This window comes from Pseudopodoces humilis, chromosome 7, assembly GCF_049639895.1.
Source record: "Pseudopodoces humilis isolate 2021_Gansu_Grassland_sample_001 chromosome 7, ASM4963989v1, whole genome shotgun sequence".
NCBI lineage: Eukaryota > Metazoa > Chordata > Aves > Passeriformes > Paridae > Pseudopodoces > Pseudopodoces humilis.
In genome coordinates, this window is record NC_142206.1 from 8,293,343 (window position 1) to 8,531,754 (window position 238,412).

Below are 238,412 nucleotides of genomic sequence, written 5' to 3' on the forward strand. Positions count from 1 at the left end.
TGCAGTCACTGCCCGGTGCTGCTTCCCACTCATCCCAGCACATCCCCACTACAGGCATTCCCAAGGCATGGAGCACTGGAAGGTCAAGCAGGAATTGTTTTAAACCAAAAAAACAGGTGGATTTAGATGGGATGTTGGGAAGAAATCCTTCCCTCTGAGGGTGCTGAGTTCCTGGCACAGGTTGCCCAGAGAAGCTGTGGCTGCCCCATCCCTGGAAGTGTCCAAGGCCATGTTGGACAGGGCTTGGAGCAGCCTGGGATAGTGGAAGGTGTCCCTGCCCATGACAGGGGGTGGAAGGAGATAATCCTTAAAGTCCCTTCCTACCCAAACCATTCCAGGATTCTTCCAGCAGAGGTGGCACCAGCTTAGGACATGGAATAGGCACGAGGTGACAGGAGAAGCTGGGAGAGCTCCAGCTCTGTCCACTGCTGAACATGGTGAGGACACACCTTGGTGCCCCCCTGGAGCAGACATGGATCAGGGGGAGGCTGGGCTGGAGCAGGCAGCTCCAGGGAATCGCGTCACCGATGCAGAGTGGAGATTTACAGGAGTCTCTCCTTGAAATGTTTTTTGCTGGATCACCAGCCCAGTTTTCAGGGACACTGACTCATCCTCAGGAGTGCTCTTGCTGCCGGTTACACTCTGGATCAGGCAGCGATTCCTGACACACCTCCCAGCTATGGGGGAGCATCCCTGAATCTGCCAGCTGGATTCTTCTCCTTGACAGAGGCCAACTGGGATACCAAAAGTCAGGGAATCATGGAGTGGTTTGGGATGGAAGGGACCTTAAAGCCCATCCAGTCATGCCACCCTCTGCCATGGGCCCTGACACCTTCCACTATCCCAGGTTGCTCCAAGCCTTGTCCAGCCTGGCCTTGGACACTTCCAGGGATGGGGCAGCCACAGCTTCTCTGGGAAACCCATTCCAGAGCCTCACCACCTTCACAGGGAAAAATTTCTTTCCAGTATCCAACCTATGCAGGTGCTTGATTGTGGAAGACACTTCTTGTCCCATCACTTCAAAGTCCCTCTCCAGCTCTTGGAGACACTTTAGGCACTGGAAGGGGTTCTGAGGCCTCCCCTGAGCCTTCTTTTCTCCAGGCTGGACACCTCCAGCTCTCCCAGCCTGTGTCCATCCCTCTGGCATCTCCATGGCCTCCTCTGGCCTCTCTCCAGGAGGTCCACACCCTTCTTACAGTGAGGCACCCAGAGCTGGATACAGCATTCCAGGAGGGATCACCAGAGCAGGATAGAGGAGGAAAATCACCTCCCTGAGCCTGCTGGCCATGCCAGGCAAAAATTTATGTGTGAGGAAAATGGAGGAAAAATCCTGGTCCATCCCCAGGACCCGCATGCTCCAAACACAATCCGGGAAGTAACTCACCTTCTCCCAAAGCACTTCCAGCAGCTCCAGAGCCCCAGCTCACATCAAGGAGTCCACCAGGACTTCCAAAGGGGAGGCAGCCCCCCCTTAATTCCCCTTTTGTCCTATCACTCCTCTTCTTCAGCTGTGAGGCTGATGCTCCAGCTCCACTGATGCTGATCCAGCTCCAGATGCTTCTGGGATGAGCAGGGAGGGAAAACAGGAAAAGCTTTTACCAAGGGCAGAACCCCAAAATCTCAGGAATTAAAAGTGTTTTGGGAGCCTCCCACTGTTTCTGGCCTGTCCATCCAAACCTGACAATGACATGACTTCCACCTCCTCAATTTCCTCGGGATAATGGACCCATCCATCTCCCCCTCCCACTCAGGGGTGTCCAAATCCCCTTCCCAATTTCTGCTCCCCAGCCCCGCGTAGGTGCAGCTCCAGAGGCTCTAATGAGGGAGCTCATTTACCGTGACCTAAATATTCCCTGTGCTCTACTCCTCTGCCTTGGCACCTCCTTAATCCATGGAATACAAGTGGGATTTCTGCAGGGGAAGAGGGTCAGCATCTCCTCATCCCAGGGTTTTTCTGGCCATCCCTCTCCCTGATCCCTGCACGAGCTCCCTGCCTGGGGCAGCCCCAGATTCTCCTCCTTCCCACACCCCTTTTTCCCTCTGGAAAGCAATCCCCAAGGGAAAGAGGGGCTGAGGCTGCTGGCAGACACCCCTTCCCCCTGCCCAGCCATGCTCCAGGAGCAGGACCATCCCATCAGGGAGTTTCCTCCCTGTGGAAACCACAGCCAGCAAGGAACAATGGATGGGATGGCTTCGGTAGAATATTTCAGCACAACCATGCTCCCTTCCCGCTTTTCCAAGGCTGTTTCCCTCAGGAATTCACAGCTAATTTAACCAGAGGTCGGGCTCCCTGGGCCTGGGCTGAGGGAGGATGCAAATGGGACAGGCTGCTATAAAAAGCCACCGGCAGCTGCTTTTTTTGGAAGTCAGGTATTGATTTTTCCTTGTGGAGCTCTGACTGAAGGGCACAGTACGGAACAAGGAGGGGGGACCCTTTCCCAAATAACAGAGCTGGGAGTGATCCCAATGGAAGCACATCCCTCTTGGATCAGGTGTGAAAGGTGATGAGCAAAGCTCAACCCCACCACTGGCTCCCAAAGCGACCCAAATCCCGCACCTGCTCCCTCCTTTCCAGACATCCCTGTGACACTGCCAGGCCCTGCTCCCTAGGGGAGATTCCTGCATATCCCCACCGCTTTAGGGACATCTCCCATGGAGGAGCAGCAAGCTGCTGGGCTGGGGACACGGTGCAACCCACTTGACCATCCATGGAAAGCTCTCTGGAAGCGCAGCTGCAGCTGCCCTGAGGGTCCTGGATGTTCCCATTCCTCCTCTCTCCCTCTCATTTTCAATACCTTTGCCAGCAGAAGGAAAAATAAAGGAATTGCTGCTCACAGCAGAAGTGATTTTCCACTCCCGCCTCTCTCCCACACTTGGATCAGCCAGGACCGTGGCCTGAAATCACATTCCATGCATTAACATCAAGCCTTCCCAGAATCCCCCCATCCCGGTGGCGCTCCAGGGTTTTCCGGGATGGTTGGTGGCTCTGTGGGGAGAGCGGTCCCCGCTGGGGGTGTTCCCACGGCAGGTGAGCCCCATCCCATGGCCCCGTCCCATCCCAGGGAGGTTCATTCCATCCCGGAATTCCCGTCGCCCCATGTTTCCCGGGATGCTGGGACGCTCCGTGTCCGGGCGCCTCGGCCCGGCCCGTGCCCCGGGGCTCTCCCGTGTATCCCGGGCCTCTCCCGGTAGTTCTCCCCGGGAGCCACGAGGAGGAGCTTTCAGACCGCACCGCCGCATCCTGGGGCTCCCGGCGCATCCCGCTCCATCCCGCATCCCAGTGCTCCCTCTGTTCCCAGACATCCCAGTGCTCCTGGAGCATCCCCGTACCCCTAGGGATCCTAATGCTTCCAGAGCTCCCGGTCATCCCGTCTGTTCTCAGGGTTCCCGGAGTTCCTGGAGCATCCCTGTGCTTCAAAGGGACCCAGTTCCAATGCATCCCAATGCTTCCAGTGCATTCCAGTGTTCCTTCTGTTCCCAGTGCTCCTGGAGCCTCCTTTCCATGGATCCTCATGCTCCCAGTGCATCCCAGTGCTCCCAGTAAATCCCTCTGTTCCCAGAGTTCTCCATGCTCCGGGTGTATCCCAATGCTCCTGGTGCATTCCAGTGCTCCCACCATTCCCAGCGTTCACAGTGCTCCCAGTGCATCCTGGTGCTCTTCCTAGGGATCCTGATGTTTCCAGTGCATCCCGAGAGTCCTGTCTCTCCCACTGTACCCCAGAGCTCTTCACGCTCCCATCCCAGCACATCCCAGTGCTCCTGGTGCCATTGGTTCCCCTTGGCCCTGCACACACACTCCCAGGGCTGCATTCCAAGGATTCCATTCCCCAGCTCCATTCTCCCACCTCAGGACCCACATCTCTCTCATTCCTGTGGAAAACCTCTCAGGAAGGGCTGGATGCAGAATGGGATTTTACCAGAGTTCTCCATAAGCTGCTCCAGCTCCTGCCTCGTGCTGCTGCCCTGGGGCTTCCACATGGATGGCTCCTGTGTACTGGGATAGTGGCCCATCCCATTCTTTCCCACTCCTTCTCATCCCATCTTATTCTTTCCTATCCTTTCCCTCCCCATCCCACCCCATATCCCATCCCATCCCTGGTGAGAGTGTTGGCACGAGGGAAGAGGGAACATCTCCAAGATGGGCACCCGCATTCCCACTCCTGTCAAGCCCCAACCATCACACCCCTCTTTGGGATTTGCGCTTCCAGCTCCTCCAGGATGGATCCCCATCCCATTCCCGCTGGCAGCTGGGGTGTTGGATCCTCCCTGGCACCGCCAGTGGAGCCGTTCTAAATCCGGCACCTGGGATTGGGGTGGGAGGATTTGCGTCAGCCGGTGACACTCGGCTGAGGAGGGGGATCCCGGCAGGATGAATCATGCAGGGAGGAGTTCCCCGGAGCAGGATGGGCCCAGAAGGGGTGGGATACTCTGGATGAGGTTGGAAGGAAGAGGAAGAGGAGCCTTTCCTGTTCCTGGAGGAAAGTCAGGCTGGGACTGTGGGATGTGCCATCCTCCTGCCTCCTTCCTGCAGGCCCCTGGGATGGGGACACTCCCTGGAGCCCAGCAGGGCTGAGATCAGCATCAGTGCTTCCCTCTACACTTCCCAATTGGAATAGCCTGCTCTGGGTGTGTTTCTTCTGGACACGAGGGAGTGGGAGGTCAGCCACACTTGGAACCCCAAAACATCAGCAGTGGATGGGGAAGCCCTGCTTGGGGCACCTCAGATGGGCACAGACATCCCATCCCATCCCATCCCATCCCATCCCATCCCATCCCATCCCATCCCATCCCATCCCATCCCATCCCATCCCATCCCATCCCATTGCTTCTCATCTGTTCCCATTCATCCCTATCCCTCCCCATCCCATCTCCTACACTCTCATCCCGTCCCAGCTCGTCCATTTCCATATGGTCCTAACCTATCCCACCCAATCCCTGCCCCTTATCCTATCCCTCTCCCACTCCCCTGGGAAAGATTCCCTCCAAATGTGGACAGAGGCCACTAACGAGGGCAAGACCCAGCAGAGTCCATTTAAGTGCTGGCACTGTCCCAGCTCATCCCATCTGAGCATGGAATGATTCCATGCACAGAGAATTCCCTGCGGGAAACCAGGGAATAGCAAATTCTCCCACTAGTCTAATCCCTCCAAATGTCCTCCTCCAGCTCTTGTCTCCACTTCCCAATAAAGCCCCCGTCACACATCACGGACACACCCCAGCCACGGGGATGGCTCTGGAGCCTCTGGAATACCAAGACCTCCCTCTCCTTCCCAGCTCTTGGAGAGGAATCAGGAAGAGCGACAGGCGCTGCTGGAGCGCTGCAAGTCCTCATCCAGGCAATGAAATGGCCTGTTCCCAAAATACCCACAAGGATCACACATCCAGGGAAGGCAGCAGGTGCTCGACAGTGCTGGCGGGATCCTGCTGCCTTCCAAATCCTTTTTGGGAATTCAGACTGCCTGCTGCACCATGGAACGGCTCCATATCCATGTGGGAATAACGGGTAGGGGCAGGAGAGCGGGTTCATCATCCCGTTGCTCCCTGCCGCGGCGGGAATTGCTTTCCCGCACTGCGCTGGAGCATTGGGAAGCCCATCTGGCGCTCTCCGTGCCAAGAGCTGGGAATTTGTGGAGTGTGCCGGAGGTGGCCGGTGCCGGACATCTGCTCCTGGCCTCAGGGAGCGTGGGAGCGGGAGGGGACTGGCAGCGGTGCGTGACTCCGGAGCCGCGGGCTGCTGGAAGCGTGCAGGGAGCTGATAGTCCCAACATCTGTCGGCAGCTGGCACGGAGCCGGAGCCAGAGCCGGGGCCGGAGCTCTCCCTGTCCAGCACACGGCGTTCCTGGCATGACTGCTGTGTTTGGATCAGGGCTGAGCACTGGGGACTCGGTATGGAGCAGAACCAGCCTGTCCAGAGCAGCTTTTCCAGTGTCCCCACTGCAGGACACAAATCCTCCCATCCCACTAAATCGGGTGCCAGAGGCTCTGGTGATGGTGCTGAAGAGGGATCAGATGGGATTGGAATTGTTGTGTCCCATCTTCCTGGAGGAGAGGATGGGATGAAGTTTCTATTGCCCCGTGAGGTTGTCGGAGGCCCTGGCACAGGTTGCCCAGAGAAGCTGTGGCTGCCCCATCCCTGGAAATGTCCCAGGACAGCTTGGATTGGGCTTGGAGCAAGTGCAATGTGTCCCTGCCCATGGAAGGGAGCTGGAATGAGATGAGATTTAAGACCCTCTCCACCAAAACCATTCCAGAATTCCATGATCTTCAGCTGTGGTGCCCGCAGTGAGAAACTGGCCCCTTCCCAAGCAGCTGAAGATCCCGGAATCCCGGAATGGTTGGGGTTGGAAGCGACCTTAAGGCTCATCTCCGTCCCTGATTACATGGGAGCTGCTAGAGGGGTTTGGCACAAGCTGTTCCCAACAATCCTTGGCCATTAAATCCCTTCTCCCGGCCATTAAGTGCTTCCACAAGCAGCTGTTTATCTCCAGGCCGGGATGTCAGGTGGATTCCCACCTTGGCTCTTCCCGTAGCTGGTATGGGATCGGCCTCCCTGCTTCTCCCACCCCTCCGATCCTGCCTTTCTGTATCCATCACAGGCAGGTGCTGGAGGCTTTTCCAGCCAGATCCGCTGCAGTGCCTATGGGGCTGTCCTGGACTTTGCTCTGGCGCCTGCGGCAGGATGGAGATGTTTGGATAACAAGCGGATGTGGCAGCGCTGGCCATGGATCATCACCCCTCTGCCATCACCTTCCTGTGCTCCTCCGCCCCTGGCTTGGCATGAATTCCTGACATTCGTGGTATTCCCAGAGTCCTTTGTGCAGCCAGACAGGTTTTTGGGATATTCAAGCAGCGCTCACCCCACCTCCCTGCGCAGCCCAAGCTGACTGGGTTCTGTGGGATTTTCTCCCAGGTGCCAGGTTTCTGTTCCCACTGGATGAGGATTGGGCATGGCTTCATCCTGGCATCACCCTGGGACTGTGGGATCCTGTTTCCAGATGGGATCTCTTCCAGAGCTTTTTCTTCTCCAGGCTACCTCTGCCCACCCTGCTGCTGCCCTCAGAGGGAAAATCCAGGCCTCTCCCTCCTTTGGAAGGAGGGTTCACCCCAAAATGTGTCTGAGGAGGCAACAAGTCTGAGGTGGCTACGCAAAGATTCCCAGGTGTGGGAAAAATCCATGGAGCTGCTGGTCAGGGCAATGGGTGCAACAGGAATGTCTCTCTCCAGCCCTTTCCTGTCTGATATTCAGGCAGATCTTTCATTTTCTATCTATATGGGATTTTTCCTAATCCCACTGACTTCACCCCTGCCTTCACAGCCATGGGAATTAAAATTGCTCATCATCCATCCATCCATCCATCCATCCATCCATCCATCCATCCACCTGATGCAGGAATGATTTATCCCTAATTGTACAGTGACTCGGCCTTTCCATCCTCCAAAATAACCCCCAGAGAGGCACTTGGGGAACTCCTGAGGAGCCAGAGAGCTCGGCTAATAGAGGTCACCGCTCATTACGGAGCCATGCTCCGCAAATTATCTAGCATCAGGATGTGGAGAGTGGCGGTTTCGGATGCGCTGAGAGCTCCTGGTTCCATGTTGGCAGCGCCGGAGCACTTTGGAATGGGCAGGGAAAGGGCAGTGCCTGCGCTGTTGCTTGCCTGGCCAGAGTGTCCAAGGGCAGCTTCTTCCAGCTCTGCCTTTCCCAGGCATCGACCGGCAGCGCTCATGAAAAAAAGATGATCCAAAGCCAGCGCTGAAGGGCTGGGAAAGCAGCGGGTGGGAGGATGGGGTTCAACAGGATTTGGAGCGGGGGGAGAACCACTCCCAGGCTGTGTCCCAGCATGGCTCTTCCACTGGCAGCACCTGGAATGCAGAGTGGGATCATCCAGACACCCTGTGTCACCATTCCCAGATTCCCCTGGGACAGCATTTTGGCTGCTGGGAGCACCAATCACTCCCAAAGCCCTTCCCTGCTGGTTCCGGCCTTCCAAGTCAGGATCCAAAGGCACAGCGGGGACTCTGGGACTCAGGCCCTGCTGAGTCAGGGCAGCGGGGCTGGAGCGACTCCATCGATCGAAACCTGATCCCAAATTGGCTGCAGAGAAGGACCCCAGCACGACCTGGCTTTGAGCTGCCAGGAAGGACAAACCCTCCTGTCTCCACAGGATTTTGGGAGGCAGGATCCATGCATCCCTAGCCCAAACCCACTGAAGAGTCTCCTGGTTCCACATGGGGTTCTCCTGCATCCCGTGGCTGCCGTGGGCTCGGAGCCAGCAGGAAGGATCCGAGCGCTGTGGCGCAGCCTCGGATCCCGTCTCACCTGCCGAGCAGCTGCTCCCAGGGGCAAAGTCCACACCGTGACCTTCAGCTTCCACCTGCCGCCTTTCCCGGCTTTCCTCGGAGCTTTCCAGGCACCCTGGTGATGCTGGAGGGCCCAGAGCTTTTCCTTCCTGTTCCAACAGCCAAGCCATCCCTATGGAGCCAGGCACCACACTAACACAGGGAAGGCAGCTGCCTCCAGGATGGCAGAGAGCTCAGCCAGGATATCTAGCCAAAATTATCCCAAAAAGACAAGGAGCACTGGGAAGCTGAGGTATATAAACACCTCAGACTAGAGCGTGTGGCACCATGGAGTAGGGCATGAGGTGGCAGGAGGACAGGGAATATGTGACATCCCCCAAGGCCACCCACCCTGGCTTCTATCTCTCCATCCCCAGCATTCCACGTGAATTATAATCCATATTCCTGGTTCCAGTTCTTTTGTTCTTTTAATATTTTTCTGCCTGGTAGAGGAGCAGGAATAAATTCCTTGGATGTAGAGCACAGTTCCAGGGCTGGATGGCTGATCTCCCAGCTCTGTGCTGGAGCATCCCAAGCTCTCCACCCAGATCCCTGGTGGCTTCAGGCTCTAACTGGAAGACCCTAAAATGCCCAACGTGACTTTTTTGGGAGTCAGGACACCTTGGCCTCACCCAGGGACACGCTGGCGTGCCACGGGCATGGAAAACTCCAGCAGCTCCAAAGGGCTGGAGCCATGCAGAGCAAACAGGGAGGATGTGCCGAGGGCAAATAGCGCCGGCCGTGGCAGGAATGTCCCTTGGAGCCGCAAGGGACAAATGTGGCGCCGGGCGACTCTGCCACACGACGGATGCTCCCTCCCTAATTAAAATTTCCAGAGGATACTCAGTCGCCACCGGCATAATTATTCCCATTCAGTGAGGGAGGCCTGGCGGGGGTTCTGCTGCATTCCCCACTTCCCACTGCCCCCACGGGTGGGCTTCCAGCCTTCCCTGTGGATCCGCAGCGCTGCTCATCCACGGGCCAGCGAGCTTGTCCATCATTTATCCACTCATGGAATAACACACGGGAGGATGAGCATCCCCCCCAGCCGGAGCCAACCTCCGCCCCTCGCCTTCCCCCGCTCCCCGGGGGCCTGTCCCGGGATGCGCACCGGGGGCCGCCCGGGGCAGCTCGGCGGATCCCGCCCGGCCGCCGGACCGGTTCTGCCCCGAGCTGTGTTTGCACAGAGAAGGCAAACACGGCCCCGCTTCCGCAGCGCCGGGAGCGGCGGAGCGGGAATAGGCAGCGATGGGAACAATGGGAGCAGCACCCGGGTGCCGCTGCCGGCTCATTAACATCTTTATTAGCTGTGACATGCGCCGGGTCACCGCCCGCTCATGTCCGACTTGAGGAATAGTTCGCTTCCTAACCCCCTGTAATTGCTCCCGTTAGGCTCCGAAAATTTCCTCGTTTTCCATGGAATTACCCCCGGCTTGGCCTCGGCCCGGAGATTAATTTGGATAAACAGCTGCAGCGAGGGGTGATGAATACAAAGGGAAAGGTTCTCTCCGTTGGGTGGGGAGGGAGAAGAGGAAATATCCATTCTCTTCCCCAAAAAAAGAGGGAAAATGAGGAGAAAGGAGCGGGATGACTCCTTCTGGAGCAGCCAAGCAGCAGAATGTGCCTTTTCCAGGGAGTCCTGAGCAGGCACCTGGGAGACATCCAGGAGACACAGGAGTATCTTCCCGCCCAGTAGGGACACGCTGGGTTGGGATTTGGTGTGCCCAGGGACGGCAGGAGCTTCAGGCATCTGCGCATCAGGATGGTAGGGACTCCGATACCCAGGGATTTGGGAACGCAGGCATCCAGTTGCCCAAGGATTTGGAGCACCTACAGCTTGGAATGGCAGCGGTTTGGGCACCCAGGGATTGGGGGCACCCAGGAATTCGGAATGGCAGCGACTCAGGTCACCTAAGGGTTCAGGGCACCGGCGACTCACAGGGCCCGATTTTGGGCCAACTTTCTCCTTCCACACTGGCCCGAGAGGCAGGAAAAGTCTCCCGGGCAGGCGCCGGGGCGCGGCGGGCGTCGGAGGCTCACGCGTGGCCCTCGCCGAGGCGCCGGGCCCGTGACTCAGCAGCGTTCTCCACCCACTTGGCCCCGCTGGAAGTGACGGCGGGAGCGGCTGAGTGGGAGCGGGAGGTTACGGAGCTGCCGGGCTGTCTGTGCGTGCGGGGATGGGGATTTCAGAGCTCGCTGGAGTGTGTGGGAAGCGAGCGGAGAGGAGCGGAGTGAAAGCCAGGGCCGCTGCCAAGGGCTCCTTGAGAAGATTCCCACGAAAGGGGCAGAAATCATTCCAAAATCAAAATAAAGCTCCGTGGCCGCGGGAGGATGCTCCGCCGGCCCCGGAGCACAGAGGAGCAGAGAGTTGCCCTTTTCCCAGCTCATCCGGAGTGCCAGGAAGGCTGACAGCAGGCTGGCACAGCTCCCCCTCACTGGAAGAGTTTTGCCAGGGTGTACGTGCCGGAGTTTGCCTGGCACGCGGCTCCCAGCTGGCTTCCCAAAGTGGGATGTGGCTGGCCAAGTGCCGAGGGGCTGGGAGAAGCCCCCGTCCCAGGGGAGGGCCACCGGGATGGAGCGCCTGGTGTGATTCAGGCACACAAGAGCATATCCCTCATCCTTTATCCCCTACTCCCCGGCCAGGGAATTCCATGACACTGGGGAGTCACCATCGTCCCCAGTTCAGCCCCGTCCCTCAATCCAGGGCCTGCCAGTTCAGGGTTTTTATAAGGAGGTATTTCCTGCTTTGTTCCCTTCTCCAAACCCAGCCTAGGAGCAAGGAAGGTCCTATGTTGGTCCCCCAAAGAGCTTCCAAACCATGGCTGCAGTGGTTTCCTGGCTTTTCCTGGCCCAGTACGACTCCAGAGAGATTCCAACTGATTCCCAATGGTTTGGGTTGGAAGGGACCTTTAAAGGTCGTCTGGTCTGAGTTCCATTCCACAAGGCCAGGTTAGGCTCTGCCTCTGGAGGCTCCCACTAGTACTGAACCAGCCAGGAGTGTCCCAGCCCCACTGGCCCATCCCGGCATGAGTCTCTGACCCCCATCACCCCATCCTGGGATGGCTTTGTGATCCTCTCACCCCAGCAGAAAGAAGGAGCTGGCATGGTTCCCAGTTCCAGGAGAAAACCCCTGGTCTCCATCATCTCTCCCGCTACTGTCACTTCCATCCATGGGTACATCCTGCATCAGCAGGGTGTCCTCTTTGGCCGTGCTCCTTCACACCCCAGGGATCCCCGGGCCAGCACCCCTGGAATCCGATTGGAGAGGCCGGAATTCGTCGGGAATTGCCTTTGAGGGATGATGTGGGGGACCACAGGAGCGAGCTCCGCGAAATCCACTCCGTGTTTTCCGGCGCCCGCGGCGCCCGCCGCGCCCGCAGTGCCCCGGCAGTGCCCGCCGCGCCCCGGCTCCGCCAAAACCCGGCCTGGATTCCGGCGGAGCGCGGCACACGGAGCCGGCGGGGGCCGAGAGGGGTCCCGCGCGCGGCCCCACGCGTGTGCGCGGGGACCCGGGGCGAGCTCGCCCTTCCCAGGGAATGCCACCGTGAGAACGCGGGTGGGCGTCCCTCTGTGCCGCCCCTGTGCCGGCCCGCTTGTCCCTGTCCGGAGCCACGCGTGTCCCCTTCCCCACGCGAGTGCGACGCGTGGATCAGGGGGCAACTCGGTCCCGCAGCCGCGTTACGGGCACAGGGCGTGCGGGCCCGCGGGGGCGTCACCGCGGGCGGTGTCACCACCCCACGCGTGTCCCCCTCTTTCCGTGCGCATCCCCCACCCCGCCCGCCCCCCCCACCCCCCGCCGCTCCTCTCCCTCCTCCCTTCCCGGCGGCTGCAGTTTCCAATCCCGCCAGCAGCGAGCAGCAAGTGGATGCAGGATCGCGCCGCACACGCACCCGCACACACCCGCACACGCACCCGCACACGCACCCGCACACGCGCGCACCCCGCAGCAGCGGGCGGCCAGCACGGGCTCCGAGGGGCTCCCGACCCCCCGCCCCCCCATGCGGGCCCCCGCCGCCCCGCCGCCGCCCCCCGCCCCGCCGCCCCCTCCCGCCGCCGCCTCCGCCGCCGTCTGATGAGCCGCGGCCCCGCTGCACCGGGCAGCCGCCGCCCCGCCGCCCCGCCGCGCCCCCCTGCCGCCCGCCCCCATGTACCTGCACCCGGAGGCTGCCAGCGCAGGTGAGCCCCGGGCCGCCGGGGAGGGGGGGACGCAGACACGCAGGACGCGGGGACACGCACCGGGGGTGGCCGGCCGCTCGCTGCCCCTCCGGGGATCCGCCGTGGCCATTGCCCGCTTCCCCCCGCGCCTCCCCGGGAGTTACGGTAGTTTGGGGAGAAAGTCACCGCCGCCGCTGTCACCGCGCTGCGGAGCTGCCGGAGCCACCGACACCCCCTGCCCGGCGACACCCCAACCCCCGCGGGCAGCATCCTGCTCCCTAGCCCCCCAAAAAACACAGAGCGAGCCCCAAGTCCCGCTGGGTGCCGGCGCCCAGACAATCATCCAGTACATCGCCCCTCTTCTCACCCTGCGGAGCTGCTGGAGCCCCGGATCCCCCCCCGGGACACCCCAAGCCCCGGGGACAGTATCCCGCTCCCCAGACCCCCACCAAGCCCCCAGATCCCCGGGAGAGCCCCAAATCCCGGCATCCAGACCAGCATCCAGCGGTCAGCACATCCCTGCTCCTGACCGCCCGCCCCCTCCGTCCTTCTGGGGGTCCCCCAGCCCCGTCGTGCTGCACCTCCGGAATGACACCGGGACACGCGGGGGTGGGCGGCTGGGGAAGGGGCTTTCTCCGGCGCGGATTTGCTGAGCTCATGCTCGGAAGGCAGCAGTCGGCCCCGCACCAGGGAATCTGGGACGCTGGCGGGGACGTTTTGGGGGTGCCCGAGCCGGTGCGGAGACACAGGGATGCTGCCGGAGCGATGCGGATCAGCGGGGCCTGGCAGCTGTCCCCGGCCGTGTCCCGGGGCCCGGGGAGCGGGCAGAAGGACAGCGTGTCCTGCGGTGGCGTGGGGACGTGCCGGCGGGGACAGTGGGGACAGCGGGCGCCGCCGGGGAGAGCTGCAGGTGCCAGGCCTGCGGGATCCGGCAGGCTGGGGAGCGCCGGGCACCGCCACGCGCTGACACCCACGGCAGGTGACGGCGTCACCGCTGCCCGGGAGTTGGCAGCTCCGGCCGAGCTGCCTTCGAGGGGAACTTTGCGCCTGCCCGCAGGCTGAGCGCTCCCACCGGGAGCGGCTCCATCCCGTGCCACCGCGACCCCGCAGGGATGCCCGGAGCGCGGCACGGCGCTGCTTGGCCCAAGGTCACCCGGCGGGTGGATGGCAGAGGGGGGACGCCAGCCTGTCCCCGCCGGCAGCAGCGTGGCAGGGCTGCCCTTCCCTCGCGGTGCCCGAGATTTGCTCCTGCGTTGTTCCCCCTCCAAACTTTGCACCTGCCCCAAATTTGTCCCCCTTGTCCCTGCCAGATGCCCCCGTCGGTGGCCGGTGTGCCATCGACGGTTGCTCGTGCCATCGCCTGCTCTTCTTGGCAGGCTGGAAGCTCCCAGGGCAGAGGTGGAGCTGCAGGATTTGGGGGGACAGACCCCCTCTCCCCCATTCCCAAACCCCATGCTCCCCGGCTGCTGGGGCTCCCGTCACGTGGGAGTTTTCCCACGTCACCGGCGGCGGCTGTGCCGTGGCGCCTGGAGCCGTGGGGTGCTGGGGGTGCACACACCTGTGCAAGCACCCTGGCACTGCCTGCTTCCCTGGGTGTTCCCACCTTTCCCGGATTTTCCAGATGTGGTGCCGAGGGGGTGCCGGGTCTGTCCCCCACCCCGATGGAGGCTGAGGGGGTGCTGGCAGCTCACACCCCCGCAGGATTTGAGAAGAGCCGGCCAAGCCACATCCCGGGGTGAAGCAGTGCCTGTTGTTCCCCCAAAACCCTGCCCGAGGTGGCACCAGACTCGTCCTCCTTGTCCCCTGCTCCGTGTCACCGTGCGGGGACAGTGCCTGCGGCCCCCAGCACTGGCTGCGCTTCATGGGGGGAGAAGATGCCGGGAAAATAGGGAAACTTTGCTGCCCAGGAAAAGAGGGGTCTGGGGGATAACGTGGAGCCCGGAGGAGCCGCTGGAGCTGTTTGGTTTTGGGGTCGGAGACGCCCGAGGGAGTCTGGTCTTGGCTGGCAAGGGGTGTTGGGAATTGGGATCAAGCTGAGGCGCTTCCCAAAGCGGCTCCCGCCAGCTGGAGGCATTTTTGGGGAGCCGCAGGGGGCTGTGCTGCTGGGGGAACCACCAAATGATGTGTCAGGAGAGACGCGTCCGAGCACAAAGCAGAGCTTGGGGTGCCCGCAAAGGTGCCCTCTGTGCCACAGGGACAACGTCCCCCTTGCTTTGGGAACATCGGACAGTTCCCTTCCCCCTGCCAGACATCCCCCTCCATCCCTGTCCCCGCTGCTGGCACCAGCTGTCCCCTTTGGGGTGACGTTCGCATCCCCAAAGCTCCATCTTAGCGCAGCGATCAGGTGCCGGGGGGCCCTGCTCCCCACGTCCCCATCTTTCCCGGCTGGAAGCGTTCCGAGCAGAGCCGCGCGGCGGCTGGAGGTGGTGAATCAATAACCAGGCAGCAGCTGCCTGTTTTCCCCCCGCACCGCCTCGGAGCGGGCGATGGAGCGCCCTGGTGCTGGCGCGGCCGTGGGAGCAGCTCCGCGGGGCTCGAGAGAAAAGCCGGGCTTCCAAAGGAGCCGGCACACGGCGAGGAGCGAGGCGGGGGCCGGCGGAGGGGCTGGGAGCGGGATGAGGGAGCGGGACGGGCGGGAAGGCAGACAAAGAGCGCAGGGATGGCAGCGCACGGGCCTCGCCGGGAGCCAGGCACCTGCTGCAGCCTCGCGTCCCGCGCGGAGCCGACACGGAGCGGGAGGGAGCTCCACACCCAGCCGGGACCCCCATCCTGCGCCGCTCTGGGGCCCCCCTCCCTGCCAGCCCCTCTGCTCCATCCCGAGGGATTCTCCTGCAGGCGTCTGGGAGCATCCCCCGCGGCCTCACCCCGGCCCTTTGTCCCCCACGGCGACTCCCTCCCATTTTCCGCAGACGTGGGGGGTCCACGCGGATGCTGAGCCCCCCACAGTGGTGGTTCCTTGCTCCCAGCAGTCGCCACCAATTCCAACCCTTTCAGCCTCCCCACGCCCGCACTGACGTGTCCCAGGACCCCCCCTGAGCACGGCCGGGGCACGACAAGGACAAGGACTGGGGGGCTCCCCGCCGAGCGAGGGGTCTGGCAGGGAGGTCTTGCTGATCCCCCCTGACTCCAAGTAGCAGGAGAGGAGCTGGAGGCGGCTTTTCCAGCGCCTGATCTCGCGGCTTTTCCGCCTGCCGAGGAAAGGGGGGGGGGGGGGGGGGGGAGCGGGGAATGAAGCCAGATGCAGATAATATCGCTGCCCCCCCCCGGCCCCCGGGGGCTCAGCTACAATATCCATTATGGATGGATCCGGCAAGGGAACGGCTCCCGGAGAGCCGCCGGAGCGCGGGGATGATGGGCAGAGCCCCAGCGTCGAGCAGGGGAACAGACCCGCCTGGCTGTGACTGGCAGGGGGCCTGGGGGACGTGTGTGGGGCCAGGCTGGGCGTGGGGGGCGGTGGGTTGGGATGTGCCAAGCGGAGCATCCCCCATCCCTGTGGGTGCCAGCGTGGCCGTGGTACCGGGGGATCCGCGCCCGCCTGCCAGCTCCGGGTGCCCCCCCAGCGCCCCGTCCCCTCCTGGTGTCCCCGGGCCTGGCTGCAGGAGGGAGAGGGTCACCTTGGGGGGAGTTAATGAGGTTTGAAGGGAAGCGGTCGCGCGGGCGGGGACAGAGCCGGCGCGGCGGCGGAGGGACAGCACAGCACAGCAGCCCCGCTGTTGTGACCCTCCGAGGGGGGCACAGCCAGCGGGATGCACCCCGGGGGGCTCCGGGTATCCAGGGGAGGCGGGGTGATCGGCTCTTCCCCAGCGGATGGGGCTGTGGGACACTGGTGGCTGCGGGGGGGCGATGGGTCCTGTCCCCGCTCCACCATGGATGAGCATCCCTGCTGCCCTATGGATGACCCTGCCTCTGTGTCCCTGGAGGATGCAGCCCCGGGATCAGGCTCTGCTGGAGGATTTCCACTACCCCCACCTCCGCCGGGCACCTTCCCACACCTGAGTCTCCAGTCTTCCCTCTGGGGCCTTCCTCGGCCCTTCATTCCCCTCCTCTGCCTCCTCCCTCCGAGTTGCGTTTCTCCATCTTTCCATGTGCTCCCCTCCAAGCCTCCTCTTCCTCTCCCAGCACCTCCAGCCCCCGGGTCTGAGGGCTGTGGCCGACCCTGAGCATCCCCCATCCTTGAACTCCCTGTGGAAATCCTGTCCCCACGGTGGCCTTGCTGTCACAACACGTGGACCCCGGGTGACGTGACCGGGGGGCACTGCCCGGGGGGAATCAGGGAGCTGGGGAGGCCAGCGGGGGCTCGTAGAGATGGGATGAGCTGCAAGGAGCCTGCCCGCCCCTGTTCCCTGGGAGCCGCTGGCTTTCTGCCTTCCCTCTCTCCTGCTGTCACCCGAAGGGCTCGGGAATGATGGAGAGCCCTGGGGCAAGAGGCTAAGTGGCGACGGCGCGAGAGCTGGCAGTGCCACTCGGGATGAGAGCCCAGCCCGCTCCTCCGTGCCCGCTGCCAGCTCCAGGAGAGGATCCTGCGCCAAGGGAAAGGGGGCTGGGGTGACTCCAGGGTGGGGAGCGATGCCCAAGGGCTCATTTTGAAGCAGGGATGATGTGGAGCACCAGCCTGGCCAGCAGATGAGCAGCGTCCTCTCGGGAGCAGGGGTTGGAATGGGGATGGGGATGAGGATGGGGATGGGGAGGGGGATGGAGATGGGGATGGGGATTGGGATGGATGCAAACCGCGGGAACGGAAGGGGCTCCGGGGTTCTGGGTGCTCCTTGGGAAGAGAGAAGCAGTGGGGACCACGAGGCAGAGAAGCCACACAGCTCTCCGGAAATCCTCGGCCAAAAATAGCCCGGCACCAGGGAAGGAGCGCCTTCCCTTGCCAAATTCTCCCTCCGTCCCTAGCTCCCACTTGCTGTGGCCGCAGAATGGGGACTGGTGGCGTCAGGGCTGGAGGGGACAGAGGAGGGACACATCCCTGCATGGCAGCTGGTGGGGACAGGGAATGTTCTGGGAGCATCCAGCCGGAGCTGTGCAGTATTTTGGGACGGTGTTCACTTCCCCCAGCCCCCCATGGTGGGGCCAGTATTGGTAGGCTCTGCCATCCCAAGCCCCCCAGGACTAGCAGCCCGGCGTGGGGGAGGCAGAGCCAGCTGGATTGACAGCTCCGGGGGATGGACAGATGGCTGGATGGAGAGGCAGATGTGTACGAGGGATGGATGGACGGATGGATGGATGGATGGATGGATGGATGGATGGATGGATGGATGGATGGATGGATGGATGGATGGATGGAGAGATTGATGGATGTGTTGGAGAGGGGGACGCACGGATAGACAGACAGATGGAGAGAAGATGTTCTCGCCCAGAGCACTCCTGGGGTGCTGAGCTGTGGCACCACTCCTCTCCCCCGAGGCTCATCCCAGGATCCTGCCGGGCAGCGGGATGGCCATGGGGCTTCCGATGATCCCTCACATCTACAGGAGCACGTGGTCAGGTGGCACCGCCGGACCCAGCTGGCCCAGCCCTCCGGCTCTTCCACGTGACACGCCAAGCCTGGCTCACAGCATTCCCGAAATGCCCACTGGGTTGTTACCAGGGATGGCAGCAAAGCCTCATCCCCCTCCTTGCCCATCCCTTCTCCCTCTCCCTGTGCCAAGGGCTTGGATTCCACGTTCCTGCTGTGCCCACCGGGGTCCTGCCCCGCTTCCCCCTGCCCCGTGCCCGAGATCCTGCACAGGAGCAAAAGCTGCAAATTCACAGCTTTTCAGCTGCATCCTAAAAATAAGAGGTTTGGGAAATATCGAGCAAATGAGTGGGAGGATGAGAAGAGGAGGAATTAATGGCCTGGCGCCAGGCAGGCAGCATCTGGGAAGCCCCGGCGTGACAACGTGGTCACCTCGCTCGGAGCCGTGTGGCCCTCCACCCCAGCAGCACGAGGGGCTGCTCCGACGCCACATTCCTGCCCTATCCCTTTCCATCCCATAGCTCCACCCCGGCACCACCGTGCCCATCCAGGCTCGGCGTCACATCCCGCTCTGGCTCCACAGCTCACAATGACAGCGCACGGTAGAATGCTGGGTGGGGGGGATGCGCTGCTCGCTTGGCACCTTCTCCCGCTGCCCTTTTCCCGGGAATGCACGCGTTTCCGCTGCCGGTTTGGTGCCTTGGCACATGGAGCCATTTCTCCATGTGGAGCTGTGGATGTCGGCTTTGATCACCATTTCCAGGGAGCTCAGTGGGAGCCTGGCCTGGGGGGGGCTCCCCACAGCTTTGATTTTCCCCCCCAGGGTACTTGGCATCCATGGATCTCACCGCTGGAACAGGGTGAGTGGGAGGATGCTCCAGGAGATAGGACTGAGATACTGAGCAGCTGCCAGGGAGATGCAGTGTCCACAAAAGCTGGGAATTTTACGGTCTGGATTAAAAAATAGGGCCCTGAGAGCCTGGACAGGGCCATCCTCACTGGGACACCTGCAGAGAGGTCAGTTCCAGCCGTGGTGCCACAAGTGTGAGGCTTGTTCCAAAGCTTTTGCTCATCCAAAGCCTCTGGCACTCCATGGAGATTCCAGCCTCTCCATCCTGTGCAGGAGCTACCGTTTGGGAGAGCTGGAGCCATCCCTGGATGCCCCTTGCAGGAGCTTTGCCTTCCCAGCATTGCTCCAGGGCCATGGGCGTTGGCTGGAGCTGATGGCTGAGCTGTGGGATGGGTCTGAATCCTGGGATAGTCACAGGGAAACAGGGAATTGGGAGGAAAATGGGTGGAGCTGCCCATGAGCCTGAAGGTCTCACTGCGCCGGGCTCGAGCGATGCCTGTCCTGGAGCTGAGTGTGCACAGGGCCACCAGCACCACAAAGCCACCAAGGTGTCCAAGGCTGCTGGGGTGCACAGGGACACCGGGATGCACAGGGACACCAAGGTGCCAGGGCCACCAGGATGCACAGGATCACTGGGATCCACAGGATCACTGGGATGTCAGCGATCACTGGGATCCACAGGATCACTGGGATGTCAACGATCACTGGGATCCACAGGATCACTGGGATGCACAGGGCCACCAGGATGCACAGGATCACTGAGATCCACAGGATCACTGGGATGCACAGGGCCACCAGGATGCACAGGATCACTGAGATCCACAGGATCACTGGGATGTCCAGGTCCACCAGGAAGCACAGGAATGCTGGGATGTGCAGGCTCACTGGGATGCCCAAGACCATCAAGATGCACGGCCTCATCGGGATGCCCAGGGCCACCAGGATGCCCAGGGACACTTCTGGGTGTCCCTGGAATGGGCTGTGCCATGGCTCCCACCTCCATCACTCCCGCATACTCCGGAGCTGAGCCGTGGGTCAGATCTGTCAGCACCGGCAGCTCCTCCCTGCTTCGGGCGCATCTTGCTGGATCTCCGGCTCCCACGCTGCTGGAGAGGACTAATCCCTCTTGGATCTCCGTGCCTCTCCTTGTGCCGGGGTCGGGTTTGAAGTGTTTCCTCACATCCACAAAGGCCGGAGCCCGCTCGTGCTCCAGAGGCAGCTAATCCTGAGGATAGGCGGATAAAGCAGGATAGGCACGTGACTGCATCCCTGTCTCCTAAACATTCCCGGTCTCCCACTCCAAAGTGGGCACTGTGAAGGGTGCAGCGGGTTCCCAGCTTGTCCTAGATCTGCCATGGAGACCCTTCCTCTGAATCCAGAACTCTCTCCACTGGCACAAGGACCCTCTCCCCTGACATGAGGACCCTCTGCCTGGCTCCAGAGCCCTCTCCCCCTGGAACAGGGACCCTCTTCCCTGGCTCACGCAGCACCGCACAAATCCCACGCTGGAGAGATGCGGCGCTAAGGAGGCAGGTAATCCTCTCATCAATAACGGCCTGGAAAAGTGGAATTATAGCCCGTCAAGTGGCATTGAATCCTGATGAAAGAGCCGCAGGGATGTTCCACCCCCTTCCCAGCCTCCGCAGCATCCCCTGCTCTGCCAGCACGTGGGACGGGATTGGGACCTCGATCCCTCCAAGGAGGGAGGTGGGGTCTGCGCCTCGTGGGCCCCCCTCACTGTGCCCTTGGGATGAGGCAGGACCAGCGAAGGGCCGCCGGGATTTGGGACATGGCCGCAGGGACCGCAGGGCCGCGGGCCCTCAAGTCTCACCTCTCTGTCTCCACGCTCCCGCCTGGATCCGCGCTGGCAGCCGCGGAGATTTATGGAGAGCGGCAGGGAAGGAGGGCCAGCGGCGGCGTAAACAAGCGTCGCGTTTTCACCTTGTCACCCGCCCCCGGGGCTGTGTCCCGGTGTCACGCAGCTCCCCGCGTCCCCCCTGGATCCACCGGCCCCAGGGCATCCCGTGCCGCGCATCCCAACCGGCACAGGGACCCCCACACCGCGCCCCAGGGTTGGGGACGCGCCAGGAACTCCGAGCGGCTCCGAGTCTTTAATTAACCGAGTGCTAATTGCCTGGAAAACGAGTCATTTAAGTCATGCTGAGGGCGGCGCAGCCTGGGGGCCGGAATGGCTCCCCCCCGCCCTGGGGACACGGCGTGATCCCACCGGGAAGGGCAGGACCCACCCCGTGCAGAGGGACACCCCCCTGGAGCCCCCCAGGCAGGATCCCGCTGGTGAATCCATCAGGATCATGGGGTGACACCAGGTTTGGGGGTGTGGTGGCACCTTGGCAAGGGGAATCTGGCCCCGGGAACCGGCGCTCACTGATGTCCCTCTCCGGACACTGCCACGGCCGTGGTGCCCACCCCTTCCCTCGCCTTCTCCTTTGATTCCTTCTCTCCAGATTAATTTGAGGATGAACTTGACTCCGCAAGGACTGAAGGATCTGTTGGAGCTCCGGGCTAAGCCAGAGGGGTCACGGTGCTCCCAAGCTGGCGCAGGGAGCACCGAGCGTGGGGACGAGGAGGGCTCATCCCAATTCCCAGTCCGCCCAGTAAGCCCCGGTGCCACTTGAACTGGTCGGGCTCCCAGGCGAGGAGGGGTGCCCGGCGCTCTCCGGTGCCGGCTGCTTCCCATTCCCCCGGCAGCTTATCCAGCCGGGGTTTATAAATGTTGGAAATTAAGGGCTGGTCCCAAATTCCCTCCTAGGCAACAGTTGCTATGTGAGTTTTATACACAGGCTCCTCGTGATCCGAGAGCTGCCTTTGGATGGAGAGAGCGCGGGTGCTGCAGGGGGGACCTGTCCCCAAAACCACCCCCACCACATCCCACCCTCGTCTCCTCAAGGAATTTTTATAAATCACCCTTTCATGGTCACCATCCCCTTTCCTCGTCTGATTCCAGCGGGGATGTGGGAGCCGTGGGTGCCTCGGCACGTGCCAGGGGAGATTCCAGAGCCCTGATCCCCCCCTCCCGGTCCACTCTGACTCACCCCGGCCTCGGAGCCGCCGGGAAATTTCGTTACAATAACAAGGTCTGCGGGCGAATTAATTATTAACATTTATTGTTTAATATTTATACTGCAGCACCGCTCCCAGCGCTGCTCCGGCCTCGCCGCCTCCCGCCGCCAGCTGGGGCTCCCACCACGGACAATCCCATCCCAGCGGGCACGGCGGGATGCGGAGCATCCACAGGGATGCTGTGCCGGGGGTCCTGCCTGGAGACAAAGGTGAGCCGGTCTGGGGTCCCACTGGACCCCTCTGAGCCACCTTGGGTCCGTGTTCTCATGGTCATTCTGCACACTGGGAGCACGGACACGAGCGGAAGTGCTGGATGAGGTTGATGAGTCTCCTTCCCACATTTTTGGGGTCCCCAAGGTCGCCCCCACGGCCAGGCTGGGGAGGAGCGGGTCTACGCTGCCGTTTGGGGTGAATCCATGTGGGATTGGCTCACAAAGCAGCAGCCCTGGTCTTTGCCGGCCATGCCAGCGCTCCCAGGGTGCCAGTGGGGATTAAAGCTCCAACCTGAGCTCCCGGGAAGCTCTCGGGGCCGGATTCCCCCCAGGACACACTCACTGGGAGCCCAGAAGCCAAGGGAGTGGCCACCGTGACAGAAGCCAAGGGAGTGGCCGCCGTGACGGGACACTGCACAATGGGGCTGGAGCCTGCTGTACCACATTTCCTGTGTTTTCCCTCCCTGTACCCGGGCGGACTCCAGGAAAACCCCAGGATTTAGGTCTGACTCCCCCACTTTGTGCTGTGCTCCCCGCAGGGACCCCCTCCCGCGACGTCCTCCTGGTCTCAGCCATCATCACCGTCAGCCTTAGCGTCACCATCGTCCTCTGCGGGATCTGCCAGTGGTGCCAGCGGAAAATGGTGAGTGTCCGGCTTCCCTCCCGCCTTCCAGACATCCCGGCGTGCCCCCCGTGCCGCCGGCCAGGGGGCAATTCCCGCTTCCAGGGCAGCAGCCAAGCGGAGGCAGCTCCCCGGAGCTGCCGGCTGCAGCTTTTATTTGGGCTTTTCCGGACGTGCTAATGAAATGTTTGGGCGAAACTGTTTGTGTGGCACAAAGGGAAGTTTCCAAATATATGGATATATATTGGTGACGAGCCGGAACGAGCTGGCCCCTGTCCTGCTGGGCACGCTCCTGCCTGGAAAAGCCCCGTGGGAAGGCGGCCAGCCCGTCCCTGGCAGCGCCGGGCGCCGTGAGCCATCCCTGCCGCCCGCTGTGCATCCCTGCTTCCCTTCCCGATTCCCACCGGGGGCTTGGGACTGCGCTCCCTCCCGCCCCCCATCCTTCCTCCTCCTGCTGCTCCTCTCCCGGGAGCAGGACGTGCTCGGCCACGTTTCCTTCACCATCGGAATCGAATCTGGGTCAAGTGCTGCGATGGCAGCGGCGCTTCCCGACAGGGAGATGCCCACCCCGAACCGTGGGAAGGCAGCATTCCCTTGGGAATGGGAGAGGGGGTCCGCATGGCGATGAGGCAGCGGGAGGGCGGTGGGAGGGAAGGGCCCTTCCAGGTGCCACCCAGGGAATGGGGAGAGAGAGCTGGCAGAGTAAAAAGCACTGGAAAGGAGGAGGCTGGAGCTGGCAGAGGAACAAACAAGTGTAAATTGGCCGGGAAGGCGCATCCCAACCGGCCCTCGACAGCACCCGGAGCTGGAGCGGCTGTGTGGGAATGACGGCCAAGCCCAGCGGGCCAGCTCCGGGCCGTGCCCACGCGGCCACCGCTGCCATGTCCTCAGGAGCCCTGAGCTGCCACAGCCGGGGACAAAGATGAGCGCAGGGTTGGGGGATGATTCCCTCTGGGATGGCCTGTGAGCATCCAGCGAAGTCAGGCACCACCTTGCCTCCTGGTGGGATTAGCCCATGGGCATCCAAGAAGGTCCAGGTGTTCCCCTGCAGCTCCTGGCTGCATTAGCCCTTGGGCATCCGAGGATATCCAACATCCCTGCAGTTCCTGGCAGGATTAGTCAATGTGAATCCAAGAAGGTCCAGGTGTGTTTCCTCGCAGCATCCAAAGAGATCCAACATCCCTGCAGCTTCTGGCAGAATTATCCCTTGGGCATCCCAGGAGGTCCAGGTGTTCCCCTGCAGCTCCTGGCAGGATTAGCCCATGGTTGCCCAAGTGCCAGCCCAAGCTGTGCTGGGATCCAGGTGTCCCAGCAAACCAAGGAGATGGCTCCATGTGGATATGAAGAGGCTAGGAAGGAGGAGAAAGGAGAGACATTCCCATTCCATGGGCAGGCTGGATGCAGGCCTGGCTCCTGATATCCAGGACCAGTGGGATGACAAGGGCTGGTTCTCCACCCCATCCTGCTCCAGCAGCTGCTCCCATCCCTCATCCGCCTGGCACTGCATGGAGCATCCTCTCTCCCAATTGTTGGATAATTGGCATTAATTGGCTCCAGCCCACCCTAGGTCGGAGCAGTGCTCAGAACCTGCTGGAGTGCCCTGATTACCAGCCCCAGTTTGGAGCCAGCTCCAGCTTCATTATCCTATGGCAGCACTTCCCTGGTGCTGGGAAAGGTGAACCCAATTAATTCAGGCCCAATTAGGCCTAAAATTATCCACTCCTTCCCAGTGAGGCCATGGAATGGGATGCTGACGGTGGTGGCCGTGCTGTCCTTGGGGGGATGCAGGGCACGAGTGCCCAAGGACCAAGGGATGAAGCCTTTGGGAATTTTGCTGCCTGGATGGATGGGATGGAGCCTGGAGACCATAAGGGAAAGGGCAAACCCCAGGTCAAATTCTATAAGTGGTAGCAGCTCCTGACTTCCCCTGGGATACTCTGGGGATCCTCCGCCACCCCCTGACCCCTCTCCCCTCTCTTCCCCACAGGGAAAGCGTTACAAGACTTCCCTGGAGACTGTGGGAACTCCAGATTCCAGCCGAGGCCGTAGCGAAAAGAAAACCATCAAGTAGGTGCCAGGATGGGGGGGGAGAGGAAGGACAGAGGTGGCCATCCCTTCTCCCAGTGGGAGAGGGGCTCCGGGAGACTGGGAGAGCTGGTGGGTGTCTCCAGCATCCTTGTGTATCCCACTGAGCCGTGGGCATGATGGAATCACGGGAACATCGGCTGGGGTGTCCTTAGGGATGCTCCAGGCCTGGGCATGTGGATTCCAAGCCGTGCCCAGCAGGGCTGGAGTGGCTCTGCATCCCACGGGCATTCCATGGAGGAAGGAGAGCAGAGCTGGAGCATCCCATGGCATAGGGAGTGGAGGCTGGAAGCCGAGGGGATTCTCCTGGGCATCCCAAATCCAGCACCGCCTCTCCACACCCTCTGCAGGCCTCCGGGGAGGAGGGAGCTGGAACACCAGGAGGGAAAAAGTTCCTGCCTGGAATATAAGCCTATGGAAAACTTCCTCCCATGGCTGGCCTGGGTGTTATCGGGATGCAGGGGCACCTGGCCAGCCTGCTCCAATCTAACCAGGATGAGCTGGGAATGGAGGGGAAGGCACGTCACACCCAATGTCATGGCACGGGCAGCTCTCCCAAACTCCAGCACATTCCATACAGCCGGGATCCACCCGGAGCTGCAGGTGGGCACTGGGGGCTTTTCCAGTCTCTCAGCACCAGCGGGGAGCTGCTGAGCCCCCCAGCCCTTGGCACGCAGCTCCGGTGGCTTCCCGGAGCCAGGAGGTGCAGGTTCTGTGCTGGCAGCAGGCCGGTTCTGCGGGAAGGGATCCGCAAGGGAAGGGATCCATAAGGGTCTCCAACACGCAGCAGTGTCGTGGGTAACCAAGCACTTCCAGGACTCGGCTGCTGAGCAGGCGAGGACACACGGACACGCGTGCCGAGGGCGCACGGGCACACATTCGGGAATGCCGTGCAGGCACCGCACTCGCCACCACCTCTCTCACCCCTCACATCCTTCTCTCCTTCCCAGCCGGTGGAGCCGCCCGCTCCTCTCTCTCCACAGCTCTTCCCATCCATCCATCCTTCTGTCCGAGTCCGTGTGTGTGTGTGTGTGTGTGTGTCGGTGTCTGAGGGGTGGGCTCCCCGTCTCTCTCCGCAGGATCCTGGCACTCCAGGGGCGGAGGGCTGCTTTTCCTTCTCTCTCGCAGGAATTCAGCTTCTCTCTCTTGTATTTCCCTTTTCTTTCTCCCCCGGAATCCGGCCGCTGTAGCGATCTAGACAGAGACTTTTGGAATAACAATGACAACACAGTGCAGCAGAAATGGAGTTCCTACCCTCCCAAGGAGTTTATCCTAAACATTTCTCCTTACGCTCCGTACGGTGATCCGCGCCTTTCCCTCAAGTGAGTTTCTCCTTACCGCGTATGCTCCGTGTAGTGAGTATATGGGCAGCACCCACTCGCCTTCCTCCTCCTCCTCCTCTTCCTCCTCCTTTCCCTCCTCCTTCTCCTCCCCCTCCTGCTCCCGAGCTCCCCGCACGCCACCCCATGGGCCGTCCCATGGAGACGAGCAACCCCTCCTTCCCGCATTCCCGGGGCCGGCCGGGATCTCCCTCCAGGACGGGGTTGCGCGTTGGGGGCACCCCCTCGGCACGGGGACAGGTCCCCCCGGGGCTGGGCTGCCGGCGAGCGGGACCCCTCTTCCCGACCCCTCTCCCTCCTCCGCCCTTTCTCTTGGATGTTTTGCCGAGGCCCCCGTGCACCCCGCGGCCAGGACCCCTTTTTTTTGCAGTGCTGATGTCTCTCTTTCTCTCTCTGTCTGTCTGTCCGTCTCTTGTCCGTCTGCCCCCTCCGGCTCTGTCGCACCCCCCCCCCGCCCTCATTCCCCGACGGCTTCCCACGTTTTCCACGTCCATCCGTGTGTCCGTCCGGCTCCCTTCGTGTCTGTCTGGGGGGGTCCGGCCGCCGGCCCGGCCCAGTGGCTCTCTGTTATCAGGGGCCAAGCTGACGGCGTCGGCCGCCGCCGGGCTGTCCGGGGACCGCGACGGCCGGCCCGGGGACAAGCAGCGGCTCGGCGAGGATGGCATGAGGAGCAGCATGTCCGCCCACAGCGAGCCCGGAGCGGGAAAGGCGGCACGGGGCCGCTGGCACACGGTGCAGAGCCACTTGGCCGCAGGGAAGCTCAGCCTGTCCAAGTGAGTGAGCACGGCACGGTCCGGCACGGCCACGGCCGGCGGGCCCGGGCACCCGCTCCCTACTGCGGATGCGCTTGGATGGGGGCCACCGACAGGTCCCCGGGGCCACCGAGAGGTCCCCAGGACCACCGTGCCGAGGGAGAGGAGGCGTTTCCCGTTCTCCCAGCGGTGTTTTGGCTCAGGGGCAGCAGAGGAGGCAGCCGGGCAGGAGCAGCACCTTTGGGTGCTGTCCCCAGCGCATTTCCAGCGCTGAGGGTCACCCTGCCCAGTCCCGGTGGGAAGCGGCTCAGCATTCCCAGCTCGGCTTCTCAGGGCAGGCAGCGCTACCTCGGTGGTGTCCCAAAGGCAGGAGGTGCTGTCCCACGCTCCATCCCTCAGGAACAATCAGGGACAATGTGCGGCATTTTCCCCCCGTGCGCTCCCTTTGACCCCGGCACAGCCACCGGACCCGGCGCCGGCACCACCTCCTGATGCCAAGGAAAGCTGTGAAAAGACCGGGGCTGATCAGATTTAGGGAAAATCCGAGCTCTGGCAGGCTCTGCGGGGCTCCAGGCCGGGGTGGGGGTCTCGGCGAGACCTTTCACTGCTGGCAGCGCCGCGGCTCTGGCGGGGTGACGGGGGTGTGCCGGCTGTGGGCTCCGTCCGGCGTTCTCGGTCTCTGCTCCGCTTCTCCGCGCTGGGATGTGGCAGCCGGGGGGTCCCGGCAGCAGCGCCGGCACTCCGGGAGAGCTCGGTGACACCGCCCATTCGGCGTGAGGCTGCTGCGCTCCAGCTGGGCACCGGGAAGCAGGAGGAGGGAGAGGCGAGGAAAAGCGGGAGCGGCGCTGCCTTCAGCCGTCCCCCCGCTGGGAATCCGGACAGACGGATGGGCTGGAGCTGGCGGCAAGGACAGGGTTAAGGGCACGTGGAGGAGCATCCTGTTCTCCAGCAGCCCCTTGGCTGGGGGTGTCCCGGGGGTCCAGGCCGAGGGTCCGGCTGTGCCGGTGCCAGGGGATCCATCCGGGCACGGGCAGGGCGCGGTGCCGCCTGGCACGGCGCTGGAGGAGCTCGCGCCTCCAGCTGGCGCGGGGCCGACAGGAGCCAGATTTAGTTTTCTGTGACTGAGAGGTTGTAAATTGAACTAATTTAGGATTCGATAGGAAAACGAAAGGAGGTCGGCGTCGGCGCGGAGTGGGGGGCGGCAGCGTCCGGGCAGTGCCTTTGGCCCCGTCCGTGGGGCTCCGTCCATCCTAGCTCTCCGCTCCTCTCCACTCCCTTCCCTCCTCTCTCTCTTTTCCCCACCTTTCGCTCTTTCTTCACCTCTTTTTTTTTTTTGGGTTTTTTTTGGTTGGTTTTTTTTTGTTTTTTGGAGCTGCCTATCCCCTCCCCGCTACTTCTGTGTCCCCGCTGCTGGCATTGCACGATGGCACAGCTTCGCCCCGCGGTCCCAGCGGCAGCGCCGGGACTGGGACAGGGTCGGTGCTGTGACTGCCGCTCAAAGCCACTCCTCTATGCCGGGCGGGGGTCCCGGGAGGAAATTCCTCCCCGATCTCGTGGCCACGAGCTTCCCATGGACAATCCAGTGCGGCTGCATGGGCTGTGCCACGCATGTGCTGCATGGCCAGCGCCGCTTCCTTGGGGCATCCCGCTGCTCTCCTCGCTCCGCCGCCCACACGAAGCCCGTCCGCCCCGGGCCACGCTGCTCCGCTCTCCGTGTCCCACCAGAGCTGCGTCCGTATCTCTCCCCCCAGTCCCATGATCTCCCATCCCGGTTGGAGCCTGGCTTGGCCCTGGGGACGCCTCGCTGGAATGTCACCACCACGGGGGTTCGGATTCCCCCCTCCCGCAGCGTCCAGCACGGAGGGGACGGGAGGCCGAGCCCCCGCGGCGCCGCTGCTGGGTGCTGGGCTGGACTGGGAGGGACTGGGACGCTGGGATGGGCTGGCTGGCAGCACGTGAGCGGGCGCCACGGGATTTGCCTCCACGCAGCAGCCTAATTATCCCGCAGAGCAGGTCGGCCGGCGTGCTGGGAAGGCGCTGGCGGAGCGGCGGCCGCGGGAGCGGGTGGGCATCCGGCCCTGGCGAGCCCCCCGGGAGGCAGGATGGTGGCGGCCCGAGCCCCCCGTGCCGCCGGCAGGGCCGAGCCGCGGGCGAGAGGCGGAGGATCCGGGCGCTGCCCTCGCTGGCTCCCGCCGGAGCGCTCCCTGCGCTGGGGCATCTTCTCTCTAACTCTCTTCTTTTCCTTCCTCCAATTTTGCCCCTTCACCTTCTTCTCCTTTCTCTCCTCTCCTCTGCCCTTCCTCTCCCTAAGTTTCGAGGACTCCACCCTGTCCACAGCCACTACCCTTGAGTATATCCCCACCTCAGCAGGCGATCCCAAATTCCAGAGGCCCCGCACGCTCGTGCGCCAGCAAAGTCTGCAGCAGCCCCTGAGCCAGCACCAGCGCGCCAACCACAGCCAGCCTACCACCAGCCAGAGCCTGGGCCACCTCCAGGCCCACAGCGGCTCCTCCGCCGCCGCCGCCAGCTCCCGGGGCTCCCGCGGCGGCCCGGCGCGCCAGGGCACCGCCGCCGGTTCCAAGCAACGGATGGCCGGGGGCAGGAGCCGCTCCAACCCCGGCAGCTGGGACCACGTGGTGGGGCAAATCCGCAACCGCGGCTTGGACATGAAGTCCTTCCTGTAAGTGTGTGTTTGCCATCACTGCCCTCTGCATTCTTCTCTCCCCTCCATTCCTCTCTCCATCCTTTCCCTTCCTTTGCTCTCTCTGCTCCATCACTTTCCATCACCAGCTCATGTGCTCTATCCCTCTGCTCCTTTGCTCTCTCCATCCCTCTCTGCTCTGCTCTATCCCTCTGCTCATCCCTCTCTAGACCCTCTCTCCTCTCCTCCTTTACTTGCCCCGGTGCGGCCGCTCATCTGTCTCCCCCTTGGGGACGTGCTGCCCATGGCCTGCGGGAAGGTCCGTGTCCCCCCCGGCTCGGGGGGGGCTCAGGGAAGGGGCTCATGCACTTCCCCAGTGTGCTTTGAGGTGTCCCTGGCCGTCCCCTTCCATCCCCAGGGATGGCCACCAGCAAGGCCCCCCAGGGAGTGATGCTGTCCTAAGCTGGTCATGGTGCGGGTGGCAGAGTCTCCCGTGCTGGGGTGACCATGATTCGGGCCCCGGTATCATTCCCAGCCGGAGGAGCCGTGGGATCTTTAATCCGCCTTAACCCCATCTCCTCCATCAGCGCTGTATTTCCAGCATCAAACCCCGGGGACTAATCCAAGTGCCGTGTTGTCACCGTATCTCGGCACATGACATTGTCCCTCCTCTGCAGAGCTGGGCCCCCCGGCTCCATCTTCCCTTGGATTCTCCAGCTCCTCCATAGCCGCTGTTTTCCCCCTGGCACCCTGGAAAAGGGAATGCTGAGGTTCCAGCTTTGCCTTCCGCAGGCTGGTGGCACTTGGAGGGGGACGCAGGACTGACCCTGCCCTTCCATGAGCTGACACAGCTCTTCCTGCATCAGGATTAGATGAAAGACACAAATTTGGGTGCCCATCCCACCTCTTCCTGCTCTGGCGAGAGGGTTGAACCTCTGTCCCTGCACCCTGGGGTGCACTGCCCATGAGCCCCTCTCCGCTCTACCCTCTCCCAGGTTCCTCCCAGCTCCATTTCTCGGCTTCCTGACGTGGAGCTGCGGCTCACCAGCCATCCCGAGGGTCACGTTCTCCCTGTTTACCCAGCGCCGGTGCTGGTTCCAGCCTGACTTGGCGGAGAGGGAGCAGCCGCAGAGCCCAGACGTGCCGAGTCAGCGCCGCTTCCCAGCGGAGGAGCCGCTGTCATTTCCCACCGCCTCTTTCCCGATCCATCGATTTTTCTTTCGCTCTTCACCCTGTTCACCCTCCCCGGCGCCGCGGGGTAAAGGCGGCTACAGACCCGGGCGAGGACCCGGAGAGGGCAAAGAGCCTTGTCCATGGCACCGCCAATCCCTTCCTCCACCGAATGACGCTGGCACCTCACTCCTGTCACACTCTCCCTCATTCCCAGCCCCTCCAGGCACCTTTTCCCCCCTTCATCAGGATTTTGGTATCCTCTCTGCCCGGACCGGTGGAGGAGAGGGACAGCGCGGGTATCCACGCGTGCCTGGCTCCTTTCTCCCCACAGCCCTGTGCGCCCAATCCCGGCCATCGTCACCTCGCAGGAGCCGGCGGGGAAAGCCGGGGTCCCCTCGCCGCCGGGGGTCCGCGGGACGCCGCCGGTTCCTGCCGGTTCCCTGCCTGACGCTGTGTTCTCCTCTCTCTTTCTCTCTCTCTCCCGCTGCCGGCGGGGCCGCCCGGGCAGGGAAGGCCGGATGGTGGTGTTATCCCTGGTTTTGGGACTCTCAGAGCAAGATGACTTTGCCAATATTCCCGACCTGCAACCCGCTGGGACGCAGCCGAACCAGGCGAACGCTCAGGGGGACAAGAGGTATGAGCGAGGACGAGGCCAGTCCCGCAGGAGGAGGAGACGAGGGCCTCACCCAGGGTGGAGGAGGAGGAGGAGGAGGAGGCTGGCCTCGTGGAGCGCGAAGGTTGGAGCGGCACAGGGTGGCCCAGCGGGCACCGGCACGTCTGAGCTCTCCCCGGCACCGGCACCCGCGGTTCTGCCTCCGGAGCAGCGGCACCGAGAGCACCCCCATCCCTACCTCCTCCCTCCTCCCTCCTTCCTCCCCCTCCTGCCCTTCCCGGCCCTGGCTGCATGCAGGGGTGGGGGCTGGGGGACACGCTCAGGGACCGGGGGACACGGGGGGTACCCCCCACGTGATGCCGCATGGGCTGAGCTGTCCCATCCTGACACCCCGCTGCCACCTCCATCCCGGCGGGATGGGCAGCTCCCCTGGGGACCCGGGGACACCGCTGCGGTGGCAGGGGGGCAGAGCGAGCGCCACAGGCCGGGGAGAGGACGCCGTACCCCCCGTTCTCCTCCAGCACGGCACAGCCCCTCGCCTCCGGCTGCTCCCCGCATTCCCGGCGTGCCGCAGGCTCGGCAGCGCATCCAGCCCCTGCCCCGGCGCCCGGCCGCGGCCACCGGCGCTGGCTGGCAGAGGCAGAGGGTCCGTGCGCCGCCGGGAGCGGGTGTTCATCCCCTCCGGAGCGGGGAGGAGGTGTGAAGCCAGCGGGCGCTGCCTCCCCGTGTGCTCGGCGTGCGGATGAACTGGCACCGTTCTCGCCCGCCGGCTATTTTTACCCTGCTCCGCTTGGTTTCGCTCCATCTTTTAGCACTTCCCTCCCCGGCGTCGCGCTGCGCAGCCGGTCCCCGCCGGGAGCACCGGCAGCCCGTGCCGGCCGCCGGCTGCCCCGTGCCGAGGGGACGGGGACGTGGGACACGGCGGGTGGGTGGCTGTGCCGCAAAGACCCCGCTCCCCGCTTGTCGCAGCTCCCTGCTCCGAAAACCCATCCCAGCACATGCATGGCATTCCCCACCTCCATCCCTCCCGCTCCTCGTTCCCTGGGCTCCGCAGGACGCGGCGGGACCGGCCGGCGGAGGGGACGCGCTCCGGCAGCCTCGGCTCTCTCCCGCCCACCGACGCTGCCGACCACCCGCTCTTCTTCCTCAAAACATCTCCTCCATCCCTGTTTCGCAGCTTCTTCCTTCCAGCCTATCCCCGGCGGCTCCAGCCCGGCTCCTCGGCGTGTCTCCTGTCCCGGCGACTCCGTCTGTCCGTCCATCCGCCCCTGCTCCTCTCTCCCATTCCCTCCCGGCAGGCCGGCGCTGGACGACGCTGCTCCTCCTTTCTTTTGCTCTCTCCCGCTCTCTCTCCCGCTATCCGTGACCTCCACCGGCATTCCCGGCTCCACCGGCGCCTCCTCGTGCAGCGGCCCCGCCGCCGGCTCCTCTGCCTTCATTTTCCCTGGTTTTAACCTAATTTTGCCTCCCCAGCTGTCTTGGCCTCTCCGGTCCTTCCTGGGTGCCATCCCGTGTGTGCGTGTGGGTGTCCCCATCGCCCCCCCATGTCCCCTCCCCGTGTGTCTGCGTGTGCTTGGCGTGGCGGCGCGTGTCCGTGGCATGTTGTGGCTTCCCGTGTGTCCCTGCGCCTCTTGGTCCGTCTGGTGGTTTTTCACTGTGTCCCAGCTCGGACAGGAGCCGTGACAGGGGGGTGGGAGCATCCCGGGATGCTTGTCCCCTCTGCCACGTGCCTGTGTCCCATTGTCCCTGTGCCTCGTGGCAGTGTGGCCTAGGCACATTCCCGCCCGTCTCCATCGCTGCTCTGTCCGTCTGCCTCCTGCCGCTCCCGGCTGCCCACCCTGCCCGGCACCATGTCCGGGAGCCACCGTGTGTGGGGACAGCCAGGACAGTGACCCCAGGGGTGTCTCAGCCACAGGAAAGTGGGGCAGGGGACAGCGAACCCACCTGGAGCACCCGTGGGTGCCTGGCGCCCACCGGGATAAGGGGGTGCGGTGTGTGAGGAGCAGCCAGAGCCGTGGGTGCTGTGGGGACCGTGCTGTCCCTGCCATCGCCGTGGGACGTGGCCAGGGGGACTTGCTGCCATGCCCTAAGGGTGCCAGGCCACCAGCTGGCTCCAGGATCAGGGCCAGGATGCTGGTGGGCTGCAGCCGCCATGTGTCCCGGCAGCGTCCGGCACAGCCCGGGCTCAGTATCTGCTGGGAGAGGGCGCCCGGGAAGCCCTTCGCTGTCTCGCCCTCGGCTCCCGGCCCCTCTCCTCCAAGGCCTCTCTTCCTGCAGGTTGCCGGCCGGTGGGAAGGCTGGGAACGCGGCACCGGCGCCGGGGCAGCCGCCGCACGATGAGTCCGACCGCAAGACGGAGCCACACTCCTCCGTCTCCGACCTTGTCAACTCCCTGACCAGCGAGATGCTCATGGTGGGTGGGTGGGGTGCGCCAGGTTTGGGGGTCTCCACGGTCGGTATCCAACCCTCCCAGCTCTTCCCTGTGCCATCCACAAGCCCTCCGGCACATCCCTGCACGCTGTGCCAAGTCCCTGTCGGCTGAGCCGGCGCGCCGCGGACGTGTCCCCCGGGCTGGCACGAGGGAGCGAGTCGTGCCGGACACGTGAGGGATGCGCTGTCAGGAGGAATTTGGCTAATTGGAGCTCCCGTTCCACGGGATGAGTGGTGCTGAGCCAGGAGGAGTCGGAGGCGGTGGGGGCAGCAGGAAGCCGGGGAGAGGCTGATGTCCCCTGACAACTGGCAGGGCTGGGGTCAGGGGGACGGGGGTCGGGTCCCCGCCAGCCCTCGGTGCGGAGCTCACCCCCCTCCTCTTTCCCCCTCCCGCAGCTCTCCCCGGGCTCCGAGGATGATGAGGGCCATGAAGGCGTCAGCCGGGAGAACCTGGGCCGCATCCAGTTCAGCGTCGGCTACAACTTCCAGGAGTCCACCCTGACCGTGAAGATCATGAAGGCGCAGGAGCTGCCGGCCAAGGACTTCAGCGGCACCAGCGACCCCTTCGTCAAGATCTACCTGCTCCCCGACAAGAAGCACAAACTGGAGACCAAGGTCAAGAGGAAGAACCTCAACCCACACTGGAATGAGACCTTCCTCTTCGAAGGTATGGATTGGGATGGACCGGAGGGGATCAGGGTGGGAGCAGAGCCTCGTGGGATCCTCCTGCGGTTCAGCTCAGCTCAAGCAACCAGCGTGGTGGCTATTGGTGATGCAATGGGTTGGCCAAGCCACCGAGGCCAGGCTGGATGTGCATCCTATAAAGAGGATGCGGGGGAAGGTTTGGAAGGCTCCATGGGTGGGTGCAAATGTGGGAATTAATGTGGCAGCAGCTCCTTGTGCCATGGGCTGCTCCACATCCTCTGCCTGGTGCCAGGGTCTTGCCACCAGGACAGGAAGGATAGAGCAGTCCTGGAACTGCACCTCATCCCTCTGGCTTTTCCTTCCCCGGCACAGGGTTCCCCTACGAGAAGGTGGTGCAGCGGGTGCTGTACCTCCAGGTCCTGGACTACGACCGCTTCAGCCGCAATGATCCCATCGGAGAGGTGTCCATCCCGCTCAACAAGGTGGACCTGACGCAGATGCAGACCTTCTGGAAGGACCTGAAGCCCTGCAGTGATGGCAGTGTAAGGCCCTGGACCCCTCCCATCCCCCTGGGGAGGACAGGTGACCCCCTGTCCCTGCAGAGTCCCAACAGGACCACCCCGATCCCAACGGGGACATTTTCTGTTTCAATATCTGACGGAGATTTTTCTCTTCTCAGATTTTATATTAAGTAGCCCAAAGTCTCATTTTGGGTCAAACCAGACTGTGTCAGGTAGACCTAAAATGAAAGTTTTCTCCTTCTCCAGCCTCCAGCAAGACCAGAAAATGTCCCACAGGGTGTGGCCCTGTTTCCTCCTGCCCTGATTTTCCATGCTTTCCCAAACCCCACCCTTGGGCTGCTCCAGTGGGGGTCCCATGCCAGCACCCTGCTCCCACAGAGGAGCTCTGGGGGGCGTGGGTGTCCTCAGGGAACGCATGTGTCCCGCAGGGAAGCCGTGGGGAGCTGCTGCTGTCACTGTGCTACAATCCCTCGGCCAATTCCATCGTGGTGAACATCATCAAGGCACGGAACCTCAAAGCCATGGACATCGGGGGCACCTCAGGTACGGCACCGGCTGCCCCCATCCCGGGTGGCATTCCCTGGCTCCCATCCGGGGCTGAGAGCAGCTCCTCTCCCGCCAGATCCCTACGTGAAGGTGTGGCTGATGTACAAGGACAAGCGGGTGGAGAAGAAGAAGACGGTGGTGATGAAGCGGTGCCTGAACCCCGTCTTCAACGAGTCCTTCGCCTTCGACATCCCCACGGAGCGGCTGCGCGAGACCACCATCGTCATCACCGTCATGGACAAGGACAGGCTGAGCCGCAATGATGTCATCGGCAAGGTGGGTGACACGCCCGAGGGACTCCCAGGTGGGAACTGGGGACAGCCTGGCCCGGGGCTGCCAACGCCTGGTGCCATCTCCAGTGTGGAGTGCGGTGGGGACCCCTCGTGCTGGGTGTCACATCCACAAAGGGCCGGAGTTCTCCCAGAAAAGCAGGGATAGGGCATGGGGAGCCACACCGGGATGGATCCCACCCCATGGGATTACTCCCAGGGACGGGAGTGGCGGAATTATCCATGAAAACATCATTAGCACAAAGATGACAAATGAGCGCCATAATCTCCTCCCGCGATCCCCAAAGGCCTCGCTGGGACCGGGAAAACGCAGCAGTTGAGATAAATCCATTAAATAAATCCCCGGATCAGCGCCGATGGGCTGCTGGGCAGGGGCGGAGGTGGCGGCGTCCCCGGTGTGGACACATCCAAGAGCCCGGATTCCAGGGATGGACAGGCAGTGTCCATGGTATCCCGCTCTCTGTTAAAACCCTGCCATGGCCTGAGGCTCGCTAATCACTTTTGATCGCATAATTAGCAGCGCGCGCTGTTCCATCCCGGCTCTCCGGCGATGATCCGCGGAGCCGGAGCGGTGGCACCGGCTCCCGGAGGTGGCAGCAGCAGCAGCAAGAGCTGGCACACGCGCTTTTCCACGGCGCCATATGGAAAATCGAGGGATAAAAATAGCCCGGCTCCGCGCCAAACCCGGAAAAGCGGGGCTGGAGCAGTTTGGGGGTGAAGGCATCAGCACCGGGCGGCGGGTCGGGGGATGGAGCGGCCGTGGCGGCTCCAGGGATGCGTTTCCCGCAGATTTACCTGTCCTGGAAGAGCGGTCCCGGCGAGGTGAAGCACTGGAAGGACATGATCGCCCGCCCGCGGCAGGCAGTGGCACAGTGGCACCAGCTGAAGGCCTGAGCGCCCCCGGTCCGCGGGCTCGGGGTCCCCCTTCCCAGCTCCCAGCCCCTTCCCGCGGCGCTCCCGGCCAGGGACCGGCGGGACAGCGGCCTGGCTCACGGGAACCCTGCGGGAGGACGGGGACGGAGCCCCTCCGACCCCCCGCGTTCGCCTCTCCCTGGGGTGTGGGGGGTGCGGAGCCGCCCCCCACCCCGGCCGAGGAGGTGCCAGAAGCGATGTCCCCTCCATCCCTATTCCCACCACCGGACAGGACTTCTGCGAGTGCTTCCAGCCCCGCTCCCCGAGCCCCTCGGCCCCTCCCCGGCCTCGCCCCCCCCCATTTCAGGGGGTCAGGCTGCAGGTGCAAGAGGGACCCTCCGCCCTCCCCGTTCAGCTCCATAAAACCTCTCGGAGCCGCCAGCGGAGCCACGGAGCCCCCCCTGCCCCACCCCGTCCCCACCGCGCCCCCCTCGAGCCTCCCGGGGCGGGCGGGGGACACCGAGGGGAGGGGACGGCCCCTTTTCCTGGGATCGGAAGCCATGACACAGTTCCTTATCCAAAGTGGGCTCCTCCGTGCACTGCCTTCAGCCGGGTTCGATGCTTTACCTCCGTCTTGGGTCTCGGCGGGAGCGGGGGGTCCCTAAGGCGGGCCCCCAGCCCGGGCTGGAAGGGGCCCGTCGGGGGAATGCGGAGCTCCACAGGGTCCCCTTCCAGCCGGGGCTGCTCCGGGAGCCCCGTGCCCATCCCTGGGGATAAAGGGTAGAGCGAGCGCTGTTGTCCCCATCGAGGGCAGGTGACATTCCCTGGGCTGGTGGCATTCCTTGGGACGGCCAGCCTGGCAGGATCAGTGCCAGCAGCAGCATCCCCACGGAGCCCTGGGATGCACATGCCAGAGCCCTTCCCACTCCCTGGGACCCCCAAAAACAGGGATAGACCCACCTGGGAGCCCCACAGGGGTGACAACGGGGTCGGTGGTGGCTCTCCGGGCAGACGCCAGATCATCCTCAGTCTTCCTGCTCCCCCCGTGGCACCCTTGGCTCCCAGCAGCTCCCACAGCCCCAATTTAGACGATTTTGGACAATCTGGAGAGAAGTCATAATACTGCTATTACAGTAATAACAACGCTTTTAGGGACATTTGTATTTTTGTCATATTCTCTCTTTTTTTAACATAAAAGAAGAGACTTACATGCCTGGGGAAGGGGTGGCAGGGCCAGGGCTGTGCCAAGCCGGGTGCCCCCCGTGGCCCTTTGGGCACCCTGCTTTTCCAGGCTGGATTCCTCGTCCGCGGTCGGGCTCCCCGGGGGTTTGTGTGTTCATTTTTAACTCTAGAGCTCGTAGCCGTGATCTTGTTCAGGTTCTCTCTTCTTCATGTGACGGTAACATCCAACTGGTGTGTAAAATACAGAAAAACAGGAAAAAAAAAAAAAAAAAAAAAAAAAAAGACAAAAAAAGATAAAAAAATCCACTAAAGAGCCCGGCCCAGCCTGGCTGGGGAGCGGCTGGAGCGGGGGGTGCCCGGCTGGCGATGCCAAGGATGGGGCGCGTGGGTCGGGGCGTCTCCTTTGAAGAATCCTATTTTTGGGGAGCAGGGCCCCTCGTTTTCTGGAGGCAGCCCCTGCTCTCAGTAATAAAGGACAGTCAGTAACTGCCAGCGTGAGTCATCTGTGGGATTGGGGGAATGCAGAGGGTGGATCCTGGGGTGGGAATGGGGGCACCGCAGCTGGGTGGGCATCCCCCTCCCAGCCTTATTCCTCCCAACCCTGAGTATCCACCCAGTATTATCCCATCCATCACCAAGTATCCCCCCAAAACTCTGTGATCCTGCTGGGATTTGGATCCCCATGGATGCTTCAGGGACAACAGTGCCCCCCGCAGCCTGCTTGGAGCCAGGTGAGTTCCCATCCCATCCAGCTCCGGGCTGACTTCCTTGCCATGGGATGTGCTGGATAGGGACTGGAATGTGGCTCCAAAAGAAAGGAAGGGGCAGGGAACCATATCCTGTGTCCTGGTGCCATTGCAAAGGCTCTGGTGGCTGTTAAATAATTCACGGAATGCTGGTCTTGAATAAATAAATGAAACTCCAAACGCAGGGATGGCAGCAGGGCCGTCCGTGTCCTCCCTGCACAGGATAAGATCCCTCTGGACCCACCCTTCAGGCCCTGGGATGCAGTATCGCAGGTGGCAGCAGGGGACAACGCTGTCCCCTTGCCATCTGCACCCCAGTGGAGGGGTGGTGGCTGCTGCCTACCCTCACTCCAGCTCCAGCTGATCCAAACCTGGGAATTTTGGCATTCCTAAGCTGCCAATGTCATCAGTGCCACCGATCCTGGCTCTGCCTGGGCTCTTACACCAACGCCGGACTCCTTTTATCCTCCCAAATCTTTGAAAGCGCAGCGATCCCGAAGCTCCTGTTGCACGGATCCGCAGCTATTCCCAATCCCGTTGCTTTGTGCTGGCAGGCAGTGGGAGCAGATGGAAATAGCAGCGTGATCCCAGCTGCGGCGAGGCCACAAACCGTCGCACGCGGGGCCGGGAGAGGAGGCAGGGATATATATAGGGACAGACGTATGGATGATGCACTGCCGGGAGCGGGGACTCGCCGGTGCCAGCGGCCCCAAAATACTTGAGCGGAGCCGGAATCTGTCAGATTCCCACTGACTGCGGCAGCTCCTGGTCCTGGTGTCACCAGCACCGTCACCGGTGCCTGGATCCCAACCCAGCTCCTTGGGAATAGCTGGGTGGTGGGAAAAGGCTGCAGAGAGGGAGGACCCCCCTTTCCCAGATGTCAGAGCTCCTGGATCTGATCCCAGCCATGGGGACAGGCTGGTGGCATCCAGAGCCACCTGCATCCCAGTTCCTGCCGAATGGGTAGGCTGGCAAGGATCTGCATGGAGCTGGTGGCATCAGATCTTGCCTGCAGCAGGGGTTTGGGATGCTGAGGGTCTCTGCCAGGGTCAGAACCCTCAGGATCATGGTTAATTCCTTGCTAATTAGCAGCAGTGTCTTCCCAGATAAAGCAGCAGCACCCAGGATCGATGGCATGAAAGGCTGGGAGACACCCAGAATTCCAGGAGTGTGTGCCTGGGATGTCACAGGATCCTGGGATGCTCTGCCCTACAGTGAAGGACACCTGCGTGGGAAAAGGGATTGACAGCCTATTGGGTACCTATTGGGAAGACTTGATTCCAAGCTCCTGCTAAGCCCCAAATCCTTGAAATTACCCCAGAGGAGCTGGCACCGACAGCTCCTGCACATTCCGCAGCTGAGGAAGCTCCACATGTCCAAAACAGCCATGGTTCCTGCTGTGGAATAGGAAGTGGAGGGAAAAGCGGGCAGCATCTGCCCTGCCAGTGCTGGAGCGGATGTGGCAGGAGCTCTGGCTGCCTCCCAGCCCCAAACCCAAATCCATGGCCATTAAAAGCGGATGCATGGTTTGAAACCTCCAGCGAGCTCCAGACCTCAGATCCCCAAGCTTCCCACCACACCGGCTCAGCTCGGAGATGGGCAGAGGGAATCAGGACTCCTTGGATGTCCAAAATAAGAGGAGCTGGTGGTCGCACACCAGAATATGTCACTTGGTTTTAGGGGACCCCAAATAACCCCTTCCCTGAGGCTGGTCCCTGCCACTGTTCTCTCACAACAAATTCCTTGGATTTGTGCTTTTTATTGCTTGCATTTGGTCCAAGAGGCACTTGGAGAGAGGAAGAGGAAGGATAAGGTGTCAGCCCTGGATCTGGTGCCCATTTGGGGGCAGACAGGGCCAGGGATGAGACTCCTCTTCCCACAGGGGCAAAATCCTGTCCAGGTTGGAGAAAGGCAGTGCTTAGACCCAGGTCTAATTTCCATCAGCTCCTTCCCAAACCTGATGGCCAAGAGGAGCCTGGTGGAAAATTCTCTCCCCCAGCCCCATTTCAGCAGCAGAATTGGGTTCTCAGGGGCTGTGCCTTTGTTCCCAAACCTTGGAGCTCTTCAGGATGACAGGATCCATGGAATGAATGCAACCAGCATTGCTTTTTCCTGTGCTGCCCATTGGGACAGGAGTAAAGGATTTTCAGAGGTGAAGGAGTGGAAATGTCCCCATTCTCACGGGGGGGCAGTGCGGGATCACCCCTCAGGGCAGGGGACTGTATCCCAATCCAAGGCACCCTGGAGTAGGTGGGATGCTCTCAGATGGGATAACCATTGGGATCCATGAGCCCTGCAGATCCAGGACACAAAGCTGCTGTCCCAACTGCATAAGGCTGATCCTCAGACCATTGGTTTTCCTTTGTGGAGGCTGTGAACTTCCTCCTTTCCCAGCCGTGGATGGGAATTCCCTGGGAGGCAGGTGGGGGCTCTGCACCCCCTCAGGAGAAAAGAGGCTCACAGTTCCTCAGGAGATCCCGTCAAGGCCACAGATTCCCCCTCCCCATACTCCGGCCCATCCTCAGGGGATACCGGGGCGGCTTCGGTGCCTTCCTCCTCCTCTTCCTCCTGGTGCTGCAGGCTCTGCAGCCGCTCCTGCCGCGCTTCCATGTATTCCTGCGCCCCGTCCCCCACCAGCTGCACTTCATCCCCGACACAGGGCGGCTGCCGGACGGGATTGTGGTCGTAGGACAGGAGGCGCAGGGAAGCGAGGCCGGTGAGGTCCGGGAAGCTGGCGATGCGGTTGCGATCCATGTCGAGGACGCGGATGTGATCCATGCGGAGCAGCACGGGCGGGAACTCCTGGAAGCGGTTCCCGTAGAGCCAGAGCCCCCGCAGGCCGGCCATGCGGGGCAGCGCCGCGGGCAGCCGGCACAGCCGGTTGTCCCCCAGCTGGAGGCTGCGCAGCTCCGGCAGCTGCAGGAGGGCGCGGGGGAAGTGCGCCAGGAAGTTTCCCTCGATCCAGAGGCAGCGCAGGCTCTGGAGCTGGGCGAAGGAGGCCGGCAGCCCCTGCAGCCCGTTGCGGCCCAGGTACAGGTGCGCCAGGTGGGGCAGGTCGCACACGGCCTCGGGCACTTCCATCAGCTCGTTGCCGTCCAGGGCGAGGGTCCGCAGGTGCTGCAGCTCCGCCAGCTCGTCCGGGACCTCCCGCAGCCCCGCGTCGCTCAGGTAGAGCTTCCGCAGCCCCTGCTGAGCCCACAACTCGGCCGGGACCTGCCGGCCCCGCACCTCCAGCCGCTGCTCGACGCCGTCGGGGCCCTCGGCGGCCGCCAGCCGGGCCCCGCGCCCCGAGGGGCCGCCGCTGCCCCTCGCTCACCGGGACCGGCACCGGGACCGGCGCCGGGACCCGGCGGGGCGGGCGGGGCGACGCCGTGGCCATGGCAACGCTCCGCGGCCAATAGGAGCCCGTGCCACCTGCGCGGGGGCCACGCCCCCTCCCATTCCCGCCCCGTCGTTCCCGCGCCCATTCAGGCCACGCCCACCGAGCCCCATTCATGTCCCGCCCCGCCGTTCCCACGCCTACCCGGCCCTATTCCCGCCCTACCTGTCCCGGTCTGTCTCCAAACCACGCAGGGCCCCCTCGCACCCCAGCATTCCCAACACCTTTTCCAGCAACCTGGCATCAGCGTCCTCACCCAGTTGCAGTTGCGTGTGGGGCCCTAAGTTGAGTGCGGGGTCCCTGGGCTGGGTGGGAATCCCTAAACCGGCAGGAGGGGCTCCCGGAGCTGTGCGTGGATGCCTTAACTGGGTGAGGGTCCTAAAACCGGTGGGGAGTCCCTCTGTGATTCCTCACATCCCCTGGGACCCTGCAGGGAGCCACTCCTTGGGGCCCAGATGCCCTTCCCCATGGCCAGGGAAGATATGGATGAAGCCTCTCCAAATGCCCCCAGTGCCATACATGGCTGCCCATGCTGAGGGGTCCTTCCTCCTCATCATCCTCCTGCTTTCCACCATAGCCCTGCCTGGATTTTCCTGCCGCAAATCAGCTGTGTCATCCCAAAGCCGGCTCGGAAAGCTGGAAAGCCGGGCTCGTACAGCCCTCCAGTGGCAGCTGGCCAGGTGACACCCCCCCCCTCCACCCGCCCTCCTTCCCTCCTGCCAGCCTCTGGGATGCAGGAAACACCCAAAATGAGGCGGCTATCCAATGGCATCATGCAGGGTCTTTATTCCTCCCACGGGGATTTGGGAAAAGCCAAGGATGGGACTCCCGGGATGTGGCAGCACTTTTTTGGGGGATCAGGTCAGGGGGTCACTGATGTGCCACAGGTTGGTGGGGCGGTTGTTGGTGCTGAAGCCACTGGGACTTGGGATCTGGATGCCCTCCACGGATCTCGGTGCCCAGGTGATCGGAGTCTGCGCCCACCAGCCTGGAAAATCCAGGAGGGATTGGTGAGGGGGGTGTCCACTCCTCCTGGGGGCTGCAATCCTCCCCAAACTCACCTGGTGCTATGGGGGCCAGCTGTGAGAGGTTGATCAGGTACTGGTTCTGGATAGTGCTGTATGTCAACGGCTCCTGAGGGATGGAGTGTGTTGGGGGTGTGGTTCCTTAGGAAAAGGGATGGGGACAGCAGACATGGGGACAGCACACATGGGGACAGCAGACATGGCTGTACCCACCTTCCTGGTAGTGACTCCCTTGGGCCCCACTTGGAGCTCCGGCGGGGCGAAGGGGGCGGGGTAACCCATGGCAGGCTGGTACTGTGTGGGGACACAGGGATGAGATCCTGCTCATTCCCATGCCCAGGCAGCTCCTGCTGCCTCAGAGCCCACTGGGAGCACCGGGACAGGATGTCCCCTGCCCTTGCCACCCCATCGCTCTGCTTACAGTGCTGCTGCACATGTCAGGAAATGAATCCATCCAAGCATCACCAACGTCATGCTGTGGGAGAGGAAAAGTGTCCCCTGGGGTGCTGAGGGGAACAGGGGACACGGTGGGGACGGCGCTCACGGGCTGCTCTGGCAGGGTGAGGTCGCTCCTTGGGGTGGTCCCGGTGAAACCCAACAGCTCTGTCGCCTTCTGTGGGACATCTGTGAGGAGCAGATGGAGCAGGGATGTCCCATGTCCCCAGGCCTGGCATTACCTGGATACACCTGTCCCACTGTGTTTGTGGAGGTGCAGAGGGTCTCCAACACTCCCAAGTCCTCCTGAGGTCTGACCTGGCTCCAGAAACACTGACACCCCAAAATCCCCAGAGCTGGATGTGGCTCTGGGACCATCAATAATCCCAAAACCTTCTTGATGATGGAGCTAGACCTGGAAGTTCCAGGGCCCCAACCCCTCCTGCAGTTGGAGGTTTCCTGGGAATCCCAACACCCCAAAATCCTCATAAGGATGGAGCTTTCCTTGGGATTCCTAAGACCCCAGAATCATACCTGGCTGGGTAGGACTGGTGCAGTGGCTCCAGGTGCTGTTTCCTCTGGATGATTTTGGAGGTCTCACCTCCCCAAAACGGAGGCGGGAAAAGGAGAAGCCAGTGGGATACCGACACTCTGGCTCATCCACACACCGGGGCAAAATCCTTTGGAAATCCGGACGCCCAAAGACCTTGAAGTCCTCGAAGGTGGTGGACACGTCGGTGTCCTGACTGTGGTGGGAACGGCTGTGATGGAGCAATTCCAAAATGTGCCCCCCAAACTCCAGGAGCAGGGACCTACCGCTCCACGTGCGGGGTGATCAGGGACCAGAGCGCCGAGTAGTTGTTGGTGACGTATCCCGAGCCGGTGTGGACACCGAGGAGGGGGTGTATGCTCCTTTCACAGGGGGGCTCAAACCCCAAAACACGCCACCCCTCGATCTTTTGGGGTGACCCCGTGGGCCTCTTCCCAAAGGCCGCCTCGTAGGTGGTGATATAAAAGCCTATGAGCTCGGAGGGGGGGCCCCTCACCACGGGGAACCCCGTCCCCAATCCCGCGGCGGGCGAGTCCTGCGGCAGGGAAGGCATCCCGGCCCTGGGAATGGCCCCCTGGCGCCGGGAGCAGCCCGAGGGACGGCCCTACGCCATGGCTGGAGGTGCGGGGCCGTCCCAGCAGGCCCGGAAGCTGCGGAATGTGCCCATGGAATGCGACTCTGTCTCCTGGTAACCGAGACAAGGGGAAGCTCCCGGGGAGGCTGTCACTGGAGGGCACCGGGAATGTTCTGCTCCAGCACCACTACAGCCCCCGCCCCGGGGTGGGGCCACCTCCTGGGGGCCCTGGGAAAAGGGACAGGTGGGAACTGGGAAAATCAGTGAGGTGGGATGCGCCAGATCGAGCTGGGAATGTCCCCGAGGGCCCGACCCCGATGTCACAAAGCAGGAGAGGGGCAGGGCCAGCAGCCAGGCGGGGCCGGTAGCCACGGCTTTATTCAGCGTTCCATGAGTGTCCAAAGGCTGCTGGAAGAGGAAAACCACAGGGAAGGCAGAAGCACCAGTCCAGAGCCCCGTATCCCTGCACTGCTCCAGGGAATGGGGACAGAGGCGTCCCCTCCCTCAGCGTGGTGGCTCAAACAGATATTCCAGGTCCGGCTGCCGGAGCCTCTGCTCCCTGTTCCTGTTTTTGGCAAATTCCCTCAGCATGGCCATCACGTCGGTCTCAAATTCCGCCGGCGTCGGCTTCGCTTCTGAGGGGAAAAGAGGGAGAAATCAGCTCAGTGCTGTCCCAAAGTGCCATCCCGGTGTCCCAGGGTGTGGCCACACGTACCAGTGGCCCAGTAATAAATGTCCCAGTCGTTACTGGGCTCGTTGATGAGGCGGTCGTAGCGGTTCAGCTGCTCCTTGCTCATGCGCGCCAGGTTTTCCTTGGCAAAGAGGCTGAAGAGGGATGGATCAGGATGAGCGGGAGATGAAGGAAGAGCTGGGATATGAGAGCCAGATCCTGGAAAACATGGACCCCCAGCCTGCTCTCTTTCACCTCAGCGGGTGGGAAAATGCCAGCACAGCATTCCCAGAGAAGCTGTGGAATCTCCACCCCTGGAATCCCCTTATCCAGGCTGGATTAGGGCTTGGAGCTACCTGGTCTGGTGGAAGGTATCTTTGCCCACGGCAGGGGGTGAAACTGGATGATCCTTAAGTCCCATCCATCCCAAACCATTCCAGAATTCCATGTGCTGGTTCACATGAGATACTGGGAAGATACTCCCGAGAGAGTGGAATGGATTTCCCAGAGAAGCTGTGGCTGCCACATCCCTGGAATTATCCAAGCCAGGCTGGATTGGGCTTGGAGCAACCTGGGGTAGTGAAAGGTGTCCTTAACGTCCCTTCCCACCCAAACCATTCCAGAATTCCACCATTCTATGTCTCTAGTCTCTCCTTCGATCCCAAAATCCAACTGGCCTTGTGTTCACACATGTCCCAGGATTTACATACATTCTTCCCAATGGCTTTTGGCTCACTGAGCTCTCCCAGCTCTATTCCATCATTGGACGCTAGCCCAGCAAGATCTTGGAGTCACCTATCCCATGGATTTTTGTGCTACCTCACTAAACTCTTCCCTGTTAATGAAAGGACCTGGAATACTCTGAGCCAAGCCCACCTGAGCAGGATGCAGTTTTCCAGCATCCCCCTCTTCCTGCTCTCGTACAGCAGCCGGGCTCTCTTGGTGTCCAGTGGCTCGTCCGGACGCTCCTGCCAGGGGGGCAGCGGGATCTCCAGCACGTCCTTCCCAGAATCCGTGGGGGAATCACCCCGGTAGCCGCGCTGAGGGATCAGTGGCCACAGGAGATGCCGGCGCAGCAAGCAGAGCTGGAGGGAAAAGGGAAAGCACCAAGATGTCAGGCCTGGGACTGCCTACACACAGAGAACTTCCCAGATCCTGCTGGATACGATTCCCAGTTCCACCCCCATCAAACCCTGCTGCCCACATCCCATAAATCTCCCAGACCTCCCTTCTCCCCCCCAAACGCTCTTCTGCCTGCTCAGACTTTCCTCCTTTTTCTCCCCTTTTTTCCCGCAATTCGCCAATTTTCCTCCATCCTGCCTTTCCCCAAAACTCATCCCTTTCCCCTTCTTTTCCTTCCCCCTTTCTCCCCTTTCTTCCTCCCTTTTTCCCCTTCCCACTTCTTTTCCCCCTTTCCCCACATTTTTCCCTTCCCCTTTCACCCCTTTTTACCCTTTCCCTCCCATTTTAACCTGTTTTTTCCGCTCTCCCGCCTTTCTCTCCCCATTTACCCCTTTCCCTCCCCTTTGCCCTCCCAGTTTTCCCCCCCTTCCCCCCCAACCCTGGCCGCCGCCATCTTGCCGCGCGCCGCTCTGGCCGCGCCCCCTCCCGACTCTATGGGGCGGGGGGTGCCGGAAGTGGGCGTGGCCACGCCCGGAAGTGGGCGCGGCGGCGCTGGCGGTGAGCGCGGGCGGCGCGCGCGGGGCTGGGATCGGGGGGGAGGGGGGGCCCGGGGTGGGGGGCGCGACCTATCGCGACATATCGCGACCCGCCGCCCCCTCCCCTCGCATTCCCCCTGCCCACAAACCCCCCAGCCCGGGCCGCGCCGCTCCGCAGGGCCGCATATGGCGGGGACGGGGTGGCGCGGGGGGGGGCGGGCAGTGGGGGATCATGGGGGCATAAGGAATTTGGGGGGAGACAGGGATTTTGGGGGGGGAGACGGGATATGGAGGGACGGAAGGATTTGGGGGGTACACGGGATTTGGCAGGAAATGGGATTTAGCGGGGCACAGGGATTTGGGGAGCAGAGGGGATTCGGGGGCGACACAGGGATTTAGGGCGGACGTGGGATTTGGGGGGACACAGGGATTTAGAGGGGAGAGGGGATTTAGGGGGAACAGGGATTTAGGGGCGTCATGAGATTTGAGAGGCAGAGGGGATTGAGGGGGTAGAAGGGATTTAGGGGGCACAGGGATTTGGAGGGAAGAGGAGATTAAGGGGCCCACAGAGATTGGGGTGAGGAAATGGGATTTGGGGCACACAGGGATTTGGGGGGACCCCCCCACCGTGTCCCCAAGGCCTCACTGACCCCCTGCCCCTCCTTCCCAGAGCACCTTCGTGTCCTGGCTCCGCCCGGTCCCAGCCCGGGCTCCCGCTTTTCCCGCCTCTGGAAATATGTCCGAGGGAGTGGATCTGATTGACATCTACGCCGACGAGGAGTTCACCCAGGTGAGGGCTGGGATGGGGGTGCAGATTCCCCCCCTCTTTTTTGGGAAGATATCCCAGTGTCCTGCAGCTCATCCCGGTGGAAGATGCAACTTGGTGTGTCTGGGAAAAGGGCAGGATCATTCCCAATCATTCCCAAATCTCAGTGGCTGCCACCTCCAGCTGTGATTAAAGGGTTTCCCTGCAGGTTGTGACACGTGGCTGGTCACGGAATGTTTGGGATATAAGAGCTTAGCTGTGTCCTGGTTGGAAAAATGAGAAATCCCAGCTGGAAGAGGCACTTCCAGGGAATTACACAGTGAGAGGGTACCAGGAGCCAAATCCATGGGATCACCCAGGCTGGGAAGCTGTGCGGGAACTCGCTGTTCCTGTGCTGCTTGTCCCATCCCAGGAATATCTGGGATTCACAGCAGGAAATGATGATGGAAGGGGGTGTTGGAGAAGCAGATTTTAGGGCGTTCATGGATATGGGAAAGCAAGTGTGAAGGCAGATGTTGGAAAATTAGAAACTGCCATGGAAAGCCTGTGGAGGGAAGTTGGCAAGAGGAAAAGTCATGGAAACTGGAAGCAAAGCACTCAGAGAAAAGAATCACCATGGAGAAAGGAATTCCTATGAGCTCCTGGAGTGATCAAGAGAAGCTTCTTCTGGTTATTGGGTGAGAATATTCCATGGAATCTCCTGGGAAGCCCAAGTGGATGGAGGATTCTCAAAGCTGGAATGATGATCCAGGCCGATGACTCTGGCATGTCACTCTCTTTGGGATATGTGGCAGGAGGAAACCTGGAATTAATCCATGCCCAGGATCAAAGCAGTGGGGAGGTGCTGTGGTGTCCCTGTGGCACTCGAGGGATGCCAGTGTAATTCTAAATCCCACATTCCCACATGGTGATTCCCACTAACAGTGCCCAGCTTCGTCTCTGTGCACCTCAAGTCAGTGTGCATGGACTGGGAGCAGGAGAATCCCTAAAATCTCCCAAGCTGAAGCATCCCCTAAGTAGCAGAACTGAGGGATTCCAAGGGATTCCTCTTCTAGCCCCTCCTTCCTATTTTTGGTCTTGACTTTCTGAAACTTCCAGGCGGGAATCTTCCAGCCTTGGGCTGTGTCCAAAGTCTCCTGGTGGAGGTGGGAGCGTGGGAGTTGGATTAACCAAACACTTGAGCTTTTTTTGGGGAATGAACACAAAACTACAGCTCCCTTTTCAAATTCTTCTTTTATCAGCTCCAGGGAAAGAGCTGGATGCAAAAGTTCAGGGAGAGGGAAAATGGTTGGACTTTTGGATTCCAGGATTTCCACAATCCTTGTGGAAAGCTGTGTGCTGAGCATCCTTCTCTGACCAGCTCCCAATGGAATGTTTGCAATTGCAATCAGTCTTCAGCAGAAAACATTATACAAACTCCCTGGAACTGAAAATTTGGGAGCAGAACCCCTGTTTTTTATGGCACACCAGCTCCTCTGGGATGGATCCTCATGGAGTGATTTTGTGGGATGAAACGTGCAGTGCAGTCTGGACAAGGAACTGGGATCCATAGTAAATACAGCACTTGCTGGACACTCCAAATTAAATATAGCCTGGACAGAGTGGGAACTGGGAGGCAGATCTAGGACATGCTGGAATTCCCAGCTCTAGAACTTCCTGAGCTTCCTCTGCCAAGGGGACAGATCCAATGTGTGGGAGCTCCTACCCTAAAAAGCTTTTTTCCAAAAAAAAGAGCAAGTTTGGGGTGCTGGGGACAGTTTGAGGGGGGGTGTGCAATTCCCCAAGTTGGATTTTTGGAAAGTGTGTGTTGCCAAGGAGCGAGAGGCTCATCCCTGGAGGACATTTGTTTTTTCACCACTGAATTCTTGCCCTCCAAATTGGGAATTTCTTCCTGGTGGCAGCAGCAGGGTCTTCTCCTGTTGTGTGGGATCCAAGTGGACTGGTCCTTGGAATGTGGGGGTTTAGATGAGATATTGAGAAGAATTTCTTCCCTGTGAGGGTGGTGGGGCCCTGGAATGGATTTCCCAGAGAAACTCTGGTTGCTCCATCCCTGGGAGTGTTCCAGGCCAGGTTGGACAGGGCTTGGAGCAACCTGGGATAGTGGAAGGTGTCCCATGGCAGGGGGTGGGAAGGGATAAGGTCCTTATTCCAACCCCAACCATTCCATGATCCCTTTAAATCAGAGCCCATCATCCTGTTTTTTGGGATTGCCCAGGCAAGGGGTTGGTGTAATTCCCAGCTATGCACAGACCCCACCCAAGCAATCTGGGCCTTAAACCTTTGGTCTCAGCTTGGAAATTCCGCTTGGGAATTGAGACAGCAGGTTTGGAAACAGCAAAGAAGGCTTCCCAAGCCCTTCCCAAGCCAGGAGCTCATGACGTTTTCCCAGCAGGACCCGGAGTTCAGTAATGCTGACCAGATGGATCTCTACGACGACGTGTTAGCAGCCAGCTCCCAGCCCCAGGAAAAGCGTTCCAGCAGCTCGGAAGCGCCTCCAGAGATCCGTCAGGAGCCGTCTCCCAAGCCCAACAGCAAACCCCCGGCCATCCTGTACACCTACAGTGGACTCCGGAACAAGAGGGCCGCCGTCTACGTTGGGAGCTTCTCCTGGGTGAGTTCATCTTCCTGGGAAATTTGGGATTCCTGGGGAACCTCTGAGAGGCTGCTGGGCTCTCTAGGGGAGTGGCAGGGATTTTGAGGGGCCTGTTCCTCCTCAATCCTGAGCTGGTGTCCTGGGCTGGATTGTGAGCTAGGCTTGGCTTTGTGACCCTCAAGGAAAAGGGATTTGTATCCCTGAGGAGCTTCTGGGATGGGGTATCCACCGGTGTCCCTTTGAAGCTGTGACTTTGGGGTGCTGCTCCTGAGTCGCCTTCTCCTATTCATGGATGCAGGGACAATTTTGGGAAGGCCCTGTCTTGTCTGGAGAACTTGTCTCTGTTATCCATTCCCAAGGCTTGTTCCAGAGGATTTTAAGCTCCCTGAGGGAGTCTGGGGGTGACATTCCTTAGGTGGGTGGGGGACACTGGGGACTGACATGGACACCAGCCTGTTCCCTATGCCCTCAGTGGACAACTGACCAGCAGCTGATCCAGACCATCCGCTCTGTCGGAGTCTACGACGTGGTGGAGCTGAAATTCGCGGAGAACCGAGCCAATGGCCAATCCAAGGGGTGAGAGCCAATGGAATTTCAGGTGGGAATGGTGGGAGCCAGGCCCTCACTGCCACATCCGTTGTTTTGTGGAGGGTGAGGGAGCAGCCAGCGCTGTTCCTGCCTGGCACAGGGAATTCATGGAAGATCCCAAATAGCATGGAAAAGTAAGGAGGGGGCGTGGAACAGTGGGATGGGGGGATCAGGAGGAGGGTCTGGGGGATCTCTGCAGTGGGTTCAGGGCTCAACCTCCCTCTCTCCCGCACAGGTATGCGGAGGTGGTGGTCGCCTCTGAGAACTCGGTCCATAAACTCCTGGAGCTGCTTCCCGGAAAGATCCTGAACGGAGACAAGGTGGAGGTGAGGCTGGCGACCCGGCAGAACCTGTCGCAGTTCGAGGCTCAGGCTCGCAAACGTGAGTGCGGCGCCGGTGTGACACGGGCTGGGGGGTTCCACCTCACACACATCCCGAAACTCCCCTGGATCAGCTGCCAGGCCCAGCCCAGCGAGCCCTCGGGATGGGGGGAGACCCTGCCAGGAGCGTCTGGGGGTTGTTTTTCCCATTCTTGAGCTGGATTAGCTCCTGACCCGAGTCTTTATGATCCCCTTTTAGGTGCTCCCACACTGCGAAGATCCCTCGTAGCCTCCTCCTCCTCCTCTCCAAACTGAATGGGCTTAAGCTCTTCAGGCTCTCAGCATAGCTAAGACCCTCCATATCTATTAGTAGCTCCTCTCTGGATCTGCTCCAGAATTTTTCCATCCCTGCGGAGGTAAGGTGCCCAACACTGGAGGAATATTCCAGCTGGGGCCTGGCCGTGGGCATCCCTCAATGGCGATAGGTGGTCCTGGCCTCACTCCGCAGCGATGCGATGGGATCCGCAGGGATTGTCCTGGCAGGAGCGTGTCCGAGGAGGTCTTGGCCAGCTCTAGTCATTGTAGATCCCTTGGCATGTTTTATGCAAGGAAAACTCCCCTTTCCCAGCAGAACTGCTTCGCTCCCTTCCTTCAGCTCTGGTGCCTGAGGGAATCAGCTGCTTGGTGCTTAGGCTGTGTCCCGACTTGCCTTGAAGTTTAGGTGGAGCAGGGAGTGTTCCCTGGGCCAAGTTCCGGCTGCCCCCAGGGCACAGCGGAGCTCCCATGCACCCTTTGGCACCGCTGGGAGCCGTGGCTCCTGCCACACCCCTTCTGTCTCATCCTCAAAGTCTCTTTGGATAGAGCAAGGCTTCTTGTCCCCCTTGGAATGCTGAGTTTTCCTTCCTCTGGCAGGAGCTCTGTTGCTGTCAGCACTTGGGTTCTGTCCCCTTGTATTCCTCCATGCTTGGGCCTCTCCAAATCCATGTGTGGATCTCAGGCTCTCCGGGTCTTTGGATGCCTTTGGGGAATCTCTCACCATTCCTTGTGGCTTTTGGCTCCTGTCCCTGTGACCTGCCTGTCCCCAGGGCACCATACAGAAAAACACATGGAAGCGGAGGATATGTGTGGCCGGTTGGATCTCCCTCTGGGCACCTCCAGCCCTCCAGGGGTGGGAGGAGGAGGAGGAGGTCTCAGAGACCTGGACACCCTCCAGCTGCACCTCACAGCTGTTTTCCCTGTGCCACTTCCAGGTGTGCCACCACGGGCCCACTCCCGAGATTCCATGGATGCAGTGGACGGCCGGGCGACACCGACAGAGAACGCGCTGCCCCCTGCCCGCATGGAGAAGCCTCCCTCAGTCCTGCCCTTCTTCAGCCGCCCCCCTGCGCTGCCCCTCATGGGGCTGCCCCCCCCTCCCATGCCCCCCCCACCTCCTCTCTCCTCCGCTTTTGGAGTCCCTCCACCTCCTCCCGGAATTCCCTACCAGCATCTGCTGCCACCGCCGCCCCGGCTGCCCCCGCCCCTGGCTGTGCCCCCGCCGGGAGCTGTGCCCCCTGCCCTGCACCTCAATCCCGCCTTCTTCCCGCCGCCCACCGCCGCCCTGGGACCCCCTCCGGACACCTACGGCAAGGCCATGGCTCCCTACAACCACAGCAGGTGAGCCGGGCAGGAATGGGGGTGGGATGCTCGGGGAGGATCCCGCTGACTCCCGGTTCGCTCTGTGCCAACAGCCGGGAGCTGGGCCCGCCGATCCCGGCCGTGAGCGAAGGCGAGTTTGAGGAGATCATGAACCGCAACCGCGCCATCTCCAGCAGCGCCATTTCCAAGGCGGTGTCCGGCGCCAGTGCAGGTACTTCCCGTGTCCCTCATGTCCCCCCATCCCAGGATGGATTCCTGCTCCTGACCCCCTGCTCCGCTCCCCCAGGGGATTACAGCAACGCCATCGAGACGCTGCTCACGGCCATCGCTGTCATCAAGCAGTCACGCGTGGCCAGCGATGAGCGGTGCCGCGTCCTCCTCTCTTCCCTCAAGGATTGCCTGCATGGAATTGAGGCCAAATCCTACAGCAGCAGCTCCAGCAGCAGCTCCAGGTATCCCCCTGGATCCAGAGAACGTGATCCTCCCCGCAGGTGAGCGACTAAAAGTCACTCTTTGGGTTTTGTCTCCTCTTTTCCCAAAGGAAAAGACACCGATCCCGGGAGCGCTCTCCCAGCCGGTCCCGTGAGAGCAGCCGGCGGCACCGGGATCTGCTCCACAGCGACGATCGGCATGAGGATTATTTCCAGGAGCGGAGCCGGGAGCATGAGCGGCATCGGGACAGGGACAGAGACAGGGACCGGCACCACTGAGACAGGTGGGAGGCTCAGGAATCCCCCGGAAGTGTGAGGGATAAAGGAAGGGCGCTCCGACCATTCCTCTCCTCTCTTCCGGCAGGAATTTGGCAGGAAGTGGTTTTTAATGGACTCGTATCTCCTCACCTCGACCAGGACGCCGTGCCCGAGGCCGCTCTGCCCCATCCCGGTCCCTTCCCCACCACCCCCAGCCCCCTCCGGGCGGGACCCCCGCCTGCACCTCGTGGCCTTGGGAATCCCCCCCCCACCACTGCTGCTGCTTCCCGGGGCCATCCCGCTCCGCTCTGTGGATACTTGGACCCAAAGAGAAATGGTGCTTTTATTCCATGGAGGGAGGTTTGTGAGCCCTTCCCAGTCTGGGGGGAGGAACGGAGGGGATGGAGCCCTCCCTGTGCAGCTTGGGGGCTTGGAGATGCACAGCTCCTAATCCCGGCATCAGGAGTCATGTGCCATCCTCTGGATTGCCTGGGGACACTCCCATCCCCATCACCCTAGCAGGACACTGTGCCACGCTCCTCCTTTGCCCCTTCACCCTCCAGGAGCTGGGAAGAAGGGGCTGGAGCTGGGCTGGGGGTCACCCTCTCTATCCTGACATTCCCCACAGCAGCATTCCCACCCAAACGGCAGCTCTGGCCTCTCCCGCAGAGCCTTCCTTGTTTTAGAGGAAGCGGAAGAGGCAGGGCAGGCTGTGACCCTCTCATGTCCCCTTGGGATCCCAAGAAGGAGAGGGAGAGCCCAGGAGGGTCGGGATAAGCCGGGACACACTGGGTGACTTCCAGGGCTGGAATCATGCCCAGGTGGGAAAACCCAGGCCCTGGAAGTCTTTTTAAGTTGAAATAACACAAATTCAGGAAAAGCCACCCCAATTTTCCCAAGCCCCACGAGGTGGGAGCACACGGCGGGAGAGCTCCGGGTTTTTTTTTACTTACCGCCACAGATTTTTAGTTTCTTTCCAAATAGTGGAGTGGGGAAAAAGATTCCCCCAAATTGCAGAGCAAATCCCTGGAAGCCCCGGCGAGGCGCCGCCCCTCCTGCTCGCAGTGATTAGATTTGTCTTTGGATAGGTTGGAATTGTGTAATAAACTCGGATGACGTTGTCAGTCTTTTATACAGTGCTCCTGTTGCCTTCCTACAGTGGGATTTGGGATAATGAGGGAATGGGAGGGATTTGGGGAGGGCTCTGCACCTGTTATCCCTCACCCTCTTCCTCCTCCAATGGGCTCCTGTGCTTCCCAAACCAGCTCTGAGGTGCTGGAAGCACCTGAGCATTCCTGGGGGGACCCACATTCCTGGGCTCTGGGTAAAAATAAATATTTATTGGAAAATAGTGAATTATTCTGGAAAGTCATAGGGAACAAAAAAAAGGATTCTTCATACCTTGAGCTGGCTCAGGCTCTGAGGAGTCCAAGTGGAGTGTAGAGTGGGAAAGGTGGGAGGGATGTGTCCAGGGAGTAGTGAGTGAAGTGGGAAGTGGGAAAAGGGAGGGACGAATCCCTGTGGCAGCAGGTCTCTGGTGAAGTGGGAAGCAGGAAAAATGGGAGATATGTCCATGTAGAAGCAGCAAACGTGGGAGGGATATGTCCAGGTGGCAGCAGGTGGGAAAGGTGGGATCATCCCCCTTCCCAGGGTTGGAAAGTGGAGCTGGTACAGGTGATGCTTCCCTGTGTCCCTCCCTGGGCTGTGCCCTCAGTAGGGATCCGTGCTGTGGAAAAGGACAGAGACAGGGATGTGTGGACACCAACCTGGCAGCTCCTGTGCTGGGTCCCCCAGTTCCCAGGATGCGGCACCTGGAGAAGGAGAGCAGTGCCAGGAAGCCCAGGAGCAGCTCCAGGCCATAGAAGAGGAGCAGGATGGCACTCAGGAACGCTTCCAGGCGCAGGGAATATGTCTGGAGCAGCAGGTAGTACACGGCCAGCACAGCTGCCGGCACTGTAAGTGCCAGGCTGAGGGACAGCGGCACCTTCCGCTGGCACAGGTTCCCCTTGGAGCCTGTGGAACACAGAGTTGGGATCAGATCATGGAAATCATAGAGGGTTTTAGGTGGGGAGGAAAGTTAAATGTCCCGTTCCCCTGGGCAGGGATACCTTCCACTAGCCCAGGTTACTCTGTGCCCCGTCCAACCTGAACATCCAGGGACGCTCTTTGAGGGTGTCCCAGGACTCCGCACTCCCTGTGGAGCCTCTGGAACTCGGGGGGACTCACCGAAGAAGATGCGTGTGGCCTCAATGCCGAGGTAGAGGAGGAGCAGCACTATGTCCAGCACCAAGTTGGAGACGGGATAGGGCAGGAGCAGCACTGCAGGAAAAGCACCGCCCTCAGCACCACATTCCTGCCCATCGCGGCGGGATCGGGAAGAGTTCTGGAGGGAAAGACTCACCTTTGTACACGAACACGAACGCTTCCAGGAGAAAATATGTGGCGCAGTACCAGCCGTTGAGGAAGAGCAGGACCTGCAGTGGAGCCGAAGAGCGATGGCGGCCTGAGGGGAAACGGGGCGGCCATGAGGGGGGGCACGGGGCGGGCATGGCCCGCGGAGCCCCGCAGCGCCTTGGCCGCCCCCAAGCCCCGTTCCCAACGCCGCTCCCAGCCCGGATTCCTCCCGGTACTCCCTATATCCTCCGGTATCCGCCGTTTCGCCCCCCCGGTCCCGCTCCCACCCCTTGGCGCCATCTTCCATCTCCATGGGAACCACCGCCGCCGCCGCGCTCGCCCGCGCGGGGGCGCTGAGGGCGCGGGCGCGCGAGGGCGGAGCCGCTCTATCTCCCTCCCCTCTTGATGGTTTGGCGGCGCGCGCCCCGCCGCTCTTCCCGCGCCTCTCTCCGGTTGGAGGAGCGGTCGCTGACGCCGCGGGTTCGAGTCCCCGTCCCTCCACACCACGCCCCCTCGTAGCTATTGGGATAAGAATCCCACACTGGAATACGGGAATATCCCCGTTTTGCGGCTACAAGCGCAGCGCTGAGCTGGGTTACAAATGTAAGGCCTTTGGGAGTGCGGCCGTGACACCGGGTGGGCACAAACACCCGGCAGCCTCTGGAAAACACATCCAATTTATTTCTTTAGGGTTTCCAAAAACATTCCAGTCCCAACCAAGGCTGTCGCCCTGAAATGCAGGGACGCCCCACGAGTCTCCTGCTGACTCTCAGAATCCCAAGGGCTGGTCCCCAGAGAAAGGATGAGCTGGAACCAACCCCGACAGAGCCTGTGGAGTGCAAGGAGACTCCAGGGGATTCTGGGGATCCGTCAGCCACGGAAATGGGCAAATTCCTTGCGGAGCCAGAGTGAATCCTGGTAGAAGAGGGGGTCTCCCAGGTGCACAGCTGTCCGCTTGTAGAAGTAGCAGTAGAGTACGGCCGCTGCAGGGAATTTTGGGATGAGAGAGGGCCCCCTGCACCCCCAAAAGATGCAGGATCCCACCCTGATCCTGGGAGTCCTTACCCAGCCTCTGGAAAACAAACAGGGTCTGGAGACCTTCAGTCCAGATGAAGCGGCCAGAGTCACGCCAGCGCAGGTTCTGAGGGGGGTGGAAAACTGGGAATAACCCCTGGAGCAGTTTCGTTGAGCCCTCCCAGACCCCTCTCCCCATTCCAAAGGCTCTGGGCAGGACAGAGGGACACCAAGCCAGGAGTAACACCTGGAAAAGGTTGGGAAGCCCCCTACCCCAAAGGTTAAGCAGCTCAGGGGATTTAGGCATTGAGCCCGGACCTATTCCGGCTTCAGACTGCAGATCCCTGCAAATCCCTGCAAATCCCCTTCCCGGACAGCGTGGGCAGCACTGGAGCAGCTGCTGTGGCTCCTGACCCCCAAAAACATTCCCCATGCTACAGGGCAGCAGGATGGAGGGAACTTCAGGAGGTGTCCAGGGAATGGGAACTGCTCCATTGGGAAAGAGCTAGGAAGGAGTTTATTTGGGAAAGAAAAGGGGAAGGTGCCGCCAGGACAGATCCAGGAGGCTGGACAGCCCTCGGAGCTGTGGGAATGGAGGGAGCTGTCCCAGGTAAAGGGATTAATCCCAGAAAAACCAGGAGCTGCTAGCACAGGCTTTCCCTGAGGAAAGAGGATTTTCTGATGGGTCACGGCCCTTAGGGAACAAGCTGGGATGGGGCTGGGATTGGGCAGGACCCTCCCAGCCTAATGCCAGCCACAGGATTAGGAATGGGACATCTTCCATGGGGCACCTTCCAGGGGGAGATGTGAGAAAGGACTGTGGGAAGCTGGGGGTCATGGAAAAATCCCTTGGGTGAATCCAGCAGCTGTGCCCACCCCATCCTACCATAATCCAGACGTGGAAGGAGATGCTGAGCGCCAGGTAGGCTGCGGAGAGCAGGATGGTCCCCTTGAATTTATGGAAGAGCAAGTTGACCAATCCCGCCTGGAAAACGTAGGTGTTGAAGAACATGAGGAAGACGATGATGACATTGAAGACGATGGCGATGTCCTGGATGCTGCCGGGAAAACAGAGGAATTGTGGGGTCCTGGATCTCCTGGATCTGCTGCCCCACCTTCCCCACACTCACATGAAGAGGACGAGCTGCACGGCCGGAGCCGTGCGGAGCAGCTCCGAGAAGGAATTCACAAAGAGGTCGTAGGAAAGCAGCAGGAACTGCAGGAACAGCACCAGGCTGTAGTTGCTGGGCTGGAGCATCCTCCTTCCTGGGGCTTGAAGCCCTCAGCCCCGGCATTCCCAATGGATCATGGCACTGGGGGGGCTCAGCAGGGCCTCTCCCGACATCCCAGACCTGGGGGGGGAGCACAGGGATTGGGATGGATTCCAGAAACCAGGAAAACCCAGTGAGCTGTGCCCCCTCTCTCCTCTCCAGTTTGGTGTCTCCCTTCCCCCTGAAATCCAGCCCAATTCCCATGAGGAAATCCAGGGACGAGGGAGACGTGCAGACCCAAGAAGCAGTGTCCAAGCCAGTTATTCCTGGCTGTTCCCAGCTCATGGGCAGTTCTGAGCACGTTTGGGCATGTCCCACTCTGGGCACAGGGAGACGAGTGAGGAGACAGACGGGAATTTCTGGACACGGGAGCAGGTACAGCCCTCGTGGGACTCATATCCCACGGGAACAGCCCCCTCTGGGATCATCCTGGTTGGAGCGGGACGGAGGGCACAGGGATCCCCCGTGTCCTGGCAGGAAAAGGGCTGTGCTGGGGGCTGAATTCCCTGAGGGGGAGACATGGTGGTGGACGCGGGAAAAGGGGCTGGCAAGGGACAGAAAATGTCTAGAAATGGGGGTAAAAGGGCTGGAAATAAGGGGGGGGGGGCGGGAAGAGCTGGATATGAGGATTAAGGGATCACTCTCTGCCCCTCCAGACCCCGCGTCACTCCGCCCCTTCTCACAGCCACCACTGCGGAGTCCCCCGGCCCCCTCTCGCCGCCCTCTCCTCCTGGCCCTGGCTCCCTTCCCACTCCCGGGGTCGCCAGCCCGATACGCCCAAACGCCCCTGGGTCCGGAGCTCCCGGTCCCAGAGGTCCCGGTGGGTCTCCGCCGTGCCCCCCGCCCCGGGCGCTCACCCGCCGCCGCCATCTTGGTCCCCATGGAAACGGCCGCCGGAGCCGGAAGTGAGGGCGGAAGTGAGGGCTGGAGGACCCGCAGGGGCCGCTCTGGCCGCCGCTCCCCTCGGTGGCTGCACATTGGGGTGGCCGGGAAAACCATAGAGATGAGCAGGCAGAGAGGCTCTCGCCAAGATGGCGGCGCCCAGTGACGAGGAGGGGGCGGTGGGGCCCAGGTACAGCCCCGGGGTGGGGAGCGCCGAGGGGCGGCTCCGGGGTTGGGAGGGGCCGAGGCACCTCGTGATCTGGGTTTTGGGTGGTGTCAGGGCCGGGCGCTGTGTCCTCAGGCCCAGGGCAGCCCCAGGTTTGGGGGGGAGGCTGTGGAGCCATGTGTTCCCAGATTTCAGGGAGCCATGGCACCGAGTACCCCAGATTTGGGAGATCCGTGAGTCTTTGTGTCCCACTTTTTGGGGAACCATAGGGTCGCGTGTCTCCAGCCCTTTCCTGTCTCTGTGTCTCCTGAGGCAGCTGATTTGAGGTGTGGGGACATCCCCCGAGCCCGGAGGGGACAGAAATACCCATTTCTGGGGGCACATGCAAATCACATGCAAATGAGAGCGCTCGGGTCCTGCCAGGGGGACCATGACAGGTGACACCGGGAGCCCGTCGCTGCCATTCCATTCCCTGGAGTGCCGTGCCCGGGAATTTGGCTCTGCATGTCCTGTTCCATCTCTGGCCTCCTGCCCAGTCCCGGGTGCAGCTGGACCCTGGTCAGCCCCTCAGGGTTCCCAGTTCCCCTTTCCATTGAAGGAAAGGACATCTCCATTCCTGGGGATGTCGGAGAGACCCAAAAGGCGCCTCAGTCATCCCCAGCTGCCACCATCCTGGATCCATCCCTGCTACCATTTCCAGGCTGGGAAGCAGCTGGATCACCATCCTTGGCTGGGAAGCAGCTCCATCCCTGTCACCTTTCCCATCTGGGAAACAGCTGCCCCCCCACACTCTGTTTGGGCTCCCAGTTCCCCTTTCTGTGGCTCCTCCCCGGCACCGCATCCGGAGCATGAGCCAGCTCCTCACTCACCCACAGGTGCCACCACCACCCCACAGCCATGCTGGATGTGCCCTTCCTGCCTTTCTGCGCCTTCCTGGGAACGCTGGGACTGCTCTGCGTGGCCATGGTGGGCAGCTGGTGCCAGCACTGGCGCGGGGGCTTTTCCCTGGATGGCAGCTCCCGGACATTCAACTGGCACCCAGTGCTGATGGTGACGGGATTGGTGGTGCTCTATGGCGCAGGTGAGCACAGGGAGCGCGGGGATCCCAGCACGGCTCCTTCCTGACTTTTTTCCTCCCCTCACAGCCGCCCTGGTTTACCGCATTCCCAACACCTGGAACGGCCCCAAGCTTCCCTGGAAGGTGCTGCACGGCAGCTTGGCTTTGGGAGCGTTCGTCCTGACCGTGCTGGGGCTGGCGGCCGTGTTCCGCTTCCATAATTCCCAAGGGACGCCCAACATGTACTCACTGCACAGCTGGATGGGGCTGGCCACTGTCCTGCTCTTCTCCTGCCAGGTGAGAACCCCTCCTGGATCCCCCAATCCTTCCAGCATCCCAAGTTTTCTGCCCTCACCTTCTCTTCCCACAGTGGGCAGCAGGTTTTGGAGCGTTCCTGCTTCCCTGGGCTCCTGCCTGGCTCCGAGCACTCTACAAGCCCATCCATGTTTTCTTTGGCTCCGCCATCCTCATGTTGTCTGTGGCTTCCTGCGCGTCGGGAATCAACGAGAAGCTTTTCTTCAGCCTGTGAGAGTCGGGGGAGAGGGGCTTGGGAAGAGCCCTCACAGGGAAAGGGGGGCTTGGGAAGAGCCCTCACAGGGAAAGGGGGGTTTGGGAAGAGCCCTCACAGGGGTGGGGGGTGCTCAGGATGTGGATTTGGACTGGATTTGGGAGTGACCAGTGCAGAGAAAAGGTAACTGAGCACTTCCTCAGGTGTGTAGCTCCCTGCACACTTCCCTGCAAGGTTTGGGGCTGGGGGTTTTGGGAACATCCAGAACATTCCCAGCCTCTCTTCCCTGCTACAGGAAGAACGGGACTATGGACTACAAGCTCCTGCCGGCTGAGGCTGTGTTTGCCAACACCATGGGGCTCCTCATCCTCATTTTTGGAGTGCTGGTGGTGGCTGCTCTGGCCAGGCCCAGCTGGAAGCGCCCAGATTCCGACTCCCCCGACTCCCGCCAGGTATGAGACACGCTGGGTGGATTTGGAAAGCTGAACTGGGAAGCTGCCCCCCAGCACAGTCCCGAGGGTGGGGAAGGATTGAGGGATCCAAGCTCATCCCTGTCTCCCACAGCCCCTGCTCTCTGCTGAGCGCTGATCCCAGGGATCTCCCAGCACTCCCAAGCTGCATCCTTGTGCCTCCATGTGCCAGCTCCTGCCTGGATCCCGCTCCATACCAAACCCCAGCGCTTCCTGGTGCCATCCCTCAACGCCGCAGCTGGAGCTGCCGGAGCCTTGCTGGGACAAAGAGGAGTGCCCGTATCACTCCCACTCCAGAGGATCCGGCTCAGGGTGGAGCCACTCCAGAACTTCATGGACATGGAATAAAATGTTGGCTTCTACAGGGCTCCAGCACTTAAATCCCTGGGGATAAGGGAGGGCCTGGGAGCTGGGGTGGGTGAGGTGGGAGCTTGGGAGTAGGTCCTGGCCAAGCCAAGCTGCCCCTTCCAAGGGCTTGTCCTCGCTGGCTCCCTGGAGACATGGGACAGCTTCCCGCGGTCACCCCACGGGATTTGGGATCATGCTCTGCCCCATCCCCACTTCTCCTTTGCTCCTTTCCCAGAATCCCCCCCAGACCCCGTGCCCAGAGCCATGTGAGTGCTGTGGTTTCCCCTCCACACCCTGGGTTTCCTTCCTCCCCCAGTCACAGGATCCCTGTTCCCACCTCCCTTCCCAGCCTGGAGCAACGAGGGGCACCCCCACACCCTCAAGGTCCACCATCCCACTCCTCCAAGCTAGCATGGGGGACACAGAGGATTACTGGGGGCCACATCCTCAGGTTTATTGGGAAACATCCTTGAAAGAACACCAGAGTTTATTGGGATACACATCTCTATCACTACGAGGGGACACAGATTTTTGGGAATACACCTGTCATTACTGGGGGGTGCCCAGGGGGTCTCGCAGCCCCTCCAGCACTGCTCCCAGCACTGCTGCCACGGCCACAGCCCCGGGATCGGGCTGTTCCAGCCGGGATGAGCGGATGTAGCTGGCTCTGCCCGCCCCAGCCTCCATGTGCCTGGTAGCTTCTGCTGCCACCTCCGCCCTCTGCCAGGGAAAACAGGGTGTTTTCCAGGATAACATCAGGGATTCCCACCCAATTTTCCCACCATCCCAGCTCCCAGCTCTCCATACCTGGACGGCTGCTGCCAGCACTTGGAGCGGGTCAGCACCAGGACTGCGCAGGGAATGCAGAGCCTGTGCAGCTGCAAACAGCGAATCCAGCTGGGAAAAGTGGGATTAGTCTGGGAGCCAGGGCTGAGACCAGGTGGGAACTCCCTGACATCCCCCTGGAAGCCTCCCTGGTTCTCGGGCTCTTTCAGCACTTACCATTGTCCGGTCTCCTGGTGCGGCTCCTCCGTACCTGTGGGGGATGCAGGGAAATTCAGGGGGGATTGGGATTCCCAGGGGAAATTTGGATACCACAGCCCCTGGCACTGACCTCTGCATGGCCTCAATCCCAGCATCCATGGCATCAGCCCACGCCGGGGAATCGCTGCGGCCGCGCAGGCTCCGGGCAGCCGCCGTCAGGAAGAGCCCGTAAAGCTTTGGGAATAGTGTCAATCCCATCCCAGAAAGGCAGCCAGGTGTGTCCCCCCATTCCCATTCCCATTCCCATTCCCATTCCCACTCACCACTCCAGAGGAGCCTCCCATCTGCTCCAGCAGCACATCAGCCAGGGCAGAGAGCAGCTGGGCTGGAGCCGCTGGAGGCGGCCGGGAGCGCATCCATTCCTGGATGGCTGTGGGAATGGAAGGGACAACGGGATGGGGGTGGCCCTGGAGTCCTCTGTCCCTCGTGGGGACAGTCCTCAATTCCATAGGGAAGCTGCCACTGCATGCAGAGACATTCCAGGATACAATTACAGGAAGGGGCACCCCAGGTTTCCTTAGTCCCAAGAAAGGATGTCCTGGGGAACTCCCCGCTCCTGGGAGCTGCCATTGGGGCAGCATTCCTCACAATTCCCTGGATAATGGCTCCCACACCCACCTTGGGCTGCCCGGGCGTGAGTGTGGCCGCAGTCCCCGTCGCCTGCTCCCCGATCCAGCTCATTGAGCTTATCCTGCATGTCCAGCAAGGTGCTGCACACCCGCTGCAGGACCCGCTCCACCCGCGCTGTGCCAGGGCCTGAGGAGAGGAGATGCATCCCTGCACATTCCCAAGGGAAACTGAGGCACAGGGGGGATGTGACAAGGGACGGGAGCTCTGTACCAGTTCCAGTCTCTTCCCGCAGCTTCCTGGGTCCCTCTATTGGAGCTGGCACCTCCTCCCTCCGGGTGGTCGCCGGTCCCGTGAGAATGTTGGGCCACGCCATGGCCGTGGTCTTGGCATCTGGAAGAGCCAGAGACATGTGGTGGCTCAGGATCCCACTGGATCCTCACTGGCACACCCAGCAGCCAGGAATTCCACCCCCAGACATCCCACTGACCTTGTGTCCCGTCACCCAGCACATGGGAACCCCCATGCCCCAATCCCAGGCTGCATTCCCACCAGGAACTCACCAATCAGCCTCACCAGCTCCTCATCCACCAGCATGAGGGTGAGGGAGACTCCAGCCATTTCCAGCGCCGTCATGAAGGATCCTACCAAGGCCCGGGCAATGCGGATCCCTCGGTTCTCTGTGGGATCCAGGGTCGAGAAGGGGACATTCCAGAGCGGCCAGAGACAGGGAATAGGATCCCAAGCTCCCCTCTGCACTCACCCAGGGAGCGCACAGCAGCTCCAGCCACAATTCCCATCTCCAGGCAGGACAATCCACCCAGGTTGTTCACCACAAGTACCACAGAGGATCCTGCAGGATGGGGGGCAGGATGAGACAGGGATCTGAGGGATTTGGGGGAGCACAGAGGGTTTGGGGGTCTCACCAGGGGTCAGGGACAGGTGGGAAGCGTTAGATTGATCCGTCATGTGCTTCAGCATCGTCTCCACAGCCTTATCCGCTGGCAGCACCTGGAGGGGACACAGAGCAGGGGAAGAGCAGAGTGGGGAGGTCTAGAACTAGGGAGATCTGGGAATGAGGAGGAAGCAGCAGAATTCCCCCCTCACCTTCATCCTGCGCACTCCAGCCTCACCATGGATGCCTACGGAGACAGGGCCGTGTGACATGCCAGCCCTGGTGACGCCTCCCCGGGGGAACGGGGACATTCGGACCCTCCAGGGACCCGAGGGGAACACTGAGGGGCCGCTCCTCACCCAGCCCCAGCTCCATCTCGTCCTCAGCCAGCTGGAACGAGGGCTTGGATCCTGGGATGCTGCAGGGAGACAGGCTGAGACCCAGGGTACCTGTGCAGGTGGAAATGTTCTGTTAAAACTAGGAGGATTTTTGTGATTCAGGGGCTGGGGGACACAGGATAGCATTCCCATGGGATAACACAACGCACCCATGACTTTGGCAGCTGCTGTCACCTTCTTCTCGATCTCGTCCAAGCTCGCTCCCGCCTCAGCCAGAGCTCCCGCCACCTGTCCCGGGCACAGAGGGTGAGCGACCCCCCAGAATTCCCCAAATCCCCATAAAGGGTCCCAGCAGAACCTTGTGGATGAGGATAGTGCCACAGATCCCACGGCGCCCGGCTTTCCCCGGCGTGGCGAAGGCGCAGTCGTCGCCCACCACCACCATCCGCACGTCGGCCCCCTCAGCCCGCGCCCGCTCCAGGGCCATCCCGAAATTCAGCCGGTCCCCAGTGTAGTTCTTCACGATCAGGAGGATCCCGGCTGCAGGATGGATGTAGAGACAATGGGAATGACGCAGCACTGGAGGGAGGAACCCCAAAATTCCACCCCAGTGTGCTCCCAACCTGCTCCGGCCTGTGCCACAGCCCGGATGGCTGCCAGGACGCTGCCCACGGATGGGGATGCGAACACGGCTCCGGCCACCACTCCGGTCAGCATTCCCTTCCCAACGTAGCCTGTGGAGAGGGAAGAGGGCTCAGCCCCGTTGCCCGTGGGTGGGGAGTGCAGGTGGGACAGGGGGGTCTCACCTGCGTGGGCAGGCTCGTGGCCGGAGCCCCCCCCAGAGAGCAGGGCCACACGGCCACGGATGGCTGGCAGGTCATCCCGAAGGACCACCCGGTGTCCCTGGAGCAGCCGGAGCCCGGGATTGCAGGCCACCAGCCCGGCCAGAGCATCGTCGGCACAGCCGGAGACCGTCGTCACCAGCTTTTTGGGGACCTGGGGGGAAAATGGGGAGCAGTGGGTGAAAGGAGGAATGCCAACCCCACAGGAATGACAACACACCTGCTCCAGGCTCACCTCCATGGAAGCGGAGCGCAGCACTCGGATCCAAAGATGGAATCTGTCCGGAAAGAGGGCAAGGTCCAGTGTTTAATGGACAGCGGTCTGGAGAGGTGGGGCTGGGAAGGGGGTGGGGTGGTATGGTGTCTCAGGTGATGGTGATGCTATGGGGAGTGTCTCGTGGGAATGGGGCTGGTGTTGGAGTTGTTCCCAAACAGGGACACCTTCCCAAGCAGTGAGCTCCTTTTGGGATGAGGAGCCAGGATGGGACCGCTCCCCACATGAGCCAGGCCCCCCTTTTGGGATGAGGTACCAGGATGGGATAACCTCTAAACAGGGACCCCATTTTGGGATGAGAGAGGACCTTGATGGCTCCTCCCACCTCAAAGTGGGACCCCCTTTTGAGGCGGGAAATCAGGATGGGACCACCCCCAAACAGGGACCCCTTTTTTGTGTGATAGGGGGACTCGCACTCCTCTCAAGAGCAGGCCCTAGACGGATCCACACTCCAGCTTTCGAGGGCCACAGAGCTGCAGGGAGGGGACTGCACTCTCCCATGCGGGGTCCTCCCTTCGGGATACGGCGTGGGATCAGGGCGGGATCACCGCGGGACCCCCGGGTTTTGAGGGAGACCGCCCGCGCATCCCCCGCCACACCTGCGCTCTCCAGGGTCCTCCAGCCGCCCCTCTCGTCTGCTCTTGGCGGTCCTCCCAGCCGGCTAGAGCGGCTCCTCTCGTCTGCTCTTCGCGGTCCTCCCAGCCGGCTAGAGCGGCTCCTCTCGTCTGCTCTTCGCGGTCCTCCCAGCCGGCTAGAGCGGCTCCTCTCGTCTGCTCTTCGCGGTCCTCCCAGCCGGCTAGAGCGGCTCCTCTCGTCTCCTCCTCCCGAGTCTTATCGGCGGGCTAGAGCGGCCCAGTGCACCCACTTCCCGGAAGTGGCGGCGACGGCGGCAGAGAGGCCGCGCTCTCCGTTCCCCCCCCCGGTTTCCCCCGCGCCCCCCCGGGACCTCCCGGTTCCCCCAACATGTCCTACAACTACGTGGTGACGGCGCAGAAGCCGACGGCCGTCAATGGCTGCGTCACCGGTACCGCGGGGCGGGGTGGGGGGGGGGGTGACGGGAACACCCGTTTTGGGGGGGCGGCTGATTATGGAGTAATGGGGGGCTGGAAGTACGGGGGACACGAGGGGGATGGAGGTGCCGGGGGGCGCCGGGTGTCCTGGCGGGCTTTTGGGGCACCGGGAAGGGATTGGGAGTACGGGGAGGGTTTTGGGGTAGGGCGGGGTGTGGGGTTCACGGGTGGGTTTTGGAGTACGGGGGCGTTTGGGGGTACCGGGGATTGTGGTTTACCGGAGGGTTTTGGGATACCGGAGGATTTTTGTATTTGATATTTGCATGCCAGTATAGGGGTACTGGAGGATTTTGGAGTAGAGGAAAGATGAAAGTACTTCAGAAATCCGTAACAGGAGTGAGAGAGAGTGGGATTTGGGGAAGCTATGGGAGCGTCAAGAGCCCTGGGGGTGCTGGGTGTGGTGGGAAGAGACCCCAGGAATGAGGATTGCTGAGGAAAGACAGTGGGAAGAGCATTTCTGCAGAAAAAACAAGGTGTGCAGGCTGAGAGAAAGCAGTTGCTGAGGGTGTTTAGCACGGTGCCGGGATTTTGGGATGCTCTGGGGAGGCTGTGGAAGTGCAGTCTGGCACTCCGAGGTACCAGCTGATCTCTCCTCTGGGATTCCTTCCCTCTTTTCCCAGGACACTTCACCTCTGCGGAGGACCTGAACCTGCTGATTGCCAAGAACACCCGGTTGGAGATTTACGTGGTGACAGCCGAGGGGCTGCGGCCCGTCAAGGAAGTGGGAATGTATGGAAAAACCGCCGTCATGGAGCTCTTCCGCCCCAAGGTGGGTGCTGGCAGAGCAGGGATGGAGCTGTGCCCACCTGGGCGGGGTGAGATGGGAATGTCTGCCCCTGGAATTTGCATTGTCCGTGTTTCTTCGGGCAGGGGGAGAGCAAGGATTTGCTGTTCATCCTGACGGCCAAGTACAATGCCTGCATCCTGGAATACAAGCAGAACGGGGATAGCATTGACATCATCACCCGTGCCCATGGAAATGTGCAGGTGAGGGGGAATGCAGCACCTGGAATGGGAATTCCCTTCCCTAGGGATGGCTCTGCCTTCCTGGTGCAGCAGGGTGTTGGATTTCTGTTGTTCTGTTGGTGGTTCCTTGCCGTCTGCTGGATCTGGGATGGGTCACCTGCAGTCACAGGACGTTTCCAGAGTTAGTCTTGGTCTCTGGGAGGATTCGTGGAATTCTGGGATGGTTTGGGTTGGAAAAGAGACCTTGAAGCTCATCCAGTTCCCTTCTGTGGGCAAGGACACCTTGTGCTATCCCAGGTTGCTCCAAGCCCCATCCAGCCTGGCCTGGAACACTTGCAGGGATAGGGCAGCCACAGCTTCTCTGGGAAATCCATTCTAGGGCCTCATTACTCTCACAGAGAAGGATTTCTTTCCAATGGGAATGGGTTCATTTGAACCAGCACATGGAATCCTGGAATGGTGTGGGATGGATGGGACTTCGAGATCATCTCATTCCACCCCTTGCCACGGATACCTTCCGCTAGACCAGGATGCTCCAAGCCGTGTCCCTATGGATTCAGCTATGTTCTTGGGAGACCTTGTGGAATAACAAATTATATCTAAGGAAAATTAAAGCCTAAACTCCTTTTGAGGCTGAATTTTCCCTGGGAAATGAGTCCTGTGGGAATCTGTGGTGAAGCTGTGTGGTGTGGGAGCTCTGCCAGGTGTAGCAGTTGGAAAGGCGTCTCCTCCTCCTTGGTGGCTTCTCAGCTGGAATTCTCAAGCCTTTTGGGAAGTGTGCAAGGAGCCATTCCTCACCTAAGGGCTGGCAACTCCTGTCCTTGTTTTTCAGGGATATTGTCCTGGCACTAGTCACCTTTTTCTTTCCCTTCTCTCTGGAATTTTCCCTCAGGATCGCATTGGCCGCCCCTCGGAGACGGGGATCATCGGGATCATTGACCCCGAGTGCCGGATGATCGGGCTGCGGCTCTACGATGGCCTCTTCAAGGTCATCCCCCTGGATCGGGAGAACAAGGAATTAAAGGCCTTCAACATCCGCCTGGAAGAGCTCCAGGTCATCGACGTGAAATTCCTTTATGGCTGCCAAGCTCCCACCATCTGCTTCGTCTACCAGGTGCCTGCTTATCCATGGATAACCCAGGTGGAGCCAAGGGCTCCCAAGGTTTTCCAAAGGCTTTTTGGAAGGCAGAATTAGGGATGATTCCATCTCCTCCACATTCCTCCATGCTGCCTTTTTCCAACTCTGGGAGGGAGGAAGAAGCGCTTTCCCACAGGATTCCTGGGCAGCCCTGCCTTGGATGGGAATTTTCCTTGTTAAAACCCCAGGGGGATCTTAGGGATCTTTCCAGCAAGATCCACAAACAGTTGTTTCCCATAGCAAGACTTGAGCCTTTCCTTAAAAAATAAGGTAGTGCCGTTCTTGGTATTTTTGGGAGGTGATTCCAGGTGTGTAAAGAAGATTCATGACCACTCCCATCACCTGGCTCCATATGGAGAGAGCATTCAAGGCCTTCTCTGGATGCCTGTTTTGATCCAAAGAGCCTTTGCTGTGCTGAGTGAACAAGGGATTAGCTTTCCTTTGTTAAATTCCAGGCTTTCCCAGGCTTAGCTGAAATTCCATGCCAGCAGTGGCTCCATTAATCCCTGTTTGGGCATTGATGGATCCCCCCCAAACTTCCTGGATGGAGGAAGCCACTTTGTCACCACATACCTGTAGGGGAACAGTTGGAAAAGTGCTTTCCCAGCTTTAATGATTCCATGATCCACGTCAAAACAGCTTGGAGCAGGAGCAGGATGTCAGTTCTGACTCATAAAGTTCCGGATTGTTTCGATCCAATAGATGATCCTGACCCTATGGAGAGCAGGATGTTTCCAAGCTGTTTCCTAGATTCTTTCTCTGTTTATTACCCATTATTCCAGGACCTGGTCTGAATAGGACAGCAGGGGCTGGGATAATTTGTGGGAAGTTCTGAAACCACAGGGATAAAACCCCCTGAATTCCTGAATGTTTGCAGGAGCTGGAGGAGGGGATGATACTCCATTACACCTCTTGTTCCCAGGTTATCAGAGGAACACAAATTCCAGAATATCACTTGTAAAACAATGGAAAAACACTTTCCAGTCTTTTTTTGGCACAGGGATTTCCTCAGGGAGTATTGATATAAGGAAAAATTTGGGAGAATGGTGGCATGTGAATATGAGGGAGGATGAGGAGGTGGGAAGCCTCAGCAGCTCCCTGGAATGGTGTTTTTGCAGGAGATGAGGCAGAACGTTCTCACTTCTGGAATCTCATCCACTTTTGCTTCTCTTCCAGGATCCCCAGGGCCGCCATGTGAAGACATACGAGGTGTCCCTGCGGGAGAAGGAATTCAACAAAGGCCCTTGGAAGCAGGAAAATGTGGAGGCCGAAGCCTCCATGGTCATCGCAGGTTGGGCCTTGTTTGTAAAAGATCTTCCCATGTTTTTCCAGGCTGGATGGCTCCTGTTTTCCAGGCAGGTTGTCTCATGTTTGTTGTGTGTCCCACAGTGCCAGAGCCCTTTGGAGGCGCCATTATCATCGGACAGGAATCCATCACCTACCACAATGGGGATAAATATCTGGCTATCGCTCCTCCCATCATCAAGGTGAGAGGATCCAGGACTGCATCCCAAAAATCCCCTCCTTTCCCAGCCCTTTCAGCCAGGAATTCAAACCCCTGTTGTCCCAGGTGTGGTTTAACAGTGCCACTTACTTGGACTTCCAGAGGTTTGGCTTTCTGGTCACTGTTTTTGCGGATCAAGGGACATCCATGGTCCCTGTGTGCCTCCCCTTTCTGTAGAGTTCTTGGGATTTTGTTTGGGCCCCAGGGAATGGGATTAATTAGGAATTAGTGCATGGTCTGGGCACAATTCCAGGGCAGAGCCTGGTTTCATTTCAGGCAGTGGAAAACATGGATGAGCCCCTTGGAGACTTGTTTGGAGGAGAAAAGGCTTAAAGATTTCACGACAGCATTTGGACTTGTGGGTTTTGTGGGAATAACAGGTCACTTCCCACGTTTAATTGGAGGAGGAAGCACCAATGGCATGGCTGAGGTGCTGCTCCGAGCTGAAAGAGGGCTGGAATTGCCATCCAAAGGTCCTTTTAAGATGGAAATAAGGACAGGCTAAAAATCTTGGGGGAGAAACAGGAATATTGGTGCCTGAAGGTCTCAGTCCGCTCCTGGGATCTGGAGTGTATGGGATACTGGAGCTGGGTGCGCATCACCTGCACAGACCTTTTGGGGACCAGTCTGGGGCTGTTCCAGTGGAATCCTAGAATTCCCTGCTTTCCCTGCAGCAAAGCACCATCGTATGCCACAACCGTGTGGATCCCAACGGATCGCGGTATTTGCTGGGAGACATGGAAGGGCGGCTCTTCATGCTGCTCCTGGAGAAGGAAGAGCAGATGGATGGCACTGTCACCTTGAAGGATCTGCGTGTGGAGCTGCTGGGAGAGGTAGGAATCACCTGGGCCATCCCTGGTACTTGCCTGGGATTCTCCCAAGTCTGGAAAGGCTTCGTTTAGGAATGAGTGGGAATTTTGGGAGCTGGAGATGTTGATGCTTCACATTTGTCACAGCCCTGAACTGTTGGGAAAATTCCCTGTGGGCACTTAAAACTTACATCTTCTTCCCGTTTTTTTTCCCTGGTACTTGCACTGGGAGGAGCTTGGACTCTTTGGGATTTATGGAGGGATTAAATTCCCTTCCCATGCCAATGGTTTTTCTGTTGGATAACAGCTTAGTGGTGGAAGGTGTGTGTGTGCGTGCCAGGACCTTTCCGTGCCACTGGTGGGTCACCTGCCTCTTCCCATTTTCCAGACATCCATTGCTGAGTGCCTGACCTACCTGGATAATGGAGTGGTGTTTGTTGGCTCCAGGCTTGGAGATTCCCAGCTCGTGAAGGTACGTGGCAGCTCCTGGTTGTGAGTTCCCACAGGACTTGATTTCCATCAAAACCTGGAGATGTGGACACATTTTCCTGTCTTCTCTTTGCCTGCCCTTTCCCTGTCCTGCTCCTTAAAAGACAAGAATTGATTCCAGTATTTATTCCAGCTCAATGTGGACAGCAACGAGCAGGGATCCTACGTGGTGGCCATGGAGACCTTCACCAACCTCGGGCCCATTGTGGACATGTGCGTGGTGGACCTGGAGAGACAAGGCCAAGGCCAGGTAACATTCCTGCTTCTCCCTCCTCACTGCTGGGAATTTTTGGCTGAGTGTGTCCATAAAATTATGGAATCCCAGAATGGTTTGGGTTGGAAGGGACCTTAAGGATCATCTCGTTCCATGGGCAGGGACACCTTCCACTAGACCAGGTTGCTCTAAGCCCTGCCCATCCTGGCCTTGGTGGATCTTTCAGGTCCCTTCCAACACAAACCATTCCAGGATTCCATGATTCTAGAATGGGTTCTGCATTTCCATGATCCCAGAGAAGAGTGGGGGAGCTTCCCAGCCATGGCTGGTAAAGTCCATCTGCTTTTCTTCCAGCTGGTCACCTGCTCCGGGGCTTTCAAAGAGGGATCGTTGCGGATCATCCGGAACGGCATCGGGATCCATGAGCACGCCAGCATCGACCTGCCGGGAATTAAAGGTGTGGGAGGTGTTCCACAGCCTGACAGGGGACATGGTGGGCACAGATGAGGTTGGGATGTGGAATTGTGAGGGAGTGTGTGAAGAACTGTGGCCTCCTTGTTGCAGGACTGTGGCCACTGAGGTCGGATCCGCACCGGGAGACGGACAACACCTTGGTGCTGTCCTTTGTTGGCCAGACCAGGTAAAAGTGGGATGAGCTGATCCAGACTCCCAGCCCCACATCAGAGCAGGAATTAATGGGAATTCCCTTCCCTGCTCAGGGTTCTGATGTTGAACGGAGAGGAAGTGGAAGAGACGGAGCTCACAGGATTTGTGGATGACCAGCAGACGTTCTTCTGTGGCAATGTGGCACATCAGCAGCTGATCCAGGTAATTCCAGCACGAGGAGAACATGGATATGGCTCTCCTGGTGCCATATGGATCGTGACATATCCAGGGCAGAGGTTGGAGTGCTTCCTTGAGCTGATGGGATCAGCAAACAGGATGCTGGGTTCATGTTTCTAAGGGATGTGGAAAGAGAGAGGTTCCTGCTGTGCCACCCACCTTGGAAACACTTTTTCCATGATTTTTCCTGTCTCTCTTCCCAGATCACCTCTGCCTCGGTGCGACTGGTCAGCCAGGAGCCCAAATCCCTGGTGAGCGAGTGGAAAGAGCCCAATGGGAAGAACATCAGCGTCGCTTCCTGCAACAGCAATCAGGTGGTGGTGGCCGTGGGAAGAGCCTTGTACTACCTGGAAATCCGGCCCCAGGAGCTCCGGCAGATCAGGTGAGCTCACATCCTGAGGGCTCTTGGGATGCTGGGATTTGGGATCCAGGCAGACACCTGTCCTCCCTCCTTCCTCCCAGCTGCACAGAGATGGAGCACGAGGTGGCCTGCCTGGACATCACCCCCCTGGGGGATTCCAACGGGATGTCCCCGCTCTGCGCCATTGGGCTCTGGACTGACATCTCTGCCCGCATCCTGAAGCTCCCATCCTTCGAGCTGCTGCACAAGGAGATGCTGGGAGGAGGTAGGAGCCTCCCAAGGGTGGCAGTGGTCACTGGCCATGTTCTGAGTGACCTCAGCCATCCCTTTTCCTGCTTCCCACAGAGATTATCCCTCGCTCCATCCTGATGACGACCTTCGAGAGCAGCCACTACCTCCTGTGTGCCCTGGGGGACGGAGCTCTCTTCTACTTTGGCCTCAGCCTCGAGACAGGTGACCTTTTCCCCTCCTTTCCAGTTTTTTGGGAAAGATCCTCCTTGCTTTCTCAGCCACATGCTCAGGTGCAACTGGCTGTGGGCTGGGGGGTTTCTCCAGCACACTGGAAAAAGGAGATGGATTCTTAGATCTGGGATGTGCTTACCCGCACTCCTTTTTTCCCTGAGGTGTTGTGGCATATCCCAGTCCCTTTTCCCTCTGAATCCAGGCTTGCTGAGTGACAGGAAGAAGGTGACCCTGGGCACGCAGCCCACAGTGCTGAGGACATTCCGCTCCTTGTCCACCACCAATGTGTTTGCCTGCTCCGACCGCCCCACCGTCATCTACAGCAGCAACCACAAGCTGGTCTTCTCCAACGTCAACCTCAAGGAGGTCAACTACATGTGCCCCCTCAATTCCGATGGATATCCCGACAGGTGAGCCTGCCACAGGTTCCTGATCCTAGGGGATATGGAGGGGAGGGAGGTTCTTGCTGTTTCACCCAGTGTTTTCCATGATTTTTTTCCCACAAGTTTGGCCTTGGCCAACAACAGCACACTGACCATCGGCACCATTGATGAGATCCAGAAGCTGCACATCCGCACTGTTCCCCTCTATGAGTCGCCCAGGTGAGAATTCCTGGGATGAGGATTCCTGGGATCAGGGTGCTCTGCTGCACAGGACAAGGGTTGGGGTGATGTTGCCATCCCAGGAGCAAACAAACAGTTCTTGTTGCTTCCAGGGCTCTTGGAATGGCTTTTCCTGGCTCTCCCACCCACATGGCTCTGTTTATCCCACAGGAAAATCTGCTACCAAGAGGTATCCCAGTGTTTCGGGGTGCTCTCCAGCCGGATCGAGGTGCAGGATGCCAGTGGGGGCACCACGGCACTCAGACCCAGCGCCAGCACCCAGGTGAGATACCAGGCTGGGTCATCCCTGCGCTGTGGGGATCAGAATTCCTGATCCAGGTTTTCCTTCACAATCCTTCCTTCCAAAGCTGTGAGCCCAATGCAGTTCTTCAGCTGGAGAGGAATGGGATGGTGGGATCTCTGCGAGGGGAGGTCATAGCCATTGTTCCTGTATTTTTGGGTGCTGCTCCTTCCATATCCCATAGAGACTTCTTAGTGGTCTCCAAAGTTGTCCTTTTCCCAAGGATCTAGCTCTGGAAGCCACAGCTCTGTGTAAACTCAGATGAACACCATCACTCAGCCCTGCAGGACCAGGGATTGTGTCCCTTTACTCATTCCTTGCTCCACCCATTCTTCCTTCCCTTTTCCCACTCACTGAGTGCCTGAGTACTCTGGGTATCCAGAGTAGCACCGGGATGTGATGGATTTTCCTGTTTCCCAGGCCTTGTCCAGCAGCGTGAGCACCAGCAAGCTGTTTTCCAGCAGCACAGCTCCGCACGAGACATCCTTCGGAGAGGAGGTGGAAGTGCATAACCTGCTCATCATAGACCAGCACACCTTTGAAGGTAACTGTCTCATCCCAAAATCCAGCTTTTCCCATCCTGGAGAAGCCCATGGGAGCTTCAGCAAAGCATTTTCCTGGAGGAACATCAGCCATAAGGTTTAGGGAATACCAATTTTTGATGGCACAAGTTGGTGGGGAATAGGACAGGGAATCTCTAGGATGTGTCTTAGGCTTTCAGTTTAAGGACTTTGGGATCCCAGTTGTTCTCCCTTTCCCGCTTTTTTTTTTCCTCCCAGTGCTCCATGCTCACCAGTTCCTGCAAAATGAGTATGCCCTCAGCCTGGTCTCCTGCAAGCTGGGAAAGGATCCCAACACCTACTTCATTGTGGGCACTGCCATGGTGTATCCCGAGGAAGCGGAACCCAAGCAAGGCCGGATCGTCGTCTTCCACTACTCCGATGGTAAGAACAAGGTGTCCTTATCTGGAAAAATCCAGGGTTTTTTGGTGGGAGATCAGGGATGAGCTCCTCAGACCCCAGAGGGCTTGTATCCCAGGAGCAGGCAGTTTTTCCCAAGGAGTCTGTTGTTGGCATCTGTATGTGCTGTGTTCCCTTTCCCCCTGTCTCCTAGAGAAACCCAAGAATCCCTCACCAGCCAGGATTCTGGGATTTGCTTTCCATGTCACTTGTCCCCCTCAGAAACAATTTTTTAGGAAGCAAAATTCAGGCCAGCTCAGCTGAACCCCCTTGACTTCCCACCCTTTGGATAAATAAACCAAGTAATGCCTGGCTTTATTCCAGGGAAGCTGCAGAGCCTGGCTGAGAAGGAGGTCAAGGGAGCCGTGTATTCCATGGTGGAATTCAACGGGAAGCTGTTAGCCAGCATCAACAGCACGGTAGGCAAGGCCCTGACTTTCTTTGGGAGTGTGTTTGTGGATCTGGATGTCAGTCAGGTGTCTGTTGAGAACATATCCCAGCTCCCATGAGGAATATCCCAATCCGTGTCCCATCCCACAGGTCCGCCTGTACGAGTGGACAGCGGAGAAGGAATTGCGCACGGAATGCAACCACTACAACAACATCATGGCCCTGTACCTGAAAACCAAGGGGGATTTCATCCTGGTGGGAGACCTCATGCGCTCTGTGCTGCTCCTGGCCTACAAACCCATGGAAGGGAATTTCGAGGAGGTATGGAAGTGGTGCCGGGAATCTGTTCCAACAGCTCTGGGCACAGGGAATGGCGTCGGAGGGGATAAAAGGAGGAGTTTGGCTTGACTGGATAAGGTTTCACACGGATCCCTGTGGTTTCTGTGGGGATGGAGTCCCTCAGTTTCCAGGGAACTGGCTGTGGGAAGAGCAGCTGGTGCCTGGTGGGTGGGAGGTGCCATCTGGGATGCCTGGTGTCCACTTGGAATGGGGGTTTAAATTGCTGGAGTGGCTTTGGCATAGGCTGCTCCACGCTTTCCCAGGATGTTATCCAAGTGCTACTTGGACTAGGACCATCTCCAGGAGTGCCTTTCCTACTCAGCTGCGTCCTGGAGCAGAGAGGGACGTGCTGGATCCTGCCTCGCTCCTGAATATTGGTGTTGGGTGGGATGAGGATGCAGGAACCCAGGCCAGGCCACCTGGACACAGCGTGTCCCTTCTTGGCTCCTTCCAGATTGCCCGGGATTTCAATCCAAACTGGATGAGTGCCGTGGAAATCCTGGATGATGATAATTTCTTGGGAGCGGAGAACGCTTTCAATCTGTTTGTGTGCCAGAAGGACAGGTGAGCCAGATGGAGTGGGAACGGGGATGGGATGGGATGGGGTGATGGGATCTTCTGCAAAACTGGAGGAGTGTTCCCAGTTTTTGTGAGCAAGGGAAAGTTTTGGAGTGCCCCCATCGGGGACTGAGCAGTGTTTGGGATTCCAGTGCGGCCACGACAGATGAGGAGAGGCAACACCTGCAGGAAGTGGGATTATCCCACCTCGGAGAGTTCGTCAATGTCTTCTGCCACGGATCCCTGGTCATGCAGAACTTGGGAGAGACTTCCACACCCACCCAGGGATCCGTGCTCTTCGGCACTGTCAATGGCATGATCGGTAAGGAGCAGGGGCTGAGGATTCCCTGCAGAATTCTGGAATGGTTTGGGTTGGAAAGCTCATCCAGCTCCACCCCCTGCCATATTCCCATGTCCGTTATTCCCATGCAGGCCTGGTGACATCCCTGTCGGAAAGCTGGTACAACCTGCTCCTGGACATGCAGAACAGGCTCAACAAAGTCATCAAGAGTGTGGGGAAGATTGAGCATTCCTTATATCCTTTGACATTCCAGCCAGGAGCCTCTGCTGGGTGGGGTTTACCAGCTGGAGTGGGTAGGAGCGGGTTTGCTGGTGCCCTCGGAAATCATGGAATTAAAGTTGGGAACGCCCTCTGAGACCACAGAGTCCAGGCATTAACCCAGCACTGCCATCCCACCATTAATCACGTCAGGGCTGGTGTTATTTCCTGTGGATTTGGCTCCTTGACAGCGGCACCTGGAGATCATTCCACACCGAACGGAAGACAGAACCGGCCACAGGATTCATTGATGGAGACCTGATTGAGAGTTTCCTGGACATCAGCAGGCCCAAGATGCAGGAAGTGGTGGCAAACCTGCAGGTGAGCTTGGGAATGTGGCCTTGGATCCTTCAAGGACCTTGCTCAGAAATCCAGGCTCAGTAAATCATGGAATTGTAGAGTTATGGAATGGTTCGGGTTGGAAGGGACTTCAAGACACCTCCAGGTTGCTCCAAGCCTTGTCCAATCTGGCCTGGACCACTTCTAGAGATGGGGAAGCCATAGCCTCTCCGGAAAATCCTAAATCCACACCCTCCTGAATTTACTGGGAATGTTTTTTAGCACCTGCCAATGTCTCCAATGCCTTTTCCTCCCTGTGCAGATTGACGATGGAAGCGGGATGAAGAGGGAAGCCACCGTGGACGACCTCATAAAGATCGTAGAGGAGCTGACCCGGATCCATTAGCAGGATTCAGGATCGTTCCCTACTCCTCCTCTCCACATGGAGCAAAGGGAAATCCTTCCCCGGCCGTGCCCAACACCGGCAGCAGCGGTCGGAGGGGGACGGAATCTCACAGGGGGAGCAGCTTGTTAGGAATTTGGAGGGGTGTCAGTCATCTGCTGCTGGGATTCGTGGATTCTGCAGATTTGGCTGTACCCAGAACTGTCTCTTTCCTTGGGTGATCCACTGGGATCTGATGCCCTCACCTCGATTCCCTTTTCCCTGGTGTCCTTAGATATTTTATTACGTTTTTTGGCTTTTGGTTTCGCTTTTGATCCTGGTTTGTTTTTTTTTTTTTTTGGAAGGGGAATCAAAGCTGGAGGAGCAGCTGAGGCTGGAGCTGAGCGAGATAACTCTGTCTCCATAGGATCCATGCCTTGCTCAGGGCGGGAAGTTCTGGGAAGTTCAAGCTGTTGCTGATTTTGGAGTTTTACCAAATAAAGTAGTCCAAGAGGAAAGATGTGTGTCCTGAGGAATGATGATATCCAAATCTTCAGCTCTGGGATCTTGGGGACACCTGTTTTCCAGGTGCATTTTTCTGGCTTTTCTTGGATGCGTAGGAAATTTTAGTTCCTTGCCTGTTTGCCAGTGGCACTGTGAGTGCCTGGAGAGGCAGATTGTGATGGAATTTTTTGGGAAAGCTGGATTTTCCAGCCTCTGGCTACTCATTAATAGTTGTCGTGGTCTCCCACCTCCTTCACATCTCTCATGGAATTTGGGGGTTATCCTGGATCTTTTCATGCTCCCCCAAACCTGGATTTCTCCTGTAAGCCCTGGTTAAGTGGCCCCCAAGTCCCATTCCGTGTGTGTTTTTCCCAAATCCTTCCCTCCCAGAGACAGTTCATGCTGGAAGCATCCCTGGCTCCCACTTCCATCCCCTATTTTCAGAGGAGGCCGCAGGGACAAGGCTATATTTGGACATCTCTTCCAAGAGCTGGGGGAGCAGGGAGTGACCTTGGACTCTGTGCTGCTGCATTTATTACCTTGGGCTCTGTTTACCTGCCTGGAGCAGCTTGTTCCCAAATTTTGGGAGGCGCAGGGAGCGGCACAGCCCGGATCCTGGAAGCGCTCTCCTTTTCCCACCAAAACTCGGGGTGCTGGTGCCAATGCAATGTTGGCACCCTGCTTTTTTTGGGATAAAAGTGCTGCTGGCCAGGGCTGGATCATTGTTTATACACTGCCACTGGTCATGGAGCTGCCTCCCAGATATTTGGGATCACATTCCCTTAGGACAGGAGTTTCCCACTGTTGCATTGGGTTCCTAAAAAAATTGGACTGACGTCCCCCCCCCCCCCCCCCGGAGTTTCCATTTGGAAGGGGGCTGTTTGGGTGATCCCAAACCTTGGGCAGGATTTTTTGGGGGAGAAATCCATGCTGGATTGGGAATTTTGCAGGCAGCAGTGCCCTTTGCTCCATGGGATCAATCATTTACCTGCCTCCAATCTTCACTTCATTCCCTGCCCTGGGATGGGGGCACGGGGGGAATCTGGGGGTCACCGGAGCGGGGGTGCCCCGCAGCATCCCTCTGGCTCCTGGATGCACCCCACCATCCCGGCTCCGCCTGGCCCCTTTCTCCGCCGCCTGGGTCCCCGTGCAGGGCTGGGAAAGCAGCCCAGCGCCTCCAGGAGAAGGAGGAGGGGTGGGGAGAGGCCATGCCGGAGCTTTGCCAGATGTGGGAAAGGAGAGAAGGGGGGACGCCTTTCCCGCTGCTTCCCAAACTTAGGGGGGACCCCCTTCCCCGGCCCACAGCCAGGACAGGAATGGCCGGGATGCCACCACTCGTCCCAGCTGAACGGGACAACCTTGGGGTGACTCCAGACCCCCCGTGTGGGTTTGGGGGGGGTTGGGTGGGTGCCGCTGGCGACCCCCCCCGCTCTCGCCCCCCTCCAATCCCGCATTGTTCCCGGCTCGGCGGGAGGAGGAGGAGCAGGGCCAAGGGCCAGCGGGAAGGCAGGCGGGAAGGCGGGCGCCGGGACGTGCTGGAGCCGCCTGTCATGTTGGTGGAGCTGCTCTTCCAGGCTGCCTGTGTGTCCCTGTTCCTCTCCAGCGGCCAGGGCAGGGTGTATCCCGCGAGGAAGAAGCCGGCCAGCTTTGCCGTAGAGAGGTAGCTGGATCCCCTCCCTTTTCCTTCTCCCTCTTCCAGCTACACCTGGGATGGGCAGCGTGCCGAGCTCCGGCTATCCCTGCTCGGCCGGAGAGGTCCCAGCCGGAGGGGCTGGCACCCCGCAATTCCCTCCCTCTTCCCAGGTCCAGCATGACGCTGCTCCCCGCATCCCCGTCCTTCTCCCCACATCCCTGTCTTGCTCCCCGTATCCCTGTCCAGCCAGGGCACGCTTCTCCCGTCACCACGTGCTGGGGGGTTCCGCATGGCTGGGAAGTGGTCGGTCCCTCTCTGTCCCACTTTATCCTCTGACCCCTGCCATGCTCTGCTTCCCAGTACATGGGCACGCCCTGACCGCTCCGATTGTCCTGTCCTAGCGTTCCTGGGACCTTTGCTCCATGCAAGGGGCTCGGGACAGTGTGGCCTCAGGCTCTGGTGTCCCACAGGCGCCGCGTGGGGCCCCACATCTGCTTCCCAGGCTCCAGCAGCGGATGTTGTCCCGGCTGGATGGTGTCCCCGGGCAGCGGGAAGTGCACCCTGCGTGAGTACAGGGGTCTGGGGGGGCTCGTGGGCTCCTGTTCCTATTGCCAGAGCTCCTATTCCCACAGCGCTCTGCTCCTTCGGCTGTGGCGGTGGTTCCTGCATCGCTCCCAACCTTTGCATGTGCCCGGATGGAGAGCAGGGAATCACCTGCCCAGGTACTGACAGAAGTGGCTATGCCAGGTGCCCTTCCCTCGCCACGCCATGAATCCCAAGGGATGGAGATGGCCATGAACCCGTGGGCACCGTGCCCAACCCTCTTCCCTCTCCATGCCACAAATCCCAGCAGATGGATTGGTGGCCGTGGCTCCTTATCACCTCTCCCCGGCACTGCCCCCTTCCATGGGGGATCCATGGAGTGGGATGGGAAGCAGCTGGTCCTGGGGTGGCATGGGTACCTCATGGACACTGTGTTTGTGTCCCAGAACCTCCGGGAACATGCGGAGAGTACGGCTGCGACCTGTCCTGTAACCATGGTGGCTGCCAGGAGGTCGCCCGCGTGTGTCCCGTTGGCTTCTCCATGGCCGAGACGGCCAACGGCATCCGCTGCACCGGTGAGCAGGAATGGCATTTCCCAATGGGAGTGGGCATCCTGATGGGAGTGGGCATCCTGATGGTGCCCACACCCCAAACCTGACCGTTCCCTGATCCCCCCTAGACATCGATGAGTGCCAGAGCGCGGCCTGCGAGGGGACGTGCGTGAACACGGAGGGCGGATTCACCTGCGAGTGCGGAGCCGGCCGGGAGCTCTCTGCTGACCGCCGCAGCTGCCGGGGTGCGCGGGGTCCCGGGGGGGCGGCCGGGGCTCCCAAGGGATCCTGACCCTCATCCCAACCCCCAGACACGGATGAATGCCAGGCCACGCCGTGCCAGCACCGCTGCGAGAACAGCATGGGCAGCTATCGCTGCTCCTGCCGGCCTGGATACCACCTCCACGGGAATCGGCATTCCTGCGTGGGTGAGCACCGGGATGGGGCCCTTCCCATCAGTCCCTGGGGAATGGAGGTGGCCCTGAGCCCCTGAGCACACACCTTTCCCTCTCCATGCCCAAGGGATGGAGGCGGCCACTGAGCCCCTGCATGTATGAGCACCATGCTCAACCCTCATCCCTCTCCATGCCATGAATCCCAAGGGATGCAGGTGGCCGTGAGCCTGTGGGCACTGTGCCAGAACCCCTTCCCTCATCATGCCACAAATCCCAGGGGATGGAGGTGTCCATCAGCCCATGACCACAGTGCTGCCACCTCATCCTCACCCCTGTGTGGGCCATGCTGAGGGCCCATCCCGGTGCTCCAGGCTCTTTCCTGGGCCATGCCCTGGGGTGCAGCACCTCCTGCCACATTCCCTTATCCCACAGATGTGGACGAGTGCCGGTGGCCTGGCGCACGCCGCTCCTGCCAGCACAGCTGCCACAACATTCCCGGCAGCTTCCGCTGCTCCTGCCGCCCCGGATACCGGCTCAGTGCGGACAGGGTGTCCTGTGAAGGTATCCGTGTCCTTCTCCTGGCTGGGGGAGAAGAGTGCTATGCTCCCATCTCCCTGCCTTCTCCAAGTGATGTCTGTGCCTTTCTGATTTCCTTCCTAGGGTACCCTAAATCTATCCTGGCCCCGTCACCCATCCTGCAATCCCTGCAGCATCCACCCACCCTTGTCCTGCTCCCTCCTGGCTCCCAACTGCTCCCGAGGGGCTCCCCCTCTCCCCACCTCCCTGTGGCAGCTCCTGGTACCCAATTCCCTCCCTCCTCCCCATCCCTGTCCCCTGAGCCGTCCCCACATGCCATGGGAGCCCCCAGCACCTCCATCCCACCATCCCATCGTTGTTGGCACCGGGGGATCCCTCGGGAGCCCGGCATTCGCTGGACAGAGCCAGGATGCCAGAGCTGCACCTGCCAGGTGAGCATCCTGTCCTCCCACCCCTTCCCATGGCACCATGCCGACCTGGGATGAGCCACCACGTGTCCTGGCAGGGGGGACGAGTCCTCTGTGACACTGTGAGCTGCTCCGTTCCCTGCTCCCACCCGCTTCCCGCTCCAGCTGGGGGTTGCTGCCCCACCTGCACGGGTGAGTCCCAGTCTCCTGATCCCCCAAATTCCCGGGATGGTCCCCCTTGAATTCCCAGGGTGACACCCCTGACCCCCATGGCTCACAGGGTGCCTGCACAAGGGGGTGGCCAGGGCCGAGGGCGATGTCTTCTCCCCATCTGATGGGAATTGCACCATCTGTGTCTGCTTGGTGAGCTGGATTGGGATGTGAGAATCCCCCCTCATCCCTGGGAACCTCCCAGCCCTGGAGACCCTTATCCCTGGGGACCCTCACCCTGCATCCTGGCTCAACCATGGATTGGGATGCTCTGGAGTGGATGACACCCTCCCATCATCCCTTCATGGGGAATCAGAGTCCTCTTTCCCAGCCCCATGCCCCCCTCCACAGGCCGGGAATGTCTCCTGCCTCTCCACAGAATGCCCCTCAGGATCCTGCCCCAGTCCCTCTCTGGCTGACTGCTGCTCCTGCAATCCAGGTGATCCCAGGACCCCTAGTCTGGGGGAGTGAGGACCTCCGGGCTGGGCTGGGGCTCAGGGAAGAGCCGTGTTTGGCTCTACAGCCCCGCTCCTTTCCCTTTTCCCAGATAAGTGCAATTTCCAGGGACGCACGTATGCACACGGAGCCCGGTTCAGCTTGGATGGGGACGACTGCACCACCTGTATCTGCCAGGTGGGTCCTGGATGTCCCCAAAGATGAGGATCCCCAAAGCTGGGAAGTCTCCAGTGCTTCCCTGCACCTGCTGGGGGCATCCCAGCTTTTCTCAGGGCTGATGGTAGGGACAGCAGGTGACCCATTCCCGTGTTCCCAGGGAGGAGAGGTGGAATGTTCCTTCACTCCCTGCCCCGTGCTGGATTGTCCCCAGCACCAGCGGCACCTGGGTCCTGGGCAGTGCTGCTCCACCTGCCGGGACCCTCCGGCCCCCACTGGTGAGTCGGGATAAGGGACAGAGCTGGGAATGGGCAGGAAGGGACAGGGAGAGGGATGAGGGGGAAAAGCTGGGGGAAAGGGGAATGGCATGGCATGGGAAGAACATGCTGGGATAGATGATGTGGGGGACACTTGGGGATGGGGAGAGTGGGATGTTGGGACATTTGGGGGTGGGGTGTGGGGAAGGACAGGGTGGGATGAGGGGGAACAGCTGGAGACAGGGAGGGTGGGATGTGGGGATATTTGCTGATAGGAAGGGTGGGAGGTGGGGAATACCTAGGAACAAGGAGGGTGGAATACAGGGAACCCCTGGAGACAGGAAGGGTAGGTTTTATGGGACAGCTGGGAACAGGGATACTACCCAGGTTGCTTCCTGGATGACAATGGCGTGGAGTTTCCCGTTGGACAGATCTGGTCTCCAGGCGATCCCTGTGAGTTATGCATCTGCCAGGTGAATGAGAACCTGCTCTGCTTCATTCCCTCTTCCCTATCCCTGCCCTAGCGCACGGCTCCTGCCCCATTCCCACCCTCGGGATGCCCGTGGCGTGGCAGGCCCCAAATCCCCCAAATCCGGCGGGTTTGGGAATCCCGAGGTGTCCGTCAGGGTGTTCCCGCCTGCAGGCAGACGGCTCCGTGAGCTGCCAGCGCACGGATTGTGTGGAGACGTGTCCTTATCCCATCCGCATTCCCGGGCAGTGCTGCCCCGACTGCTCTGCAGGTGAGCGTGCGCCCGGAATTCCGGGATTCTGAGCCGCCCGGGGACCGCCTGAGCCCCTCTCCCCGCAGGCTGCACCTACATGGGGAGGATCTTTTCCAACAACGAGACCTTCCCGTCGGCGCTGGATCCCTGCCTGAGCTGCATCTGCCTGGTGAGGGCTGGGCCGGGCATTCCCAGAGGATTTGCGGCTCCCGCCCCATGGGCTGAAGCCCGGTTTTTGGCTCCGTTGCAGGGAAAAGCTCCGGGGGCGCTCCGGGGTTCCTAACGCCCGGCCCTCGGGGGTCTCTCCCGTCTCTCGCAGCTGGGCTCGGTAGCCTGCTCGCCTCTGGAATGTGCCATCGTGTGCTCCTACCCCTTCCACCCCGAGGGTCGGTGCTGCCCCGTCTGTGAGGGTACGAGCCCGGGCGGGTCTCCCAAAATCCCACCGAGCCCCCCAAATTCCCCCCGAGCCTCCCAAAACCCCCTCTGGTCCCTGCAGACTGCAACTACCAGGGCAGGAAAGTGGAGAACGGCCAGAGCTTCATTCCCGAGGGACAGCCCTGTACCCGCTGCACCTGCCAGGTGAGACCTGCCCATTCCCACGGGATGCCCGTGTCCATGGAGCGCCTGTGCCAGTGCCACTGGATCCCAGGAAGGGCTGGCAGGGCTGGCTGATCCCTGTTTTTCCAGCTTGGAGAGGTGAGCTGTGAGGAGAGGCCATGTCCCCGCTCCTGCTCTGAGCCCCACACACTGCCCGTGGGCTGCTGCCCATCCTGCCCAGGTAATGGGATCCCCAGATCCATCCCCTGGCACCTGGATCTGACCCCTCCAGACTGGGGTCCTGGTGAAAGAGGAAGGTGCTGACCAAAATCCTCCCTCTGTCAGCCACAGACATCCGGCTTCTGCTGCAGGGCAGTGACCTGTCCCCATCCTCATCCCAGTCCCCCTCCTCATCCCAGTCCCCCTCCTCATCCCAGTCCCCATCCTCATCCCTGTCCCCATCCTCATCCCAGTCCCCAGCCTCATCCCTGTCCCCATCCTCATCCCAGTCCCCATCCTCATCCCAGTCCCCATCCTCACCCCCATTCCCATCCCAGTCCCCAATCCCTGAAGATTCACCCCCTGGCACCCCTCAACACCTCCGCTACCGCCTGGCCCAGCTCCTGCTTCCCACCACACTCCCCCTTGGCCCCTCTCCAGGAATTTGGGGTGCTGGAAAGCCTCCTCTGACCACTCCCAGTCCCTCTGGATATCCCTTGGCACCCGCTGTGCCTGCCGATCTCCGCTGTGAGGCCACAGCTCCCCCCGATCCCACGGGCAGCCCTGAGGCTCAGGGATCCCCTGGGAATGAGGATCCCTCTGCAGTGCCATCGGACAGCCCCAGGTTCCAGGTGCCAGGTGTGCCTGGAACTCTGTGAGGAGGACAAGGAGGATGAAGGAAAGGAGGAAAAGGGGGTCTGCAGGACCAGCAGGCCTGGCCCTGAGGAGGGGGAGGGCAGCTGTCCCCCTGCCACCAATAAAGTCACTCTGGTATTTATTCCCTGTCCCCTCCTCCCTGCACCCACCAGCACGTGGAGCCCTGGAGCTTGTCCTCTGGGAATTTTGGGATGAGCGGCTTTCCAGGGTGATGAGGGCAGTGCTGGAGGTGTTCAGCCCCCTCACCCTGAGTGGGGTTTTGGGACAGGAGGGACATGTCCTGCCCCAGGTCCCCAAGGCTGGGAGCTCCTCAGGGATGAGCAGAGCTACATCCAGGCTCCCATCCTCAGGGCACAGGGATATCTTTGGCAGCTGAGGGTGGCACCAGGGACACACCTCATTCCCAGGGATGTGGCAGCCTTTCCCAGAGAGACACAGCACAGAGGGGCTTCTCCACACCTTTATTGTCCTCAGTGCTGGCAGGAGCACTGGAAAAGGGACAAGCCCTGCCAGCCTCTGAGATGGGAACACCTGGGATTCCCACCCCAGCTCAGGGCAGCCGGGACAGCCCCACCTTGTTGTTGGCCCTGTCGAAGATGATGTAATATTCCCGGATAAAGACATCCCCCAGGATCCAGAGCTCGCCCTCCTCCGTGGGCACATCCATGCCTTGAAATCCCAGGGTGCAGTACCCGTTACTCTGCTCCGAGGACATGGAATGGGGTGGTCACCAGCTGTTGGATCCCTCCCTCTATCCCCACAAACCCATTCCCGGTGGGATGCTCACCCTTAACACGTAGGCTCTGGGTGGCACCGGGAATTCTTTGCCATGGATGTGGAAGATGAGGTTGGGAAGGTTGCTGACGGCCTCACAGCTGATCTGGGGAGGATGTGGCAGGTTAGTGGCCATTCCAGCTGGGATCAAATGTCCTAGGGAGCATCCTGAGGCCTCACCTCACCACTGGAGCTGGCGCCAAGGAGCCTCATGAGGGTCCGGAAGGCCCGGATAGGAACAGCCAACAGAGTGGTTCCCGTATCCACGATGGCCTGGCATCCCCTGGAACAGGCCACTGCAGCCCCGTTGAAGGAGACACTGGGAAGAGGGATGCAGGGTGAGCCTAGACTCCCCAAAACACCAGCTGGAGGGCAGGGAATACTGGGAATACCTCTCCATAGAGATCTGCCAGTAGGTTTCGGCAGAGAGCGGGATCCAGGAGATGCCTTTGGTGGTGTAGTAGGGATCGATGGCACCGAAGAGGACAAAACTCCCACCTTGGCTGTCCCTGGAAAGGGGGATCCATGTGGGGTGGATCCCAGCCCGCCAACGCCCCCATTCCCATTGGAAAATGGGGCCAGTGTGAGGGAAAAGGGAAAAATCCTCAGCAGCTTTGGCTGGGATTTACCTGCTAAGGTAGACAGAGAAAAGACGCCTATCCACAAGGTTTTCCATCATCATGTTGTCGAAGACAGGGGTGGCTCCGGAGGAAGCAATGCTTGGGAATGCCAATCCCAGAATGCCATCAAAGGGGGTGTAGTAGAAGAAATCCCCTGGCTCTGTCTCGGCCAGCCCAAAAATCTGGTGGCGGACGTTGATGCCGGCAACCTGGGAGAAAGGAGACAGATGTGGGTTGGGCACAATCCCATGGGATCCCCATGGAATCCCGTGGGATGAGGGGGCTGGAGCGCCTGGCCGTACGTTGACGGTGTCGTATCCCAGGACTCCTGTCATGCTTCCTGTGCCGTAGGCGATGAACAGGGTGTCATTGGTGCTGAGGAATGTGGAGGATTCCGCAGGATTGAAGCGGTTGTGATTCCCTGTGGGGGTGGGAAGGACAGGGGTTGCCTGGGATTTGTCCCTTGGGAAAAACTGGGCAGAGCCATGCAGGACTCCCAAAGGACACATTCCAGCCTCATTCCAGACACCTACTGCAGGCTGGGCTGGAGCAGAAGACTGAGGGAACCCAGAGGTTGGAGGAGCCAGTATCGAACACCACGGTAAATTCCTGGGGTGGGGTCCCAATGGAGATGGTGCCAAAGTACTCATCCTGTTAGAATGGGATTGGGAAGGGGTTAATGGGATGGGGAAAGGAGTATGGATAAGGGGCTAAGGGGATGAGTTAAAGGGATGGGGAATGGACTAGTGGGATGGATAACAGGCTAGTGGGATGGGGAAGGAGCCAGTGTCCCCCCCGTGCTCCCTGATCCCAGCTCCCAATCCCAGCCCCTCACATCCATGTAGTTCTCCAGGGGCTCCACAGCGATGCCCGGGAAATACTTGGCAGCCAGGTTGTAGGGATGCTGCTCCAGGTAACTCTCCAGCAATCCCTGCTCCTGCAGCCTCTGCCGCAGCGACTTCATCCTCCTCAGTGGCACCCTGTGGACAAGGACCGGGATGCATCACCGGGATGCGCCACCGGGATCACATTGCATCCACCATCCCAGTTTTGGAGACCCCCTGGGGCTCACCTGGTCTGGAAGCCCTGGGCCAGGCCCACCAGGGCGAGGAGCAGGAGCAGCTTCATGGTGGGAGCTCACAGAAAATGTGCCTCCGATCCCGGCCCCGCTCCTTATATCCCAGCTCCGGTGTTTGGCCGGAGGCCCCGATAAGAAAGGCAAACTGCTCCTGGGATGGTTATCAAAACGTCCTTAAGGAAGGCAGAGGGGGAATGTCAAGCTGGGGGATCCCCGTATTCCTGGCACGATTCAGGCCACAGGTATGTTGGGATGGGCAGGAAGCACTCCCAGTTACTCTGTGGGAGCTAGTGGGAATGCAAGGCTGCTTGTCCCCTGAACCCTCTAATTCCTTGCTGGAGGGTTTGAGCCAGACACTTCCAGGAATGGGGCAGCCACAGCTTCCCTGGGAATTCCATTCCCAGGAATGCCTCACCACCCTTGCAAGGAAGATTTTCTTCCCAAATCCCATCTAACTCTGTCTTCTGATAGTAGGAAGCCATTCCCCCTTGCCTGTCACTCCAGGTCCTTTTCCAAAGTCCCTCTCCAACTCTTGTGGAGCTCCTTAAAGCACTGGAAGAGGCTTCAAGGTCTCTCCAGATCCTTCTCCTCTTGTCAAGGCTCCGTGAAGAATTTTCAGGCTGCCAGGTCCAGACTTTGCATTCTGGGAATCAGCCAGGGCTTTCTCCTTTTCAGCCCCCTACAACACATCCCACCCTCCTTTTCTTCCTCAGGGATAATCTGGTGTTCCATCCCTTTTCTCCCAACATCCCCCATCCAGGTTCTTCTTCATTTCACTCCCCCAGGGTAACCTAGCACCGTATCCTGATTCTTCTATCATTCCGAGCTGGGATGGGGCTGATTCCAAGGGAGGAATGCCAGCTCCAGCCTTAGGGAGCCTTTGATCTCCTCCAGGACAAGGTGACCGTTCCAGAACCCACTGATCCAGCACGTGGGGCTGTGACCAAAGCCAAGGTGTCCAGTCCTGCTCCGGTGACCTTCATCCAGAGGCATCTGGATGGAGCTTGGCTTTTGCTCAGCTCATCCCAGTTTTCCCCCAGTTTATGAACTTTGGATGTGGGAATGGAGTGACAGGACAAGGGGAATGGCTCCAAACTGGAAAATGGGATATTGGGAAGAAACTCTTACCTGTGAGGCTGGTGAGGCCCTGGAATGGATTTCCCAGAGAAGCTGTGGCTGCCCCATCCCTGGGAGTGTCCAAAGCCAGGTTGGAGAAACCAGCCTGGAATGTGTCCATGTAGATTTTGGAGTTACCAAGTTTTCCTCCTTTTTTTGGCCAAAATAGTAGAGAAAGTAAAAATATGAAGTTTTTCCAGAGCTATTTATCTATTGAATTCCCAGAACTGCCATCCCTGGGGATCAGGATTCCTGTTTTTCCAATGGAAAAAACAACATTATGGGGAGTTTTAGGACAAGCTTATTGTGCTGCTGGTAAATCCTATCAAAGCAGAGCAATGGATCCAACAGGGATGGATTTTTGTATGGATGATATCCACAAAAGGAAGAAGCTGTGGAATTCAGGACTGGGAAAAAAATGGGAATTGCTGTTTAGCACTAATTAAATCCAGAATAAAATCTGGGAGGATGGAAAAACAGCCCCTTTTAGGGTATGAAATGTCTTCCTTGGAGAGAAATCCTGGATTTTCCCAACTCTGGCGGGGAAATGGAGGGCGTGAGATGCTGGATCCTGGAATAATCCATCCCGGTGCTGGGAGCTCCTAGGATGGGAGCAGGTGGCCTCCCTGCCACAGCTTTCCATGGCACCAGAGGGCACCACATCATGCAGAGATCCCAAAACCCCCAGCTGGAAAGATGGATCTGAAAGCTTTTCCTCCTGGTTTATGCAGCCGGGGCCACATGAGGATTCCCGGGCAATAAAACCCTCCCAAAATTTAAGTGTTTACTGGGAAAATTTAGATTTTAAATGCCATTTCGATGTGGAAACACCCCTTGGGATGAATTTAACCTCCATGGGAATCACCCTCTGGATCAAACAGGGATTTTCATGCTTTTGGGACATCAAAACTTGTTCCGACAAAACTTCCTTAATTTTATCTCTGCAGCCTCCCAGAAAAAATCCCCTTATGGAGACAGAGCTTTTCTTGGAAATGGATTAGTGAAGTCAACTTTTCCAGGCCCTGTTCCCAGTTTTTCTTGTCCCTTCCCTAAAGGCTTTTATCACCCGGGTGCTTTATCGGAGCTGTCAGATGAAAGGATGGAAATCTGACGCTCCCGAGGTGTCAAATTTCCGGGATTGGCTTAAAAATATTTAATTAACTTATCAAAGAAGCCCAGGGATGTTGGCTGATCCTTGTGGGAATGGAATTCTGCGGAACAGGACCTCAGGGTGCTCAGGTCACCTTTCCCTACCTGCTGTGGGCGATTTTTGCTGGGATTAAGATGCCATCCAAGGGAAAAAAACATGTGGAACCATCTTTTGTGGAAATTAAGGATACTAATAAGCAGCTAATGGGAATATCCTTCCAAAACCACCCGTTTATCCCAAATTTATTTCTGGATAACACTTTTAAATGGGTATTTTTCCATTTCTTCCGTGCAAATCCAAACACAATATTCCCTCTCCTCAAACCTTATGTTTTCATATAAAATGTTAATTAAACATTTTCCACCTTTTCCAGGTCTGTGGAAACTGCTCCAAAAGAAGCCTGGAAAATGTTTTTTCCCCTTTGGAATGTCAAGTCCCTTTTCTTTCCCATGGCACTGGGGGTTTGACCCGGTTATCAGCCACACTGGGAACAAGTTGTCCTTGATTTATCCAGAATTATTTGGGATCATATGACTCTCATTTTTTACACAACAGCTCTCAGGTGACGGGATCAGAGGTGCCTTTCCCAGATCCCAGCACTTCTGGAACAGCTGGGTGACCTTGCCCAGACTTCCAAAGTCTCCTGAAGGAGTAGAAATCATGGAGCTCTTCCCCTGCCTCATCCTTGCGTGTGTTTTGGGAATGTGGAGTTACAGGTGGAAAAGTGGAGCATTTTCCAAGTGTACTTTGGAAAAGTTGGATTTGTGGAGTGGGTGATGGGACTGGAGCTTTCTCATGAATATTCCTGTGTCATGCCAGGAGGAGCTAACCAGGTATTCCGGAGGAATTTGCTTTGATCTCTTGGATGCAGCTGGAAGAACCTGGCATTTTATGAATTATTAGGATATTGGCCAGGTCTGTATGTGCTTCCTAAACCACTTCCAGCCTGGCCTTGGACACTTCCAGGTATGGAGCAACTGGAGCTTCTCTGGGCATCTTGCTTTGCCACCTGACAGGGTAGGATATATTCCCAAAATCCAATTTAAACCCGCCCTGTGTCCATGCGGAGCCTTTCCCCCTTCCCTGTAGCTCCACGCCTTCCTCCAAAACCCCTCTCCAGCTCTCCCGGAGCCCCTCGCACCCCGGAAACACGAAGGATATAATTCCTAGAGCAGCTACAGCTCGGGGAAAACCCCGCCGGTAACCAAAGAGCGATTATTGATTTTAAAATGCCATTAAATTGATCTGCGCTCCCGCCCCCCCAACATGGCGGCGCTGGGCGGAACCACCCCCCTCACGCCCGGAGGGGGGGGAAACCGCGCCTCCCGCCCCCCCCGGGTGGCCCCGCCCTCTTCCGGTTTATACCGGAAGCAGGAAGCAGCGGCGGGCGGAGGGTCCCGGCGGTGCTTTGGTGAGTCTGGGAGAGGGCCGGGAATGGGAATAACGGGAATAACGGCGGGATAACGGGGATAATGGCGTTTCTCCCGCCACGGTGCTCTCTGCAGCCCCGCAGGTGGGCAGCCCTTTGTGTCCACCTTCCTGAGCGCCTGTGGATGCTTCCCAGAGCCCACCCCAAGCTTTCCCATTCCCACCATTCCCGCTTTTCCCTCTTAAACTCCACGAAAGTTAACTAATACCCCCCTAAAAAACCCAAATCAGGCGATTTCTGCCCCGCACCTGCAGCGCGGGACTTAATTCCCAGTTTTTCCCTGGGACAGGTTTATCTGGATCGTGGATTGGGCAATCCTGAGCTCCGGCGTGGCTGTTGTGGCATTCCCGGTGTAATATCCTTGGGATGTTCCAGCTGGATGAGAGGTAGAAGAGCTGGGAACGAAGGCAGCAGTGCAGGTGTGTTGTGTTTCCTTGGTTTTTAGGGCATTCCCACATTATTCCATCCCATCTCTTGGAATTCACACCAGACACAGGATACTTGTTTAACGTATCAGACAGCTGGGATAAATAATAAATCTTGGATACAGTGCGGCAAGTCTGTAATTTCCCTGATCCTTTTTGTTATTTCACTGAATTCCATGGCAGGAAGGTGGAATTAGGTGATCCCTGAGGTCCTTCCCAACCCTGTGGGTATGGTGGGATATGGTCAGATCCCGGTTTCCTTGGTAGAATGGGAACCTGGGATGGGATGGAGTCTGGAATGGGATGGAGACATCCAGCTGGGATTTACAAGTCAGGGCGGTGGGTGGATTTCTTCTTGACAAAAAACCCTGGGACACACAAAATTCCATCCAAATCAGCTTGGGAAAGGGTGGGAAAAGTCTTTTCCCAAGCAGGAGTTAGTGGGAATGTTGTTTTACCCTCTCTGTTTATGGAACCTGGCACAGCTGCCCCGAAGACTTTAACAAGCCTGGATTTCAGTTGGAAACTTATTCCCAGTTGTATTTTGGAGTTGATTTGCCTCTTTTTCCGTGTCCCAGGAATCTGGGAGGATGGATACACTGAGGGACCGGACAGTGGAGGAGCTCCGGGAGCTGCAGGAGGATTCCCAGGAGATTGAGCGCTTGGCTTTGGAGTCCCAGGAGGTTTGTGCCAGGAGGTGGCTCCGGGGTGTCCTTGTCCCCTTCCCACACTCACCATCCCGAATTCCACAGGTTCAGGAGCTCCAGCTGGAAAGGGAGATGGCCCTGGCTGCCAACCGGAGCTTGGCCGAGCAGAACCTGAAATTCCAGGCGCCGCTGGAGACGGGACGCAGCGACCTGTCCAAGAAATACCAGGAGCTGCAGGAGCTGGCTGGGAGGTGCAGAGAGCAGAAGGAAAAGCTGGGTGAGCACTGGGATCTTCCTGCAGGAAGGCATATCTGCTTCCTGGAAAACTGATATCCCTCTTATTTCCAGCAGCTGGAGAGATAAAGGATGTTATTCCTCTTGGATTTCCCTCCTTCCATCAGCAGTTCCTAAACCCTGTGGTTCCTAAATCCTCTGGGCTCTCTGCTGGTTTTTCCTGGTTTCTGTTCTGTGATAGTGATTTTCCCTTGGTTTCTTCTTTTCCCCACTTGGTTTTCCCAGAGAAATTCTCAGCAGCGCTGCAGCCTCAGATTTTGCTGGATCTCCTGCAGGTGGAAAGCCAGAAGATTGAAGAGGAATCTGAGGTGAGTGCAGGGCTTAAATCCATTGGGAATTCCAGTGATTCATCCTCAAAGACTTGCAGTTAAACCCAGTTCCTAAAATCATGGATTATCTTTGGATTCTGCTGTGTTTTCTCCAAAGAACTGGATCCATCCTTGTTTGTGTGTGGATGCTGCTCCTTGGGATGTGGCTAGGAGAGACCTAAGTCAGGATTAGGGAAAAGGAGTGGAGGGATGCAGGCATGAGCCTGAGGCTGCTTCTCTCTTCCAGAAAATGGCTGAGAAATTCCTGGAGGGCGAGGTGCCCCTGGAGACATTCCTGGAGCAGTTTTCTGGGATGAGGAAGTTGTTCCACATGCGCCGGGTCCGAGTGGAAAAGCTGCAGGAGATTGTGAGGAAGTCAGAGGGATCCCAGGAGCACACCAGGGACTCTCAGCGTCCTCCTCCTCCTCTTCCTCCTCCTCCTCATGTTCCCACAGATCCACCAAAACCCTTCCCGTCGGGATCTCCGGCCTTCCCTCTACCCTACAGCTCAGCTCCGACCCTCCCGCCCGGCCCCACTGCCCATGGAGCGCTTCCTGCCGCCCCTTTCCCGGGATCTCCGGTCCCCGTGGGACACGTGGCTTCCTCCCAGCCCAGCTCCCAGTCCACCTTTCCCTACCCACTTCCTCCAGCTCCCGGATATCCAGCAGCTTCCGCTGCTGACTCTGCGCCGGGGTATCCCAAACCCACCTCGGGAGGCTTTTCCTGGTCTCCATCCCGGGGCCCACCACAGCCCTTGCCCTATCCTGCTCCCCATCCCTCTCCTCCTGCTGCCAGACCGGGATACTCTCCCTACATCCCACCTGGAGCAGGGAGACCGCAGTGTCCGTACCCCACTCAGCCCCCTCTCCCGAATTTCCCGATCCCAACGCAGGCTCCCTATTCCGGGCCTCCCCCACCCTTTGGATACCCCCCACCTCCAAACCCTCAGCGTCCTCCCTGGCCTGGATACTAATCCAGGACTTCAGGGGAAGCATCCTGTGCTGATTCCTCCTTTTTTTGGGGACTGAGGAAGAGGAGAGATCCCAGAGTGTTGCTCCTGGATCCGTCAGTGCAAAGGAATTACACGGGATAAGTCACGGCTCTGGAGGTCGGAGTGAGAGGCAGAGCCAGACCGCAGAAATCTGGAGAGGAGAAACCTCCAGGGAAACCTTGGAGCACTTTCCAGTGCCTAGAGGGGCTCCAACGAAACTGGACAAGGACTTGGACAAGGACTTGGAGTGGTGGGATTTTGGGGAATGGCTTCACACTGTTGAAGGGTGGGTTTAGATGGGATTTTGGGAGGAACTTCTTCCCTGTGATGGTGGTGAGACCCTGGAATGGATTTCCCAGGAAAGTTGCGGCTGCTCCACCCCTGGAAACGTCCGAGGCCAGGTTGGACGGGGCTTGGAAAGGATTTGGAAGTGGCTGATCCCAAAGATCCCTTTCCACCCAAACCATTCCGGGGCCATCAGTGGGAGTTGGTGATTCCCACCTGGGCCTGGGCAGCCTCCAGTATTCCTTACCTCCTGTGTGGTTTTTGGGCTCCTCACATCCCCCTTCTCAGGAAACACTTGGAAACAGAGGGAATGACAAACGATGGAAAAGGGATTTGCTTTGCTCAGCACTTTATCCTTCAAATCCTGCCTGTATCCCTTTAAATTATTTATAAGGAACTATTACTAATGGACTAGGATGAGGGATTGATGGAAGCAATTCCATCTCTGGGATTAATTAGAGTAATAAAACTGGATGAATTAATTGCACTCTGGAGTCATGGCCATGGTTACTTTGGGAAACAACAGAATATCCGGATAAGGATTGATCCCTTTATCCCTTCCTGGCATCCAGCTTCCTTTGGATCCCATCACTGAAATCTTCCACTCCCTCCCAGGACCATCTTCAAGCTTGCTTCAATTCCTGCACTTCATGGGTTTATCCCTAGGATAAAAACCAGGGGAAAACGTGTTTCCCTGTCCCACTCCCTCCTGGCAGGGAGTTTGGAATCACACTGGGATAACAGAAGGAAAAGAACGAAGTATAATTAGTACAAAACCCCCATTTTATTACAGTTGTTGGTTATTAAATATCTCAAACTTCTTCCCGGTATTCCCACCCTTTCATCCCTATCCTTTATCCATCATCCCAGCTCTTTATCCTGGTTTGGAGAAGCTGGTGATCCCACTAATCCAGAGGGTTCCTTGTACCCCCCCTACCTCTTAGATTCCTGTAAATAGCTTTAAGAAATCCCCAAAAGCTTCCTTTTCTTCCTTGAGGAGGCTGGGAAGTGCTCCTGGAAGGGCCCTGGAATGCCGGGATGCCCCCAAAGCTGAGGTGGGAGGTGGGATCAGCTCCTTTGGGAGGAAGGAAATCACACCCTGCGGGCGGAGTGCAGGTCGTAGTCACTGTCCGAGGAGTTATCCGGAGGGTTGGAGCGCTGGCACGCTGCTTCCAGAGCTGTGGAGAGCATGGATACACCTCACTGGAGGTACATCCATGGAAAAGGAACAGGAAGGGGCCGCTTCCAGCACTTACCTGGGTAAGCAGAGAGCTGGGAACTCTTCTGGGGGGGCTGAGCGTAGTCGTTGTCCCCTCCCTGTCCCCGAAGCCTCGGTGCGGTGCTGGAGCGGTGGAAAGACACTGGAAAAGACAGTGGGATTGGGATTTTGGGGTTGGAATAGCAGTTTGGAGGGAACAAACCCATCCTGGGAAGGGGCTGAATAAAATCGGTCCCTGCTCCAGGCCTGCATCTCCTGGATGAGTTATATCCCTAAAGGAAGCGAGATCCAGGGTGCTTGCAGCGGGAGCCAGGGGGGAACAGCCCACCCAGACCCCAAATCAATCTCCAGGAGTTCCAAATCCCATTCCCAGCTCCCCAGGGAGCTGCTCCTCACCCGTCTGGTTGAGTCCTGTGGGGCCGATCCATTGGCGCTGCTTCTTCTTGGAGACTGAAAGAGAGAGGGAATTGTGTCCCCAAGGATCTTCCCGATCCTTCCTCCGGCTGCTTCCCCCCTGCCAGCCCCATATGTCATCCCAAATAATCCCCCCCTTCCCAATAATCCCCCCCCAGGATCTTCCACCTGCTCTTTTGTGTCTGCTTGGAGCTTAATCCCTCTTCCCACTCCCACACTCCATGTGGGACAGGCTTGGGGACAATGGGACGGGGGATCTGTCAGGCTGAGCAGCCAAATCCCCCCCGCAAGGAATTCAGGGAATCATCCATGGAGCTGCCAGCCCTGAGCCAGCACGTGGGGATGGTGGAGCGGGAGAAGAAAGAAAAGAAGGATAAGGATCCCCAGGTTGTGCCCTACTTCTCTTCATCAGCTTCCGATAGGCAGGAGGGCCACAGATCAGGAACAGGATAAGGAAAAGCAGCAGGGCCAGGCAGATGCTCACGACGGTTCCAGCGGATGTTCCAGTGGGAAGTGGTTTTGAGTCCTGGCCTGGGAAGAGCATGAATGTCATCAGATGTGCACAGCTGGAGGTTGGTGCCAGGATTCATTACCCACAGGGAGCCCAAATCCCACGTGGATTTGGTCCCCCCATCCCTGCCCGTTCCATAGGTGTGGGAATTCCAGCTCCCAGCACTCCACATGGCTTACATGTGACCCTGGTCCGGGAGCAGCTCCGGGTATTCCCAAACTGGGGCTGGCAGAGGTGCAGGGGACCGACCCCACATGTGACTCCCATCGAGGGAAGCTCTCGGATTTCTATGCTGGAAGTGAGATTCCCACAGCCCAGCTCTCGGCAGATCTGCCGGCCACGCTCTTCTCGCTGCGCTGCTCCAGAGTCACACAGATCCCACCACTGGCCCGCATGGAACACCTGGATGTCCCCTTGGCACGGAGTGGAGCCGGCTGCCAGCCTCCGCAGGGCCCGCGGCTGGGAATCTGTGGGAAAAAGGAGCAAATCCATAGGGAGAGGGGCTGGATCCACAGGGAGGGGTCAGACCTATGGGGAGGGGTGAAATCCACAAGGAGAGGGAGCAGATCCACGCGTAGAGGGGGATCAGACCCGTGGGAAGACAAAGGTCAGATCCATGGACAGGGGTCAGATCTTCTGTGGGAGAAGAGCCAGATCCACTGGGAGAGAGGAGTCGGACCCACAGGCAGACAGGGATGACATCCCCAGGGATACCGCTGGCACATGCTCCTCCTCCTCCCAGCACCAGCTCCTGGCACAGGGATGCTCCCAGCATCTCCCCTCATGCCACAGGGACTGAGCCAAGCCAGAGCCAGGCATGGAGGAGCTTTGAACTCTTCCCATGGGAAGTGCAGCATGGAAGCCGGCTCTGCCAGCTGCCACAGCCCATTAAACCCCCAAATCCCGTGGGATTCCAAGCTGGGCAGATGGCAGGACCCACGTGGAGCCTGCTCTGAGCTTCATGGTTTGGCTCTCTGCGCCACGGAGCTGGCACCGAGCTAATTTCCAGGGAAACACTCATGGAAAAGGACAGGGAGATGCCTGTGCTTGGGAGATGCTCATGGCAAGGGAAAGATGCCTGTAGCAGGGAAGAGGGTCATGGAAAAGCAGGGATATGCCTCTGGCAGGGAGGGTATCCAGGGACATACCCGATGCAGAGAGATGAGTGGATCAGGGAGATGCCCAAGGCATGGAAGATGCTCAGGGAAATGCCTGAGGCATGGAAGTTGCTCAGGGAGCTTCCCACAGCAGGAAGGATGCCCACAGCCTGGCCCTTGCCAGTGTTCCCCACTCCCAGTTGGAATTTGGGATGCTGCCATGGCTGCTCTCCCTCCCCGGCTCATCCTTCTTGCAAGTGCCACACTCGGCACTGCCGGGAACTGAGATTTCCTGTTTTGCCTTCGCACCCCAGAGAGGAAGAGCAGGAGTGGGTGGATGGGGCCCGTGGGGATGGGGCTGGTCCCCTGCTCTGGCCCCAAAATCCCCCCAGGGTATCCCACCAAATCATGGATGCTCCAGGACCAATCTCACCTGTGCAGGTGATGAAGGCGGGTGTTTTCCCCCGGGAGCTGGTCCTGTTGAAGCAGTCCAGCAGGGAACGGCTCCCACAGGAATCCACCGCCTCCCACCGCACCGGCAGGTGGATCCCTGGATCCGGCTCGCCGTGGCTGTTCCCAGCAGCGCCACAGCGCAATTCCCGGCAGATGAGGGTGACCAGATGTGACCGGTTGTGCGGGATGCTCGCTACAGCCCCCCACAGCCCCTGCTTGTGCAGCTCCAGGAAGCCGGAACAGCTGAAATTCCCGTCCACCAGCCGCAGCCTGGGGGGTCCTGGAGAGGGATTGGTGATGGAAGAGGAAGTGTTATCTATTGGGATTGCACTTTTCCCCATTATTTAGCAGGAAGTTCCCAAATTTGGGACTACGAGTTCCTTGGGAGGAGGTGCTTACCCACGGGCTCTGGGGTGGTGGCGGGGGGTGCCAGTGGGGGCTTTGGAGTGGTTTTCACTGGCTCTGGAATGAGAAGAGAGGGGCCACGTGGGCATGGATGATCCCTAGGGATTGAGGTGTCCCGGCTGGAGGTCCAGGCTCACCTCTGCAGGCGACAATGACGTGTTCCGTACAGTTTTCCAGCTCCCAGTTGCATCCCGGTGGGTTCGGTGGCCCCCTGCACCTCGTGGCCTGACTGTGTGGCCCTTTCCCACCAGGAATGTTGAGCTCCAAGGGCTCAGAGGTCAGGGGGCCACACTTTAGCCGCTGGCAGATCCAATCCAGGTCATCCACGCTCACACTCTCCCAGCAAATTTGTCTCCATTGGTTTTCCCAGTTCACCTCCAGTATCCCAGTGCAGCGGCAGCCGCCTCTGGTGAGTCTCAGGATGGATTCTGTGGAAAAACACAATCATTAGGGGCTTTCCTTTCCTTCCCACGGGTTTTCACCATGGGAACAACGGAAAAGCCCTTGGTGGGGTCTTGGGAAGCAGCAAGAGGAATGTGGGGGCCTGAGCTGGGACCCCCCGATGCCCCTTCCGGATGACGCAACTCCAGCACCCACCATGCTCATGGAGCTGTGGCGGCATTCCCAGAGGGCTGCTCCCCAAATTCTCACCTCCAGGGATCCAGGTGGCTCCTCCATGGTCGGGGATGGCTGTGAGAAAGAGCAGAAGTGGGGCGTCAACACCACATCCCACCCTGGGGACCCCGAGTTTGGGACAGCGTCTCCGCTGCTCGGCCCATTGATGGTTATTTTGGGGAAAAGATGGATTTTGTGGGAAAACTGGGATTTTGGGGGGAGAAAGGCCATTTGCTGCCTCCCCATCCATCTGCTGGGGGGATCTTTACGGCTGAGAAAAGATGAGGGCCCTGCAAATTACCTCTAATTAGCCCTGCTCCTGGGTGGAAGGTTCGGGAATGGAGCCATGTGGACGGAGGCAAGGGCGGGAGCTGGCAGGGAATGAGGATGGGGAACACCTGGCTGCCCTCAGCACCACTGGCTCAACCTTGGGACTCTGGGGACCCCCAGGGGGAGGTGGATGGGCATTTGGGGGGTCACCAGGGTGCTTCCCACCCCAAACCACAAATTGTGGCTCACTCAAGGTGCCGATCCCGCCTGGAGCGGGAAAACCAGGGTGGAATTCTGCCATGAGATTTAAGCAGTGCACCGAGGTCAGAGTGTCTGGTACTCACCCCACATTCCCAGCAGGAGGCACAGGATGGGCAGCCGGGTTGCCATGGGCTCCGTTGGTGGGATGGGGGCACGGGAGGCTCTGGAGGCTCCGCCGCCTCCGCTGCCCAGCCCAGAGCAGGCGAGGGAGGGGGCCCGGACAGGAACCGGCTGTTTTTCCTCCCTCTGTGGTTTTTTGACGTCACCTTTGGGCCTGTTTGAAGACTCCGCTGCCTCCCCAGGTCTCGCAGAGCATGAGAGGAAAGGGGTGAGAAACTTGTGGGGTTCATCCCCCACCAAATCCCAGGATATCCACAGCTCTGGGAAAGGGAGGTAGTGAACATATCCAGTGCCGAGGGAGATTTGGGGGTTCCTGAGCCCCCCAGGGTTGCAGAGGAGTTGATGGCATCTCCTAAAACCCTGTGATTACCCCCAGGAACAGGATGGGGGAAGATTTTATCGAGGCACATCCCAGGTTCTAGCATTCCAGGGACACCCTACACCCCTGCAAGGGCACATGGGGCACCAGCGGTGCTGGACCCAGGCAGGGCAGGGGCGTTAATTGATTGTGCCCTAATTAATTGCTCTGAATCCAGGTCAGGCATGCTAATGACGCAGTTGTTTTCCATTGACTCCATGGTATTCCTGCTGGAAGGAGAGATGGATAGAGCTTCCCATCCCATCCTGCTCCACCATCCGAGGATGCTGCAGTCCCCATCCCTGGAGTAGGATCTCAGCATCTGGGTGCTCCCATCACTTGTTCCCATCCCAGCTATCCCAGGGATTCTGCTGCTCCTGATGGGAGCAGACCCTGTTGGAATACCCCACAGAGGGTCCTGGAGCTGCCCCCCACCCACTTCGGCTTTGAAAATTCCCTGGAAAAGGGGTGCAATTCCCAGGCCTGCTCCCATAGGACTCAGTGGAGCGTCTACAAGCCACAATCCCCCAAAATCAACCTGAAATTCAGGATTCACCTCAAACATTCCAGGACACCGTGCCTCTAGGAGAGATCCTGTCATCCAGGCGTGTGTGACCCCCATGGAAATGGGGTGCCTGGGGTTCAGCCCTTCCCTCAGAGCCGTCACTGGCTCTGCAGGCCATGAGATCCCAGGGATAGGATTTGGGTTTGGATTGAGCATCCGCCTTGCCTCGGGCGCTGCGAGTCAGCTCAGCATCCTGAGCGTGCCACGGCAGCTCAGGATGATTGGAATCCCTTCCCGGGGGGAGTTTGGGGGGCGCTGGGAAGTGCTGACAACGCTGCCTGCCGTGAGGAGCCTTTTAAAAAGCAGGAGCTGCCTTTGGAGCAAGCGGGAAGGGGCTTGTCGGCTGTCTGCACGCTGCTGGGATCATAATGATGAGGAAAAGGGGGATTTTCTGGGCGGGGGCAGCTTGGAGGAAGGGTTGGCACTGATGTGGCTGTGTGGGGATGGAGGTGACACCTTGCCTAGGTGGCCATAGGCTGGATTGTCACGCTCCAAGGGCACTGCTATCCCCAAGGAGCTGGGGCCCCCAGGCTATTGATATCTCCAGGGAACTGGTGCCCCCCCCCAGGGCTTTGGTATCCCCAGGGAATTGGTGCCCCCCCTCCAGGGCTTTGGTACCTTCCAGGGCTTTGTTATCCCTAGGGAACTGGTGCCCTCCCAGGAATCAGCACCCTCAGGACACTGCTACCCCTCTGCACATGGGGATCCCACCCAGGACATTGACCCCTTAGATTTTGGGACTCCCCAGGGCATCAGGACCCCCCCCAATTCATCGATCCTCCTGGCCTGTCCATGCCGTGATCCCAGTGATCCAAACATCATCACCTCCCTCCCAACCCCCCCTGGCACCCAGAGGCAGGAGCGGGGCTGGGGCACCCCCGGTGCCAGCTCCGTTCTCAGCCCCTGCCTCGCCCCGTGCCCTTTGTCGGGGTTTTGCTGCTATTTTGGGATTTCCTCCGTTGTTGCGGCTCCTTTGTGCGGGGCCTCTCGTTCAGCAAACAGCTGGAGGATGTGGAGGCCACATTTTCCACTTGGGGTGCGGCTGAACCCCGACCTCCTCCCCGGGGAGACAGAAATCAGACGGTGGGGTCAGGGCGGGAGCAGCTGGCTTGGGATGGGTGGCGGGAAGTGGGGTGAGGGAGGGGCAGAGGGGTCCCAATCCCGGAATGATGGGTGGGTGCTGTGCCCTCTCCCAGCTGGGAACACCTCCACATCCCAAAGCTGGGACGGTGCTTGGCTCCAGCAAGCTGCTTGGCTCCAGCTTTCTGCTAGGATATGGATGGATTGGGAGATGCTGAAGGGTTTGGGGACTGTATCCCACCCCCATAGGGCACCATCCAGTGGGTTTGGGGTGGCATCTCAGTGGCTTCTCTTCCAGCATTCCTGGAGCCTTCCTGGACAGGATTTATGGACAGCACATTCCTGGTATGGGGACTGTCCCAGAAGGGTGTAGGGAAGCTCTGGGGGGACACATGGGTTTTCCATGTTCTCCTTTCCTGCAGTTTAATTTCCACCCCTGGTTCTATGGAGCTGATCAGGGCTCTGCTGCCCCCTTCCCTTCTCCTGTGGGCTGGGAGTGGGATTTTGGCCATCTTTGTGTCACTTAGTGGACAAGTGGGAGCACTCAGTGACCCAGCCTCACTGCAGGGCTGGTGACACCCCTATGGACCAAGGATACGGTAGGAAAAGCTTTTATTGGCAGCACAGAGGAGGTGGCTGGAGAATTCTGGAGGAGGTAGCCAGAGAATTCCAGGAGATTTGGGCTCTGGAGCAGTGGGACAGGCTCAGTAGGCAGAGCTGTGGATGTCATCGTAGTCGCTGCCTTCGGAAAAGTCGGGATCCTCCACGTGTTCCCCTGAGGGATAGGATGGATCTGACCAGCCTGCAATAACAGAGCCCGCCAGGAGGATTTGGAAATTCCCAGAACTCCCTGTGTCCCCCACCTCCAGCACAGAATCCTCACCAGGATGTGAGGAGGGGTCTCCAGGGGGCTCTGTCTCCTGCATGTTCTCGTACCACTCCCCCGAGGAGGTGCTGGAGCTGCCGTCGGGATCTGCCGGAGCTGCAGGTACCCAGGGCTGGGAGGGCACTGGGGCTGCTGCTGCCGGGGGAGCTGGGAGGAACAGGGTCACTGACTGGCACTTTCCATCCCTGCTCCCACTCCACGAGCTCCCATCTCCTTGTTGAGGTTGAACCTGTTCCCATCCTTGGCATCGCTCTGTCCCTGCTCCTCTCCTTGGGGTCCCTGAACCCTCATTCCCTCCCCATCCCTGCTCCCTGCATCCCTTTCTCCCATCCTTGGGGTCTCCCCATCCCTGCTCCCACGCTTCCCACCTGTGCTGTAGCCATGGCCAGTGGCTGCCTGGTGCCACTGGGGGCCACGGGCAGGGGTGGGAATGCTGCCGTTCCAACTGGGCCCTGTGGATGAGGATGAGCTGGAGGAACTGTGGCATGGGGACCCTGGCCTGGCCAGCTCTGTGGGAAAAGGACATCAAATGTAGGAACAAGGATATTGGGAGAGGGGGTGGCCACCCTTCCGTCCATGGGATAGACCCACCTTGTGTCATACCATCTCCAGGGAATGGCTCCACCTTGTCCTGGCTGGGTCTCAGAGGGAGAAGATCCTCCCTGGGATGCTGGCGCAGGGAGTCTGTGGGAAGCGGAGAGGGGTGGGAGCATCCTGGGTGACAAGGATCCCGGGACAGGGTGTCAGGGATCCCAGAGGAAGTGGGATGCTCACTGTAGAAGGTGGACAGGGCGACAGGAGGCTTGCTGCTGAACTCATAATATTCCGAGTCAGAATCAGAATCCTCGGAAATGGCTGTGACCAGATGGTCTGGGGGATGACAAGGGGATGTGGCATCTGTCACCAGCTGGCACCTCTGGCCCCACAGCCCCTGGGGGGACCTGCCAGACCCACCTGATCCTTTGGGAATGTTGGTGGGGGTTTTCCTGTAGTCGTTGGGTATTCCAGAGGGTACACTGGGGTTCTGGTAGCTGTGGGTCACCAGGACTGGTGTGGGTATTCCCAAGGAGGATGTGGCTGTGGACACAAGGGGAGATGCACTCACTCCATGGCTGAGCTGAGCTGAAAAAGTGGGGATCGTGTCCCAGTTCTGTGTCCGGATCCAGAATTCCTTACCGCTCTTCTTCCTCAGGCTCAGCAGGGTGGCGGGAAAGGCCAGCACGGAGAGCAGGAGCAGTGCTGCCAGCACCAGGCACAGGACAAAAAGGGGACTGTCCGGTGGTGGTGTCCCCAAGGTCGGGGTCCCCTCCTCGGCTGGGACAGAGAACAGACACAGCTCATCCCACGTAAATCTTCCCCCCTGGGAATTTTACCCTGATCCGGAATGGCCGAGGGCTCGGACACTCACCGTGCAGGACAGTGACATTCCTGGGCGTCACCTCAGCCATGGGCGTTGACGTCTCCAAACCCTGGGAGCCTGAAAAGGGTGGGAACAGAAATCGGAATCTTAGGAGAGGGCAGGACCGTGCCTCAGATCCCGTCGGGAAGGAGCCGGTACCGTTGCAGATGACCCCGGCGGCCCAGGATTGGTAACACGGAGCGGATTTATTGAAGGTCCAGCGGCACTGTGCCAGCGAGGGCTGCAGGCTCCCACACAAGTACACCATCTTCCCGGGAAGCGTGTGTCCAAAGGAGGGCCGCTGGAGCACATCCCCACATCCCAGCGTCCGGCACAGCACCGTGGCCTCCGTCTTGTACCACGTGCTGTTACACACTGTGCTCCAAGTGCCACGGAAAAACACCTCCACCCTGCCGGCACATCCATCCCGGCCTCCGGAGAGCCGCCACTCCTGGTGTTCTGCAGGAAGAGCGCGGAGATGAGGATGCGCCATCAACATCCCCGGCTCCAGAATATTCCAAACCCACCTGAGCAAACCACGCCGGCATCCTCCTTGTGGCTGCAGTCGTGCTCCAGAGCGGCCGGACATTCCCAGAGGTCCTGCTCGTGTCCCTTGCATCCCACCTCATCCCGGAGGATGGGGCCGTGTCCACGGCCGAAGGAGGCGTTGCCGGGGGCTCTCACGGCGTGGCCACATCGGAGTTGGCGGCACACGACGTCGGCGTCGAGAATGTCCCAGCCATCGTCACACACTGTCCCCCATGTCCCCTCCTGCTCCAGCTCCACACGGCCCTCGCAGCGGCTCCGGCCGCCCGCCAGCCGGAGAGCTCTGGGACCTGGGAGATGCACCGGGAAGGGTGACCTGGCTTTGTCCCAGAATCCCAAAAAGTGGATGTAAGGATGTCCCTCACCCTCCCCCCACCACTCACCCGGTGTCACTGAGGTGTTCCCAGTCGGAGTATTGGGAGGTCCTGTTGTTTCTGTGGGGAGAAAGGGCAGAGAGATGAGGGGCTGAGCCCCCCAGGATTTGGAGGGGTGCATCCCAAACCTGCCAAAAGGTGGTCAAGAGGATTCTCCCAGCTGTGAGTGGCACAGTGGGAATTCTGGCAAAGTGGGGCTCTGGCAAAGTGGTCATGGAGCTGTTGCATCCCAAAAATCAATCCCTGTGTGCCCCAGGATGTTTCTCAGGGCTCAGTCCTGGTGTGGGATCTGCTGGGAGAATTTGGCATTAAATCTGGGAATACTGGGACACAACTCAGTGATGGAAGAGCTGAAATTTGGGATGCCTTCCTGCATCCGTGTTGTTCCTGCCTTTTGGTTCGCCCCTGTGGACATAAAGGGCCTTGACCTGCCTGTGCCCCCCTGACCCATTCCAGAGCCAGAGGTGAGTAGATGATCCTGTTATCCCTAAAAATGCCCCATTTGGCTCCTCCAGGGGGAAGGATTAAGCCCCAGAAGTGAGGCATCCAGGGTGGGATTCCTGAGAAGAGACAGCAGAGCTGGTGGGGTGTGGATTGGAGTTCAAATGTTCAAGGAAAAGGCCACGGATGAGGGGAGAATATGGGAATGAGCTGCTCCAGGTGGGGACGGAGGTGTGAGAAGGGCGGAAATGGGGTGATGGGGCCGTTTCCTGATCGATTGGAGGCCTCCAAGCAGCTCCTGGCAGACATTTTGGCAGCCAAACCATCCCAAATGCTGACAAGGTGGGGAGGGCAGGTGGCATCACATCCCAACACCATCCCAGAGTACGTAAGAGACAGGACTGGCTTCAGGCCCTGAGTGTAGCCCCATTCCCAAAGGGATTGTAGGTGGGATGGCTCTGAGAGCACCTTTAGGGGCTTAGGACCCTCTTTCAGGGGTTGCCAGGTTGCTTTCGGGGAGATCCAAGGGGGCCTTAACCCACAGGAGAATCTGCAAGCCTTAGGATTGCCTTTTAGGGGATCCCTTTCCCTCCATCTGGGTGGGTTGAGGGGCAGCATCCTCCACCACTGACACCCCTGTTTGGGACCCCCAGGACCCCCAGTGCTCCCCATCCCAGGGAGGTGGCAGGTCCCCAACCCCCAAATCTGTGGCTCCACCACCCCAAGATCCCAAGAGAGGGACAGCAAGGGCCAGGATGGGAACAGTGACGTACCTTGTGCAGATGCCACGGCAGAAAGAGCCACCAAGAGCAGGCAGAGCCCCCCCATCCCATCAGGGGGGCAGGCCCATGGAATTCAGGGATCTGGGATTCGAGGGGTCCCTCTCTCAGCAGCCTGGGGACATGGCTTGGCCGTGTCCCCGTGCTCTGGCAGCTCCGGGAGTGTGGCGGAGGGCAGGAAGCCGACTCGGTGCTGCAGGGTGGAGGAGGGTGATGGGGTGGCTCCATCCTGCCCCGGCAGGGAGGAAATGGGGTTTTGGGGACCCCAGAGACCCTCCAGGGCAAGGGAGCCTGGTGGACCTGGTGCTTCCAGCCCAGGGGACAGAGATGTGGTGAAGCCATCATGAACTGCAGCTCGTTTGTCCTCCAGGTCGTGGATTTGGGGTGGTGGCACGCGGGGGACTCGGGGTATCCTGAGCTGTGGGACATCTGTGGGGTGATGAAGACCCAGGAGTTCCCCTCTTCACCCTGGATTTTGGAGTCAATGTTACCTGTAGCTCCACATCCCGAGCATCTTCTAGTACATGCAGGATCACCCCAGCACCCTCCAGGAATATTTGGTGAGGGGTAAGGCTGGAATTTCCATGGGTAGGAGGTGGGGCATCGCAGGAGATGTTGATCCCCAGCATGGGTGAGGGCTGGGATCCAGCTGAACACCTGGGGACCCAGGGCACTGGGATGCGGGGCCAGGACTCCAGTCACCCCATCTCAGCAGGGTTTTGGGAAGTCTGGGGAAGCTGGGAGCAGGGTGATGGGGTGGGGGATCTCCTGCTGTTACCCAGGGTGTCTTGGGATTGCTGGGACTTACGGGGAAGCTGGAAGGGTGGGAATGCCCATGCCACTCCTAAATAACGGGAGGTGCTGAGGGGACATTTGGGAATGTTGGGGATCGACCATGGGGAGGACACGCAGTACCGGGCTGGTGTTTGGATTGGAAAGGTGGAGGAGGAGGATGGCAGAAGAGGGAGGAAGGAGATCCCTTATCCCAAGGTGACCCCAGCTGGGCCACGGCCAGGCCCAGCCCTGGATCCAATCCCGTGACCAGCTCCCACGTGGAGCCAAGGTCAAGGACATGTGCGCATTCCCAGGAGCCTGGCACTGCCATGGGGGCAGGGTGAGACCCGGTGTTAGGATCAGAGGAGATAGCACAGAGGTGAATCCCAATTTTTTTTTTTTTTAAATACTTTATTTTTGTAACAACGTCAGAATTAAAAATTTTCCATAAATACCAGCCCCTGGCAGCCCCTTCCCGGGCATTCCCGATAGAAAATGTGTACAAAACGGATGCGTGGCCGGGGTGAAGGTGGGGGGGATACAGGATCCTCCCCGGGATCAGACCACAGGAATCATCACCACCATCATCACCACTATGAACACCATGTCGCAATGAGACCCAAAGCAGTAAGAGCATCCCAAATTCCTCCCCGGTGGCGCCGGGATCCAGCCCTCACAAGGACAGGGCTGGGAGACTCCCCCCTCACCCTTTGTGGGCACCTCGGGGTGGTCCCAGGAGGCCACCAGTGGTCCCCGGCACATCCCGCTGGAAGGGGGGGGTCGGTGTCCCCCCAGCACGGCATGGGGAGGAGGTCGGGCCCTTACTGGCTTGCCCGGGAATTGAGGGGTCCGGGAGTCGCCCCCTCGGTGTCAGGAGCTGCCGCGGATCCTCTCCATGTAGCTCCGGAGCTCCTCGGGATCCCGCAGCCCCATGTCCTCGCACACCCAGCGGATGTCGTCCTCGCTGGCCACCAGGATGGACTGGACGTGCGGGGCGGCCGGGGGGGGCTCCTCGGGGACGCGCGGGGGGGCGAAGGTGACAAACTCCACCCGCTTCCTGCGGCCGCCCCCTGGAGCCGATCCCTCCTTGCGGGGCTGCGGCGTTCCCGGGCCCGGGGAGCCGGGGGCAGCCCCGCCCTCACCGGAGCCCGGGGGGCCCCCGCAGCCACAGGCGGGGCCCGGGGATGCTGGGGGATCCGGCTGCCGGCGATCCAGCTGTGGCCGATCCAGCTGCTGCCGGTCCAGCTGCCGGCTCAGCTCTTCCTGGTCGGTGCCCAGCCAGACCCAGTTGTGGGGTTGTGGCGCTGAGGGGGCCCCGCCTGGCTCGGGCAGCTCCTTCTGCTGGTACCGGAGCACGAAGAAGATGCAGTTGACGAGGAAGATGAAGATGGCGAGGCAGAAGACTCCCAGGAGCACGTACATCCCAATTTCCAGGTCAGTCACCCGCTCTGGAGCCTTCACCATCTCCTCCTCCTCTTCCTCCTCCTCTTCCATGCCGGCACGGTTGTGGCCGTAGCCTTCCTCCTCATCCTCCTCCGAAGAAGACCCCTGGAGCTTGGTGGCTGCCGGCCCCACGCCCGCGGGGTCCCTCCGTCCCACGGTCACCGCTTCCCCGGACATGGCGCCCTCAGCCCGCGGGAAGGGCCGGGGGGTCCCGGGAGAGGGGATCCCCACCTCGAGCCAGGCTGTGCCGGTGGCCAGGGCGGCCGCGCGGTGCCGGCCACGCCGGCATGGATCCGGGGGGTGCAGACTGAGCTGGAGCAGGTCCCCTCGGCCTGGTCCCTCGGCCACCACCCATGGGTGGGCAGTGGGGACCCCAGGGGACCCCGTGATGGTGGCAACAGAGCGGTCGAGGGACGTCACGGTCAAGGCCACGTCGTGCCACCCGTAGAGCTCCAGCGGGGCCAGCGTGCGGTCGGAGAAGGACAACCAGATGGACAGTGTCGCTTCCTGGTGGGATGACAAGAGGGATGGCAGAGGTTTGGGGGACACTGGGGAGACAGGGGTGCCCCTCCCACCCATCTCACCTGCTTGAGGGCCCGTAGTGTGGGTGTCCCCTGGGCAGTGGCCGTGACCACACCAGGATGATCCGGCTGTGTCCGCAGGGATAAGGAGAGCCCAGCCACCACCTGGGTGTGGAGCTCTGTCACCGTCACCTTCTCCTCAGAAACCACCAGCGTCTGCTCTCCCAGGATGGAGTCAGAGAGCGGGGAGCGCACCTGGAAGCAGCTTGTGAGTCCCCCAACATTCCTCACAGCCTCTGTTTCTTCTTCCATCCTCTACCACCCCCTCCAACCCCTCAGTTCCCTCCCACCCTGTATCCTGGACAGCATCCACTGGGATCATTTCCAGCCCCAAAGCTCCATCCCTGCAAGCTTCCCACACCCCCAAATCTCCCCAGGATCCCCCAAATTCCCCACGGACAACCCCTGTTTACCTCCACGGAGGTGACTCCAGGCTCCCGGCCCACCACCATGGCCCCTGCTTCCAGTGATGCCACGCGGGGGTCCTGGACACGGGTCCGGGCAGCCACCAGGTGGGTGACATCCAGGAGCCACTCAGGGCCAGGCAGGTAGGACAGGTGCCGGCCACCATCCAGGGGGTGGGCCACAAAGTGCGCCAGGACACGGAGCCCCGTGCGCTGGAACTGTGGCCGGCAGCCCCGCGCCCGCCGCTCTGGCTCCTCTGCAGCGTCCTCGGACTCCACCACAGCACTGGGGACAGGGGACAGGGTGACAAGAGTCCCAGGATGGGGTTACCAGGCGCAGGGGAACAGGGATTGTAGGACAGGGTGACAGGGATTCCATGGCAGGGTGATGAGAATCCTGGGACACAGGAGTGTGTTGGGGGCTCACTGATGCATCCCCTCATGTCAGGTCTTGGCCCCATTCCCATCTCCCCCTTTTCCCACCATCCCATTCTGTAGGTCTCACCTGTCAGGCCCCCCAGGAAGTCTCCAGCCACGGAGCTGCTCCAGGATGGGATCTCCCAGCTGGACACGGAGCGGGAGCAGCGGAGCCCAGACAGAGAAGCTCAGCTCTGCCCGCAGCCGGCGCACCCAGAAATCCACACGGGCCCCCCGTGCCCCTCGGCTCTCCTTGCCCCCCACAAAAACCAGGTCGCAGGAATCCGACACCTGCGAGGGCACATGGAATTCCATGGGAATCTCCCAGGGTGAGGCAGGATAACAAGGGGATAGCAGGACTCACCTGCAGGACCTGCTTGTCAGCGGATTCACATCCTACAGGATCCGTGAGCTCGGACACTCCACCCCCTGCTTCCACAGTCACCAGTTTCACCGGGATAACGCGGGGGATTCCGGTCAGCGGCGCTGTGTTCAGGATCTCCAGCTCCTGGAAGCGCAGTGGGATGAGGGGGTGCTTCCCACGGGATGGAGGGCTGGAATGGGATGGGGGGCACCCACCTGCACCAGCGGGACGAGGGCACGGACATCCCGCTCCGACACCTGGATTTCCCAGACCAGTTTGTCCTTCTGCGCCTCAGGATCCTGGCCAGGATACTCCACCTGCCAGGTGAGGGGCCGCGCCGGCGCCAGCCCCCCCGTCCCGTTTTCCACCGCCACATCCAGGTGCAGGAACGCGGCCGGCTCGGACACCCTGCGGCACCGCACCAGGATCAGGGTGGGACAACACAAAATTCCCACCAGGATGGGGGTATTGGGATATTCCCTACCTGGAGATGTCAGGGATTACAGGGATGTCCCCGAGCCGCCGGCACGTCACCACGGCTGTGGAGTGCTTGGGACCGCGGGAATGCTCCAGGTGCACGCTCCAGGTGCTGGGAATTGTGGGGCGGGCGGAGACCACCTGCAGGCCCTTCTTGGCCTTGATCCTGCAGGGACACATGGTGTCACACTGTGTCAGATGGTGTCAGAAGGTGTCACATAGTGTCATTCACAGTCACACAAAGGGTGTCAGGCAGTGTCACACAATGCCCCACAGTGTCCACAGAATCACACAATGTCACCCAATGTCAGGTGGTGTCAGACTGTGTCCCACAGTGTCACTCACAATCACACAGTGTCACTCACTGTCAGAATGGTATCAGATGGTGTCATTCACTGCCACTAAATGTCACACAGTCACACATTCTCAGATCCTGTCAGCTGGTATCAGACGGTGTCACACAGTGTCACAGTCACACTGTCACAAAATGTCACTCAGTGCACATGGTGTCAAACATTGTCACATAGTATCACATACTGCCACAAAATGCCACACAATGTCACAGACTGTCACACAGTGCCACTAACTGTCACAGTGTGTCATACACTGCCACACACTTCCACATAGTGCCATGCAGGGTCCCACACTGTCCCCATTGTCCCTGCTCTCACCTCAGGGTCAGGCTGTCAGCAGTGAAGTTGTGGCGCAGGGCGATGGTGGCCGTGAAGCGCTGCCCAGGCCGCAGGGGGACATTGGGGACACGCAGCAGCACCTTCTCGTCCAGCCGCACCTCCTGCCGCCGCTCCGGCTCTCCTGCCCGCAGCTCCAGCATTCCCAGGAATCTGGGAGCCTCCTGCTCCCGACCTCCACACTCCCCCACACTATAGCGCAGCTCAGCTGGTGCTGGGTGCTCTGGACGCTCCAAGGGGTCAGAATCCCGCCGGCGGCTCCGGTGGGAATGGAGGGATCCCAGGGAGAACCAGCGTGGAGGGATCTCCAGCTCCACCACGCACACGCCCAGTGGGGCCTGGAGGGGAGAGGGGGGCCTGGGATTAGGCTGGAGAGGAGCTGTGGGTTCCCAGGGTCCCTAGGATGGCACTGACCTGCAGGCGACATGTCCCCCGGGCCACCCGCCCACGGTGGTGAGCGTGGAGGGTGACACAGGGGAGATCCTGAGCTCTGGAGTGATCCAAATCCCTTGAAGAATCCCAATTCCCATGGTGGTCCTGCTGCTGATGGTGGTCCTGGTCCTTGGGGTGGTCCCGGATTCCAGGGTGGTGCTGGTCTTTGAGCTGATCCTGGTCCTTGGGGTGATGCCAGACTTCATGGTGGTCCCGCTGCTCAGGGTGGTCCTGATCCCTGGGGTGGTCACGATCTCCAGGGTGATCCCAGTTCCTAGGGCGATGCTGGACCCCAGGGTGGTCCTGGTCCCGAAGGTGGTCCTGCTCCCTGGGATGATCCCAGTCCCTGGGGTGACCCTGACCCCCAGGGTGGCCCTGGACCTCAGGGTGATCCCAGACCCCAGGGTGGTCCCAGTCCTTGGGGTGATCCCGGGTCCTGGCGTGATCCTTCTTCCCAGGCATCCAGTCGGGCCCATGCAGATGGAAGAGGACACGGGCCATGGGCTCAGCAGGGGACACAGAGCTCTCCAGGGACACGGCACGGATGGCCCAAGCTGCTGAGCTGGAGGGGCTCTCCAGGGGCACCTCCTGTAAGGACACCAGGATGGTGGTGGGAGCTGGGACACCCTGGGGTGGCCCAGGGGACAGAGGAGTCCCACTTACCTGGCGGATGCTGAACGGGGGGTAGGTGGCCTGGACCAGGGGCTGGGATCCAGCACGAAGCAGCAGGAATGTCTCAGAGCGGGTGTGCAGGGAAGAGTTGGGGGCCACGTCTTGATCCACCCTCTGCAGCCGGAAGAACTCGGGCACCCCAAGGACCTCCAGCTCCACTGGCAGGAACACGGGATCCGGGGGCTCCCCGTCACCCCTCACTGCAAGGACAAAGATGTGTCACATCCCGCGGGGACACAGTGGGAGTGGGGTACACAGGGGTGGCAAGTGGGGGCAAGTTTGCGCCCACCTTTGTGGCAGCATGCAGTGTGACCCCTTGCCTGGGCCACCACATTCTGAGGTCACCCCTGCCATGGTTGCCCCATCCCAGGGTTATCCCATCCCTGCATCAAGACTGAGGGGGCCACTCGGTTCCCCCAGTCCCAGCTGTTCCCTGCCAGGGAGGGGGTTGGAACCGTGTCCTTCGGGGGGGGATCAAGGCTCAGGGTCCTGATCAAAGGGATCCCTCATCACAGGAAGCAGATCCCACCTGGATTCCCGGCAGGGCTTCCTTACAGCCGGGAATTGATCCCACCTGGGCGATCAGGTGTGTGGGGAGAGAGGCGAGGCAGATCCCGGGATCCGGAGGGAAGGGGAGTCCCTCGGGCTTCCCGTGGGGACTGGGAGGAGATTCCCCCCTCGATATCCCAGCGGATCCCACGTTCCCCGGGTGACCCCCTCGGGATCCCAGGCGGTGGAGGGGGCACGGATCCCCGCGGAATGGGGGACGCGGATCCCGGGGAACGCGGGGAAGGAGGAGGAGGGAGTGAGGTCGCCCCGGCTCCCGGGATCCCGGCGGAACGGAGGGACCCCGAATGTGGGGAAAGGGGAGAATCGACCCGGGTTGCGGGAGCGGATCGCGGCAGGCAGGCGGGAAGGGGGCAGAGCGGGGTCGATGCCGGTGCCCGGTGCCATTCCCGGTGCCAGCTGCCGTTTCTGATGCCATTCCCGGTGCCGTTCCCACTTACCCGGGGCGCAGAGCAGGGCGGCGGCCAGCAGCGCCAGCCGGGGCGCCGGGGCCATGGCCGAGGGGCTCGGTCCGTCCGCCGGTGCCGTCGGTGCCGGTGCCGCCGGTGCCTCCCGTCGCTCCGCCGGTGCCTCCCGTCCCCCCGCCCCCGCGCCCAGACAATGGGGCCGGGGCGGGACCGGCACCGGCGCCGCCTCGTCCCGCCGGGTCCTAAAGTCCGGCCGTGCCCGGTGTTCCGGCTCCTGCTCCACAGCCCGAGCCACATCCCATCCCACCCCCCATTCCCAGCCCTGCACCCCATCCTGCTCCCCATTCTCATCCTCATCCCACAACCCATCCCCATTTCTGCTCCAATCATTCTCTTCCTCATCCCCATCCCAATCCCCGCTCCTCATCCCATTCCCATCCCAACCCCAGGCCCCACAGAGACCCCCGGAGCAGGGCAGGAGAGTGGGAATTCTTCTCCCAACTGCCATCCATCTTTCCCTGTTCCACTAGGGATACTGGGGACATGGGAAGGACAAGGACATCCATGTCCAGGGGCACAGAGTGAGCAGGAAGCACAACAGGAACAGCTGGAGGGCAGTGGGATGCTGGCATGGATAAACCACCCTCCATCTCCTCCTCCTCCCTTCCCAACCCCAAATGCACTGGGAGGGCCGGTTCTGAGCCTGACCCCCTTCCCATGGGAAAGCAACAGGGTCAGGCTGGATAAATCCGTCTTTATTCCAAACCACGTTATCAAAACCGTTTAAAAAGCAGCTTAAAACCCAAAACCTGACAGTTGAGGGACCCCAAAATAAGCAGACCCCTCAGGATGGGGAATGGGATTCCCTCTGCACCCCAAGCCAGCTGGGCTTGGACAACATCCCTGGCAAGCAGGGAATATGGGAGCACTTCTCCCACATTCAGGGCTCGTGGGGGCTTTTGGGGTGAAGGCACTTGTGGCATGTGTGGCAAACCCCCAATTTTGGGGTGCTCCCAGAGGGATGGGGGTTCCCAGGACCCCTGGGAGAACCAGGAAGCAGAGGAGGGGGCGTGGGGGCTCAGCAGAGCAGGGGGACACATGCTTGGGATAACAGAGCCAAGCTTTGGGGATGCTTTAGTGGGGCTCAATCCTCCCGGTTCCGGGGCCCCCCAAACTTCTGGCGCCGCCGCAGCTCCTCCACCTTCCACTCCAGGCTCCGCACAGCTGCATCCAGCCGGCTGCTGGAATCCGGGGATGGCATCAGGCTGCCCACGAGGCTATAGAGCACCCACAGGCCCAGCAGCATTCCCGCCTGCACTGTGGGCCTCTCCTGGGAAGCAGCCACATGCAGGAAGGCTCCAAGGAAAAAGAAAAGCTTCATCCCACGGAGCAGCGGGAGCAGCAGCCTTTGAAGCCGGGATAGCACCCAGGATCCCACCAGGGCGGCCACTGCCCACAGAAGCACCCGCTGGACTTCTCTGGGAGCCAGTGCTGCTGCTCGGACCAGCCAGTGGCCTGGGAATGGGATCTGGGAGTCAGCAATGGGGGATGCACCAGGAACGGGGGCCAGAGCCATCCCACAGGGTGAATCCGCTCACCATTGATGCTGAAAGCAGCCAGGAGATCCCCCAGGATACCACAGAGTGTGGTCAAGGCTGCCGAGATCCCAGAGGAAACAATCCAGAGGGTGGTGGAGAGGCTCTGCGGGGAAAGATGGGGATGAAGGAGTGGGAAAACAGGGCGTAGACCCCCATGTCCCTGCACGAGGAATTCTAGGGACGCTTTGGGAATCAGGATCCCACCTCCGCCACCGTCCGCAGGGGCTGGGGTCCCACCCAGTTTTCCAGGGTGTCCCAAGTGGATATTCCCAGACGGAGCAGCATGTCATCGGAGGTGGTGGCATGTCCCTGGAATCCCTCCTGGCCATCCTTGGCTCCATCCCCTGCGGATCCCGTGAAAAATGGGATCCACAGCAGCAGGGCCAGCAGGGCCCAATGCCCCACGGCACTCCCCATCCTGGAAACTGGGATCTGTGGGGAAAGGGAGAGGTGGGGGTGCTGGGAGGAGAAAATCCTGCTGGTTTTGGGGGCCCCTTGCTGGTTTTGGGGTCCTCCCAGCAGGAGAGGAGGGTGGAGGCCCCACAACCCAGTTCCAAACTCCCCCTCAGCACAGGCCGGGTGTCCCGGCTATTTTTGGGACAGACGAGAGTCAGCGGGACACAGCCAAGGGCACCGGGCCTGGCTGGGAAGGGGGGGGCACCCCTTCCCAAAGTAGGGAGCGGGGTGCTCCGGGATAGGACACAGTCACCACTGCCCCCCCCAAGACCCCCCGCGTCCCGCACTTTTCAAATCCCCCCAGGATCTCCCCAATTCCAGTTTGCTCTGCCCCACCCAGTTCCCTCCATTCCCCTGGAACCCCTGATCCCCCTGTGCCCACCCCCCGCCAGGGCCCTCCACCTTTCACGATCCCCAAAATCTCCCGAGTCTTCTCTGGATTTCCCCAGTGCCCACTGGATCCCCAAAGCCCTCTCTGCACACCCCACCCAGATTTCTGCGGTCTCCAGGATCCCTCTGATCTCCCCAGGATGTCCCTAGGCCCCTCTGTACCCACCTCCCACTGTCCCCCACGCCCTCAGGATCCCCCCAGTCCCCCCGGGATCTCCCAAGGACCCCCCACCGCGGCTCCCTCACCCCGCCTATGCCCCCCTGGAGCTCCCCCCACTCATTTCCTTCCACTTTTCCCGGATTTTCCCCCATTTTCCCCCAATTTTCCCCGAATTCCACCCCCCACCCCGGGGTCCCCCCCGACCCCCCCTCACCGAGGCTTCCCTCGGCTCCGTCGCGGGGCACGCCGGGAGCTGTAGTCCCCGGGACCGCCGCGATGCATGCCGGGAACGCAGGCGCCATGGCAACAGCCGGAGGCGGGCGGCGGAGCGCGGTGCATGCCGGGAAGCGTCGTTCCCGCCGGCGGGGGGAGCGCGAGGGATGCCGGGAGCGCTTCCGGTTCCGGCGGCGGCGGTGGCGGCGCCCGCGTGAGCGCGCGGGAGCGGCGCGGGGGCCGCGCGCGCCAACCGGAACCGGAACCGGGTCTCCGGACCGGAAAGGAGAACCGGAAGCAGCCTCGGAAGGGCAGCGGGGCCGTAACCGGAGCGCCGCGACCGCCCGGCCTCCGCCATGGCACTCATCTGCTCCAGTGAGTGCGGAGAGAGAGCGGCTGCGGCGGGAGGGATGCGTTACCGAATGGGAGATCCCGGGTTTCGGGGCGGGGACAGCCGGGGTCACCGGGGGATCACCGGGTAGGGGGTTCCCAAATCCCCCTTCCCGTCCCACCCTGTCGTTCCCTTTCCCCCGCAGTTTCCAACGAGGTCCCGGAGCACCCGTGTGTGTCGCCGGTGTCCAACCACGTGTACGAGCGGCGGCTGATCGAGAAATACATCGCGGAGAACGGCACCGATCCTGTCAACAACCAGCCCCTGTCCGAGGAGCAGCTCATCGACATCAAAGGTACCGGGATCGGGAGCGGGCATGGTTCTCCCGGGGGCGGGAATGGGGTTTGCTGAGCTGGGGGTGAGACGCCGGACTCGGCTGTGGAGGCTGGGAGAGAGAGGGGTTAGAGGGGGGATGGTGAAATGGGAAAGGCAAGGCGTGGGAGTGCAGGGATCCATAGGGATCTCCAGGACAGGGATAATGTGTCCATCTCTCTTCCAGTCGCCCACCCGATCCGCCCCAAACCCCCCTCGGCCACCAGCATCCCGGCCATCCTGAAAGCCCTGCAGGACGAGTGGGTGAGTGCCGGGGGGACTGCCGGGGCTGGGCTCCCAGCATTCCCCGGCTGACTCCAGCGCTTCCCGGCAGGATGCTGTGATGCTGCACAGCTTCACGCTGCGGCAGCAGCTGCAGACCACGCGCCAGGAGCTGTCCCATGCCCTGTACCAGCACGATGCCGCCTGCAGGGTCATTGCCCGCCTCACCAAGGAGGTCACCGCTGCCAGAGAAGGTAACACAGACACGTGATATTCCTGGGAAGGGGCTCTGAGAAGTGCTTTACCCCGGTTTTCCTTTAAACTTGTGTTTTTGCAGCTCTGGCCACGCTGAAGCCTCAGGCCGGGCTCATCGTGCCCCAGGCGGTGCCGTCAGCGCAGCCCAACGTGGCCGTGAGTCCCTGCTCCCCATCCCAGCCCTTTTCCCGCTCATTCCCAGCTCTTTTCCCACTCACTGCGCCCAAATTCCCTCTCTGCATGTCCCTTCTCTCTGTGCCACACAGGGCGCTGGCGAGGCCATGGATCTGGGAGAGCTGGCGGGAATGACCCCAGAGATCATCCAGAAGGTAAGGGCAGTGTTCCATGTGTTCCCCTCCACATCTTCCCATCGCAGAATTCCCAGTCTGTGCTCACCCTCCTCTTGTTTTCCAGCTCCAAGACAAGGCGACGGTGCTGACCACGGAGCGTAAGAAGGTGAGTGGCCTTATCCAAGGATTTTGAGGGAGGTAGGATATGCCATGCTCCAGCAAAGGCTGACGTTTGTCCCTGTTTTTTCCAGAGGGGCAAGACAGTCCCGGAGGAGCTGGTGAAGCCGGAGGAGCTCAGCAAGTACCGGCAGGTGGCCTCACACGTGGTGAGTGCCAAGATGGGAAAGGACTGGGAAACTCCCACGTGCAGCTGGGAATTGCTTCTTGATTCCGTTTGGGAGTGTTTCGCTGCTTGTGGCATTAATTTGGGCTTCTCCTCCCTCACACAGGGGCTGCACAGTGCCAGCATCCCAGGAATTCTTGCCTTGGATCTGTGTCCTTCGGACACCAACAAGATCCTTACTGGTAAGGGCGCTTTCCTGGGGATTTCCCACCTGGGCGTGGGTCTCTTCCTCTGTGTTTTTGGGACATAAGGCAGGTGGATTTGGTTGGCCTCACACTCCCATCCCAGCGCTTCCTGCTTGGCTTTCCAGGTGGAGCCGACAAAAACGTCATCGTGTTCGACAAGAGCTCGGAGCAGATCTTGGCCACACTCAAGGGCCACACCAAGAAAGTCACCAGCGTCGTCTTCCACCCATCCCAGGTGCGTCTGGCTCTTTCCTCATTTCCAGGATGTCTCAAATCTGGATATCAGGACCCTCCTCTGGTGGAATCTCCTGCTGGGAGGTCTTGGAGAGGCGAATTCTTCCTGTGTGAACCTTCTGGTGTTGTCCTTGCGTAGGAGTTGGTGTTTTCGGCTTCTCCCGACGCCACCATCCGTATCTGGTCCGTTCCCAACGCCTCCTGTGTCCAGGTGGTCCGTGCCCACGAGGGCTCCGTGACTGGGCTCAGCCTCCACGCCACGGGTGATTACCTGCTCAGCTCCTCGGATGACCAGGTGAATCCCTCCCCATCCCACAGATCCCACCTTTGCTTCCCACCCCTTCCATGTCCAATGCTCTTCCTCTCTCCCAGTACTGGGCTTTCTCAGATATCCAGACGGGCCGTGTCCTCACCAAGGTGACGGATGAGAGCTCTGGATGTGGTAAGCCTTGGAGTTGATGATCCCCGTATTCCCATTGAAATCCCTTGGCTCCTGGAGTTTATGGGAACTCCTTTGGAGTGGTCTTGGTAGCATTTCCAATCTTCCTGAGTCTTCCCAACCCTTCCAATCTCATCAACCTTCTTGAGTGTTCTCAACTCTCTGAATATTCCCAGCTCCCCGTATCTTCCCAACCCTCTGAGTCTCTTCAACCCTCTTGGGAGTCTTCCCAGCCCTCTGAGTCTTCCCCCGGGGTCTGATTCTCCCACTGTCTCCGCAGCTCTCACCTGTGCCCAGTTCCACCCGGACGGGCTCATTTTTGGGACGGGAACGATGGATTCCCAAATCAAGATCTGGGATCTGAAGGTAAGGGCTGATGGGAATGTGTGGGATCAGGCGTTTCGGGGGTTCTGAGCTTGGTTTGGGTATCAGTCCAAGGAGCAGGACTTTGAGGAATGTTTTTGGAAGTTTCTCTAAAAATCCCAAGATTCCAGCTCCAGAGCAGCTGCTGGTGACGCCGTGACCGCGCAGGTCGGTTGGGAACGATGCCACATCCCAGTGCTGATTCCCTCTCACCCCCTTGTCCCCAGGAACGCACCAATGTGGCCAACTTCCCGGGACATTCCGGCCCCATCACCAGCATCGCCTTTTCCGAGAACGGATACTACCTGGCCACGGCAGCCGACGACTCCTCGGTCAAGCTCTGGGATTTGAGGAAGCTCAAGAACTTCAAGACGTTGCAGCTGGATAACAACTTCGAGGTGTGTGATGTCCCTTTTTCCCCCCACGGTCTCTCTGCTCCATGGGTTGTGGCATCCCAAAAAAGCCATTTGGAGCTTTTTCAACGCCTTGTGATTGTTCTCCACAGGTGAAATCGCTGATTTTCGACCAGAGCGGGACCTATCTGGCGCTGGGCGGGACCGATGTCCAGATCTACATCTGCAAGCAATGGACAGAGATCCTCCACTTCACAGGTGAGGGATTGTGGCATCATGGAAATGGCTGGGGCGGGAATGGGACAAATCCACTCGGAATTGTGACCATGGATTGTTTTCCGTCCTCAGAGCACAGTGGTCTGACCACAGGAGTGGCCTTTGGCCACCATGCCAAGTTCATCGCTTCCACAGGCATGGATCGGAGCCTCAAGTTCTACAGCCTGTAGCCCTGGAAGCTGGGATTTTATGGGATTCAGGGTGGGAGGTGGGTGGGAATATCAAGGTGGGATTATCAAACTCCCCTGTTGTAGCTGTTGGTGCAAGGGAAGTTGGACATTGCCTTCCCCGTACTTCATGAATTTATTGTTTAGTTTTTTTCCCAATTCTGTGTGTTTTCCGCCTTTAGATTGTTTTGTGCTTGTAACTGGTTTGACAAAAAATCCCAATCCCGGTGCTGGTGGAAGTTTGAGGCCAGGATGTGTGGGAAGGAGGGAGGGAAGGGAGGACTGTGCAGTTTTGTAAGCAGTTACTTAGTTTCAGTATGGAAATAAAGAATTATTCCCTGTCATTCCAGTTGGAAAAGGCTCCTGTGAAGGGCTGGGGTATAGCAGGGTGGGATCTGGGGGGCTGTGGTGCTGCCAGCTTGGGAATGGGGATGAGGGACCCTCTTTCCTCCCCTCCCAAGGACAAGCCACCCTTAGAGCTGTGCTCTGCACGAGTTTTATTTTTCCAGTTTTCCCAGAGACATCCAACGGCATCCAGGTAGAGTCTTGAGCTGTGAGGAGGAAGACGGGGAGGAAATAACTTAGAGGGATGAAGGGGTGTTTGAGATGAAGGGGCTTTTAGGGAGCAGAAGGCACTCACCCCTCAGCCTCTGTGCTGAGTTCCCTCTCTCTTGGGAACCTCAGGAAAGACAATGCATCCCTGGGATGTGACTGTCCCCATCCTGTCACCTGTCGTCCTGTCTCCCAGAGACCTCCGCACTCCTGTGGGGAACAGCAGGTTGGCTTGGGAAGAGGGGGACATGTAGAGGTCTTCCCAAATCCCTGGAGACTCCCAGACTCACGTGAGGGCACTCCCAGCTGGCAGGAGGGCCGGCAGGGCTCGGGCTGGGCCAGGTGGCACACGGAAGCACTGCAGGAGATGTACACCTGGGAGCCACAGGAATGCCAGCATCACCTGGGGATCCCCAGAAAGGGTCCCCAAGCCTTGAGGAACCTCCCAAAAGCAGAGTGAGCTTCCCAACAGGAAGAGACCGTGGGCAGCTGAAAGCAGGGTCAGCACTGGGGTAGATTTGGGGGTGTTGGGATGAGGGATTCCCAACACTGGGACACTCCAAACAGGGATTCAGGGGGATCCTCCTCACCTCCCCCTCCAGCACTGCCATTCCGGGGGTCTCCACAAAGGCAAAGGTGGAGATGACAAAGCGCTGGTAGTGGCTCGGGAAGGGCAGCTCCGGAGAGGCTGGACCCATTGGAATCAGCCGTGTCCTGTAGTTGTCCCCTTGGAAGGGACACCTGTGTGGGAAACAAGGATGCTGTGTCAGCACAGTGACCTCCCCTCACTCCCATCTTCTCATCCTTTGTCACTCACCCCTCCACCAGGATGGGCCACTGGGGCTGGGATGTGGCATGGGAGCCAGGGGAGGCCCAGCAGTGGTGCAGCACCAGCACCAAATTGGGATCTGTCTTCTGGAGCAGCCGGACTTCCACGTAAATGGGGTCCCGGAGCACCCTCACCAGGGGGAAATCACCCACAGGGTGGTAGGAGTTGTAGGATTCGTCTGTGGGAACGTTGGGAGGGGTTGAGTGGGATGGGGAGCGGGATGGGGAGCGGGATGGGGAGCACTCACCGGTGGCAATCCGCAGCTGGAGCCCCAGGGGGCCCGGCATGGCCAGGGGGGCAGCTGTGGGGGGCACGGCCACCTCCACTCCCAAGGGAAGGAGGTCGCTGGAGTTGTAGATGCACTGAGCCTTGAGACTGAGGAAAAGAGGGAGAGAAAGGCGGGAGATTCCCAAATCCTCCATCAGCCCCCTCAGCCCAAGTTATGGGGACACCACCACGGACGTGACAGGAGTGAGGGCTGGTTTGATCCAAGGGGGAATCCAGGCTCTCTGCCTGGATTTTTCCACCCTCTTCCCTTACATGTAGACACTGTCCCGAGTGATGGAGCCCCGGGGGGATCCCTGGACCTCGATGGTGGAGATCAGCTGGTTCTCATAGATCAACCTGTCCTCGACCACCTGTGTAGGGAACACTGGAATGGGAAACATCCTGGGGAATACAGGGATCAGGATTTGAGGCAGGAGGCAGTGTGTGGGTGAGTTCTTTATCCTGAAGTTTTGGAGGGAGCATCCTGGAGGCACTTCTATCCTGAAGTGACCCCACCATGCCCACCTGGGGTTCTCCGGGGTTTTCCTGCCCTACCTGGACGGTGGTGCCGCAGTGGGTGACGGGGAAGCGGAACATGACGAAGGCCTCAGACACGTGGAGGGGCTCACATCCTGCCTGGCTGCTGGCCAGCTGCACACTGTCCAGGTTGTAGGGTGAGGACACCATTCCCCGTGGGACCACCAGGACAAAGTGTCCCTCCAGCAGGCACTGCACCGTGACTGTGATACCACAGAGAGGCTCCATCACCCTGAGCACCCTCTCCTGGTGCCGTGAAGGGATTTTGGGATGTGCCTCTGGGTGTCCTACCAGTATTCCCATAATAGCAGGGTGTGGTACGGTCCATGTCGTCGTAGCAGCATCCTGCCTGCAGACATCCATCCCGTCCCTGTGGAGCCACGCACGGCATCCGGCCCAATGGCACCTGGCACTGCTCTCGTGTCAGCTGCATTCCTGGGGGGAAGCAGAGAGGAGACAGCATGTCCCTCCATGGGTTGGAAAAGCACCTTGAGGCTGTTTCTCTTTGTCCCAGCATCCCTCCATCCCATCTTCCTGCCTTACCTGCCCCTGCCGAAGGGTAGAAGAGCGCTGTGGGCTGCAGCAGGCTGGGCTGGGAGTGAATCCCAGGATGCAGCAATCCAGGCTGGGGCTGCAGCCCTGGGCGTCCCAGGCCTGGCTGGGGCTGAGCCTGGAGTCCAGGGCTGATGAAACCTGACCAGGATGAGAGTCCTGGGTGCACAAAAGCTGGACTGGGATGACCAGGATGGAGCAGCCCATTGTGGCCTTGGGGCCCAGTTTGGGAGTTGGAGTTATAACTGGGACGAGATATTCCTGGCTGGTTTGCAGGCTGAGCTCCCGGGCGCAGGAATCCTGCTGGAGTCTGGGCACCAGTGGAGGTCAAGCCAGGTTGGTTGTGGGATACAAACCCTGGACGAGTCCCTGGTTGGTTTTGACCCCCAGGATGGATTTGGGATACAAACCCTGGACGAGTCCCTGGTTGGTTTTGACCCCCAGGATGGATTTGGGATACAAACCCTGGACGAGTCCCTGGTTGGTTTTGACCCCCAGGATGGATTTGGGATACAAACCCTGGACGAGTCCCTGGTTGATTTTGACCCCCAGGATGGATTTGGGATACAAACCCTGGACGAAGCTGCCCCGGTTGGTTTTGACCCCCAGGATGGATTTGGGATACAAACCCTGGACGAGTCCCTGGTTGGTTTTGAGCCCCAGGATGGTTTTGGGATACAGAACCTGGGCGAACCCCTGGTTGGTTTTGAGCCCCAGGATATACCATCCCAGGCTGGTTTTGGGATACAAAGCTTGGGCGCAGGTGCCCTGGCTGGCTCTGACTCCCAGGATGCACCACACTGGGATGGTTTTGGGATACAAGCACTGGGCGAAGAATCCCTGGCTGGCTTTGTCCCCCGGGCTGGGGGGGCTGCACTCCCGGGTGGATGAAGTTTCCCTGGATTTGGGTGACAGGATGAACCCCACCAGGCTGGGACAGAAGCCCCGAGTGAGCCGGATTGGAATGGTGCTGGATGCCAGGAAGCACTGAGCTGGGTGGGTACTGTCCCATGGTGTGAACCTGCTCCAAGCGATCTCGGGATGTGAGCTGGGATCCCGAAAGGGTAAGGGAGGACTCAGAGATCTGGTGCAGGCCAGTGTGGGAGATCGTAACTCTGCTGTCCTGGCCCTGCTCCCGTTTTCCATCCGGAAGCATCTCAGAGTCACCTGGCTTGGGGCAGGTCATGTTGACCTCGTAGGAAGTGACTGGGATCCCGCTGGACAGCAGCTCCTCCAGCTGCACCCGCAGGACGTAGCGGTTTTCCTGCAGGGAGACACGAGGGACAGTCACCCCCATCCTGCTGGAGGGGACCGTGGAGGGGACAGGAGTGTCACCTTGAACAGGACGTGGCAGCCCTTGTAGCCGGAGGAGAAGACGACAGAACCGTCCTCCCTGGAATTCAGCCAGTGGAGGCAGATGGAGCAGTTGGCCACATCAAAGCGGGAGCCAAACTCATCTGAGGGGACACCATGGACACAGGGAAGTGACACATCCAGGTGCATGGGAACCTCCCAGGCATCAGCAACAGCTGATCCCAGCCATTGGGCTCATCCCATTGGGATACCACCACCAGGGAACACTCCAGGTTTGGGGAGAATCCCAGAGAAATCCAGCACCCCAAAGGGATCCAGGGAGTTCCCCACTCACCCAGAACCTTGAAGCGGACGGTGCGGCCATGGGGCGGGAAGACCAGGAGCTGCATTCCCAACTCTCCACAGTCGTGGCGGTACTGCAGGAGTGCCAGGGTGGCTCTGGGCCACGGGAACAGGAGGAAGAGGAGCAGGAGGAAGTAGCAGCTCCGTCCCATGGTAGTAACACAGACAGAGCGCGGGGCTCTGCAGCATGGATTTATATCCAGATGGCTGGCATGCGGGGGGGGATCAGGATCAGCTGATCCCGTGAGATGAGCTCTGCCCAGGGCTCCTCGCTCCTTTGCCACCGGTGACCTCAGTGCCCCAGCCCTGTGGTCACCTCCTGTGGCTGTGTCACGGTGACCAGGGACAAACCAAGCTTATCCCACACTTGGAGACTGTCCCAGTGAACAGGGAATGGAACTGGTGCCAGGCGGGATGCCCAGCTGGATCAAGTTATGCAGGGGGAAAGGAGAAGAAAGGTGTGTGTAGGTGAGCTGCTGGGGACAGCAGTGACACCTGGACACACCACTCCTGGAATAGCCATGGGACCAGGGGACACCGTGGCATGGCCCCAGCGGTGTCTGAGGGACTGGGAATTGGCCAGTTACCCTGCATCCCTGCTGCACCCTGCTGGCAGTGCAACAGGGAATCCAAAGTCCTCCATGTGTATTCCCTCTGCCTCCCTTTCCCCAGGCTTCCCTTCTGGGATTTATCTTCACTGCAGATTAAACCTCATCACCTCTCCCCACCCTCCCTGGAGTGCCAGTCACAGCCACTCCCTGTCCCATGCCCTGGGCGTGGGAATGGGGTCATGCCGGCTCCCAGGAGCACAGGGATGCCAGCGGGAGGGTGTGAGGAGCTGGGGGCTGGATGTGATTCCCTCAAACCTCCTCAGGAAGCAAGGGCAGCTGCAGAGAGAGCAGTATGTCCAGAGGCACAGCTGGGTTGATACATGGCCAATATATGTTCTATACGTGCCCCATACGTGTCGTATGTATGTTTTGTGTATGTTCAATACATGCCTGAGCTGTCTGTCCTGTGTCCTATATATGTTCCATATGTATCCAATATATATCCTATATATATATATCCAATATATATATCCGATATATACCCAATATATATATATCTCACATGTCCAGTATATATCCTATATCTGATGTATCTCCCAATATATATCTGATGTATCTCCTACATCTGTGTCCAGTCTTTTTCCCACACATCATCCCCCAGGAGCACAGGCAGGAGCCACCAGTGACACTTTATTCCCCGCAGTGACAATCCAGGTGACCCCAACCCCTTTTCCTCACCCCTCACAGCTTTGTGGTGGCAACCGACCCCAGATGGAGCTCCAAGAATTGCAGGATCTCCTGCCAGGAATGTTGCTGGGCTCGGGCATGGGGCTGGGGCTCTCCTCCCCATGCCACCGGCCTGGGAGTACCGCGGATGCTGGAGTTGCTGCACAGCGGGGATCCGGGGGGCTCGATCAGGTGCCCGGCGCCGGGATAGGACAGGATCCGGCCGCTCTCCGGCGGCATCCGCGCCAGGGCCAGCTCAGCAAAGAGCTTGCTGTTGAAGCTCCGGTCGGCCTCTCCCACCACAAACAGCACCTTTCCCCAGATCTTCTCCACCGGGATGGCCGAGGCGCGGTAGGCGGGATCCCGGGGGTCAGCGAAGATGGCCGAGTTGTCTATGGCTCCCACCTCGGTGAACAGGATGCGCTCGGTGTAGTAGGGAATGGCAGGGATGCGGAGCTCCTTATAGACCAGCGGGTTTCCGTAAAGGAAGGTCGTACCGTTGATCCATACCGTGGCCACCACCTGTGGCAGAAAGGTGGCCATGGCCAAGGCCACCTCCGCACCTTTGGAGACACCCACCACGCCCAGGCCGGGGCCTTGGACCTGAAGCAAGAGGAAATAGAGCCAGCTGGGATAATACACAGGGATAACAGATTTACTGGGACATCCCTGGGTGCCAGGACAAGGATGTCCTCATGGGATATCCCCAGTTGCCAGGACATCCCACTCACTGAGATATCCCCAGTACCTGGGACTTTCCTGGTGCTGGGCACAACCCTGGGACATTACCCCTGGTCACCTGGATGTCCTGCTCACCAGGATGAGGATGTCCCTAGGACAATCCCAGGTCACCTGGATGTCCTGCTCACCAGGATGAGGATGTCCCTAGGACAATCCCAGGCCAGCTGGATGTCTGGATCACCAGGCTGTCCCCAATCCCCAGCACATCCTGGCTCACAGGTGCCTTCCTTCAGGCTCTGGGATTCACCTTGGGATGCCGGAGGAGCAGCTCTGCCGCTCCCTCGAAATATTCCAGGTCCAGCTGGGCCAGGACTCGGGGCAGGTCATCGTAGGCGAAGAAGGCGAGGGCCAGCACGGCAAAGCCCCGGCTGGCCAAGAGCCCTGCCCGGAACTCGATCAGCCCCCCTGCACCCCCAAACATGTCAATGACTCCAGGGAAGGGGCCCGGACCTGTGGGAAGACAGGAAGAATGTCAGGGATAGGGAGCCACCTGTGCTGTCCTGCATCCCAGGGGCACAAGGTCCAGTATCCATGGGGTCCTGGGGCTGGGCATCCCAAGATCCTGAGGTTTGGTATCTCAAGGATCCCACGGCTGGGCTTCCAGAGACCCTAGCTTTGGGAATCCCAGGGGTCCCAGGACTGGACAAAACCCCAGGAATTCTGTGGTTTAGCATCCCAGGAGTTGTTTCCCAGGGGTCCCAATGCTTGACATCCCCAGGATCCCAAGGTTCAGTATCCCAAGGGAATACTACCTGAGTATCCCAGGGCTCCCAGGAACGAGCATCCTGCAAGCCCCAAGGTTTGATATCCCGGAATTCCCCGCTCCCCAGTGCTCACCAGGAGGCAGGAATAGGGCGCCACGGACCCTTCCCTCACGGATGGGCACCCGCTGCACTCCGGGGCCCACGTACCACCGCTCGGCCTCGCAGCATCCCAGCGGCTGCTCCCGGGGATCCGTGTCCAAGCAGAGCCCATCCAACACTTCCAGCCGGACGCGGAAGGGGCTGCCGGCCACGTCCCGCTTGACCAGCCGTCGGAAAAGGGTGTCGGGCTGCAGGAACCAGAAGAGCCCCATGGGCCAGACCCCAGAGTAGCTGCCCCCCAGGGCGGCATGGAGCCCGGGATCCACCTCTCCCGCTCCGTCAGCGCGGAAAAAGGCACGGGATTGGAAGCGCTCGCCCTGCTCGTCCTTCAGCCATGCCCGGAGGGTGACAAGTTGGGATGGGGACAGTCCCCGCACCCGGATCTGCACCGGCCGGTCGGCCAGCGAGGACTGCGGTGTCACTGTCACCTCTACCATGGCGCACCTGGGAATGAGAATTACCGAGTGTCCCACAGGGATTGCCACGCCCAGGAGAGGGCTGGTGGCAGGGGCCTGTCCCCAGGGATCCTCACGGGGCACCCCCAAGATAGGGTTAGTGGTCCAGATAGTTCTGCTGGCATCCCTTCTTCCCACGTCCCCATCCCCTCGTGGTCCCTGTCCCTTCTTTCCTGGTCCTTGTCCCCGCCTTCCCCGGTCCTTGTCCCCTCCTTCCCCCGTCCTTATTCACTCCCTTCCTGGTCCCCTCCGTTCCGTGATCCCCGTCCTCTGCTTCCCTGTTCCCATCCCCTCCTTTCCTCCTTCCCTTTTTCCCCACCCTCTGATCCCAGATCCCCGCTCCAAAACTCACCCGGCAGCCGGGACAGCCCTTTGCTATCTATCTGCCAGCCCCGGCATTCCCAGCACCCGCCGTCCCCTCTCCTCATCCTCCTCCCCACCCCGGAGCCGGAGCCGGGTGGGGATCCCGGGGCTCCGAGCCCCCAATCCCGGGTGCTCCCCGCTCCCTCTCCGCGCAGCTCGGCAGGCCGGGAACAGGGATGCTGGCCCCAGTCCAGCCCTGGGAGGAGACACGCGGCTCTCCCACATCCGTCCCACCAGGAAATCGGCCTCCGAGCTTCTCCTTCTCTTACCCCGCCGGGTAAAGCCTGAGCCGTGGGCTCTGCAGAGGGAGAGGCTCGAGGATTCCTTGGAAATCATTAACCCGGGAATGGCGAGGGCAGAGCCCTCCTGCCCCATGACCCCGTGCCCGGCTGGCACCGGCTGCACCCGCAACTCCTGCCAGTCCCCACTTTCCCTGTGGCACACCCCCATTCTGGACATGGATGGGACACCCCATCCCAACTCTGAGGGGCCCTCCCAAATTGTCACCCCAGGATGAAGCTCCAGGGCTCCACATTCCCATCCCAGGGCTTCACACCGATTCCTGCAGTGCCATTTTCCACCCAGTGCACCCCTCTGTCCCCCCCCATCCCAGCTCACAGCCACATCCTTCCCCAGGAATGCAGAAAGGGGTGTTCACGCACCAAGAAAAAACAGAAACATTAAGAAATCCGCGTGGATTTTCCACTTCCAGCCCGCACCAACTTCCCGGTGTTGCGCCCCACAGGAGGGTGTGTGACACCGTGTCCCCTTCCTTGCTGACAAGTTACAGGGCTCATTCCCAACAGGAATTCCCTCTTTGGAGAAAGGCGAACTGCAAGGAAAGAGGGGCCATGGCACACTCCAATTCTAGGAATGCCTTAGGGAAGGCCCCAGCTGGAGCCACCAGTCCTCAGAGCCACCAGAGGTCAATCTCATTCATTTTTATAAAGAAAAGGTAAATTTGGGAGAGCAAAGTTCTGTTCCAGCCTCTGGCACCGGCCACGTCCTGATTCCACAGGGTTTGAGAGATCCAGCAGCTGGTTCCTGTGGAATCCACCCCCTCAGCTCTGTCCTGTTGTTTGTCCAACACTGAGGGTCCTGGCAGCGATTCCTGCCTGGCAAGCTGAGGAAAAACCCCTGGAAAGGAGCAGGATCCATAGGAATCCCGGCTGCATGGCCAGGGCGCGGCAGTATCCCGATTCCCGCCTCATTCTGTGGCCGTGCTGCGCCTCACGGGCGTCTTCTGGAGCAGGGCCAGCGTATCCCGCTTTTCCACCCGCCTCAGCTGCTTCTTCTTGGCCCTCTTGAGCTTCAGGGGGTTCCGGATCTGGGAAATGGGAAAAAGAGAGGGGATTTCATGAAATCATAGGATCCTGGAATGGTTTGGGTTGGAAGCGACCTTAAGGATGATCCAGTTCCACCCCTGGCCATGGGCAGGGACAACTTCCACTAGTGCACGAAGCTGCAAGAGCAATTCCTGGAGCATTTCCAGGAATGGAACAGAGTTTCAGAATGAGGCAGGATGGGCATGGGTGGCTCCCAGCCTCTCACCACCAAGGATTCAGGATCTTGGCAGGGATTTATCCCAAAACTAACCCCATCCTCACCCACCCTGAGCTCCCAGGTCTCTTCCCAATGGAAAAGCCATGATTTTCCCACATGGATCCCCATCAGGGCTGCATTCTCCTTGCTCTACCCACCCCATTATCCCTCAGTTCTGGGGTTCCCAAGCCTGGAACACACTTCCAGCGTGCCTGGCTTTGCTGGGAATCTCCCAGTCCTCCCAGTATCCTCCAAGGATGGAGACAGGGAGAGGAACTGGAGTGAATCAGATGCTGATCCATGGGGGGCTGGAGGCTGTGGGGTGTTCCCTGTGCTGTTCCCAGCCGGCAGAGGGGACTCACCACTTGGACAATCTCGGCTTTCCGCTCGTTTTCCAGGCGCCGCTTCAGGTTTTCCTCCCGCCGCCGCTTCTTTTCCTGTGGGAGCAGCACCAGAACATTCCCTGCAGATCCCTTCCTCCGGGATTAAACCCAGACCAGCACCAATGCCCACCCAAGTGTGAAATCTGTCATTCCAGCAGCTTTTCCACCCCGGGTGAGGCTGGAATTGACCCAGGGATTTTATTCCGAGTCAGTGACTTGGAGCATGTGACTGTCAGTGACTGGATTTGGCACCAGGACAGGGAATTCTCCATCCCAGCTGCCCTTTTCCTGGGCTCTGCCACAGCTCTGATGCCCGGGAAGAGCACAGAGACATGGGATAGCACTTGGGAAAGACTGGAATTCTCCAGCTCCCAAATCCCATTACCTCTTTCTCCCTCTGCTTTGCTTCCTCCAGCTGCCGTGCCAGATCCCGGACCAGCTTCCTCTCCTGCCTCTCCTTCATTTTCCGCGCCCAGGATGTGCGGAGCGCCTTGTCTTGGATCATGTGGGAGAACCTGGGTGGGCACACGGGAGCTGCTGGCTCCTCAAAAATCCCGGGATGCAGCCAGGGCCACTCCAGCTCCTTTCCAGAATTCCATGAGACTCTTCGGAGCATCCCACGCATCCTCAGCTCCTCGGCATCCCCTCCAAGTCATCCCTGTCACCTCTGAATCCTTCCTAAAGCCTATGGATACCCCCGGAACCCCCGCACAAGCCCCCCCCGAGACCTCCAAACAATCCTGTCACCCTCAAAATTCCCGCACACCTCATGACCCCCCGAACAGCCCTTCTGGAGCCCAGGGTTCCCCCAGGAACTGCCCCCCCCACCCCAATCACCCCTCCCTTCCCACCTCTTCTTCCCGGGATCCTTCCAGACCCGTCCCGACTTGGGCTTGCCCCGTGGGATGGCTACCACCGCCTCCTGCCGCTTCTTGCCGCCTTTCCGCCGCCGCCGAGCCGCGGCCGGAGCCGAGGCGGCCCCGCTGGGCCTCTCGGGGGTCGCTCCCGGTCCCGATCCCGGGGTCCCCCCGTTCTCCCCCTCCATGATCCACGCGGCCCCGCGGCGTCGCACAGAGATGACGTCAGAGCCACGCTCCCCCGGAAGCGTGAAGCCAGAGAACTTCCCTGGCCGCCATTTTTGTATTGGGCAACATCCTCTGCGCACGGCTGTGGCCGCCATCTTTATGTCGGGTACGGCCGCCATTTTTGTACCGGGCAGCACCGCCCACCACCGTGGCCGCCGGTACCGGGACCCCCGAACTCCTCCAACCACACCCGGCCCGAGCCCTCCCCCCGCACCCCGGAGTAACCCCCAGAGACACGCGCGGGCTGGGCTGGGGGAGAGGCCTTTATTGGGGGCCGAACACGCTGAGGGCATCCCAGGGGAATCCGGTACCGGGGACCCCCCTCCGGGATGCGGCACCACGTGCGGGGCTTGGCCGTGGCTACAGCGCCTGGGAAAGGAGAAACAGGGGAATCCAGGGAAGTCTCTGGGAGGCACACAGGAACGCCCGTACTGGGGCGGCCCTTCGGAGGAGAGAAGGAGTGGATCAGCATTCCAGGGATTCCCAGGGATTCTCAGGGATTCCCGCCTCCCTCACCAGCTGGCTGTATGTGTGCTGCCGGACTGTGTCGTATCCAAACGCCAGGACCGCCACGGCCACACAGAATTCCAGGAGGCCGAGGAGCACCATGGTGCAATCCAGCCCGTTGCTCAGGACCTGCAAGGAGGAGGAGAACGGGAATATCCCGGGATCCACCACCCGAACAGAACCTGGATCCTTGAGCACCCCACTCGGGAGGCTCCGGATTCCCCGGCGCAATCCCGGGTGTCCGTACCTTGCCGTTCACGTTGAGGCACCATTCCGGGCGGATCTGGAAGGGCCCGGGTTTCCCGCAGCCGGGCATGTTCTGAATGATGGCCGTGCCATGGATCCCGGTGGCCACCAGCGTGCCCAGGACAACGCCCACATTGACCACACAGCAGGTCTTGACCTGCGGGAAGCACCCGGTGACATGGACCCCGGGAAGGGCTGCTTCCCACATGGATTGTTCAACCGGGATCAAAGACCTCCTGGAGAAGCTGCCCGGTTTTGTCCCACTCATCCCACAGTGATTCCAAAGGCCGTGAGGGTCTCCTGGAGCTTTTATCCCCCTTATCCCACAGTGACCCCAACCCCCATCCTGTGCTCCATGTGGGAGAGCTCGGCACTTCCCGAGGGGGAGACTGGCCTGTGGATCCCGTGGGATGAATCCAGGCTGTGGAGCGGTGGCAGCTGCTGGAAGGGATGTAAGGAATGGGAGGACACGTTGTCCCTCCCAGCCTGGATCTTACCAGCACAGGGCTGTCTCTCCTTTCACTTTCCACCAGCAACGAGCCCGAGACCAGGAGCTACTTGGAACAGCGGGAATTGATGTCAGCAGGAAGGCACCCCTCCTCCCTGCCACCCCATCCTGGTGTCCCTCCAGCTGGGAATTATGGTTCAGGGATACACAAACACCCCAGAATGTGCATGTGCATGTGGGGGCGTGGGGTGTCAGTGGAGACCTGGTGACCCCGGGATATTGTCCCCAGTCCCCCAGGATTCCCTGAGATTCCCACGTCCTCATCCCAACTTACCAGGATCCCCAGCCAGAAGAGGATCCCGCTGGCCACAGGGAGGGAAGGGTTCTTGTGCTCCGACGTTGTCAGGATGACCCCGAAGCAGATGTGGACAATTCCACTGAAGATGTGGATGGTCTAGGGAGGGATGGGGGAGAGGAATCCCGATCCCATTGCTGTGAGACGCATTCCACCCCAATCCCACGTCCCAGTCCCGGGAAGGGTCTGGGAGAGGCACTTGTCCCATTGTCCCCTCCACCCAGACAGGGAGAACCTCCAGCAGGACAATTCTTGCAGATCCCCAATCCCTGCTGGGCCCCTGGAAGGCCATGTCTCACCCCCAACACCTTGGGATGAGCCTTCCGGAAGCCTTGTGTTCGGAATGACTTCTGTGCAGGTGCCTGGGAGCCTGAGGCCAGCTGGGCTGCTCGCGGATCCGTGGCTGGGATCACCTCCGTGATGATCCTCACGCTGCCGGCATCGGTCACTGTGGTGGCCGCCATGGCCTGGGAACGAGCCTGGGAAGATGAAGGAATTCCCAGATGCCTTCCTCCTCCTCCTCCTCCTCTTCCTCCTCGCCGTGGTCCCTTTGCTGTCCGAAATCCCCGGGAGGTGCCAGCTAGGCAGGGACACGCTCCCGCTGCCCTTTGCTCCCTGCGGGAAGCTCGCTCATGGAATTCTCGTCAGGCCCCTCTTGCTCAACGAGGCAGCTTTGCCAATGGAGGCTCCCAAAATCCTGCATGGGAAGAGGGAGGGAGCGACAGGGAACCCTTCCCCGGGCTCTGCAGCCTTGGGAAGGGTTGGATACTTTTCCCTCAGGATGCCCCAAGACCCCCTTTACCAGCACTGAGCAAGTCCTTTCATCCCAAATTGTGGATGCTTTGCTTGGGAATCACTCCTGCAATTAGCTTGGTTCCTAACGAGGTGTTCATAACCTAACCCTGCCCACTTCCTAGGAAAAACTCGGATTGAAACAGGAAACTTTATAAACCCTGTTATAAAGGAAGCTCCTTCATTGCCACTTTTGGGAATTCTCCCTCCTCTATCCCAGTGGATTTGTCCCCAGTGAGGACACACAGGAGGGATTCTGGGTTCCCTGACAATCTCCATCAGGAGCCAGAGGGAAAGGAGATGCTGTTATTTGTGATGGGAAATGGGAGCTCAGGCTGGGAATGGAGGCACCACACATGGCAAGGGGATCCCGAGGGATTCGGAGGCCCCTTCCTGCCTCCATCCCTCCCTCCTCCCAGAAAAACAACCATGTCCTTTTCTCCAGGAGCATTGGGATACCCCAGGGCATCTGGAGGACCCCTCAGGTTTCCTGGATGTCTGATGTGTGCAGGGTAGGAATTTCTTGGCAGAACGGGAATTTTTAGGTCCAGGATTTGGGCATCGCCCCAACACCTCTGTCTCTGCCTGGGAAAGAACAGGACCCTCCAGCTGACGATTTCGGGAGCGGGTGGAGCAACTTTTGGAAGTTTTTTCCTTCCCTCTGGCTCTAGAGGGAGCTGAGAGGCCGCGTTTGGAAGCAGACGAAGCTTCTTCCAGGGCTCTGGAGAGGCTTCCAGCCCTGGAACCGGCTTGGAACAACCTGGGCTAGTGGGAGGTGTCCCTGCCCATGGCAGTGGGGTGGAACTGGATGATCCTTAAGGTTCCTTCCACCCCAAATCATTCCAGGATTCCGCACCCTCCCAAAGCTCCCACACACCAGGGAATGGGACACTCCCTCCAAACCAGCCTGAAACATATCCCAAAAAAAGAGCTGGAAGAACAGACCTGGAAAGCAAAGAGCAGCAACTCACGTCTCCATCCTGGCTCCAATGGCATTCCTCCATCCCACCCATGACCTTCCTCCATCCTGCATCCCTGATGGAAGCATACCCTTGGCCTTGTAAAGGGCTGCATCTGGCAGCACAGCTTTCCAGGAAAAACATGGACATGGATGAGATTCAGCCTCTTCATCACATTCCTGATGCCTCAGAGCCTTTAATTCCTGCTGGTGCCTTATTCCTCTCAACACTCCAATCCTAACAATCCCAGGGATCTCGTTCCAGCCCCGGGAAGGAACACTTGAGCCCCCGTGGAAATTCTGGGATCCCCTCTTTAGCCTTTAGGCAGCCGGGGTATCATCCACCATTATCCATGGCTCACATTCCCAGCCAAAACCACCCTACACGGTGGATTTCCTCCCAAATCCGCCCTTCCAGATTCCTACAGCATTCCTGAAGTTCCAGTCTTGCAGCCAGAAAGAGCCGTGACTGCCCTCAGCCCCCAAAACCCCACTTTCTGAGCGAGTTACCCATGGAAAAAAACGCTTTCCCCCTTCCTAAATTAACCCAGGTCCAGCTGGGGATGGCAGGAGCCCAGGGTAGGATGTTGGGATTTGTTTTGGAAGCGGATTCCAGAGGAGGTGAAGCTTTGAAGCAGATGCAGGGAAGCAGCAAGGCCGGGCGGTGGAGCTTTCCAACCTTTTCTTTGCAGGAACTTTTGGCTTTGTAGATATATACAACACATTCCTTGGATTTTAATGTTCATTTTCCTATTTTCTAGGACAAGTTTTGGATGGGGAAAGCCTGGCTGGATGCTCTGGGGGGATCAGTAAGACCCTCCTACATTCCCTCCCACCAACACAGGACAAAATTTATGAGCCTGGTGGAACTGAAATTCTTTTTCCAACCCCAAAATCCATGAGGTTTTTTTCCAAAGAAAATAGATTACAATGGAGAAAAGCTCTCCACAGAAACTTGCTGCTTCCTGGGACAAACTTTATATCCCCATAAAAATACCAAAAGTCAACATTTTGCTTTGCTTCCAGGTGTTTCTGCTTCCCACAGGGCTCTTTCCATACTGATTCCAGAAGGAAAGTCATGTTTTCTGGGAGAGGTTTCAGTTTTTTTTGCTTTAAACATCCCAGTGTCCATCCTGGATTAAGGAATCTGGAGCTGAGAGCAGGCAGGAGGTTGAGGGGGCAGTGCTGCCTGCTGGAGTGATCCATACCTGGCATTTGGGACATGGTGACATCGCTCCCAAACCCTGTCCCAGATGTGTCCATCAACCCCTGCATGTGACATTACAGCCTTTGATCTTCGCATTCCCAGGAAAACTGAGGCTGCAGAAAAGTTCCAGTATTTCTCTAAGGCTTTACTGGCATTGACTTCCACTGGCAATCCCGGGATGGGACCTTAAACACTTCCAGGGATGGGGCAGCCACAGCTCCCCTGGGAAATCTATTCCAGCACCTCACCACCCTTACAGGGAAGAATTTCTTCCCAATATCCCGTCTAAACCCAACCCATGGCAGGGGGTAGCCATTCCCCCTTGTCCTGGAACTCTAGGCTCTTTTCTAAAGTACCTCTCCAGCTCTCTTGGGGCACTTTCAGGTGCTGGAAGAGTCTCCAAGATCCATCTCTTCCCAAGGGGAAGAGCCATTGGGACACCCTAGTTGATTCCACAGTTTCCCCTTCCTGCTCCTCCTCCAAGGGTTTTGGTTTTCCTCAGGGGTCATCACCAGCAGGGACACAAAACTCTGTGATCCCTGTTACCTGCCATTCCCAATTCCTGGATGTCCCCACTCCCCCTCCCAGGGCTGCAAATTCCCAACTTAAAAAAAAAAAATGTACTAAAACCCCCCACATTTCCATCGGGCCTTCAACACTTATTCCAGTATTTCCAGGGAAAGCCACCTCTGAACACTGGGATACTCTGGGAAAACAGACCCTGATGCCGGTGGAAGAGGAGGAAGCCTTCTTCCCAGGAAACCACCACACTGGGAAAACACAGAGCTTGGATGGGAGATGGGATGGCTTTGTGGTGGTTCCCATGGAGCTGGGAGAGGCCAGGATGCTCCGGAGCTGCAGGTGAGGAGCTGGAGCCGTAATGGGTTGTGGCCACGGGATGAGCAGAGACAGCCTGTTCATCCTGCTCCCAAAATCCCTGGGGCTTTTCCTACTGATCAGGCTCATTATTTTTTCAGAGCCAGGAACAGAAATAACTGACAGGGAGTGAATAATCCATGAGGCTTTGGCTGAGCAGCCAGAGCATTGTCAGGGAGTGTAGAAAGGAGAAGGAAAACACTTAAGTCACACCAAAACCTAAAGGAATGTTTAAGGTGGAGGTCACTGGTCCCACTCTGGCACTGGAGGGGAAATTTAGGATGGATACTGACCCCAGAAATCCTCCCACAGGGCACTGGGAACTCACCAGGATGTTCCCACCCCCTGGAAAATCAGCACTGGGATCTCTTTCCTCACCTCCATCCCACCTTTCTATTTCCATGAGCTTGGGATGCTCCTTAAATAACTTGATGCCACTGGATGCTCATCACCCCCTCGTTAAATCCACCAAAATTCCCACAGATGCAGGGTAATTAAGGGTGGACCCATAAATGAGCTTATCAGGAGCTGACAAACCTGGTCCTGTTCAAAATGATCCCAGAGTCCTTTTGCTTCCCTGAAAATAATTTTCTTTTAGGAATTGCTGCATGGATAAGGTTTGGGAGCACCCCTCAGCTCCATTCTCACCACCCAGGATTGTGGGAACAGGGAGCACACGGCACCAGTGTCCCCACATCACCCCACGGAGCAGCTCCAGCGCCGGGTGGCAGAAGAACCGGGATGTGCTGGCGTCACCGGCATCGCCGCCGGCTGCCCGGCTGCTCCAGCCGAGCTAAATATAGCGGAACCGTGCTGGAATGTGGGGGGTGGGGGATTCGGGGAGCAGAATTCCCTCAGGGGATCAGGTACCCTGGTTTGGAGGGTGGAATTCCAGCAGGAGAGGGGATTAGAAGGGCGGAATTCCCTCAGGTGAGCAGGTACTGAGGGGTTTATGGGGACAGAATTCCCTCATCAGAATCAGGTACTGGGGTTTAGGAGGATGGAATTCCCTCAGGAGAGAGGTTTAGAGGGGCAGAATTCCCTCGGGAGAGCAGGCACCAGGAGTTTAGAGGAGCAAAACTCCCTTGGGAGCAAGAGCCAGGGGTTTAGGGGAGCAGAATTCCCCTCAGGATAAGCAAGCAGTTTTCAGGAGTTCAGCGGGGGCAGAATTCCCTCAGGAGAGAGCGGGTATCTCTAAATCAGGCAGGATGAGCCTCTTTCCTGAGGGACACCAGCTCTGTGAGGGGGAAGTGTAGCTCCCATGTTGAAAATTCCCAAATTCAGGAGACACAAGCCGGGAGAGAGCATTTATTCCCAAGATAAAATGAAGCCAACAGGGGACGAGCCGAGGTAGATGCTCCGGTGACCCACCCGGCTCCTGGCACACATCAGGCTCACTCCAAACCACCAGACCACCAGGAATTCCTGAACCCCAACTTGAGTGAACCCCAGCATCCCCACCAGGAATTTACAGGCAGGAATTGCCCAAGATTCCCCCCTGGACAAGCCCCTTCCCACAGCAGCCAGCAAGTGGAGCCCCTCAGACCAGGCCCAGGGGCACAGGGGCAGGGAATTTGGGGGTGTCCCTGGCTTTTTGGGGGGGGACTAGCACATCCCAGCCGGCAGCACAGTGGGAGGAGGATGCCGTAGCCCTGGGATTTAGGAGCAATGGAGGCAGGATCCCATTCCAACATCCTCAGTGTCAGACTTCGGGAGCAGTCAGCTGCAAAGAGACCAGGAGGTGTTTTGGAAAGGGGGCAGGAATTGGGGGACCCCCCCCCCCCCGCCCAGCACCCATGACCCACAGGTGTTTGGGATCTCCTCCCCATTCCCAGAGCAGAGGGATGGATGCTCTGGGATGCACCCTGGGGATTGGGGTAGGATGTTTTCCCAGGGAGGGGACACAGATGGCAGCAGGATGGGGACTGTCATCCCAGGAGCCATCCCAATGCCGATGCTGCTCCTATCCAGGCTATTCCTTGGATCACCTCAGTGTAGCTGGGAGGCTGAGGCAGCTCCACTGGTGGCACGGCCAGATCCACACGGGTGGCACTGGGGACAATCAGCATTGCCTGGGAAACACGGGGATTATGGGAGACACTGGGATCATGGGAGGCAGTTTTTGGGTCCACCCCCACCACCCCCTCTTCCTACCTCGTTGGAGCTGAGGCGGGTGGCCCGGCACCAGAAATTGGCGGTGGCCACGGCGATGCAGAATTCCAGGATGGTGAAGATGAGCAGCACAATGGAAATCCCATTCCCTGCGAGCTCCAGGATGGGGAAAACCCTATCAGTACCCCCCCAGCAGCACCCAGGAGGACAAATTCCACACAGGGCAGCATTCTGTAGCTCCCCCTTCCTCTCCCTCTGCATCCCCAGCTCCAAGGTCTTGCTCCGAGCCCTCCATCCCGCCGTTTTTATGGCTCATGAATGCTTCCAGGGGGTGACTCATCTCCCGAGGTACCAGCCTAAAATAGGTCGTGCCGGCAGAGGAGAAACCGCCACCCCAACGGGGATTTGGGAAACGGCACAACACCCCTTGAGGGCTGGAGAAAAGGCCCTGGGGCAGTTCCCAAAGGCCGGAATTCCACCATGGGGGATTTTACCAGGACGAGATAGCTGTAGTAGTTGAAGTTGGAGCGGTAGAGCCCGTTGAGGTTGAGGTCCACGATGAAGGCCACGATTCCCAGGAGCGCGAAGATGGCACTGATGACGTTCATGGTCTGGCTGCCCTTCACCTGCGGGCACCCAGGGGGCTTTGGGAGGGGGTGGCAGACCTCCCCTCCCTAAAAATCCCAGAGGGACACCCCACCCCATGGGCTCACTCCCGGTGTGCTCCCAGGAAAACTCACCGCACATTCCGTGGGGCTCTTCTCAGCGCCGATGGAGAGGCACCCAGAGATGATGAACTGCAGCAGGAAAGACGGGGCTCAGCTGGCACTGAGGGCACTCCAAGCACCCCAAACCTGCCCAGAGGTGGCACTAATGGGGCACATGGGACACGGTGACCCCCCCTGCCCTTGTTTTCCAGCTGCCGAGGCCTTGGGAGCTGCAGGTGCATCATTCCTGGTGGGCATCCCTTCCAATGCGTGTCCCACCTGCTGGCATGACCCCCAGCAGGATTCTCTTCCCCATGAGCATTGTTCCCTGGTGAGATTCCCTTCCTGGTGGGCATCCCACCCCCCTAGCCACTCTTTCCTGGTGGGTATCCCTCCCTGGCGGGCATCTTTTCTCGGTGGGCATCCCTTCCCAGCCCCCTGGCACACACCGACACGCCGCCCAGGAAGGGGATCTCTCCGATGACGAAGACGGAGGTGTAGACATTGGTGAGCGTGGTCAGGACGATCCCGAAGCCGATGTGCAGGAATCCCGTCATAATCTGGATGGTCTGGAAGAGCGGGATGGATGGGAATGGGGTCAACTCAACCCTCCCCGCCCACAGAGCAACCCTGGGCATGGGGGATGCCTTAATCCCAGCGTCTCTCCAGAGCCACAGCATCCCCTGAGGGATCAGCAGGAATCCCCCGGGAATGAGCTGAGGGTAGATTTTCCAAGGGTTTCTCCTCCCGAACTCCGTCTGCCCGCCGCCCCTAAACTCACCCCCATGACGCGGTTCTTGCCCTTGGGGAGGGTCTCCGCCGTGTACATGACGGCGCGGCTGCCCAGCCGGAGGCTCCCCATGCCCTGCATGAGGAGAGCGGGGGGCACCGGGACCCCCCGGAGCAGCCCCGGTCCCCACCGGGGCCGCCCCCGCCCCACCCCGCCACAGCCCGCGCCCATTGGCTGAGCGCCGTGACGTCAGCGGCTGCGGCATTCCCCCCCGGGGCACCGCCCAGCCCACGGGGGGACACGGGGGGGACACGGGGGGACACGGGGCGATGGAGGGGACAGCCCCCCAGAACCCGGGGAGGGGCGGGAAGTGGGGCTGCGTGGGGCTGTGAAGATGCTCCGTGGGCTCCCCCGGCTCTGGGGGACTGCGCGGGGTGTGGGGAAATTCCCGGTGATGTCCCCCCATTCCGGGCAGGGCTCCAGGACACCGGGTTCCCGCCGGGAAGAGCTGCTCATCCCAAACCCACATGCAAGGGAGTTAAGGAGATTGGGGTGCTAGCCCTGCCCCGAAAGTCCCCCTCCTCAGGCTGCCTGTCTCCCCCGCCTCATTCCCGCTCCTTCCAGCTCCACGCCGTGTTTACAGGGGCGCAGAAAGAAAGAAAAAAAAATTAAAAACAACAACAACAAAAACAAACCAAAAACCACCAAACCACGCCGCAGCAGATTCCTGGAAGAAAAATCCATCAAGGGCCATTAGGCTCCTGCGGCTCCTCCCCGCAGAGCGGGGGCACGGGCGCGGGGGGGCGGCACCCAGGACGCGGAGCTGGGCACTGCCCAGGCACGATTTCACCTAGATCCTCTTCCCTAGGGAGGGGTGGGCCTGAGTATCCTGGATCTGGTCCGTGTTGCAGGAGGGGAGGAGTAGAGGGGATGCCCCACACTGATCCCCCAAACTTTCCCCCCCAGCTGTCTTCATTCCCCATTTTTAAGGTGTCCAGCCCCGAAGAGAAGGAGCCAAGAGCTCCAGGCAGAGGATTAAACCTGAAGTCAGGGAATAATAAACATCCCGGGAATGAGGGGGGGCACACGATACCACTCTGCACCCCAAATTCATGGAGGACACCCCTGTTCTCCATCCTGATCCAGACAACACCACATCCCCCCGCATGGAGAGATCCCATCATGGAGTTCGCAGGGCACGGGAGACTCAGGATCCTGAGAGGAATCTGGGGCTCTGGGAGGGACTCCCCATTTCCCTGGAGCAGTAACATTCCACAAGCCCTCTGGCCAAGTGGAGGACATTCCTGTGCTGGATGCTGTCCAGGAGGAACTGTGGGAAGGAGTGGAATTGGGGCTGGGAGTGTCACCCAGCTCAGAGCAGGGGACCGAAAACCCACGGGGCTGACGGGGTCGCCTCACTCCCACCCTACACCATCTCCTTCAGGGACACACGGTGTCCCCATTCCTCACCTCCAGGGTGGTCCTGCAACTCAGAAGGGGGTGCTCCAGGGGCTGTCCATCCCTGTCAGCACTGGTCACCCCGCAGCCGGACCCCAGCTCCCCACCGGCCACTCGGCTTCCCAGGACAGCGGCCGGCACTGAGAGCCACATGCGGCCACTGGTGACAGAGACTGGCACAAGCAGGGCTGGGACAGGGATTTGGGGATCCCAACGGTCCTTCCTGCCATACCCAGGGGACCCACCCAGGGGTCACCGCCCTGTCCCTTTCCCCAGGGAGGGCAGCCAGATCCCCCAAACACCCCCTCACCCAGAGCACCTCCTGTGCGGAGGCTGGGGCTGCAAGGAACAACACAAAGCACCTTCTCCTGGGAGCCTCCATCGGGATAGGGATGGAAAAAGAGAGAGGACCTCCCCCAACAATGGCTTTAACACTGGGAGGAGGGTGCTGTCCGTGGGTCTCCCAGTGGGAAGCTGGATGGGGTGGGCTCACCCCTTGCACCCACCTGGGGCTCCTTTCCAGGGTCTCCCAGGGATTTGACCCTGGACACTCATCCCACCTTTCCCAGCAGAAAACAAGGACTGTCCCATGGGACACTGGAAAGTCCCTGAGGAGGGCAACCAAAACACCCATGCGTGATCCACACTATTCTAATCCTGAATCCAAACTCGGCTGTTGGGAAGAAAGGAGCCCTATCTCAGCCCAAACGCGGTTCTTTGGGGAAATGCTGATTTATTTAAAACAGAGCATCCTCAGAAGTATCTGAGCGGCCAATAGGAGCCTCATCTGGCTTGGAGGAGCTCCCCGGAGATGGGGGAATTCCAACTCCCTTTGCCTCTGGAGGATCTTGGACTCCGAGCAGCGGGTGTTCCTATCTGGCTGCACTGCAGTGCTGTGGGAGCTGTGGATCGGCCGCCTGCGGCTCCAGGACACTTCCTGCTGTGCCACTCGCTGCTGGGAACTCCTCACTGGAGCAGGCTGGGCTCCCAGTTTGACTTCCAGGCTCTTCTTGGCCACGTGCATCCTCAGGACTGAGCGGGTTCCGCTGATATCCGCGGATTCCGGGGAACACGGAGAGCTGTCCGTGGCATCTTCTCCGCTGTCCACAGTCTGGCAGCTCCCACTGAGGCTCGAGGAGCATGGGAGGCTCTCCGAGGAATGGAGTGACGCTTCCCGCTGCACCAGTTGCTCCTGGGAACGCCTCACTGGAACGGGCTGGGCTCTCAGCTTTACTTCCAGGTTCTTCTTGGCCACGTGCATCCTCAAGGATGACAACTTTCTCCTCATGCCCACAGCTCCAAGGGAGCAGCAAGATCTGTCCACGGGGTCTTCCCCATCCGGAGTCTGGCAGCAGCCACTGAGGCTCCGGGAAGGATGGAGGCTCCCAGAGGAGCTGAAAGAGCAGGAGCAGGAGGAGGAGGCGCAGCAGGGCAGGTGGCCTCGCTCCAGCAGCTGCCCCAGGTCCTCCCACAACAGCTGCCACATCTCTGAGTCCTGCGGGAAGGACACCCCGGGCCACAGCGGTGTCACCAGGTCCTGCAGCTCCCGGGCCGCTGTCGCACAGGGGGTGCAGCCGGGGCCGCAGCCACAGGGGATGTACAGGGGGCTCCCGGGGGCAGCCGGGCCGTGGGGAGGGGTCTCCTCAGCCGGGGGGGAACCGGGAACCTCTGGAGTCGCTCGGCTGCGCCGGGACCCCCTGGCCCGGCCCCTGAGGCGCTTCCGTTCCTTCCAAATGCAGGTGGCCAGCAGGACGGCTGTACTGGCCACCAGCAGGACAAGCAAGGGGAGCAGGAAACTCATGGCTTCATCCATGTCCCATCTTGGCCACACTGGGAGCCAGGAGTGGTGGCACATGTCCTGTAGAGACACCGTGCTGATGTCACAGTGCTGTGGATGGGACACCTGTGTGACGTCACAGCCCCGCCTCAGCCGCTCACCGCTTTTGTAACGTCACGGCCCCAGGTCGCCCATCCCGAATCCAAACTCAGCGCGGTGGCCGCTGCTGGGAGGAATATGAAACCTATCTCCGTAAACCCAGTACACCAGCCCAGCACAAAGGCTGGGAGGACATCCAGGCCATTTCCAGCACCTCCTTCGGGACCCTCGGGGGTGTCCCCCGCCGGCGACCCCCGCCCGGTACGGCGGTGGGAATAGGTTGCGCCGCGTTTCCCTCCGGAACTAATGTTCCCGCCGCGCTTCCCGCCCGGACCACGGGCGGCACGTGATTGGGGACGGGCCAATGGCGGCGCCCTTGCGGCACTTCCGGCGTGTCCCGGCGATGTGGCGATGGCGGCTCCCGGGGCCGCTCCGGGCCGGGGGAGGTCAGGGGGGCTTGGCCGCGCTCCGAGGGCCCGCCTGTACCTTGTGGGGGGTTCAGAAGGCCGGGGGGGACCTTCCCGGGAGCCTGGGGATCGCGGTGGAGGGGGACTCGGACGGGCGGTGCAAGGGTTGACCCCGGAGAGGTACCGAGGGTCCCGGTGGGACTCCCGGCTGGGCTGTGGTGGTTTGGGGGGGATATTGAGACCGGGAAGGGGAGGCCCTGCGGGGACCCTCGTCCCCTCCCGGCCCTGCCCGAGCCCCCCCCGCTCTGTCCCGCAGGTCCCGGCGGCGTCGCGGTTCCCCGGGCGGGGCTCAAGAAGTTGGCGCTGCCCCCGGATTACAGCGGTGAGAGGAATGGGCGGCGGGAGAACCCCGCGAGGGCCGGTGGGGGCACTCCCCAGTCTGTTCCCGGAGATCCTGGTCCTGATGTTCCCCTGCAGGGATCACCATCCCGGAGAAGCCGAAGCTGAAGTTCATGGACAAGGTGCCGGCGGTGCCCAAAGTCCGGCGGGAGCCCCGGCGGCTCCGTGACATCCGTGGCCCGTCCCAGGAGGCCACCGACTTCACCCAGGGGCAGTACGGGATCCTGGTGAGCGGGAACAGGCACGGAACGGATCGGGGGGAGAATTCCAGAGGCTGGGATGGCGTGTCCCTGTTCCCAGGCAGAGCGCAGGAGCCTCCGTGTCCCTGAGCTGTCCCACCCTGTCCCTCCACAGGCTTTGGGCGGGGGGTACCTGCACTGGGGCCACTTCGAGATGATCCGCCTGACCATCGGCCGCAGCATCGATCCCAAATCCATGTTTGCCGTGTGGCGCGTGCCCGCCCCCTACAAGTCGGTGACGCGGAAAAGCCTGGGACACCGGATGGGGGGCGGGAAGGGCCCCATCGACCACTACGTGACGGCGGTGAAGAGCGGGAGGCTGGTGCTGGAGGTGGGCGGGCGCTGCGAATTCGGGGAGGTCCGGCCCTTCCTCGCCCGCGTGGCGCAGAAACTGCCCTTCCCGGCCGTCCCCGTCAGCCGGGAGAGCCTCCAGGAGATGCGGCGGGAAGAGGAGGAGAAAAGGCTGAACAACCAAAATCCCTGGACTTTCGAGCGTGTGGTGACCTCCAACATGTTGGGGATGAGGAAGTACCTGAGCCCCTACGACCTGCAGCTCAAGGGACGCTACTGGGGCAAGTTTTTCCTGAAGCACAGAGTGTGAGGAGCGTCTGGATTGGATTCCTTTTGGAATTAAACTTTTCACAAGAGCCTGGAGTAGGTTTTGGAGCTGGGAATGCAGGGCTGGGAGCATCCTGAGGGATAGATAGATCAGGGTTTGAGGCATGAGGATCTTTATCCCAAGGTGGGGTTTGGAGCTGGGGGATAAATGGATCGGGGTTTGAAGCACGAGGTTCTCTATCCCAAAGTGGATTTTAAGAGCTGGGAGCATCCTGAGGGATCCACGGATCAGGTTGGAGCCAGGAGGCAGAGTGTGGGTGAGCTCTTTATTGAGGAGGAAGGCTCCAGCATGGGTGGCTGCACATCCAAGGAGCTCCAAGCACAGGAAGAGGCTCCTCCGGCCGCCCCGGCAAGGCAGAGCCCTGTGTCCCCCCCGGAGAGGGACACGGCCCCTCCGGCCGCTCCGTGCCACCGAGGAGGGGCTGCTTGTCACAGCGGCCACCGACTGTCACCCGAGTGGAGGAGGAGGAGGAGAGAGGGGACCTTGGCGCTGGGAGGGGAGTGGGGGGTGCGGTGGGAGGGCTCCACTCCTCCAGGGACATGTGAGATGTCCTCGGGGCTCCGGGGATCGGGGCTTGGCCGGGATCTCTCCGATGGATCATCTGGGCAGGGGGACAGGAGGGGGAAAGGCCACCTGTGACAGGGAAGAAGATGAGGTGACACTCAGGAAGGGGACGTGGCTCCTAGTGCTGTCACCATCCCCATCCCTCCCCAGTGTGGCAGCCTGGGGACACTCAGGGTGAATACAACCCCAGCAAGGCCTGAACACGCTCCCTGGGATTGGGGTGTACCAGGGACCCCCCCATGCCACCCCCAGCCCTGTCCCTGTCACCTGGAGGGCAGCGGGTGGGGAGCTCAGGCAAAGATGCTCCCGATGCTGGCTGCCAGGATGATGGCGAGGATGATGCAGCACACCATGATCATGATCTTCTTCTGCTCGGGGAGACAGGGAATGTGAGGCAGGGACACTGCTGGGGAGGGGGACAGGGACAGGGAATGGGCTGGGGAGGAACACAGGATAAGGATGGGGCTGGGGAGGGGGGCAACAAGGATCGGGGCTGTGGAGTGGGGAGAAAGGACAGAGATAGGGCAAGGGACAAGGACAGGGGCTGGGGAGGGGACAGGGAAGGTGGCAGGACAGGTATGAATGAGCTGGTTCTGTGTAGCACAGAGAGTTGACAGTGCCAGCATGCTCTGGGACAGGTGACCAAACACTGTGACTTACCCAAAAACTTGGGGCGGGGGGGGGAGTGTCTTGACAGGGCCGGGAGTTGGGGGTGTCCCCAGCCCCGTGCTTCCCCCTCGTGTCCTACAACACCGGGAAACGGGGCCGGTCCAGCCCCCAGATTCCCGAACACCGCGAGCCGAGCCAGAGCCGTGCCGGTGGCTTTGGGTGTTCCCGGTGCCAGCACGGAGAGGAGGCGCAGGGCGGGATCAGCGGGATTTTATTACAATGGGAGTTAAATACCCACGATCAACACATCCTCCCGCCCGGACATCAAAGCCAAGAGGGGATGGGGACCCCGACAGATCCGTCTGTCACAGCACGGTGACAACAAACCACGCTGGTGCCACCAAACCCCGTGTCCTGTCCCTTTTCTCGCCCTCATTCCACCGGGACGCCCGCGCAGGCGAGCGCCCGGCCCTCGGATTTGTGTCCTTGTCACCCTTCGCTGGGGCTGTGGCACCGGTGGCCGAGTCCCAAGGGGACGGACGGAATCGGAATCCAATCCCTTTTCGTGGGGACACGAGGAGCAGATCCCAGGGAGCGGCAGGATGGGCGGGAAAGGCAGCGGTGGAACCCGCGGCGGGAACCGGGACACGGAGGGCTGGGAGCAGCAGGTCCGGGAGGAGCAGGGAGAGGAGGGGTCCAGGATCCCGCCGGGACGTGACATCGCTGGGATGGTCGGGAGCGTCTGGAGGAGGGAAAGGGGAGCTGGAGATGCCGGCAGGGAAGGGGACGGGGTCTGCAGCAGGAAGGAGGGAGCGGGGATGGCAGAGATGGATGTGAGGAAGAGAGAAAATCCAGAGCCTGGAGCAACACAGATCCCCAAGGAATGCAGACCCTCGAGCAACACAGACCCTCAAGCACTGCAGACCCCAAAAAATGCAGACCCCATACAGCAGAAACCCCTGAGCACCAGAGACCCCTGAACATCACAGACGCCTGAGCGCTGCAGACCCCCAAAAAACACAGACCCCAGAGCACCAGGGGCCCACAGACATTGCAGACCCCCAAATACTGCAGACCCTCAAAGAACACCCTCAGCACTGCACACCTGAGATCACCAAACCCAGCACCCCAAATCCCAAATCCTAAAGCACTGGAGCCCCCCAAGCAGGAGATGACACGGGGATCCCCTAGGGCTCTGTGTCCCTGCAGTGGGGGTCCCAACACTTACAGACCCCTGCCCCAGGGGCTATTTCATGTTCAGCCCAACCGAGAGTCCAATGATGAGGGCAACTGTCCCCAGCAAGAGCACGGCCACTGCCACCAAAATCAGCAGCTTCTGGGGGAACAGGGGCGAGTCGGGGGTGGTGACACCTGTCCTGTGCAGGGGGACATGGGGGCAGAGCCAGAAGAGCCTGCAGAGCCCTGGGTCCTCGCCAGCTCATCACACCTGAGGGTGGGAGGGGGTGCAGGGGTGGCAGTGGGACAGAGAGGGACAGAGCTGCCATGGGGTCACTGCAGGGAAGTGGGAGCCACTGGGGTCAGCTGGGAGATATGAGGGGTGGCTGAGGGAGACAGGAGGTGACTGAGGGAAATAAGGGAATCTCAGGGCTGCTGGAGGACATGGGGAGGTGCTGGGAACACTGTGAGATGTGAAGGCACAATGAGGGCCAGAGGGGGACACTGGGGGTACCTCTGGGATGCTAGGGGCTACAGAGGGGACATTGGGGGCTACAAAGGGGACACTGGGGGCTATGGAGGGGACACGGGGGCTGTCGGTCTGTCTCACCCTCCTGGCCTCACTTTGGTACTTCACAGCCTTTTTGGTGTCAGCCACGGCCCGTTCCACGAACCCGACGGACTGGTCCATGTTGTTCTCTATGCGGTCGATCATGGCTCCCTAGGGAGCACCCGGGGGACATAGAGAGAGGGGGGGACACTGAGAGCACCCCGGGGTGCTGGCACCCACCCACCTGGCGTGCCTGTCCCCGGCACCAGACTGTCTCTGTGCTCTGCTCCACATGCTCGGCTCCACGTTATCCAGCAGCCCTCCCTGGGGGAGAAGGGACAGGGTTGGTGGGGACACGGTGACACAGCCCCACAGCACGTGGCACGCACTCACACGCAGGTACTCACCCATCCCCAGGGCACGCAGCAGCTCCTCATGTGGCATGGGGGACAGAGAGGGGCTGAGAGAGGGGACGGCACCACCACAGGGCGGGGGACACTCCTGTGTCCCCTCCCGGCCACCGTGGGGTGGTGGGTGGCTCCGTGGGAACACATGCAGTGGTAACCACCCCAGCCCATATCGCTCCATGCCTGGACCCCCTGTGCAGGTCCCTGGGCCACTCCACGGTCCCATGCAGGGCCCTGTAACCCCACGCTCAGGTCCCTGCTTGTCCCTGGTCACCCTATGCATAGGTCCCTGCTCGTCCCCATATGTGGGTCCCTGCACATTCCTGTGACCCTGTGCCCAAATCCCTGCTCATGTCCGTGTCCCCATACACAGGTTATCCCTGTGACCCCACACCCAGGTTCCTGCTTGTCCCCATGCTCAGGTCCCTGTTCACACTGTCCACAGGTCCCTGCTCATCTCTGTGACCCCATGTCCAGGTCCCTGCTTGTCCCTGTGTGTTCCTGTGTCCCCACAGCCGGGTCCCTGCGTCACCCCGTACCTGGTTCTCCACCAGCATGGCAATGTCCACGAACATATCGTGGAGCTCCTTGATGCTGCTCTCCAGGCGCACGATGTCCTTGTGCCGCCCCTCGATCTCGCTCAGCGCCTGCTTCGAGATCTGCGAGTCCATGATCTGCAGGGGCAGGGGAACGTCAGCGGGGGGCCTGGCCCTGTGACACACCCCCGTGTCCCCTGGTGTCCCCCCCGTGTCAGGGCTCACCCCCGAGGTGAAGATGGAGGGGTTCCCACTCTCCAGCATCTCCTCCAGCTCCTCGTCCGTCGTGTTCTTGCCGGCTGCGGGCACGTGAAGAGCGATGGGGATGAGCCCCGCCCAGTCCGGGGTAAGGGGAGGGGTGGGGTCTGTATGGCCTGGCCCCACCCACTTAACTAAACTTGGTCAAATGGGAGGGGTCTGGATGAGTTGGTTTCTCCCACTTTATGAAAGGGTGTGGGGTTGATGCCCAGGCCGTGCCCACCCACCCGCGGGGCTCGGTCACGCACTGATTTCCAGCTGGCGCTGGATCCGGCCCTTGCTCCGCTCCCGGAAATCCACCTGCGCCTCGTTGTACTTGGTCATGACATCCACGAACTTGCGGGACAGGACCGAGTGCTGGGGACAGGGACAGGGATGTGAGGATGGGGATGGGGATGGGGGCACCCCAGGGCATGGTGTGACCCTGGGGGACTGGACCTGCTCCTGGGAACGAGGACATGGAACACCCCAGGCATGGCATATCCCCATGGGCCATTTTCACAGAGGACAGGAACGAGGACAGAGGTGTGATGCTGCCCAGGGCACAAGATGAGGTGCTGGGGATGGGGACAGGAAGTCAGATCAGTGACACTCTGGGCATGGTGTGTAACTGATCCCGGGATGAACGGGACAATGAGAGCCAGGGGACCCTGGATATAGCATGTCCCAGGGCGACAGGACAGAATGTTGGGGACAGGGCAGAGGAACACAGTTCTATCCCCTGGGATCACAGGGGATAGAACTGGGGAGACTTGGGGACCCCTGGACATGCCACATCCCCAGCCCGTGGGAGACAGAGTGGGACCCGGGGACACTGGCTGTGGACCGGAGCTCACCTGGGACTTGCGTATCCGAAGGTCGGCGGAGGATCGTGCCTCATCCTGCTCGATGTTCCTCTCCATACCTGGAGGGAGACAGACCTCAACCCGTCAGGAACCTTTCCCACTGCCATGATCCCAGAGTCCCAGGGGAACAGGGACACTCACTCTTCAGCTTGTTACGGACGCTGTTGGCCATTTTCTTGATCTCTGCCGTCAGCTGCTCCAGGTCATCTTTGGTCTCTGTGGGATCATGGGTGTGAGCCACCATGGGAATGCTCCCAGGGAAGGTCCCTGTGAGCAGGGGAGGCTGTGGGGACACGGTGACAGCACTCACTCTGCTCTGGGATGGGGGCTGAGAGGATGATGCTGTAGAGCTTCTTGGCTTCCTCCACGTTCTCTGAGATTTTGTCGATGTTCTGCCGGGTCTCCTCAATCTGGGCATGCCCGGGAGGATTTTGGGGGGGTGAGGAGGCAGCCCTACGCTCCCCAGCCCCACTCCCAGCCCTCCCTCACCTCCGCAAAGAACTCATCCATGAAGGCCGTGTTGTCCACAGCGATCTCCAGCTCCTCCTCGTCATCTGCATCCTGCTTCTGTTGGGACACAGCGCTCAGGGTGGACCCTCTGCCCTGCCAGAGTCCCCCAGGGGCTCCCCAGGGATGACAGGGACACGGGGGGAAGTAGCCAAGGGGATGTGGTAGCACAGGGGGGACATCTGCAGCAGGGGACAGCCGGGGGGGGCTGAGCACAGCTCACATCTGGCCACACGTGGCTGGGAATTAAGGGATTGCTGGGCTCGGCCAGAGGGAGGGAACAGGGACAGCAATGGGATGGGGATGGGACAGGGTTTATGTCCCAAACCGTGGCCCCACGGCAGGTCTGGGGCAGCCCTGGGGGGCACGAAGGTGGCTGGTGCCCTTCACTCTGGTGTAGTGCCCAGGCCCCCACCCATGTGCTCCCAAATCCAGCCCTTCTCAAAACTCAGTCTCAGCCCTGCTGCCTCCCCTCACCCCCTCAGCTCCACCAGCACCCCGGGGGTGCTGTTGGGGTGTCCTGGAGAGGGGGACAGACCCCAGGCTGAGACCCCCCCAACCCCCTCCTCCTGCTGCTGGAGTAAAAATAAAATTAATCCCTTCGCTCCCCCCTGAGGGCTTTATCTGATGGCTCCATAATCCCGGTAAATCCCTGCCAAGCCTCCCTGCCACGGCTAGGGGCCCAGCTGCGAGTTGGGGGCCTGCTGGGACCCCACCATCCGTGGCACATGATCCTGCTGGGGAGCAGGGGGAGCCCCCCAGGAGTGGGGGGAAGTGGGGCCCCACGGCAGAGCGGGAAAAGGGAGAAGGAAGTGGCGCTGGTGCCGGGAACATGGGGAAGTGTGGGGTGCAGAATGGGGTGTGGGCACTCCAAATCCACTGCCATTCCCTGCGGGATGGACACCTCCCATAGGCCGGGTGTGGGCTGGTGGCTCCCCATCGCACCCCACGGCGTGGGGGGACAGGACTCAACTGGGAGGGTCACGTCACCCCAAAACACCCACCGTCCCCCCAAACAGCACGGGGATGGCCCCCCCCCCGTCCCTCCCACCTGACACCCGCGTTGAGTGAGGCTCAGGGTCCCCCATCTGCCATGGGGTGACCCCCGTGACACCCCCACGCACAGTGGGGTCAGGTCTCGGGGCCATCCATCCCGTGGTGTCCCCACTCACCATGGATTGGTGTCTTCCCAAGACCCCAGTCCACCATGGACGTCACCCCCCACCCCCGTGACATCCCCGGGCACCGTGGGGTGGCATTTTGGTGACATCCACCCCGTGACGTCCCCATCCACCACAGACTTGGTTTTTGAGGCTACCTCTCCCCGTGATGTCCCCGCCCACCATGGGCTGGAGTCTCGGGGACCCCCATCCCGGTGTCACCCTTTTGCTGAGGGGCCCCCTGGAGGTGTCCCCTGTCCCCTTCCCACGCCCGGAGTCCCTCACCGCCTTGAGCTGCTCCAGCCGGTCCTTCATGGTGCCCCCAAAGGCTGGGGGGGCGCGGGGGGGTCCCCGCCCTCGCCCAGCGCAGGGATGGGGGATGTCACCCTCGGTCCTCGCCGCTCGGCCAGGCCTCCTACATCCAGGCGAGGTGGCGGGTGGCCCTGGCCCCTGTGCCTGTCCCCAAGTCCGGGGCTGTCCCTGCGCTAATCCCCAGTGACGGGCACAAGGAAGGCGCCGAGGGGAGGGACGAACTGGAGCCGCCCCTTCACCTGGGACACCCGGTGACAGCGGACCCGCTACAGACGGTAGCTGGGGGTGGCCCCCGGGCACCCCGGGAGGTGACAGAGGTGGGGGAGGATGTGGGTTTGGAGGCGATGAGGAAGCTGATGCCCCACGGGGGTCACACGGTGAGAACGTGTCACCCCCTGCCACGTGTGGCTTGCAGCGGGAGGACGGCTGGGGACAGGGAACGCGGCTGGGGGAACATCGCTGGGGACACGGCTATGGGTGTGGGTCACAGCTGGGCACGTGGCTGGGTTCAGGGGGCACCACTCGGTGGGACGAGGCTGTGGATAGGGGTCACAGCTGGGGACACAGCTGGGGGCGGGACACAGCCATGGATTCAAGACACAGCTGGGGGGACACTGGAGACGGGACATGAGCAGGCACAGGGGAGAGCTTGAGGACATGGCTGCAATTAGCGGACACAAGTGAGGGTCGTGACTGGGAACAGGGGTCACGGCTGGGGGAGACACAGCTGGGGACAGAGAACACAGCTGGGGAACATGACTGTGGATGGGACACAGCTGGGGACAGAGAACACAGCTGGGGAACATGACTGTGGATGGGACACAGCTGGGGACAGGGCTGGGCGGGCACTGCGGGAGCTATGGATGGAGTGACATCGGGCATGGATGGCACTGGGGGGCACGGCTGCGCGCAGGGGACATGCGGCTGTCACAGCTGTGGGGGGTAGAAAAAGGGACGCTACCTCTTTAAGAAACACACAAGAGGGGCGTGGTCTCCGTTGGGCGTGGCCCTCGTTGGCTCCGCCCCATCGCGCGCCGGCGGGCGTGGCACGGGGAGGTTGCGGCAGATGACGTCATGCGGCTGCGCCCGCGGCGGCGCATGCGCGGCGGGGCCCGGGGCCTGGTCGGGCGGCGCGGAGCCTGCGGGCGGGGGGCGCCGGCGCCGCCATGTTCCGGTACCCGGTGAGCGGGGAGGAGCCGGGGAGGAGCCGGGGGGGGCCAGAGCGGGCGGGGCCCCGCGGGGCCTGCGGGAGAAACGCGCCGGGACGGCACTGGGGCGGTGTAACAGGGTGGGGGGTGTATAACGGGCTGGTGCGGGGGAGGTAAAAGGAGTTGGGGAGGGCGGTCCCTGAGGGGGTCTGAGGGGCTGGGAGGGAGCTCCAGGGTGGCAGAAGGAGTCTGGGGTCACTGGGGAACTATAACGGGCTGGGGGAGCGTATAACGGGAGGGGTGACTCTCTAGGTCTGGAGGGGTCACTGGGGAGATGTAACGGGTTGGGGGAGTCACTGCATAGGAATAATGAGTTGGGGGGATTTCCGGGATGGATAATGGGGCTGGGGGAGGTATCGCTGGTTGAGGGCATTATTGTATAGATATAATGGGCTGGGGGGTCATCAGGGAGGTACAGTGGGGCTGACCTCATCCCCGGCTGTCCCAGTCCCTGGAGGACTGCCCGCTGGACGAGGATGAAGATGCCTTCCAGGCCCTGGGGGAGGAGGATGAAGACATCGACCAGTTCAACGATGACACCTTTGGGGCCGGGGCCGTCGGTGAGACCCTGAGCATCACCCCCAGATGTCCCTGAGCCCACAGATCCCCCCGGGCCCACGTCCCTCACCCTGTGCCCCCTCGCAGATGATGACTGGCAGGAGGCCCACGAGCGGCTGGCGGAGCTGGAGGACAAGGCCGGGTCGAGCCGGGAGCCAGACGGTCCCGTTGGGAATGACGGGGATGTTCTGGGTGACCCTGAGGACGCGCTGGCCGAGCGGCTCACGCGACTTGTCATCGACAGCGAGCTGGAGGACCCGGCCATCATGCAGGCCGTGCACACCAGGGACCCCCCACAGGTGGGAATGGGCTGGGGGATCCCGGGGGATGTGAGGATGGATCTCGCTGCGCCATCCTGACTCTCCTTGTGCTCTACAGCAGCCTGGAGGGCTGAATTCCAGCATCTGGGACAGTTCAGCTGTGCTGCGGCGCATCCGGGGGCCGCTCCTCGCTCAGGTAGGGCAGGGGGCTCTTCCCTGGTGATCCCAAATGCCCGTGGCAACCAGCTGGGTGGAATAAACTGTTCCTGAGATAGTGGAGTGTCCCGCTTCCCTCCAGCTGGATCCGTGGCTTGTGGGGGACCCTCATAGCTGTCACCCTCTGTCCCCCCATTGGACCCTGGAGGGCTGAGATGGCAGATTTTTGCTGTTCTGGGATGCCTGGTGATGTCTGAGGGATTTCAGGGCTCCCCGCAGGATCTGGGAATGTTGATGCCTGGAGGCAGAGGATTTTTGTGTTGTGGTTTCATTAAGAGTCAGGCTTTGAAGTGCTGCGTGTCCAATCCTCTCCCAACTCTCTCCTGGCACTGCCGGGCTGGGAGGTGACCCAGAATTCCCACCCCACGCCCTGTTATCCCAAACGGGATGCTCTTGGCAGTCACGGCTTCGGGAATGCCCAGCGTCACGTGGAGATCCCAGGGAAGCACAGTGGGACATGGAGAGCTGACAGTAGGAAGTGGGGACACTGACCCTCCTCCTTGTCCCAGCCTGTGACTCTCAGGGAATGGGGGTGTTCCTCCCATTCCTCCCACAGGAGATGCCGCCCGTGTCCGTGCTGGATTATGCCCTTCCCCAGAGGCCTCTGCAGGCTCGGGATGAAGAGCGGGATCCATCGGAGCGGGCGCTGCCCCGGCGCTCCTCGTCCCCCATCATCGGCAGCCCCCCGGTCCGGGCTGTTCCCATCGGCACCCCCCCGAAACAGGCCGCCATCCCAAACTTCAACCAGCAGGTACCTCCTCACTTCCCAACTTCCCACTGCTCCCAGGGGTGTAAGCTGCTTCCCAGGGGAGTGAGTGACTGTTCCACTTGCCTCTTCCCAGATCCTGTGTCCCAAGCCTGTCCACATCCGAGCTACCATGCAGCAGCGTTATCCCACTCCCTATGGAGAGAGGATGTCCCCCAACCAGCTCTGCAATGTTCCGGTATCCAGCTTTCTCTCCACCTTTTTTCTGGGGATTGATGACCAGGTCCCTCCCTGTGTTCCTGTGGCTCATCCCCACCCCACAGAGCCTGGCCTTCCTGGGATTTGTCCCATCTGCCAATCGTGGTCTGTGACTGGGGTCCCTTTTCCCAACTTTTTCCCCAGAATTCCTCCCTCCTGGGCCACCCGTTCCCCCACAGTGTTCCTCCCGTTCTCACGCACCTGCAGAGAGCCCAGCTGCTTGGAGGAGCCCAGGTAAAGCTCCTTCCTGTGCTTTATCCCACTTTTCCTCCTGGCACTGGGACTTGGCTCTCCATGGCTCTTGCCAGCCATCCCAGATCCTTTTCCCACCCGGCTGACTCCAGGTGTCCTCTCTGCCCCTCCAGGCCGGCCGAATGTCCCCCAGCCAGTTTGCCCGGGTGTCCGGGCTGGTGGGGAGCCCGCTGCCCTCCGTGAATCCCAAGCTGCTCCAGGGCAGAGTTGGGCAGATGATGTCCCCAGCCGGTGGGTTCCGTGCCTTTTTCGGGGCTCCCCCTGCCCCACCCCCCTCGCAGCTTCCGCACCCTCCAGGCCCCGGATCCCACCTGCAGAACCTGAGGTCGGTGCTGTCCTTGTCCCAGCATTCCAACCGCTCCCTGCATCCATCCCTGACAATTCCCGCTCTCCCCAGGCCGCAGACCCAGATGTTCCGGCCGGACACGACCCATTTGCACCCCCAGCACCGCCGGCTCCTGCATCAGCGGCAGCAGCAGAACCGAAAGTGAGTGCGGGGACAGGGACGGGGCCGCGTGGCACGGGGACGTGTCCTGCTTCTGGGGTCACCTGTCCCCCCTCTCTGTCCCTTCCTGTAGCTCCGGTGTGCTCACGGGTGCCCTTCTTCTCCTGCCAGCCAGCACCGGAGCCTCAACGGCTCCGGGGGGGACCGAGGGGGCCACCGGAGCAGCCATCAGGAGCAGATCCGTAAGGATCCCTATGCCAACCTCATGCTGCAGCGGGAAAAGGACTGGGTGTCCAAGATCCAGATGATGCAGCTGCAGAGCACTGATCCCTACCTGGATGATTATTATTATCAGGTACTTGGGAGCAGGATCTTCCCCTTGTCCGTTGGGTATTGGGTGGGAATGGGGTGCAGAGAGAGATCCAGTGGATTGCTTTCTTCCTGGAAGAGGAAGGCAGAGGGACAGAGTGGGATCAGCATCCTTGGGAAGAGCTGACTCCTTGGGCGAGATTTCCAGGAGTGAGGAGATGTTGGGATACACCAATCTCATAGGTCTGGGATAACAGGAGAGCAGCTCCTCTCCATCAGAAGTGTGACAGAGCCAGGATAAAACCCTTGGAATGAGACAAGGGAGATGCTAAATGGAAAACTCAAGATCTTGAGATCCTTGGGCAGGGAAAGGCTGACTTTGGTCCGACTGGGAATGGTGGTGGTGAATCCTGTGGGAATCCAAGGAGTGCAGTGGAGAAGGTGGATAGGGAGAGAGTGCTCCTGCTTTTTTCCATTTCAGGAATGGGGGATTGTCAGACAGTGCTGGGAAAAGCCAGACTTGGAGCAGGTGAAGCAATGTGGTGGTTGGGGGACTGTTTGAGGGTTCCCAGGGAGAGAGTCTGGGATGGTCCTTGGGAGATTGAATGGAATGGAAGAGCTGTGGCTGCTGAGTCCACCTCTCGTGAGGTGGCAGAGTTTTTCTGGGATCTGTGGGTGAGCTGGTCCCAGCAGAGAAGAGGAACTGATGCAGGATGTGAGTCAGCAAAGCTCTGCCATTGTGAAATGGGGTGGATGGGGTGGGGAGGGCCCCAGCACAGTGCTAGTGGAGCAAGGCAGGCTAACTGGGATGTGCTGGGAAGGACTGGGAACCCCACAAGGAGAGCGGATTTGTCATTGTCCTGAGAGAGGGTTAAGGAGGAGCCTCAATCTATCTCATCCTGAGGAATGGGAGAGGAGGATGGACTCTGCTGTGGCTTAAATGATGATGTTGAGAAGACAGTGGAGCTGAGGAGAAGGAGATGGTCAATGGTTTTTTGGGAGAAGGCTCTCAACCTTTCCTCTCCCTGCCTCAGAATTACTTCCAGAAGCTGGAGAAGTTGGCAGCAGCTGAGGAAGTGCACGGTGATGGTCCCAAGAAGGAGCGCACTAAACTCATCACCCCACAGGTGGCCAAGCTGGAGCACACCTACAAGCCAGGTAAAGCCCTCCAGCAGCCCCAGGGCTCCTTTTATCCAGGGATTGCAGGGGCTCATCCCTCGGCTTCCCTGCTCCCTCCTTCCTGCAGTGCAGTTTGAGGGCTCGCTAGGAAAGCTCACCGTCTCCAGTGTCAACAACCCCCGGAAGATGATCGACGCCGTGGTGACGTCCCGCAGCGAGGATGATGTGAGTTCCTGGCCTTCCTCCTTTCCAACACAGCCCTGTGGCTGCTTCCCACGGCCCTGATTCCCTCTTCCCTCCCTGGCAGGAGACAAAGGAGAAGCAGGTCCGGGATAAGAGGCGACAGACCCTTGTCACCATCGAGAAGGTGAGTTTGAAGGGGATCATCCCGACCCTCAGAGGTCCATGGTGGGATAAAAAGTGGGCCAACCCAACCCATTCCATGATTTCCTGAGTGATCCATGCTTCCTGCAGACGTACAGCCTCCTCCTGGACGTGGAGGACTATGAGCGCCGCTACCTCCTGAGCCTGGAAGGGGAGCGGCCAGCCCTGATGGGAGAAAGGAAGCAGAAGATCTGTGACATGTATGACAATCTGAGGGGGAAGGCACCTGGGCAGGACAGGTGAGCGGGATTTGGGAGCTCCAACACTCTGGGACCACAGAAACCAGTTTTCTGTGGATCTGTTTGACTCTTGCAGGGAGCTGAAGTAACCTTTTTTTTATCCATTTTACCCTCACTTTGGTTACAAAGTCACAATTTCCATCCCTTCCGACTGGCAGGGCTGATTTAGGGATGTCATTCCTGTGTAGTTTTGCTCTCCTCAGGGATGTTTTTTGAGGCATGGGTGTTTTCCATCTGGTGCTGGGGCAGATCCCAGTATGGGATAACCCTGGGATGCTCCCAGTTGAAGGCTGACGCCTTTCTCCCTCCCTCCTCAGGCCGAGTGATGACCACTTCATGCAGATCATGTGCATCCGGAAAGGAAAGCGCCTGGTGGCCCGGATCCTCCCCTTCCTGGCTCCAGAGCAAGCGGCCGACGTGCTCATGGCCACGGCCAGGAACCTGCCCTTCCTCATCAAGAAGGATGCTCAGGATGAGGTGAGGCTCCAGAGACTGAAAGGGCTCCGTGTGTCTTCAGGATGGCAGTTCCTGGGAGGGTGCCAGAGGTTTGGGGGGGCTGTGTGGGAGAAGCTGTTTGCAATTCCAACCAGGCACAGGGAAGTGTGTTGAGCTCCCAACTGTGTTCCTGTCTCCACAGGTGCTTCCCTGCCTCTTGAGGCCCTTTTCCCATGTCCTCTACCACCTTCCCTTGGGAACAGTCACCAGCCTTGTGCAGCAGCTCACGAACCTACCTCAGAGCGCCGCCGCTCCCACCAACCTGCACCTCACTGCTGTGCTCCAAAACAAGGTGCTCCTCATCCCCACCCCTTCCCAGGCTTGGGAATTGCCCCAGCAGCCTCTCAGCACTGGGGTGTTCCCCTCACTCTTTAACAAGGGTGTCTGGCACATTAATTAATGGCCTGAGGTAGCCCCGGGCTATGCTTCAGCCTGGCAGCATTTTCTGGGTCTGTCCCGCTGTACTTCATGCTCCAGTCCTGGAATTTGGGGTGGGAATGTTGCTCCAGTGCTCCTGGGCTGGCAGTGGTCTGTGGTCTTTTCTTCCTCCTCCTCCTGCGAAGGCAGCCAGAGATCTTCCCGCCTGTGGCAGCATTCCAGGAGGGTTTGGAAGTGTTGAGGGTTGTCCGATTTTCCCAAGGAGTGCTTGGAGGGAACTGATCCCCTCCGTGTTCCCACAGTTTGGTCTGTCCCTGCTGTACCTGGTTCTGAGCCGAGGGGAGGAATTGCAGAGCTCAGACACAAACACGGAGCTGATGCAGGACAACCAATGGTGAGTCCCTGTCCTGGGCTGGCATTTTCCTGCCTGGAATGTCACCACATTCCCAGCCCCTTGGGGAGAAAAATGTAGCTTCCAGGCTTCTGGAACCCCATGCCTCTCACTGCTCCCTTCTCCTGTTTTTCCGGCAGGACAGAGCTGATGCTGATGGCGACCCGGGAGCTCCTGCGGATCCCTCAGGGAGCTTTGGCAAAGCCCATGTCCATCCCCTCCAACTTGATCTCCCTCTTCTCTCGCTATGTTGACCAGCAGAAGTTGAACCTGCTGGAGACAAAATTGCAGTGAGTGCCAGCCCTCTTTTCCCATGGGAATGTGGCCCTGTTCCAACAGGGGACCTGGAGAAGGGGGAAACCGGAGGTGGGGGTGCAGCTGGAGGAGGATTGGAGTGGGGAAAAGCAGCTTGGGGAGAGGGGAATCACTGCCTCCCTCTTACCCCACCACTGTTGTTCCCTGTTTCCAGCTTAGTGCAGGGGATCCGGTAGATCTCCGTGGCTCCTCGCCACCACCGGAATGTTCCCGAGGAAGGATGGATGGAAGGAAGGAAGGATGGATGAATGGAGGGCACACGGTTCACCCCACACTTCCCCCGACACCTGGCCTGGCACATGGGGCACATCTGCCCTCCAGTCCCTGGATCAGCAGGAAGAGGGGGTTGTTTGGCTGCTCCCCCCTCTCATACAAAGTGCTGCCTTTCCCTGCTGCTCCCAATTTCCCCCCGACTCCCTCTGCACCCCCAAAAACTGCTGCTTCCCCCCAAACACACACACACACACACCACACACACACACTACTGAGGATCCTGGGAAGTGGGGAGCCCCTTGCTCCACATCCTTGGCCAGGGGTTCCCCGCTCCTTCCCTGCTCCTTCTCCAACCCTTCCCACAAGCACTGAGCTCTGCTTCCTGCCCTTCCCCACACTTCACACACCTGTTTCGCACACTCGCCTCGTCTTCCCAAAATTCGGCTCCTTCCCTCCCCCTGGGATCAGCCCCAGCATCTCCGGGGTGAGGAGGCACAGCCGGGTCTGTCCCCTCTGGATAGGATCCAGGTGGATTCAGCTGTGCTGCTCCTTGGGAAGGTGGTGGTGGTGGTTGGGGGATAATTTTACCTTTTTTTTTTTTTTTTTTCTTTTAAAAATAAAAAAAAAACCCATGAGATTTGCACATATAGGGATTTTTCACCCCGGAATTCTTCCTGGCATTAACCAGCCCCCCTTCCGCTGCTCCCGGCTCCTTCCCTGTCTTTTTCCTCTGACAGATCAAGTGGAAAGTTCATTTATTATTTTATTTTATTTCTTTTTTCCTGCTTTTTTGTTTTGGTTTTTTTTTCCTTCCTCCCCTCCCCCATTTTACTGCTTGTTTTCTTAATTTCATTTGCTTGCGGTAATTTTTTTTGTTTGTTTTTTTTCTTCCCCATCCCTTCCAGTCTTTGGTTCTGGTTAATGAGAATAAAGTTTCTAAATTTACATTTTTATAGGGTATTGTAAATAAAGATGAATTGTATACGGCTGCCAGCCTGGCCTCTCCTTCTCTGGCCCGAGCCCCGCCCTGCGCGACCCCGCAATGTCCCGGCCTTGTCCCCGCTCTGTCCCCTCGGGGGTCTCGAACCCGCGAGCCCCGGGATTGCCTCCGTGGGCAGAGGGTAGCGGGCGTGGCTACGCCTCAGCCAATGGTAACGCGCGTGTCGCGAGGTCCCGCCCCTCAGCCAATCGCTGGCGGGTGACTCACCGCTAGGCGTCAGCACGCGCGGCGCGACGCTCCCCCGCCCATTGGCTCCCGGCCTGATTGACAGCCGAGGTGTCCGCCCTTGACCAATCGCAACGCGCGAACCGCCCCGCCAGCGCTCTGACCGCCAATGGGACGCGGACGTGGGCGGGGCGAGTGACGGCAACGCGGCGGGGCGGTGGCGGCGGCGGCGATGGCGGAGCTGCGTGCGGCGGGCGCGGGACCCGGCCCGGCCGCGCCCCCGGGCCCCGCGGCCCTGCCCGCGGCCCCCGGCCCCCCCCCGGCCCGGCCCCCCCGGGGGGCGGGGGGCGGCGGGCCCCCGGCCCCGAGGGCGGCGCCGGCGGCACCGACAACGTCGGCGGGCGGCGGAGCCGGCGCGGGCGGCGGCGGGGCCGGTCCCGGCTCGGCCCGCGAGGGTTGGCTCTTCAAGTGGACCAACTACATCAAGGGATACCAGCGCCGCTGGTTCGTGCTCAGCAATGGGCTGCTCAGCTACTACCGGTACGCACCGGGACCCGCCCCGCCGCCCCCCGGGCCCCCCGTGACCTTGGGGCCGGGCTGAGCCCCCGCGGCGGGAGGGAAGCCGGTGTGGGCCCCCCGCACCGAGCTGGGGAGCGTTCGGTGCCCCGGTGCCAGCTGGGAAGGAGGGCGGCTGACCTCCCTGTCTCCACGGTTGTCACCTCCATGTCACCGGGGATGTCACCTCCCGGTCACCGGGGCCGCACTTGGCCGAGGGGAGGTCGTTAGCCTGCTCTCCGTCGCCCCTCTGTGCCAGCAGGAGAGGGGGGCGGTTGTCACACCCCTGTCCCCATGGTTGTCACCTCCGGGTTGTCCCCGGGATTGTCACATCCCTGTCCCCGTGGGTATTTGAGGGCAGGTGGGGGCGGGGGTCTGCAGCCCCCTCAGCCTCCCGCAGCTCCCGGATCCCGCTGTCCCTCCCAGCGGCTCTTCCCGCTGGCCTCGTGTGTTGTCACCCGCGGGGACACCTGAGCCCGGGCGTGGGGGTGGCCCTGTCCCTCCATTATTGATGAGGAACCGGAGCCTTCGGCAGCTGCCAGCTCCGGTTACACCGCCGACAACGGGGGGGCACCGGGCTGGGGGTGATTGGGCTGGGGGTGGCCCGGCTGGATGTCACCTCTGTCACCCGCTGACGTGGAAGGGGAGTGCCAGCCTGGCGTGGCGTCTCTGGGACTTCACCCTCGTCCGGGGCCCTGCCAGGATCCGGGAAGCACCGGATCCCTGAGGCTCCAGGATCCCTGAGGCCGCTCAAGGGGGCTGTGGACTTGTCCCCCCAAAGCGACATCCCCAGGCTTGGCCCTGCTCTGGTGCCAGCAAACCCTCCCTATTAATAGCCCTGGCTGCCAGACTGGGAATGCCGAGCCCCCTGCGCGGCCCCCCGAGGGCACATCCCGGGGATCCCAGCCCTGTCCTTCCTTCACCACGGCCTTCCCGTGCAGATCCAAGGCGGAGATGGGCCACACGTGCCGTGGCACCATCAACCTGGCCACAGCCAACATCACCGTGGAGGATTCCTGCAATTTCATAATCTCCAACGGCGGAGCCCAGACCTACCACCTCAAGGCCAGCTCCGAGGTGGAGCGGCAGCGCTGGGTCACCGCCCTCGAGCTCGCGAAGGCCAAGGCTGTCAAGATGCTGGAGGAGTCAGGTACAGAATTCCTGGATCCATGGCAAGGTCATGGTGCACTCAGGGTGAAATCCCAGTGCCCAGAGTAGGATCAGTGTCCTCGGAGTGGGATCTCAGGCCTGCACAGACCCCGGGCCATGTTCCCAGAGCCCTACAGGACCCAGGGCAGGATATTAGTGTTCCACAGGATCCTAGTGCCTCACAGAACTGAGGGCAGGATCCCAATGCCCAAAGAATCCCAGCCCCACAGGGCACAGGATCCCAGTGCCCCCAAGCACGCTCCCAGTGACCCCAGGGCAGGATCACAGGGCAGCATCAGTGCCTTTAGGGCGGGCTTCGAGTTCCTCACAGACCCAGTGCCCCCAGGGCAGGATCCCAGTGCCATGGGCAGCATCCCAGCATCTCCAGCAAGGTTTGGAAGGGGAGGGCCATGTCCATGCACGTGTGACCCCAACAGCCCAGCATGCACAGAGATGGACCGTCAGTGTTTGGGAGCCCTCAGGGATTTGGGGATCCCCCTGTGCCCTTCCTAGCAGCCTCCCCACCAGCTCCTGGCATGAACATGACAATCCCACACTCCCTGTCCCTTCCCACCTGCAGACGACTCCGGCGACGAGTCTGTGTCGCAGACGGACAAGACGGAGCTGCAGAACACCCTGCGGATTTTATCCAGCAAAGTGGAGGACCTGAGCACCTGCAACGACCTGATCGCCAAGCACGGCACGGCCCTGCAGCGCTCCCTCAGCGAGCTCGAGGCCCTGCGGCTCCCTGCGGAGAGCACGGATAAGATCAAGCAGGTCAACGAGCGGGCCACGCTCTTCCGCATCACCTCCAACGCCATGATCAATGTGAGTCCCCATCCCGAGGATTCCACAGTGGGAAAAGCCCCCACTTCCATGCTGAGCGCTGTTTCCCCGCAGGCCTGCCGGGATTTCATGCTCCTGGCACAAACACACGGGAAGAAGTGGCAGAAGTCGCTGCAGCAGGAGCGGGATCAGCGGATTCGGCTGGAGGAGACGCTGGAGCAGCTGGCCAAGCAGCACAACCACCTGGAAAGGGCTTTCCGGGGGGCCACGGTGCTCCCTGCCGGCACGCCCGGCACTGGAGGCTCTGGAAAAGGTGGGGAGGGACAAGTGCTGTGCCCAAGTGTCTCTGAGATGCTTCCCGGGATTTTCTGAGCCAGACTCAGCTTCTCTCACTCTGCTGATCCCGAGGGATGTGTCTGTCCCAGCTCACCTGTGTAGCCAGGTGATTCTGGCATCCACAACAGGGTCCAGACTGGCTCCTCTGAGCCTTATCCAACACCCCTCAGATCTGGGGTAGGGTGTGACCCCCTCGCCTTGCTGATGGTGACAGGGGAGCCTTTGGCAGGAAACTGGGAATGATATCCTTTCCTCACCAGCCCTCTCCCCTTTCCCAGATCTGTGCTGCCCTGCCAAAGGTGACCTGAGTGATGAGGATGATGACAACAATGAGTTTTTTGACGCCCCAGAGATCTTCCCCATGCCTGATGTCATGGGCCACAAGTGAGTTTTGGGGGAGAGGGGGATCCCCTTGCTGTTCTGCCCTGCTCAGGAATGTTCACCCCCTTTCCCCCCTTCCCAGGAGAACTGGGAGCAACATCAGCGGCACCAGCAGTGACATCAGCCTGGATGAGCAGGTGGGATGGGGGTTTATGGCTTGGGGGTGCCCAAATTCCCATGGAAGTGTTTTGGGGGGGTCACAGGGATATAACAGCCTTTGTCTCCCCTCTCCCTAGTACAAGCACCAGGTTGAAGACACCAAGAAGGAGAAGAGAACCCGCATTCCCTACAAACCCAACTACAGCCTCAACCTCTGGAGCATCATGAAGAACTGCATCGGGAAGGAGCTGTCCAAGATTCCCATGCCAGTGAGCACAGATGCAGCCGGCGGGTGGGTGCGGGGCACTGCAGAACCCCCTTTTTTTGACCCGTTCCCTCTTCCAGGTGAATTTCAATGAGCCGCTGTCCATGCTGCAGCGGCTGACGGAGGACCTGGAATACCACGAGCTCCTGGATCGGGCAGCGCGGTGCGAGAGCTCCCTGGAGCAGCTGTGCTACGTGGCCGCTTTCACCGTGTCCTCCTACTCCACCACGGTCTTCCGCACCAGCAAACCCTTCAACCCACTCCTGGGGGAAACCTTCGAGCTGGATCGCCTGGAGGAGAATGGATACCGCTCCCTCTGCGAGCAGGTGTGGCCGGCTCCTCTCTCCCAGCCTTTCCTGGGCCATTGGGATGGCCAGCACTGAGCTGTCCCCAATCCCGTGTCCAGGTGAGCCACCACCCGCCAGCCGCTGCCCACCATGCCGACTCCAAGAATGGCTGGACGCTGCGCCAAGAAATCAAAATCACCAGCAAATTCCGAGGGAAATACCTCTCCATCATGCCTCTGGGTGAGCCCCCCAGGAGTGTGTGGGATTTTTGGGACCGCCTGAGGCTTCAGTTGTGGTTCCCAGCACAGTCTCCTTCCCTCAGGTACCATCCACTGCGTCTTCCACTCCTCCGGCCACCACTACACGTGGAAAAAGGTGACAACCACCGTGCACAACATCATAGTGGGGAAGCTCTGGATAGACCAGGTGGGAAGTCACGGATGGGAGCTGTATGGAAGCGTGGATCCCTGGGGAATGGGGCATGGGTGGGTCTGACTATCTTTTCCCCTCCACAGTCAGGTGAGATTGAGATCGTCAACCACAAGACAGGGGACAAGTGCATCCTCAAGTTTGTCCCTTACAGCTACTTCTCCCGGGATGTGGCAAGGAAGGTAGGGACATGGAGCCATGGGATACCCTGGGCTGCTCGTGACTGTGGTGTGTCCTAATCCAGGCTGTCCCCTCTCCCGCCAGGTGACCGGGGAGGTGATGGACCCCTCGGGAAAGGTGCATTTTGCCCTGCTGGGCACGTGGGACGAGAAGATGGATTGCTACAAGGTCCAGGTGGGAACAGGGGACAACGGAGCTGAGGCGCGGCCACGAGCCCACGAGGCCGAGGACAGCCGGGTGCTGCTGTGGAAGCGGAACCCTCTCCCGTGAGTGGGGAAAATGGGAATGAGGCAGCCCTGGGAGCTGGGCTGTGGGGCCGGCGCTGAGTCCCATTCCTTGCCGTGCCTTAGGAAGTATGCAGAGAACATGTATTACTTCTCGGAGCTGGCGCTGACCCTGAACGCGCCGGAGAGCGGGACGGCCCCCACGGACAGCCGGCGGCGCCCGGACCAGCGCCTCATGGAGAACGGGAGGTGGGACGAGGCCAATGCCGAGAAGCAGCGGCTGGAGGAGAAACAACGGCTCTCTCGCAAGCGCCGCGAGGCCGAGGCTGCCCGCGCCACCGAGGACGGTAAGGCGGGGCTGTCAGACAGGGATGTTGCCCCTCAGTGTCCCCCCCAGGCCCTCACCCCGCTGTGCCCCCCAGGAACACCCTACGATCCCTACAAACCGCTGTGGTTCGAGCGGAAGAAGGACCCTGTGACCCAGGAGCTGGCGCACATCTACAAGGGGGGCTACTGGGAGAGCAAGGAGAAGCAGGACTGGAGCTTGTGCCCAGATATTTTCTGAGCCCGGCGAGGAGGAGGAGGAGGAGGAGCGGCGGGGGGGGAGGGATGAAGGCCGGGATCCCCCCGTCCGTCCGTCTGTCTTAACCGTGTGTCCCCGCGCCTCGCCGTGAGCGCCGGCCGGGCTTTGCCTTAGCCCACCCAAACTGACCTTGGGGAGCAGGAGCCAACACAGCCCCCCCCCCCAAATCTGTGCTGGAGCAGGGGGGGTCCATTCATCCCACCCACCTCCTCGGCATCCTGGGGTGGAGAGCACGGCTGCCCCTGGGGTGGGGGGCCCTGGGGAAGGCGCAGCGGGGCGAGCCCGAGGCTGGCCTTGGTCTCCCCCCCTCCCCTTTTATTCCCATTCCCCTTCGCCCCCAGGAGTTTGGGTGCTTTTGGAGTCTGGAGGGGGCCAGACTCCCACCCCAGCCTGTTCTATAGGTGTATATTATATATATGTAGAGAGCAATCGGGGTCCCCTTCTCCCCCACAGCCCCCAGTTTGGGGGGTCTCCACCCTCCCCGGGGTGGGCCCCGCATGTCGGGACCACCCATGAGGTGCCTTCCCTGTAGGTTTAGGGCAGGGGGAGGGCCTGGGTTTTGGGGGGGTCTCTCCAGGGTGCAGTGGGACCCTGCACCCCCAGACACTACAGGGGTGGGGAGATGCACCGTGGGGGAGTCTCTGCACCCCCGAACCCGAAACTGGGGGCGTTTGATGCCTTTTTATTTTATTTTTTCTTTTTTTGGGTTTTTTTTTTTTGTCTCCAGAAAAAGAACTAAATTAAAATCTGTGAATGCCCCAACGCTGTGCCTGCTCTGTGGGGTAGGGCGAGGGTCCAGCCCCTCCCTGCGACTGATTTGGGGGGGGGGATGGAATCCCCTACTCCTGTAGGGATCTTGAGTGGCAGCACCCAAACTGGGACTTGAACCCCGTTCATGGGATTCTTCAGGAGCCACCTTGTCCACTCCCCTGGTTCTGCTGCCCTGTGACAGATGGGGGGGATTGAGGGGTGTCTCCTGTGTCCCCCTGTGTTCCCCACTGGATTTGGGGTGCTGGGGACGCCCTGGGTGACTTTTTGGGAGGACCCTTGACCTCTTCCAAGGGACCTGGTCTGAGGGGGAGCATCCAAAGAGGGGAGGTCCTGAATGGCCTTGGGACCACCTGGGGCGGGGATGTCCCAAGGGATCGTGGGGATGCCCTGCGTGTGTCACGGGTCCCTCCATGCCCTGCCCTTCCCCATGGTACGTGGCCTCTGATTGGCTAGCTGGCATGAGAGGCGCGTGCTGATTGGTCAAACCCTTGCCCTCCCTCGCGCTGATTGGCCAGTTGATTAGAGCGGCTTCCCGGGGGCTGGCGTTTTCCCGCCCACCTTGAATTGGAGCGTGCTGATTGGTCGGCTCATCGCAGCGGGTCAGATCCAGCCAATGGGAGGGCGCGGTCTGGCCCTGAAGCCACGCCTTCCGGCAGCCCCCACCCCTCGTCCCCGTGGGACCCCGCTGTCCCCCACCCCCGGGGTCGGGGGGGACACCGGCCCCACTTCCCTCCCCCCAGCCACCAGACACGTTCCTCCAGCTCCGGCCAAAGGGCTTTATTGGGTCCCCGGCCTCCGCTGGCTCTGCCACCACAGCCGGTGGCTTTTGGGGTCGGGGGTCTCGCACCTGCCCCATTCCCAGACGCTCGGCTCCAGCTGTTCCCTCTGAACCCTGATGTTGGCAGAGCTCTCGGGTGGGTTGGCCGGGCAGGGAGGGTCTGAGAAGGGGTTTGGAGGGGTTATCCGGGAGTCCCCTCCTGCCCGGTGTCTGCGTTACCGGGACGACAGCATCATCACGAACTCTGCGGGGCGAGGAGGCCACGTCAGGGGACCCGAGGCTCAGCCCCTGCCGCGGCCCCCCGGGGAAGGGGGGTCCCCTCACCGTCGAAGTCCACGTGACCGTCCCCGTTGAGATCCACGTCCTGCAGGATCTCGTCCACCTCCTGCGCCTTCAGCTGCTCTCCCAGCAGCGCTGCGATGGCCTCGCGCATCTCAGCCGTACTGATCTCCCCGTCCCCGTTCATGTCGAACTGCAGGGTGGGGGTCACCCTCCCACCACGGCCACTGGCACCCCCCCAGCTCCAGTGGTCACTCTGCGCTTGTGGTCACCACTATGGTCATCATTCCCCCCTGGTCACTGTTCTCTCCATGCCTGTGGTCACCCCATGGACACTGTTCCCTCATGGCCACTGTCCCCTCCATGTCTGTGATCACCACCATGATCACTGCTCCCCCATCATCTTCCCATGGTCAGTGTCCCCTCCATCGGTCACCCACCTCGGTCACCCCCCAGGTCACCATCTTCCCTTGGTCTTGTCACAACCACCATCCCCTCCATGCCACCATCATCATTGTCCCCACCAGGATCTTTCCAGGGCCACTGTCCCCACCACGCTCGTGGTCCCCTCATGGATGTGGTGCCCCTGAGGAGGGGACACCATGCCTGCTGTCCCCATGGCAGTGGCCATACCTCGCGGAAGGCGATCTTGAGCTCCCTCACGCCCACCATGTGCGCCGTCTCCTCCCGCAGCTTCGGGCCCATCATCTGCACAAAGTCTTCGAAGTCCACGCGGCCGCCCACTGCGGCGGGAAGGGGACACCCTCAGCGCCCCAGCGACTCCCTGCTCCCCTCCCCGGCGCCCCGACCCCACTCACTCCTCATCTTGATGTGCTGGGAGATCTCGATGAGCTCCATCTCGGTGGGCATGTACCCCAGCGTGCGCATGCACTCGCCCAGGTCCTTGTAGCTGATGTAGCCATCCTGGTCCGTGTCAAACTCCTTGAAGGCGTCCAGCAGCTCTAGGCATGGCCACAGGTGGGGACAGGGAGATCAGACAAGGAGGGTCACACAGACACGTGTCACCCCGGGGCAGGTCCTTTCTTGGATGTGGGACACCCCTCCATGGCCACGTCCCCATGGCAGATCCCTCCATGAGGATGTGCCCCCCCATTCCCCTAGGCCTGTGTCCCCCACCTTACCATCCAGCTCCTCCGGTGACAGCTCCCGCTCCTGCATGGGACACACAGAGGGGGTGACAGCAGAATGAGACCCTGCTCCATGTCCATCCCCCCTCCTTGCCCCCAAACCTCAGTGTCACCTTTGTTAAGCGCGGGCCAAAATTAACTCCAGCAGAGGATTAATGGGATTGAAGGCAAAGCCCCGCCCTGCCCTGTGCCTGCGCCTCCCACCTGCCCTGCCCCGGTCCCCATGTCCCACCTCCTGTCACCCACCCCAGGGGTGTCCCACCCCGGGACCCCCAGGCTCTGGATGGGATGTGCTGGGTAGCCACAGGTGCTGCCGAAGGGGTTTGTACTGCAGAGGTGGGGAGGCAGCATTTTTACCCACACAGAGCTTGGCTGCCCCTGTCCAGGATGTCCCCTCAGTGTGTCCCCTCTGTCCCCAGGGCCCTGGAGTATTCCCAGCATCCATGTCTCATCTATCCCCATGATCCCAGGGTGTCCCTGACTGTTCCCAATGCCCCATATCCCTTTCATCCCCAGGTTTCCAGAAGGTTCCTGAGCCCATTCCCACTGTCCCCATGTCCCCATCCCTGGGCTCCCAGAGTGTCCCTGAGTGTGTCCCCACTGTCCCTATGTCCTTTTAATCCCCAGTGACCCAGAGTGGCCCTAACCATGTCCCCAGTGCCCAACATCCCCTCCATCCCCAGGGTCCTGGAGTGTCCCAATCCCATCTTCACTGGCCCCATGGCCCCTCCATCCACAGGGCTCTGGAACATCCCCATTGTCCCCATCCTGCTGTCCCCAGGCCCATCCCGACTGCCTCAATGCCCTCTTCATCTACAGGGCCCTGGGCTGTCCCTGCCCCCGTCCCCACTTTCCCCATGTCCCTTCCATAGCCAGGGTCCTGGAACAGCCCCACTGTCCCCATCCCCACTGCCACTATGTCCCCATGTCTCAAATGCTCCTCGTCCCCTCCATCTGCAGGGTCCTGGACTATCCCTGTCTCCATCTCCACTGTCCCCACATCCCCTCCATTTCCAGGGCTCCTCCATCCTCACCCTCATCCCCATGTCCCCTCCTGGTGTCCCCACCTTGCCAAAGACGGTGTTGAGGAAGGGAGAGTAAGTCTTGGTGGCAGCAGCGTGGGGGTCCACGGGACTCTTCTTCCCACTCTTCTGCCCGTGGCCACCGTGCCGGGACTCGGAGCAGGAATTCTTGGGGGCCGGGGCACCGACGTCCTCGGGGGCTTTGGGGGGTATCTCCCCCTCCTCGTGCCCCCCTTTCCCCTTCTGCGGGGGCTCCGTGTCCTTGGGGGTCCCCTTGTCCCCGCGAGAGCGTGGCATGGGGCCGGGGCCGGGTGGGCAGCGGGCGGGCAGGGAGCGGGACCCCGGGATGGCCGAGCCGGAGGAAGGAGCAGAGAAATCCTCTTACACCCCCCGTGACCCCTCCAAACTCCCCCCGCCGTGGGCCCGGCAGGGCAAAGCCAATTAGCGGTGATTAATGGTAGGAAACAGCCACGGCCACCGGGCAGAGCCACGCGGCCACCGGGCCCCGGCCACCGGACAGGTCCCTACAAGCGTCCCGGGGTCACCACCGAGGCCCTGAGTCCAGTGGTGACACCCCACAGCCACCAGTGTCCCCAGCATTGCCCAGTGCTCCCACCGGTGACACCCCAAAGCCACCACAGTGTCCCCAGACAAACCCACATCCCCAGTGGTGACCTCGCAAGGCCACCACTGCGTCCCCTCAGCTGGCACCTGCCCCTGAGCTCCCCCCACCTCTAAGGTAGGTCCATTTATTGTCACCCCCCGGATGGGGACTGCTAGGGTGTCCCCAAGACACGACTGGGTGGGCACGGGATGGCACAAGGGGCTCCAGAGGGGAGGGACACCCTAAAATGAGAGCAGGGAAGAGCCCGGCCCGGGGAGTGACCCTGGCTGCTGTGTCACCCTGGTGTGACACCGGGGACGGCACTGGCGGGGGTGACAGCCTGCCAGCAGCACCCCGGTGTCACTCGCTGCCACTGTCACCTCTGTGCCACCCACTGATGCCGTCCACCGGTGCCCCATCCACGGGGTACCCCTGTCGCACGGGTGTCCCCCGTATCCCCGCAGGGTCCCGCTGCCCCCGGTCCCCCCCCGCCGGTCCCCCCGCCCCGAGCCGCGCACGCGCGGGGCGGCCCCGGTCACTTCCTGCCCCGCCCCCGCCGCCGCCGCCGCTCCCGCCGCCCCCGACACCGGCACCGGCCCCGGGCACCGACCCGCCGGTGAGTGCGGGCACCGGCACCGGGCACCGACCCCCGTCCCGAGCCGCCGGGCACGGCCCCCGCGGGACCCCCATCCTCCTTCCCGGGGCAGCCACGTCCCCGTTCCCTGCGGGGCCACCCCCTGCCCCTGTCCCCATCCCTTATCCCTGTCCCAGTCCCTGTCCTCATACCTTGCGGGGCCACCCTATCCCCTTCCCCGTCCCTATCGCCTTCCCCGTCCCTGTCCCCATTCCTGTTCCTGTACCAAGCGTGGCCACTATCGCCCCCATTCCCGACCCCGCCCCCGTCCCCATCCTTGTTCCTGTCCCCATCCTTGTCCCTGTCCTCGTCACTGTCCCCATGCAGAATGAGGCCACCACTGTCCCCATTCGTGCCCCCCCCTTCCCTATCCTGGTCCCCATCCCTTCCCCCGTCCCTGACCCCATCCCTGACCCCATAAAGCAGGGCCACCCCTGTCCCCTGATCTGTTGGAGCTGTCCCTGCCCTCCTTTCCGTCCCCTTTCCGTGTTCCCAGGAGGACACCCTTGTCCCTGTCCCCATCCTGAATGGGACACTCCCTGTCTCACTCAGAGCCCCCATTCCTAGGATGCTTCCCGAGTTCCCTTCAGGGAGCTGGCAGGGACAGGGCCATGTGCCCCAATTCCTGGCTCCTGAGAGCGGCTGAGCCACCCTTTACCGGGGTAGAAGACAGTGACAAACCCAGTTCAGGGGACACCCCCTTCCCAGGCCACCTCCCTGGTGGTCCCGCCTCCCGTTTTGGGGCATCCCGGCATGCCTGACCATGGGCCGGGGGCGCTCCCCAGCCATGTCGTTCCGGAAGGTGGTGCGGCAGAGCAAATTCCGGCACGTGTTCGGGCAGCCGGTGAAGACGGACCAGTGCTACGATGACATCCGCGTGTCCCGCGTCACCTGGGACAGCACCTTCTGCGCCGTCAACCCCTCCTTCGTCGCCATCATCGTGGAGGCCAGCGGCGGCGGCGCCTTCCTCGTCCTCCCCCTGCACAAGGTGACAGCAGGGTGGTGACACGGGGAAGGGGGGTTTGTGCTGGTGGGTGACCCCTTCCCCGCCGTCACTTTGTCCCCAGACTGGACGCATTGACAAGTCGTACCCCACGGTGTGCGGCCACACGGGCCCCGTCCTCGACATCGACTGGTGTCCCCACAACGACTATGTCATCGCCAGCGGCTCCGAGGATTGCACCGTCATGGTGAGGGGTGGCCCGGGATCCTGGTGGGCTGGCAGGGGTCACCCCGCTTCACTCACTGTCCCCTCTGTCCCCTCAGGTGTGGCAGATCCCAGAGAACGGTCTGAGCCAGCCGCTGACGGAGCCGGTAGTGGTTCTGGAGGGCCACTCGAAGCGCGTTGGCATCGTCACCTGGCACCCCACCGCCCGCAATGTCCTGCTCAGCGCGGGTACGGGGGGACACAGCAGGCACGGGGAGGGGTGCCACGCGGCCGAGGTGACCCCTGCCATGTTCCCCAGGCTGTGACAACGTGGTGCTGATCTGGAACGTGGGCACGGCGGAGGAGCTGTACCGGCTGGACGGGCTGCACCCCGACCTGATCTACAGCGTCAGCTGGAGCCGCGATGGCTCCCGCTTCTGCACCGCCTGCAAGGACAAGAGCATCCGTGTCATCGACCCCCGCCGCGGCACCGTGGTGGCCGTGAGTGTCCCCACCCCTCCGGGGGGCCTGTGTCACCAGGGCACTGCCCTGCACTGGTTCTTGGGGGGAATCCCCTGCTCTTGTCCCTTGGTGCACCCCATTGTCCCGTGTTCTGTGGGTGTCCTTGTCCCCTGGTTCTCCCCGCTGTCCCCTGTCCCTCTGTGCCTGTCCCCGGGGTGCTGCAGGCACCGGTGACAGCCGTGCCCCCCAGGAGAAGGAGCGGGCACACGAGGGGGCCCGTCCCATGCGCGCCATCTTCCTGGCCGACGGCAAGATCTTCACCACCGGCTTCAGCCGCATGAGCGAGCGGCAGCTGGCGCTATGGGACATGGTGAGTGGCACCCCAGGGGTCCCCCGGGACCATTTTGGGGACCCCCATGTGGCTGACACCTCATCCCACCCCAGGAGAACCTGGAGGAGCCCATGGGGCTGCAGGAGCTGGACTCCAGCAACGGGGCCCTGCTGCCCTTCTACGACCCCGACACCAACGTGGTCTATGTCTGCGGCAAGGTATGGAGGCCCCCACCCCACTGGTGGCCCCCCCGGAGCCAGGGACCCCCCAGCTTTGACACAGCGTGTCCCCAGGGGGACTCGAGCATCCGGTACTTTGAGATCACAGAGGAGCCGCCCTACATCCACTTCCTCAACACCTTCACCAGCAAGGAGCCCCAGCGGGGAATGGGCTGGATGCCCAAACGCGGGCTGGATGTCAGCAAGTGCGAGATCGCCAGGTGGGCACGCGGACACGGGGGACGAGGTGAGGGACCCCCCCCCAGCCCCCCCCAAAACCGTCTGTGACGCCTCTGCTCCCCTGGCAGGTTCTACAAGCTGCATGAGCGCAAGTGTGAGCCCATCATCATGACCGTGCCAAGGAAGGTCAGTGGGGATGGGAGCAGGGTGGGGATAGGGGAATGTGGGGTGGGGGCACCTAGTACGGCTGGTGGGAGTCCTCAGGGGGTCTGAGAGGGGTCACTGGGCAGGACTGCGGGCTGTGTGGGGTTCCTGGGCAAGGGGTCCCTAATCAGGCTGGATGGGGTTCCCTGTGGGGTCTGCGTATGAGGTCCCTGAGCAGGACATGGGAGCAATGGGGGGTCCCCAGTGAGGCTGTGTCCCCATGGCGTCTCTCTGGGGGTCGCCCTGAGGACGCCACCCCTCTGACACTGTTGGGGGCAGTCGGACCTGTTCCAGGATGACCTGTACCCGGACACGGCAGGCCCCGAGGCGGCCATGGAGGCAGAGGAGTGGGTAGCGGGGCGCACGGCGGGGCCCGTGCTGGTGTCTTTGCGCCAGGCCTATGTCCCCAGCAAGCAGCGGGACCTCAAGGTGAGCCGGCGGACGCTGCTCCACGACAGCCGCGCCACCGCCACCTCCGCCACCGGGGCCACCACGCCACCCCCCACGCCCCCTGCCGCCCCTGCGTCCACTCGCTTCAGTGCCCCCCCAGTGCTCGGCTCCGGCAACGCCACGGTACGGGGGACAAGGGGGAAAGGGGGAAAGGGGGAAGGGGAGAGAGGGGTGCGGTCGGTGTGGGTGGGGCTGTGGGGTGGGTGTGGTTACTCTGGTGGGCAGTGAACGGGGTGGGTGTGGCAGGTGGGTGGGGCCACGGGGAGTGGGTGTGGCTCTGCCGGGCGTGTCCCGTGTGACGGGGCTGTCCCTCAGGGGGGCCGTCTGGAGGAGGTGCTGCAGGAGGTGGCGGCGCTGCGGGCGCTGGTGGCGGAGCAGGGCCAGCGCATCTCCCGCCTGGAGGAGCAGCTCAGCCGCCTCGAGAACGGCCACGTGTAGGGACCCATCGGGGACCACCGCCCCAGGGACCACGCCTACACCCCAGGGAGCCCCCTGAACCATCTCGCCCCACTGGGGTGCCCCCCTTGCCCCGCTCCGGGCCCTTCTCCCATTGTGGGGCTGGCCGCCCCTCTGGCAGCTCCCCACTTTCCCCCATTGCCTTACTGGGTGCTGCCTCCCCAAGTCATGGACCATTCTCTAACCTTGCCCCCATTCCTCGGGCTGGGGAATTGCTCCTGGGATCAAAGATTACCCCCTGCACCCCTCAATCCCTGTGTGGGGTCTCCCCCCTTTCTATGGGGCAGGGCATGATCTGCCTTCCTCAACTGTGAGATATTGTCCCCCCTATATTTTGGGGGCTTCTCCTCCCCTCCTCCTGTGTCCCCCATCTCCATTCCAGTGCAGGGTCAAAAACTATATTTTCACTCCAAATAAAGGATTTATAAGAAAAGTGATGGTTGCAGGGGCCACCTGGGGGGTGACAAAGTGGGGGCAGGAAGGCGCAGCAGTCACGGGCGGGAGATCAGCGCCTTGGCAGGAAGTGGGGTGGCATGGGGCGGCATTTTGGGTAGCAGGGGTGAGGGGGGTGTAGCAGTCGGCCTCCCCCCGCTCCGGCACATCCGCTGCACGGGGGCAGGAAGTTGGGGGGGGCTCCCCCATCTCAGAGCGTGCCCGCAGCATCGGGACCGGCTCTGGCTGCACCCACTGATGGTGAGCACCCCAAAACCGGGCAGGGTGGGAGACTGGGGAGCTGGGAGAGTCAGGAGTAGGGAACCGGGGTGAGGTTGGGGAGAGTGGGAAGGTAAGGGGAGTATGGAATGTCGGGGGGAAAGGTTGGGGGATAAGGGGAGCCCAGTGGGGTTGGGAGGGAAGGAGGGGGGTTCAGGGGAGCACGGTGGGCTTGGGGGGGGTCAGGTATGGGTGTGGGGTTGGCGGCTGTGCAGCCACATTGAAGACGGCAAGTGCCGAGTTTGGGGGGGTTCTGGAGCTTTGGTAGGGGGTGCTATGGGGCTGCAGCCCTGTGCGCAGGGGCGAGGGGTTCTGAGAGGCTGTGCAGCCATGTAGGGTGGCAGGACCCAGTTCCTCTCCCCCAGCACCTGCAGGTGCTGCTGCACCCGCCACCCACGGCTTCCGTCCCCGGGGGTCACCTCCCCCTCCCTGGCCCTGTCCGCTGCTCCTGTACCTTGTCCCCTGTCCCTGCCGCCCTTTGCCCCGGCCCTTCCCTGCATCCCAGCTCCGGGAAAGCACGTGCCAGGCGCTGACCCCGCTGCCCTCACCCGCAGGCTGGCCCGCGGTGGCACCCGGTGCTGCTGGCGCTGGCGGGGCCGGCGGCGGCCGGGGAGCCCGCGGGGGCCCGCAATGACCGGGCGGTGGCCGCCCTGCTGGGTCTCCTGCTGTGCCTGGCGCTGGGGCTGGCGCTGGCCTGGCACCACCTGTGCCGCCTCTCGGCCGGCCGCTACCACCCCCGGCCCTTGGGCCGCCGGGCGCTGGAGCTGCTGCGGGGACGGTGGCACCGGCTGCGCTCACCGGAGGACCCCGCCGTGGCCCTCGGGGACGGTGACGGGGGGGTGACCGTGCGGGACGAGGAGGAAGAGCTGATGCCCTGGAGCCTGGAGCGGCGGCCGGAGCAGGATGAAGAGGAGGATGAACAGGAAGAGGATGAACAGGAGAAGGATGAGAAGGAGGAGGATGAGAAGGAGGAGGATGAGGAGGAGGCCGAGGCAGCACCACAGGGCGGGGAGAACCTCCTGAGTGAGGGGGAGGCGGCGGGGGGCAGCGCCAAGGCCCTGCTCAGTGACCTGCACGCCTTCTCGGGGACAGCGGCCTGGGGGGACGCGCGGCCACACGTCACTGCCTTGTGACATCATCGGCCTGACGTCACTATCCTTGGATGTCACCTCCCTGCAGTGTCACCGCCCTGTAGTGTCACCGCCCTGCCAGCAAGGGGACCCCTTCTCTGTCCCCTGCCTGCCCCCAGCGGAGGCTCCTGATTGGCTGCAGGGACCTGAGCACTGACCAATAAAAGGGCAGCTCTACCTGATCAGGGGGCGTGGCTTGTAGAGAAGTGGGTGGAGCCAAGAGACGGGTGTGGTGGGTGGGAGGAGCCTGAAAAGGGGCGGGGCATCACACGGGGGTGGAGCCTGGCTCCTCCCTGGTGGGACAACACCCCCACCCTCCCAGCGGGCCCCCCCAGCCCCCCCAGCCCCAGCACAGGGACCACCACAGCCTCAGCAAGTCCTTTAATTGGCACACATCCAGCAGCAGGGCCACACCCCAGGGGGCCACACCCCAAAGGCTGTGCCCCCAGAGGGGCCACACCCCAAAAAGCCGCGCCCACATGGGCACCTCCCTGGGGGTCCACACCCCTGGGGGTTTTCGCCGTGCCCCCAAACCTGGCCGACAGGGGCTGTGCCAGAGGGGAAGAGCCCCCCGGAGCACAAGCAGCACCGTGGGGTCCCCCCCATCCCATGGGGAGCACCAGGCCCCCCTCAAAACCCCCCACCCTCCCCACCCCTACCTGGGCACCCGACCCCGGCCCCCCTTCTGCTTCTTGGCCCCTCCCGAGGGTTTGATGGGCAGGGGGGCTGTGCCCTCGGGCGGGGGGGGCTGGGGGGCCCCCAACTCCATGGGGTCGCCTGGCACCACTGGCTTGAACACCTCGAAGGGGGAGAACTTCACAGGGCTGGGGGGGGGGACACATGAGGGGGTGAGTGGGGCACCCAGGGAGGGCAAGGAAAGAGGGGCAGCCAGTGTCCACAGAGCTCCTTCCCCACCCCCGGAGGCACCAACTCCCCCCATACTCCATGAACCTCCCTTACTATTCATTCTCTGCCTTGGGGCCCACCCTGACTCCCTCACCCCAAAGCACCCCAAACCCTCACCCCACTGCCCACACAGTCTCTCGGTACTCCCAGGATGGGGCAGGTAGAGTCTCCCCACCCTCTATGCGCCCACCCCTTGCAACCCCAGCCCTGTCCCCTGTCCCCACCTTGGTGCCCACCCTGAAACCCCCATCCCAAAGCCCCCCACCCCAAAGCCCCCCACCCCAAAGCATCCCCCGACCCCCCTGTGCCCCAGTACCTGACGGGGGTGCGGGGGCTGCTGTTGAGGCGCCGGGGGGAGCGCACCTTGGGCTGGAAGGAGAACCCCTCCTTGATGCTCTCCAGCACGGAGGGGGCTACGTAGGTGAAACCCTGCGGGTTTGGGGGTGTCAGTGGGGGGGCCTGGGGGTGCCGGGGGTCCCCCCCACAGCTGTGCCCCCCCCTACCAGGAAGGCCTGGTTGGCGCTCTCGCTGATGGCAGCGTCGTCGGGGCTGTCCACGGGGGTCTGGCGGGTGAAGCGGGTGTCGAACTGGCTCACGTCCTCCTCTGACTGCTGCGGGGAACACAGCGGCTGCATTCACGGGGCCCGCCAAAACATCCCCAGCCTCCCCCCACAGGCCCCCATACCAGGCAGGGTTTGAAGGGGGGATCCAGCCTGCGCGCCAGCAGGTCCTCCCAGTTGATGTGGCGGAAGAAGGGCTGTTTCTGTGGGATTTGGGGTGTCAGGCAGGATTTGGGGGGTGTCTCTGGCACCTCCTGCCCACCCCTGTACCTGCACATCGGCTGCGTCACCGGGGCCCCCCCCAACCCGCTGGCTGGGGTTCCGCTTGAGGAACTGGAAGAGAAATAGGGATAGAGATGGGAATGGGGGTAGGACCCACATGGGGGGAGGTGGGGAAAATTGGGGGGAGGGGGGAGGACCTTTTTGAGGAGGTCACGAGCATCGGGTGTCAGGTAGGGCGGCAGCACCAGCTTCCCCTTGAGGATCTTGTCGATGGTCTTCTTGCGGTTCTCGGCGGTGAACGGTGGCTGTGGGGGGAACCGGGGGGCCATGAAGAGCCAGGCTGACCAGAAAGGCACGGGGTCAGCCCCCCAGGCACCCCGGGATGCCCCCCCAGTTCCCAGGGAGGAAGGAGCAGCAGTGGGACTTGCCGATCCGGTGAGCATGTCGTACATCAGGGCGCCCAGGCTCCACCAGTCCACCGCCCTGTTGTGCCCGCTCCGCACCAGGATCTCAGGGGCCCTGGGGGGTGTGGGGGGGGCCCTGAGCGGATGGGAGGCCAAAAAAGACCCCCCAAATTCCCCCCAGTGCTGCATCCACCTCACATGTACTCAATGGTGCCGCAGAAGGTGTGGGTGACGGCTCCGTCATGGATGGACTCCTTGCACAGCCCGAAGTCTGTCAGCTTGATGTGACCTGAGGGATGTGGGGAGCTCAGCACTGCCCCCAGAGAACTCCCCAAACTCCCCAGTTTGCCCCCCAAACCCACCTTGGCTGTTGAGCATGATATTCTCTGGCTTAAGATCCCGGTAGATGATCCCATGGGAATGCAGGTGACCTAGTGCCAGCGTGATCTCGCTCAGGTAGAAACTGCAGCGGGATTGGGGCAGGCTGTGAGCGATGTTCAGGTGACCACCCCACCCACACCCACCACCACCATCACCACATCCCTACCAGGCAGTGTCCTCCAGGAAGATCCCTTCCCGCTCCAGCTGCATGAAGAGCTCTCCACCTGTACAGAGAGCCCGAGAGCGACCCTCCTGAGCCATCCCTGGACACTCTTTAATCACTCCCAGGGAGTATCTGAACCACCCTGGACCCCATGAGCCATCCCTGGACACCCTCCCTGGACACTGCAGCCACTCCAGGTCAAGCTTTAACCATCCCTGGACACCCCAAGCCATTCCTGGAACCCCTCCAGCCTTCCCTAGGACAACTTGTAGCCATTCCCTGGAGTTATCCCCGGGACCCCCGAGCCATCCCGCACCGCTGAGGCACTCCAGGATGAGGTAGAGCTTGCCGCCCGTCTGGAAGGCGTAGATGAGGTCAACGATGAAGGGGTGCTTGACGGCCTCCAGGATGTTCCTCTCTGCCCGGGTGTGCGCTGTGTCCTTGGCGTTGCAGGCGATCTTGGCCTGGGGGGGAGGCGGTGAGCGGGGGGGGTCCCCGGGGGGGCTGGGGGGGCCGGGGCGGCCCTACCTTCTTCAGGACCTTCATGGCGAAGATCTTCCCCGTGTTGGTGCCCTGCACTTTGCGCACCTGGAACACCTGGAAGGACAGGCAGAGAAGGTCGGGGGCGCCATCAGGGAGCACTGAATCCCCCCAGAGCCCCCCAGCCCCACCGTGTCCCCACCTTGCCGTAGCCACCCTTGCCCAGGACGCGGAGCAGCTCGAAGCAGTGGGGGCCGATGTGCTCGGGGCCATTGTTGACGCTGCTCTCGGAAATCTCGATCTCTTCATAGTGTCCCACCGGCCTGGCAGGAAAGGGGGTGAGCAGGGACAGCCCCCCGCCTGTCCCCTGCCTGCATTACCCCCAAACAAGCTGTCCCCCACTTACTCCAGGCCGTTCCCCCGTGGCTCCAGCTCCATGTCCTGCGGGACAGAACTCGCGGTCAGTGGTGGGCAAGCGAGGAGCAGAAGGCAAGGGGACGCATGGCAAGGAGGGGACACAGGGCAGGAAGGGGAGACACAGCAGAGAGCGGACCCGCGGCAGGTAGGGGACACACGGCAAGGAGGGGAGCCCCGGCAGGCAGGACACGGGCAGGACACGGGCAGGACACGGGCAGGACACGGGCAGGACGCGGCAGCGCGGGGCGAGGCAGCGCCGAGCCGGCCCAGCCGGATGTTTTGGGGCCGAGGCCGGGCCCTGCCCAGCGGGAGCCGCCCGCTGCCCACCCGGGATCCGCGGCTGCCCGCGGTGCCCCGGCGCCCCGTCCCCGCGGACAGCCCGGCTACACCCGTGTCCCGCCACTGGCGGCACCCTGTCACTGCCCCTGTCGCTGTCCCCCCAAGCCCCTGCCCGCCCTTCCCGGCACCGAGCGGACCCCACGCACCCCCGACACCCTCGGTCCCGCTGTCCCCACCGCGCCCCGGTGCCGCTCACCGCCTCCACCGCCCGTCCCGCTCCCGGTGCCCCCCGTCCCCGCGGCTCCCCCCGCCCCAGCCCCCGCCGCCGGTCGCAGCCCCGGTGCCCCCCCCGCGCCCCGCTGCCGGCTCACGGCGCCCAGCTCGGGCTCGTCCCCGTCGCTGCCCTCCTCGGTCTCCAGGTCGATGTCGAACACCCCCGCCATGACGGCGCCCTGCCGGGACCCCCGGGGACCCGCCCCGATGGCCACACCCCCAATAGCGGTCACGCCCCCGCCACGCCCCCCGTGTCACCGCCTTATCGGGGCCCCGGGGAACCCGCGACGATGGCCACGCCCTCGACCACGCCCCTCCCACCGGCCACGCCCCTCCCGCCCGCGCGTCACCGGGATGTCCCCTGCGCGGGGGACACGGGGACAGGGGGTCCCCGAGGGTGGCGCAGGGAACACGACAGAGGCAGCGCGGCCGCTCACAGCCTTTACTGGGGTCCCCGGCCCCTCCCCGCCCCCGCTGCGCCGCGCTGACGTCAGCGGCGCCGCCGTGACGTCAGAGGAACGTCAGAGATCCCGCGCGAGGTTTCCGCGACGTCGGAGGACACGAGTGGGGCTGCGGGGCACTGGGGTTATTGTCGGGTCGCTGGGGGTGATTGTGGGGTCACTGATGTTATTATAGGGCCTCTGGTATTATTGCAAGACCAGGGGCACTACAGGGGCCGTGTATTATTGAAGGGTCTCTGGTGTTATTGTAGGGTCACCGGTGTTATTGTAGGGTCAGGGGCACTACAGGGACTGGGGTTTATTGGAGGGTTTCAGACACTAAAGTGGCTGTGTGTTATTGCAGGCTCTCAGGCTCTGTTATTGTGCGATCTCTGGTGTTATTGTAGGGCTGTGAGGGCAGTAGGATCTGGGTGTACTGTAGGGTCACTACTGTTATTGTAGGGTCAGGGGCACTACAGGGGCTCTGTGTTATTGTAGGGTGTCTGGTGCTACTGTAGGATCTCAGACATTACAGGGGCTGGGCGTTAGTGCAGAGTCACTGCTGTTCCTGTAGGGCCACCCCAGTGACAGCCCTATATCACATGGGTTTCCCAGACAAGTCTCTTCCCAGAGGATTTTCTGAGCTGCTCCAGGGAATCCCTGGGTACCCCTTTGTTATTATAGGGTCTCCCTGTGCAGGTCTATTATTGTAGGGTCTCCCCATGTCAGTCTGTTACTGTGGGGTCTCCCCTTGCTGGTGTGTTATTGTGGGGTCTCCCCACGTTTCTTTGTGTATGGGATGTCCCAATAATTCTTTGTCATTATGGGATCTCCCCATAATGGTGTGTTATTGTAGGGTCTCCCCATGCCAGCAGGTGCCAACACCAAGCTTCACCTGCTGCTCTCATGGGGTGGCCTGGGTGCCTGGGGGCAAGTCCTGGTTGTGTCCCCCGAGGTCGGCACAGGTTCAGCAGGGGTCAGTGTCCTCCTGTATGTCCCATGCATGGGACCCCCAGCTTCAGGGACAGGGGGAACTGAGGGTAGAGACTGTAGGGACAGGGCAGAGGGGACAGGGAGGGACAGGGGAGAAAGGGTGCAATGTTGGGAAGCAGGGAATGGGGTGCTAGGGCAGAGGGATGGGGTGCTGGGGTAATGGAGGGATGCCAGGGGGGATGGTGGTGCCTGGACTGGGAGAGGGGGAATCTTAGGGTGTCAGTGTGATGGAAAGGTGAAGTGCGAGGACGGAAAGGGATGCCAGGGAATATGATTCCAGGACATGGGAGATGCCAGGGACTGGGGTGTCAGAGTAGTGGGGGGGTGCCGGGAGAAAGGGTTTCAGGATGCCAGGGGATGGAGTGCCAGGTTAATAGGAGGATCCCAGCGGATGGGATGTCAGGATGCCAGGGGATGGGCTGCCATGGGAGTGATGCCAGGGAGTGGGAGGCCAGGATGAAAGGGAATGCCAGGCAGTCGGGGGGCAGGGCAAATGACTGGGATCCAGAGCGGTACCGGGGTGCCAGGACATGGTGTACCAGGCCACGGGATGGGGGGACAGCGGGACGGGGCGGCAGGGGGATGCCGGGGAGGGGCGGCGGGGTGGCGGGAGGGGGTGCCGGGGCGTGCCGGGGCACCCATTCCCCCGCTCTCCCCGCTGCCTGCCCGGCGCTATTTGAAGTGGGACAAGAAGTGCTCCACGGGATATCGCGGGGAGTCGATGCCCAGCCCCTGGCAGAGCCCCAGCAGGCGCTCGCAAGCCTCGGCCAGCGTGGCCCCGGAGCACGCCACGCTCAGCAGCGGCTCTTCGTACTCCCCGGCCCCCTCGGGCTCCTCGAAGAGCCGGTTGAGGCGGACGAGCCCGCGGCCGTGCAGCTCCCGCAGAGCCTCCATGCCCCCGCCGCCCGCCAGGATCTCGCCGTGCTCCGATCCCAGGCACATCACCCCGGCCAGGTGCGTGCGGGCCGCGGGGCGAGCGGGCATCACCGGCGGCACGCCCAGCGCCACCAGCACGGCGGCCAGCAGCAGGTCGGGGCCGTAGACCTCCCGGATCCAGTCGCGCAGGTAGAAGCCCCCCATGCGGGGGTTGATCTCCAGCAGGCGCGGCCCCGCCGGCCCCAGCTTGAGCTCCACGTTGAAGACGCCGTCGCGGAGCCCGCACGCCCGGCAGCATTCCAGCGCCGCCCGCACCAGCTGCGCCTGCCGGTCGGCGGGCAGGCAGGAGGGCAGGCAGGCCGCCGTCTCCAGGAAGGCGGGGACACGCGTGGGGCCGTTGTCCGACACCCAGGCGCCCAGCAGCCGCCCCTCGAAGACCACCAGGTCCACGTCGTGCTCGGTGCCCGGCACGTACTCCATGAGCAGCATGGCGTTGCCCCAGCCCAGCCCGATGCCCGGGTGGTCGGCGTCGTCGCGCAGGTCCCTCCAGAGCCGGGCGGCGTGAGCGTGGCACTGCCCGGCGTTCTCCACCAGCCGCACGCCCACGGCGCCCGCTCCGAACTCCAGCTTGGCCACGGCGGGGAAGGGCACGGAGCTCGCCGCCCGCTCCACGCCGCCGTGGCTCTGCAGGCGGCGGCAGGGCACGGCGAAGGCGGCGGGAGGCGGGCGGCCGCGGCGGCAGCTCTGCAGGTGCCGGTGAGTGCGGCTCTTCTGCTTGGCCACCCGCACGGCGGCGGGCGCGGGGCCGCGGAGCCCCAGCCCCTGGCACACCAGGGCAGCCAGCACCACGCAGTCGTCCCAGTAGGAGAGGCAGGCGTGGGGCCGCAGCCCCCGGGAGCGCAGCAGCTCCAGCACCCGCTCCGCGTGCTCCTCGTCCCGCCGGTGCTCCCGGCTGTCGTAGGGCAGGAAGGTCTGCACCAGCCCCGCCGCGAAGTGCTCCGGGTCCGACTCCACCAGGTGGATCTGCGGCCCCAGAGAGGCGTCAGCGGAGGACGGCCGGCCCTGGCACCGCGTCCGTGCCACCCTCCGCCACCCTGAGCCCGCCGACGGCCCGATCTCCTCACCCTCAGCCCGTAGTCGCGGGCCGCCTCCCACACGAAGCTCTTGCTGACGCCCCCGGCCCCGATGAGCAGGATGTCCTTGCCCTCGACCAGGTGACACTGAGCCCGGTGGAGCATGGCCTCGGCCAGCAGCCGCGGCAGGTCCCCGCAGGGCTCGCCCACACCGCGCCCCATGGCCTCGGCCAGCGCGCAGGTCTCCAGGCACCGCTGGCTGTTGGTGGCCAGGGCCACCAGCTCTAGCGATTCATCCACGCACGCCAGCAGGAAATCCACGCCTGGGGATGGTGACGGTGACACCGCGCTGAGCACCGCGGGGTGACCGTGGGCACCGGCGGTGTCACCCGCGCCGTGCTCACCCAGGATGTCGGTGTGGGCACGGGTGCCACCGCGCTGCTGCGGGCTCAGCTCGGCCTCGGTGGCCAGGAGGGCGGCCATGGCGGCCTCGGTGGCCTCCCGCAGCCGCGTGGCCAGCGCCTGTCGCTGGCTGGGGGCCGCCACCCCCCACTGCTGCAGGCTGGAGTCCAGGCCCTGGGGCAGCGCCGCGCCGTGACGCACCGGGCTCTCCGCGCGTCCCACGGCGCAGGCCACCTGTGGGGACATCCACGTGTGTGGGGGACACCGGCTGCCACCGGGGTATGGGGACATTGGCTGCCAAGACATAGCCTGGGGACGCAGCGGCCACCAGGGCACAGCGACGTGGGGTGACACATTGACCCAAAGCATGTGTGCGGATGGCCACCAATGTTAGGGACACCCAGGGCCACCGCCAGGGCATGGGGACATGTACAGGCACACAGGGTGTGGCACACAGATTACCACAGCCTGGGGACACTGACTGCCACCATAGCTTGTGGACATAGAGGGCCACCAGGACATGGGGACATGGACAGCCATCATAGGCTGGGGACACACACAGAGCCACCAGGGTGTGGGGACATGCTGTACCTGGCAGAGCTGAGGCCGGTCCCCCCAGGACCTGCAGACGAGGGTGCAGATGCGCAGGGCCATGGGCAGCCGCGGGGCTGGGCTGCCTGGGGGGCAAGGGACAGGGCAGGCACGGCCGCCAAGCGGGGACGGGGCGGCCCTGCCCGTCCTCCCCCTCCTCTGGGGGCTTTTGGGGCTCCCTGTGGCACCGTGGTGGCCCCTTCCAAACCCAGCCCCAGGGAGTGAGGGGTACAGCATGGCCACTGCCATCCCCAGCCCCACGGGACCGGGGTCAGGATCTAAAAGGGGTCACCCCAACACCCTGCCCTGCCCCAGGGGACCGTGGGGGTCCAGGGTGACTTTCCCCCCCACCATAGGGAACCATGGGGGTCCAGGGTGATCTTCCCCACCTCTTCCCATGGATCTGTGGGGGTAGGGGGTCCAAGGTGGCAAACTGTCCCCCAACCCTAACCCAGGGGACCGTGGGCATCCAGGGTGACCTTCATGCCCTCCCCCAGGGCCCCAGTACTTTGGGCACCACGATGGCCACCACCCACCCGCCCCAGGGGACAGACACGTGTCCGACAGAGCTGCAGGGACCCGGGGGACCCCGGGGGATTCTTCCCCCCCGTCCCAGGGTGGTGGGCGCCCGAGGGCGGGGGCCTTACGTGGGGGGGGCGCGGGCAGGCGGGCGGTGGGCACCATGGCCTCCAGCAGGACGCTGTCCTCCTCCGTCAGCCCCCGGAGCCGGGCACCCACCGCCTGCGCCACCGCCGCCCCCTCCTCCTTCCTGTGGGTGCTGCGGATGCCTGTCCCCCACCACCGCCACCCCGCCGGCCGCACCACCACCTGCGTGCACCTCAGTGTCACCCCGTGCCACCTGGTGCTACCCCAAGAGCCAGCCCGCCGCCTGCGCGCAGCCCCGTGTCACCCTGGACCACCCCAGCACCCGCACACACCCCTGCCACCCCATGCCCCCCAGTGCCACCTGGCTGCCACCCTAACAGCCACCCCACCACCTGCGTGCACATCTCCATGCCCCCCAGTGCCCCCCAGTGCCACCACCACCACCACCCACCCCCCCGTGCCCACCTGGCTGTAGGGCTCCATGGCGGTGCCCCCCAGGAAGGCTCCCACCTCCTCCTGCACCAGGCTCTGCTGGCCCTGGGGGTCTTCCAGCCGCACCAGCCTCACGCCGGGGACCACGGGCTCGGCAGGCAGGTCCCCCCTGGTCCCCAGGACAAAGGCCAGGGTGGGGGGCACAGGCAGCTTGGCGCGAGCCGCCAGCACCCAGCGGGCGACCAGCGTGTCCTCGAGCCGGTGGGCGAGCGGGACCGAGCCCCCCGTGGGGCAGTCGAGGTCACGGGCCAGCTCGCCCACCCAGCCACTCTCGGGGTCCCCCGGCGAGAAGGTGCCCGTCACGTAGTTGGCGCGGCGGGGGGGCACGAAGGTCTCCAGGGCGCTGTGCCCCCCCACCTTGAAGGAGACCCCCCGAGAGAGCAGCAGGGACCAGGCGCCTGGAGACGTCTCCGATGGCACCCGGCTGGCCCAGGTGGGGGACAGGCACAGCACCATGGCACCTGCGGGTGGGCATGGGGGTGGGCGGTGAGTACTCCACACCTCCTTCCCCAAACTGCCCCCCATAGGGGTGGTGCTGCGGGGTGGGGGGTGGGCGGGCATTTGCTGCTGGACTGGTGTGTACTGATGTGTATTGGGATTAATGTGACACGGAGTTGCTGCTGTCACCCTCCTCCCTTGCCTCAGTTTCCCTCAGTCCCGTTCAGGCAGCACAGGGAGGTGTGGGGACCCCTGCTGTTGGCTCAGGGGTGTCTCTTGCGGGGTGGGGACAAGGGGACCACACCCACCTGGGCAGCGGGTGCCACCCTCCAGCAGGACAGGCAGGAAGGGGGTGGGGGAGCCCAGGATGCAAACGGTCATGTCCAGCGGGCCAAATCCTGCCAGGGGAATTGGGTTAACAGCCCCGCGGTGGGGGTCCTGACGCCACCCTGCCCTTGGCACTCCAGTGTGGCTTGGAGCCCCCAAACACCCGTGTCCCAAGCGTGACACCATATCCCCATTGCCACTCTTATCCTCGCCATCCCCCTTTCCCAGCCTGGCACTGCGCCAACATCACTGTCCCTGCCACCCCCGTGTCCCCAGCCTGGCACCGAGCCCATAACACTGTCCCTGCCACCCCCGCGTCCCAAGCCTGGCACCATTCCCCCATCACCGCCCCAGTCCCTGCCACCCCCGTGTCGGCAGCCTGGCACCGTGCCCCCCGTGTCCCCAACCCGTGCGGGGCTCCGCGGAGCAGTCCAGCGTGGGGGGCAGCCCCTCCTGGCACAGGGCGCTCTGGAGCCGCTCGTAGGCGTGGGTGGCACAGTCGGGGTCCCCGCTGTCCCCGGGCACATCGCCATCGGGGGCCTCGTCCTCCAGCCAGCCCGGGCACAGCGCCTCGGGCCCTGCCCACTCCTGCTCCTCCGGGCTGGGCACCCGCTCCGGGCTCGGCTGCGACTTCGAGAGCTGCGGGAGCAGGGACAGGGCTGACACGGGGCTGGCACCGGGGTAAGGGGGTGGCACGGGGCTGGCGTGGGGTTAAGGGGCTGTCACGGGGCTGTCACGGAGCTGGCATGTGGACAGACCCCGGGTGGGCACGGGGGACGTGGGGCAGACGCGGGGGGGCTGGCACAGGACAGAGGGGCACCGGGCGCCGCTGCCCACCCGTGGGGTGGGGGCGTCAGGGTGCTGGGGGGCTGCGGGCGCCGGGCACGGCGCCACCGCCTCGGGGACAGCGGGGCAGTGCCAGCCGCCGCGGCCGCCAGGTCCGGACAAAGGGTCCCCTTGTCCCCGCGGGGTCACGCGGCGGGTGGGCACAGCACGCCACGCTGCCCGCTGCCCTGCGCCAGTGCCCGGCACCGCCGGGATCCCGGGATGGGGCACCCACCTCCGCCCGGACCCCCCACCCGGGGGCCACTCACCATCCTGGTGACAAAGGAGCTGCAAGAGAAGGACAGGCAGAGTCAGCGCGGCTCCCTGGGGACCTGTCACCCCTCCCCGGCCACCCCCAGCCGGTGCTGGGAGCCCCAACCTCAGCTCCAGCGGGGGGACCCGTCCTACAGCACCCACCAGAGCCTGGCACATTTCCTGGGGTGCACCTCGATGCCAGCTCCAGTGTCCCCATGTTATCCCCTCAGTGCTAGTCACAGTGTCCCCAAACTGACCCCCTCGGTGGCAGTCGCTGTGGCCCCAGCTTGTTCCCTCGCTGGCAGGTCTGGTGGCCCCAGATTGACCCCTTGGTGCCAGTCACGGTGGCCTCAGGTTGTCCCCTCGGTGCCAGCCCCGGTGGCCCCGGCACCTCCGTCTTAGTGTAATCCCGTGCCAGCTCAGCACAGCCGGGCCCCTCCCCATCCCGGGCATGCCAAGGTGCCCTGGGGGTGCAGACCCAGGGACTGAGGTGTCCCCACCGCCCCCCCCGGGTGCCCTCGCTGCCGGTAGGTGCCCGGCAGAGCAGAGCACAGAGGGGAAACTGAGGCACGGAGTTGAGCGGTGCCCGCTGGCAGCCAGGGTGTCCCGAAGCCCGGCACCCGGTGACAGGATTAGGGGGCACACGGCTCGGTGGTGTGGCACAAGGAGCCCCCAAAACCCAGTCACGGGGGTCCCTCAAGGTCCGCGCCCCCCAGCCTCGGGACCACCCTGTCCCACTCCATCCCCAGCTGGGAAGTGGTGCTGCTGTCCCCGAGATGGGACAGCTGTGTCACCCGGTACCTTGGGGTGGGAGCCGTGGCCTGAGAGCGCGCAGGGGACGAGGGCTCGGGTACGCCTGGCACAGGGGACACTGGCCGGTCTGGCCTTTAAACCCCCCCGCGCCACCCCGGGGTGCCAACCCCCGGCCCCGTGCCCCGGATTAGGCGACACAGAGCCCCATTGTCCCCTCTGCCACCTCGCGCCAGGCGCTGGCACCCCTGTCCGTATCCCTGTCCCCGTCACTAGCGAGCTGCCTCAGCGGGACACGGGCTCGGCTCAGCCTGACGGGGTTCTCCTGTCCCCCTGTCCCGCGTCCCCAGGCTGGGCACGCCCCTCGTCCTCCCCCCCGCCCTGTCCCCCTGTCCCCAGCGTGGCGGAGCTGCCAGCCCGCACGTCCCCCGGCTTAGTTCCAGCTGCCCGCGGCGTCACTGTCGCTGTCACCGTCACCGCCACCGGCAGGCACGGGGACACCAGCGCGGCTGCCGAGCCGCAGGGTCCTGCACGCGCTGTCACCCGCTCCCTGTCATCCGCACCTCCCCCTGCACCCTCCCCCCTCATTGTCACCTGAGCTGTCACGTGCACCCTGTCACCCACAACCCATCCCTCACCGTCACCTGCACCATCACAGGGGTCTTGTCACCTGCACCTGTCACCCGCACCCTGCCACACACATGGTCGCCCTCGCCGTCACCCGCGCTGTGACACTGCACCATCACCCTGTGCCCTGCACTGTCACCTGTATCTGTCAACCACACTTTGTCATGCACATCACCTACCTGTCACCCGCACCCTGTCACCCGCACCCTGTCACCCGCACTGCCACCCAGACCCCATAACCTGCACCAATGCCACCGCACTGCCACCTGCACCCTGTCACCCGCACCGTGTCATGAACATCATCACCCACCTGTCGCCTGTCCTGTCACCTGCACCCTGTCACAGGTGTGCGCACACACCCCGGCCCCCATCCCACTGCTCCCGCCCCCCGCCACCAGCACCCCCCAAAACCACCCACATCCCCCCACTGCTGCCAGCACCCACCTGCGGTGTCGGTGCGGGTGTCTGTCGGTGTCGGTGTGTCCTGCTGTTGTCGAAGCCGGCAGCAGCTCTGCCCGCTCCGATCCCTGCGGTGTCGGGCTCTGTCGGGATTTGGCGGTGTCGGTCCCGGTGCTGTCGCGGCCCCAGCAGCGGCTCTGCCCGCGCCGGTCCCGGCGGTGGCGCCGTGTCCTGCTCGGGCGGGGCGGGGCGGGGCGGGACCGGGGACACCGGGGGGACCGGGACACCGAAGGGGGCGGCAGGACGAAGGGGACAGCGGGGCAGACGGTGGCGAGGCCGGGGTGCCACCGCTGGGAGACGGGGACAAGGGACTGGGATAGGGAGCGGGACAAAGGACGGGGACAAGGATCGGGACGGGGGTAGGGGACAAATGACCGGGGTAAAGGACGGGGCCAGCCCGGGGTCACCCGGGGCCCCGTGTAAAACTGACACCGCGGAGCAGAAATGTCAGGTCAGGCCCCGGGAGCTATTCCCGACCTTCCCTCACGGCATGGAACGGGACGCAGGGAATGGCATGGCGTGGCACACAGGGGATGGCACACAGGGAATGGCATGGCATGGCACAGCCATTGTGGACAGGGGACAGGCGAGACCCCATCCCTGACGCTGCCACCCTCCACGAGCTGTGGCACAAATGTGTCACCCTCACCCCGTCCTCAGTGGCATCCCGGCCATCGGGGTGTCCCCTGGGACCTCAGGGTGGCAACAGTCTCCCGGCAACCGCCCGGTGCTGCTCCCCGCGGTGTCCCCAGAATCCCCGGGTGGGGATATCCCTGAGCCCTGCCAAGCATCCTATCCCTTCGTGTCCTCCCGTGTCCCCAGACTGTTCCTGTGCCCCCAGGACCGGGATGCGGATCCCCGGTTCCCTCCGTGTTCCCTCCTGTCCCCTGGCAGTCCCGGGAACCCCTATCTATCCCGAGGCTGTTCCCCTCCCTCTCCCTCTCTATCCCTGTGCCCCCAGGCCCAGGTTACGAGTCCATGTCCCCCCTGTCCCCCATGTCCCCCGGGTTGCTCTCTTGCCTGGGATGTCCCCCTTCCCAGGATGTCCCCTTTCCCAGGACGTCCCCCTTCCCGGGAAGTCCTCCGTTCCAGGGAAGTCTCTGCTCGGGACGTTCTCCTTTTCAGTCTCTGCCCGCGGTATTCCCTCGCCCGGGATAATCCCCTTCCCGTAGTATCCCCTTTCCCGGGGTGTTCCCCTTTCCGGGACGTTCCCCTTTCCAGGCATGTCCCTCTGCCCGGGATGACCCTCTGCCCGGGGTGTCACCTTTCCCGGGGTGTTCCCCTTCCCGGAATGTCCCCCTGAGAGGCGCGTTCCCTCTCCACGGCTGTCCCCCTGCCGCTGTGACACCGCCGTGGCTCCCTGCTGTCTGCCCCCCGCCATGCTGCCCCTATTTCCCGTCCCTCCCGGAGTGGGACATCCCGACCGTGGGGACAGCGGGACACGGGGACAGCGGGACACGGGGACAGCCCCGCTCGCGAGGCGCTGCGCTGAGTCCTCCGAGACCGCAGGGGGCGCCACCCGCGCCGGGGCCGCTCTGGGCGGGCGCGCGGGGCGGGGCGGCGCGCGGGCGGCCATGGCGGACACCGAGAAGCTCAACCTCGACTCCATCATCAGCCGCCTCCTGGAGGGTGAGCCGCTCCCGCCGCCCCGCGAGCACCGGGATACCCTCACTCCTCTCGGGGAATCTCTCGGGGCCGGCTGGGGCCGTGTACCCACGCCGCGGAAGGGTTCCCGGCCTGGGCCTGGCGGGGACGGGTTAGGCCGCGGTGGTTTGTGGGGGGGGTCAGGGCTGGGAAATGTTTTGGGGAGGGTCTCCATGGGGTCTGGGGAGCTGGAGGTGAGTCCGGAGGACGTGGAGGATATGGGAGGGGATCCCGAATGGGTCTGTACCCCGCGGGAGGGGGCTGGAGGAAATGGGGGGTTCCCAAAGGGTCTGTACCCCGCGGAGGGGGCACTGGAGGGTATTGGGGTGCCACGAAGGGTCTGGGGGCTCGAGTTGAGCCTGGGGGGCCTGGAGGATATGGGCAGGGAGGTCTGGGGCAGGTAAAGCAGGGGTTCCTGGGGCGCTGTTGGGGTCCCGGAGCACTTGGGGGTCCCTGATCCTGTTCTCTGCGTCTTGGGACTAGTCCAAGGGTCGCGGCCGGGGAAGAACGTGCAGCTGACGGAGAACGAGATCCGGGGGCTGTGCCTCAAATCCCGGGAGATCTTCCTGAGCCAGCCCATCCTGCTGGAGCTGGAGGCACCCCTCAAGATCTGCGGTAAGGCCTGGATGGCTGCTGGGCAGCAATGGGGTAGCGTGGGGGGCTGTGGGGTGCCACTCACAGCCTGTGTCCCAACCCCAGGTGACATCCACGGGCAGTACTACGACCTGCTGAGGCTCTTTGAGTACGGAGGCTTCCCCCCTGAGAGCAACTACCTGTTTTTGGGAGACTACGTGGACCGGGGCAAGCAGTCGCTGGAGACCATCTGCCTGCTGCTTGCCTACAAGATCAAGTACCCTGAGAACTTCTTCCTGCTGCGGGGCAACCACGAGTGTGCCAGCATCAACCGCATCTATGGCTTCTATGACGAGTGTGAGTGCCTGGGCTGTGCTCCCCAAAATCCCACTGCTACCCCTGGGCTCCCTCTTTCCCAGTGTTGTCCCACACTGACCGCGCCTGTGACCTCCTTCCCTCCATGCTGTGTCTTCCTGCCCTTCCTCTGTATCCTCCTGCCCTTCCGTGTCGTGCCCATCCCCATGCTGTCCCCAGGGACACCTCCAAGTCCCTTTTGTCCCCCACAGGCAAGCGAAGATACAACATCAAGCTCTGGAAGACCTTCACTGACTGCTTCAATTGTTTGCCCATTGCCGCCATCGTGGATGAGAAGATCTTCTGCTGTCATGGAGGTGGGAATGGCCCTTCCCAGGGATTTGGGAGGGCTGGAGGATGGGTGGGATCTCCGTGCTGAGCTCTGGGGGTGCCCCTTTCCCACAGGGCTGTCCCCAGACCTGCAGTCGATGGAGCAGATCCGGCGGATCATGCGGCCCACGGATGTCCCGGATCAGGGGCTGCTCTGTGACCTGCTCTGGTCTGACCCCGACAAGGACGTGCAGGGCTGGGGGGAGAACGATCGTGGGGTCTCCTTCACCTTTGGGGCCGAGGTGGTGGCCAAATTCCTGCACAAGCACGACCTGGACCTCATCTGCCGGGCACACCAGGTACCATCAGGACCTCAAATGCTGGGGACATCTGGGGTTGGGTCTCCGGTGGGTGTCAGGTGGTTTGACCCCGAGTACTTCCTTTTCAAGGGCAATGTGCAGTCCAGGAGTGTGTGGGTTGGAATTCTGGGGGAGTTTGCCCTGGGATTTGGGTATTTACTTCAGCATTTGGGTATTTGTTGTGATGTCGAAGTATTTGCCCCAGGGGGATGAATAGTCACCCTTGGATGTGGCTGTTCCTCCCCAGCGATTGGATGATCACTGTGGAGATGGATATTTGCCCTGGAGCAGTGGGTGTTTGTCCAAGTGGTGGCTTATGTCCTCCAGGGAAGGGAGTATTCACCCTGGTAGAGATATTCAGCCTGGGGGACTGGGAATTTGCCAGGGCAGGTGGATACTGGCCATGGGGGGTGGATTTTTGCCAATCCCGTGCCCCCTCCAGGTGGTGGAGGATGGCTACGAGTTCTTCGCCAAGCGCCAGCTCGTCACCCTCTTCTCGGCCCCCAACTACTGCGGCGAGTTCGACAACGCCGGCGCCATGATGAGCGTGGATGAGACACTCATGTGCTCTTTCCAGGTGAGCCCAGGGAGGGGAAACACCCTCAATTCCTGCTGGGAGGGCTGCAGGGAATTCTGCCCTCCAGGGGAGTGGAGAGATGGGGCAGGAGCTCACTGATTTCTTTTCCCCTTCCCCCTCAGATTTTGAAGCCGGCCGACAAGAACAAGGGCAAATATGGGCAGTTCAGCGGGCTGAACCCCGCTGGGCGCCCCGTCACCCCTCCCCGAAACTCTGCCAAAGCCAAGAAATGAGCTGGGAGCCGCCCCCGTGCTGCCCACGCCCCCCAGCCCCCCGCCCCAGCATCAGGTCGCTTTTCTTTCGACTCGTTTTTTTATTTGTAGGATCCTGCCCCCCCCCTGCCATGCTCCACCAAAGCAAATCCAGGCCCAGGGCAGGGAGTGCTGGGGTGAGGGGGGAGCCTGGAGCCCAGAGCCCAGCCCTGGGGTGGCAGCGGAGGGGGGGGCAGGAGGACTTTTTGAGGAATAAACTTGTAATGGGTCACTGGGGGGTGCCTGTCCTGGTGGTTGGATGGAGGCTGGGGTGGCAGTGACTCGGGGCTCAGCTTTCTCCATCGCTGTCCTCCGCCAGCACCTCCTGGGTGGTGGCCAGGCGGGGCCTTCCTGGTGTCATCACCGAGCCAAAAAACAGGGAGCGAAACTGTGGGGAGAAAAAATGGGGATCAGGAGGCAGCTCTGCCCACCCCATGCCCCCAGGCACACCCATCCCTCACCTTCTTGTGTGGGGGGGTCCCTGGCACAGCTCCTTCCTCCTCCTCCTCCTCCTCCTCCTCCACCAGTTCACTCTCAGCTGGCCGGGGGGTACGCAGGGGGAAGGTGGGGCTGGGGGGGCCCTCTGAGCCCCCCTCACTGGTTTCCATGGCAGCCATGTAGGACTCCAGGTCGTCAGGGAAGTCATCTGATGGGGCAGGCAGGTGGGACACACTGATGGGGACAGAGCAGGATTGGGAATGTTCACTCTGCTCCCTGCTCATGGCAGCTGGAAGGCTCATCTGGGACTTACCCATTGGTTGAAGGGGACTGGGAGTTGCTTTGCAGGTCGGAGAGGGTGGCAAGCACCAGGTGAACCTCCAGGACAGTGTCATCCAGGGTGAAGATCACCGGCCTGGGGACAACAGAGGGGCTAAGGGGGTGCCAGGGACAGGGCTGGCACAGGGTGGGGATGTGGTGACCACTCCTACCTGCCAGGCTCATCAAAGTGGATGGTGAGGGGCAGGTTGGAGGCCTCAGCAAAGCTCAGCAGCCCCTGGGGACAAAGGGGAGGGTGAGGTAGGCCAGGGGGTGACACAGGGCTGGGGGGCTTGGGTGGGGACTCACACGGAATTCCTTGAGGCAGAAGGTGATGTGGGAACCTGGGGCCACGGCCACCGACTGGAACTCGTCCTCAGCCAGCCACAGCTCCGTCACCATTGTCTTGCTGGGCTCTGGAGGGGGGAACGGGGTGGGTGGGGGGCTGGAGGGCACCACAAGGCAGGGAGGGGGCCCCCTTACCCTGCAGGACTCACCTGCCTCGTCCTCCACATAGTTCCGCAGGCTGATTTTGCCACCAGGCCCAGTCCCCAGTGTCACCTCAGCCAGCGTCGGGGGAAAGTGGACCACGGCCTCTGTCAGCACCCTGAGGGGCACAGGAGGGGGCTGAGCACCCCAAATCCTGCAGGACTGGCCGGGGTCCCTCCTTCCATCCACCCTCATCCCACTCTGCCCACCCCAGTGCCACCCCCTGGTGTACCCCCTCACCGTGCCGGGGCGCAGAGGCGGCTGGCGCAGCGCTGGGTGTCGAACACGGCCTGGAGCCGCTCGCACTCCTGGAAGGCCAGGTTGTGTGTCTTGGTGACACCTGGCAGGGGGACAGCAGCTCAGCAGGGCAGGATGTGGTGCCAGCGTGTCCCTCGCTATGCTGTGTCACCCCCCAGGCCGTGTCCCCACTGGTACTCACCATACTTGCAGTGGAGCTGCAGGACCAGGCGGCTGGCACGGGGCTTGAGCAGGATGAGACATTTCCCCACCGACTTCTCCAGCGAGGGCAGCGAGCGGAAGATGCCCAGGAAGGACTGTGGGGATGGATACAGGGACTGTCACCTGCCTGGGGCCCCTAGAACGAGGTGCACTGAGGGGGCCCGGGCAGGCCACTGCACCTTCATGTGGACTTTGCATCGGAAGAGCTCTGTGTCGGGCCCGCTGCTGCCCGGCTCGTACAGCTGGAAGAAGAGGGGTGCGAAGAGGAAGGAGGCGAAGGCAGAACGGGAGGAGTTGACAGCACGAAGGGAGAGCTGGGGACACAGCCACAGTATTGGCACTGCCTGCCGGGAGGGAGGGGGGCACAGGTGCCCTCCCCAGCTCCCGTCCAGCCCCCTCGATGCTGCATACCCCGCTCTCGGTGGGCTCCAGGTAGAGCTCGTCGCCGATGCGGGACAAGGAGTGCACGGCTCGGCCGAGGACTGGGAAGGAGAGGATGTGGGGGTGAGGCAGGGCTCCCCGGGCATGCCGCACTCCCTGGGCCCCCGGGCCCCGCTCACCTTTGACGTTGCCGCCGGCGATGACACATTTCATGGCACCGGCACCGGGACCGGGACCAGGACCAGGACCGGCACCAGGCGGGCACGTGGGGGCTTCGCGCCCGCAGGCCCCGCCCCCGCCAAGAGACCACGCCCCCCGGCGGAGCCTGCGGGTTAGGCCACGCCCCCGAGCTAGTTCTGCTCGGGCCTCACCGCCCCCCCCTGCCGCGGTTGTTTTCTCCCCGCCCCGCCGGTGCCGTCTCTCCCCACGGGCCCCGCAGGGGTGTCCCCCAGCCCCCCTGCCCCGTCCCTTCCCGGGGGTTCCGGCCTCTTCCCCGCCGCGCCCCGCCGGTGCCTTCCCGGCTTCCCGCGCCCGCCCTCCCAGGCCGCCTCCCCATTGGCCGGGAGCGCCGCTCCGTCCCGCCCCTGCCGCCAGCCGATTGGTCCGCGCTGAGCGGGCGCGTGACGGCGCGGCGCGATGGCCTCACGTGACCGGCAGGAGGGGCGGGGCTCCGGCCCCGCGGCTCTCGGTGCTGTCCCGCCGGTAAGCCCCGCCTTCCGAAGCGCGGTATTGGGTGGCGGTCGGAGTGACGTGCGGCTCAGCCAGTGGGGCCTCGACGTGCCCCTCAGCGCGGCTCCCGGCGCTCAGCTCCGCACCGGCTCCTTCCCGGGGCCTCCTGACCCATCCGGAGGCTCTCCCGGGGTCGTTCCGTGCTTGTGCCTCCCAGCACCCTGACCCTCGCTTCATTCCTGGCAGCATCCCGGGCGAGGTTGCCCTTCCGCCGCATTGCCTGCACCTCCCGGTCCCTTTGCCGCTTCCAGCATTCCTGGGTCACGGTGCTCCCCAGGGAGGGCTGCAGTTCCCTGGAACTGCTCCAGTGCTTCCCGAGATCTCAGTGTTTCGGGGATCTCTACCTCCCAGGGACACATGGGAATTGGGATGCTGCAAGTTAATGCTGGATGTCTCTCTCCATGCTGGAGGTGCTGCTGGCTGTGCATCCCTTAGAATCATGGAGTGGCTGGGGTTGGAAGGGACCAGCTCATCCGATTCCATCCCCTGCCATGGGCAGAGACACCATTCACTAGACCAGGTTGCTCCAAGCCCCATCCAACACTTCCAGGGATGGATTTTTGGGGTGTCCCAGAATTCTCCAGTGGGGGTACACTGTAAATTCTGGGCTGGCCAGGTGTATCCACGGATGGTCCATAGAATTCCAGAATGGTTGGGGTTGGAAGGGACTTTAATGCCCACCCTGTCCCACCCCCCTGCCATAGGCAGGGACATTTCCCACTGGCCCAGTTGCTCCAGTGTGGCCATGAGCACTTCCAGGGATGTGACACTGGCTCAACCAACAGCCTGTGCTCACAGCCAGCCTCCACAGGCTGTGGAGTGGCCTCGAGGGAGCCGGGGGGATGTGGCTGTGAGGAACTCGAGTCATGCTCACAGCAGGGTCCTCCAGCCGGCTCCCGCCTGCCGCTGGAGCAGCCGCTCCCAAGTCCCTCCTCCCGGGCTCGGTGGCCGTGGAGCCCGAGCCGAGGGGCCCCGCTGTGGAGCAGAGCTGGCACCTGAGCAGAGGCAAATGGGAAGAGCGTTGCAGAGCCCTTTTCCCATAGCTTCTGTCCTCCAGGACACGGTGACAGCCTCTCCTTCTTCTTTCCCAGTCTGGTGTGCTCGGTGCCTTTTATCCGGGATTTCGGCCCCGGCCTGCTCGCCGCATCCCCTCCAGGTACACAAACTCCTGTCCTTTGTGGGGGCTCCACGGCCCAAGCCACGTGTACGGGGCTGCGCTGGGATCACCAGCACGGCACTCCAGGGACTCTCAGGCCTGCCTTGGCCTGGGCTCAGGGGCCAGCCGGATCTGGCTCCTCCACTCCTGGGGTGAGCACTGGCTACTTCCCTTCCTCCCAGGAGGAGGATGGGATTGTGTGCGAGCGTCCGTTCCAGCTCTGGCAGAGCAGCCGGGCTCCTCTGGAGCCGGCGTCCCCAGGAGGGGCTCTGGCCTCAGGGCTCGGCATTTTATGGGGCTGCGGAGAGGACGCAGCTGGCTGCGGTCGTGACACACACACCTCAGCGGGGGCCAGGGCCTGGCCACCCCTCCCTCTTCCCACCGGCGCCGATCAGGGAATGGACTGAATATGGACCGGGAGCAGAATCCTGGCAGCCCTTGCGGGGCTCCGGCACCCCCAGGCTCAGCTGCGCCCACACAGCCTCTCCCAGGACTCCCCTGAGTCTGGCGAGCTTCACCCAGGGATGGCGGGGAAGGTGACAGGGGTGTTCCCTCGCACCCGTCGGGCTCGGGTTTGTCTCCCAGTGTCCTTCCCGCTCCTCCGGCTTCCTTCCCGGCACATGGCACGGCGCCCTCGCCCAGGCAGCGGCTCGGGGAGACAGACGGCCACAGCTGGGCTCCTGCTGCCAGCCCGGCAGGAGGGGACACGCCGAGCCGGATGGCTGCTCCGTGCCCCTGCCTGCGCCCCAGGGGTGTCCCCAAGGAGCCGGGCGCTGCCGGAGCGTCTCGCGGGCGGTTTGGGGCTAAAGCCGGGATTTCTGGGTCCGGTCGGCCCCCGTCTCTCCCTCCTCCGGCTGTCGGCCGCAGAGGTCAGCAGTGGGAGGCCGGGCTGGTCCTGGCGCCGGCCGGAGGACCCGCGGGGTGGGATGGAGGTGAGCTCAGCTGCCCGGTGACGTGGCCCCGAGGGCAGGGCGGGCACGGCCTCACCCACGCGGAGTCGCTGCGGGCACCGGGCGAGGAGAAGGAACAGGATGTGGGGATGAGGCTTCCCAGTGGTTTGACCTGGCTGTGCTCTGTGCCCGCTTTGTCCTGGGGCGTGGGCTCCGTCTTGGCACCGCTGGCTGGCTCAGGGAGAGGGGCTTGGGAAGCCGGGAGCCGCGTCTGCCGGGCTACGTTTCCCTCCTCCTCCTCCTCTCCTGTCTCAGGTGCTGGCCCAGCGGGAGCCGTGGCAGCTGGAAAACTCCCCAAACCCAACCGCAGCGCTGGGTTTTGGGGAGGGGAGAAGGCAGCGAGAAGCAGCCCCGCCGCCTCGGCAGGCTGGAGACCCCCGGGGACGGGACGGCGGCTTTTCCCAACTGCTCCAGCGCTGCTGGCGGGATCTGCTGGCTCGGGGGTGGGGGGGAAACCAGATACCCTGCCCTGCGGCTGGGGGGGCGAGGGGGTTGGCCCCACGCCGAGCGGACCCCCCCAGACACGCTGCCGGAGAGCTGGGCCAGGGCTCAGTCCATCCGTGGATCGTTTGGGCAGCTCCGTCCGACACCTCCGAAGCCCCTCCGGATCCTCAGGGCTGTGGAGTATTCCGAGTAATCCCCATTTACCCGGGGGAGGGGATCCAGAGCCCCCCTCGTCACCCCTGACATGTCTGTTGGGCGCTTCCTCATGGATTCAACACCAAATCCGCACTTCCCAAGCAATAAATCAGCCAGCAGCACGTCCGTGTGTGGTTCATCCCTACGGGGGGTCCCCAAACTGGTGCTAATGAGTTCAGCACCCAGTGTCCCGGTGGATTTGAGGAAAGAGGGTCCTGTTGTGCTCCGAGCAGGCACCCCGTGTCCCGGAGAAAACCGGGAGGATGCGGTCGCAGCCGGGAGGGCTCAGACCTGGCCAGGGCCGGGGTCTGGAGTGGAAGCGAATCCGCCTGTTACCTCCCGGCCCTTCCCGGCTCTCCAAGCGCCTTTGTTTTAAACAAAGCTTTTTTTGGGGGGAGCCAGGACGTTCCTCTCCCCGCCGAGAGAGCCCCGGCGGCAGCACCCACTCATGGATGAGGGGCACGAGGGGAATGGACGAGGGGCTCCGGCTGTCGGGCCGCCCCCCTCCCCTCCGGCGGCGGCTCCGCTTGGCCCTGGGGATCTCCCCACGCCCCCCAGTCCACCCCACTTACCCCGGGTGGGCTGCGGGGAACGCCGAGGTCATTGCCAAGGGCCCCGCGGGCGCGGGGACGGAGATTGTCCTAACGGGGGAGGATAATCGGGAAGAAAGCGGCTCTGGCACCCGGAGGAAAGGGGCTGGGGGGGGGGGTGGGTGAGGAGGGGTGTCCCTCTCCCGTCCCCGTGTGGACCGGGGGCGCCGGGAGAAGCGAAACCCTCTCTCGGGACGGAGGGTCCCCCGGGGCTTAGCCGCCGCCGCCGCTCCGTGGGGCTCCGGTTGTTCTGCTGGGACCCCGCCGCACTCCCCCCGCTTTGCCGCTCACCTGCCGCCGTCCCGGCGGGGCAGCGCCCGCTGTGCTGCGGGTCCCCAAGCCGGGGGAGGGGGAAATCCGCGGGCCCCGGACCCCCTCTCTCGGCCAGAGGGGAGGGGGCTGGCCGTGACAGCGAAGAGCCGAGGACCCCCCCTCCCCGCCCGGCCGCCACCCTCCCCGCACCGGCCGGCCCCATCCCTCCGCCACTCCTCCCCGCTGCCCCGAGGGGGAAATGAAGGGGGGGCAGGCTGGCACCCCACGCCCCCCCCGGCCCCGGCCCCGCCAGAGGAGCCGCTCCGCCGCACCTCGTCCCGTCCCCCCCGTCCTCCCCTCCCCGGACCCCCCCCCCGGCCCCTCCCCCCCGTGCCCCCCCCGGGACCGGGCTCTCGGCTCTGTGCGCGGGGAGGAGGAGAGGCGAGAGGGCTCGGAGCGGCAAATGGGAGCCGCAGTCCCGGGCCGGTGTGCGGGACCGCTGCCTGCCCGCCCGGGGACCCCAGAGCACGCACCCAGCGCCCCGGCCCCGCGCCCGTCCCGCATGGAGCTGAGAGCAGGTAGGAGACCCCCCCGCCGAGCGGCACCGGCTCCGCACCGGCTCCGCACCGGCCCCGCACCGGCCCCGCCGCTGCCACTTTAACAAAAGCCGGGCGGGAGCCAGAACCGCACGGGGGAAACGCAGCGAGGGAGAAAGCGGGGGTTCCCCCCTTGCTACCCGGCCAGCGGCACCCCGGGGGACCCCCCCTCTTCCCTTCCCTCCCCTCCGCCTTCCGCAGCTCCGGGGCTCAGCTCCAGCCTCCCCAGCTCTGCCCGGTGCCGGGACCCGGCGATGGGGATGGGAAAAGGGGGGATAAAGCCGGGGCGGGGGGGAGAGGGAGGGAATGAATGGAGCCCGCTCTTGTGTACAATTTCATCAAATACATTCTTGAAAGCAACCTGGTTCTGCTTAACACTTGAATTGGGAAAAAAAAAAAGAGGAAAGAAGGAGGCAGCAGCTTGGAGAGGGTGGATGCGAGCTCCAGTTTTTTTTCTTTTTGTGTTTTTTTTTTTTTTTTTTTTTATTCCTGCATTCCTGGACCCCAATCAAAAGAGCAAATCAAGGGAGGTGGAAGGGGGGAACGGCGGCGAGCGAGGCAGCCGGAGCGCGGTGCGAACCCTCCACACCCCAAAAACCCACCCAACTCTCCCCGGTTTTTTTTTGTTTTTTTTTCACCTAACACCCGAGCGAGCCCAAACCAAAACAAATAGAGACCGAGGGAAAAAAAAAAAAAAAAAAAAAAAGGAAAAAAAAAAGAAAGCCAGAAACCAACCCAAAAAAAAAAAAACCACCACCCAACCCTGAGCGCGAGCGAAGCAGCGAGCCAGGGCTGAGGCGAGCGGGCGGGCTCGGGGCGCCGAGCAAGAGCCGAGCCCCCCAAAATCCCCCTGCACCCCGACTATGCTAAATGTAACCGGGGAGCTCTCAGGTAAGCCCGCGGCGCTGGGTGCGGGGCGGGGGGCTGCCCCAACTCCCCTGCCTGCATCTGCCGCGAGTTTTTTTCCCCCTTCCAAACCGACTGCTGATTTTAATTTGATGTGATTGAAACGTCTGTCTGGCTTTGGGATTGATTTAAGACTTTCCTCTCTCTAGGTTGGGTTGTTGTTCTTTTTTTTTTTTTTTTTTTTTTCCCTTTCTCTCGTTCCCTCTTTTCCATGCATGTTTGTGATTACCAGGGAGGGAACCGCCGCTGAGCACGGAGAATTAAACCCCGGGACTGACAGAGGGGAGGAAAAGGAAAGTCGGTGGGATTTATGGGGGGCAGGAAGAGTTTTCCTGCCCGGGGCTGGATTTCGGGGCTTGACACCGAACGTCACCGCTGGATTGCCGAGATTCCTCCGGGACACAGCAGCGGGATTTTGGGGCGTTGGGGAGGGTACGGCTTTGTTCCCCCAGCCCCAGCGGCCACCGGCACCGCCGGGGTTGCCGGGGGGCCGGCCGGCCTGGCCGCACACCGGGACCGGGGGCTTCTCGCCCGGAAAATACTGGAAAACACCCTTAAAAGGTCAAAGTGTGGGCGCCGCCAGGCTCCCCGGGGTCCCGGGCGGCGGGACCGGGGCCGGGGCAGCACGAGGCCGGCGCCGGGTTGGGCTCCAGCTCCCGCGGTGCCGGCGTGACGCAGGACGGGCAAAGCGGGGCGAGCGCCGGGGAACCGGAAAAGCGAGGCTGGGATCCCCAGCGGCTCCATCGCCCTCCCTCGCCCCTTCCTCTCCCCCTTCCCGCTGCCGCCGGGCCCGGCGGACGTGGCCGAACCGGTGGCACAGCCGGTGCCGAGGCCTGCGGGGACGGGCGGGGATGGGGACGCCGAGAAGAAACCGAAGGGCTGGAGCTCGTCCGCCACGACCCCGCTCCCCGTTTTGGGACATCCCCTCCCGTGGGCTGTCCAGACGGTGTCCCTGGCAGGGCTCGGGGACTCTCGGCATCCCCGGTGTCCCCGTGCCTATTTAGCAGGCGGTGCGAGGGCACGGTGGCGGCCGCACATCTGGGCTGCATTAGGCGCTGGCTCCGCAGGGAAATGCGGAGGGCTCTGCTTACAGGGCCGTGCTGGGGGGAGATTTATACCCTGCTAAGTGGCACCGAGCCCCATAAATCATCGCCCCGCACCCCCACCCCCCCACCCCCCGGGGCTGCAGGGCCAGTGTCCCCGTCTCAGCATCCCGGCAGGCTAAAGGGGATGCACTCCTGGATGGGATATCTGGGATATCTGGGAAGCAGCTGGCCCAGCAGTGTTGTGGCTGCCTGTGGCACGTGGCCTGTGGGTGACGGAGACGTCCCAGGTGCTGTGGGGACATCAGGGCACGGCTGTACCCACCAGAACGGCTGATTCCACACTGATCCAGCCAGGCAGTGTCCCTGTGGCAGGCGACGCCAGCAGTAGCAGTGGGTCTGGAGGTGCCAGGGCGTGTCACCCAAGGCTCTGAGATGCCACGTGGGCTGGCACTGGGGGTCCCTTGCCCCGCTGGAGAGCAGCCAGCCTGGCTCTGTGCCACTGAACCCCCAGAACGGTGCTGGGGGGGCTGTTGGGCTGCGTGCCTCCATGACCTGCGCCGGGAGTGGCGGGAAGGGATCGAGGTGCCTCGCGTGGCTCCCGGGTGCTGGGTGTGCGTGCGGGACAGCGGGGTCTGGTTGGGATTAGGGGCCTGCGCCCCCCTTGCCGGCGGGGGTGTTTCCATCGTGCCGCTAGCTGGAGCTGGAGCCGGATGGGAAATCCAGGCCCAGCTAATTATGGCCTCGCTGGAGTCTCCCGTGTGCGGCCGCATTTATAAACACACGGAGGAGACAGGATGTAAACACTCAGCGCCGCGAGTGCAGGCACGGCCGGGACTGCGGGGGACGGGGGGCCACGCGCCCCCAGCACCACCACCCACTCCTGGCATGGCGGCTTCGCCATGGGATGGATAGGATGAGATCAGATGGGATGGGATGGATGGGATGGAGTGCAGTAGAATGGGATGGATGGGATGGGGACCTCACTGTGGTAGCTGTGAGTGCTGTTGGGGAGCAAGGGCACACATGTTCTTCCTGTTGGAGCTCAGGGAATGCTGTGTCCATGATATCTGGGTGTGGAACATGAGCATCCTTGTGTCCCCAGCATGCTGGCTACACAGGGACGCTGTTACGCTGTGGTGTCACCTCTCCAGACACAGTAGGGTTAAATGCCAGCAGTGTGGGGACACAGAGGCATCTGTCCATAAGCCCTTGAGTGTCACCCACTCCAAGCCCCTGGGAGCTGGCAGCCACACTGGGCTGGGAAACGCTCTGTGGAGGGTTAAATGCTGCCAGTTGGTGGCCAGGACAGTGGCTGGGGTAGTGGGGACAGGGCTGCTTTGTCCTCAGTGCCACAGTCATGCCTGGCCACCACGAGACCTCCTGTGCTGGCCCCCAGAATGGGGCTGTGGGGTGGGACGGGGCTCTGTTCGCCGCTGGATGCCGGCCCATCAGATACGGCAGCTCCCGCCGCGGCGTCGGGGGCCGGCTCGGCTCCGTCCGCTGCCAGCGGCTCCGGGGCCAGGGGGGTCTCCCCTTCCCAGCTGCCGCCCCCGCCACCAGGGTTTCGGGAAAGCAGCTCTGGGCGGGCTGTGGTCGCTCAGCCCTCGGCACCGCTGCCCACAGCATGCCCAGGGAACAGCTCACCGTCTCCGTGGCCGAATTCCCACTTCGGCCGCTGGCCGGGAGGTCTGGCCAGCACCGCCGCCTGTGCCGCTGGGCGGGTGACAGGCCAGGGGTCCCGGGTGTCACCCCGAAGGTGGGTGAGCCACAAACCCGCTGCCACGTGTGTGAGGGCTGTCCGTGGCATCACCGGTGTGGGTGTCCCCAGGGTGCTGCTGGCAGAGCAGGGGGTGTCTGCTCCCATGGCCCCCTGTCACCCCGGCTCCTCGGGTGTCCCCATGGCCCAGCCAGTGACCCGGGGCAGGCACGCCATGAGCTGCTTACGTGGGCTGGGAGCATCCTGGCCGCGCTCCAGGGCCGGTTTTGAAACCCTCGGGCTCTTCCTCTCCGACGTCACCGGGATCCAGCTGTGCCGGCTGGAGCCTCCCTCCTCCACTGTCTGTGCCGGTGGGTGCCCGGCGCCAGCCGCTGGGACAGCGGGGGCACCCGCTATGGCTGGGCCATTCTGACCGCTGTGCCATGGTCACCGTCAGTGCTGCGCCACTGTCATCGTCACTGCTATGCCACTGTCATCATCACCGCTGTGCTGTGGTCACTGTCACTGCTGTGTCATGGTCACCCTCATTACTATGCAGTGTCACTGTCACTGCTGTGTCATGGCCACTGTCTCTGCTGTGCCAGGGTCACCATCGTCACTGTGTCATCATCACTACTGCCCAGTACCATCCATTCTGTGCATCTCACCATTCCCATCCCTCAGACACCCACCTCCATCCCCTTCCTCCATCATTCTCATCCTCGTGTCCGGGCCACCTGCCCAGGAGCCACCGTGGCTCCATCCCAATCTCACATCCCTGCCATTCCCCCCTCATCCCGCTCCCCGGCTGTGTTTGGTTTGGCACTGGCCAGGCCGGGGCGGGTGTAAATCCCGCCTGGAAACCGGAGCCGGCGGCGGGCGAGGGTCCGGCCAAAGCAAACACCGGGAAGGGGGGGTATGTGTGGTGTGAGTCACCGCGGCCCCCCCGCCGGCCCCCCCCGGCCCACGCTCGCACGCACGCGGGGCCGGCCGCACGCTCCACGCGCCGGAACGCACCGGAACGCGGGCAAGCGGCAGCACGTGCCCACCGCAGGGCACCGGGCGAGCCGGGGCCAGCCGGGGCTGCCACGCACGGGCATGGAGGGCATGGGGGCATGTGGCCTCACACAGGGTGTCACAGCGTGATGTGGTGTATGCACGGCGTGTCACACGTGGGTGGCACGAAACGGAGTGCCCCCCCATGTGCACAGCACGTTGCACACTTGCCTGGCATGTCCCATGACTGCCACATGTGTCACACGCCCGTGTGGGAGGTGGCACACCTGGATGGTGTCTCGTGTGTGGTGCATCACACACGTGCACAGTGTCATGCGTGCACAGTGTCACACGTGCACGGTGTCACACGCCTGGAAAGCATGGTGCTCCCCATGCCTGGATGATGCGCACACAAAAGGTGTAGCCCAGGTGTGCTCTGGATGCATCCCAAAGGTGTCACAAGTGTCCTGCACACCTCTGGGGTGTATCCCAGCTGTGACAGCATCCTGCACACCCACAGGGCACTTGCATCCGCCACAGTGAGGCTTGCAGTTTGCAGGACACCCACGGTGGTGAGGCCGTTGTGGCTGGAGCCGGGGTGTCCCCGAGGACCGTCCTGCGTCACCGGCAGCCGGAGACGGGGAGCGGTGACGCGCGGGGGCACGGGGGGCTGCCCGCAGCAGGAGCCCCGCGGTGCCGAGCCGTGCCAGCGGCCGGTGTTTCCCGGGAGGCGCTGCCGGGAAGGCCGGCTGCGGCGAGCCGGGGGTGCCAGCTGGCCGGAGTGTCCTGGCCGCGGGCCGTGACCTTTGCACGGCCGCCGGGGCCGCGCTCCCGGGCCGCCCTGACGTCAGGCCGATGACGGGGACCCCGCCGGCGCTTTCCGGTGGCTCCGCAAAGGTCACCCCGCGCCCCGGCCGCTCCCCGGAGCTGCCTCCAACCCCCCTGCATTCCCGGTGGCCCCTCGGCGGGGGTCCCCGCTGGGTGCCCGGCCCGCTCCGGCGTTGGCGGTGCCCAAATATATCCCAGGCGTGTGTCCCGGCGGGAATGCCGCGGCCGCGCTGCTCCAGACCATATAAAGGATTGTTGGTGCAGCCGCGGGCGGGAGCGCTCCGAGGGGAGCCGGGGGGTCACCGCGCTGAGGTTGGGGGTCCCTGCTGCTCCGGGGGGGGGGTATGCTGAGGTGAGTGGGACCCCACCCTCCCCACCTCCGTGCCTCAGTTTCTCTACTTTCAGACGTGTGACTCAGGGATACTCTGAAGGCTCAGCGTCAAACACATGGAGATGGAGTGTCCTTGTCACCCCCCCTGAGGTGCTGTGTGTCCCCCACAGGTGACTCTTGGGGGATCTTCACCTTCCTGTGCGCCGCGCTTTGCAACCTGCCGGCGCTGCCGGCGCTAAACTGCTCCGAGGAGCTGGGGGCCGGCCAGTCCATCCAGCAGACCTACGACCTGACCCGCTACCTGGAGCACCAGCTCCGCACCCTCGCCGGCACCTACGTGAGTCCCAGACGCACTCCCCGGGATATCCGCCCCGTGCCCAGCTGCTCCCACGCCGGAGGTCACGGAAATGCCTCATCGCCCCCCGGGGGCAGGGCGGCTCCTGGGCACCCTCCCCTCGGCCCATGATTCCGTCATGGGCGCGGGCATCCGCCTCTCCCTCCCCGCCGGCGTCGGCGACTCACCCGGAGGTTCCCCGTCCCTGCCCTGACGTGCCCTCGGCGGTGCCGGCACGTTGGGTGCCAAGCGGTGACTGTGGCACGGACTGGGCTGTGCTGGGAATGTCCGGCTTGGGCAGAGTGGGAAGGGGGATGTGATAAGAGAAGGGAGAGCTGGGATAAGTAGGGGCATGGGGAATGTGGAGACTGGGGACAGGGTGGACATGGAGACCTGACCCCTGGCACCCCAATTCCCTTCCAGCTGAACTACCTGGGCCCCCCCTTCAATGAGCCCGACTTCAACCCCCCGCGGCTGGCACGGGCCGAGCGGGTGCCCAGCGCCACGGTGGACCTGGACCTGTGGCGGGGCCTGACGGACAACGCCCGCCTGGCCGCCAACTACCGGGCCTACAGCCGCCTGCTCTGCTACCTGCGCGTGCTGGACGGGCAGGTGGGCACGGCCGAGCTGCGCCACCGCCTCGCCCACTTCTGCGCCAGTCTCCAGGGCCTGGTGCTGAGCATCGGCGGCGTCATGTCCTCGCTGGGGTACCCGCTGCCTGCTGGCCCCGCTGGGCCCCCCGCACCCCCGGGCGCGCCCGCGGCCCCCAATGACTTCCTGAAGAAGATGGATGATTTCTGGCTGCTGAAGGAGCTGCAGACCTGGCTCTGGCGCTCAGCCAAGGACTTCAACCGCCTCAAGAAGAAGGTGCCTCCCGCCGTGGTCACTCTGCGGCTGGAAGCAAGGGGGTTCTGAGCACCTGCTGGGTTCCTGAGTCCACGGCGCTGCCATGGCCATGCAGGTCCCCTCTTCCACCACCAGTGTGCCTTGAGAAATGGGGCTCCTGACCTCCAAACCACCCCACAACCTCATCATCACCTGGCAGTGCCTTGAAAGATGGGGCTCGTGACGTCAAGCGTCACCACAGCCACCCTGCAGCCCCTCCATCATCATACTGTGCCTTAAGGGACAGGGCTCCTGACCCCAAGTGCCACCACAGCCACCCCATGTCCCCTGTCACCACCAGTGCTCTTCAAGAAATAGGGCTCCTGACTCCCAGGTGCCACCACAGCCACGTCACAATCCCACTTTCATCACCATGCCTTAAGTGAGGGGCTCTTGACCCCAAGTGCCACCCACCGCAGCCACCTCACATCCCCTCTGTCACCACACTTTGCTGTAAGGGATGCATCTCCTGACCCCAAGTGCCACCAAAGCCACTCCATGTCCCCTCTTCACCACCAGCGTCCTTTCAAAACTGTGCCTCCTGACCCCAGAGTGCTGCCAAAGCCACCCCACATCCTCATCATCACCTGGCTGTGCTTTAAGAGGTGGAGTTCCCTACCCTAAAGTGCCACCACAGTCAGCCCACAGGCCCTCTGTCACTATGTTGTATCTTAAGGGACAGGTGTCCTGACTCCCAAGTGCCCTCCCATGGTGTCCCCAACCCCCAGGGTGCCTGTCCCCATCCCTAAAATCTTCAGCGGGTGTAAACCTCGCCCATCCCAAAAAGGACCAAGGCCCTCTGAGCATAGGAATAAACCCCGCCCCAGCCAGCAGCAAGCCCTGCCCCGGAGCAATAGGCTCCGCCCCAATGGCAATAAACCCCGCCCACTCGCTGTGTAGCAAGCCCCGCCTCCTCCCCGCAACAGCCCCACCCCCTTTGCCCAAGCCCCGCCTCCCCATGGCTGCCCATCGATGCAGCGGTGGGGCGAGGCCATGGGGCGAGGCCAGGGCGTGGCCGCTGTCCCGGTGCGTCTATGAGTGTTTATTTATTGGAGATGTTTGTTTATTTATTGGGGTATTTATTGCAGAAGATCTATTCTTGTATGAACGAATAAAAGCCTTTCTCCAGCCCCCTGCCCCACCCGTGCCACACCCCGCTGGGGGCCGTGGAATTCGGGATGTTCCCGTCAGTCAGTGCCATCAGCCGGGAGCAGAGCGAACATTCCACATTCTGAGCTCAGTGTGGGATTTGGGGTGTTCCCCTCTCTCGCAGGGAGGGCATCCGGGCCCCCCTGGGCCCAAATAACCCCACCCCGAGGACAGGCACGCCCAGCTTGGCACCTCCTCCCTGGGCACTATTTCGGGGTGCCTAGGATCATGTAGAAGGTTCCGGGCTGGGGCACGAAGCCGATGGCTTGCAGGCAGCGCAGCGAGGGCGTGTTGTGGGGCAGCACGGCTCCGTAGATGGGGAAGCCTCGGGCGTACAGCTCCCGGCCCAGCACGGCCACCGCGAGCCCGGTGAGGCCTTGCCCTCGCCAGGCGGGCACGGTGTAGCCGTGGCGCATGCAGCCCTGCCCGTCCAGCAGGCTCCAGGACACCGGGCGACCGCGCGGGTCCAGCAGGCAGGCGGAGGGCAGCGTCCGCACCAGCCCCAGCAGGAACGCCCGGCTGCGGGCATTGCCCCCCAGGGCCCACGTGGCGTTGAGCAGAGGGACGTGGGATGGGGACACGGGTGCCAGGCGCAGGCCTGGGGGCATCCTGCAACAGGGCATGGCAGAGAGGGGAATGCTGAACCCTGTTCCCAGCCGGGATAGCAGATGGGACGGGATTGGGAGCCTCTGAGCCACCCAGGAGTGGGACTGGGGACCCCTGTGCCACCCAGGGATGTGCTCAGTGAGCCAAATCACATCACCCTGTGCCTCTCAGGGTTGTGCTTGGGGACTCCTGTGCCACCACGGGATGTGACTATGACCCCCCCTATGCTGCCCAGAAATGTGACAGGTCTCCATGTGTCACCCAGGGATGTGACTGGCCCCTCAGTGCCCATGTCCCTCCAGTACCCCATGTTCCCCCAGTGCCCCTCACTCACTGCCTGCGGGGTTGGGGGGGCTTGGGGCTCATCAGTGCCCTGTACCGGATTGTCTCCACCTTCAGTCCCCTGGCACTGGCCACCTCCTGCACAGCTTCGTCCAGCTCATCCTGCATCCCTGGGACCCCCTGTCAGCTAGACAGGGGACCCAGATGGAGGGTAGGGGAGCCCTGTGCCCAGTGCCATCCTTACCCAGAATCTGGAAGGCTCTTTCCCGTGTCACCGCCTCAGTGCCCTCCAGCAGTGCTTGCAGGGCTCCCTTGTCCCGATAGAACACAGAGAGCTGGTTGGTGTAGTAGTCCCTGGGGTCCCTGTGTTCCTGGGAGGGACATGGAGCTGAGGGTGGCACCCCAATTCGCAGGTCCCCAGGGTGTGGGGTGCTGCTGCCAGAGCAGGGGCAGCCGGGGCAGCACCTCTGGGCGCAGGCGGGTCAGGACAATGCTGAAATGGGGCCAGGAGTCCACCAGCACCTCGTGGGAGGCTGGGTTCCCCCTGGCCACCGTCATCACAGTCCCCAGGACCTGCAAGACAAGGTCGTTGTCACCGGCAGGGCAGGGCAGAGGGAGCAATAACGTCCCTGGGGTCTTTGTCTGCAGCAGGGCAGGGGAGAGGGGACAGAGGGGTCCTTGTCACCACCAGGGCACGTGGAGAGGCAGAGGGGTCCCAGGGTCCTCATCACTGGCAAGGCAGGGGAGAGGGGACAGGGGACAAGGACAGAGGGGTTCCCGGGCATCAGCAACACTGACAGGGCAAGGGTGAGGGGGTAAAGGAGTCCCCAGGGTCCTCAGTACCGGCAGAGAGGGAGGGAGGGATGGAGGGAGGAACAGAGGGGTCCCCAGGGACTCTTGTCACCAGCAGGACAGGGCAGAGGGGACAGAGGGATCCTCGGGGTCCTTGTCACCGGCAGGGTGGTGGGCAGGCTCTTCCGCAGGGTCTCCTCCAGGAGCTGCAGCTGGGCTGAGCACCTCAGGATCAGCATGGCTTTGTGACCGTGGGGCAGGCAGTGAATCTGAGGATCCGTGGGGAGCTGGTGGCACTGGGGCAATATCCCAGAGTGTCCCAGTTGAGCACCCGTCCCCAGGGCTGGCCTGGTGCCCGGTGTTCAACAGGATGGACCCTGCCCGCTGCCCCCCAAGGCAGGGGGCACTCGCTGGCCCGTGACAGCTGGTGGTAACCATTGTCACCGAGTGCCACGCAGTCTCCAGACTCCCAGTCCACGGTGCCCCAGAACCCACGGACGCAGGATTGTTGCAGAGTGAGTGCTGGAGGAGCTGGGGACCATGGGAAAAGGGATGGGGAGAGGGACAGGGGCCGTGTCCGGTGGTCCTGTCCCCCTGTTATTGAGGGTCTCTCAGCAGGACAATGAAGATCCTGACGTGCCCAGCCCAGCTGCAGCGTCTGGAGGGGATCCTGAGGAAGAGCCTGCCCCTTGCCCTGCCGGTGATGGGGACCCCTCTGTCACCCCTGCCCTGTGCCATGATAGGAGCCCCAATGCTACCCCCACCCTGCCAGTGACAGGGACTCTGCTGTCACCCCTGCACTGTGCCATGACTGGGACCAATATCACTCATCTCTTGCTGTGATGGGGACACCAATATCCCCCTTGCCCTGTGCAGTGAGGGGACCCCAATACCACCCCTGCCCTTTTCCCTGCTGGTGACAGGGACCCCAGTGTCACACCCACCTCCTACCCTGGTGATGGGGACCTCTGTGTCATTAGGGACCCTTTTGCCACCCTGTTCCCCACACCTGCCCCTCTCCCCTCAGCTTTGACCCTACATCTGCCCCCATGTCCCCCACATGGAGATGGAAAGCCCCCATCCCTGACCCAAATCTGTCCCCTCTTTGTCCCACGTTGCTGACCCCCTTTTCCCCCAGGTCTTTGGGGCAGTGCTGAACATCAACCGGGGCAACCCTGGCCAGTTTGAGGTGCTGGTGGACAAGTGGCCTGAATTTGGTGCTGTGCTGGCCCGGCCCAGTGGAGAGGTGGCCAGTGGGGACATGGGGCACTGCAGGAGGGGGGTGACACGGTGCCCTGGCACGTGCCAGATGTGCTCAGAGCACCTATGGGTGCCCCCAGGTGCCAGTGAACAACGGCTACTGGAACACACAGGCAGGGTTTTACCGGGACCTGGGGGCGTACCGGGCGCTGCTGGAGACCCCCGGCTGCCTGCACTGGGACGCTGCCTTCACCCTCATTGGTGGCTTGGGGACACCGGGGTCCTGGGGGGGTCCTGGGGAGGGATGGACATGCTATGAGAGGTGCTGGGCAGCACTGGGAGCGTGGGACACTGGGGAGAGCTGTTGGAGGAACTGGGAGGTACTGGTGGAGGGAATTTGGGCTGCTGGGGGACACTGGGGATGGGTGTTTGGGTGCTCGGGAGCACTGGAGGCCTGATTTGGTGTGCTGGGGTGGGGTTTGATGGGAAGCATTGGGGTAGGATTTAGGGGTGCTGGGGAGCATCTTGGTTGGATTTTGGGGTGCTGGGGAGCATCAGGGAATGCACTGCTGGCTACCCTGGAAGCAGGGTCCTGGGGGGTACTGGGGTTGGACTTGGGGATGTTTGGGGCACTGAGAAGCATTGCAGCTGGATTTGTGGGTCCTTGAGGATACTGGGAAACACTGGGGTTGTACTTGGGGATGCTGGGAGAAGGATTGGGGTACTGGGCACACTGGAAGCAGGGATCTGGGTGCTGGGAATAGGGTTTGGGGCTGGGGACACTGAGGAGGCCACTGGGGTCACATAGAGGGGCCGGGGACAGGGATGGTGGGGTGCAGGGGGAACAGGACACCGTGACATCCCCATCCCCAGGGCTACAGGACGGGCTGGCCACAGTGTCCCAGGACCTGGCAGGGAGGAAGGGTGTGGAGCTGGACATCGTCGAGTACTACTCCTACTGGCACCCTGACCCCAGCACCATGCCTGAGCCCCGGTGAGAGCCCCCCACCCTTGTCCCCACATGGGGACACTCCTGAGCCCCCCACTGAACCCTGCCTTGCCCAGGCCAGCCCCCGGGGTGCGCATCGGCTCCCTGAGCCCCTCACACGTGGACCTGCTCAACGACACATGGCCCTACGGGGGGAATGCCCGCAGCCGGCGCTACCTGGCTGAGATTTTGGGGCGCTTCCCGCAAGTCTGCCTGCAGGACAGCAGCGGGCAGCCCATCGCCTGGGTGCTGACGGATCATTTCGGGACGGGCACCCACAGCTACACGCTGCCCGAGCACCGGCGGTGCGGCCACATGCAGGTGGTACTGACGGTGGCGGCGCAGCGGGCACAGTCCCGCGGGTTCCCCACGTTCGGGCACACGGCGCTCTGGAACCGGCCCATGCAGCAGCTGCAGGAGCTGCTGGGCCACCAGCGCCTGCCTGGGGTCTGCCGCTACATCCTGCACAATCCCGGCCTGGACAGGGACGGGCCCTGAGGCCCCGCTGTCCCCTCTCTGTGCCCACCTCAAATTAAACAGCGATGTGGAGTCTCTGATGGCTGCTCTGGGGTTTTCTGTGTCCCCCCAGCACTGACCGTTACAGCGGTGACACAGCTTGGTGGCTCACTTGTCACCACTGAGGCACAGAGCGGGGTCCCCTGGGAGTCACCCCATTCCAGGGCACGCATCTCAGTTATTCTCAGTTCCCCAAGGGAGGGCTGAAAGCCTCAGGCAAATCTGCTCTGGTGGCACCTGCAGTGTTGCCCCCTCAACCGGGGCGGTGTCACCACAGCTGGGGGTGGGACTGGCGGGCACTGGAGGGACGGATAGTGACACACAGGACGGTGGGACAGGGCAGAGAGTGACAGTGTCACAGCGTGAGTCACGGTTTGGCGGGCTGATGAGGACAGACGGGGGGGTGACAGTGTCCAAGGTGATGGGGAGTGCTGGGATTGGGGTGACAATGTCCAGGGGGACAGGGAGAACCACAGCGGTGACAGTGCCTGAGTTGATGGGGACAGTAACAGGAGTGACAATGCCAGGAGGCAGTGCGCACAGCTCGGGTGTGGCAGTGCCTGGGGTTACAGTCACTGACACGGATGACAGTGCCAGAGGAACAGGGAACACTGGGATGGAGGTGACAGTGCTCTCAGGGTGACAGGAACTGCCGCGGGGGTGACAGTGCGGCTGGTGGCAGGGACAACTGGGGGCTGACAGCACCCCGGGACAACCGGGGGGTGCCGAGGGGGGCGGGGGACCGGGACCACCGCGAGGGTGGCACTGGCCGAGGGTGCCCGTAGCCAGCTGCCCAGCCCGGCCCCGCCGCTTCCGCCCGGCCATGGGCAGGGGCGGGTCCGTCCCGCTGGTTCCCGGTAGCGGCGGGTCCCGCCCGGTTCCCGGTATTGGCGGCGCCGTGCCAGCTCCATGTCGCGCAGGGCAATGGAGCAGCCCCGGCGCATCACCGACTCCTTCCCGCGGCGGCGGCGGCGGGGCCCGGGGCGACTCCCGGGCAGGCTCAAGGACAAGAAGAACAAGGACAAGGTGCAGGTGAAGGTGCGGGACTGTCCCCACGCCCCCTCGCAGCCCACCCCGGACCCGGCGCTCCTGGAGATGTTGCGGCGCTTCGATCTCTCCTGGGAATACGGACCCTGCAGCGGTGAGCAGCCCTGGTTTCCCCGGTTGTCCCGGTGGCCCCGGCTTCCCCCCCGGCCCCGCTGAGCCTCCAGTGTCCCGCAGGGATCACCCGCCTGCAGCGCTGGGAGCGAGCACAAGAGCTGGGGCTGAGCCCCCCTGGCCCCATCCGTGACGCCCTCCTGGAGTACCGGGACAACCCCGATGTCACCTACAGGTGGGTGTGGGGTGGAACGGGACGGGACGGGTCGGGTCGGTGGGCGGGGGGCACAGGGCATCCTCTCCCGGTGCCCCTCGCCCTTCCCGCTGACCCCCCTTGTGCCCCCGCAGCCTCTGGCACGAGTATGATCTCTGAGCCGCCGCACCGAGAGAGAGGGGGGGACCATTCCGGACGCCCCCAGACCCTATTCCAGGGACAACGGGTGGATTAAAGCTGGTGTGAGCCAATGAAGGGGTGCCATGTGTTGTCGGGGGGGGCACGGGGTGGGGCGAAGCCATTGGAGTTCAGGGGGAGGGAAGGGAGTTGCATCCCCCACTCAAAAAAGCTAGATGGGGTGTCCAAGCCACACAGTTTGATGCCGCACAGATGGGACCCAGGGAGAAAAATCTGGTTTTGGGTGGAGAAAGGGAGGTGGGATTTTTTTCCTCAAGAATGGGATGAAAAAATGAAGAATGAGATATAAAATGAGGTGAAAGTGGGCATAGCGAGGTGAGGCAGGTGGCTGTGGATTGTGGACATGTTCAGCAGTGGGGTGGGAAGAATGACACTGTCCTTTGGGATTTATATGTTTAGTAGCCCTAATTAGCAGCTTTGCTACGTGCAGAACCGTAAATGACAGGACATGTCTGTTAATTACTCAGGTTATCAATGTCTTAATTCACCAGCTCTTTCTGTTGCTTTATCAATAAATAAATTGTTTCTATCCCAAGGCTGTAATGGAGCGTCGGAGGCAGCAGTAATTTGGAACAGTGTAGGATAGGGTGGGATGGGTGGGGGGCCACTCACAACTCCCATCCAACTTGCCCTGCAGGTTCCTGACCCTCTGGATTGTGTTATCCATCTGGATCTGGGGTCCCGCTGTTGGAGCTGCAGTCCCTTGGATATCTCTACAGGAACATAATTTCTCTGCTGGGCACAGGATGGAGGTGTTTAGGTGGACTCCCAAGAAATAAACACCATGCACCCAGCCAACCCAGGGCTGTGTCCTCCTGGTGGGAAGAAGGAGGGAGAGTCCGATCCTCCTTCCTTCACAGAGGGTCAGTCCCAACCTGGTGGGTATCCCGGGAAAGGGGGAAGTGTCTGGAATGGCTTCAGCCGCAGGAACAACCCAAGGAGATGGACAGCAGAAGCCTCAGGGGCAGTTCCAGCCAGGAATCTCATTCACTGGGTGGGTGGGTTTAGGTGGGATTTTGGGAAGAAATTCCTCCCTGTGAGGGTGGTGAGGCCCTGGCGCAGATTGCCCAGAGAAGCTGCAGCTTCTCCATCCTTGGAAGTGTCCAAGGCCTGGTTGGACGGGGCTTGACGCAACTTGGGCTAGTGGAAGGTGTCCTGTGCGTCAGGGGTGACATAACATGAAGGGACGCCATAGTGGGAAGGGGTTGACATCATTTCACGGGGTGGCGGGGGGAGCACGCGGCTTTCCCCTCTGCCACTGCCACAGCGAGCTGTGTGCTTCAGTCCTCCGCTGCCGGGCCTCGGGACTGCCCCGGTCCTGCTTCCAGCACCAATTCCAGAGGCCTGATCCCAGTCTAGGCGCCAGTCCAGGCCTAGGCCACGACGGTTGCCATGGCAGGCCGGAAGTTGATCTCGCGCAAAGGCCGCCGGGAGTTGTGGTTTCCTTTGTGCCGCAGAACATGGCGCCGCTGGGTCCCTGTGCCCGCCCGGTGGCCCCAAAGCGTTCACTCTGGTCCCTACTGACAGCACCCTACCCCCCAGATGCTCAGGATTACAAAGCTATCGGGGGATGCCATTTCCACACTTTATTGTCAGTGCAGGAGCGGTGTCGGTGTTTGTGCGTGTGGGGCTGAGGCAGGGGCACCTCTCAACCCCCGGCTGAGGGCGGGACGTGGGCGGGACGTACCGGCCCGTTGGCCACGCCTCCGGCGTCCGCCACGCCCCTCCCCTTGTTGCTATGGCAGCGAAGAGGCGCTGTCCCATGCCCCCACAATTAAAGAGTGGGTTCATCAGTGTGGGCGTGGCCAGGTGCATGGGTGTGGCACCGGGTGTGGTCATCACCACGGGTGTGGTCACAAAACGGGGCGGGGCCACCATCCAGGCTGGCCTGGCGCACCACCCCGCGCGGGCGGGACGAAGGTCGTGACCTCGAGGAGGGAGCCCCTGCTTCCTCCGTGGCCTCAAACACCTGAGAGGGGACAGCAGGGTAATCCCGTGCTGCTGTTACCCCACAGCTGGACCCCCCATCCCTTTACCCCTGCTCACCTCCCCGGCCAGGGGCTCTCCCGGCAGCTCGGGGGGCTCCAGCAGGCTGATGCTCCGCATGACAGAGCACAGGGAGATGCGGGGGCGCCGGGAGGCCCCCAGCAGCCCCCCACCAGCTGCCTCCTCCTCAGAGGGCTGCGGGGACGCCAGCGGGGAGGCCAGAGGGGACAGGCCACTTGTGTCCCTCGTGGTGTCCTCCTTGGGGTGCGGCGCCTGCTCGGCCTCCCGGGGCTCCCACAGGCTGCTGTAGCGGCTGCCAAGACCTGTCAATCAGCACCCGGCCACACCCCCTGCTGGGAGCCACACCCACTCGGCAGGGTGGGGTTCCCATAGGCTCCTCCCCCACAAAACGCACAACTTTTTTGGGTAGGGCGTGGCCACAGAAGCCCCACCCAATTCCACACAGAGGGGTGTGGTGATAACAGGCCCTACCCTCTTATCCCATAGCGATGTGGTTATGCCAGACCCCACCCACCTGTCCCAATCCACCTGTGCCCACCCACCTGTCCCCACCCTGTCCCCACCCACCTGGCACTCAGGATGCCCTGGTAGAAGTCGAGCTGGCGCATGAAGCCCGGGTTGGGCAGGACTCCGGGCCGGCAGTGCCGGACGTGCCGCAGTGCCCGCTCCAGGGGCCACCCGAACTCCTTCATGGCGTAGGCCAGCACCGTGGCGGCCGAGCGGCTGAGCCCCATCCGGCAATGCACCAGTGCCCGGCCTCCTGCCGCCCTGTGGCACCCACTGCTGACACCATGGCACGGGGGGCTCTCGGGGACACTGTGTCCACAGAGCTACCAGCGTGCCCCACCCACCCCAGAGTCACCAGGGACACCGTGTCCGCAGGGCTCACAGTATCCCCCAGCCGTCCCAGGATCTCCAGGGCTCCCAGCATCCTCCAGCCATCCCAGTGTCCCCAGGGCTCCCCATGTCCCCAGTCACCCCACTGCTCCCCAAGGGTCCCGTGCCCCAGCACTCCTCAGCTCCCAGTGCACCCCAGCAACTCAGTTATCAAGACCCCTTCCCATGTCCCCCTCTCCCCTACCCCACCTCCAGGCCCTGCCCCTCTGTGCCCCCCGATGTCCCCGGTGGTGCCACCCCCTGTGCCCACTGACCGGACACGGGAGAGGAAGAGGAAGGTGTCGTTCCAGTGGGGCAGGAGCTCGGCCGCCTCCTCGTCGTACACCCGCACGTTCATGTACGTGAACAGCGCCGGGAAGAAGTTGTCGATCTCCCGCGCCACATTCAGGATGTGGGTGACCCTTTAGTGACACGAGTGACACCCCAGGGGCACCCTATGATGACCCCATGCTGCCCCACGACAGTGCCACCCCATGCTCACCTGTTCTGCTGCAGCTCCTCCAGGTTGGCTGCGTTCCACTCGGAGCCCTGCGTGGTGACAGCAGTGAGGGAAGGGGACACTGCCACCCACCCCGCCCACCCTGCCCACCCCGCTGCCCACCAGGAAGAGGTGCGGGAAGACCCGGGAAGGCCGATCCATCTGTGCCAGCACCAGCAGCATCTCGTTGTCAATGAAATCCTTGTGCTCGGCCAGGCTGTGCCCCGTGCGCCGCTCCAGCTCCTCCCGCACCTGGGCACCACCCTGGGTGAGGGACGGCCCTGCCCGGCCCTGCCCGTCCCCAAGACACCCTGCCAGGTGCCACCCACCTCCTTGGACGTGACGTTCTCCAGGTCGGCCGCGGCCATCACCTCCCGCAGCAGCGCCCGCACTGCCTGCTCCGAAAGCTCCGGCATCGCTGGCCTGGCACCGGCACCGCCTTGTCACAGGTGTCACCTGCCCCACCCAGGCCACGCCCTGCCAGGCGCAGCAGCCATTGGCTGGCAGGCTGGGGGGTGTGGCGGGGGCGTTGCAGGGAGCTCACCGGAGGGGCGTGGGCGAGGCGGGGCGCACGGACTCGAGGTCGGCCATGGCCAGCCACTCGTTGAGGCAGCTCTGCTCCGAGCTCAGCGCCGCTGCGTAGTCTCGGGCCCAGGCCAGCGCGGGGCCGCCGGGGATGTGCCCGCCGCGGGCCGCATCCTCGCAGGCGCGGTGCAGCTCCTGCAGCACGGCCCTGCCGCACAGCACCTGCCACCCCTGCACTGCCACTGCCACCCCAGCACCACCCGAACAGCTATGTCCCCCTCACTGGTTGTCCCCAGCTTGTGGGTGCCACCCAAACTCTCCCCAGCTCCTTCCCCATGACTGTGCCCAGGGGCCCATGGTGGTGGCCATGGTGATAGCCAAATGCCCCGTGCACACATCCCTGTGTCCAGCGTGGTGCCCACATCCCCATACCCAGGATTATGGATGCTGATTGTAAGAAAGCAGGCAGGGGAGCACAGAGCCTGTGTGAAACTAAGTCAAACAAAGTTCTCACTCTGGCCTGAGAAATCATATGGAGAAATCCAAACAGTCCTTAGAGAAGGAAAACATTTGCAGGTATTGTTTGGATCCTTGTAGTTTCCTTGTAAGAAACAGTCAAGGGGTGTTGTTCCAAATTGACCAGTGATGGTGATGTGTTGGTTTAATGACCAATGAGAGTTTTACCTCTTGGACCTGTCTATAAAAGAAGATCTGGAATAATTAAACTTGCGCTCTTGTGCAACCCAGAAGAGAGTCAGCATCGTGCTTTGCCATTCCTAATACAGTGCGACACCAGGATGGTGACAGCATCACCTGTGTTCGTAGCAGTGCCACATCCCCCGTGTCTGTAGTGGAGCTGAGATCCCCTGTGCCCATGGCAGTGCCCACGTCCCCAGTCCTCGAGGTGGTGCCACCCCCCTTGTGCTCACTGTGCCACCTTCACCCCCCGTGCTCAGGGTGGTCCCCATGCCCCCCGTGGTCACATCCGGGCCTCTCTCACCACATGGTCTGCACAGAGATGGGCTTGAAGATGCGTGTCTCTCCCCCTGATGTCACGCTGAAACCCCTGGGCATCATGGGGACATACGTGGGTCAGGGTGGGCACCCCGACCCCTCTAAGCCCCTCCCTGTCCCAAAATTCTGTCCCACCCTTACCCGTCGCCGTCGAGGAACACCTGGGTGTCGCTCCAGAGGGGCAGCACCATGCCCAGGGTGCAGAGGGTGGCCCTGGGGCAGGCAGAGGTCAGGGGGTGCCGATGCCACCCCCGGGCCCCCCCCCGCACCCCGCTCACCCCTCGTGGGCGAAATCCACTCCCAGCAGTGCCGTCTCCGCCTCGGCTCCCGCCTCCTCCGACCGCACCACCAGCAGGTACCGCACCCGCCGCGGCCGCGCCGACTCCAGCCGCACCGCCTGCCAGAAAGGTGGGCATCAGAGGGGGGATCTGCCCCTTCCCAGTGCTCCCAGTGACCGGGGAGCAGCGTCAGGCTGGGCCATATCCCCTCCTCATCCCACTTCCCATCCCATCCCTATCCCCATCCCATCCTATCCTGTCCCCATCCCATCCGTATTTCATTCCCCTACTCGATGTTCCTGTTTCCATCCCACTCCTCTCCTGTCCTGTGCTATCCCCATCCTGTTCCCACCTTCATTCCACCCCATCCTCAGTCCAGCCATCCTGTCCCATCCTGTCAATTTTCTCTCCCCATCTTGACCCCATCCCTATCCCATCCTCATCCTGTCCCCATTCCTGGTCCCATCCATCTCTTTCCCTGTCCCCATCCCATCCCCATGTTCCTGGAGGGGGGATCCATGTCCTACCAGCCGAATGGCATCCTGGGGGCGCAGCAGCTGCATCATGAGGTGCAGGTGCTGCTCCTGCTGTCCCGGGGCCTGGCCGAGGGGCTCGGCCGGGGGGGGCTCGGCCGGGGGGGGCTCGGCCGGGGGGGGCTCCTCCACAGAGAGCAGCCGTGCTGCCCCCTTGACCATGACGAAGCTCTGCCTGGGGGGCAGGATGGTCCTGAGCACCCAGGGCTCCCCCAGAGTGCTCTCCCAAGGGGGGGAAACTGTGTCCCCCCCACCCCAAGGTTTCAGAACCCCCTCTCACCTTCGCTGCAGCTGTCTACGTCTGGGAGCATCTTCCTCCTGCAAATTAGGAGGCAGTTCCTGGGGGAAATGTGACCAGGCTCGGGGGTCCCACAAGCTCCCACCAGCATGGACACCACAGTCCAGTGACCCCCTACCCCCCACTCCCCCCACCCCCCAAAGAGTGTGGGGGCCCCACGGGGGGCGTAGGGACCCTTTGGGGGTCCCACTGTGGAGACAGGCCCACGAGGACTCCCCTTGGGATGGCAGGGAGGGTGTCCTATCCCTGTGCTCCTCATCCCTGGCTCGATGAAAGTGCCGGAAGGGGCGGCCAGGGAGGAATACCCAAAAAAGGCCCAGTGGTTACTCTGGGGGGCACTGGGGGACACTGGGACAGCGAAGGGACTGGGAACACTGGGGAAAGTGGGAGCTACCTGGGACAACCCCCCCACCCCCCCCCACCCCTCCTTCGCCATCCACACCTCTATATTCCTCCCTTAACTACGGAGAAGCCCCCGCCGGGAGTACAGGGATCTCCAAAGCGTGCCGAGGACAGCTCGGCTCCCGCTAAACTCCCGGCAAAACCCCATCGGAAGCGCCTGGGATGACCCCGCACCGGGAGCGACCGCAGCAACCTTCATCCCTTCGTTGGCACCCCCCGGGACAGCGGCACCTTCGAGAGCACCGGGAACCCCCGGGGCTCCGAGAAACCCCCGCGCAGCCCGCACTCCCCACACCGGGACCCCCCGGCCCACCCCGCACTCCCGCACCGGGGCCCCCGCGGCTCTGGGGCAGCCCGTACTCCCCCGGGAGCGCCGTGCCAGCCCGCAGCGGGACTTCCCGGGACTCCGGGACCCCCCTCCCACCCCTGCCGGGATGTCCCGTCCCCGCCCGTCCCGGGGCCGCACTCACCGCGGGGCCCCCTGCGGAGCCCCCCGCCCGCCGCACCGTCACCAGCGCCATGCCCCGCCGCGCCGCCCCCCCGCACCAGGAAGCGCCGCCGCTGCCCCGCCCGGACGGGAACGGGAGCGGGAGCGGGCACGGCCCCGGGCACGTCCTGGCACGGCACAGCTCCCCCCGCCACGGAAACACCGCAGGCGGGACCCCCAGGCTGCCCTACCTCAGAGCGGCACCTCCCCGGTGCCCCGGAGCCCCCCAGGCCCCACATCCGTGGGGACAAGGCAGGATTGACGGCCCAGCACTTGAGACACTCCCAAGTCCTCCGAAAGTGGCACTTGGGACCCTCCCCCAGGCGCCCAGAACGGATGATGCCTTCTCCAGGTCCCCAGAAATTGTGGAACCCCCGAGGGGTCACCCCAGGCTTCAGCAGGTGGGAATCCTGAAGTGTCCCCACCAGGTCACCCCCAGTGAGCCCCTTGTGACCCCACGGGTGCCCAGACAAACTCCCCCTCCCTGGGCAGGGGTCTTTTCCCAAGTAATATAAACAAAACAAATCAATCCCTGCTCCAGGGATGGGGGCACAGGGCCAGATTTGGGGCGAGCTGAAGAGGAGCAGCCCTTTAGTGCCACCCACACGCTTACTGTATGAGCCCCATCACCTGAGCCCCACCTTACCTGTAGGATCCATCCCTTTTCCCAGGCTCCACCCCTGTGGCACCCCACCCATCACCCCCAGGCACAGACACACGTGTGTGTATATATATATATATATATATATATAATATATGTATATGTACAGACATTTGGGGCCCCTCTGCCCCCCACTGCCCCAAAGGACGAGGCCTGGGGGTCCTCCAGCAGTCCTCCCCACATTGCAGTGCCTTAAAATAGGGGTCATCTGCATCTCATGGGGACCCCCAGGTCCGTCCTGCCCCCCATGGGGTCACAGTCCAACACCAAAGAGGAGGGGGTCCCTAGGGACGGGTCCTGGGCACAGGGGTCTCCCTGGATCGGTGGTCCCCAGGTGAGGGTCCCTGGGCTGAGGTTTGAGCCTGGTGGGAGAAGAGCCCTGGACTGGGGGTCCTAGGGGTAGGAGGATCCCTGGATCAAATTCCCTGCGCGGGGGCTGTGCCCACATCAGGGGGGTCGCCATCGTGGGGGGGCCATCCCGACACCACCGGCTGCTCCCCAGGCAGGGCTGTGCCCGCGCTGGGGCATCCCGGTGTGGGACAGTGCCCACACTGGGGTGTTCCCCGGGTGGGGTGTCCCTATCCCTGCAAGGGGCGTCCCCACGCAGAACATCTGGGTCTGTGCGTGGGGTGACCCCACATGGGACACCCCGTCCCCGCGTGGGACGTCCCTGTGCCGGCGTGAAGCGCCCCGGGGCGCTACTTCTCGGTGAGGGAGAGGCGCAGGATGCGCTGGAGCTCCTCGTCCTCCTCACGCCGCCGCCGCTCCCGCTCCTCCTGCTCCCGCTCCGACAGCGCCATGGCCAGGCGCAGCTGCTCCGCGAAGCTGCCGTAGCCGGGGGGGCCCGGGGGGCTCCCGCCACCCGCTCCGGGGGGGCTCCCGGCGGCCGGGGGCTCAGCGCTGGGCCCGGCCTGCAGCAGCATGCTCTCCTGCAAGGCCCTGGGAAGGGGACAGCAGCGGGGCCACGGCCATGTCCTGGGAGCCACACCCCCTCTGGCACACCGGTGCCCCACCCCTGCTGGATACACCTCCTTCACAGCCCTTAGAAGGCCTGGAGAGCCACGCCTCTCCCACATGCCCCGCCCAGCTGCCAGCCACACCCACACCTGCGCTTAGACGCGCCCATTATGACCACAGCCTTTGGGCAGCAAGAAGCTCCTCCCTGTTCAGCCCCTCCCCAGACCACACCCTGACACCTTTAACCCCTGCCCCTCCAACCCCCACGGACCCTGTACCTGCCCCACCCTGACACCTTAACCCCTGTCCTGCCCAGGTGATGTGGGTGTGGCACCCCAGGCCACGCCCCCACAGCTGGACCCTCACCTTTCCAGCTGCAGGTCCTCATCGTAGGGCGGCGGCTCCGCGCCAGGGCGGGTGTTGGTCAGCGCCTCCCAGATGGTCACCTGTGGGGTACGGCCACACGTTAGGGCCGTGTCCAGGTGCATGTGGGGCGTGTCCAGGTGAGGGGGCGTGGCCACACCTGGTCGGTCTCGGTGCCTGCGTCCAGCAGGCTCTGCTGGATGGCGAACTGCAGCAGATCGTCGTCCTCGTCCCGCAGGGGCTCGCTGCGCCCCGCGCCCAGCACCGTGTACCCCGCCGGCACCTCGAACACGCCCGCCTCCACCTCGCATGGGAATGGCCATGCTGCCACGCACGGGGAGCCGTCAGCACCCTCGGGTGTCCCCACGGCACCCCGCAGCTCCCCATGGCTTCCCAAGCTGCCCCACATCACCCCACGCTCCACCCACGCCCACCCCATTCTGTATCCATGGAATCCCGGCACCCCCAGTACCCCCCTGACCCCCCAGCCTCACCTCTGGGCCCGGAGGGCTGGGTGCCAGGGGGGTGGGTGCCGGAGGGCTCCTGAGGGGCACAGATCCGCACGGAGCCCAGGGGCTGGTCACACCCACACAGGTTGCTGAAGGTGATGCGGGCATTGAGCACGTGGAACAGTGGGATCTCTGTGGGTACAGGGGTCAATTGAGGCCCAAATGAATTCCTGCCCCTACTAATCCTGCCCCAAATTAAGCTTTCCCTCTCACCGATCTTGACGGGGAAGCCAGGGGGCAGCTTGAGGGTGATGAAGTCACGGAGTTTGGCGAAGTGGGCGTTGGAGATGGCCATGAGGTCGATGATGGGTGTCACCTGCTCTGCCAGCGACAGCGGGTGCTGCTCGCACAGCCATAGCGTCGCCTTGAACCTGCCCGGACACCACCGTGGGCACGGGGACCTGGCAGGGCCACCGGCCACCAGAACCACCCCAGTGCCACCGCCCTGGCCACACCCCCGAGCACAAAAGTGGCACAGCCCCGAGGACTCTGTCACCATCCCATAGGTCCTGACCCTGGGGTGGTGGCCTCACCTCTGCACCTTGCTGGACATCTCGATGGGGCGCCCGATGTTGCGGGTCTCCAGGTCAAAGTGGGGGTCAAAGTACTCCTCGGGGGTGATGGCCGTGGGGTTGGTGGGGCTGGCAGCCTGCAGGACAGGTGTCTGTGGGGACACCAGCACTGCTCAGCCCCCTTGGAGACCCCCCAGTTTCCCCAGGGACCCCTGGATTGGCCACTCACCCCGTTGTGGGTGCCGTGCTGCTGCGCGATGCCCAGGAAGGAGTGGAAGGGGGTCTTGGAGCCTGGGGGACGAGGTGGGGTGCAGGGGTGAGGTGTGGGCAGTTGGAGGGACTCCCAGGGCTGTCACCAGTCACATCCCTCATGGGTGACACCCCACACACTGTCCCATGCCTGTCATATTAGTCCCACAGTTTCCCATACCTGACATGTCACTCCCCACACCCTGCGTGTCCCATACCTGACACGTCACACTCACAGTGTCCCACGCCTAACACCTGTGCCACCCAGGAGGGGTGGCATGTCCCCACCGTGTACAGGCCCCCTGATGGGCTGACAGGGCTGTCACCTTTGCTGCGTGACTTGTCCTGGTCAGAGAGATGCTCCGTCCTGGTCTTGGTGACCAGCTCCACGTTGCTGGCACTGTACACCTGTGTGGGGACACCGTCAGGCCTGCCACACCCCAGGGTGTCCCCAGTGCCCCTCCCTGGCTTCCTGCTCACCTTGGCCTCGTAGCCACTGACCACCTCCATCTTCTCCGAGCGCCAGCCCCAGATCCCAGACTTGTTCCTGGCGGAGCAGGGAGGCCTCAGCTCACCCTCTTGCACCACATTTCCTTCCCCTTTGCCTGCGCCTCCCCCTCGCACGGCCCCTTCCCGCTGGGTGCTCCCCTTCCCACCTCTCGAAGGCGATGTTCCGGGTGTCCAGGTGTGTGGAGACGATGGGAGAGGTGAGCCGCCCGGCCACGTGCTCCTCAGTGGGCTGCATGGCCGCCAGCAGCAGCTCGGGCTCGTGCAGGGCCAGCGCCAGCGTCTCCGTGTACACCACCTGCTTGTCATGGTCCACCTCCATCACCACGGCCCCCTCGTCTGCGTGGGGACACCGGAGGGGTCAGCACCCGGCCCCCCGTGACATCCCCTGGGATCTGGGGGGCTGGGAGGATCGGGGGTCCCTCGTACATGTAGGAGCTGGGGTGGTTCCCTCAGGAAGGGAGAACTGAGTTTTCCTTGGGGAGATCTGGGGGTCCCTGATACATGTGAAAGAACTGAGGTGTTCCTCTTGGGAGGGGGGAACTGGAATCCCACCTGGCCCTGGAGGGGATCTGAGAGGTCCTTATGGGAGCATTTATAGTGCAGAGGGTCTGGGGGATCTCCAGGGCAGTCCCTGTAGGGAATCTGGGGTCTTTACAGGGGTGTACTCATAGTGCAAGGGGTCCGTGGCTGCCCACAAAGACTGGAGGGCCCCCAGGGAATCCAGACAGGTCCTTACAGGGGTGTGCTTATGGTGCAGGGGGCCTGGGGGCTCCCCAAGGTGACTGAGGGGCCGCGGGGGGGTTGGAGCTGACCTTCCCCCTTGAAGATGTAGCTGCGGCGGCCGCGCTGCCACGTCATGTGCTCGAAGCCCAGCAGGGTGGTGTCCACCCGCAGGCTCTCGCCGCGCTTCCACACGCGGTACACGTCACTGGGACACACCTTGGACACCAGGGGCACTGCGGGCACAGGGACCCCTCAGCCCCACGGCTGGGGGCCCCTGGGGACCCCCTTTCCCCGCCCAGCCCGGCCACGCTCACCCCAGCTCGTGAACTCCCACTTCATCTCCACGTAGAAGTCGGATGCCTGGAAGGGATGAGGAGCATGGTGGGGGATGTGGAGGGGCTGGGAACTCCCTGCTGGAGTCACTGGGGTGGGGGGGAATCTGGGGAGCAGGGATGGGGGTCCCTATTGGGGTCCTGGGTGGGGATCAGAGAGAGTGGGGTCATTAGTGCAGGTCCACAGGGAAGGATAAACAGTGAGTCCCAGAAGAAAAGGATAAGCAGGGGGTCAATGGGGGCTTCTGGGGCGAATTGGGGGTCCCTTCTCAGACCACGAGGGACACGGGAAGTTTGGAGAGCAGGGATGGGGACCTTGTTGGGGTCCTGGGTGGGGATCAGGGTGATTTGGTGAAGTGGGGTTGGATAACCAGGGTGTCCTCGGGGAAAGAGTGAGGTCATGGAGGAGACAGAGGGTCCTGAGGAGACTTGGGGGGTCTCTGCTGGAGTCACTGGAGAGATGGGGAGCTTCTTGAGTGAAGGGATGGGGCTGGTGGGTGTTCCTGGGGAGCTTTGGGGTGCAGGGTGCAGTTCTTGGGGGCTGTACCCGCCGCAGCTTGCTGAGCAGCTCGGGGATGCCGGCAAGGCGCCGCGTTGCCCGCTGGTAGTCACGGTACTGGAGCACCAGCTGCACCATCTCGGGGTCCCCCGTGCTCACCGCCTCTTGCAGCACTGGGGACACGGGTTGCCATCAGCCAGAGGCCACCCGCACCCCTGGATGGTGTCCCCGAGCCCCCGTGGTGCTCCTGTACCCGTCCATCCATTGGCATTCTCCCTGCCCACGTTGGCGTTGTGCCGCAGCAGCACCCGCACCGACTCCAGGTGGCCCAGAGACACGGCCAGCTCCAGGGGCGTCCGGCCACGTGGGTCCGTCAGCTCCACGTCGTGCTGGAAGGGTGTTGGGGTCACTGCCCCCTCCCCGTGCCACCCCAGTGCCCCCCAGTGCTTCCCCTGTGTTCCCCATGCTCGCAAGGCCTGGTGCTCCCAGCCCCCTCTTCTCCCAGTGCTGCTAACCCCATCCCAGAGCTCCCAGTTGATTCCAGGGCTTCGGTGCTACAGTCTCTTATTATCCCGGTGTCACCAGTCCTTCCAGTGCCACCAGTCCTTCCAGTGCCACCAGTCCTTCCAGTGCCACCAGTCCTTCCAGTGCCACCACTCCCCTGAGTCGCAGTCTCCCCTGATACTCCCAGCCCCCACACCACTCCCAGTCTTCTTCCCGCACCCCCACTCCCCAAAAATGCATCCAGTGCTGTCCCTCCCCCCCCCCCCCCCAATGCTGCCAGCTCCCCGTGCTCCCACTCTTCCCAGCCTCCCTCCAGGCTCCCCCAGTCCCCTGTGCCCTCAGTATCTCCAGTGCTCCCAGTTCTCCCAGTCCCCTGTACCCCCAGTCTCCCCTAGCGCTTCCAGTCCCTCTGCAATGCTCCCAGTCTTCTTCCCAGTGCTCCCAGTTCCCTGCGTCCCCAGCCTTTCCTAACGCTCTCAGTCTCCCTCCAGAGCTCCCAGTCCCTCAAGGCTCCCCGTCTCCGCAGTGCTCCCAGTATCTCCCAGTGCTCCCAGTCTCAGCAGCGCTCCCGCTCCTTCCAGTCCTCCCAGCATCCCCACCCCCCCGCCCCGTGCGGAGCCTTCCCGGTTTCCCCCCGTGCTCCCAGTCCCCCCCAGCATTCCCAGCGCTCCCAGTCCCCCCCACCCCCGCGCTGCGGGCCCCGCCGTTCTCCCTCCTTCCCCTCCCGTCCCGCCCGCTCCCGTTCCCGGTGCCGGTGCGTGGGGGGTGCCCGCTCCCCGGCGCCGTTCCCACCGTCCCCGCGCGCAGGGCGCTGTCCAGCGCCTGGTGCCGGTTGTGCCAGACGAGCCGGTGCAGCGGGAAGGTCTCGGCGGGCCGGGCCATCCCGGCACCATGTCCTCGGGGCCGCCGGGGCGGACGGACCGGGCCGCAGCGCGGGGCCTGCCCGCAATGGCTGCGCGGGGGCGGCGGCGGCGCAGCGCGGCGGCGCGGGGCGGGGCACCGGGCACCGGCAACAGGCAACGGCACCGGCGGCGGCGAATGGCAGCGGGAAAAGGGGATGGCATCGCCACCGGGAGCAGGCAGCGGGAAAGGGACGGGAAAAGGGAACGGGCGTTGGCACCGGGCACGGGAATGGCCAAAGGAACGGGAACGGGGCACCAGGAAGGGGAACGGGCACCGGGCACGGGAAAGGGAACGACGTATCGGGAGCGGGGCACTGGAAGCGTTATCGGCACCTGGAACGAGGGCAGACACTGGGAACGGCACCGGCACCGGGCACCATGGTTGTGGGCACCGCCACTGCAGCAGCACCCGGAATGAGACTGGAACCGGCACCGGACACAGCCCCTCTCATCCCTCCCATCGGGGTTGAAACCAGGGACCCACTAGCCTTCCCTTCCCATCCCATCCCATCCCATCCCATCCCATCCCATCCCATCCCATCCCATCCCATCCCATCCCATCCCATCCCATCCCATCCCATCCCATCCCATCCCGGCCCTGCCCTGCCGCTCCCCAGGAATGCCGGAGCACCAGCCCGGCTCCGCCGCGCCCTGACACGCTGCCTGCAGGCAGGGTGTGGGGCAGGAGAGGTGGCACCTGCACTGCCTGGTGACAAGCGACAGCCAAGATCATCCCTGGGGACAGCGCAGCAACGGGGGACGCAATCCCCAGCAGCCCACGCTGGCCCGGGACCCCCATCCTGTGGGGCTTGGGGATGCTCCGGGATGTCCCCAAAGTGCTGGTGTGTCCATAGGGGGACATACAGGGAGCCCCTACGCCACAGGAGGTGACAAGGACTCCATGCCACTGTCAGCAGGCATTGAGACATCTGTCCCCCACGCAGTGAGGTGGAGCCGGATGGTGTTTTTCTATCTTTTTATTATAAAAACTCTTCTTTTTTTTGGCATTCTCACATCTCTGCTCATGAAAACCTCACTCACCCACTGCCCCGGCCCTGCCTAGTGCCACCCCTGCCCGGTGCTGCCCCAGTCCCGGGAGCAGAGCGACCAGAGACCAATATTTACAGATGCTGCCAGGGACTGGGGGGGCACGGGGCACCCCTATGCCCACCTGTGGCTGATTTAAGGGGGTCCCACCTGCTCCTTTCTCTTCAGGAGGGAGGGCAGGGAGCTGGGGGTGCCCTGGGGAGGGGCAGCGGCAGAGCCGGGCGTGCAGGGGACCCGTGGCACAGTATTTACAAGGGGTCCCCCTGGGCACACACTCACACACAGCCACACACACACACACACGAGGGGTTGTCACCCACGGGACGGGCACAGCCGCGCAGGGAGGGGGGGAAATGCCACCTGGGGGTCCCCGCCAGGCCCTTTGGCAGACACGGCACTGGGAAGCGGGCGGGAGGGACGGGGGCTGCCTTCATCTGAGCCGGAGAGTTCCTGGAGGACCGGGGGGCACACCGGGGAGGAGGTGCCAGGCCGTGTGCCCGGCACCGGTGGCGTCACCGCAGCCGCGCCCCCGGGTGACAGCGGCACCGGGCGTGTGTCCCCCCTACACCCCCCCCGGCACACGGAGAGCGGGGGACACGCGAGAACCCAACCCAATAAATTAGAGGCGGGGTGGGAAGGGGGAAGGGGGTGCGGGGAGGGGTCAGAGCCCGTTGGGGGAGCGCTGGATGAACGGCACTTTGTTGAGCTCCACCACGGGAGAGCGGGGCTTGTTCTGCATGCGGGGCACCCTCTGCAGCAGCTGCTGCGCCTGGCGTTGTGCGTCCCGCAGCTCCTTCCGCCACTGCACCAACTCGGGGTCGCTCTGCGGGGCAGGGAACTGCGTCAGGAGCGGGGACAGGGCAGGGCACAGGGTGGTTGGTCCTCCCCAGAGTGCCAGGGCTGTGGGGTTTCCCCGTGTTTTCAGTATTGATGCCCTGGCACGGCTTGAAGGACAAAACATACAGGCCAGTGGCCAGCAAGAGGGGATGGCTAGTAGGCGGCGGGAGGTGGCCAGCAGCCAGAGGTTGGGGGGGGACACTCACATCGCACTGCAGCACGAACTGCTTGCCCCCGCGGATGCGGAGCAGGATGCACTTGCGCTCCTTCACCTGTGTCTCCTCCACCGAGTCGATCTCCTCCATTGTGAGCAGGGACTGCTGGGGGGACAGGCTCAGCCCGGTCCCCCGTGCCCTCACCGGGGTCCCCCCAGGCGGCCCCCACCCCTCAGCCCCTGGTGCCGTGCCCTCCTTACCGGCGACTCGCCCTCCCCGCGCCACTCCAGGCGGTTGGGGAAGAGGTAGAAGTAGCGGCGCTGCCACTGCGTCAGGAAGGGGTTGCCCAGCTTGGCCATGTAGCCGTGCATGATGCAGTCCTTGCCCATGGCATACTCTGGGATCACATGGAGGCAGGATAAGCACCTGGGATGTGGCCAGGGGTGGTTCAGGGTGGGGCCCCCGGCCCCACTCACCCTCCTCATGGCCCAGCTGCTTGTTCTTGGCCTTCTTGCGAGCCTCCAGCTTGTCCGTGTCGGCGTTGACAGTGTCGAAGACGGTCTCGGTGACCTCCTGCTGCCAGCGCTCCGAGATGGTGAGCGGGAAGTTGCGGTACAGCTCCTGGTCGCTCTCCAGCAGCTGGGCAGGGTGGGATACCGGGGTGAGGGGCTGCAGGACACCCCACGCCCTGACACTCAGCCCCTGTGCCCGGTACCTTGATGCCCTTGGTGTCCTCCTCATCAAAGGAGCCGATGTCAAAGGCGTCAGCCGCGTTCACCTCACCGCGGGGTGGGACGAGGGGCGGCGGGTACTGTGGGCAGCAATGGGATCAGAGGGGTGACTGCCCATATCTGTGTCCTTGTCCCTGTCCCCAGCCATGGGCACACAACCCTCACCTTCTGCAGGAACACCATCTGCCAGTCCAGGCCCTTGAAGAAGGGCTCTTCCTTCACCTCCTGCGCCCTGTGGAGGGAGGAGGGTGGGTGAGCGTGGCTGCAGGGCGGCTGTGCCAGCACACCTTGCCCCATCCCTGGGAGCCTTGGGGACACTCACCCTCGCCCCATGCAGCCCAGGCGCCGGTTGACATCCCGCTGCAGCAGCCCCTCGAGCAGGGAGCGCAGCTCTGGGGAGAAGGAGTCTGGCAGCTCCACAGCCTGTGGGAGATTCCATGAGCACACATGAGTGGGGACAGTGACATGCAGTGACACACAGATGGGCACAAACATGTGCTCCAGGCAAAGACCAGCTGTCCCTGTCCCCCCGTGTGCCCCCCAGACCAGTGGGTGCCATGGCAGGGGTGCCCATGCCCTGCCCACAGTCCCCTCAGTGCCCACACCCACCATGGTGAGCGTCATCCGGTCAATCTCGTGCTTGTCCTTCGTCTTGTGCTGCCGGAATGGGCTGTGCCTGTGGCGTGGAGGGAGAGGGGGCTCAGCAGTGTCCAGCTGTGTCCAGCTGTGCCCAGCTGAGCCCACACTCACCCCCGGAGCAGCTTGAAGAGCATGCAGCCCAGCGAGAACCAGTCGGCACTGCTGTCGTAGGCCACCCCCTTCTGCAGCACCTCCGGCGCCATGTACCCGTGGGTGCCCCTGGGGAGGGGGCACAGGGGGGTCAGGGGCCGCCCCGGGCGGGGGGGCAGGGCGGGCAGGGGTGTGGGCACACTCACACGCTGGCGTGGGGCTTCTTCTTGGAGAAGTCGCAGGCCAGGCCCAGGTCAGAGATGCGGACATGGCCAAACTCGTCCAGGAGGATGTTTGCCGGCTGCAGAGACAGCGGGTGACACCCTCAGCCCCAGAGTGGCCCACGGATAAGGAGGTGGTGAGCCTGGGGGGCTCTGTGGGATTTGGGGGTGTCTGTGGCCCCGAAGTCTCAGGGTGCCCGTGGATTTTGCTGTTGGGGTGTCCATTAGACCTGAGGGTGCCCTCTGGGCTTGGCGAGCACCCACAGCGTTCTGAGGGCTCTGGTGGGGTTTGTGACACCTGTGGGTGCCCACGGGGCGGTGGAGGGGTTTCTAAAGGCTTGGGGATGTCCTGCAGGTGGGGTGGGTCACCTTGAGGTCACGGTACACCACAAAGCGGCTGTGCATGTGCTCCAGGCCCAGGATGATCTCGGCTGCGTAGAACCTCATCTCTGCCTCCGAGAAGACGCCGTGCTGGGACAGGTGATAGTGCAGGTCCCCCCCTGTGGGGACAGGGACCGGCTGTCACCTGGAGCAGGTGTGGGCAGGGGGCTCCGTGCCCTGGGAGTGCCTCAGGGCCAGGGTCTCACCATTCATGAGGTCGAGGATGAAGCTGAGCTTGTCGGGAGTGTGGAAGGCGTAGGACATGCACACGATGAACGGGCAGTCCTGGCAGGAGACACTGGGTCACCCTCCCTGTCCCTGTCCCTGTCCCCGTCCCCTGCCCAGCACCCGTGTCCCCTCACCCCAGTGCTGACGAGGGACAACATGATGCGCTCGTTGAGGGCCAGCGTCTCGCCCTGCTTCATCTTGATGCGCTTCTTGTCCAAGCACTTCATGGCGTACCTGGGGGGTGAGCACGGAGTCCCTGCAGCCACCACGTCCCCACAGCAGGGCCAGCACCCAGCTCCCACCCACAGCCGTGACGTCCCTGCCAGCCCCGGCTGCCTGTAGCCATGACAATATTCCCGCAGCCCCCCTGACGTGTCATCACAGCAATGCCACTGGGACTCCCCAGCACCCCGAAATCCCAGGTGGGGCCCTCTGTTCCGGAACATTCCCGTTACATTTTGCCCGTGTCCGCTTTCCGGCAGCCATAGACCTCCCCGAAGCCGCCGCGGCCGATGATTCGGTGGACGCTAAAGTCGTTCATGGTGAGCTGGAGGGGTGAGGAGGAGACTGGGATGAGCCTGGACACCCCTGCCCCATTTTTCCCAGGTGAGGGACACAGAGGCTCCCTGGAAGCACATCCCCCTCCCAGGGAGGTGAGGGGCAGGGATTCCTGCTCACATGGATGTTCAGCTCTACGTTCTTCCACTGGCAGAACCGCGTGAACTTGTCACTGCAAGGAAGAGGAGAAAGGGCAGGAGTGGAGATCCCAGAGAAACACTCCCTTCAAAGACTCCGTGGATTTGTCTGGAGACAGGGAGCACCCCCCAGGACACTTGGGAAAGGAAAAGACCCCTGAGTTCCCAGTGTAGAGAGCCCTGGTCCCTCTCTGGGCTGGGAGACAGTGGGATGGGACACCCCAATCTGCAAAGGAACTTCCTCCCAGCTCACCTCTCAATGAATTTCTGGAAGATGCCCCCACGCAGGTTCTGGCAGATCTCCTCGATGTAGGGCTGGGGAGGACACAGGGCTCAGCGCTGGGTCCCTAGGGCCACCCAGGTCACCCCTATCCCAGCATTACGTGGGGTGTCCTCCACCCCTGGGATTTCACATCCCCTCACTGCCACTTCCAGGCCCCTGGGAATGCTTCTGCCACCTCAGTCTCTGGGGACCCCAACATCACCAGCCCTGGGGACCCCTAGGATGACATCCAGGATCCAAATCACCTCCCTCTGAGGACCCCCTGCTACCTCCAGCCCCCATCTCCCACCACCACATGGGCACCACTAACAATTCCCCCTCACTGCCAATGTTCTGGGAATCCTCTCACCATCTCTTGGGGTCCCCATTTCTCCTGGGACACCCCACTCCCACTCTCAGGGACTCCTGCCACCCCCAGCCCCCTCTAAGGATTAACTCTCTGAGTATTACAGCTGGCAAGCACCCCCTCCCAGTCCCAGGTGATGCCCACCTGGAAGAGATCTGGGGGCACCTGCTTCTTGCTCAGGTGGCTCTGGACGTGCTCCGTGGCGCTCTTGGAGAAGGGCTGTGAGGGGGACAGGACTGTGTCACCTCGGGCAGAAGGGACAGCGGCCTGGCAGGGCTGCATGAAGCAGGAATACACAGAGGAACTCCCATCCATAGGGCTGGGATGTGGGTGCCAGGATGGAGCCTGTGGGGGGTTTGGAGCTCCCTCTGAGGACACTGTGGGCACAGAGGGACTGGCACTCACGTGGGAGCAGGCCAGCAGCTCCTTCATGATATAATGGTCAAAGATGTGGCGACTGCGGGTGGCTCGCTCCTCCTCTGAGTCCAGCTTCTCGTACTTCTTGATCTGGAGAGGAGACAGCTCCAGTGGCAAAGGGACACACGGAACGCTGGGAATTGTGGCCCCTCTGGGTGCCATGTCCCATGGGAAAGGTTATCCTATCCCCTGGGACAGTATCTCCCCGCTCCCCAGGCACCGGCACCTCACGTGGTGCTCTTGGCACCATGCCCATGGGCCCTGGAGGTACCGACCCTACTGCTGGTGCACACAGGGGACTGTCCCCTGGGTCCCCCTGTCTCACCTCCTCGTAAAATTCCATCAGGGGCTTGGCCTCCTCAGCCTGGTTGAAGGCAAAATCCCGGAAAAGCAGGTAGCCTGCAGGGACAGAGTCACAGTGTGAGAGGTGACAGCCCCCCAGCCCATGCCAAGGGACACGGGGACATCCCCTGGGCCTGCCCAGCCCTGCTGCCACCCCAGTGCCAGGCTTGGGGAAGGGGAAGTGCCAAGCAGGGACTGGTGAGGACTTGGCAGAGTGACAGGGTGACAAGGAGACATCTGGCACGGGGAGCAGCACCCAGGGACACCACGGGGCAGTGCGGGGGCTGCTGTGGGGCACAGTGGGGACAGGGGCACGGGCGGGCACCCGGAGCAGTGAGGACGTGCCCGGAAACCGCCGGAGCCGGCAGGAGGAAGTGAGAGGCGCTTCCTGCCCTGGACGGTTTGCGCTGGCGTTGGGGGAAGTGACAGGGCAGGGGACACAGGGTGGGGAACGTGGCGCAGCCCCCGGGCACCCCATCCAGCCTGGCCCCACAAGCCCACTGCCATTACTGTGGCCACTCTTGCTGTCATGGTGGCCACTAGTGTAGGCCCCCAGCCCACCCACATTTACCCCTGTGCTTGTGGGTGCTGGCCCAGGTGCCCCATGTCCCCCACAGCTCCCATGTCCCCAGCTCACCAATCTTCTGTGTGAAGATCTTGTCAAATGTCACCTCTCCCCGGTCCTCCAGGTACTTCTGCATGACACTGCGGATGCTGGGGACACACCAGAGGGGCTCAGCTGTGCCCCCGGATGGACCCCTGCTCCCCACCCCTCCTCTCCTTCTCTTCCCGTGTCCCCAGGCCCTGGTGGCATGCAAGTCCTACCATCCTTTGTGTCCCCTCCCAAGTGTGGCACACTGCTGGGTGCCAGGATCACAGTGTGTCCCACACACTGGTGCCCAAGGCAGGGTGGGGACGAGTGTCCCCCTTAAAAGAGCTTCACAGGTGGCAGGGAAGGTGCAGGAGAGCACCGGGGTCTGGCAGGGGGAGTGGGGACAGTGACCCTCTGCACACCTGGCTACAGGTGTGTGTGTATGTGTGTGTGTGTGCGCAGGTGTGACGCGGCGGTGACAGAGAGGACACACAGCTGGGTGGGACTGTGTCTGGCAGGATGTGTGTGTGTGTGTGTCCATGTCCATGTGCCTGTGCAACAGGCGTGACGCATGTGTGTCCACATCCCTGTGTGTCCATATCTGTGTGTGTCCACGTCCGTGCGTCCATGTCCGTGTGTCTGGGCAGGTGTGACCGGCACACACGTGTGAGGGAGGTGTCCGTGACCTGCGGGCGCGTGCGAGCGGTGCCGGGAAGGGGTGACCAAGGGACCGGGGGTGGCGGTGCCGGGAGCGGACGGACGGACGGACAAGCAGAGGGGCAGCGGCGGGGCCTCACCTGGGCTCGGGCAGGACGATCCTCTTGCTGGCGCGGGCGGCGGGCGCGGCGCGGCTCTTCTCCATGGCCATCAGGTAACTCACGTCCGCCAGCACCGCCTCCAGGTCCGCCATCGTGCCGCGCCGCCGGCCCCGCCGCCGGAGCCGCACCGGCCCCGGCCCGACCCGACCCGCCGGCCCCGGAACCGGAACCGCTCCCGGAAGCGGAACGGGGCCGGAGGGGAGCGGGGCAGGGGAGCGGGGGGGGGCCGGGAGGGGCTCGGCGGCCCCGGGACGCGGCGGCGGCAGCGCCCGGAGCGGCGGGAGCGGAGCGGGGAACGGGGCGCGGCCGCGCCGGGGCGCGGGGCGGGGACAGCGGGGCTGGGCGGGGACAGCACCGCCAGCACACCCGCCCGGGAGGGGCCGTGACACCGGCTGTGGCACCGGCCGTGTGTGTGACACCGGGTATGTGTGTGTGTGTGACAGCGGCTGTGGCACCGGCCGTGTGTGTGACACCGGGTATGTGTGTGTGTGTGACACCGGCTGTGGCACCGGCCGTGTGTGTGACACCGGGTATGTGTGTGTGTGTGACACCGGCTGTGACACCGGCCGTGTGTGTGACACCGGGTGTATGTGTGTGACAGTGGCTGTGGCACCGGCCGTGTGTGTGACACCGGGTGTGTGTGTGTGTGTGACACCGGCTGTGACACCGGCCGTGTGTGTGACACCGGGTGTATGTGTGTGACAGTGGCTGTGGCACCGGCCGTGTGTGTGACACCGGCTGTGGCACTGGCCGTGTGTGTGACACTGGGTGTATGTGTGTGACACCGGGTGCATGGCACTGCCACCAGGTGCATGTGCCAGCGTGGGGGTATTGACACCGCGGGTGTGACGCTGTCTGTGTGTGCCACTGTGTGTGATGCTGCGAGAGACACCGCGGCTGTGTGTGACAGTGTGACAGTGGCTCTGTGTGTGCGTGACATCGCGTGTGTCCTCCCACACCACACACTGTGTGACCGCGTGTGCCATGCATGGTGGGCGGGTGTGACCATGCGTGTGTGACACCGTGTGCAGGCTCCCGGGGCCAGGAGGGGACACCTGGACCGGGGGCTCAGGGCGCTGAGACTCACTTGGCTCTGGTGCATCACTGGGGGAGGCACGTGGTGGCGCTTGGGGACCAGGGCACAGGGAGGGTGACAGTGGCCTGAGCCACCTGTGGAGGATAATGTCACCCCTACCGTACCTGCTTCACCATGCAAATGTCACAGCCCAGCTGCCACGGGGACCTGGGCCGTGACATCCCCGGAGGGTGTGTGACACTTAAATGTCACTGTGGTGGCCAAGAAATCCACTGGGAGAGGGCAGGTTTCCCAAGGCATGTGGAGGGGAAGAGCCCCACAGGCCTCTGGAGGACCCGTGGCCCTGGCAGGAGGTGATGAGATGCAGGGACAGCTGCCACCACCTGCCAGGAGACAGTGGGGACAGTGGGACAGCTGCCACCACCGATGGTGCTCCAGTTTCTTCTTGAGCAGCTGAGAAAGCCCCAGTGCGGGGAGCAGGGGACAGGGGGGACACAGGAGGTCCCAGCCCTGGCCTTGTCCCCTCCATTTCCCTCACAGACAAAAGGGCAGAGCTCACACTCATGGATTGTGGTTGGGCTTTTTTTTTTTTCTCCTTTTTTTTTTGTAATTCCAAAAATCCACCCCCAAG

General features: G+C 61.9%; 42 protein-coding genes across 90 annotated transcripts; 16 read left to right on the plus strand and 26 right to left on the minus strand.

Moving 5' to 3' along the window:
- Window positions 1–12,424: 12,424 nt before the first annotated feature.
- On the plus strand, window positions 12,425–36,794 carry SYT7 (synaptotagmin 7). 11 transcript variants are annotated; one of them, XM_088057880.1, is made up of 13 exons: window positions 21,974–22,093; window positions 22,636–22,739; window positions 24,706–24,785; window positions 25,994–26,125; window positions 26,701–26,916; window positions 29,207–29,575; window positions 31,218–31,343; window positions 33,600–33,735; window positions 34,149–34,419; window positions 34,770–34,939; window positions 35,347–35,461; window positions 35,541–35,740; window positions 36,544–36,794. In XM_088057880.1, the coding sequence occupies exons 1-13, from the start codon at window positions 22,042–22,044 to the stop codon at window positions 36,646–36,648; spliced, it is 2,076 nt and encodes a 691-aa protein (XP_087914006.1). In that variant the 5' UTR covers window positions 21,974–22,041; the 3' UTR covers window positions 36,649–36,794. The 11 variants fall into 11 exon arrangements, with proteins under 11 accessions (XP_087914001.1, XP_087914006.1, XP_087914010.1 ...); XM_088057884.1 differs by lacking the exons at window positions 29,207–29,575; window positions 31,218–31,343; XM_088057882.1 differs by lacking the exons at window positions 25,994–26,125; window positions 26,701–26,916.
- A 4,197-nt stretch (window positions 36,795–40,991) lies between these two features.
- On the minus strand, window positions 40,992–42,128 carry LRRC10B (leucine rich repeat containing 10B). Its single transcript, XM_005529094.2, has 2 exons — window positions 42,079–42,128; window positions 40,992–41,841 (listed from the first exon to the last, which is right to left on the minus strand). Exons 1-2 carry the CDS (start codon window positions 42,126–42,128, stop codon window positions 40,992–40,994), a joined length of 900 nt encoding a protein of 299 aa, XP_005529151.2.
- Window positions 42,129–42,679: 551 nt separating this feature from the next.
- LOC106628492 (uncharacterized) lies at window positions 42,680–44,714 on the minus strand. Of its 3 annotated transcripts, none has more exons than XM_088058423.1 (6): window positions 44,190–44,714; window positions 43,908–44,119; window positions 43,483–43,562; window positions 43,360–43,413; window positions 43,152–43,232; window positions 42,680–43,047 (listed from the first exon to the last, which is right to left on the minus strand). In XM_088058423.1, exons 1-6 carry the CDS (start codon window positions 44,474–44,476, stop codon window positions 42,784–42,786), a joined length of 978 nt encoding a protein of 325 aa, XP_087914549.1. In that variant the 5' UTR covers window positions 44,477–44,714; the 3' UTR covers window positions 42,680–42,783. The 3 variants fall into 3 exon arrangements, with proteins under 3 accessions (XP_087914549.1, XP_014113389.2, XP_087914548.1); XM_014257914.2 differs by having other exon boundaries at window positions 42,680–42,901; window positions 42,975–43,047; window positions 43,360–43,562; XM_088058422.1 differs by having other exon boundaries at window positions 43,360–43,562.
- A 128-nt stretch (window positions 44,715–44,842) lies between these two features.
- SDHAF2 (succinate dehydrogenase complex assembly factor 2) lies at window positions 44,843–46,808 on the minus strand. Its single transcript, XM_005528969.3, has 4 exons — window positions 46,729–46,808; window positions 46,044–46,252; window positions 45,213–45,322; window positions 44,843–45,132 (listed from the first exon to the last, which is right to left on the minus strand). The coding sequence occupies exons 1-4, from the start codon at window positions 46,741–46,743 to the stop codon at window positions 45,002–45,004; spliced, it is 465 nt and encodes a 154-aa protein (XP_005529026.2). The 5' UTR covers window positions 46,744–46,808; the 3' UTR covers window positions 44,843–45,001.
- A 13-nt stretch (window positions 46,809–46,821) lies between these two features.
- CPSF7 (cleavage and polyadenylation specific factor 7) lies at window positions 46,822–54,551 on the plus strand. Its single transcript, XM_005528970.3, has 10 exons — window positions 46,822–46,847; window positions 47,496–47,615; window positions 49,984–50,202; window positions 50,657–50,760; window positions 51,008–51,153; window positions 52,343–52,748; window positions 52,823–52,941; window positions 53,017–53,182; window positions 53,272–53,445; window positions 53,526–54,551. Exons 2-9 carry the CDS (start codon window positions 47,562–47,564, stop codon window positions 53,438–53,440), a joined length of 1,383 nt encoding a protein of 460 aa, XP_005529027.1. The 5' UTR covers window positions 46,822–46,847; window positions 47,496–47,561; the 3' UTR covers window positions 53,441–53,445; window positions 53,526–54,551.
- On the minus strand, window positions 54,533–56,136 carry TMEM216 (transmembrane protein 216). Of its 2 annotated transcripts, XR_001331884.2 has the most exons (6): window positions 56,101–56,136; window positions 55,821–55,922; window positions 55,646–55,738; window positions 55,231–55,432; window positions 54,821–55,145; window positions 54,533–54,572 (listed from the first exon to the last, which is right to left on the minus strand). XR_001331884.2 is itself a non-coding variant. In XM_014257912.2 (5 exons), exons 1-5 carry the CDS (start codon window positions 56,111–56,113, stop codon window positions 55,130–55,132), a joined length of 426 nt encoding a protein of 141 aa, XP_014113387.1. In that variant the 5' UTR covers window positions 56,114–56,136; the 3' UTR covers window positions 54,739–55,129. The 2 variants fall into 2 exon arrangements, 1 of the variants encoding a protein (XP_014113387.1); XM_014257912.2 differs by lacking the exon at window positions 54,533–54,572 and having other exon boundaries at window positions 54,739–55,145.
- Window positions 55,821–60,642, minus strand: TMEM138 (transmembrane protein 138). 3 transcript variants are annotated; one of them, XR_001331885.2, is made up of 6 exons: window positions 58,956–59,070; window positions 57,958–58,179; window positions 57,714–57,885; window positions 56,879–56,954; window positions 56,632–56,796; window positions 55,821–55,922 (listed from the first exon to the last, which is right to left on the minus strand). XR_001331885.2 is itself a non-coding variant. In XM_014257913.2 (5 exons), the coding sequence occupies exons 2-5, from the start codon at window positions 58,083–58,085 to the stop codon at window positions 56,684–56,686; spliced, it is 489 nt and encodes a 162-aa protein (XP_014113388.1). In that variant the 5' UTR covers window positions 58,086–58,179; window positions 60,559–60,642; the 3' UTR covers window positions 56,472–56,683. The 3 variants fall into 3 exon arrangements, 2 of the variants coding, with proteins under 2 accessions (XP_014113388.1, XP_005529024.1); XM_014257913.2 differs by lacking the exons at window positions 55,821–55,922; window positions 58,956–59,070 and adding an exon at window positions 60,559–60,642 and having other exon boundaries at window positions 56,472–56,796; XM_005528967.3 differs by lacking the exon at window positions 55,821–55,922 and having other exon boundaries at window positions 56,472–56,796.
- CYB561A3 (cytochrome b561 family member A3) lies at window positions 59,043–61,543 on the plus strand. Of its 2 annotated transcripts, none has more exons than XM_005528966.3 (6): window positions 59,043–59,170; window positions 60,022–60,227; window positions 60,292–60,500; window positions 60,574–60,728; window positions 61,007–61,163; window positions 61,276–61,543. In XM_005528966.3, the coding sequence occupies exons 1-6, from the start codon at window positions 59,130–59,132 to the stop codon at window positions 61,297–61,299; spliced, it is 792 nt and encodes a 263-aa protein (XP_005529023.1). In that variant the 5' UTR covers window positions 59,043–59,129; the 3' UTR covers window positions 61,300–61,543. The 2 variants fall into 2 exon arrangements, with proteins under 2 accessions (XP_005529023.1, XP_087914551.1); XM_088058425.1 differs by lacking the exon at window positions 59,043–59,170 and adding an exon at window positions 59,270–59,379.
- Window positions 61,544–61,998: 455 nt separating this feature from the next.
- On the minus strand, window positions 61,999–66,179 carry TKFC (triokinase and FMN cyclase). The gene is made up of 18 exons (XM_014257845.2): window positions 66,089–66,179; window positions 65,451–65,493; window positions 65,180–65,369; window positions 64,997–65,107; window positions 64,732–64,913; window positions 64,583–64,661; window positions 64,395–64,484; window positions 64,248–64,282; window positions 64,067–64,151; window positions 63,904–63,993; window positions 63,704–63,820; window positions 63,414–63,533; window positions 63,192–63,329; window positions 62,837–62,943; window positions 62,644–62,747; window positions 62,532–62,565; window positions 62,337–62,426; window positions 61,999–62,249 (listed from the first exon to the last, which is right to left on the minus strand). The coding sequence occupies exons 2-18, from the start codon at window positions 65,454–65,456 to the stop codon at window positions 62,079–62,081; spliced, it is 1,749 nt and encodes a 582-aa protein (XP_014113320.2). The 5' UTR covers window positions 65,457–65,493; window positions 66,089–66,179; the 3' UTR covers window positions 61,999–62,078.
- A 194-nt stretch (window positions 66,180–66,373) lies between these two features.
- On the plus strand, window positions 66,374–78,232 carry DDB1 (damage specific DNA binding protein 1). The gene is made up of 27 exons (XM_005528965.3): window positions 66,374–66,513; window positions 67,180–67,328; window positions 67,430–67,546; window positions 68,418–68,639; window positions 69,840–69,954; window positions 70,053–70,150; window positions 70,842–71,000; window positions 71,365–71,448; window positions 71,599–71,715; window positions 72,034–72,136; window positions 72,244–72,319; window positions 72,399–72,507; window positions 72,726–72,904; window positions 72,985–73,148; window positions 73,229–73,336; window positions 73,548–73,755; window positions 73,852–73,947; window positions 74,119–74,230; window positions 74,669–74,792; window positions 75,028–75,192; window positions 75,532–75,626; window positions 75,748–75,918; window positions 76,391–76,500; window positions 76,647–76,816; window positions 76,927–77,029; window positions 77,251–77,374; window positions 77,655–78,232. Exons 1-27 carry the CDS (start codon window positions 66,453–66,455, stop codon window positions 77,736–77,738), a joined length of 3,423 nt encoding a protein of 1,140 aa, XP_005529022.1. The 5' UTR covers window positions 66,374–66,452; the 3' UTR covers window positions 77,739–78,232.
- A 1,536-nt stretch (window positions 78,233–79,768) lies between these two features.
- Window positions 79,769–85,521, plus strand: VWCE (von Willebrand factor C and EGF domains). Its single transcript, XM_088057870.1, has 20 exons — window positions 79,769–79,878; window positions 80,322–80,416; window positions 80,484–80,573; window positions 80,841–80,969; window positions 81,074–81,190; window positions 81,257–81,373; window positions 81,773–81,901; window positions 82,001–82,308; window positions 82,383–82,476; window positions 82,565–82,647; window positions 82,846–82,933; window positions 83,042–83,127; window positions 83,267–83,384; window positions 83,751–83,836; window positions 84,007–84,103; window positions 84,172–84,254; window positions 84,405–84,495; window positions 84,582–84,664; window positions 84,773–84,863; window positions 84,968–85,521. Exons 1-20 carry the CDS (start codon window positions 79,769–79,771, stop codon window positions 85,498–85,500), a joined length of 2,628 nt encoding a protein of 875 aa, XP_087913996.1. The 3' UTR covers window positions 85,501–85,521.
- A 424-nt stretch (window positions 85,522–85,945) lies between these two features.
- On the minus strand, window positions 85,946–88,119 carry LOC102102519 (pepsin A-like). Its single transcript, XM_005528964.3, has 9 exons — window positions 87,965–88,119; window positions 87,728–87,872; window positions 87,426–87,543; window positions 87,195–87,313; window positions 86,902–87,101; window positions 86,665–86,781; window positions 86,453–86,591; window positions 86,286–86,378; window positions 85,946–86,198 (listed from the first exon to the last, which is right to left on the minus strand). The coding sequence occupies exons 1-9, from the start codon at window positions 88,018–88,020 to the stop codon at window positions 86,049–86,051; spliced, it is 1,137 nt and encodes a 378-aa protein (XP_005529021.2). The 5' UTR covers window positions 88,021–88,119; the 3' UTR covers window positions 85,946–86,048.
- Window positions 88,120–91,590: 3,471 nt separating this feature from the next.
- VPS37C (VPS37C subunit of ESCRT-I) lies at window positions 91,591–95,102 on the plus strand. Its single transcript, XM_014257839.2, has 6 exons — window positions 91,591–91,647; window positions 91,955–92,084; window positions 92,669–92,773; window positions 92,843–93,014; window positions 93,257–93,339; window positions 93,587–95,102. Exons 3-6 carry the CDS (start codon window positions 92,681–92,683, stop codon window positions 94,310–94,312), a joined length of 1,074 nt encoding a protein of 357 aa, XP_014113314.1. The 5' UTR covers window positions 91,591–91,647; window positions 91,955–92,084; window positions 92,669–92,680; the 3' UTR covers window positions 94,313–95,102.
- A 301-nt stretch (window positions 95,103–95,403) lies between these two features.
- Window positions 95,404–100,056, minus strand: CD5 (CD5 molecule). 2 transcript variants are annotated; one of them, XM_005529090.3, is made up of 10 exons: window positions 99,944–100,056; window positions 99,366–99,404; window positions 98,852–99,142; window positions 98,709–98,771; window positions 98,290–98,589; window positions 96,939–97,226; window positions 96,648–96,779; window positions 96,231–96,284; window positions 95,872–95,976; window positions 95,404–95,793 (listed from the first exon to the last, which is right to left on the minus strand). In XM_005529090.3, exons 1-10 carry the CDS (start codon window positions 99,987–99,989, stop codon window positions 95,708–95,710), a joined length of 1,404 nt encoding a protein of 467 aa, XP_005529147.1. In that variant the 5' UTR covers window positions 99,990–100,056; the 3' UTR covers window positions 95,404–95,707. The 2 variants fall into 2 exon arrangements, with proteins under 2 accessions (XP_005529147.1, XP_014113336.1); XM_014257861.2 differs by having other exon boundaries at window positions 99,312–99,404.
- A 2,543-nt stretch (window positions 100,057–102,599) lies between these two features.
- Window positions 102,600–106,580, minus strand: CD6 (CD6 molecule). 3 transcript variants are annotated; one of them, XM_014257866.2, is made up of 12 exons: window positions 106,403–106,580; window positions 105,198–105,248; window positions 104,796–105,104; window positions 104,428–104,727; window positions 104,278–104,346; window positions 104,046–104,183; window positions 103,824–103,946; window positions 103,644–103,739; window positions 103,461–103,553; window positions 103,238–103,378; window positions 102,867–103,016; window positions 102,600–102,776 (listed from the first exon to the last, which is right to left on the minus strand). In XM_014257866.2, the coding sequence occupies exons 1-12, from the start codon at window positions 106,455–106,457 to the stop codon at window positions 102,688–102,690; spliced, it is 1,614 nt and encodes a 537-aa protein (XP_014113341.2). In that variant the 5' UTR covers window positions 106,458–106,580; the 3' UTR covers window positions 102,600–102,687. The 3 variants fall into 3 exon arrangements, with proteins under 3 accessions (XP_014113341.2, XP_014113340.2, XP_014113342.1); XM_014257865.2 differs by having other exon boundaries at window positions 102,600–102,785; XM_014257867.2 differs by lacking the exon at window positions 103,644–103,739 and having other exon boundaries at window positions 102,600–102,785.
- A 1,027-nt stretch (window positions 106,581–107,607) lies between these two features.
- On the minus strand, window positions 107,608–113,802 carry TMEM132A (transmembrane protein 132A). 2 transcript variants are annotated; one of them, XM_014257796.2, is made up of 11 exons: window positions 113,669–113,802; window positions 112,653–112,861; window positions 111,972–112,577; window positions 111,540–111,895; window positions 110,876–111,034; window positions 110,607–110,799; window positions 110,392–110,535; window positions 110,116–110,318; window positions 109,620–109,896; window positions 109,210–109,401; window positions 107,608–109,132 (listed from the first exon to the last, which is right to left on the minus strand). In XM_014257796.2, the coding sequence occupies exons 1-11, from the start codon at window positions 113,721–113,723 to the stop codon at window positions 108,053–108,055; spliced, it is 3,474 nt and encodes a 1,157-aa protein (XP_014113271.2). In that variant the 5' UTR covers window positions 113,724–113,802; the 3' UTR covers window positions 107,608–108,052. The 2 variants fall into 2 exon arrangements, with proteins under 2 accessions (XP_014113271.2, XP_087914420.1); XM_088058294.1 differs by lacking the exon at window positions 113,669–113,802 and adding an exon at window positions 112,951–113,110.
- Window positions 113,803–114,369: 567 nt separating this feature from the next.
- Window positions 114,370–116,586, minus strand: TMEM109 (transmembrane protein 109). Of its 2 annotated transcripts, none has more exons than XM_088058239.1 (4): window positions 116,454–116,586; window positions 115,438–115,665; window positions 115,234–115,336; window positions 114,370–115,150 (listed from the first exon to the last, which is right to left on the minus strand). In XM_088058239.1, exons 2-4 carry the CDS (start codon window positions 115,648–115,650, stop codon window positions 114,780–114,782), a joined length of 687 nt encoding a protein of 228 aa, XP_087914365.1. In that variant the 5' UTR covers window positions 115,651–115,665; window positions 116,454–116,586; the 3' UTR covers window positions 114,370–114,779. The 2 variants fall into 2 exon arrangements, with proteins under 2 accessions (XP_087914365.1, XP_014113414.1); XM_014257939.2 differs by lacking the exon at window positions 116,454–116,586 and adding an exon at window positions 116,178–116,236.
- A 78-nt stretch (window positions 116,587–116,664) lies between these two features.
- On the plus strand, window positions 116,665–120,626 carry PRPF19 (pre-mRNA processing factor 19). Its single transcript, XM_005528961.3, has 16 exons — window positions 116,665–116,827; window positions 116,989–117,138; window positions 117,343–117,419; window positions 117,490–117,631; window positions 117,715–117,788; window positions 117,899–117,961; window positions 118,047–118,088; window positions 118,174–118,248; window positions 118,372–118,447; window positions 118,576–118,685; window positions 118,824–118,979; window positions 119,057–119,126; window positions 119,404–119,489; window positions 119,714–119,884; window positions 119,992–120,097; window positions 120,188–120,626. Exons 1-16 carry the CDS (start codon window positions 116,809–116,811, stop codon window positions 120,283–120,285), a joined length of 1,515 nt encoding a protein of 504 aa, XP_005529018.1. The 5' UTR covers window positions 116,665–116,808; the 3' UTR covers window positions 120,286–120,626.
- A 135-nt stretch (window positions 120,627–120,761) lies between these two features.
- On the minus strand, window positions 120,762–125,028 carry ZP1 (zona pellucida glycoprotein 1). Of its 2 annotated transcripts, XM_088057695.1 has the most exons (12): window positions 124,668–125,028; window positions 124,355–124,476; window positions 123,011–124,283; window positions 122,759–122,902; window positions 122,486–122,670; window positions 122,204–122,301; window positions 121,911–122,038; window positions 121,652–121,841; window positions 121,425–121,575; window positions 121,125–121,209; window positions 120,923–121,044; window positions 120,762–120,833 (listed from the first exon to the last, which is right to left on the minus strand). In XM_088057695.1, exons 1-11 carry the CDS (start codon window positions 124,825–124,827, stop codon window positions 120,926–120,928), a joined length of 2,655 nt encoding a protein of 884 aa, XP_087913821.1. In that variant the 5' UTR covers window positions 124,828–125,028; the 3' UTR covers window positions 120,762–120,833; window positions 120,923–120,925. The 2 variants fall into 2 exon arrangements, with proteins under 2 accessions (XP_087913821.1, XP_014113332.2); XM_014257857.2 differs by having other exon boundaries at window positions 121,652–122,038; window positions 124,668–124,904.
- An 868-nt stretch (window positions 125,029–125,896) lies between these two features.
- On the minus strand, window positions 125,897–128,730 carry LOC102101793 (acyl-coenzyme A amino acid N-acyltransferase 2-like). Of its 2 annotated transcripts, none has more exons than XM_014257844.2 (4): window positions 128,644–128,730; window positions 127,531–128,000; window positions 126,941–127,143; window positions 125,897–126,555 (listed from the first exon to the last, which is right to left on the minus strand). In XM_014257844.2, exons 2-4 carry the CDS (start codon window positions 127,991–127,993, stop codon window positions 125,968–125,970), a joined length of 1,254 nt encoding a protein of 417 aa, XP_014113319.2. In that variant the 5' UTR covers window positions 127,994–128,000; window positions 128,644–128,730; the 3' UTR covers window positions 125,897–125,967. The 2 variants fall into 2 exon arrangements, with proteins under 2 accessions (XP_014113319.2, XP_005529017.2); XM_005528960.3 differs by lacking the exon at window positions 128,644–128,730 and adding an exon at window positions 128,364–128,582.
- A 570-nt stretch (window positions 128,731–129,300) lies between these two features.
- CCDC86 (coiled-coil domain containing 86) lies at window positions 129,301–131,360 on the minus strand. The gene is made up of 4 exons (XM_014257863.2): window positions 131,151–131,360; window positions 130,685–130,814; window positions 130,279–130,353; window positions 129,301–129,701 (listed from the first exon to the last, which is right to left on the minus strand). Exons 1-4 carry the CDS (start codon window positions 131,342–131,344, stop codon window positions 129,582–129,584), a joined length of 519 nt encoding a protein of 172 aa, XP_014113338.2. The 5' UTR covers window positions 131,345–131,360; the 3' UTR covers window positions 129,301–129,581.
- Window positions 131,361–131,633: 273 nt separating this feature from the next.
- LOC106628486 (membrane-spanning 4-domains subfamily A member 15-like) lies at window positions 131,634–133,536 on the minus strand. Of its 3 annotated transcripts, XM_014257875.2 has the most exons (6): window positions 133,240–133,534; window positions 132,920–133,039; window positions 132,635–132,691; window positions 132,139–132,294; window positions 131,901–132,020; window positions 131,634–131,753 (listed from the first exon to the last, which is right to left on the minus strand). In XM_014257875.2, the coding sequence occupies exons 1-6, from the start codon at window positions 133,402–133,404 to the stop codon at window positions 131,745–131,747; spliced, it is 627 nt and encodes a 208-aa protein (XP_014113350.2). In that variant the 5' UTR covers window positions 133,405–133,534; the 3' UTR covers window positions 131,634–131,744. The 3 variants fall into 3 exon arrangements, with proteins under 3 accessions (XP_014113350.2, XP_014113351.2, XP_087914138.1); XM_014257876.2 differs by lacking the exon at window positions 131,634–131,753 and having other exon boundaries at window positions 131,767–132,020; window positions 133,249–133,536; XM_088058012.1 differs by lacking the exon at window positions 131,634–131,753 and having other exon boundaries at window positions 131,768–132,020; window positions 133,240–133,535.
- A 4,537-nt stretch (window positions 133,537–138,073) lies between these two features.
- On the minus strand, window positions 138,074–141,100 carry LOC102101474 (membrane-spanning 4-domains subfamily A member 12-like). 3 transcript variants are annotated; one of them, XR_001331876.2, is made up of 7 exons: window positions 140,374–140,553; window positions 140,042–140,161; window positions 139,626–139,682; window positions 139,380–139,511; window positions 138,928–139,034; window positions 138,762–138,845; window positions 138,074–138,496 (listed from the first exon to the last, which is right to left on the minus strand). XR_001331876.2 is itself a non-coding variant. In XM_088057599.1 (7 exons), exons 2-7 carry the CDS (start codon window positions 140,147–140,149, stop codon window positions 138,476–138,478), a joined length of 516 nt encoding a protein of 171 aa, XP_087913725.1. In that variant the 5' UTR covers window positions 140,150–140,161; window positions 141,018–141,100; the 3' UTR covers window positions 138,074–138,475. The 3 variants fall into 3 exon arrangements, 2 of the variants coding, with proteins under 2 accessions (XP_087913725.1, XP_005529015.2); XM_088057599.1 differs by lacking the exon at window positions 140,374–140,553 and adding an exon at window positions 141,018–141,100 and having other exon boundaries at window positions 138,928–139,041; XM_005528958.3 differs by having other exon boundaries at window positions 138,928–139,041.
- A 1,413-nt stretch (window positions 141,101–142,513) lies between these two features.
- Window positions 142,514–143,956, minus strand: LOC106628476 (uncharacterized). The gene is made up of 2 exons (XM_014257795.2): window positions 143,719–143,956; window positions 142,514–143,638 (listed from the first exon to the last, which is right to left on the minus strand). The coding sequence occupies exon 2, from the start codon at window positions 143,633–143,635 to the stop codon at window positions 142,514–142,516; it is 1,122 nt and encodes a 373-aa protein (XP_014113270.2). The 5' UTR covers window positions 143,636–143,638; window positions 143,719–143,956.
- A 75-nt stretch (window positions 143,957–144,031) lies between these two features.
- Window positions 144,032–145,348, plus strand: MRPL16 (mitochondrial ribosomal protein L16). The gene is made up of 4 exons (XM_005528957.3): window positions 144,032–144,102; window positions 144,380–144,445; window positions 144,541–144,689; window positions 144,817–145,348. Exons 1-4 carry the CDS (start codon window positions 144,060–144,062, stop codon window positions 145,300–145,302), a joined length of 744 nt encoding a protein of 247 aa, XP_005529014.1. The 5' UTR covers window positions 144,032–144,059; the 3' UTR covers window positions 145,303–145,348.
- Window positions 145,349–145,566: 218 nt separating this feature from the next.
- Window positions 145,567–152,422, minus strand: STX3 (syntaxin 3). 6 transcript variants are annotated; one of them, XR_015772904.1, is made up of 11 exons: window positions 152,218–152,422; window positions 150,755–150,832; window positions 150,576–150,675; window positions 150,407–150,481; window positions 150,257–150,324; window positions 149,669–149,777; window positions 149,388–149,461; window positions 149,166–149,300; window positions 148,464–148,543; window positions 146,152–146,252; window positions 145,567–145,953 (listed from the first exon to the last, which is right to left on the minus strand). XR_015772904.1 is itself a non-coding variant. In XM_088057598.1 (11 exons), exons 1-10 carry the CDS (start codon window positions 152,245–152,247, stop codon window positions 146,175–146,177), a joined length of 858 nt encoding a protein of 285 aa, XP_087913724.1. In that variant the 5' UTR covers window positions 152,248–152,422; the 3' UTR covers window positions 145,567–145,953; window positions 146,152–146,174. The 6 variants fall into 6 exon arrangements, 4 of the variants coding, with proteins under 4 accessions (XP_087913724.1, XP_014113315.1, XP_087913723.1 ...); XM_088057598.1 differs by lacking the exon at window positions 148,464–148,543 and adding an exon at window positions 148,280–148,390; XM_014257842.2 differs by lacking the exons at window positions 145,567–145,953; window positions 146,152–146,252; window positions 148,464–148,543 and adding exons at window positions 147,100–147,235; window positions 147,722–147,829; window positions 148,280–148,390.
- Window positions 152,423–152,520: 98 nt separating this feature from the next.
- On the plus strand, window positions 152,521–160,978 carry PATL1 (PAT1 homolog 1, processing body mRNA decay factor). 5 transcript variants are annotated; one of them, XM_014257834.2, is made up of 19 exons: window positions 152,521–152,621; window positions 153,901–154,012; window positions 154,098–154,309; window positions 154,392–154,466; window positions 155,043–155,237; window positions 155,329–155,430; window positions 155,595–155,684; window positions 155,816–156,027; window positions 156,100–156,189; window positions 156,319–156,502; window positions 157,491–157,614; window positions 157,703–157,800; window positions 157,883–157,942; window positions 158,050–158,198; window positions 158,516–158,675; window positions 158,836–158,985; window positions 159,374–159,465; window positions 159,603–159,752; window positions 159,932–160,978. In XM_014257834.2, the coding sequence occupies exons 1-19, from the start codon at window positions 152,589–152,591 to the stop codon at window positions 159,951–159,953; spliced, it is 2,310 nt and encodes a 769-aa protein (XP_014113309.1). In that variant the 5' UTR covers window positions 152,521–152,588; the 3' UTR covers window positions 159,954–160,978. The 5 variants fall into 5 exon arrangements, with proteins under 5 accessions (XP_014113309.1, XP_014113307.1, XP_014113310.1 ...); XM_014257832.2 differs by having other exon boundaries at window positions 152,522–152,621; window positions 154,389–154,466; XM_014257835.2 differs by lacking the exon at window positions 152,521–152,621 and adding an exon at window positions 153,351–153,425 and having other exon boundaries at window positions 154,389–154,466.
- A 409-nt stretch (window positions 160,979–161,387) lies between these two features.
- On the plus strand, window positions 161,388–167,191 carry OSBP (oxysterol binding protein). 2 transcript variants are annotated; one of them, XM_088058203.1, is made up of 14 exons: window positions 161,388–161,695; window positions 162,652–162,860; window positions 163,440–163,687; window positions 163,760–163,958; window positions 164,260–164,365; window positions 164,445–164,499; window positions 164,599–164,730; window positions 164,807–165,052; window positions 165,133–165,253; window positions 165,336–165,439; window positions 165,529–165,624; window positions 165,707–165,888; window positions 165,973–166,193; window positions 166,269–167,191. In XM_088058203.1, the coding sequence occupies exons 1-14, from the start codon at window positions 161,388–161,390 to the stop codon at window positions 166,409–166,411; spliced, it is 2,370 nt and encodes a 789-aa protein (XP_087914329.1). In that variant the 3' UTR covers window positions 166,412–167,191. The 2 variants fall into 2 exon arrangements, with proteins under 2 accessions (XP_087914329.1, XP_005529011.2); XM_005528954.3 differs by having other exon boundaries at window positions 165,973–167,191.
- A 771-nt stretch (window positions 167,192–167,962) lies between these two features.
- Window positions 167,963–171,516, minus strand: CABP4 (calcium binding protein 4). The gene is made up of 6 exons (XM_005528953.3): window positions 170,473–171,516; window positions 169,400–169,430; window positions 169,076–169,219; window positions 168,891–169,000; window positions 168,303–168,450; window positions 167,963–168,222 (listed from the first exon to the last, which is right to left on the minus strand). Exons 1-6 carry the CDS (start codon window positions 170,722–170,724, stop codon window positions 168,194–168,196), a joined length of 714 nt encoding a protein of 237 aa, XP_005529010.1. The 5' UTR covers window positions 170,725–171,516; the 3' UTR covers window positions 167,963–168,193.
- Window positions 171,517–171,561: 45 nt separating this feature from the next.
- On the plus strand, window positions 171,562–175,546 carry CORO1B (coronin 1B). Its single transcript, XM_014257831.2, has 11 exons — window positions 171,562–171,647; window positions 172,451–172,653; window positions 172,733–172,855; window positions 172,932–173,061; window positions 173,132–173,313; window positions 173,525–173,644; window positions 173,719–173,823; window positions 173,899–174,044; window positions 174,132–174,189; window positions 174,487–174,780; window positions 174,973–175,546. The coding sequence occupies exons 2-11, from the start codon at window positions 172,453–172,455 to the stop codon at window positions 175,093–175,095; spliced, it is 1,482 nt and encodes a 493-aa protein (XP_014113306.2). The 5' UTR covers window positions 171,562–171,647; window positions 172,451–172,452; the 3' UTR covers window positions 175,096–175,546.
- Window positions 173,128–181,265, minus strand: RPS6KB2 (ribosomal protein S6 kinase B2). Of its 3 annotated transcripts, none has more exons than XM_088057448.1 (15): window positions 181,138–181,265; window positions 180,477–180,511; window positions 180,273–180,393; window positions 180,119–180,187; window positions 179,907–180,054; window positions 179,594–179,651; window positions 179,409–179,509; window positions 179,245–179,335; window positions 179,071–179,161; window positions 178,840–178,947; window positions 178,691–178,753; window positions 178,546–178,623; window positions 178,364–178,471; window positions 178,177–178,289; window positions 173,128–173,258 (listed from the first exon to the last, which is right to left on the minus strand). In XM_088057448.1, exons 1-15 carry the CDS (start codon window positions 181,207–181,209, stop codon window positions 173,222–173,224), a joined length of 1,293 nt encoding a protein of 430 aa, XP_087913574.1. In that variant the 5' UTR covers window positions 181,210–181,265; the 3' UTR covers window positions 173,128–173,221. The 3 variants fall into 3 exon arrangements, with proteins under 3 accessions (XP_087913574.1, XP_087913573.1, XP_014113312.2); XM_088057447.1 differs by lacking the exon at window positions 173,128–173,258 and adding an exon at window positions 177,321–177,778 and having other exon boundaries at window positions 178,364–178,468; XM_014257837.2 differs by lacking the exon at window positions 173,128–173,258 and adding an exon at window positions 177,321–177,778 and having other exon boundaries at window positions 181,138–181,212.
- PTPRCAP (protein tyrosine phosphatase receptor type C associated protein) lies at window positions 175,679–177,136 on the plus strand. Its single transcript, XM_088058043.1, has 2 exons — window positions 175,679–175,806; window positions 176,379–177,136. Exons 1-2 carry the CDS (start codon window positions 175,804–175,806, stop codon window positions 176,955–176,957), a joined length of 582 nt encoding a protein of 193 aa, XP_087914169.1. The 5' UTR covers window positions 175,679–175,803; the 3' UTR covers window positions 176,958–177,136.
- Window positions 181,266–181,506: 241 nt separating the features above from the next.
- On the minus strand, window positions 181,507–190,401 carry CARNS1 (carnosine synthase 1). 5 transcript variants are annotated; one of them, XM_005528952.3, is made up of 10 exons: window positions 190,179–190,401; window positions 188,372–188,390; window positions 187,685–187,916; window positions 187,259–187,348; window positions 186,486–186,973; window positions 186,062–186,242; window positions 185,415–185,500; window positions 184,826–185,057; window positions 184,473–184,744; window positions 181,507–184,371 (listed from the first exon to the last, which is right to left on the minus strand). In XM_005528952.3, exons 2-10 carry the CDS (start codon window positions 188,372–188,374, stop codon window positions 183,145–183,147), a joined length of 2,811 nt encoding a protein of 936 aa, XP_005529009.3. In that variant the 5' UTR covers window positions 188,375–188,390; window positions 190,179–190,401; the 3' UTR covers window positions 181,507–183,144. The 5 variants fall into 5 exon arrangements, with proteins under 5 accessions (XP_005529009.3, XP_087914459.1, XP_087914460.1 ...); XM_088058333.1 differs by having other exon boundaries at window positions 184,473–185,057; XM_088058334.1 differs by lacking the exon at window positions 190,179–190,401 and adding an exon at window positions 189,159–189,370 and having other exon boundaries at window positions 184,473–185,057.
- A 1,336-nt stretch (window positions 190,402–191,737) lies between these two features.
- On the plus strand, window positions 191,738–194,274 carry PPP1CA (protein phosphatase 1 catalytic subunit alpha). The gene is made up of 7 exons (XM_005528950.3): window positions 191,738–191,822; window positions 192,321–192,452; window positions 192,537–192,767; window positions 192,977–193,081; window positions 193,170–193,393; window positions 193,836–193,970; window positions 194,093–194,274. Exons 1-7 carry the CDS (start codon window positions 191,768–191,770, stop codon window positions 194,201–194,203), a joined length of 993 nt encoding a protein of 330 aa, XP_005529007.1. The 5' UTR covers window positions 191,738–191,767; the 3' UTR covers window positions 194,204–194,274.
- On the minus strand, window positions 194,264–196,746 carry RAD9A (RAD9 checkpoint clamp component A). The gene is made up of 11 exons (XM_014257817.2): window positions 196,486–196,746; window positions 196,337–196,407; window positions 196,105–196,239; window positions 195,906–196,020; window positions 195,707–195,806; window positions 195,475–195,584; window positions 195,287–195,393; window positions 195,151–195,215; window positions 194,973–195,074; window positions 194,683–194,893; window positions 194,264–194,609 (listed from the first exon to the last, which is right to left on the minus strand). The coding sequence occupies exons 1-11, from the start codon at window positions 196,517–196,519 to the stop codon at window positions 194,511–194,513; spliced, it is 1,149 nt and encodes a 382-aa protein (XP_014113292.2). The 5' UTR covers window positions 196,520–196,746; the 3' UTR covers window positions 194,264–194,510.
- A 5,245-nt stretch (window positions 196,747–201,991) lies between these two features.
- Window positions 201,992–208,277, plus strand: CLCF1 (cardiotrophin like cytokine factor 1). Its single transcript, XM_005528946.3, has 3 exons — window positions 201,992–202,109; window positions 207,192–207,358; window positions 207,779–208,277. The coding sequence occupies exons 1-3, from the start codon at window positions 202,082–202,084 to the stop codon at window positions 208,268–208,270; spliced, it is 687 nt and encodes a 228-aa protein (XP_005529003.1). The 5' UTR covers window positions 201,992–202,081; the 3' UTR covers window positions 208,271–208,277.
- Window positions 208,278–209,564: 1,287 nt separating this feature from the next.
- On the minus strand, window positions 209,565–211,388 carry LOC102108166 (glycine N-acyltransferase-like protein 3). Of its 2 annotated transcripts, XM_005529083.2 has the most exons (5): window positions 211,231–211,388; window positions 210,743–210,850; window positions 210,522–210,648; window positions 210,330–210,447; window positions 209,565–209,998 (listed from the first exon to the last, which is right to left on the minus strand). In XM_005529083.2, the coding sequence occupies exons 1-5, from the start codon at window positions 211,306–211,308 to the stop codon at window positions 209,596–209,598; spliced, it is 834 nt and encodes a 277-aa protein (XP_005529140.1). In that variant the 5' UTR covers window positions 211,309–211,388; the 3' UTR covers window positions 209,565–209,595. The 2 variants fall into 2 exon arrangements, with proteins under 2 accessions (XP_005529140.1, XP_087913939.1); XM_088057813.1 differs by lacking the exon at window positions 210,330–210,447.
- Window positions 211,389–211,457: 69 nt separating this feature from the next.
- On the plus strand, window positions 211,458–213,811 carry LOC102099283 (glycine N-acyltransferase-like protein 3). 2 transcript variants are annotated; one of them, XM_005528945.2, is made up of 6 exons: window positions 211,458–211,584; window positions 211,688–211,769; window positions 212,208–212,315; window positions 212,410–212,530; window positions 213,143–213,263; window positions 213,335–213,811. In XM_005528945.2, the coding sequence occupies exons 2-6, from the start codon at window positions 211,692–211,694 to the stop codon at window positions 213,753–213,755; spliced, it is 849 nt and encodes a 282-aa protein (XP_005529002.1). In that variant the 5' UTR covers window positions 211,458–211,584; window positions 211,688–211,691; the 3' UTR covers window positions 213,756–213,811. The 2 variants fall into 2 exon arrangements, with proteins under 2 accessions (XP_005529002.1, XP_087914093.1); XM_088057967.1 differs by having other exon boundaries at window positions 211,510–211,584; window positions 211,685–211,769.
- Window positions 213,812–214,066: 255 nt separating this feature from the next.
- On the plus strand, window positions 214,067–216,081 carry POLD4 (DNA polymerase delta 4, accessory subunit). 2 transcript variants are annotated; one of them, XM_005528944.3, is made up of 4 exons: window positions 214,067–214,135; window positions 214,694–214,914; window positions 214,995–215,106; window positions 215,220–215,812. In XM_005528944.3, exons 2-4 carry the CDS (start codon window positions 214,698–214,700, stop codon window positions 215,242–215,244), a joined length of 354 nt encoding a protein of 117 aa, XP_005529001.2. In that variant the 5' UTR covers window positions 214,067–214,135; window positions 214,694–214,697; the 3' UTR covers window positions 215,245–215,812. The 2 variants fall into 2 exon arrangements, 1 of the variants encoding a protein (XP_005529001.2); XR_015772930.1 differs by lacking the exon at window positions 214,067–214,135 and adding an exon at window positions 215,921–216,081 and having other exon boundaries at window positions 214,631–214,914; window positions 215,220–215,325.
- Window positions 216,082–216,854: 773 nt separating this feature from the next.
- On the minus strand, window positions 216,855–222,246 carry SSH3 (slingshot protein phosphatase 3). 2 transcript variants are annotated; one of them, XM_014257794.2, is made up of 14 exons: window positions 222,186–222,246; window positions 221,296–221,333; window positions 221,010–221,190; window positions 220,483–220,601; window positions 220,346–220,417; window positions 220,191–220,256; window positions 219,210–219,398; window positions 218,995–219,088; window positions 218,789–218,917; window positions 218,669–218,715; window positions 218,442–218,588; window positions 217,858–218,058; window positions 217,330–217,582; window positions 216,855–217,252 (listed from the first exon to the last, which is right to left on the minus strand). In XM_014257794.2, exons 1-14 carry the CDS (start codon window positions 222,234–222,236, stop codon window positions 217,058–217,060), a joined length of 1,782 nt encoding a protein of 593 aa, XP_014113269.2. In that variant the 5' UTR covers window positions 222,237–222,246; the 3' UTR covers window positions 216,855–217,057. The 2 variants fall into 2 exon arrangements, with proteins under 2 accessions (XP_014113269.2, XP_087913938.1); XM_088057812.1 differs by lacking the exon at window positions 216,855–217,252 and having other exon boundaries at window positions 217,333–217,592.
- Window positions 222,247–223,433: 1,187 nt separating this feature from the next.
- Window positions 223,434–228,972, minus strand: ANKRD13D (ankyrin repeat domain 13D). Its single transcript, XM_014257926.2, has 15 exons — window positions 228,814–228,972; window positions 227,771–227,906; window positions 227,566–227,690; window positions 227,001–227,046; window positions 226,776–226,919; window positions 226,110–226,299; window positions 225,934–226,000; window positions 225,780–225,861; window positions 225,434–225,495; window positions 225,226–225,356; window positions 224,906–225,063; window positions 224,678–224,824; window positions 224,344–224,507; window positions 224,187–224,266; window positions 223,434–223,802 (listed from the first exon to the last, which is right to left on the minus strand). The coding sequence occupies exons 1-15, from the start codon at window positions 228,901–228,903 to the stop codon at window positions 223,562–223,564; spliced, it is 1,863 nt and encodes a 620-aa protein (XP_014113401.2). The 5' UTR covers window positions 228,904–228,972; the 3' UTR covers window positions 223,434–223,561.
- Window positions 228,973–229,923: 951 nt separating this feature from the next.
- Window positions 229,924–236,887, minus strand: GRK2 (G protein-coupled receptor kinase 2). 2 transcript variants are annotated; one of them, XM_088057651.1, is made up of 21 exons: window positions 236,725–236,887; window positions 235,973–236,049; window positions 235,319–235,392; window positions 234,982–235,083; window positions 234,721–234,795; window positions 234,201–234,262; window positions 233,931–233,982; window positions 233,708–233,799; window positions 233,387–233,486; window positions 233,231–233,309; window positions 233,013–233,143; window positions 232,629–232,723; window positions 232,444–232,551; window positions 232,303–232,369; window positions 232,016–232,116; window positions 231,859–231,925; window positions 231,678–231,773; window positions 231,439–231,601; window positions 231,223–231,359; window positions 231,014–231,124; window positions 229,924–230,793 (listed from the first exon to the last, which is right to left on the minus strand). In XM_088057651.1, the coding sequence occupies exons 1-21, from the start codon at window positions 236,835–236,837 to the stop codon at window positions 230,632–230,634; spliced, it is 2,064 nt and encodes a 687-aa protein (XP_087913777.1). In that variant the 5' UTR covers window positions 236,838–236,887; the 3' UTR covers window positions 229,924–230,631. The 2 variants fall into 2 exon arrangements, with proteins under 2 accessions (XP_087913777.1, XP_005528999.1); XM_005528942.3 differs by having other exon boundaries at window positions 231,014–231,127.
- Between the last annotated feature and the right edge of the window lie 1,525 nt (window positions 236,888–238,412).

Bases quoted from the DNA above. Each gene is read 5' to 3' on its own strand.
- DDB1 (XM_005528965.3), top strand. From the start codon at position 66,453: ATGTCCTACAACTACGTGGTGACGGCGCAGAAGCCGACGGCCGTCAAT. The intron at 67,547-68,417 runs GTGAGGGGGAAT...ATTTTCCCTCAG, and splicing joins GTGCCCATGGAAATGTGCAG to GATCGCATTGGCCGCCCCTC. The intron at 72,905-72,984 runs GTGAGCTCACAT...CCTTCCTCCCAG, and splicing joins CAGGAGCTCCGGCAGATCAG to CTGCACAGAGATGGAGCACG.
- CCDC86 (XM_014257863.2), bottom strand. From the start codon at position 131,344: ATGGAGGGGGAGAACGGGGGGACCCCGGGATCGGGACCGGGAGCGACC. The intron at 130,815-131,150 runs GTGGGAAGGGAG...GTGCCCACCCAG, and splicing joins AAGGATCCCGGGAAGAAGAG to GTTCTCCCACATGATCCAAG. The intron at 130,354-130,684 runs GTAATGGGATTT...CTGCTCCCACAG, and splicing joins CAAAGCAGAGGGAGAAAGAG to GAAAAGAAGCGGCGGCGGGA.
- PRPF19 (XM_005528961.3), top strand. The intron at 118,686-118,823 runs GTGCGTCTGGCT...GTCCTTGCGTAG, and splicing joins TCGTCTTCCACCCATCCCAG to GAGTTGGTGTTTTCGGCTTC. The intron at 119,490-119,713 runs GTAAGGGCTGAT...CCTTGTCCCCAG, and splicing joins TCAAGATCTGGGATCTGAAG to GAACGCACCAATGTGGCCAA.
- PPP1CA (XM_005528950.3), top strand. From the start codon at position 191,768: ATGGCGGACACCGAGAAGCTCAACCTCGACTCCATCATCAGCCGCCTC. The intron at 192,453-192,536 runs GTAAGGCCTGGA...TCCCAACCCCAG, and splicing joins GGCACCCCTCAAGATCTGCG to GTGACATCCACGGGCAGTAC. The intron at 193,394-193,835 runs GTACCATCAGGA...TGCCCCCTCCAG, and splicing joins TCATCTGCCGGGCACACCAG to GTGGTGGAGGATGGCTACGA.
- GRK2 (XM_005528942.3), bottom strand. From the start codon at position 236,837: ATGGCGGACCTGGAGGCGGTGCTGGCGGACGTGAGTTACCTGATGGCC. The intron at 235,393-235,972 runs GTGAGCTGGGGA...CTGTCCCTGCAG, and splicing joins GATCTTCACACAGAAGATTG to GCTACCTGCTTTTCCGGGAT. The intron at 233,983-234,200 runs GTGAGCTGGGAG...TCTTCCTTGCAG, and splicing joins TTCCAGAAATTCATTGAGAG to TGACAAGTTCACGCGGTTCT.
- LOC102099283 (XM_005528945.2), top strand. From the start codon at position 211,692: ATGAAGATCCTGACGTGCCCAGCCCAGCTGCAGCGTCTGGAGGGGATC. The intron at 211,770-212,207 runs GTGATGGGGACC...CTTTTCCCCCAG, and splicing joins GCCTGCCCCTTGCCCTGCCG to GTCTTTGGGGCAGTGCTGAA. The intron at 212,531-213,142 runs GTGGCTTGGGGA...CCCCATCCCCAG, and splicing joins CGCTGCCTTCACCCTCATTG to GGCTACAGGACGGGCTGGCC.
- CARNS1 (XM_088058333.1), bottom strand. The intron at 186,243-186,485 runs GTGGGCACGGGG...AGGTGCACGCAG, and splicing joins CCATGGAGCCCTACAGCCAG to GTGGTGGTGCGGCCGGCGGG. The intron at 185,058-185,414 runs GTACAGCATGTC...ATGTCCCCACAG, and splicing joins ACCGGCCTCAGCTCTGCCAG to GTGGCCTGCGCCGTGGGACG.
- RPS6KB2 (XM_014257837.2), bottom strand. From the start codon at position 181,209: ATGGCGGGGGTGTTCGACATCGACCTGGAGACCGAGGAGGGCAGCGAC. The intron at 180,394-180,476 runs GTAAGTGGGGGA...CTTTCCTGCCAG, and splicing joins CCACGGGGGAACGGCCTGGA to GCCGGTGGGACACTATGAAG. The intron at 178,624-178,690 runs GTACAGGGGTGG...CAAATCCCACAG, and splicing joins GTGACGCAGCCGATGTGCAG to AAACAGCCCTTCTTCCGCCA.
- ZP1 (XM_014257857.2), bottom strand. From the start codon at position 124,827: ATGGGACGGAGCTGCTACTTCCTCCTGCTCCTCTTCCTCCTGTTCCCG. The intron at 124,284-124,354 runs GTGACACTCCTG...GTCTCCCTGCAG, and splicing joins GCTGCCACGTCCTGTTCAAG to GAAAACCGCTACGTCCTGCG. The intron at 122,671-122,758 runs GTAGGACACCCA...GTGGTATCACAG, and splicing joins CTGCTATTATGGGAATACTG to TCACGGTGCAGTGCCTGCTG.
- PATL1 (XM_088058349.1), top strand. The intron at 156,190-156,318 runs GTGAGTGCGGGG...TTCTCCTGCCAG, and splicing joins CGGCAGCAGCAGAACCGAAA to CCAGCACCGGAGCCTCAACG. The intron at 156,503-157,490 runs GTACTTGGGAGC...TCCCTGCCTCAG, and splicing joins TGGATGATTATTATTATCAG to AATTACTTCCAGAAGCTGGA.
- CD6 (XM_014257865.2), bottom strand. From the start codon at position 106,457: ATGGGGGGGCTCTGCCTGCTCTTGGTGGCTCTTTCTGCCGTGGCATCT. The intron at 104,347-104,427 runs GTACCGGCTCCT...CACCCTTTTCAG, and splicing joins CGCCGGGGTCATCTGCAACG to GCTCCCAGGGTTTGGAGACG. The intron at 103,947-104,045 runs GTAAGGAATTCT...TTGTGTCCACAG, and splicing joins GAGCCTGAGGAAGAAGAGCG to CCACATCCTCCTTGGGAATA.
- RAD9A (XM_014257817.2), bottom strand. From the start codon at position 196,519: ATGAAATGTGTCATCGCCGGCGGCAACGTCAAAG. The intron at 195,585-195,706 runs GTGAGGGGGTAC...TGTGCCCCTCAG, and splicing joins CGCCTCTGCGCCCCGGCACG to GGTGCTGACAGAGGCCGTGG. The intron at 195,075-195,150 runs GTAGGAGTGGTC...TGTTGTCCCCAG, and splicing joins CACTTTGATGAGCCTGGCAG to GCCGGTGATCTTCACCCTGG.
- LOC102108166 (XM_005529083.2), bottom strand. From the start codon at position 211,308: ATGCTGATCCTGAGGTGCTCAGCCCAGCTGCAGCTCCTGGAGGAGACC. The intron at 210,649-210,742 runs GTGCTGCCCCGG...TGTCCCTCCCAG, and splicing joins TGACCCGCCTGCGCCCAGAG to GAACACAGGGACCCCAGGGA. The intron at 210,448-210,521 runs GTAAGGATGGCA...AGGGGGTCCCAG, and splicing joins AAGAGCCTTCCAGATTCTGG to GGATGCAGGATGAGCTGGAC.
- LRRC10B (XM_005529094.2), bottom strand. From the start codon at position 42,128: ATGCTGGGGTGCGAGGGGGCCCTGCGTGGTTTGGAGACAGACCGGGAC. The intron at 41,842-42,078 runs GTAGGGCGGGAA...CCGGTGAGCGAG, and splicing joins TTGGAGACAGACCGGGACAG to GGGCAGCGGCGGCCCCTCGG.
- CABP4 (XM_005528953.3), bottom strand. From the start codon at position 170,724: ATGCCACGCTCTCGCGGGGACAAGGGGACCCCCAAGGACACGGAGCCC. The intron at 169,431-170,472 runs GTGGGGACACCA...TGTCCCATGCAG, and splicing joins TCAACACCGTCTTTGGCAAG to GAGCGGGAGCTGTCACCGGA. The intron at 168,223-168,302 runs GTGAGGGGACCC...CTCGCCCCGCAG, and splicing joins CGGTCACGTGGACTTCGACG to AGTTCGTGATGATGCTGTCG.
- STX3 (XM_014257840.2), bottom strand. From the start codon at position 152,247: ATGAAGGACCGGCTGGAGCAGCTCAAGGCG. The intron at 150,833-152,217 runs GTGAGGGACTCC...GTGTCCCAACAG, and splicing joins GGCTGGAGCAGCTCAAGGCG to AAGCAGGATGCAGATGACGA. The intron at 149,778-150,256 runs GTGAGCTCCGGT...CCCTGTCCCCAG, and splicing joins TTCGGATACGCAAGTCCCAG to CACTCGGTCCTGTCCCGCAA.
- POLD4 (XM_005528944.3), top strand. From the start codon at position 214,698: ATGGAGCAGCCCCGGCGCATCACCGACTCCTTCCCGCGGCGGCGGCGG. The intron at 214,915-214,994 runs GTGAGCAGCCCT...AGTGTCCCGCAG, and splicing joins GGAATACGGACCCTGCAGCG to GGATCACCCGCCTGCAGCGC. The intron at 215,107-215,219 runs GTGGGTGTGGGG...GTGCCCCCGCAG, and splicing joins AACCCCGATGTCACCTACAG to CCTCTGGCACGAGTATGATC.
- OSBP (XM_005528954.3), top strand. From the start codon at position 161,388: ATGGCGGAGCTGCGTGCGGCGGGCGCGGGACCCGGCCCGGCCGCGCCC. The intron at 162,861-163,439 runs GTACAGAATTCC...TCCCACCTGCAG, and splicing joins CAAGATGCTGGAGGAGTCAG to ACGACTCCGGCGACGAGTCT. The intron at 164,500-164,598 runs GTGGGATGGGGG...CCCTCTCCCTAG, and splicing joins ACATCAGCCTGGATGAGCAG to TACAAGCACCAGGTTGAAGA.
- TMEM138 (XM_014257913.2), bottom strand. From the start codon at position 58,085: ATGCTCCAGCCCAGCAACTACAGCCTGGTGCTGTTCCTGCAGTTCCTG. The intron at 57,886-57,957 runs GTGAGTGTGGGG...TTTTCCCGGCAG, and splicing joins GTGCAGCTCGTCCTCTTCAT to CATCCAGGACATCGCCATCG. The intron at 56,797-56,878 runs GTAAGGACTCCC...AATTCCCTGCAG, and splicing joins GTTTGTTTTCCAGAGGCTGG to CGGCCGTACTCTACTGCTAC.
- LOC106628492 (XM_088058422.1), bottom strand. From the start codon at position 44,476: ATGCCTTCCCTGCCGCAGGACTCGCCCGCCGCGGGATTGGGGACGGGG. The intron at 44,120-44,189 runs GTAGGTCCCTGC...TTCCCACCACAG, and splicing joins ATCACCCCGCACGTGGAGCG to TCAGGACACCGACGTGTCCA. The intron at 43,563-43,907 runs GTATGATTCTGG...TGCTCCTCACAG, and splicing joins CACCAGTCCTACCCAGCCAG to ATGTCCCACAGAAGGCGACA.
- CD5 (XM_014257861.2), bottom strand. From the start codon at position 99,989: ATGGCAACCCGGCTGCCCATCCTGTGCCTCCTGCTGGGAATGTGGG. The intron at 99,143-99,311 runs GTGGGTGCTGGA...GTTTTTCCACAG, and splicing joins GCCACAGCTCCATGAGCATG to AATCCATCCTGAGACTCACC. The intron at 98,590-98,708 runs GTAAGCACCTCC...ATCCCTCTCCAG, and splicing joins CACCACCCCAGAGCCCGTGG to GACCCCCCAGGCTGCGGCTG.
- MRPL16 (XM_005528957.3), top strand. From the start codon at position 144,060: ATGTGGCGATGGCGGCTCCCGGGGCCGCTCCGGGCCGGGGGAG. The intron at 144,103-144,379 runs GTCAGGGGGGCT...TCTGTCCCGCAG, and splicing joins GCCGCTCCGGGCCGGGGGAG to GTCCCGGCGGCGTCGCGGTT. The intron at 144,446-144,540 runs GTGAGAGGAATG...GTTCCCCTGCAG, and splicing joins GCTGCCCCCGGATTACAGCG to GGATCACCATCCCGGAGAAG.
- SSH3 (XM_014257794.2), bottom strand. From the start codon at position 222,236: ATGGCGCTGGTGACGGTGCGGCGGGCGGGGGGCTCCGCAGGGGGCCCC. The intron at 221,191-221,295 runs GTGAGAGGGGGT...CCTGCCCCCCAG, and splicing joins CGTAGACAGCTGCAGCGAAG to GCAGAGCTTCGTCATGGTCA. The intron at 220,257-220,345 runs GTAAGGGTGGGA...CATGATGCCCAG, and splicing joins GTGTTCCTCGACGGCGACGG to GGGTTTCAGCGTGACATCAG.
- TMEM109 (XM_088058239.1), bottom strand. From the start codon at position 115,650: ATGGGGAGTGCCGTGGGGCATTGGGCCCTGCTGGCCCTGCTGCTGTGG. The intron at 115,337-115,437 runs GTGGGATCCTGA...CTTTCCCCGCAG, and splicing joins CCCTGCGGACGGTGGCGGAG to AGCCTCTCCACCACCCTCTG. The intron at 115,151-115,233 runs GTGAGCGGATTC...TCCCATTCCCAG, and splicing joins GGCTGCTTTCAGCATCAATG to GCCACTGGCTGGTCCGAGCA.
- CORO1B (XM_014257831.2), top strand. From the start codon at position 172,453: ATGTCGTTCCGGAAGGTGGTGCGGCAGAGCAAATTCCGGCACGTGTTC. The intron at 173,062-173,131 runs GTACGGGGGGAC...CATGTTCCCCAG, and splicing joins CAATGTCCTGCTCAGCGCGG to GCTGTGACAACGTGGTGCTG. The intron at 174,190-174,486 runs GTCAGTGGGGAT...TGTTGGGGGCAG, and splicing joins TCATGACCGTGCCAAGGAAG to TCGGACCTGTTCCAGGATGA.
- ANKRD13D (XM_014257926.2), bottom strand. From the start codon at position 228,903: ATGGCCCGGCCCGCCGAGACCTTCCCGCTGCACCGGCTCGTCTGGCAC. The intron at 227,691-227,770 runs GTACAGGAGCAC...CCGTGTCCCCAG, and splicing joins GAATGCCAATGGATGGACGG to TGCTGCAAGAGGCGGTGAGC. The intron at 225,496-225,779 runs GTGACAGCCCTG...CTCGTCCCCCAG, and splicing joins GGACAAGTCACGCAGCAAAG to GCTCCAAGACCCCCTTCCAC.
- VWCE (XM_088057870.1), top strand. From the start codon at position 79,769: ATGTTGGTGGAGCTGCTCTTCCAGGCTGCCTGTGTGTCCCTGTTCCTC. The intron at 79,879-80,321 runs GTAGCTGGATCC...GGTGTCCCACAG, and splicing joins GCCAGCTTTGCCGTAGAGAG to GCGCCGCGTGGGGCCCCACA. The intron at 81,374-81,772 runs GTGAGCACCGGG...CTTATCCCACAG, and splicing joins GAATCGGCATTCCTGCGTGG to ATGTGGACGAGTGCCGGTGG.
- LOC106628476 (XM_014257795.2), bottom strand. From the start codon at position 143,635: ATGTGCCACCACTCCTGGCTCCCAGTGTGGCCAAGATGGGACATGGAT.
- CPSF7 (XM_005528970.3), top strand. From the start codon at position 47,562: ATGTCCGAGGGAGTGGATCTGATTGACATCTACGCCGACGAGGAGTTC. The intron at 50,203-50,656 runs GTGAGTTCATCT...CTATGCCCTCAG, and splicing joins ACGTTGGGAGCTTCTCCTGG to TGGACAACTGACCAGCAGCT. The intron at 50,761-51,007 runs GTGAGAGCCAAT...TCTCCCGCACAG, and splicing joins GCCAATGGCCAATCCAAGGG to GTATGCGGAGGTGGTGGTCG.
- LOC106628486 (XM_088058012.1), bottom strand. From the start codon at position 133,404: ATGGCGGCCACCACAGTGACCGATGCCGGCAGCGTGAGGATCATCACG. The intron at 133,040-133,239 runs GTGAGACATGGC...ATCCCTCCCTAG, and splicing joins CTCATCCCAAGGTGTTGGGG to ACCATCCACATCTTCAGTGG. The intron at 132,692-132,919 runs GTAAGTTGGGAT...TGTTCCAAGTAG, and splicing joins TCTTCTGGCTGGGGATCCTG to CTCCTGGTCTCGGGCTCGTT.
- VPS37C (XM_014257839.2), top strand. From the start codon at position 92,681: ATGGATACACTGAGGGACCGGACAGTGGAGGAGCTCCGGGAGCTGCAG. The intron at 92,774-92,842 runs GTTTGTGCCAGG...CGAATTCCACAG, and splicing joins TGGCTTTGGAGTCCCAGGAG to GTTCAGGAGCTCCAGCTGGA. The intron at 93,015-93,256 runs GTGAGCACTGGG...TGGTTTTCCCAG, and splicing joins AGAGCAGAAGGAAAAGCTGG to AGAAATTCTCAGCAGCGCTG.
- LOC102101793 (XM_014257844.2), bottom strand. From the start codon at position 127,993: ATGGTAGAGGTGACAGTGACACCGCAGTCCTCGCTGGCCGACCGGCCG. The intron at 127,144-127,530 runs GTGAGCACTGGG...GTCTTCCCACAG, and splicing joins CGCCCTATTCCTGCCTCCTG to GTCCGGGCCCCTTCCCTGGA. The intron at 126,556-126,940 runs GTGAATCCCAGA...CTCTTGCTTCAG, and splicing joins TGCTCCTCCGGCATCCCAAG to GTCCAAGGCCCCGGCCTGGG.
- TKFC (XM_014257845.2), bottom strand. The intron at 64,152-64,247 runs GTGAGGGGGGAA...TGTCCCCTCCAG, and splicing joins CTGGAGTGCGCAGGATGAAG to GTGCTGCCAGCGGATAAGGC. The intron at 63,534-63,703 runs GTGAGTTCCTGG...TGGCTCTTCCAG, and splicing joins GGAGCTGGTGAGGCTGATTG to ATGCCAAGACCACGGCCATG.
- SDHAF2 (XM_005528969.3), bottom strand. The intron at 45,323-46,043 runs GTGGGCTTGGCT...ATCCCTCTTCAG, and splicing joins GAAAACTGCATCCTGCTCAG to CCTCTTTGCCAAGGAAAACC. The intron at 45,133-45,212 runs GTACGTGTGGCC...TTTTCCCCTCAG, and splicing joins CATTTATTACTGGGCCACTG to AAGCGAAGCCGACGCCGGCG.
- TMEM132A (XM_014257796.2), bottom strand. From the start codon at position 113,723: ATGGCCCCGGCGCCCCGGCTGGCGCTGCTGGCCGCCGCCCTGCTCTGC. The intron at 111,035-111,539 runs GTGAGAGCAGGG...GTGTCCCTGCAG, and splicing joins GCTGACAGCCTGACCCTGAG to GATCAAGGCCAAGAAGGGCC. The intron at 109,897-110,115 runs GTGAGACCTACA...CCCTGTCCCCAG, and splicing joins CTTCCTGGGGGGCCTGACAG to TGCTGTGGTGGAGTCCGAGG.
- CLCF1 (XM_005528946.3), top strand. From the start codon at position 202,082: ATGCTAAATGTAACCGGGGAGCTCTCAG. The intron at 202,110-207,191 runs GTAAGCCCGCGG...TGTCCCCCACAG, and splicing joins TGTAACCGGGGAGCTCTCAG to GTGACTCTTGGGGGATCTTC. The intron at 207,359-207,778 runs GTGAGTCCCAGA...ATTCCCTTCCAG, and splicing joins GCACCCTCGCCGGCACCTAC to CTGAACTACCTGGGCCCCCC.
- SYT7 (XM_088057873.1), top strand. From the start codon at position 22,042: ATGCGGAGCATCCACAGGGATGCTGTGCCGGGGGTCCTGCCTGGAGAC. The intron at 26,917-29,206 runs GTGAGTGAGCAC...CCTCTCCCTAAG, and splicing joins GGGAAGCTCAGCCTGTCCAA to TTTCGAGGACTCCACCCTGT. The intron at 29,576-30,531 runs GTAAGTGTGTGT...ACCCTCTCCCAG, and splicing joins TTGGACATGAAGTCCTTCCT to GTTCCTCCCAGCTCCATTTC.
- CYB561A3 (XM_005528966.3), top strand. From the start codon at position 59,130: ATGGCGGCGCCCAGTGACGAGGAGGGGGCGGTGGGGCCCAG. The intron at 60,228-60,291 runs GTGAGCACAGGG...CTCCCCTCACAG, and splicing joins GGTGGTGCTCTATGGCGCAG to CCGCCCTGGTTTACCGCATT. The intron at 61,164-61,275 runs GTATGAGACACG...TGTCTCCCACAG, and splicing joins ACTCCCCCGACTCCCGCCAG to CCCCTGCTCTCTGCTGAGCG.
- LOC102101474 (XM_005528958.3), bottom strand. From the start codon at position 140,553: ATGGGCGCGGGCTGTGGCGGGGTGGGGCGGGGGCGGCCCCGGTGGGGA. The intron at 139,042-139,379 runs GTAAAATCCCCC...CCCATCCTGGAG, and splicing joins ACTACAGCTATCTCGTCCTG to CTCGCAGGGAATGGGATTTC. The intron at 138,497-138,761 runs GTGATCCAAGGA...GTCTCTTTGCAG, and splicing joins AGCCTCCCAGCTACACTGAG to CTGACTGCTCCCGAAGTCTG.
- LOC102102519 (XM_005528964.3), bottom strand. From the start codon at position 88,020: ATGAAGCTGCTCCTGCTCCTCGCCCTGGTGGGCCTGGCCCAGGGCTTC. The intron at 87,544-87,727 runs GTGAGGGGCTGG...CCATTCTAACAG, and splicing joins CCCTGGAGAACTACATGGAT to GATGAGTACTTTGGCACCAT. The intron at 86,199-86,285 runs GTGAGCATCCCA...TCCTCGGAGCAG, and splicing joins CCAGAGCCTACGTGTTAAGG to AGTAACGGGTACTGCACCCT.
- TMEM216 (XM_014257912.2), bottom strand. The intron at 55,739-55,820 runs GTGAGTCTTTCC...CTTTTCCTGCAG, and splicing joins GTTCGTGTTCGTGTACAAAG to TGCTGCTCCTGCCCTATCCC. The intron at 55,433-55,645 runs GTGAGTCCCCCC...TGTGTTCCACAG, and splicing joins GGCCACACGCATCTTCTTCG to GCTCCAAGGGGAACCTGTGC.